The 288,358-nt window shown below is 36.0% G+C and overlaps 2 protein-coding genes and 1 pseudogene across 4 annotated transcripts; 1 reads left to right on the forward strand and 2 right to left on the reverse strand.

Moving 5' to 3' along the window:
* Positions 1-4,300: 4,300 nt before the first annotated feature.
* Positions 4,301-4,669, reverse strand: LOC308413520 (transcription and mRNA export factor ENY2-like; annotated as a pseudogene). Its single transcript has one exon. The product of its transcript is annotated as a transcription and mRNA export factor ENY2-like (transcript).
* Positions 4,670-77,127: 72,458 nt separating this feature from the next.
* LOC308413519 (sulfotransferase 2A1-like) lies at positions 77,128-241,719 on the reverse strand (the record flags this gene model as incomplete). 2 transcript variants are annotated; one of them, XM_080908540.1, is made up of 6 exons in its annotated part: positions 77,128-77,240; positions 84,168-84,345; positions 90,831-90,925; positions 176,963-177,089; positions 178,794-179,002; positions 241,587-241,719. In XM_080908540.1, the coding sequence occupies 6 exons, from the start codon at positions 241,717-241,719 to the stop codon at positions 77,128-77,130; spliced, it is 855 nt and encodes a 284-aa protein (XP_080764666.1). The 2 variants fall into 2 exon arrangements, with proteins under 2 accessions (XP_080764666.1, XP_080764667.1); XM_080908541.1 differs by lacking the exons at positions 84,168-84,345; positions 90,831-90,925; positions 176,963-177,089; positions 178,794-179,002; positions 241,587-241,719 and adding exons at positions 99,968-100,094; positions 101,807-102,015; positions 102,527-102,659.
* An 11,403-nt stretch (positions 241,720-253,122) lies between these two features.
* Positions 253,123-266,859, forward strand: LOC308413662 (bromodomain testis-specific protein-like; the record flags this gene model as incomplete). The annotated part of the gene is given in 5 exon segments (XM_080908707.1): positions 253,123-253,166; positions 264,176-265,952; positions 265,954-266,022; positions 266,024-266,383; positions 266,386-266,859. Coding segments are annotated over 5 exon segments (2,724 nt in total).
* Positions 266,860-288,358: the final 21,499 nt, after the last annotated feature.

The raw sequence follows: 288,358 nt of genomic DNA on the forward strand, positions 1-288,358 counted from the left end.
AACAAGTATGAAGGTCAGTGTGCCACAAAACAGGGTGGTCTGGAGTTGAATCATATACAAAAGCAGACAGAGAATGCCAATTTTGAGTAAACCAAAGAAATTGCTATGTGCTTGTTGCTAACTACCTATGTAATTTACCATATAAATATGTGTCCTTAATTGAGTCTGGGGTCAACTCCTCTATCTCCTGAGTGAGATAAGAGTCATCCTCAGAGCTCTGATTTTCTAAATACACCTCTTGCCTATTTGCGACAAGTCTGGCTCTTTGCAAGTTCTTGGGTTCACTTGCTTTCAATATTTGTGTAAGGAGCTTCCCCAATTCAGGTTTCTTGCAGCTGGGGGCTCATCTGGGATTTTGTGACCACCCAAAACTCTGAGACACTCTTGGAGGTAAATGAGGATTCCCAAATTTGTGTATGAGTGTGCGGCCACTGTCTGTTTCTTTTCTGCTTTGGATCTGAGAAGCAATTTTGTTTTTGAAGCTGCTCTTCTTTTCCATGAGCCTGGGGGCGTTGTGTTTGACTGATGTGTCTAGGGAAGCACATGCTGCAGCTTTGAGGGATGCCTCAGGAGGACAAGAGAGTCAGAGATGCCTGACGGTCTCTTATCAGGTATGAGAGGATTGCATACTCCTTTTGGAAAAGGAACCATGGAAACCTCTTCCTTCTGAAACTGCCTTTGTCTTGTGCCCATGTAGTAGGCAAAGGTATTGTTGTCTGGATATGGTAGTCTCTTTGTGTTGTCTTTTTTTTTTTTTTTTTTGTTTTGTGTTTTCTGTGATGATGGGATAGCCTGTGACAACCCTGATCAGCAACCTTACATCTTGGTCTGGTAAGATCTAATTTAGGATCCTTTGCCGTGAGTAAAACCATGGATTATAAGGCAGGAGTCATTTTCCTGAACACTGGCACCCTGAGGCGCTCACAAACCACATGCAAAAAAAAAAAAAAAAAAAAAAAGAAAAGAAAAAGAAAAAAAACACATAAAAAGAAATGGTTCCCTCCAAGCTGGAACTCTCAGCACCTACTTTTCCTCTAAATAGCTATCCTGAGATTGAGGAGCCTCCTGAGTGGCAAGGCCCCCTCCTCCTATGTACCCCCAATTCTCTCCAGCATCATCCGATCTCTGCACCACAAGAGGAACCAGGAAGTGGAGGATGAGCCACAGGTACTCGAAACTGCCGGCTTCGGAGTCTGTCAGAAGCAGATTCCATGTTAGCATTGCACTTCGGTGTCTATGTTGCCCTGGTGGATCCACCTATACTCCAACCCCTCCAGTACTGGCCATTCTCATCTGCTAATTTTTATAACTGGAAATCTGACCATCCCTCATTTCTCTGAGAACCTTGCTGATCTAAGTAGGTTGATGGAGTCCCTACTTCACTCACACCAGCCCACATGGGATGACTGCTAGCAACATTTGCAGATTTTGTTCACCACAGAAGAGAAGGAACAGCATCTCCTAGATGCATGTGCCAGGGTCTGATATTCAACCTACACAGATCCCCAATGAGATAGATACAGGCTTTCCTCTGAACCGACGTGACTGGGATTTCAACACGACAGCAGGTAGGGAGTGACTGATGGTCTACCACTGGTCTCTGATGGCAGGTTTCTTAGGGGCTTCGAGGTGCCTTCCTAATTTAGCTAAGGTAAGGGAAGTACTCCAGTGACTTTTAGAGCTGCCATCTCTTTTTCTAGAATGTCTCATGGAGGCTTATACTAGGTATACTGCCTTTGACCCAACCTCAACAGGACAGCAGGCAGCAATTTCTATGGCATTTATAGGACAGTCATCTCCTGATATTAAAGAGAAGCCACAGCACCTGGAACTGCTACAAGACTATACTTTGCAGGATTTTGTTAAAGAGACAGCAAAAGTGAGAGAGAGACAGAGGAAGAGAAGCAAGAGAGATAAAAGAAGGAGGCAGAAGAGAAAGAGAGCCAGAGTTCTTGTAAACAGCAAAAATATTTGATTAGGATCTTGGCTGCAGTTGTAGGAGAAAGTAGTAAGGTAGGACATAGAGAGACAGGGAATCTATGCAACAGAAGACCTATAGCATGAAAAGGAGAAAGGAGACCTCTCCTGGAGAAGGACCAGTGTGCTTACTGCAGAGAAAACAGGACATTGGATGCTAGAGTGCCCGAAGTGGAAGGAGAGAACCCACAGAGTACTGAACTTTGAAGAAGACAATGATTAGAGGGGATGGGACTCGGTTCCCCTCAATGAGTCTAGGGTAACCAAAACTTTGGAGTGGACCCCCTTGTACTTTCTGGTATATACTTGAGCCAAATATTCTGTGCCTTTAGGGAAATTGGGCACAAAAAAGACCACAGTGTATGTGACCACTGAACAAAAACAGTATTCATGAACTACTTTGCATACTGTGGACTTAGGAAGAGGCCAAGTTTCCCACCGTTTCTTGGTCACCCCTGAGTGTCCAGCTCCTCAGCTTGAAAGAGACTTATTGACTAAGCTAAGAGCCCAAACGAAGTTTATCCCAACTGGACCTGAGATGAGATGCGAAGAACCCACAACCATGACATTGGCTCTAAAACTAAAGGATGAATATAGATTGCATGAGCAACCAAAAAAGAGGTAACTCAAAATGTGGATTGGTGGCTGTCTAACTTTCCTCAAGCCTGGGCAGAGACAGAGGGCATGGGAATGGCAATGAGGGTTCCACCAGTGGTAATGGAGCCTAAATCAGACAGCATCCCCATTGGGGTCCAGCAGTACCCAATGAGTAAAGAAACCAGGGAAGGGATGCTATCGTATATACAAAGGCTCCTTTTCCTGGACATATCTATACCATTGGAATCGCCTTGGAACACCCCTTTGTTGCCACTGAGAACACCCAACACAAACAATTATAGACCAGTTTAAGACTTGAGAGAGATAAATAAGAGAGTACTAGACATACATCCAACTGTTCCAAAGTCTTATAATCTCCTTATTTCCCTCCCATATTAACAGCAATGTTCTTCTGTACTTGATCTAAAGGATACATTTTTCTGCCTAAGGCTTCATACCAACAATCGACCTATTTTTGCCTTTGAGTGGAGGGATCCAGATACTAGATAAACTGGTCAAAATACCTTGGATTAGGTTGCCCTGAGGATTCAAAAATTCACTCACTCTTTTTATGAAGCATAACATTTGGACCTGGCTAATTTTAGGACTGAAAATCCCAGTGTAACCCTCCTGCAGAATGTAGATGACATGCTCCTGTCTACCTCCACTAAAGAAGAATGTGTCCATGTGACTTAGAAATTACTCATGGAACTGGGTGAGTTTGGGCACTGGGTCTCAGCCAAACAAACCCAGCTTTGCCAGATTGAAGTAACTTATCTGGGTTATTCACTGAGGAAGGGAAATCAGTGCCTGACAGAGGCCAGGAAGAAAATGATCACACAGATTCCTGTGCCTACTATCTCTCAACAGGTGAGGAAGTTCCTAGGTACGGCTATGTTTTGTAGACTATGAATCCCTGTGTTTTCCATGCTCAGAGCTCTCTTATTTTCTCTGACTAAGGAAGGGAAAATATTTAACTTGGCACCCAAACATCAGAAGGCTTTCAATGAAATTAAGAAAGCCTTGTTATTGGCCCCACCCTGGCACTACTCGACTTGACTAAGTCTTTCACCTTAATTAAAGCAAATCATTTGCCTTCCTCTACTCAAAAGACAAACATGATGGGAGAAATATTAGAGAAAAGATTCCCTTCATGATAGTCACATAAATATGAAATACCTTGGTGTGACTCCAATTAGGCAAGTGAAGCACTTGTATGTCAGGAACTTTATATCTCTGAAGAAGGAAATTAAAGAAGGTCTCCGAAGATAGAAAGGTCTCCCATACACATAGATTGGAAGGATCAATATTGTAAAAATGGCCTTCTTACCAAAAGCAATTTACAGTTTCAATGCAAATTCATGTGGAATAAGATTAACACACGAATATAGAAATTATGTCTCAGAAACAAGAAAACTTTTGTGGAAATAACCATCCCAAAACGCAGGATATATTACAAAGCAATTGTGTTAACAAACATATGGTACTGGTACAGCGATAGGAAGGTAGATCAGTGGAAATGAATGGAATATCCAGAAATCAACTCTCACATATATGGTCACTTGACTTTTGGTAATGAGCCAAAAACATTCAATGGAAAAAAAGATAGCCTCTTTTTTTTCTCATTTATGAGATATTTATTAAAATAACACATTTAGGGAAAAAATCAATACAATGTATACATCATTACTGAAAACTGTATACCATCATACAAAAAAGGACTTTATTTTGGGAAATCAATTTCTAATTATGGCAAGTTTTACTTTCAGAAATAAATCCACAGACCAACACATTCTAATTCACCCTTAAAGACTGGCATGCTGAGCAAGGAATGTTCTTATTATTTGTAGGAGTTCCTTCTTTACACTGTCGGGTACCAGGGTTTTGGAGTGATTTCAGCCACCAAGTCATCAACAGTAACGTTTTCTAGTCCTTTTTCTTTAATTACCTCTTTACAGTGTGCCTTCAACTGATCCTTCCAGCTGCACTCAATTAATTTAGCTCTCAGCAACTCTTTGAGGCTTTCTCTTTCTCCAGTCTCTATTAACTTTTGGTTAATCGCTGCTCTCATCTGTGCATCTTTGTTCATCTTGCTAACCACACTCTTTGGCTGCCCGGACTTAGACGCCAAAAGATAGCCTCTTAAACAAATTGTTTTAGCTGAGCTGACAGTCAGCAAACAGAAGAATAAAAATGGATCTTCTTATCTCCTTGGACAAAGCTCAAGTACAAGTAGTTCAAAAATCTCCACATAGAATCAGGTACACTGAGTGTATAAGAAGAGGAAATTGGGAAAACCTTAGAACACATAGGCACTGGAGAAATTTCCTGAACACAACATCAATGACTTTTGATCTAAGATGGAGAATCGTTAAATGTGACTTAAGGAGATTGCAAAGTTTCTGTAAGGCTAAGGACACTGTCAAGGAAACAAAACAGCAGCCGACAGACTGAAAAAAAATCTTTAGCAACCCCACATCTCATAGAGGTCTAATATCCAATACATACAAAGAAATAAAAAAAAAGACTCCAGAGAATCAAACAATTCTATTTAAAATGGAGTCAAGAGGTAAACAAAGAATTCCCAATTGAGGAATATCGAATTGCTGAGAAGCGCCTAAGGAAATGCTCAACATCCCTAGTCATAAGGTAAATGTGAATCAAAACAACCCTGAGATTCCACCTCACATCAGTCAGATTGGCTAAGATAAAAGACTCAGATGAGAGCAGATGCTGGCAAGGATTCGGAGAAAGAGTAATACTCCTCCACAGTTGGTAGGGTTCTAAGCTGGTACAACCACTCTGGAAATGTCTGGCTCTTTGTCCGAAAATTGGACATAGAACTACCTGAACACCAAGGTATTCCATTTTTGTGCATATACCCCAGAGATGCTCAAATGTACAATAAGGACACAGGCACGAAAATGTTCATAGTAGCCCTATTTATAAGAGCCAGAAGCTGGAAAGAATCCTGATGCCCTTCAGTAGATGAACAGATACAGAAATTGTGGTATATTTACACAACTGAGTACTACTCAGCTTTTAGAAAAAATGACTTTATGAAATTCCTAGAAAAATGGATGTATCTACAGATTATCATCCTGCCTAAGGTAACCCAGTTACAAAAGAACAGACATAATATGCAGTAACTGATAATTGTATATTAGCCCATAAATCTCTGAATACCCAAGAATCAACTATCAGACCATATAAAGCTCTAAAAATGACAAAGACATTGGAAGCCTTAGTCTTTCTCAGGAAAAGAAAAGTGCATATCACCTTGTCAGTGTCGGGTTCACCTAGACATTAATTCATTAATAACTCCAGAGCTAAGAAGACAGCCTTGTGGCAATTTCAGGTATTTAAAAATCATTATGTTTAATCATTACACACCAAGAAAAGTTTGACTATGTTATGTATTGTTTTACATGTACTATATGCTCATTGTAACTAAAAATATTTCAATGCATACTATCAAACCTTTAAAAACCTCAAGTACTGACAAAAGTATATTCATATATTTATGCAAAAATGGTTTTAAAATCTGTACATGTATCTCTTCTTTTACAAAATAAAGTTATATAAAATAATGAAAACATCATGTGAAACTATGGTGGCTATTGATTTTTCCATAAATACTTTTGTAACTCACACATACCTCTGCAATGTGAAGCTTAAGGCCACGTTCAGATGGTGAATTAGGAATTAATTGAAGCTGACATTTGTAATATTTAATATTTATTAAAGTTTGCTTTAAATTAGAAAGAAATCAATTGCTATGATGTTAAATAGCCCAGCTGAATAAACATATATGGAATAAAACATTCATGAATGAACTGATTTTTTTAGATGCTGAGAAAGCATTTAATATAATTCAATGCCCCTTCATGTTAAAAGTCTTGAAAAGATCAGGAATTTAAGGCCCATTTTAAAAAAAACTTTATTTTAAAAAACAAAGATAAAAGAAAAAAATAAAAATTTTTGCATAAATGTATACAATTACAATTGTGTAAGTGCTTGGCATTTTTTTCTTTTTCTTTTTTTTAACAACTTTATTTACAAAACAAAATTAATGTACAGATTTTAAGCATTTTTTGCATAGAATTATACAATACATTTTTTGTCAGTACTTTTTTTTTAAAGGTTTGATTGTGTGATAAAGATCCCACCAGTAACAATGAGCATAAAGTACATATAAAACAAGATGCAAACTGGAAATAGTCAAAGTTTTCTTGGTGTGTAAAGATTTTTTTTTTTTTTTTTTTTACAATGAGCAGACAGTACATGTAATACAGGGTACAACCCAGAATTTGTCAATGTGTTCTTGGTGGGTAAGGATTGAGCATGACTATTTTTTTTTGTTTTGTTTTGTTTTCTTTATCTCTTGGACTTCATACAGTCTGTGAATTGTTTCTGGGGCAGTGAGAGCTTCTGGGTTTAGCATCTGATTATTAGTGACTGCATATTATGTCTGTTCTTTTGTGACTGGGTTATCTCACTCAGGATGATATTCTCTAGATGCAGCCATTTTCTTAAGAATTTGGTTAAGTCATTGTTTCTGGTGGCTGAGTAGTATTCTATTGTGTAAATGTACCACAATTTTTGTATCCATTCATCTTCTGAAGGACATCTGGGTTCTTTCCAGCTACTGGCTATTATAAATAGAGCTGCTATGAATATTGTGGTGCATATACCTTTGTTGTGTACTAAAGTGTCTCTGGGGTATATGCTCAGAAGTGGAATAGCTGGGTCTTCAGGTAGTTTTTTGTGCAATTTTCTGAGGTATCGCCAGAGTGATTTCCAGAGTGGTTGTATTAGTTTACAACCCCACCAACAGTGGAGAAGTGTTCCTATTTCTCCGCAACCTCGCCAGCATCTGTTGTCATCTGAGATTTGGATCGTGGCCAATATGACTGGTGTGAGGTGGAATCTCAGGGTTGTTTTGATTTGCATTTCCCTGATGGCTAAGGATGTCAAGCACTTCTTCAGATGTTTCTCAGGCATTCGATATTCCTCAACTGAAAACGTTTTGTTTAGCTCTGTACCCCATTTTTTAATAGGGTTATGTGATTCTCTGGTGTCTAGCTTTTTGAGTTCTTTGTATACCTTGGATATTAGGCCTCTATCTGATGTGGAGTTGTTAAAGGTCTTTTGCCATTTTGTTGGCTGCTGTTTTGTCTTCTTGACAATGTCCTTCGCCTTACAGAAACTTTCCAATCTCATTAAGTCCCATTTGTTAATCTTTGACCTTAGAGCTTGAGCCATTGGTGTTTTGTTTAAAAAATTTTCTCCTGTGCCTATGTGTTCTAAGGTTTTCCCTAATTTCTCATCTAATAGTTTCAGTGTATCTGGTTTAATGTGTAGATCTTTGATCCACTTACACTTGAGCTTTGTACAAGGAGATAAGAAAGAGTCTATTTTCATTCTTTTGCATGCTGAGTGCCAGTTGGCCCAGCACCATTTGTGGAATAAGCTGCCCTTTTTCCAATTAATGTTTACGGCTCCTTTGTCAAAAATCAGGTGACCATATACATGAGGGCTCATTTCTGGATCTTCTATTCTATTCTATTGATCCACATGCCTATTTCTGTACAAGTACCATGCAGTTTTCAGCACAACTGCCTTGTAATATAGCTTGCAGTCAGTAATACTGATTCCCACAGATGATTTCTTCTTGTTGAGGATGGATTTCACCATTCTAGGTCTTTTGTTATTCCATATGAAATTGCACATAGATCTTTCCAATTCCATAAAGAACTGGGTTGAAATTTTGACGGGGATTGCATTGAATCTGCAGATTGATTTTGGTAGGATGTCCATTTTTAAGATGTTGATCTTTCCAATCCATGAGCATGGGAGATCTTTCCATTTTCTAAGATCCTCCTCAATTTCCTTCTTTAGAGGTTTGAAGTTCTTGTCATACAGGTCCTTCACTTGCTTAGTTAGAGTCACTCCAAGGTATTTCATAGTTTTTGTGATGATTGTGAAGGGTACCTTTTCGCTAATTTCTTTCTCCACGTTTGTCTTTTGAGTATAGGAAGGATACTGATTTGTTTGTGTTAATTTTGTATCCGGCCACTTTGCTGAACTTGTTTATCAGTTGTAGTTCTGTTGTGGAATTTTTGGGGTCACTTAAGTAAACTATCATGTCATCAGCAAAGAGTGATGTTTTTATCTCTTCCTTTCTGATTTGTATTCCTTTGATCTCTTTTTGCTCTCTAATTGCTCCAGCCAGGACTTCCAGTACTATTTTGAATAGGTAGGGAGAGAGTGGGCAGCCTTGTTGAGACTCTGATTTTAGTGGGATTGCTTCAACTTTCTCACCGTTAAGTTTGATGTTGGCTGTTGGTTTGCTGTATATTGCTTTTATTATGTTTAAGTATGGACCTTGGATTCCTGTTCTTTGCAGGACTTTTAACATGAAGGGGTGTTGAATTTTGTCAAATGCTTTCTCAGCATCTAGTGAGATGACCAGGTGATTTTTTTCTTTGAGTTTGTTTATATGGTGGATTACATCGATCGATTTCCTTATATTAAACCTTTACTGCATCCCAGGGATGAAGCCTACTTGATCATGGTGAATGATCATTTTGATGTGTTCTTGGATTTGGTTTGCAAGAATTTTGTTGAGTATTTTTGCATCAATGTTCATAGTGAGATTGGTCTGAAGTTCTCTTTCTTTGTAGGGTCTTTGTGTGGTCTAGTTATTGGGTTATTGTAGCCTCAAAAAATGAGTTAGGTAGTATTCCATCTGATTCTATCTTTTGGAATAGTTTGGAGAGTATTGTTGTTATATCTGCAATAAATGTCTGATAAAATTCTGCATTGAACCCATCTGGATCTGGGTGTTTTTTGGTTGGGAGGCTTTTAATGACTTCTTCTATTTCTTTAGGTGTTATAGGGTTATTTAGATGGTTTACTTGGTCCTGGTTTAAGTTTAGGATCTTGTATCTGTCTAGAAATTCATCCATTTCCTCTAGATTTTCCAATTTTGTGGAGCATAAGTTTTTGTAGTAAGATCTGATGATTTCTTGAATTTCCTTTGTTTCAGTTGTTATGTCTCCACTTTCCTTTCTGATTTTGTCAAATTGTATACTCTCTCTTTGCCCTCTAGTTAGTCTGGCTAGGGGTTTATCAATCTTCTTGATTTTCTCAAAGAACCAAATTTTGGTTTTGTTGATTTTTTCAATGGTTCATTTTCTTTCTATTTGTTCTATTTCTGCCCTAATTTTGATTATTTCTAGCCATCTACTCTACTTGGGTATATCTGCTTCCTTTGTTCTATGGCTTTTAACTGTGCTCTCAGGTTGCTGATGTAAGCTCTCTCCAATTTCTTTTTGGAAGCACTTAGGGTTATGAGTTTTCCTCTCAGTACTGCTTTCATTGCATCCCATAGGTTTGTGTATGTTGTGTTTTTGTTTTTGTTGAATTCTAGAAAATTTTTAATTTCTTTCTTTATTTCTTCTTTGACCCTGCTATTGTTTAACAGAGTGTTGTTTAGTTTCCATGTGTATGTGGTGTTTTTGTTGTCTTTGTTGTTGTTAAAGACCCGCCATAGACCATGGTGATCTGAGAGGATGTATAGGAGTATTTCAATCTTATTATATCGATTTAATCTCGTTCTGTGTCCAATTATGTGGTCAATTTTCGAGAAGGTCCTATGGGGTTGTGAGAAGAATGTGTATTCTTTTACTTTAAGATTATATTTTCTGTATATATCTATTAATTCTAGTTGGTTCAAAGTCTCTGCTAGTTTTGCAGTGTCCTTGTTTAGTTTCTGTTTCCATGATCTGTCCTTTGGTGAGAGTGGGGTATTAAAGTCTCCCACTATTATTGTGTGGAGTGAAATGTATTTTTTGAGCTTTAGTAGGGTTTCTTTTATGATTGCGGGTGCTTTTTTATTTGGAGCATATATGTTACGGATTGAGAGTTCCTCCTGACAGATTTCCCCGGTAATGTGTAAAAAGTGTCCTTCCTTTTCTTTTTTGATAACTTTTGGTTGGAAATTTACTTTATTCGATATTAGAATAGCCACTCAAGCTTGCTTCATGGGGCTGTTTGCTTGGAAGTTTTTTTCCCAACCTTTCACTCTGAGATAGTGTCTGTCTTTGTCTCTGAGATGAGTTTTCTGTATGTAGCAAAAGGCTGGATTTTGTTTATGTATCCAGTCTGATAGCCTATGTCTCTTTATTGGGGAGTTGAGTCCATTTATGTTAATAGATATCAAGGAATAGTGGTTTCTTTTTCTTGCTATTATTGCTTTTGTGGGTTGAGTTGTGTCTGTGTCTTTTTCTTCTTTTGGTTTTCTTGTTGAAGAGTTTTCTTTTTTTACTAGGCTGTATTTTCCCTCATTGTATTGGGTTTTCCACCTATAATTCATTGTAGTTCTGGGTTTGTGGTCAAATATTGTGTAAATTTTGATTTGTCTTGAAATATCTTCATCTTTTCATCTATGGTGATTGATAGTTTTGCTGTTTATAGCAGCTTGGGCTGGCACTTGTGCTCTCTTAGGGTGTGCATGATGTCTGTCCAGGCTCCTCTAGCTTTCATAGTCTCTTTTCAGAATCTGGTATGATTCTGATTGGCCTGCCTTTATATGTTACCTGACATTTTCCCTTATTGCTTTTAGTATTATTTCTTTGCTTTGGGCACTTGGTGTTTTGACTAATATGTGTCAGGAGGTATTTCCTTTCTAGTCCAACCTATTTGGTGTTTTGAAGGCTTCTTTTATGCTCGTGATCATCTCATTATTGGGGGTAGGGAACTTTTCTTTTACGATTTTGTTGAAGATATTTATTGTGCCTCTTAGTTGATACTCTTCTCCCTCTTCTATTCCTATTATCCTTAGGTTCGGTCTTCTCATTGTGTCCTGGATTTCTGGACATTTTGGGTTAGGACCTTTTTGTTTTTTGCATCTTCTCTGGCTGTTTTTTCTATGTTTACAATGTTGTCTTCTGCCCCCGAGATTCTCTCTTTGATCTCTTGTAATCTATTGGAAATGCTTGCTTCTGTGACTCCTGATTTCTTTTTTAGGTGTTCTACCTCTAGGGTTATCTCGTTTAGGGTTTTCTTTATTGTGTCAATTTCTTTTTTAAATTCCCTTTTCCATTCCTTCATCTCTTTGGTTCTGTTTTCCTCTAGTTCTTTGAGTTCTTTGAGTGTTTTTCTTGTTTTCTCTTTAAAAGCTTTTGAATCTTTTTGCTTTTCTTCCCGTTCTTGTTTAAGTATCTCTATCAGCATCTTGAGGTATGATTTCAGGTCTGTGTCTTCTTTTTCTGAAGTGTTTGTCATTCCAATGTTTGCTGTTATGGGAGAGCTGTGTTCTGGTGTTGCCAGGTTGTCTTGGATTCCTTAGGATATACTCTTTCACTTTCCTCTTGCCATTTAGTTTTCAGTGATGTGTTGTTGCCTTTTTTTTTTGTATCTGGTCTGTTTCCCTGGATTTCCACTGGTCCAGGTGGCAGATGGGCCGGGCTCTGTTCTGCGCCCTGAAGTCGCCATCGGGTGGAAACAGAAGTTCCAAAGTTGTGTTCCTGGTCCCTGGATCAGGCAGGGCCGGGGGTGCGCTTTTCGTGTGCACTCCGCAGAGATCTCTCTGCTCCCTGGCTGCCTAGATATCCTACTCACCAGTTTTTAAACCTTTAGGACCTGCTCGTCTGGGTGGCAGATGGGCCAGGCTCTGGTCTGTGCCCTGAAGTTGCTGCTGGTTGGCTTTCTTTTTTTTTAAGGTTTGATACTCTGCATTAAGATCTTACTATTTACAATGCGCAAAATGTAAGTGTAAAACAGGATTTAACCCGGAATTAATCAACGTTTTCTTGGTGCGTAAGGATTGAGCATGACTTTTTTTTTTTTTTTTTTTGTTTTGTTTTTTATTGAACTTCACACAGTCTGTGAGTTTTGTCTGGGGCAGTCTGAGCCCCTGGTGTTAGCATCCAAATATCAGTGACTGCATATTATGTCTGTTCTTTTGTGACTGGGTTATCTCACTCAGGATGATATTATCTAGATACAAAAATTGTGTACATTTACACAATGGAGTACTACTCAGCCATCAGAAACAATGACTTAACCAAATTCTTAAGAAAATTGTTGCATGTAGAGAATACACTGAATTTAAGTCTTACTCGTTTGAGAGAAGTTTAATTTTTCTGTTGCCTTCATTTTCATATCATGAGTTTCCTAGTTCGATATATTGCCTTACATTAAACATTTTGACTAATATTTAAAAAATTAATAAATATAAACAAAAAGCTAGTTAGAAAATCTGTGAATGGGATATAGATCTAAATGGAAAGACCTCCAAATATGAAATAAAATGCATGAAAAAAATTTAAAGATAAAAAGGAGGGTTGGGGATAAAAATGCCTTTAATCTCAGAACTCTGGATGCATAGACAAAAGTCTATCTGTTAGTCTGAGTATTTCCCTGGTATACATGAGAGAATGCAGGCCATAAATCTATAAAGATACTATGTCTCAAAAAAACAAGAAAGAAAGAAATATGAAAAGTCCAGGAGTTGCCTTAAACCACACAAATACCAATCTTAGTCATAAAGACATGTTTCTTTGAAAATATGCCATAAGATATATCTACCAGGCTTCCAGAAGATACATTCAATCTAATTGGGACATGAATCAAATTGCTCCAGAGCTTTTATGTCTGAAATCTAACAACATCTGTGCCAAAATATTTCATCATTCACAATTTAGAGAAAGAGAATTTCCTTAGGAACATATCTTTGTTGCACTCTTATCCTATTTTCATTTGTTGTGTTATTCAACTATGCTTGGAGAATTGTCTTGCCTAGAATGCCTTAACTTGCCAAATAGGATGTCTATTACACAGATACATGACGATTTCAACCTAGTAGAATGTCAATTCACAAAGAGGCCTAGGAACTTAAAAATTTAGTCATCTCTTCCTCCAAATGAAAGTCACATTCCAAATGATTTTATATTGGTGAATTTGTCTCACTTATATTGGGTTCCATCTCAAGAGAAGTTATGAAATAACAATTGCATAAGAGTTCATACAAAGGTGCAGATGGTGCTCTTATGTGATCATTTTAGGTCCAGACTTTTTGTAGCTAGCTATACAAAGTAGTTCTAACTCATGTGTATTGTGATTGATTTTTAAAGACACCAAAGCACAGAACAAAACAAAACATGGCATTAACTTGTGAATGAGAAAATTTCCTAGTGACAGCACATGGAAATTTCCTTACAACATTTGAAACAGCAAATTATTAAAAGTTTCTTTGTAAAAGAATAAATTGGCTGGCTAGACAGGCAGCTATCACCCAGGCCTTAACAAATAATCAAAATATATTTTCAGTTTTTAGAATAAAAAATATCTGTGCCATTTTATCCTATCAGATTTGCCAAGAACATAAACAGCAACATATTCTGCTTGTGAAGATCTGGGTAATGAGAAACATTTATTATTGTTTGCTGTCTGAATTAGTACCACCACCATAAAAATACTGTGATTATTTTTCAAGATTGTTAAATTGTACTTATGTTATAGGTATGTAAAATTGTTTACTCAGGTCCTTGGAGAGAAGTCTGCAAATCAGGGATGTTTGGGTAAAGGAATTATATAGTATCAAATTAAATATCAGAAGCGATTAAGAGTTACAGGAAGATCTTCTTGTAAAACTGATTACTGCATAGCCTGGAGACCTTTATTATACATCCTCTAAATGAATATGGTGGGAACATCAATATACAACAACTAACTCTTGCACGTTTTTCTCTGACATCTACACTATTTTATTATTCAATGAATACTAGTGTCCACACAAAACTGTTGTAAAATAGAAAGGTGGGATAGAAATCAGTGGTGTGTTACTCCAGACCATTTGTTAAGTTTATATTTTATTTTGTATTTAGAAACATTATACCTGCTTATGAGTTCACTAGAAGTGTGTAATATACTATGAGGTAAGAAGAGACCATAACAGCAACCAAAACTATACTTGCTTCCTATAGTGAACCCTTAATATCCCTTAGAACTTTCACTCAACGCAAACTAATAAAAGTAGCCCTGCATTTTTACAGAATTTGAGAAGCATGAGCTATGTCATTAATTCTATTGAGTCATAAACAGTATCAGTCTGAGGGATTAGAGTGATTACTCAGTGTTTTTGAGCACTTGCTTCTTTTGAAGAAGAAATTAGCTCAGTTTCAAACACTCACATGTTGGCTTTCTGTGACCTACCAAGAAATGATGGGAAGTTGGGACAAGCAAGACCAAGGTGCCCTCATATGATTGTTGCCATCAACGCAATAAGGAACCATAGTGCCCCACTCACTGTGGATATCAGTAGTTTCTTCCATCTCACCAAGATTCCTCTTTGTAGTTGAATCTCTACTCCAAGAAACAGACCTTAAATGTTTTCCCCCATCCATAGCTTTCCGAGTCTCTATACCTTTAATCCCTACACATACAGGGGACTACTCCAAAGTGTGGCTCAGAATTATTCAGTGAACAGTCCAAACATGGAGCTTTGGCACAGTTTAGGACACATTTCTTCATTTGGAAAATACACTAAATGCTGACTTACTTAGCAGATATAAATTAACAGAGCCCTTGTTCAACACTTTGGGAATCTTGTCCCCTTTGGATAACAACTAGTTTCCTCTAGAAGCTGTCCATTTCAGAAATATGCCTATACTCAGCCTGATAACAAGGGGTTCTTTAATTTCCTTCCCATTATTATCACTTCTCTCTTAATTTCTTCCTTCCTTTCTTTCTTCTTTCCTACCTTCCTTCCTTCCTTTTACTGTTTTCTTCCTATCCATCTTTTTTCTTTTTTTTTCTGAGTCATATTCTTTTTTTTAATTTTTTAAACGACTTTATTTTGCAAAACAAAGATAAATGTACAGATTTTAAACAATTTTTGCTTAAAATTATACATTTTTGTCAGTACTGTTTTTTCAGACATTAAAATAAATTTTACATAAAACCATGTGAATATGTTTTTTAGTCAGTACTTGATTTTTTTCAAGGGCTTGAAAGTATGCATTGAAAACCTACTAGTTGCAATAAGCGTAAAGTACATGCAAAACAAAACGCAACATGGAAATAGTCAAAGTCTTCTTGTTTTGTGAATATATGGATATTTTTTGTTTTCTTTATTTCTTGGACTTCATACAGTCTGTGAGTTGTTTCTGGGGGAGTGCAAGCCTCTGGGGTTAGCATCCCACTATCAGTGACTGCATATTATGTCTGTTCTTTTGTGACTGGGTTATCTCACTCAGGATGATCTTCTCTAGATGCAGCCATTTTCTTAAGAATTTGGTTAAGTCATTGTTTCTGGTGGCTGAGTAGTATTCCATTGTGTATATGTACCACAATTTTTGTATCCATTCATCTTCTGAAGGACATCTGGGTTCCTTCCAGCTTCTGGCTATTGTAATAGAGCCGCTATGAACATTGTGGTGCATATATCTTTGTTGTGTATTAAAAGTGTCTCTGGGGTATATGCCCAGAAGTGGAATAGCTGGGTCTTCAGGTAGTACTATATCCAATTTTCTGAGGTATCGCCAGACAGATTTCCAGAGTGGTTGTATTAGCTTGCAACCCCACCAACAGTGGAGAAGTGTTCCTCTTTCTCCGCAGCCTCTCCAGCATCTGCTGTCATCTGAGTTTTGGATCTTGGCCAATCTGACTGGTGTGAGGTGGAATTTTAGGGTTGTTTTGATTTGCATTTCCCTGATGGCTAAGGATGTCAAGTACTTCCTCAGATGTTTCACGGCCATTCGGTGTTCCTCAACTGAAAATGATTTGTTTAGCTCTGTACCCCATTTTTAATAGGGTTATTTGATTCTCTGGCGTCTAGCTTTTTGAGTTCCTTGTACACCTTGGATATTAGGCCTCTATTTGATGTGGTTTTGGTAAAGATCTTTTCCCATTCTGTTGGTTGCCGTTTTGTTTTCTTGACGATGTCCTTAGCCTTACAGAAACTTTGAAATCTCATTAAGTCCCATTTGTTAATCTTTGACCTTAGAGCTTGAGCCATTGGTGTTTTGTTCAGGAAATTTTCTCCTGTGCATATGTGTTCTAAGGTTTTCCCTACTTTCTCATCTAATAGTTTCAGTGTATCTGGTTTAATGTGGAGATCTTTAATCCACTTACACTTGAGCTTTGTACAAGGAGATAAGAACGGGACTATTTTCATTCTTTTGCATGTTGAGTGCCAGTTGGACCAGCACCATTTGTTGAATAGGCTGTCCTTTTTCCATTGAATGTTTACTGCTCCTTTGTCAAAAATCAGGTGACCATATACATGAAGGCTCATTTCTGGATTTTCTTTTCTATTCCATTGATCCACTTGCCTATTTCTGTACCAGTACCATGCAGTTTTCAGCACAATTGCCTTGTAATATAACTTGAGGTCAGAGATAGTGATTCCCGCAGATGTTTTTTTTTGTTGTTTAGGATGGATTTCGCTATTCTAGGTCTTTTGTTATTCCATATGAAATTGCACATTGATCTTTCCAATTCCATGAAGAACTGGGTTGGAATTTTGATGGGAATTGCATTGAATCTGTAGATTGCTTTTGGTAGGATGGCTATTTTTAAGATGTTGATCCTTCCAATCCATGAGCATGGGAGATCTTTCCATTTTCTGAGATCCTCCTCAATTTCTTTCTTTAGAGGTTTGAAGTTCTTGTCATACAGGTCCTTCACTTCCTTAGTTAGAGTCACACGAAGGTATTTCATAGTTTTTGTAACGATTGTGAAGGGTACCTTTTCCCTAATTTCTTTCTCCACATGTTTGTCCTTTGAGTATAGGAAGGCTACTGATTTGTTTGAGTTAATTTTGTATCCAGCCACTTTGCTGAACTTGTTTATCAGCTGTAGGAGTTTTCTGTTGGAATTTTTGGGGTCACTCAATTACACTAGCATGTCATTGGCAAAGAGTGATGTTTTTATGTCTTCCTTTCCGATTTGTATCCCCTTGATCTCCTTTTGCTGTCTAATTGCTTTAGCCAGGACTTCCAGTACTATGTTGAATAGGTAGGGAGAGAGTGGGCAGCCTTGTCGAGTCCCTGATTTTAGTGGGATTGCTTCAAGTTTCTCGCCATTAAGTTTGATGTTGGCTGTTGGTTTGCTGTATATTGCTTTTATTATGTTTAAATATGGGCCTTGGATTCCTGTTCTTTCCAGGACTTTTAACATGAAGGGGTGTTGGATTTTGTCAAATGCTGAAACTAAGGAAATTCAAGAAATCATCAGATCCTACTACAAAAACTTATACTCCACAAAATTGGAAAATCTGGAGGAAATGGACGAATTCCTAGACAGATACAAGGTCCCAAAGTTTAACCAGGACCAAGTAAACCATCTAAAAAACCCTATAACACCTAAAGAAATAGAAGAAGTCATCAAAAGCCTCCCAACCAAAAAAAGCCCAGGTCCAGACGGGTTCAGTGCAGAATTTTATCAGATATTTATTGGGGATATAACACCAATATTCGCCAAACTATTCCAAAAGATAGAATCAGATGGAATATTACCCAACTCATTTTTTGAGGCTACAATAACCCTCGTACCTAAGCCACACAAAGACCCTACAAGGAAAGAGAACTTCAGACCAATCTCACTTATGAACATTGATGCAAAAATACTCAACAAAATCCTTGCAAACCGAATCCAAGAACACATCAAAACTATCATTCATCATGACCAAGTAGGCTTCATCCCTGGGATGCAGGGATGGTTTAACATAAGGAAATCCAGCAATGTAATCCACCATATAAACAAACTTAAAGACCAAAATCACATGGTCATCTCACTAGATTCTGAGAAAGCATTCAACAAAATCCAACACCCCTTCATGTTGAAAGTCCTGGAAAGAACAGGAATCCAAGGCCCATATTTAAACATAATAAAAGCAATATACAGCAAACCAACAGCCAACATCAAACTTAATGGCGAGAAACTTGAAGCAATCCCACTAAAATCAGGGACTCGACAAGGCTGCCCACTCTCTCCCTACCTATTCAACATAGTACTGGAAGTCCTGGCTGGAGCAATTAGACAGCAAAAGGAGATCAAGGGGATACAAATCGGAAAGTAAGAGATAAAAACATCACTCTTTGCCGATGACATGCTAGTGTAATTGAGTGACCCCAAAAATTCCACCAGAGAACTCCTACAGCTGATAAACAAGTTCAGCAAAGTGGCCGGATACAAAATTAACTCACACAAATCAGTAGCCTTTCTATACTCAAAGGACAAACATGTGGAGAAAGAAATTAGGGAAAAGGTACCCTTCACATTTGTTAGAAAAACTATGAAATACCTTGGTGTGACTCTAACTAAGGAAGTGAAGGACCTGTATGACAAGAACTTCAAACCTCTAAAGAAAGAAATTGAGGAGGATCTCAGAAAATGGAAAGATCTCCCATGCTCATGGATTGGAAAGATCAACATCTTAAAAATGGCCATCCTACCAAAAGCAATCTACAGATTCAATGCAATCCCCATCAAAATTCCAACCCAGTTCTTCATGGAATTGGAAATATCAATGTGCAATTTCTATGCAATAACAAAAGACCTAGAATAGCGAAATCCATCCTTAACAACAAAAAAACATCTGCGGGAATCACTATCCCTGATCTCAAGCTATATTACAAGGCAATTGTGCTGAAAACTGCATGGTACTGGTACAGAAATAGGCAAGTGGATCAATGGAATAGAAAAGAAGATCCAGAAATGAGCCTTCATGTATATGGTCACCTGATTTTTGACAAAGGAGCAGTAAACATTCAATGGAAAAAGGACAGCCTATTCAACAAATGGTGCTGGTCCAACTGGCACTCAACATGCAAAAGAATGAAAATAGAACCGTTCTTATCTCCTTGTACAAAGCTCAAGTGTAAGTGGATTAAAGATCTCCACATTAAACCAGATACACTGAAACTATTAGATGAGAAAATAGGGAAAACCTTAGAACACATAGGCACAGGAGAAAATTTCCTGAACAAAACACCAATGGCTCAAGCTCTAAGGTCAAAGATTAACAAATGGGACTTAATGAGATTTCAAAGTTTCTGTAAGGCTAAGGACATCGTCAAGAAAACAAAACGGCAACCAACAGAATGGGAAAAGATCTTTACCAACACCACATCAAATAGAGGCCTAATATCCAAGGTGTACAAGGAACTCAAAAAGCTAGACACCAGAGAATCAAATAACCCTATTAAAAATGGGGTACAGAGCTAAACAAATCATTTTCAGTTGAGGAACACCGAATGGCCGAGAAACATCTGAGGAAGTGCTCGACATCCTTAGCCATCAGGGAAATGCAAATCAAAACAACCCTAAGATTCCACCTCACACCAGTCAGATTGGTCAAGATCCAAAACTCAGATGACAGCAGATGCTGGAGAGGCTGCGGAGAAAGAGGAACACTTCTCCACTGTTGGTGGGGTTGCAAGCTAATACAACCACTCTGGAAATCTGTCTGGCGATACCTCAGAAAATTGGATATAGTACTACCTGAAGACCCAGCTATTCCACTTCTGGGCATATACCCCAGAGACACTTTAATACACATCAAAGATATATGCACCACAATGTTCATAGCGGCTCTATTTATAATAGCCAGAAGCTGGAAGGAACCCAGATGTCCTTCAGAAGACGAATGAATACAAAAATTGTGGTACATATACACAATGGAATACTACTCAGGCACCAGAAACAATGACTTAACCAAATTCTTAAGAAAATGGCTGCATCTAGAGAAGATCATCCTGAGTGAGATAACCCAGTCACAAAAGAACAGACATAATATGCAGTCACTGATAGTGGGATGCTAACCCCAGAGGCTTGCACTCCCCCAGAAACAACTCACAGACTGTATGAAGTCCAAGAAATAAAGAAAACAAAAAATATACATATATTCACAAAACAAGAAGACTTTGACTATTTCCATGTTGTGTTTTGTTTTGCATGTACTTTACGCTTATTGCAACTAGTAGGTTTTCAATGCATACTGTCAAGTCCTTGAAAAGAATCAAGTACTGACTAAAAAACATATTCACATGGTTTTATGTAAAATTTATTTTAATGTCTGAAAAAACAGTACTGACAAAAATGTATAATTTTAAGCAAAAAATGTTTAAAATCTGTACATTTATCTTTGTTTTGCAAAATAAAGTCGTTTTAAAAAAAGAAAATGGAGAAAAACCAAATAAATAAATAAATAAAATAAAATAGAAAAAAACACAATCATAAAAAAAAAGTCCCATCACACAAAGATAAATAGAAGCAGCATTTAAAAGTCTCCGAACAGCAGAAGTCCAGTGCCAGATAGGTTTATTTTAAAATTCTATGAGACCTTAAAAAAAGACCTTATTCTAATATGCTTCAAACTATTCCCCAAAATAGAAACAGGAAGAAAACTACACAATTCATTCCATAAAACCACAAATATGGTTATACCTAAACAACACAAACATTCAACAATAGAAGAGAACATCAAACTAATTTTTCTTATGAATATTGATGTAAAAATATTCAGTAAAATTCTCACAAAAAATACAAGAGTACATAAAAAATTCCTTCATGATCAACTCGGGTTCATTCCACAGATTCAGGGATGGTTTAATGTATAAAAATGTATCAATGTAATCTCGTATATTAGCAACCCCCCAAAACAAAACAAATCAAAATGCATGATACTCTCATTAGATGCTGAGAAAATATTTTAGAAATTTATCAACCCTTCAAGTTAAAGTCTTGGAAAGTAGGAATTTTATGTTTATCTCTAAACACAATAAAAGAAATATACAATGACCCAGTAGACAATATCAAACTAAATGGACAAAAAATGGAAACAATCCCCCTGAAAACAGAGACTAGAAAATGCTGCCCACTCTCTCCATAACTACTCAATATGATACTCAACATCATAGAATAAGCAATTGTCTAACCATGCATGAATGCTTGTCGTGTTGATTGTTACAGAGTCCAGCCAAACCCAGCCAAATGTGGGTATATGAATCTTTGCATGTATATATATATATATATATATATATGTATATATATATATATATATATATCTGAGAACATTTGACTTCATAAAATATCTGTATTCTTTTATTTTTATTTTTATTCCTCTCTTGTTCACAAAGAGTTAATGAGGATAGTCATAGAACTTTTGGCTAATTCACCAAAAAAGGTGCACTAGCAATAAATCTTCAGTTACCCCCATGCTGTTTGATGATAAGGTGATAAACAGGTTCTCACCTCAGAGGAACTCAGAGATGGCAGGTCAGCTACTGAAGCAAATTGACTCAGACCTTTGATCAGTAAATTCTTTTTTGTGTGGTAACCCTCAATGACTAGTAAGACTAAGTCTTACACCTGCAGCTGATGTTTTCCCCCTCTGCTGCCTTAGGAAGAACCAAATAAGAAAAATACTACCAGGGTTGGCTTCGGAATGTGGGTGTTCAGTTCTGGTCCATTGTTAAACATGTCTGTTTTAAAGGCAATTTCAAAATGTTTTCCTTATTATAGTGTTTTAGTCCAAGCAGAATTTAGGACAGCTGAAAGTTTCAGCATTTCTTTCGTTGCTCAGAACTGTTTAGGTATTATGTTATTTTTCCTTTTTATGAAATTTAGAATTATCACTTCAAGGTATGTGAAGATTTTTGTGTGAATTTGGAGGGGGGATGCACTGAGTTTGAAGATTACATTTGTTGGATCTCTATTTTTACTACATTAGTTCTACTAATCCAAGATTTTGGTAGCTCTACCATTCCTTTGATGTCCTTTTCAATTTATTTCTTCAGTGGAGTAATGTTTTTATAATACAGGTCTTTTATTTGCTTGATTAAAGATATAGCATGGTACTTAACATTGTTATATTTGTTTATTTGGACAGGATTGTTTTTCTGACGTCATTTTCAGCTTGTTGTTTGTATATAGAAGCATACTGCTTATGTTACAGTTAATTTTGTATATGGCTACTTTGCTGAAAATATTTGTCTGCTATAGGAGCTTTCCATTGGAATATTTAGTCTCCATGTACACTTTAAATTCACTTCCATAGCGAAGATTTTATCCTTTCTAATTTGTAGCAATTCAAAATAATTTGGCAGATTAGATTAGTAAACTGAAGGTTAATATGTAATGTGTGAGTTATGGAAAATGGCAGAAAATGTGTGATGACCTGGTTATAGCCAACTTATATGGAAACAATATAGAAGTTACTTTGATCCTGTAGCAATATGGCTTTTAACCCTAATTGATTAAGACTTGTTGATCAATATTTTTATATTTTTATGCAGTTGCTATGAACTTGCTTCTTAGTGGCTTTCATTGTGTCCCACAAGATTGACTATGTTGTATATTCATTTTTATCCAACTGTATAAAGTTCTTCATTTAATTTTTATTTGTGTCTTTACTGCTTTTTTATTTTGTAGTGACTTGTTTAGTTTCATTGAGATAAAGGATTCCTATTATTTCTGTTGTTGACAATGTTAACTTTACTTTCTTGTAGTCTTATAGGATCCATAGAATTATTTTAATTTTCTTATATTTGTTAAGAATTGCTTTGTGTTCAGTGTGTGGCCCATTTTAGGGAAAGTTCAATACACAACAGACAAGAAGTGATTCTTTAGTGTTTGAGATATTTTTCCTATAAATTTATTTTAAGTATTTTTGGTAACATCAATTATATCTAGTAATTCTTTCTTTAGTAGTTGTATTATTCAGGCTTTTCTAGGGTCCCAGAACTCATGATTTGTCTTTGTACAGTAAGGAAACTTGTTTGTGTATTATGATCTGTAGTCAAACTCCCCAACAATTGTCAGGAGCAATGGTCAATTAAAGTTGCTCTAGCAGATTAAAGGATCTAGCAGTTGCTCAGTCCCACAAGGCACATAAGTGAAGAAGAGAGAGTCTTCCTTTTTCAATTTCTTTAAGTAGGTCTCCAGAAAAAGGTGTTTCCCAGATTATATGTGTATACAGCATACCTGGATTTGAGATTTGATTCATCCCAGATGACCTTGAACTTAGAGTTCTCCATGCCTTAGTCTACTGGGACTCATAGTCACTATGACTCAAGATCACTATGCCATGATTCATATTAGAAACGTGTACTGCTCAGCCACAAGACCAGAATCACAGTTGATTTTTTAAATTTTGCATTGAAGTTCATTCCAGATATGGTCGAGTTGACAAACAGAAATAACCACAATAGTAGTTTTGTGGAAAATATGTCTATTGCAAATCGTAGGATATTAAGGTCTTTCACTATCAGTGTGCGAGAGTTAAAATGAGATTTACCCCGTAGTAGTCACTCTTTAATAAATTCAGTACTTTGGTTTTTGAGGAATAGTTATGAAGAATGGAAATAAGCCCATGCTTTCTTTCATATCACCATGGACTGACGATGGCCTTCAATAAAGATTAAAACAACAGAAAGCTCAAATACTCAAGAAAATTAAACAATTTTTAAGTTCAAAGATAACTTGGTCAGGAAATGTATAAAGAGTGAAATCACAGATTTTTCTAGAATACAATGTAAATGACTGTACAGAATGCAAAAAGTTACTGGACATAAAAAAACAGTGCTAAGATGATAATTTATATCAGTGTGTGCCTTCCAAAGTAGTTGGATGGAACATACATAACCCATTTAATAGCACATCTGAACACAGAGAAGCAAACCCATGCAAAAGGCACAGATGGCAGGAAATAATCAAACTCAGACCTGAAATCAAATATTTAGAAATAAAGTAAATGTTATACAAAGAATCAACAAAACCAAGGACTGTTCATTTATATTTTTGAAGGGTGGTGTGGATCAATAAAATAGATAATCCTGTAGCCAAATTAATAAATATTCACAAAGACAGTAATAAAATCAATGAAATCAGAAAGGATAAGAGAGACATAAGTAAAGAAAGTGAGGAACTTGGAACAAACATCAGATCCTAGTAGAGTTTTTCAGTGTTTGGTTACTAGGGCTTTCTTTATCTATATTACATGCTCCATTTTTCCACTGCTGTGATAAATACAATGACAAAAAGCAATTGTAACAAAAATAATTTGTTTTATTTACATTCCTCCATCATGAAGCATATGCAGTACAGAATTTGGAGGCAGGAGAAAGAAGGTCAAAAAGACATTCATACGCATTCATTAGTAGAACAAATAAAGTTTAAATAAAAGTGGTACTCAAAACTCTTGGTTGGTGTTATTGCAGTGGCAAAAATAACATGAGCAAAGAAATTTGAGACAGAGTGAATTTATTTGCCTTAGATTTCCACGTCACTGTGCATTACTGAAGGAAGTAAAGATAAAAACTTTAATAGGGCAGGATTCTGAAGACAGGATCTGACACAAAAGACATAGATTGCTTTGTTACCTTGATTGTTTCCACAGCTTTGCTTGGAATGCTTTTTTTTAGGTCCCACCATACCAGCCTAGGAATAGCACCATTCACCATGGCCTGGATGTTGTGCCATTAATCACTAAACAAAAAAAAAAAAAAAAAAAAAAAGCCAAAAAAAAAAAAAAAAAAAAAACCCAAAAAACAAAACAACAACAACAAAAAAAAAACACCTTTCAACTGGGTCTTATGGGGTCATTTTGTCAATTAAGTTCCCCATTTCAGAACACTTACTGAGCAGGAAGAATGCTGTGCATAGCAGACAATTCAAGGCTAGCCTGGACTACATTGGACGTTTTCAAAAATACAATTAATTTTTTTTTTTGTTTTGTTGAAGACAAAATTTCTCTTTCGATTGGCCCTAGGTGTTCTGAAATTAACTTTATAGAGCATGCTGGACTCGAACTCATGAATATCTGCTTGCTTAAGTCTCTCCAGTGCTGGTTTGCATCACCACACTTATCTAAATTATTCATGGTTTAGTTTGGGTTTCTATGGATTCAGTAAAACAGCATGAGCAAACAAACAAGTTGGGCTGACAAGTGTTTGTTTGGTTTATACTTCCACAATATTTATCACCATCAAAGAATTTCAGCAAGGAATTCAAAAAGGGCAAAACTATGGAAGCAGAAGCTGATTCAGTGACCATAGCTGAGCAACATTGACTGGCTTGCTCATTACTTGATCTTTCTTATAAAACCAAATACCATCATTCTAGAGACAGTACCACTCACAGTAGGCTGAGCCTTCACCCATCAGGCAATTAAAATTTTTCCTATGTGCCTTGATGTTAAGGAGATATTTTCTCTGTTACTATTTTTTTGGCTTTCAGAAGATTCTATGTCAGGTTAACATAAAACTGGCCAGGATGCCAAACCTTTAGATTCCACTCAAGTATGTCTGTCACTGACCAGGAACATGTCATAGCTTATATAGCACAAGAAGCCCTATCTTAGTCATGTGTATATGGTCATCCAATGAGTTCCTTTTCCTATTGTTCATAACTTTTTCTCTGAATCTAGTCAATTTTTATGCAATTTGAAATTACCATTTTCTAGTGATACTTATTTCACCTTTAACAGAAGTTGATGGCTAAGAAGAAAACAGCTATGGTTACATCTGACAGGAAAATGGCAGATGTCTACTTGCAAATGAAGAGGTCAGAGATGATCACTCCACCCAAGCTTCTAAGTCATGCTCCTCATGGCTTTATTAGTCAGCATTTATACAAACTTAGACGAACTACCTACAGCTGGAACATCCAACATCACTTGGGTTGAGTCCTGAAAACAACAACCCAAATGAAGAAATTGCCAAGACATTACTACATACCAATGAGTTGTATGGGACTTTCAAAATTGACATTCTTTTATCCAAAATGACACTGGAGTATATCAAATGGCCTAAAAACTATCGACTGTATGCTAATTTATCATGAATATGCAATTACTTATGCCAATCCAGCTATCTCTGTACCACACAGCAGTCATTCTAGTCAGCACTACTGAGCACATATATCTTTTTCACATTGATATTCCTTTTTAACATGTTATCTAATTCTAATTTTTAAAAATGTTAACTATCTATAGCTATTCCTGTAGGTTATCTCACCCTAAGTGGTAACTCATAAGTACATGTACATATCAGCAACACTAAATGGACTGAGTAGGCATTTTACATCACATATCTTTATAAATATTTAATTTATATGAATATGACAATATTTATAATGATACATATTTAACATATGTATGCATCAATATTTAAGTAAGTATTTCATTTGAGAGTTGAAGAACCCTCAATCAGTAATATTAACAAATCAGAGTAGGACAAATATCATACATAAAATATTCATGTAAGAGATCCCCAACATAGTAGAGGTGATTAAATTTTAAAAAAAATGTTAAAAAACTTTAAAGTTTAAGACTTTATACTAGAGCATACAATGGGCTGTAGATTTGGGTTATTGGATAGTTATGTATGCCATTGTTCAAAACCATCTTACTAAAGAAGTAATTCTAGCCTGTGGGGTTCTTAGGAGTGGTGTGATCCTCCCTTATATAGGTACTTCTTTTTATCCATTATATGTTGTACATTGAGTGAAGTCAGTTATGCCTTGATAAAAGAATGATGAAATAAAAAATGTAGCAAACTCAAGCAAAAATGCATCTAAAAGTAAGCTTTCTCTGTGAACCAACACACAATAGTTCTTATATTGTACTGTTTCTCTTCTCTTCATCCAGGGGTTCCAAAGAAATCTAATAGTCCTTCCAGGAATACTGTTTTTAAGAACAATTTATACACACCAATGCAAACAGAAATGACAGTGTTTTAAATGTCAATTAGTTTTCTTGGATTAGAAGTTATAAAAAGATGGAACCCAGGAGTAACATTCCTGTTAAGAAGTAAAGTGGGACATGTGCGTTTTTAGAGGGGAACACTTTGCTGACTAGGAGAGGACACTGGAGGTCCAAATGTCACTTATGTATTGTATCAGGCAATGGGCATGGGGGCTCTTTCCATGAAGAAACAATTGCTTATTTCATCCTTAGCTGGCAATGGAGTCCATCAAAATATTCAGTTATTCTTTTGTAATTGAGATAGGAACAAACAATTTTATTTTAAGACATTTAGGGAAAAAAAGATGCCACTAGAGAATAAAAGCCATTACAAGCCCTAAAATGTGGTGTCTTAGCTTGATGAAGGCAGAATTCTTGAGGTATTTTTAAGGAAAACATTTTGCACCTTCAAGTAGTTCTTTTACAGCACTGCCATAGTAGCCATCAACCACACAGAAATGAACAAGTGTGGTTGTTCTTATGGGAGGGTAAGTCTTCTGGAATCTAGTCATAATGATTTTAGGTGATAGAAAAGAATTCAATTATGTGATCACAGACTATAGTTGAACCTGTGTGTGGTTTCAATGCTGGCATTAGCATCCAGCTTGGATGATTAGTTCTTGAGCTGAACAACATGTACAAATGTATTTTGTTTTTACTATGAAGCTTACAAAAGTAACTGGTTCATACAAGCAGGATTCTCAACTCAGTGAAGATTGAGATATTTGAGTGCAATGAAAAGACATTGCAATAAAGGCAATGCTGCAACAAAGTGGTTTACAAGAACCTTGTTCCCTGAAGGGTATACAAGCTATGATGTTGTTATTTATAAAGTGTTCAATAACGCTGTGTATAAAGACCTACACCATAAATTAAATGTTGTTTGCCATAAAATTCTACCACTAATATTAAAAGTTCAGAAAACATTATCCATAAATTTATTAATTGTACCATTGTCAGGAACATATTTCTAAATGAGAATAGCGATTATCTAATAATTTATTAAAGTGATATTTAATAAAACATGACACATATGTGTAAAGCAAATAGTTTCTTCAGTAAGAGTTCATTTCATTTGTCAACCTGACACAGTTGGTTTAAATAGGGAAATATTCTTTTTCAGTTATATTCATTTATTTTTATTGCATAATCATTTTTTCACAGAGTGGTCTTTTTCCCCTTTTAGGTCTTTCCTCTGAGTATTCCTCAACCCAAAACTCCTGCCACACTATATCCAAGAGCATTTTCCCACCTCGATCCCACCATACCTCACCTCACTTTGGGGCCTCAAGTATCTTGAGGGTTTGGTACATCTTCTCTCTCTGAGTCCATACCAGGGAATCATCTGCTGCGTATGTGTTGGGGGTCCCCATATCAGCTGGCATATGCTGCCTAGTTGGTGTCTCGGTGTCTGATAGATTAACCCTCCCCTGGGGTTAATTATAGGTTAGTTCAGAGTGTTTCTCTTTTTGTAGGGTAACCATCTTTTCCAATTTCTTTCAGCTTTACCCTAATTCAACCACAGGGTTCACTGGCTGTTGTCCAATGAATGTTTGAGTGTTTGGCACCTGACTCTTTTTGCTGCATGCTGGGTCTTTCATAAGGCAGTCATCATAGTATCTTGTCTGCATGCACACCATAGCATTACTAATAGTGTCAGCCTCTAAACCTTCCATTGAGATGGGTCCCAATTTGGGCCAATGACTGGACCTCCATTCCCTTAACCTATTTTCCACTTTGTCCCATTAGTTCTTTCTGAAAGGTACAGATTGGGTCAGAGTATCTGACTGTGGAATGGCAACCCCTCTTTTCAACTTAATGCCCTGTCTATCTACAGAAAGTGGACTCAAGATGTTCCCTCTTCCACCATTGAGCATTTTGTCTAAGGTCTCTCCCTTTGAGTTTTGAGAGTCTCTCATTCAGAAATGTGAAAGATGGTTTCCTCACCTCCAACTTCTTGAGGTTCCCTATTTCAATTCTTTCTTATGGCCCCTAGTCCTGCCCCCCCCACCTGATAATATTGCCCTATTCCACTCTGGGTTCTCTTTCTCACTCTCCATGCCTCTCCCACATAATTGCTTTTTTTTTTTTTTTACCTCCCAAGTGGGGTTTAGGCATCCTCACTTGGGGGCTGCAGCTTGTTAAACTTCATAAGAGGTATGGATTGTATCAGGGTATTCTGTACTTATTTGCCTAATATCCACTTACATGTGAGTACATATATGTGGGTTGGAAAGATAGCTCAAGTGATAAAATTACATACTGTGCATGTTCATTTTAGTCTGTGTTACTTCCCTCAGCATGACGTTTTCTAGTTTAGATATATTTTATTTACATTTCAATTATTATTTCTATTCCCAGTTTTCCTTTATAATACCCTATCTTTCCCCATATCCTGTTTCTAGTGGGTGATCCCCAACTAACCCATGCACCCATTCACCCTCTCTTGCCTCCTTTACCTGACATTCTATTACACTGTGGAACTGAACCTTAGTGGGACCAATAACTTCTCCTTCCATTGATACTCAACAGTTCTCTGCTACTTGTGTAGTTGAAGTCATGGGTCTGTCTGTGTGAAATTTTTGAATATTGGTTTAGTCCCTGGGAGCTCTGTTTGGTTAGTCTTAATGTTGTTATGGGGTTGGACACACCTTCAGTTTCTTAAATGCTTTCTCTAACTCCTCCACTGGGAACCATGTTCTCAACTCAATGGTTAGCTGGGAACATATACCTTTGTGTAGTCATGATTTGGCAGAGCCTCTCAGGAAAAAAACTATATCAGGCTCTTGTCAGCATGCACTTCTTGGCATCATCAATATTGTCTGAGTTTGTTGGAAGTATATGGGCTGGATCCTCGAGTGGAACAGTCTCTGGATGGCCTTTCATTCAGTCTCTGATCCAAACTTTTACTTTGTATTATCTCTTGTGAATATTCTTGTTCCTTTTTTATAAGAATGACTAAAGCCTCCATGCTTTGGTCTTTCTTCTCGAGTTTCATGTGGTCTGTGAATTGTATCTTGGGCAATCCTAGCTTTGGGGCTAATATCCACTTACCAGTGAGTGCATACCATGAGTGTTGTTTTGTAATTTGGTTCCTTCAATCAGGTTGATATTTTTAAGTTCCATCCATTTGCCTAAAAATTTTCATGAAGCCATTGTTTTTAATAGCTGTGTTGTACTCCACTTGGTAAATGTACCACATTTTCTGTCTCCATTCTTCTGTTAAAGAATATTTATTTCTTTCCAGCTTCTGGCTATTATAAATAAGGCTGTTATAAACATAGTGGATCAGGTGCCCTTGTTATATAGTGGTGCATCTTTTGGGTGTATGCCCAGGAGTGGTATTCAAGGTTCTTGGGTATTACTAAGTCCGGTTTTCTTAAGAACCTCCAAACTGATTTTCAGAGAGTGCAGTAACAACTTGCAATCTCACCAATAATGAAGGAGTATACCTTTCTATTACAACTTTTTTTTCAGAAAAGAGAGATACATGTATAGATTTTTAAAAGTATTTTTGCATAAAACTATATGACTTTTTAAAGGTTAGATAGTATGCAGTGAAATCTTACTAGTTACCATAAGCATAAAGTACATGTAAAAGAAAATGTAACATGGAATAAACCAGTTTTCTTGGTGAGTATAGATTAAGCATAATGATTATTAGTTACCAAAAATTGCCACAGGGCTATCTTCTTACTTCTTGAGTTATTAATGACTTAATGTCTAGGTGTACCCCACCTTCAGTGGGTACTATACACTTGTTTTTGTTGTTGTTGTTGTTGTTGTTTTCCTATGAAGGACTGAGGCTTATACTTTTTCACCTTTCCTTTTTGAGCTTAATATGATCTGTGAGTTGTTTCTTGGGTATCCTGAGGGTTCTGGGGCTAATATCAAATTATCAGTGATTGCACATTTTATATGTTCTTTTGTGATAGCTTTACCTCACTCAGGATGATATTCTTTAGATATATCCATTTTCCTAGGCGTTTCATAAAGTCATTGTTTCTAATAGCTGAGTAGTACTACATTCTGAAAATACACCACAGGTTTTGTATCCATTCATCTATTGAAGGGCATCTGGTTTTGTCCAGCTTCTGGCTATTGTAAATAAGGCTGCTATGAACAAGGTGGAGCATGTGTCCTAATTGTTTGTTGGAGCATCTTTGGGGTATATGCCAAGAAGAGATATGTCTCTGTCAAATTTTCTGAGGATCTGCCAGACTGATTTTGAGAGTTATTTTACCAGTTTACAACTCCAACAACACTGGAGGAATATTCCTCTTTCTCCACATCCTCACCAGCCTCTGCTGTGATCTGAGTTTTGATCTTAACCATTCTGACTGGTGTCAGGTGCAATCTCAGGGATGTTTTGATTTGCATTTCCCTGATGACTAGGGATGTTATCCACCTATTTAGATGCTTCTCAGCCATTTGATATTCCTAAATTGAGAATTCTTGTCTAGCTCTGTAGCCTTTTTTAAATAGGATAGTTTGATTCTGAAAAGTTGAACTTATTGAGTTCTTTGTATATATTGGATATTAGATGTATTCCTCTCCTCTTACGAGTGAGAGAACTCTTTGGAGACTAGCTCTTTTTGAAGGGTTTTTGGAATGAAGGGCTGGAGACAACCTCAGCTCTACAGTGTATATGTAAACATGAAGGATCCTGTTTCAGGATGTTCTTCATCTCCTGTGCCCTGCGTGCTCCTGGAAGGTCTCCAAACTGTAGTCTTACCTGTGTGCCTAGGATTAAGTGCAATTCTGGAAGATCAGCTCTCTCTGGCCAGGTTTTGTGTAACAATGCTTCTGAGACAGTCTCATTTCCAGGGAGCAAATGGAAACTGGAAGACTCCTGTCCCATGCTGCTTTGCATTTTCTGTGTCCTGTGCAGTCCTTGTGTGGTCCTCTTTGGACAATTACTGGAGAAAAACTGGGTTTTCAATGCAGTCTTAGGAGTGAGAGCACTCTGGGAGATCACTTCTCTGGGCATGATCAGGACACAGATGAAGTCCTGAAGCATCTTTCACTGTGAATATTCTCAGATGTCTCTGATTATATTCTCTCTCTTTCTCCATCTCCTTTGTCTGTCTCTGTCTCTGTCTCTATCTTTCTCTCTCTGTCTCCCACTGTGTGGGTGTGTATGTGTTTGTTTGTGTGTGTTATCATAATGTTTTGCCTGGGATCTTTGTATTTTTCTTATCTCTGAAAGAATAAGCAAGTATTGCATGAGTATAGCAAAATGTAATTATGAGTTCTGTTATTTCTACTTTATCAAAAGGACTGCTTGTATTTGATGTTATCCTAAGATTCTGTGATATCTAGTTTCTTATTCTTCATAACCAAAGCAGTGCCATGAAGGGGTTCTGTCTAATGAGGTGGACCTAAAATCAAATAATTTATTGATATGTTACTCTCAGAAGTATTGTGTCAAAGAAAGTTGTTGTAGATTAAAGATTTAAGGTTGGCTTAATGTACATAGATGTTTCTTTAATAGCCTTCAGTCCCTAATTTTCTTAACCGGAAACACTACAAATGGGTGTGGGAAAAATTATACTTAGACCCCAGCTATAATGTCAGCAGCATACAAGGTTGTTAGGAAATTTCTTGGTATCCTTTTGGCCACATTCAATATTGAATGTAACACACTACTGTGCTAAAAGATTTTTTTTTAGTAATAGAGATGATCAGTTGTGACTTTGTCTATATTGATATTAAAGATTCTTTTAGTATTGCTTTGCATACTTTATGAAGCAATAAGTATATAAAGTACCCTTCAAATGCTTCTTCAGTCTAGCTATGTTTTTTTTTTTTTTTTTTTTTTTTTTTTTTTTTTTTTTTTTTTACATTTCCTGCCACTTCCAATATGTCACTCCTGTTCTTGACCATGGTATCCAGTTCATCTACAAAATCTTTTCTATACATTGTTTAGCAAGATATCCATGTTCTTGTATTTAATTTATTCAATCACACACACAGACAACATTTTTTTTTCTGGGTCTCTTATCCCACTCAAGTGGATTTTTTAAGTTCCATTTACTTGCCTCTAAATTTTCTATCATTTTTAAAAGATATCATTAATACTCCAGTATTTAAATTCATGGAAATTTTAATTCATTTTCTGGTCATAGTCATCAAGGCGTTTTGTAATTTCTAACATTTTCTATTAATAATTTATTTGGGCTTTGGGGTTCAATGACAGCTATGTCAATTTGCTACTCTTTCATGTGGAGGGCAGAACTGAGGAATATGGAGCTTGGGCATGATGGGATACATTTCAGCTTTGCTTGGATATATGGGGCAGTGGCCTTAGCTGTACTCTTTGATATGGGAGACTTTTTGTGAAACAGGTAAGCCTTGTGAATATGGGAGCAGCATGTCAATCTGTCATGGATTCAGGTGAGCAGCAAATCAGAAGGAAACTAAGGCTCAGGCACAGCAGGGTAGATGGGTGGAGGAAGGAATGCTCACCAATTTGGTCCAAAAGTCTTAGGTATGCTAGAAAAGGGAATAGAGGCATGTGAAGAATGAAGGTCACTCTGAAATCACAGGGTGCTCTAAGCAGCTTGGCTTGCCCTTGGGTTTCAGAGAGAATGTAATATGCAAATGAAAAGGGGATCTTACCTCTATACTTATGAAGTCTGATGGGTGTTGAAGAGAGGTGTTGAGACAACAGGAGTCACTCAGAATTGGCAAACTGCTTAATGGAGTTTGTCCTGTCTCAGATGACTCAAAGAAAAATAATGAAAGAAGAGAAGCTTACTTCAATGATATTGACTTAATGTGTTTAGGGAGAGGCAGTAGGATAATCCCATGGCCCATTCCTAATTGTAAGTTCTATCTATCTATCTATCTATCTATCTATCTATCTATCTATCTATCTATCTATCTATCTATCTATCTATCCGTCTATCTATCTATCTATCTATCTATCTATCTATCTATCTATCTATCTATCTATCCATCCATCCATCCATCCATCCATCCATCCATCCATCCATCCATCCATCCATCCATCTATCTATCTATCTATCTATCTATCTATCTATCTATCTATCTATCTTTCTATCTGTCATTTATATCTCAATACAGTTTCCGATCCATATCATCTCCATCTCTATCTTTATGTGTATCTCTATGAGAGCTCTAGTCTGGACTTTTTCAAAGCCACAACTAAAAGAACCACAGTTCTAGAAATTTTAAAATATATCCAATATAAGAATTTTCCCAAAGATTCTTAAATTTGCCTTTCATCCCAAAATTATATCTATATTTGTATCTTCAAATTTATACTCTTCTGTAGAATGGAAACTTCCATAAATAAAATGCTTTTATCCCTGGGGAACAAAAACTGGATGATTTTGATAGAATTTCCAGCTGGTTTGAAATTTTGTCTTGAACCAGTCCTTCAGATTTTTCCAATGCTGCCTTAATTTTTCCTAGCTCCTGGTGGTCACAAAGTGCATGTGAAGCAAGCAATACAGATGTTCCGTAACTTTCACTCCTCTTTTTTTCTAAATTTCAATCATCCAGACACATCAAACTGGCATCCTATTTCAGCAAAAAGCAGTTACAGAAGATAATACTTTGCTGATTACCATCTAAAAGAAGGCTCAAATGTGAGGCAGAAAAAAATCAGGACAAAAGATAATTATGAGTCCTATTGGCTTATAACACCCATGCTGTCCTCCTGGATTTTTAAAAAATTATCTATTACTTAGTCCATGATGTCATCTAGGGTTTTATCAGCCATTATTACACAACTCTTTCATCAAACTTCTCCAAATTTTGGGCTTCCATTCCTCCAGCTCCTAATTTCTATGTAATTCTTGTATTTTATTCATATGCCATCATTGATTATTGTTCTTTCTGTTCCTTTCTCTCTATTTTCTCTAGTTCTTGGTCCTCCTTTATATTTCTTTGACATTTTCCCTTGACTACTCTCCTGTCTATGTTCAATCTTCTATACTGTGTTTATGCTATGAATTATTCCTGCTGTTATGACACTATTCTCTCTCATAAATGTAGGGAATGAATCTTAAAACAACAAAAATCATAACAAAATGTTGCAATATTTCCCCTATATATATATATATATATATATATAAAAGCAAATAATCTGGGTCTATTAAAAAAAGATAGTACTTACCTCAGGGAAATAAACAGAAATGGATGATATTAGAAAACAATATTGAGGAAATTACAACAATGTATATATCAAAGTTTTGTAATGAGACACATTATTTTTACACTCAATAAAAATTAACAAAAATGAAGTAAAATTGTAATACAATTCCAAAAATTTGAGCAGAAATGAATGGCATTTCAGAATCTCTATGAAGACATTTTTGCCCAATTTATATACTTGATGTGATTTTTATATTTTAAATATTGTATTTAAGATGTAGTTTAATAAGGGAAATTGTGGTTAATAATAATGGACAAAACCTCTGAACATGTGAGCCAGTCCCATTTAAACATTATCCCTAAAATGGTTGTCTTGTTTATGGTATCTGTTCATAGCAGCAAAGTCCTAACTAAGACAGGTCTACTGCCAAAGAGTAGCCAGAGCTTGTAGTGTCTTATGGAAGAGTTGGGGAATTGAGGGAGGTTGAGGAGACAAGGACATCACAAGACCTACCAAGTAAGACAACCTGAATACATGGGGGTTAACATCAAGTGGCCAACCAAAAAGTATGCATGGCCATCACATAGACCTCCTACAAATATGTAACAAATGTGAAGCTTCTTTGACATATCTATCACCTAAAAAATACAGTGGGAACTGTTTCTGACTCTGTTGTCTGCATTTTGATTTTTTTTTTACCCCTAGTTGGGCTGCCTTGTCTGCCCTCAGTGGGAGATGATGCACTTAGTCCTGCTGTGACATGTTTTTCCTGAGCCACTTGGTACCAATGAAGGGCCTTCCCTTCTCTGAGGAAGAGAGAGGAAATAAGGGAACAAATGTGTTAAAGTGGGACCGGGACAAAAAGAAGAATCGGTTGTGATCAGGGAGTAAACTGAAGCAAATAATGGGAACACTACTATAACTCATTGACAACATTTCTTCTGTGGGAAATGACAAGTAAAAAAATAGGAAAATCTTATATAGACAATTATCTATATAAAATTTTAAAGTTTAAAGAAATTAGTCCAATGGAAACAGTCCTGGAGGAAAACCAGTATTTTCTCCTGGTATTCTCTATCAAATTCTTCAGCTTGGGCTACTGTAAAGTCATTCTGCCAGTTTCCAGTTGTACCTTTTAAATATGAATCAGATATATAGTAGCATTACTAATGTCTTAATACTATTCCCACTCCTTCCTTCATAGGCTTTACTATATACTTCAAAAGAATCTCACAATTATTAAAATCCAAATTTCAATGGTTCTCCAGGAAATGCTTCTTTGTCATAAAATTATATACATGTCCATACATATATACATTTTCTTTTATGAAATAATATTACAATATTCCACCTTCTCTTTTCTTGATTTATAGCTACATCTAAGAGAAGCAACATTGTATTTCTTATATGACCAGATCATTTCTGCTTCCAATTTTACCTGCAATCATCACCCTATTTATCCCAATACCGTTTCTCATGTTTATAAATCTAACAAACTTTAATTGTGCTTTCTACATTTAGTGTTTAGTTATAAAAGTTCTTCAGAGTCTATGAGCAAGTTTACAAATCATATAAAACTAATTTTAGCGTTGTATGTGTGTGTGAGTAAAATTTAGTACAGGTCCCTGTGGATGATGGAGGCAGCAGATATTCTGGAACTGGAGATGCACACAGATGACCAGAAGGATAGTCATTTTGATTCTTCCACCACATTCAAGATTCCCAGAGACTTTCAGCTGAGAATATCATGTACCTTCTGTTTACACTCAGCCATGATATTTGCTGATGCTTGAAGATGTACATGATCATATTCCATTTTTTCTGTATCTCTGTCTTTTGTGAACATGTGTCAGCTCTAATCACAGCATTCCAGTAGGCCTTTAGTTTTGACCTTACAGACTTCAAATTATCCAACTCTTTTTTATACATTGTATATTTATTTCTTCTGGAGTACTGATTTCTTCTATATAAGCATTTTTATTTGCTTTCTTATTTTCCCACTTTAATCATTTCCAAATCTTTACTTCATGTACATTACTGCAACTCCCAATTTTCGATATTGTATCACTTTTCTATAACACTGCAAAACTCCATGCTCTTCTCTTTGTATGAAGAGAATGATTTCGTAGGTAATACTTTAGAAAGGTTAATTTTTTCTTTAGTTGTTCAAGGCTTCATTTATGAAAGAATATCAGACCTAGAGATTATACTCAATATGGAATTGTTGAAAGCATTTATGAATGAGAGAACAAGGTGCTTACATTGGCCTCATTTTGTTGGTGAGGAATCATTATTCCTTGATAAGTAACCCAGCATAATAGTGATAAAAAGATATTTGAAACCAAAAATATTGACAAGAAATGTAATAATTTTTCTTATTACATGTTTTTCTTTAGGTATTATGTAAGTTTATTTTAATTCTCCATTAGAATATGTTAAGAATACTGTACAAAATCATAATTAAATGGTAATTATTAATATACCATATTCAAGTAAGATACAATAAATTGATAATACAAAAGAGTATTATATGTTAAGAAGTACACCTGCAACTTTTTAATGTTTCTCTCAGGTTTGTTATGGTATTAAATAGTAGTTCATGTTGCATTATCATTTCCTCCAGCATGCCTGAATCCTAATCAGTCTTTACATATAATATGATACAAGAATCTCCGCAAATTCAGTCTGACTTCAATTGGACTAGAAGTCCAGATGGGAGAAAAATGTCTTAGCAAGTATACATATAAATTTCTGAGTCCAATTATATCAAAATCACATGTACATTCATTCTCTCTGTGTAAAATATCTCCTCAAAATTTAGTGTTTCAAATGATAGGATAGTAAACTCTTTTCCTCATGGACTTTCTTACATCAGATTCCATGCAGGAACACCTTCCTGAGAGGGTACTATGTCAGAGCCAAGTGATCCTCATAATTTTCATAAAACCTGAAGGATATCAGTTTTAGAACCTAACCTATTAATTCTATGAATGAGATCTTTGAATATGCTCCTAAAATATATTCATAATCATTTTATTAAACTTATCCTTATAATTCAGTGCATCTCTCAAACATTAAGAAAAAATTTATCCAATAAGTAGTGATTAAGACAGAGACACACAACTGTTAAAGGTCAATACAAAAACTTGCAGATGCTAGTGAGAATGTAAAGAAAAAGGAAGACTCCTTCATGGAGAATTTTCAAGCTGTCACATCCACTCTGGAAATTAGCCTAACAGTTACTCAGAAGATTGGCCTTAATACTACCCTAGGATCCAGCTATAGCACTCCTGTGTATATATCCAAAATATGCTCCAACATATAATAAGGACACAGTCTCCACTATTTTCCTAGCAGACTTATTTATAATACACGGAAGCAAGAAAAAGCAGATGTCTCTCAGCGATGTATTTGACATAGAAAATGTGGTGCATTCTTACAATCAATACTACTCCGCCATTAAAAACAATGACTTAGTAAAGTTTACACAGAATTAGAAAAATATCATCCTGAATAAGCTATGAAGGCTTAAAAGAACACACATGGTATGTACTCACAGATAAATGCATATTAGAAACAAGGTTAAAATACTCAATATATAATTTACAGACCATATGAAGCTCAAGAAAGAAGAAGAAAGTGTAGATGAGTCAGGCTACTTAGAACAAGAGGCAAAATAATCATGGGAGTTATAGAGCAGAAGGGACTTGAGAGGAAAAAAGAGGGGGAGTAAAATAGAGGGGCTGGATCACATGTGAATGATATAGGAGAGGTGTACAGAGTGTCAGAAAATTGAACAGATGTTTGTAGCAATGGTGTATGGGGAATTGAGGGAACCAACATATAGTTCCAGATGCTAGTAAAGTAGGAGGTTCACAGGAAACAAATGGGATGGCATTAGATGAAATACTGAACAAAAGGGTAAGGGAACCTGTAAAGAATGTATCCAGAAGGGAGTCATGGGCATTCTCAAAAACTTTGACAGATAATTGCTCCTGTCTGAAAGAAATCTAGGGACAGCAGCTGGAGGGATAGTTCAGAGGTTAAGAGCACTGAAAGTTCTTCTGGATGTTTTGAGCTCAAATGCCAGCAAATATATTATGGCCCACAATTATCTTTAATGAGATCTGACACCCTCTTCGCGTGTTACTGAGGACAGGTGCAGTGTATGTATATATAATAAATAAATAAATCTTTGAAAGATACAAATATAGGGCAAAGAATGGAACAAAGACTGATGGAAAAGTCATCCAAAGACTGTCCTATGATCAGAATGATCCCATATGCAGCCATCAAACCCAGTCACAATAACTAATGCCAAGAAGAACTTGAAAGAAGCCTGTGATCACTATCTCTTAGGAGTCACGATTATAGCCTGAAAATGCAAATGCTTGCTGCCAACCTTCTGAATGAGCACTGGGAATGAAAATGGTAAGTTAGGGAAGTAATGGAGGAGCTGATAGGGTTTACACCCTCATAGATAGAACAACATCAACCAACCAGACACTCTAGAGTTGACACAGATGAAACAATCAACCAAAGAATACAATTGGAGAGACCCATGGCTCCAGCTGAATATGTTGTAGAGGATAGCCTTATCCAGAATAACTGGGAGGAGTGTATATTTGTTCTATGGAGGCTCAAGGACCATGCATAGAGAAATGCTAGTGCAGTGAGGTGAAGATGGTGTGTCGGTGGAGGAGCACCATCATGAAAGCAAAAAGGAGGGAAAGAATAGGAATGGTTTGTGGATTGCTAAGAAAAAACTGGGAATGGTGATATCATTGGAAATACAAACAAGTAAAGTGATTATTTAAAAGAAAGTATAAGGCAAATAAACACTTTTTACTCCTAAATTCCTTGTGGTATAAGTGTTTTATTGGAAAAAACAAAAATCAAAGTAGATCAATTTAAGAAATAAATAAGGAAATACCCAAAATAAAACAGTTGAAGCTTCTTTAAAAAAAATCAACAAAATGTACAAAATTACAGGAAAGAATAGACACCATTTTGTACTAAAAGTATATTTATGATGTCAATTTATTAATGAAAGGAAAGGGGTAGTTAATTAAATTAAAAATATTAGGAAGTGTATATTTGTTTTACTTTACCATAAAAGAAAGATGTTACAATGAAATGGCTTAAAAAAAAAACATGATTTGTCAAAAGGAACTGAAATACAAGGAGCTGTTTGCATTCCAATCTTACAAAAAAGAGTAGACACCAATTTTGGTGAGAAAGAATAACATCAATTTCTGCTGATTGAGGAAATATTTATAGATAATTCTGTACAATTCCAAACAGATGTCATACATTTTTACCCAGAAACTACTACTAGATTTACAGTCACAGGGTATCATCAGGCACAATTGTAGCCTCAACCTCAACCATTGACTGCTCATCCTAATAGAAAATTAAAGGAAGTATATGATATCACAGAGAAAATGGATTTAAGATATATTTATAGAGCATTATATCCAAACACTCTACAATACTCACTGTTCTCAAAATCCCATTGAACTTTCTCTCAAAGAGATCATATTTTAGGACACAAAGATAATCTTAAAAATGTGGGAAACAAAACAATCTCTGATATTCTTTCTTACAAAAATGACAAACTCTAGAAATTAAATAAGTTCATGGAGCTTAAACATCTCACAACTTAATAATAAATAAGTATTTGAACAAATCATGATAAAATAATTCTAAAAATCAAATGAAAATGATAACATCCTTTTATCTGTAGGATGCAATGAAAACAGTCCTAGTATAAATGCTTCAAGCCCAATGTACCTTCATTAATATATCAAAGATATTTCTAGTACATTAGTAAATGATTTATATTAGGCTTTGGAAAAATAACAAGTTAAACACAAAAATCAATACCTGTAAGAACTCACTGACATTGATTAATGAAGTGTAAACAGCTGACACAAGAAAGCAAATACAGCAATTCCTTGATACAGAGTTCTTTCTTCAAAATATAAACAATATTGACAAAATGTTACATAAAATAAACAGAATAATAAGTATATTCCAAAACTAATATCATAAAGCATGAAAAGTGATGAAATTATTATGGAAATCGATGGAACTAAAAAATATCATTGTGAGTGAGGTAACCCAATCAGAAAAGAACACACATAGTGTGGACTCACTGATAAGTGGATATCATCCCAAAAGCTTTAATTACAAAAGATACAGTCTAAAGAGCACATGAAGCACAAGAAGCTGGAGGAGCAAAGAGGGTATGCTTCAGTCCTTGTTAAAAGGGGAAACAAAATATTCACAGGATGAAGAACCGAGACAAACTGTGGAGCAGAGACATAAGGAAAGGCCATGCAGAGACTTTCTCACTTGGAGATCCATCCTATATACAGTCATTAAACCCAGACAATATTGTGGATTCCATGAAGTGCATGCTGACTGGTGCCTGATATAGCTGTCTTCTCAGTGTCCCTGCCAGAGAGCCTGAGAAATACAAAGTTTTCATGCTCTCAACCATTCAATTGAGAATGGGATCCCGAGTAGAGGATTTTGAACATTACTGAAAGACCTGAAGGGGTTTGCAACCACACGGGAAGAACAACAATATCAAAAAACCAGAACTCCCCCTTGAGTTTCCAGAGTATAAAGCACCACCCAAATAGTACACATGGAGCGACCAGCAGCAAATGTAGCAGAGGATAGCCTTATTTGGCATCAATGAGGGGAGCGGCCCTTGGCCCTGTGAAGGATCTATACTCCAGTCTAGCAAAATATCTGGGCAGAGAGATGAGAGGAAATAGGTAGGTGGGGAAAATTCTCATAGCGAGGAGGAGGGCTAATGGGTCAGAAAAATTCCAGAGGGGAAACTGGGAAAGGGAATAACATTTGAAATATAAGCAAAGTAAATCTCCAATAAAAAAGAAAACAAAAAATAAAAACATGAAAAAAGAGACATTACACCAAGCATTAGTGAAATACATAAAATTATTAAACTTTACCTTATAAACAGGTCACTAAACTGTAGCATCTAAAAAAATTGGATGCATTTCTACACTGCAGAAGCCTATGAAAGTGAAGCCAAATGACATTTTCAAATTGAAACAGGGAGAGAAATAGATGATATTCAAGCTAAAAGCATTCACTATTCTCTTTGGGCATCAGGATTCAACTCTATATGAAAACATAGTAGCTCACAATGCCCTCATCCAACAGATTCGCATGAAGCATACACACATAAAGTGTAAGAGAGAAGAAAAAAACAAAAGAAGATGAGAAAAGTAATACAAATCAAAGTTCCTTTATTTTCCAAGATTAAACTAATCTAAAATTCTAAAAAATTTCCCAGAACAGACCTAGAGCAAATAAGGATTTTATCAAAGCTACAAGATACAAAATTAGCCTACAAACATCAATACTTTCCTTGTTTAATCTTGACAAAAATGAAAAAAAAATCTTACAAATAAGACTGTTGCCAATTACCAGAGGAACTTAAGACACCTAATCAAGTGTGTTTGTTTAATACAGATGTTTCCCGTAAGTTTCAGGCATTTGTTCAGGCACAAGTTTCTACTTGGTAAATAATTCAGGAAAATAAGTAAGCTTAAATTTGGTAGAGGAAATATATAAAGGAGAAAAAGGAAATACATAAAAGCAAGTAGTACTGAAGTTTTCAAATGTTTGACACAATTTTTAGGTCTCTCACTTTTTTTCCTGTTTCCACAATTGGGTGTGACCTATGGATTGCTAACCCAATGCAATGCCTGCTTCCCTAGTGCCACAATTTCTGCCATAATGATGCTGGACTCTTATCTGCCTGGAACTTAAATCACCAAGAAATCATTTCTATTTCAAATATTCTTATTCTTGGTGCTTTATCACGGCAATAAATGCATACACTAAGTATGCAAACTCATCTATAAGAAAAAAAGTACTCACTGAAGAAAGATTTTGGAAGGTAACCTTCCCCTATTCACAGACTAGGAGAATTAATGTTATGCAAATAGCCATGCTTCCCAAAGAAATATACATTTTAAACAATGTACAAATCAAAATGTAGTGAAATTATCCACAGAATTAAAAAAAATTAAAATTCATGTAGTATGTTTAGATATTCACACCAAAATGGAAACTTTTACAACTAGTGGACTCAGGGGTCATTGCAGAATAGTGAAGGAGAATTGTTTTATCTGGAAAAGAAATAGATAAGAGGTGTAAAATGATGCTATGTGGACAGAACAGAGCAAATGGAGTCATGACCACAAAAGAAATGAAACATTTTCCAATGACCTCAGTCAAGTCTATTCCATCAATGGCAAATCATGGCTTTGAGATGATTCTCACGGGATACTCTTAGCCCTGCTACAGTCCTGAATTCTAAAATACTATAAGTGATAAGAAGTCCCTGTCATCAGCTGTGTTCCCACTGAAGTACATATCAGAGTTCATTGGGTAGTTAAAAACCAATAGTTCTAATGGTTACCCTAATCATGTTTAAATATATATGAATGACAAATAAAAAGACATAAAAGTCTTAAAGGAGAACTATAGGGAATGTGGGTTACTGGTAATGAGAGGGAGATTAGAGAAAGGTTAATTGTTTTAATAATCAAAATATAAATATACATATATAAAATTTCCAAAGAACAAATTTAAAAAAAACTTATTTGAGAATATTAAACAATCAAGAACATAAACCAATCTTTGAAAATGCTGTAGCTTATTTCAACTCATAAGCACATTATAATGAAAGACAACATTGCACAAATTAAAAAATTATATGCAGTAGATCAGTAAAACCAAAAACAAAGACACAAATTCATATAATTGAGGGCACCAAATTTTTGGCAAAATGTCAAATAGAAACTGGAGAAAAGACAGATTCTTCAGTACATGGTGCCTTGGGAAGTGGATATCTTCTAGAAGAAACAATTCAGAACTTAATCTCTCATCCTGCACATGCATGTACATGCACACACACACACACACACTAATTTACACATCAATCCTTAGTGTATCCAGGGTTTCAAAACAAAACCTGAAACACTGAAACAGTTAGAAGGAGAAATTTCACAGTGGAACAGAATGAAATATAACGTAAGACCTTCATGAAAGTCACTCACTTCATTTTAGAAATGAGGCCAATAAAAAGTAGTTGGACCTCATGAAGTTAAAAGTCTTATGTCAACCAAAAGTTTGTAAATCTGCAGTCCATAAAATGAGAAAACAGAACCAAAAAACCATCTGGGAGCTGTATGCTCCCAAATGAAACCCATGTAATATTCAAGGTGAATTTAAAAACACACCTTTAAAGAACAAACAACTGGCATAAAATTTAGGCTATGGAACCAAACTGTGTGGAAAGGCAAATACCTCATATATATCTTGATAACCTTTATAATAATCATCTATCAAGGTAATAGAAATAAAATATTACCTCAGAAACAGTGGCTATTGCCATGAAAAAAACAATACTTTAAAAATATTTAAAGTATGGGGATATGTGAAGGAAAACTAAATATAATGAGATGAGAAAAGAGTAGATACAGACAATGGATAAGAGTTTATAAAGTGGATGCTTTGCAAGTTCAAAAGCTGTCACAGATTTTTATTTTTCCTGTGGATAATTCAGTTTTGTATAAGTGATGCTAAATTAATACAGTTAATAGGAAGCTTCACAGATTCTCTTGTGAGTACCAATGTTAACTCTGTATAATTTCATCAAGTGGTATAGACTTTCATCTTACTAATGTTCATATATATTGTCTTATTTATTTGCAACACTTTTGTAATTACATTTAGTCATTTTACATTAAAAAATATAAAAAAAACACCCAAAATTCTGATGGAAGCTGATATATGTCATTTAAATTACAGTGAAATTTACTCAAAAATTTGAAAATAGAACTTTCATATCACCCACCTATAGAATCTTAAGTATATACTCAAACTACTTAGGCATATACAACTATGTTCTGAAGTTATTACTAGTATATACTTGAAAATCTGTGCTCATTGAAGCTCTGTTCCCAATAATTAAGAAGTAGATTCAGCCTAAATGGCCATAAACTTAATAATAGATAAAGAAATTGTAATATATTTACAGAATAGAACGTTATTGACCTGTAAAATAAAAATGAAATAAAAAAATACATGCAATTAGAAACCCAACCTATGATGCATGAATAATGCATGTTCACTATCTTATGAGAATGCTAATCAAGTTTTTAGTGTTTTAACCTGAAGTGCATGTAAAGAACAGGAGATTAGAAAGGGGCCATTAGAACTCAACAAGAAAAAAAGAGCTCTTAAGGAAAGAGAAGATTCAAAAATCCTATGATAAGAAAGTGAAGGGAGAGAGAATGAGAGTGAGTAGGTTTATGGAGAAATGTAGTGAGAAGATGATAGATAGCATTCACCAAACCCAAGAATATATAAAAAAGTGCTGCGTGGAAACTCAGTAGTTTACAAGCATAAATATTACATAACATATATTAGTTATAGTTATTAATATGTAAAACAAAATGTATTCTTAGATATGTAGCATATGAATATGTATTAATATATAATTAATATATAGCATAAAAGAGTATATTGCTGTTGTTATGCTAAACAGACACAATGATGTACAAACCAAATTGTCTTCCAAATGGCTTCTTATATCCTAATATATTACTACTATCTGCTTAGTCTCAGAAGGAGCTTCTTGTAGTGAGCTGTAGTAATTTCAAAGATACAAAAACTAGTGAAAATGCTAAGAATCTATTATGTTTAAGTGGTCACCATAAATGAGATATATATATATCACTATGTAGGTTTATGAAACAGTAAAGAACATGGTATCGAAATAATGTAAGATGGAAACAACGTGGTGAAATGATGGGAGAAATTGTCTTCTAGAAATAATTTAGCTATAGTACTCTTACATGTGCTGTAATTAGAGCCCAATACCTTCAGAGAACTGCACTCTACAATATTCTATCAAGGAAAGGGTACACCTAAATGCCCTTAGCTCTTGATATATAGGCAGTTATATCAGTTGAGGGTGGGGTTTATGAGATTCCCCTCTGTTCTATTATCTACAGAGTTTCTTGATTGCTATTGGATGAAGAACTAGTTTTTCAGTTGTTTAGCTACATGGAAAGTACCAACATTCCTGCAAATGACTCATCCTCTCTCCTCTAGTCAGTGACTTCAATGAAATTTATCGGGTCACACATGAAGACAAAAGACATGAAATTAGGAAGGAGAGATATTTTGGGAAAGTAAAATGGTTAACAAATTAGGAATAAGATAAGTGTTGTTAGACAGTCATTATTGAAACCAAAATGCCTGCATACATGTATATCATAAAGAAATTGTATATTAGATATAACCAATAAATCTCATAATAGTTAAAAAATAAAGTACAAAAGCTCTACCATGAAAACATTATTTAAACCAATAAGAAAATGGGATTTATAATATTTGGATCGATCAATTTAAAGTAAAGCATGGATGGATATATAATGTACTAAAAGTCAATTTAAAGACAGATAGATCAAACTCTCAATAGAGAAGAATGTCAGAAGGGAAACCGGATTTTAATTTTTTTTTCTATTGCTGTAAAAACACCAAGAACAAAACAATTTTAGGAAGATACAGCTTATTTTTGGATTATTATTCTAAAAGGATAAGAATCAAGATGAGCGGAAATAGTCAACATAAGAAGTATTAGGAACAACTATATTAGCAGAAAACTATTAGCTTATCTCCTCAACTACAAGCATTAACTAAATAATTAGAAGTGGCTTAAGGAATCAACCTCTCATAGTCCACATTCAATAAAATACACCCCTCAGCAAGTTTGTAGCTCATAAACCTTCTCAAACTATGCCATTAACTGGGAACAAAATGTTCAAATGCTGGATCCTATTGGAGGCATCTCTATTTCAAACTACCAGAAACATTAATATCTATAATAATACTTGGAACAGTAGTTATTCCAAATTCCTCCAGTATCATGTGTCATAGTGCAAGCTATGGTTCTTCCCTGTTATGTGGCATTGTGTAACAATAGGAAGACTTCACAGCCAGGTTCAAAATGATAAAGAGACCCACAGACTAGGTTAATGTAGAGGAATAATATGGAGTTAAATGAAAACTATAGAGGATATTAAAAGGCTTGTTATGAAGTAAAGTTAGACAAAAATATAGGAAAGTGAAGGTTTGGTCGCCAGAATCAAGTGTACAGAGCATGGAAATAAATATGTGTAGTCCTAGAACACAGGAAGTACGGGTAGCAGAAATAGACCTTCAAAGTGATCTCCAGCTATGTAGTGAGTTAAAATCCAGGCTAATTTGTATAGTTAACCTTGTCTTAAGAAACATGTCTGTGAACCTCACCCAACTCCAACATTTTTCAGGATGCCCACCATTTCCTTTAAGGAACCATTTAAAATAAGTTTCCAGGGAATCTGGAGATTTCACAATGTTTGTTTTATGACAGAAAAATAAACAGACATGTGAATATCCCTGGTATTTCTAATGATATAGATAATTAAAAAAACATGTAAAGGAAGGTCAATACAATCATTCTTCACTGATTTTCTTTTAGAATATATTTATTCATTATTTCCTTTACTTACATTTCAAATATTATCCTCTTTCTTAGTTTCCCCTCTGGATTTCCCCAATTCAATTCTGCCTCCTCCTGCCTGTATTAGAGTGTTTACCCACCCAACCACTCACATCTTTCCCGTGTGGCATTCCCATACTCTTGGATATTGAGCCTTCATAGAATCAAGGTTCTCTCCTCTACTTGATGTCTGATAAGACCATCCTCTGCTATATTTAAGACTGAGGTTCACTTTTAAGTTGGCACACATTACCAGAAATGGCAATTGAATATCCACAAATGTTCTAAAAACCATGTTATTTAATTTTTTTAAAAATTATATGGTTTAGTGCAAGAAATCCATACTCACAATACCCTTTCATAGTTTTACTTGAGTTACAAAATGAACTACAAAAATGACTAAGGTGATAAAGATTGCCTAAAAAAGACTAAAATTAACAGTTTTAAAAAACAGTATCTTACAGTGTGTCAGAACAACATTGTAAAATAGAATCTTATGTAAAAAGATTGACACATACGGTTCTAAATCTATCTGCAAAATGACAAGATATTTGGTTTCTTTTAACTTTATCTGCCAAATATAAGTCTCAAAAAATCATAAGAGCCTAATGCCAGTGTTTGTGTGCAATGGTGAATACCAGCACCTATAGGCAACTATGAGCTGCTGAGAATGGAAGAAAACATAATAACTGGTTTTTCTTTTGGGGAAAGAATAATAACTGGTTATCTAGAGACACATCACCAGTCCTGAAAATATACATGTAGCAATGAAGAGACTGAGCAGGTTGTACCTTTAATCAAAGAATATTTAAATTTTAGAACTTATATATTTAAGCCACAATTTCCTAGATAAAATACATAGATGTAGGTTGTTGTAACTTTATTGTGTTATTTTCAGGTAAGATTATTTTTCCTAATTTTTCTATGTATTTTGAACATAAATTATATATGCATTCCATGTTTAAGGAGCATTAAGAAAACTAAAACCATCTTACTAACATGGAGCTATGTCAGGTCAAAGCCTGTATAACTCTGACTGCTTCTTGTGGTTCTCTAATAAATAAAATTTGACTATAATAATGCAGGAATAATGTACACTAGACTTTTATCTATTATTGACCTATATATGTAGTTTGTGAAGGATCTAGTGTGATAGTTCACTTTCTATATTAAAGCTCCTCATGATCATTATGTGCTGTTATATATGTTAATTCTCTAAGGCACTCTGATCGTGGGACAAATCAGCAAATTTTAGTGCATGAGAATCTCAGGCTCTCTCCCATAACTTATACAAGCAGAAGGAATTCTATCAAGAACTCCAGGGCCACTCAGGGCAGACTAAGTCCAAAGAGCATTTGATCAAATATTCCTAACCACCAGACACTGACCTTGGTCTTCGAATGGAAGAGAGACTTGTGGAATAGGTGGGAGGTCATGATTCGTGGTCCTTCCAAACTGATTAATTCAGGATATCTTGTAATAGTCTCTCTACAAGGTGAGCATTCCCAGATAGGAAAAGTTTGGATCCACTTGGGATCTCCCTTTGTCTGAATCAAGCAGATAATCTCAATTAGCCAGTTTTTTCCTGAACAAGAAGGAAATGTAAGTGTCAGTTACTTCAACAATATATGTGAAAATGCTTCAATTAGAATATATGCCCATGCAATTTACAGTTCCTCTGTTTTTAAGCACAGAAACCAGTTGTGGTCACTATATCAACAAGGTATATACTTATACACATACGTGCAATGCTTTCATAACATTTCAAGTCTTCTGAATCAATTTCTTGCATTCACACAACCCTTGCTTTCCCATGAACTTTCAATATGAGAAACCTTATACTCACTCAATATTTTTTGTTTCTGCTACTTAGCAATCTGTCCTCTCCAAAACCCTGATGTCTATTTGGTTTCTTGAGTTTCCTGTGCTTTTTACACTAACTGACACTGCTCTCTCTTCTAGGGCTCTCATATCTGTGTCACTATCTCTTGATATTTCTCCTGGTTATTCTTTTAATTTTCTGTCTTTCACTCTCTACTACCCACAGAATTCAACCAACAGCAGAATCTGCTTTAAGATCTACTGTTATTGTGTGGTTGCCTTAGCTAATCAGCTCTGACTGTGAAAGTCAAATTTGTGACATTCTTAACTGAAGTGGTCTAAAGCACCGATCTCCATGTCAAAAAAAAAAAAAAAAAAAAAAAAAAAAAAAAAAAAAAAAAACTGGAATAGAAATTATGATCAGATCTACTCTTATAAGAATGACATTTAATTGGGGTTGAGTTAGAGGTTTAGAGGATCAGACCATGTTTATCAAGGCAGGAGCATGGCAGTGTCTAGGCAGACATGGTGCAATGGAGCTGAGCATTTTAAATCTTCATGGAAGGCTGTTAGAAACTAGCTTCCAAGCAACTTGAACAGGGTCTTATAGCCCACACACACAATGGCATATTTACTCTAATAAGACCATACCTTCTAATGGTGCAACTTCCTGGAATATGCATATACAAATGATTACACCACACACACACACACACACACACACACACACACACACACACACACACACTCACACCTACACACACACACACAATCGCACTACTCATCAACCACATGATTCAGGATCAAAGCCCTCCTCAGATGATTTTCACTGAAGAATATTACCTGACTTAAGATAAGACACAATGAGTGTGTCGTCTCTCATAACAAAATTACGACAAATGTTGCCAATAATTTCTTTGTCAAACCATATGCAAGGAAAAAGTATTATTTCAAACAAAATATAGTCTGATGGTATTGTAAAAATTTTTTGTCGGTTCTACTAGCAGCTTGGCCTTTTTTGCAGATGGTAGCAAATGATGGGAGGAGAAATTTAAAGTGCAGAAAAGAAATTATTAATGTCCCACTCTTTGGTGTGAAACGACCTACTGATAAGAAGAAATAGATGTTGTAATCTTGAGTCAAAGTTCTATTGATTAATTGTGAACTCATTGAGATATTCTGCTACATTTATGAGACTGAGTTCATGACCCAAAACAAACTCAATTGCAAGTACTAGGATATTAGAAATGTGTTTTAATTTAAAATTATTTTAAATATATTTTAAGTTTAAGAATAATTACAAATGCTTAGTAAAGTTACAGAGATGAGCATAAATTGGATCCAAAATGTTGACATGTGCAGTTATTTATTGTGTACAAATATTTCTTCTTCTTCTTCTTCTTCTTCTTCTTCTTCTTCTTCTTCTTCTTCTTCTTCTTCTTCTTCTTCTTCTTCTTCTTCTTCTTCTTCTTCTTCTTCTTCTTCTACTTCTTACTATTTTACTTATTTATAACCCAGGTGTTATCTTCCCTTCCAGTTCCTAGTCCCACAGTTCCTCATACTATTTTCCTTCCATTTTGACTCTAAGAAAATGCTCCCACACCACCAAGGTTCCCCATCGCTGAGACTTCAAGTATCCTGAAAATTAGGTACAACTTTTCTCCCTGAAACCAGACCAGGCACTGCTTTCCTTTATATGTGTCAGGGGTCTTGTACCACCTCTTCTTTTGTGCCTGGTTCATGATTCAGTGTGTGGTAGCTACCAGTGGTTTGGGTTAGTGGAGATTACAGGTGTCCCTATGAGGTCACCCATATGTTCTCCTTCTTCATTCATCCCCTACTTTAATGATAGGGGTCCCTGACTTCACTCTAATGGTTTGGTGTAAGTTTCTGCCTCTGTCTCAGCCAGATGTTCTCTGTGTCTCACAAAGGAAAGCCATGTTAGGCTTCTATCCTGTCCTGTCAGAGTTTGGTAGTAGATTCCCTGTGTCTGATTGTTTTATTCTAAACAGATTTTTTTGTAGGTTTGTGATAGGCAATGTCTTAGTCAGGGGTTTCTATTCCTACAAAAAAATCATGACCAAAAATCAATTTGGGGAAAAAGGATCTATTTTACTTACACTTCCACATTACTGTTTATCACCAAATGTATTCAGGACAGGAACTCTGAGAGGTCAGGAGGCAAGAGGTGATGCAGAGGTCATGGAGAGATGTGACTTACTGGAATACTTTCCCTGTTTTTTTCAGCTTGTTTATTTATAGAACCCAGGTCTACCAGCCCAAGGTTAACACCACCCTCAATAAGGTGGGCCCTTCACATTTGATCACTAGGGAAAAAAAGTCTTACAGTTGGAGCTCATGGAGGAATTTCCTCAACAGAAGCTCCTTTCTCTCAGATAATTCCAGCATGTGTCAAGTTTACATAAAACCAGCTAGTGAAGACAGTTTCTTTGCCCAGTGTTTAGTTGGTCATATTTGAAGCCATTTCATATGGGTGTTATTAATGATTATCATTGTCTCTGTAGTGGAACGGAAGTACTGTCTGAAACAATTCTCTCTCACAGTAAAAAGTTCTTTTAATAATGAAAGAATTTTAAATGTTATATTCTGTGTCTGCCTTAGGTTGTTGAATACCAACTATCCAAGTTATATCTAAATAGTCAAACATTGTTTTTTCCTTAGCTATTTACTGTCTGAATAACCTTGAAAACATTTTATTGTAATTATCTAAACCAGTATCTAATATGAAGATGGGTTAAGATGACTATTATTGTGAATTTTCTTTTTAACTTTTTCTTCTGACCATTGAATATTTTTAATTAATTATTTAATTTGTTTACATTTTAAGAGATATCTCCCATCCCAACTACCCCTTAAACAACCCTATTCCATTACCAGTCACCCCCTTCTTTTTTGTCACTATGAGAGTCCTCCTCCACCCATTCACCCAATCCAACTTCACCCTTCTAGCATCTCCTATGCTGGTGAGTCAAGCTTCCTTCCCCTCCTATTGAAGTAGGATAAGGCCAACCTCAGCTGACATTTATCTGGAGTTCTTACTCCCTCCATGTATACTCTTTGGTTGGTGGTTAAATCTCTGGGAAAACCGGGTGGTCCAGTTAGTTGGAATTTTTCTTCTTATGGGATAGTAATTACCTACAACTTCTTCATTCCTCCCCCTAGTTCTTCCACTGGGGTGTGTGGCTTCCTCAGAGGATTGGCTCTATATTTATCTGTATTATTTTGGTGCTGCTAGAACCTCTCAGGAAGCAGCCATAGCAGGATATTGTCAGCTAGCACTTCTTGGTACTAGCAATAGGGTGGGACATTAGTGTCTACAGATGGGATAGATTTTCAGATGAGGCTGTAGTTTACAACATGGATCATTTATTTGAATATAGGAAGGCTACTTATTTGTTTTAGTTAATTTTATATCCAGCAAATTTGCTGAACTTGTTTATCAGCTGTAGGAGTTCTCTGGTGGAATTTGTGGGGTCGCTTAAGTATACTATCATGACATCTGTAAATAGTGATGTTTTTACTTCTTCCTTTCCAATTTGTATCCCTTTGATTTCCTCTTGCTGTCTAATTGCTGTAGCCCGGACTTCCAGTACTATGTTGAATAGGTTGGGGGAGATTGGGCAGCTTTGTCAAGTCTCTGATTTTAGTGGGATTGCTTCAAGTTTCCCACCATTAAGTTTGATGTTGGCTGCTGGTTTGCTGCATATTGCATTTATTATGTTTAGGTATGGGCCTCGGATTCCTGTTCTTTCCAAGTCTTTTAACATGAAGGGGTGTTGGATTTTGTCAAATGCTTTCTCAGCATCTAGTGAGATGACCATGTGTTTTTTTTTTTTCTGAGTATGTTTATATGATGGATTACATTGATCGATTTCCTTATATTAAGCCTTCCCTGCATCCCAGGGATGAAGCCTACTTGATCATGGTGAATGATCATTTTGATGTGTTCTTGGATTTGATTTGCAAGGATTTTGTTGAGTATTTTTGCATCAATGTTCATAAGTGAGATTGGTCTGAAGTTCTCTTTCCTTGTAGGGTCTTTGTGTGGTTTAGGAATGAGGGTTATTGTAGCCTCAAAAATGAATTAGGTAGTGTTTCATCTGATTCTATTTTGTGTCATAGTTTGGAGAGTATTGGGATTATTTCCTCAATAAATGTCTGATAAAATTATGCACTGAACCCATCTGGACCTGAGTTTTTTTTTCTTTTCTTTTCTTTTTTGGTTGTGAGGATTTTGATGAGTGCTTCTATTTCTTTAGGTGTTATGGGATTATTTAGATGGTTTACCTGGTCCTGGTTTAACTTTGGTATCTTGTATCTTTCTAGGAATTCATCCATTTCCTCCAGATTTTCCAGCTTTGTTGAGTATAGGCTTTTGTAGTAGGATCTGATGAATTCTTGAATTTCCTCAGTTTCAGTCATTATTTCTCCACGTTTCTTTCTGATTTTGTTAATTTGGATACTCTCTCTTTGCCCTCTAGTTAGTCTGGCTAGGGTTTTATCAATCTTGTTAATGTTCTCAAAGAGCCAGCTCTTGGTTATGTTGATTCTTTGGATGGTTCTTTTTGTTTCTGTTTGGTCTATTTCTGCCATAAGTTTGATTATTTCTTGCTGTCTACTCCTCTTGGGTGTAGCCGCTTCCTTTTGTTCTAGAGCTTTTAACTGTGGTATCAGGTTGCTAGTGTATGCTCTCTCCAGTTTCTTTTTGGAAGCACTCAGAGCTATGAATTTTCCTCTCAGTACTGCTTACATTGCATCCCATAGGTTTGGTTATGTCATGTTTTCATTTACATTGAATTCTAGAAAATCCTTAATTTCTTTTTTTTATTTCTTCTTTGACCCTGTTATTGATTAATAGACCATTGTTTAGTTTCCATGTGTATATGGGCTTTTTGTTGTCTTTGTTGTTATTAAAGACCAGCATTAGACCATGGTGATCTGAAAGAATGCATGGGAGTATTTCAGTTTTCTTATATCGATTGAGCCTTGTTCTGTTTCCAATTATGTGGTCATTTTTGAGAAGGTGCCGTGAGGTGCTGAGAAGAAGGTGTATTTTTTTGTTATAGGATGATATGTTCTGTAGATATCTATTAATTCCAGTTCGTTCATAGTCTATGCTAGTTTTACAGTGTCCTTGCTCAATTTCTGTTTCCATGATCTGTCTATTGGTAAGAGTGGTGTATTAAAGTCTCCAACTAATACTGTGTGGGGTAAAATGTATTTTTTTGAACTTTACTAGGGTTTCTTTTATGAATATAGGTGCTTTTGTATTTGGAGAATATATGTTAAGGATTGAGAGTTCATCCTGACAGATTTCAACTGTAATGAGTAAAAAGTGTCCTTCCTTATCTTTTTTTGATAACTTTTGGTTGAAAATCTACTTTGTTAGATATTGGAATGGCCACTCCAGCTTGTGTTTTGGGGCCATTTGCTTGGAAGGTTTTTTCCCAACCTTTTACTCTGAGATAGTGTCTGTCTTTGTTTCTGAGATGAGTTTCCTGTATGCAGCAAATGCTGGGGTTTTTTAAAATGTATTCTGTCTGATAGCTTATATCCTTTTATTAGGGAGTTGAGTCCATTTATGTTAATAGATATCAAGGAATAGTGGTTGCTGTTTCCTGCTATTATTGCCTTTCTAGGTTGGATTGTGTCTGTTTGTTTTTCTTCTTTTTGTATTCTTGTTTATGGGTTTTCTTGTTTTTACTATGAGGGGGAAACCCTCATTGTATTGGGTCTTTTGATATCTCCCAGCTCTTACTTTTTTTTAAAGTCCTGATCCTAGTGCTATAGAAAGACAGATTTCTAAAGTCTTCCTGTTATGAAATGAGTAATCCATTCTAAAGATCTGTTCTATAACCAATAGTGACTGTTTGTATTAATTACTACATTTTCTGATAAAAATTGAATGATGCCATGGATCTATGGTGTAGCCATATGTCAATATGAGTCATTTTAATGCTATATTCACTTAGTAGGTTAATATTAATGGAATTTTCCCATATGATCATGACCTATATTGAGACAAGTTCTTTACACCATTACTCGTGTGAAGTGTGTGTTTTTTCCCATGGAATTAGATTTAAATCCAATAAAATTTTGCTAATTACTCCCACATTTGTGCTCTTTTTGTGCCTTGAATGTAAATCAGTGTTGTAGGTCATGGGATTTGTACATGTGTGAGACAGATTACTTTTATTTTGCTATACTGTTTACAAAACCTCACAGCACTATGAATGATTATCAGTGGAGATGAACCTTTTTCACACAACAGCTCAATTTTTTAACATTGCATGTTATCTGTAATTAGGAATAGGGCCACTATCATATTTTAGAAGGTAAGAAACAGCATTGAAAACACCTTTTAATTGTGTATGTGGGGGTCCATAAGACTCATTTTTATAACAAATTACTGTATGTAATCAATTTCTTGTACACAAGATTTTGCTTGGCTGTGTATGTTTTCTCTTTGGATCATTGTCTCCCCCAAATGTCATAAGGCAAATTAAATTATTTAATTTGATCTAGGAAGCTTCGAAGTAGTAAAGTTTCCATATGACTTTACAAAATATTCTAACTACTAATTTTGAGACATACTAGTCTTCAATATATAAATTACTAAAATTGTCTGTACATAAAATTTTGATGTGGGTTATTATTTTTATGTTGTAACAGATTTCAGTTTTGAGAAAATTGCAATACTAATAATGCAGATTAAATATAGCAACAAAAGAATATCATTTTAAATTTTGTATTGTGAATCAGAGAGTTATTTTTATTTCAATTTTTCTTATGAAGAAAAATTATAACATTTTAAAGTGATTCACCATGACTTTGGTTTCCTGTTGAGAATTCCCTGTATCCCATTTTATAGGAGTCATTTGTGTTGGTAGTGTCATTTTTTTTTGTATTCTTCATTAATTTTGAATCTTATGACTCTGTCAGATATAATGTGAGTAAAGACCTTTGCATTGTCCTGATGATGTTGTCTTTGACTACAGGAACTTTTGCTTTCTAGTTTCATGAGGTCACATTTATTAATTGTTGATCTTAATGCGTCTAACATCAATGTTCTGGTCAGGATATCACCTCTAATACCAACAATTTAACGTCTATGCCTCACTTTCTGTTTTATTAGATTTAGTTTATCTGATTTTACATAGAGAAATTTGATAGATTTGTTTTTTGAGATTTGTGAAGAATGATAAATATGTATCTGCTTTCATTCTTCTAGATGAAGAACTCCAGTTAGATCAGCACAATTTTTTGAAAAAATTGTTTTTTTCTTCCATTGTATATTTTAAAGAAATTTTTGTCAAAAATCAAGTGTCCACACTTGCAAGGTTTTATTTTTGGGTCTTTCAGTGTATTCAGTTGATCCATATCCCTGATTCTATACCAATTCTATGAATCATTTTTATATTGTTGCTCTGCAGTACAGCTTGAACTCAGGGTTAAATGTACTTCCAAATTTTTTGTCTTTCAGGATAATTTTATCTATCTTGGGCTTTTTGTTTTTTCCATATGAAGTTGAGAATTGGTATTCCAACATCACTGAAGAATTGTGTTGAATTGTGACACAATAGCACCCAGAACTTTACTTGCATCTGATAGTGAGCCTTATTAAGGCTTCAAAACACATTCTTTTTAAATGTACACAAAGCAAAAGTAGCACTGTATGTATTTTTATGAACTGTGGGAATCATGGTCTGTCATTAATTACCATACATGATTTATAACCATTATTATTCTGTGGGTCTTCACAACAGACTCAGTAGCTGAATAGTGACCCCTGAATCAGAACATTGCAAAGCTTTTAAGGTTGAAAACCACATACATTTATGTCACCATACAGTTACATTTTCCTACCAACCATGATATATGAATAATTGACTTCCTTCAGAACATGTGATTTGGTACACTTATCCTGTTCCTATTGTTTGGATTATTCAAAAGCGGATGGGCAACTTGCCTAGCATGATATACCAACTTACCAGTCAGGTTGTCACTTATACAATGTCTATATTTGCACAGCAGGATGTCAGTTACCCTTGGGTGTTCTGGGAACTTATGCCGTATTTGACCATGATTCATAATGGCAATTTTATTCAAAATGGTTCCATTTTGAATTCTTCTTACAAACTTTCTTTGTAGATGATGATGACCTTGAGTATCTGGGCTTATATATCACTAGTACAGTCCTGTCTAGAGTATAATTCTTATTAAGGGTAGATTTTGCTCTGCCCACTGATCTCAACCTCATACTGCTGATTTTAGTCTTGCTAAGGCAGACTGATAATCTGAAGTCCACATGAGATTTGAGAAGTTCTTCAAGTTGAGCCTATTGATTTACTTTTGTTTTTGTCATAGGATTTCATTGAAACAACAAACTGAAATTGTACAAGGACTGTAGGAATAACTACCTAAATGATTCCTATTTCCTTCCATTGGAAGTCTCTAAGGTTAGATGCTAGAACATTGAAGCATTACAGCCATTTTCCCATGTACTGCCTCTACATGCTATGTTGTTTTAGCAAACATGTATGTCCTCATAGATGAAGAAAAGATCAGTTGTAGAATGCCAGTCTTGACTTCACAGCAGCTCCTAAGCCTTCCTGGACATTAGTACAAAATCCTGCTTCAAAAACATATCAGCAACCTAAAACAGACAAAAATCTTTCCATGAGTCTTTAGCTGTTTATTTGAATTGATAATCATGTATACTTAATGTTTTCAAAGACTACCTAGGAGCCAGACATCAGGGAACAGACCTATAACACCAAATAATTTATAAACAAAGCAAAAGAAAAAAAAACAAACCCTGTAATTTCAAGGACAGCTTGGAAACAGAGTAATTTTTTTGTTTGCCAGAAAGCATTCCTGAGCCCTCAAATAAGAATCAGTGCCTAAGTCCAATATAATCAGTTTAGAGTCTTAATTTACATGTTCAAGTTTAGGTCACATTGCCCTCTCTAACACAGCAGAGAACCAGGGTGAGTAGCTACCGCTTGCCAATCGGGAGATCAATTTTGAGCTGGTTATTTATAGATGCAAAATATGTATCTAGCCTGGTACACAATTGAAGGGTGTGCTTATGGCCTATAACATAATTGGCTGTTGCTGGAAGACAAACCATAAAATTAACTTCTGCTTTTTTCCTGATTGGTAATCATTAGAAAATGAAGTGTCAGGGATAGCTTTGTATCCTGGAGACGTAGATTTTCTGTGATGTAACCTTGAAACTGGTGTTAGGTCCACTATGTTAGTTCACTTGAGTTCTCACTTAGACCAGGTTCTCTTAGATGGGATCTGAACTCAAAAATCAGGTCTTTAATCTTTTGATGAGATATTAATATGTTACTAGAATTTATCATTTAAAAAAAGGAGAGGATGGAAAATAAATATATATTAGTAAGGAATGTTGATTCAGTTTTTTTATGAACAGGATCCTGATTAAAACTCTGGTATTGAGGAGAGAAGGAAACAGATAAGATAATACAGAAAATGATTAAATTTAACGAGAAAGGGAAGGCAATAGGCAAATGAGTGCAAGTTGACTCATTGCAAAAACATACATTAAATGTTTTAAATTGCATTTTTGTCATGAGAAGGTTTTGTAGCCATGTATGAATGGTAGTGGACATGTTCGTATATTTTTTTCTCTCGCAAATAACTTTATCTTTGAGCCAACATACTGGAGGCATGAATATTATTTGTTTTTTTCAATGAAAATTGTTTATTCAAAATATTTTAATTGCATTGGCATAGGGTCAAGCTTTAATCCTAGCTCTCAGGATTAGAGATCCTCCACAGGTAGGATGATCTTTATAAGACAGGTGTTAATTTGATGCGAAAAACACTTTCCAGGAAAGTTGAAGCTCCATAAAGCAATTGTTTTTAGAAAAAAAGTTCATTCATTATATATATCCATCTCATAATATATTATGCTATATTACATTATATTTTATCCACTACTTGAGTTCTTTCCATTTTTAATCAAGAATGTTTAGGTTATTACTTTCTCAATAATAAATAATCAGATAAATTAATAAAATAAGCCACATACAAATAAAGTTTATTTAATTTAGTTGGTATTAACCTTCTTAAATCTGTGATACTTTAGTAACATTCTTCATGTAATGAAGTCACTTGCAATCATAAAAGCTTTACACTTTAAAACTGTAATTTTTCTACTATTATAGGTAGGCTTTGAAACCAATATTTTTTGTTTAACATGGGTACCTCAGTTTCTAGTAGGACAAAGTACTGAGCCCCTGTAATTACAAGGAACTAGATAGGTTCACTCTTCCTCTTTCAAGGTTACTCTGGACTTGGGGAGGGAGTCTAAACCCTGTCTCTTCTAATCCCTTACTTGATGCATGACCAATATCTTAGGACCCAAGGGTTCTTAGTAACAATCACAGGCTCCCCATTTCTTCTTCCTTGGGCAATCTCTTGCCCAGTGTCTTTTTTTTTTCTTGCAGTAGACACACTGATCCTTGTCTAGAGGCTCCTTCCTAGTACCAGACTTGGTTCATAATTCCCGGTTCCTCACTACTGTGGCCAGGATACTCTGTAAATTCTTTTTCTTGTCTCTTATCTCTCTTGAACTCTCTAGCTTCTTGCTCTTTTGGCTTTCTCTTCACTTCTCTTGTCTCTCATTTTTATTCCCCCCATCTTACATATTTTCTTATATATTTGACCTTCATGTTTTATTTTCCTCCTCTATGAATTCCACTCTTCCTCCTTAATTTGTCTTCAGTTGCCTCTCCTCTCTCAACTTACTTTTCATCCCACTTATTCTTACTCATCAACCTGCACTGAATCCCACAACGACTTATCTCAGTCTCTCTAGCCACTGATGCTTTTTTTCCCTGAAACCTTTACTGGTCGATAAAAGTCAGAGTCACAATAGCTTTGTACTCCTTGTTCTTCGGATCATAGGAGGGATGACTTTATGAGGTGCTCTAGAAAGGCCAAGGGTGACTTGTCTAGTCTCATCTTAACCCCACGTATACCTTTCAAACTGGTGGGTCATCCTGTAAACCATTTAAGACCTGAAAATGAAGCCTGGTGTATAAAGTAATAGTTCTTAAATTCTGTGGAATTGAAGTTCCAGCCAGGCCTAGTCAGGGAAATTCCTACACCTACTTCCACAGGCAAAGGGAGGGGCACCCATCCGTCTCCAGGACATTCTTTGAGTCTTGAGGAGGATAAAATGTTTCTCCACTGTGATAAAGAGTTCCTGGTGCAGCTGCTGGCAGTTGTCCCAGATTGGCTGGTAGGAAAAAAGGAGTGACTCAAGTAAATTAGTCAAGGCCTGCAGGTTCTCAGAAATAGAGGAGTTATGAGTTTTCCAGTTATACAGATCAGTCAAGAAAAATGGCAAATATCGGAGAGGTTGATTGCCTCGATCATCTGGGGAGCCATAGACCTGGTGGGGTAAAATGGTAGGGTCCGTAATGGAATCAGGAGTCCCAGACAGCCTACTCTGTGTCTCTGGCTGCGTTTGACTCTTGACATTTGAGAGCCTATGTCGGTGGAGGCAGAGGAGCCATGGGCTTCAGAGAAAGTGCATTTTCCTTTTTGGGGGTTAGGGCAGGAGGCATAGGAATGAGAGAGGTCTAAAAGAATTAAGCCTGCATCTCCAGAGGACAGAATAATCTTTCAATGTCAGTTTTCACAGCACAAACTCTTGACAGATCTGAATCTGAAAACGAAGCAAAAGGACAAACCCAAAAAGGGTCGGTGATGGGATCAATTCCTCCCAGACAATGATATAGGGGATTTGGTCAGGGTGGCTCTGATCTCAGGAAAATCTTGTCTTTAAATCCCTCTATCTGGTCTAAGCAGAAGGAATCCTTTGGTCGTCATCTAGTTTGATAGGATGGCCACTCTGAGACAAGGAGTCTGCCACCTTCTCTTTTTAACTTCCACTAATATACTGTGAACCCTAGTTTTGACATTCCTCCAGTGGTGAAGGGTAATAGTCAAGGGGTAGAAGTTATCTGTCCCATTGTCTCGTCCAAGTGAAACATCACAACAACACCACAGAAAATCAACAAACAAGCAAGACCAAAACAAGGTGTCTTTGATGTGATTTGTACAGAAGCCTGATACTTCTCATACAAGGAAGCAGCTCAATCCAAACTGCTGCTCGATTAAGAAGGACTGAACTCCATCCTACTTTCCAGTGGGATTCCGGAGCATCCTCCAGCTTTCTGTGGCCTGTGACAGGGCGGGGGGGGGGGCAGTTGAGTTATCCATATAGCAGTTATTTTTGTTTTGTCTTAACTCTGCTTAGCATAGCCTGGTCATTTGACCTGTCTACTAAAATTGTATTTTGCACTTTTAGAACCTTGCTTATATATTTTTAAAAAGTTTGTTTTTATAGTTAATATTTTATTTTTATGGCCACTATGCAAAAAATATATTCTCAAGGTTTTCTACATATCATATAATGCTATTAGGACACTACAGGGGCATTTCAGCAGCATTTGCTGTTCTTGCAGAAGACCTAAGTTAAATTATAGGCACTAACCAATTGACTCACAACTGCCCATTATTACAGCCCTATGGTATCCTATATTACTCTGACATTGCATGCCCAAGAATTTTCATACATGCATTCATGCATTCACATTAATCAGTAAAGTAAACCCAACATGACAACACATGCCTGTCATCCCAACACCTGAGAAGCAGAAGTTGGACGATCACCATTTTTGGAAGCCAGTCTGATCTACATAAAAAGTTCCAGAATACCCAGGACTACATAGAAACACACGTTTTTAAGAAATTATAAATAAATATATTAAAATAAGTAAACCTTTAGAAATTAAACAAAAACAAGTTTCACTTTAATATCTTTTTGTCAAGAAATAGTTTTTAAAATTTCTTTTCAAAAATAATTATAACATTTTTATCTGAAATGGGATTCAATAATTAATAATGAATTTCATTATCTTTTGCGTGAGTATATTTTGCATAAGGTGTTTTCAAATGTATTCTGTAAAGAAGAGTGAACTTAAACTCACATAGATTCTCTTTACTATGCCTCTTATGTGCTAGTATTAAATACATGCCTCTATACCTGACTGAATCATTTAATACAGGCATTGTAAACAAAAACCAAATTGACATTCAGCTTAGCATGCTTCAGTCACAAATCTTGGCAGTAAAGATCTTCTCTGTCACACTCAACCCTTTCTTTTGTTATGTAGGTAAGTGTCTGCCCAAGAGTAAGTACAATGTGATCATGACACAAGCTCTAAAAGCAAAAGGACTCAGAACCCAAGGAACAGGTGTTTCAAATGGATGGTGTGAATTGTCCTCAGCTTCTTCTTAAACTATCTGTTGCTTTGATTCACTAAGAAATCTATCCAATCCCGTAGCAATAGGTGACCTGTGACTTATAAACTTTAGTTCCACAATTTTTAAAATTGTAATCTTTTGTACTGGTGAACAGAAAAAAAATCTAATGTAGTTTGCTCATGAAGGGTGTGATTTCCTAAACCTTTAATCCCGGTAATTTGGAGGAAGAACCTAGCAGATCTATTAGTTCAAGGACAGCTAGTGTACAAAAGAAATTATCGGGCAGCCAGAGTTGTTTCATGAAAAAAAAAGTTTCTATAAAAGAAAAAACAAATTTCCAAACATAAAACCCTTTCACTTAAGGAAAAATAGATACATAAATCATCAGTTATTAAAGGAATTTCATAGCAATATAGGCATTTCACATACAGAGTTAATTTTAACAGTCAGAAATGCAGGGGAGTATAGCCAGAACCTGTGGACTAACCTGGTATAATTATAAGATTTCTCTTCAAGATGAACCCCTTGTGTACATCTTCAGGTCCTAAATGAGGCCAAGACATTTTGTTTCTTAGTTCAGCTTATGCTTTTACTTCTATATTATGAGGAATCCAAGGTTTATTGAGGTACTATAAAAGAGAGCCAGTCTAAGACAGCAAAGGAGAAAGCCAAGTACAGCCTTCACACAGAGTGTGGTTCAAAGAGCCAGCTGAGAGACTTAAAATAAAAATTAACTCCCTGACAACCTCTACTCCAATTTTTATATCACCACGAACCTTAATATCCAGAATAAAAAAAAAAACAATTCTCCCTTTCAAACCTAGATGGCTGGTGGCCTGTGCTTCCAAGATCACAACCTATATAAGTTTAAAGATTCTAAACAATAACCATGTCTTTTGTGTGTTAGTGCAGATGGTGCATGTATTGTTATATCAAACTTATAAAGGCATACTAAATCATTGAAATCTGAGGTCAGAGACTTAATAAGACACATAGGAGAGTTGAGAATTATCTTGATAATTACCTTAGGAATGGGCTTAAGGGTGGCAGGGGCAGCTACGGGAAGATAAGGTCTACAACACAAGGCTTATAGAGAGTTGAGAGCTGCTATTAACTTAGATATAAAAAATTAAAAAAACCTTATCTTATCTCCAAGAATCACTGAAATTCCTATCAGAAGGGGTCTTTCAAGAAAGAGAATATTAGACTTGTTGTTGCTTTAAGAAGGGAGCCTTTGTACTGCTTTAAAAGAAAAGTGCTGTTTTTACATAGACCACTCAAGAGAAGTTAAAGACAATTTGGCTAAAATTAGAGAAGTCTTAGAACAGAAAATCTCTGAAGAAGGGAATTAAAGAAGATCTCAGAAGATAGAAAGATCTCCCATACACATAGATTGGAAGAATCAATATTGTAAAATTGGCCATCTTACCAAAAGCAATCAACAGATTCAATGCAGATTCATTTGGAATAACATAAACACTCTAATATAGAAATGTTGTCTCAAACACAAGAAAACGTTTGTGGGAATCACCATCCCTAACCTCAGGATATCTTACAAAGTAATTGTGTTAAAAAACATATGGTACTGGTAAAGAGAAGGAAAGGTAGATCAATGGAAATGAATGGGAGATGCAGAAATCAACTCTCACATATATGGTCACTTGACTATTGACAAAGGAGCTGAAAACATTCAATGGAAAAAAGATAGCATCTTCAACAAATGGTTTTAGCTCAATTGACAGAAAGCATACAGAAGAATGAAAATAGATCTTTTTATCTCCTTGTACAATGCTCAAGTACAAGTGGATCAAAAATCTCCACATAAAAACAGGTACACTGAAAGGATAAAAAGAGAAAGTGGGGAAAACCTTAGAACACATAGGCACTGAAAAAATTTCCTGAACAGCACACCAATAAATTTTTCTCTAAGATGGAGAATTTCTAAATGTGACTTAAGGAGACTGCAAAGTTTTTGTAAAGCTAAGTACACTGTCAAGGAAACAAAATGACAGCCAACAGATTGGAAAAAGATCTTTACTAATCCCACATCTCATAGAGGTCTGATATCCAATATATACAAAGAATTCAAAAGGTGAGACTCCAGAGAATCAACCAATCCTATTAAAAATGGAACCAAGAGCTAAACAAAGAATTCTCAGTTGAGGAATATCGAATGGCTGAGAAACACCCAAGGAAATTCTCAACATCCCTAGTCATAAGGTAAATGCAAATCAAAACAACCCTGGGATTCTACTTCACATCAGTCAGATTGGCTAAGATAAAAACTCAGATCATAGCAGATGCTGGCAAGGATTCAGAGAAAGAGGGATCCTCGTTCACTACTTGTTATTTTTATTTAGTTGTTTTCTACTTTGTGCATACAATGATATCCTTTGTCTTGACACAACTACTTTGCTGAGCTCAAACCTATTCTATTCTCTTCTGCAAGACTTCCAAATGCCATGTGGTATTTGAATGGGGGTCGCTGTATCTGATTATATCTTCTGCTGCATGAAGCCTCTCAGGAGATAGTTATGCTAGTATGGCAGAGTATATTAAGTATAGCAGAATATTATGAATAGTACCAGGGTTTGGCTCTGACATGTGGGGTGGGTCTCAAGATTGCCAGTCATGTTTTGGCAATTACTTCTATTTATGTTCCATCGTTTTATCTGAACAAGAGATGCTACCTTTTTCAGTTTTCATTTCTTGTTTCTTTATGACAAATTAGGTATCCATAGATGCATGCATTGATTTTTGTGTGTGAGGAGGTAACAAGAAGAAGCTAAAACATAGCAAGTGATCTTCTGAGATGAATCTGCCTTAGATTAAAATCTAGGATAGATTTACTCTGTTAGGTCAAACACAAGACAAATTCACTTTAGAAAAGATTCTTGCTATTTATATGTTTTCTTGATATTATTAAATATACAATAATCTCTAGGTACTGACCTTCCCTATTGAGCAGATCTCTGCAGACATATGAAGGTGTACTATTACATAATGATGCTATATAGAAAAATAGATACTGATTATATTTAATATCTTGCTTGGATAAAAAAATAGGTAGAAAATTTTTCGAGATGGCCTTAGTAGCTTGAAAAATTTAATGAAATTATAATTATCTTCTGATCTGAAACTGTGTCCTGATCAGAACTTGGAACAGAAGATACCATACACAATATTGAAACAACAGTCAAAGAAAATGTAAAATGCAAAAATCTCCTAACCCCAAAACATTCAGGACTCTCATGAGACAACGAGAAGACCAAACCTAAGGATAATAGGTATGTAAGAAAAAAAATTTTTTAACTTAAATGTCAGTGAATATGTTCAAATAAATAACAGAAGAAACCTTGCCTAATCTAATAAATAAATACATACATACATACATACATACATACATACATACATAAATTCATAAATTACAAAGAACATAAAAAATGCCTAAATAAATCCAAAGAGATTGGAACAGAAAGAAACTCCTTGCATCACATTATAATCAAAACATCAAATGCTCAAAATAAAGAAATAATACCAAAAGCAGTAAAGGAAAAAGTTCAACTTAGATATAAAGGCAGACCTATTAGAATTACACCAGATATCTCACCAGGAACTCTAAAAGACAGCATATTCTGGGAAAATATCAGACATACCCAAAAGAACAAAATGCCTATACTCCATGAGAAAAATAAATTCACACAATATCTTTTTATAATTTCAGGCCCATAAAGTTTAATATACAGAACCATCCGACAGAAAGAGAAATTACAGACTAGGAAAAAAGCAAGAAAGTAATCTTTATTCAGCAAACTAAAAATAATTTCACCTCTATCAACAAAATAACAGAAAGCAACAATTGTTATTCCTTACATCTCTTAACATCAATGGACTCAATTTCCAAAAAGGGGAGAACAAAGACAAACTGATTGGATACAGAGAAAGAAACCACTATTTTGCTAGACAAAAGAAATGCACACAGTGAGAGAGGCAGACAATACTGCACACTAAAAAGTTTTAATTTTTATTCCAAGTACATAGTCCCAAGAAACAAGTTGGGGTCTCATTCTTTTTTTTTAAAACGACTTTATTTTACAAAACAAAGATAAATATACAGATTTTAAACCTTTTTTGCTTAAAATTATACATTTTTGTCAGTACTGTTTTTTCAGATATTAAAATAATTTTTACATACAACCATGTGAATATATTTTTTAGTCAGTACTTGATTTTTTTCAAGGGCTTGACAGTATGCATTGAAAACCTAATAGTTACAATAAGTGTAAAGTACATGCAAAACAAAACGCAACATGGAAATAGTCAAAGTCTTCTTGTTTTGTAAATATATATATATTTTTGTTTTCTTTATTTTTTGGACTTCATACAGTCTGTGAGTTGTTTCTGGGGGACTGCAAGCCTCTGGGGTTAGCATCCCACTATCAGTGACTGCATATTATGTCTGTTCTTTTGTGACTGGGTTATCTCACTCAGGATGATATTCTCTAGATGCAGCCATTTTCTTAAGAATTTGGTTAAGTCATTGTTTCTGGTGGCTGAGTAGTATTCCATTGTGTATATGTACCACAATTTTTGTATCCATTCATCTTCTGAAGGACATCTGGGTTCCTTCCAGCTTCTGGCTATTGTAATAGAGCCACTATGAACATTGTGGTGCATATATCTTTGTTGTGTATTAAAAGTGTCTCTGGGGTATATGCCCAGAAGTGGAATAGCTGGGTCTTCAGGTAGTACTATATCCAATTTTCTGAGGTATCGCCAGACAGATTTCCAGAGTGGTTGTATTAGCTTGCAACCCCACCAACAGTGGAGAAGTGTTCCTCTTTCTCCGCAGCCTCGCCAACATCTGCTGTCATCTGAGTTTTGGATCTTGGCCAATCTGACTGGTGTGAGGTGGAATTTCAGGGTTGTTTTGATTTGCATTTCCCTGATGCTAAGGATGTCGAGCACTTCCTCAGATGTTTCTCGGCCATTCGGTGTTCCTCAACTGAAAACGTTTTGTTTAAATCTGTACCCCATTTTTTAATAGGGTTATTTGATTCTCTGGTGTTTAGCTTTTTGTGTTCCTTGTACACCTTGGATATTAGGCCTCTATCTGATGTGGAGTTGTTAAAGGTCTTTTCCCATTCTGTTGGTTTCTGTTTTGTTTTCTTGACGATGTCCTTAGACTTACAGAAACTTTGCAATCTCATTAAGTCCCATTTGTTAATCTTTTACCTTAGAGCTTGAGCCATTGGTGTTTTGTTCAGGAAATTTTCTCCTGTGCCTATGTGTTCTAAGGTTTTCCCTACTTTCTCATCTAATAGTTTCAGTGTATCTGGTTTAATGTGGAGATCTTTGATCCACTTACACTTGAGCTTTGTACAAGGAGATAAGAACGGGTCTATTTTCCTTGTTTTGCATGCTGAGTGCCAGTTGGACCAGCACCATTTGTTGAATAGGCTGTCCTTTTTCCATTGAATGTTTACTTCTCCTTTGTCAAAAATCAGGTGACCATATACATGAGGACTCATTTCTGGATCTTCTATTCCATTGATTCACATGCCTATTTCTGTACCAGTACCATGCCGTTTTCAGCACAATTGCCTTGTAATATAGCTTGAGGACAGGGATATTGATTCCCGCAGATATTTTTATTTTTTTTTTGGTGAGGATGGATTTCGCTATTGTAGGTCTTTTGTTATTCCATATGAAATTGCACATTGATCTTTCCAATTCCATGAAAAACTGGGTTGGAATTTTCATGGGGATTGCATTGAATCTGTAGATTTCTTTTGGTAGGATGGCCATTTTTACGATGTTGATTTTTCCAATCCATGAGCATGGGAGATCTTACCATTTTCTGAGATCTTCCTGTATTGCTTTCTTTAGAGGTTTGAAGTTCTTGTCATACAGGTCCTTCACTTGCTTATATAGAGTCACACCAAGGTATTTCATAGTTTTTGTAATGATTGTGAAGGGCACCTTTTCTCTAACTTCTTTCTCCACATGTTTGTCCTTTGAGTATAGGAAGGCTACTGATTTGTTTGAGTTAATTTTGTATCCAGCCACTTTGCTGAACTTGTTTATCAGCTGTAGGAGTTCTCTGGTGGAATTTTTGGGGTCACTCAAGTACACTATCATGTCATCGGCAAAGAGTGATGTTTTTATCTCTTCCTTTCCGATTTGTATCCCCTTGATCTCCTTTTGCTGTCTAATTGCTCCAGCCAGGACTTCCAGTACTATGTTGAATAGGTAGGGGGAGACTGGGCAGCCTTGTCGAGTCCCTGATTTTAGTGGGATTGCTTCAAGTTTCTCGCCATTAAGTTTGATGTTAACTGTTGGTTTGCTGTATATTGCTTTTATTATGTTTAAGTATGGGCCTTGGATTCCTGTTCTTTCCAGGACTTTTAACATGAAGGGGTGTTGGATTTTATTGAATGCTTTCTCAGTGTCTAGTGAGATGACCATGTGATTTTGGTCTTTGAGTTTGTTTATATGGTGGATTACGTTGATGGATTTCCTTATGTTAAACCATCCCTGCATCTTAGGGATGAAGCCTACTTGGTCATGATGAATGATCATTTTGATGTGTTCTTGGATTCGGTTTGCAAGGATTTTGTTGAGTATTTTTGCATCAATGTTCATAAGTGAGATTGGTCTGAAGTTCTCTTTTCTTGTAGGGTCTTTGTGTGGTTTAGGTATGAAGGTTATTGTAGCCTCAAAAAATGAGTTGGGTAATATTCCATCTGATTCTACAATTTGGAATAGTTTGGTGAGTATTGGTGTTATATCCTCAATAAATGTCTGATAAAATTCTGCACTGAACCCGTCTGGACCTGGGATTTTTTTGTTTTTGAGGCTTTTGATGACTTCTTCTATTTCTTTAGGTGTTATAGGGTTTTTTAGATGGTTTACTTGGTCCTGGTTCAACTTTGGGACCTTGTATCTGTCTAGGAATTCGTCCATTTCCTCCAGATTTTCCAGTTTTGTGGAGTATAAGTTTTTGTAGTAGGATCTGATGATTTCTTGAATTTCCTTAGTTTCAGTTGTTATGTCGCCACTTTCCTTTCTGATTTTGTTAATTTGGATACTCTCTCTTTGCCCTCTAGTTAGTCTGGCTAGGGGTTTATCAATCTTGTTGATTTTCTCAAAGAACCAACTCTTGGTTTTGTTGATTTTTTTAATGGTTCTTTTTGTTTCTATTTAGTCTATTTCTGCCCTAATTTTGATTATTTCTTGTCGTCTACTCTTTTTGGGTATATCTGCTTCCTTTTGTTTTAGGGCTTTTAGCTGTGCTGTCATGTTGCTGATGTGAGCTCTCTCCAGTTTCTTTTTGGAAGCAGTTAGGGCTATGAGTTTTTCTCTCAATTCTATGCAGAATTTTATCAGACATTTATTGCGGATATAACACCAATACTCTCCAAATTATTCCAAAAGATAGAATCAGATGGAATACTACCTAGCTCATTTTTGAGGCTACAATAATTCTCGTACCTAAAAAAGACAAAGACCCTACAAGGAAAGAGAACTTCAGACCAATCTCACTTATGAACATTGATGCAAAAATACTCAACAAAATTCTTGCAAACCGAATCCAAGAACACATCAAAATGATCATTCATCATGACCAAGTAGGCTTCATCCCTGGGATGCAAGGATGGTTTAATATCAGGAAATCTATCAATATAATCCACCATATAAACAAACTCAAAGAAATAAATCACATGGTCATCTCACTAGATGCTTAGAAAGCATTTGACAAATTCAACACCTCTTCATGTTAAAAGTCCTGGAAAGAACAGGAATTAAAGGTCCATACTTAAACATAATAAAAGCAATATACAGCAAACCAACAGCCAACATCAAACTTAACCGTGGAAAACTTGAAGCAATCCCACTAAAATCAGGGACTCGACAAGGCTGCCCAGTCTCCCCCTACCTATTCAACATAGTACTGGAAGTCCTGGCTGTAGCAATCAGACAGCAAAAGGAGATCAAGGAGATACAAATTGGAAAGGAACAGATAAAGACATCACTCTTGGCCGATGACATGATAATGTACTTAAGTGACACGAAAAATTCCACCAGAGAACTCCTACAGCTGGCAAACAAGTTCAGCAAAGTGGCTGGATGCAAAATTAACTCAAACAAATCAGTGGCCTTTCTATACTCAAAGGACAAATATGTGGAGAAAGAAATTAGGGAAAAGGTACCCTTCACTATCATCACAAAAACTATGAAAGACCTTAGTGTGACTCTAACTAAGCAAGTGAAGGACCTGTATGACAAAAACTTCAAACCTCTAAAAAGGAAATTGAGGAAGATCTCAGAAAATGGAAAGATCTCCCATGCTCATGGATTGGAAGGATCAACATTTTAAAAATGGCCATCCTACCAAAAGCAATCAACAGATTCAATGCAATCCTCATCAAAATTCTAACCCAGTTCTTCATGGAATTGGAAAGATCAATATGCAATTTCATATAGAATAACAAAAGACCTAGAATAGCAAAATCCATCCTCAAAAACAAGAAATCATCTGCGGGAATCACTATCCCTGATCTCAAGCTATATATCAAGGCAATGGTGCTGAAAACTCCATGGTACTTCTACAGAAATAGGCATGTGCATCAATGGAATAGAATAGAAGATCCAAAAATGAGCCCTCATGTATATGGTCACCTGATTTTGACAAAGGAGAAGTAAACATTCAATGGAAAAAGAACAGCCCATTCAACAAATGGTGCTATTCCAACTGGCATTTGAATGCAAAAGAATGAAAATAGACCCTTTCTTATCTCCTTGTACAAAGCTCAAGTGTAAGTGGATCAAAGATCTTTACATTAAACCAGATACACTGAAACTATTAGATGAGAAAGTAGGGAAAACCTTAGAACACATAGTCACAGGAGAAAATATTCTGAAGAAAACACCAATGGCTCAAGCTGTAAGGTCAAAGATTAACAAATGCAACTTAATTGGATTGCAAAGTTTCTGTAAGGCTAAGGACATTGACAAGAAAACAAAACGGCAACCAACAGAATGGGAAAAGATCTTTACCAATTCCACATCAGATAGAGGCCTAATATCCAAGGTATACATAGAACTCAAAAAGCTAGATACCAGAGAATCAAACAACCCTATTAAAAATGGGCTATAGGACTAAATAAAACATTCTCAGTTGAGGAATATCAAATGGCTGAGAAATATCTGAGGACATGCTCGACATCCCTAGCCATCAGGGAAATGCAAATCAAAACAACCCTGAAATTCCACCTCACACCAGTCAGATTGGCCAAGATCCAAAACTCAGATTTCAACAGATGCTGGCGAGGTTGCAGAGAAAGATGAACACTTCTTTACTGTTGGTGGTGTTGCAAACTAATACAACCACTCTGGAAATCAGTCTGGCAATACCTCAGAAAATTGGACATAATACTACCTGAAGACCCAGCTATTCCACTTTTGGGCATGTACCCCAGAGACACCTTAGTAGACAACAAACATATATAGACCACAATATTCATAGCAACTTTATTTATAATACCCAGAAGCTGGAAAGAACCCAGATGTCCTTCAGAAGATGAATGGATACAAAAATTGTGGTACATATACACAATGGAATACTACTCAGCCACCAGAAACAATGACTTAACCAAATTCTTAAGAAAATGGCTGCATCTAGAGAATATCATCCTGAGTGAGATAACCCAGTCACAAAAGAACAGGCATAATATGCAGTCACTGATAGTGGGATGCTAACCCCAGAGGTTTGCACTGCCCCAGAAACAACCCACAGACTGTATGAAGTCCAAGAAAAAAAGAAAAGAAAACAAAAACAAAATAGTCATGCTCAATCCTTTCCCAGGAAAAACACACTGACAAATTGCGGGTTGTACCGGGTATTACATGAACTGTATGCTCATTGTAAAAAAAAAAAAAAATTAAGATAAAAGAAAAAAAATTAAACATGTTTGCATAAATGTATACAAATAAAATTGTGTCAGTGCTTGGCTTTTTTTTTTTCTTTTTTTTTTAAGGTTTGATACTCTGCATTAAGGTCTTACTCTTTACAATGAGCAAAAAGTACATGTAAAGCAGGATGTAACTCGGAATTATTCAATATTTTCTTGGTCTGTAAGGATTGAGTATAATGATTTTTTGTTTGGTTTGTTTTCTTTCCTTTTTTTCTTGAGCTTCACACAGTCTGTGAGTTGTTTCTGGGACAGTGTGCGCCTCTGGGGTTAGCATCCCACTATCAGTGACTGCATATTATGTCTGTTTCTTGGTCTATTTCTGCCCTAAGTTTGATTATTTCTTGTCTATTCCTCTTGGGTGTATCTGCTCCTTTAGTTCTAGCACTTTTTGCTGTGTTATCGAGTTGCTGATGCATGCTCTCACCAGTTTCTTTTTGGAAGGGTTCAGATCTATGACTTTTCCTCTCAGTAATGCTTTTATTGCATCCCATAAGTTTGGGTATGTTGTGTTTTCATTTTCACTGAATTCTAGAAAATCCTTAGTTTCTTTCTTTATTTCTTCTTTGACCCTGCTATGGTCTAGCAGAGTGTTGTTTAGTTTCCATGTGTATGTGGAATTTTTCTTGTCTTTGTTGTTAAAGACCAGCGTTAGACCATGGTGACCTGAGAGGATGCATGGGAGTTTATCAATCTTCTTATATCGATTGAGGCTCATTCTGTGTCCAATATGTTTTCAATTTTTGAGAAGGTGCCATGAGTTGCTGAGAAAAAGTTGTATTCTTTTTCTTTATGATGATATGTTCTGTAGATATCTTTTAATTCCAGTTGGTTCATAGTCTCTGCTAGTTTTACAGTGTCCTTGTTCATTTTCTTTTTCCATGATTAGTCCATTGATGGGAGTGGGGTAGTAAAGTCTCCCACTATTATAGTGAGGGGTGAAATGTATTTTTTTGAGCTTTATTAGGGTTTCTTTTATGAATGTGGGTGATTTTTTATTTGGAGCATATATGTTAAGGATTGAGAGTTCCTGCTGATAGATTTCCCTGGTAACGAGTAAAAAGTGTCCTTCCTTATCTTTTTTGATAACTTTTGGTTGGAACTTTACTTTATTCGATATTAGAATAGCCACTCCAGTTTGCTGTTTGGGGCTGTTTGCTTGCACATATTTTTCCAACATTTTACTCTGAGATATTGTCTGTATTTGTCTCTGAGATGCGTTTCCTGTATGCAGCAAAATTCTGGATTTTGTTTATGTATCCAGTCTGATAGCCTCTGTCTCTTTATTGTGGAGTTGAGTCCATTTATGTTAATATATATCAAGGAATAGTGGTTGCTCTTTCCTGCTATTATTGCTTTTCTAGTTTGAGTTGTGTCTGTGTCTCTTTCTTAATTTGGTTTTCTTGCTTAGGAGTTTTCTTGTTTTTACTAGGATGTAGTTCCCCTCATTGAATTGGGTTTTCCACCTATAATTCATTGTAGTGCTGGGTTTGTGGTCAGATATTGAGTAAATTTTGATTTGTCTTGAAACATCTTCATCTCTCCATCTATTGTGATTGATAGTTTTGCTGGGTATAGCAACTTGGGCTGGCACTTATGCTCTCTTATGTTCTGCATGATGTCTGTCCAGGCTCTTCTAGCTTTCATAATCTCTGTTGAGAAATTGGGTGTGATTCTGATTGGCATGCCGTTATATGTTTGTTACCTGACCATTTTCCCTTACTGCTTTTAGTATTCTTTCTTTGCTTTGGGCACTTGGTGTTTTGACTATTATGTGTTGGGAGGAATTTCTTTTCTGGTCCAACCTACTTGGAGTTCTGAAGGCTTCTTTTATGCTCGTGGTCATCTCATTCTTAAGGGTAGAGAAATTTTTTTCTACAATTTTGTTGAAGATATTTACCGTGCCTCTGAGTTGATATTCTTCTCTCTCTCTCTTATTCTTATTATCTGTAGGTTTGGTCTTCTCATTGTGTCCTGGATCTCCTGGACATTTTGGGTTAGGAGCTTTTTGGTTTTTGCCTCTTCTCTGACTGTTGTTTCTATGTTTAAAATGTTTTCTTCAGCCCCTAAGATTCTCTCTTCTATCTCTTGCCGTCTATTGGAAATTCTTGCATTTGTGACTCCTGATTTCTTTTTTAGGTGATCTACCTCTAGGGTTATCTCTTTTAGTGTTTTTTTATCGTGTCAATATCTGTTTTAAATTCTTTCTTCCCTTCTTTCATCTCCTTGGTTCTGTTTTTCTCTAGTTCTTTGATTTCTTTGAGTGTTTTTCTCCTTTCCTCTTTAAAAGATTCTGATTCTTTTGGCTCTTCCTCCCATTCTTGTTTAAGGATGTCTATCATCGTCTTGAGGTATGATTTTAGGTCTGCGTTTTCTTTTCTGCAATGTTTGGCATTCTGCTGTTTGCTCTGATGGGAGAGCTGGGTACTGGTGTTACCAGGTTGTCTTGGTTTTTTTGGGATGTGCTCTTTCGCTTTCCTCTTGCCATCTTGTTGTCAGTGATATGTTCTTGCCTTTCCCTTGTACCTGGTCTGTGTTTTTGGATCTCTGCTGTTCTAAGTGGGGGATGGTACGAGCCCTGTTTTATGACCCAAAGCAGCTGGGTGGGAACAGAGGTTCCAATGCTGGATTCCTGGTCCCTGGATCAGGCAGGGCAGGGTCGCACTTTCCCTGTGCACTTGGCAGAGATCTCTCTGTCCCCTGGCTACTTGGATCTCTTTCTCATCAGGCCTTTTGGCACGAATCTTTAAAACCACATAAATCAAAACAAAATGTTGCAATATTTGTTCAGTGATATATATATATATATATATATATATATATATATATATATATATATATATATATATATATATAGTATATAAACATATATATATATGATATGCAAATAGTCTGGGTATAATGAAAAAAAAGATAGCACTTCAGGGAAATAAACAAAAACAGATGACATTAGAAAACAATATTGTGGAAATTACAACAATGTATATATCCAAGTTTTGTAATGAGACCCATTATGTTAACACTTAAGAAAAATTAACAAAAATGAAGTAAAATTGTAATACAATTCAAATAATTGGGGCAGAAATGAATGACATTTCAGAATCTCTATGAAGACATTTTTGTCCAATTCTCAGAGTAAAAATACTTGTATACTTGATGTGATTTTTATATTTCAAATATTGTATTTAAGATGTAGTTTAATAAGGGAAATTGGGGTTTCTATTAATGGACAAAACATGTGAACATGTAAGCCAGTCCCATTTAAACTTTATCCCTAAAATGGTTGTCTTGTTTATGGTATCTGTTCATAGCAGCAAAGCTCTAACTAAGACGGGTCCACTGCCAAAGAATAGCCAGAGCTTGTGGTGTCTTGAGGAAGAGTTGGGGAATTGAGGGAGGCTGAGTAACACAAGTCCACCACAAGACCTCCCAAGTAAGACAACCTGAATCCATGGGGGTTAACATTGAGTGGCCAACCAAAAAGTGTGCATGGCCATCACATAGACCTCCTACACATATGTAATAAATGTGATGCTTCTTCAACATATCTATCACCTAAAAAATACAGTGGGAACTGTGTCTGACTCTGTTGTCTGCATTTTGATTTTTTACCCCTAGTTGGGCTGCCTTGTCTGCCCTCAGTGGGAGATGATACACTTAGTCCTGCTGTGACATGTTTTTCCTGAGCCACTCGGTACCAATGAAGGGCCTTCCCTTCTCTGAGGAAGAGAGAGATAATAGGGGAACGAATGTGTTAAAGTGGGACTGGGACAAAAAGAGGAATCACTTGTGATCAGGGTGTAAAGTGAAGAAAATAATGGGAAAACTACAATAATTCATTAACAACATTTATTTTGTGAGCAGATCTAGTGATTGACAAGTAATAGAATAGGAAAATTTTATATAGACAACTCTCCATATAAAATTTAAAAGTTTAAAGTAATTATTCCCATGGGAACAGTCCTGGAGGAAAGCCATTCATTTTCTCCTGGTATTCTTTATCAAATTCTTCAGCTTGTGCTACAGTAAAGTAATTCTTCCAGTCTCCTGTTGTACCTTGAAAATATGAATCAGATGTATAGGTGCATTACCAATAATCTTAATACTATTCTCACTATGTTTTTCATATGCTTTACTATTTACTTCAAAAAAATCTCACAATTAATAAAATCCAAATTTCAATGGTTCTCCAGAAAAAGCTTCTTTGTCATAAAATTATATACATGTCCATACATATATACATTTTCTTTTTCGAAAATAATATTACAACGTTTCCCCTTCTCTTTTCCTGATTTATAGCTCCACCATCTAATAGAAGCAACATTGTAGTTCTTATATGACCAGATCATTTCTTCTTCCAATTTTACCTGAATTCATCACCCTATTTATTCCAATACTGTTTTGCATCTTTATAAGTCTAACAAACTTTAATTGTGCTTTCTATATTTAGTGTTTAGTTATAAAACTTCTTCAGAGTTTATGAGCAAGTTTACAAAATATATAAAACTAATTTTAGCCTTGTATGCTTCTGTGAGTAAAATTTAGTACAGTTCCCTGAGGATGATTGAGGCATCAGATATTCTGGAAATGGAGATGTACACAGTGTAACCTGAAGGGTAGTCATGTTGATTCTTCCAACGGATGCAAGAGTCTTAGAAACTTTCTGCTGAAAATATCATGTAACTTCTGTTTACACTCAGCCATGATATTTGCTGATGCTTGAAGATGTACATGATCATATTCCATTTTCTCTGTATCTCTGTCTTTTGTGAACATGTGTTAGGTCTAATCACAGCAGTCCAGTAGGACATTAGTTTTGACCTTACAGACTTCAAATCATCCCACTGTTTTTTATACATTGCATGTTTATTTCTCCTGGAGTGCTGATTTCTTCTATACAAGCATTTCTTATTTGTTTTCTTATTTATTCCACTCTAAACATTTTCCAATCTTTACTTCATGTACATCACTGAAACTCCAAATTTTTTATATTATATCACTTTTCTATAACACTTCAATACTCCATGCTCTTCATTTTTGTATATATGAATGAAATGATTTTGTAGCTAATATTTCAGAAATATTAATTTTTATTTAGCTGTTAAAGGCTTCATTTATGAAAGAATATCAGACGTAGAGAATATACTCAATATGGAATTTTTAAAGCATTTATGAATGAGAGAACAAGGTGCTTGCATTGGTCACATTTTCTTGGTTAGGGATAATTATTCCTTCATAGGTAACCCAGCATAATAGTGATAGATAATTTAAAGCCAAAAATATTGACAAGAAAAGTAATCATTTTTCTTATCACATTTTTTCTTTAGGTATTATGTAAGTTAATTTTAATTCTCCAGTAGAATATGTTAACAATCTTGTACAAAATCATAATTAAATGATAATTATTAATATTCCATATTCAAGTAAGATACAATTAATTGATAATACAAAATGTATCATATGTTAAGAAGTAAACCTGCAACTTTTTATTGTTTCTCTCAGGTTTGTTAAGGTATTAATTATTAGAGTATGTTACATTATCATTTATTACAGCATGCCTGAATCCTAATGAGGCTGGACATATACTGTGATTTAAGAATCTCAGCAAATTCAATCTGGCTTCCAATGAACGAGAAGTCCAGATGGGAGAACCATGTCTTTGCAGGTACACATATGAAGTTCTGAGTCCAATTATATCAAAATCATATGTACAATCATTCTCTCTGTATAAAATATCTCCTTAAAATTTAATGTGTCAAATGATATGCTAGAACTTACTAATGATAATTTAACTCTTGTAAAATGAATTTATTTATTTATTTATTTATTTATTTTGAGTGGATGTAGTTCTAAGAAAAGGATGTTTGCCACTCCTTCTCATGATGTTATTTTGCCTGCAAATAGTAGGATTTCTCTTAATTCTCAGGTAGTTTTGTCCTCTGTATGCTCTAAGGGTAGCAGAAACCATGATTACTCAACAACATGAAAACATCTATGCGAATCACTATCCATGACCTCAAGCTATATTACAAGGCACTTGTTCTAAAAACTGCATAGTACTGCTACAGAGATAGTCATGTGGATCATTAGATTAGAATAGAGGTTCCAGAAATGAACTCTCACATATATGGTCACTTGATTTTTGACCAAGGATCTGTAAACATTCAATTGAAAAAGGACAGCCTATTCAACAAATGGTGTTGGTCCAGCTGGCACTCAGCATGCAGAAGAATGAAAACTGACCCATTCTTATCTTTTTGTACAAAGCTCAAGTGCAAGTGGATAAAAGATCTCCACATTATACCAGGCACAATGAAACTATTAGAAGAGTAAATAGGGAAAACCTTAGAGTACACAGGCACAGGAGAAAATTTCCTGGGCAGAATTCTAATGGCTTGTGCTCTAAGGTCAAATGTAAACAAATGGGACTTAATGAGATTGCAAAGTTTCTGTAAGGCTAAGGACATTGCCAAGAAAACAAACAGCAGCTAACAGATTCGGAAAAGGTCTTTACCAACCCCACATCTGATAGAAGCCTAATATCCAAAGTATACAAAAACTCAAGAAGTTAGACACCAGAGTATCAAACAACCCTATTAAAAATGTGGTACAGAGCTAACCAAAAAGTTCTCAATTGAGGAATATCGAATGGCTGAGAAGCATCTAAGGAAGTGCTTCACGTCATCATCCATCAGGAAAATGCAAATGAAAACAACCATGATATTCCACAGTACACCAACCAGATTGGCTAAGGTCAAAAATTCAGATGACAGCAGATGCTGGCACGGATGCAGAGAAAGAGGAACACTTCTAAACTGTTGGTGGAGTTGTAAACTTGTACAACCACTCTGGAAATCACTTTGGATATTCCTCAGAATGTTGGACGTAGTACTAACTGAAGATTCCGTTGTTCCACTTCTGGGCATATACCCCAGAAAAGCTCCAAAATACATCAAAGACACATGCAACACAATGTTCATTGCTGCCCTATTTCTAATAGCTTGAAGCTGGAAATAACCCAGATGTCCTTCAGTAGATGAATGGATACAAATATTGTGGTATATTTAAACAATGGAGTACTATTCAGCTGTCAGAAACAATGACTTTATGAAATTCTATAGAAAATGGATGCATCTAGAAGATATTATCCTGAGTGAGATAACCCAGTCACAAAAGAACAGACATAATATACAGTCACTGATAATTGGATACTAACACCAGAAAGCTCTTAAAACTTCAGAAACAACTCACAGATTATATGAAGTTCAAGAAAAACAAAGCCCCTCTCAAAAAAAAAAAGAAAATGAAAATTAAAAACCATTATTTTTAGTCTTTACACACCAAGAAAACTTTGACTATTACCTGGTTACATCTTATTTTACATGTACTTTATGCTCACTGTAACTAGTAAGATTTTAATGCATACTATCACACCTTAAAAAAAACCAAGTAGTGACAAAAATGTACTCATATACTTTTATGCAAAAATGCTTAAAATCTGTACATTTATCTTTGTCTTTAAAAATAAAATTGTTCAATTAAAAAAAAAAACAAACCAACCAACCCTGAAAAATGTGTAGCTAATGTTAATTACTAAAAATTATTAACAGGTCCCATGCTAAGCTTAATTGGACTAAAATTTATACAATCATTAAATACATTTGTAAAATAAATGAGCGCATTCTTAAATTTATCATCTAAAACTTATATGTGGTACTTAATAGTTTGATCATTTTAATTTGCTCAAGAGGTAGTGTAAGGCTTTCTTATTAAATGATTGCTAAGGTAAAACACACAAGGTATAACCCAAGAGGTAAAATCTCAGAAGTGCTGAATGAACACTTCTGAGTGAAGATTCATGCCACATGATCTAGACTTTGTGTTATTTATTATGAAAATACTTAGCACTATATTTACCTCATTATTTTTTGTTTCATGCATGAGACAATGAATATTTTTAACATTACGCACAATTTGGTTAAATTAGATTAGCTATGATTTGTTTCCAAGATAGAAAGAAAACTTAAATAGTTTGGTTCAGATACTTCTGTACTAATTAAATTAACTTTATCAAAAATAGTTTTTCTTTTTATAACACCATGATTTCTCAATTAAAATGAAAATGTATGACCTTGTATTAGTTCCTCCTTGTAATAAACCTTTTCTAATCAAAAAATAAATCAAACATAAAGTACTATAAGAAACTAAAAAGAAGAAGAAGAAGAAGAAGAAGAAGAAGAAGAAGAAGAAGAAGAAGAAGAAGAAGAAGAAGAAGAAGAAGAAGAAGAAGAAGAAGAAACCATGATTAATGGTCTGACCACAATCAGGAAAATAACTCAGGTTGGGTGAAATAATGATGGTTAGGACCTCTGAAATCTGTCAGACAACATTCTTGGTCATACGACTTGATTGTGACAGTGCCTTTACAAAATTTCTGTCAAGCAAAGAGTGGCTGAAACTAGTGTATTTTCCATATGGTCTGAACATGGAATCAAAATAAACACACTTGTATGTGAAAAAATTATTGGTTAAATCTTAAAACTCCTGTTAACACAACCTAACCAAATGAATGAGTCTCCTGGGTAAGAGTAGCTCTTGAGAGTATCACGTGGCAGGTAATTAAGGGACTCTTCTACAACCAGTTAAGGAATGAAACTTAAGGAGAGTAAAACAGGTCTGGGAAATTCCTTGTGGATAATGCCAGTATAATGCTTATTACAGGTTTCAAAATTTTAGGCTTTAGATAATTTGATATCTAACGGTAAGTAATAAAATTAATTTTGATTTGGTAATACCTTCAGGATTAAAAAAATAACATCAGTCTGATGAAATATTTGGGACAACAAAATGTATCCATTTGTTCTTTCAAAACTATTCCCCAACAGATCTATCTCAGCATCCAATATTCTAAATAGTGCATTGGGAGGTAATAAAGTAGCTAACACCATTCAGTGCCCTTTTTTTCCATAGGTGTCATGGCTTATTAACTGTAAGTTACAACACTGATATAAGGAACACAATTCTCCAGGATAAAGGGTACATGCAAATGCCAAAATATATATGCCTTCAATAACCACTCTAATGGTTAAACTATCAATGACTTTTGAAGTCATATCAAGTGTTTTGAAATAAACTACTTAGGTATAGATGATAAAGATAGAGATTGATTCCTCCTGAAGGGTATGAAATATTAAAAATACAGTTTATATTAGAAGAGACTAAGTTAAATCTCATTTTGTTCTATCTTGGAAAATCGTCCTGGACAAAGGCAATGAAGGTTGTCCTCATAGAATTCTTTTCTAAATCCTGTTGCATTTGTCTTAGTTTGTCTCCATCAAAACTATTACTTGAGTTTTCATAGCACTTCTCTATTAAACAAGCCACAACATTCCATTTAGCTTTTCCTCACAGCCTTTTATGTACATATACTGTTTACCTCTTTCAAATTCGAATTCATTTTAAGAAATTTATTAATAAAAGTTTTTTTCTTAGGTAAGACCAAAGTTTTAGTCCTAATAAATTTGTATTTGTACTGGCTGGTGTCTCGGAGTCTGACATCGTCTATCAGCTGTTGTGTTTCTCCTAGAACCTTCAGTCCTTTTGAATGACCGCATTTCTATGGTGACAAGTCTTTGTTCTCAAGTTTGTTTTGAGGACACCAGAAGTATGGTGTTAAATGCAATATGCAAACCACTTTAAAATAGATACTATATATGACAATTTCTCATTTTCTTACATTTTAGAATCTGTCTCAGTCAGGGTTTATATTTCTATACACATATCATGACAAACAATAAAGTTGGGGAGGAAAGTGTTTATTAAGCTCATTCTGTCATATTGTTGTTTATCAGCAAAGAAAGTCAGGACTGAAACTCAAGCAGGTCAGAAAGCAGGAGCTGATGCAGAGACCATGGAGGATTATTGCTTTTTGCTTGCTTCCCCTGGCTTGGTCAATTTGCTTACCTATAGAAGCCAAGACTACCAGTCCAATGTTGGCTCCACATACAATGGTCTAGGCCCTCCCCCTTGATTGCTAGTTGACAAAATTCCTTAGAGCTGGAACTCATGAAGGCTGTCCCTCAACTGAGGCTCCTTTCTTCATAATAACTCCATCTTATGCAAAGTTGACACAAAACCAAGCAGTATAGGATCATATTCTCAGACTCTAAGGTGGGGGAGGAGCACTGAAGCCTAATGATGAAGCTTAAAAATAATAAGTAGATAAAGCTAAACCTTTAAATCTCTATTAATCACATTTATAACCAAGTTCTTTATTCACCCCCAAAACTGACAATAGATATTCAACTCAACACTTATTCTATAATTAATCATGGGTGAGCCTCCAGTTGTGATATATTCCGGCAAAGCTACCCCTTAACTTCACAAATACAAAACAATACAAATAAAGTACCAGCACTGAACGTTGGCACATGCATATTTAAACAAGAGAATTCAGAATAAAAAGAAAAACCATGAACCTGTTGCAGTCCAAATGTTGATTGGAAAATACCACCAGATTTTAATACTGAAGGCTATTTTGCTTAGTCTTTGTGGGTTTATTTTCTGGCCTGATGTGAGGCAGCAATATTGTCCTGTTTAACATCATTTCTAGAAGATAACCGAAGTTATTTCTTTGTTTACCAACGTCTATATAACTTTGACCTGATGTGGTAAATATATTTTAGAGTTGAGGTTTGTGATATAGGGAGCCATACAAATCCTCAAAGAAACATATCTATTTTATTATTTTCAATTAAGTGTATTAGACATGTCCATCTGAAACGCAATATTATATTCTAGGAAAAATATCAGCATTTCAGTGTGCCTTAGGCCCATATTACTACCATGTAAAAGTTCCACTGTAAGTGTTGTGAGAATTGATGAATGTTGAGTAATGACTGATGCTGATGTAATCACAATAGTTTCTTAGAGTCCATTTTGCAGAAACCCTCTACATGAACTGATATATTCTGATATTTTTACCTTTCCTCAATAGCTTCAAATGGGCATTAACTGGATCATCTGGGATGATACTATAATTAGACATATTATTTTCTTTCATGACTTGGAAGGAGCTGTACTTGAGAATTAGATCCATCTCGTTGTGCTCTAATTTCTTTCCTAGGAACTCACAGATCTTCTTTATGGTTCCCTTGGTGTCCTACAAGAAGAGTAAACAAAAAGAAAGGGAATAATCAAAGGCCTCCGATAAACATGTGCAGTAAAGGAAATGTGGATGACAGATAAAACTGGCCCCATGAAATACAAATCATACATTGAGTAGTGTTGCGGAACCAATTGGGAGATATCAGGAGACATGTGCAGCATTAGTGGACTTGGATTACATCATGGCAAGATTATTTGTCATAGAGAAATAGAAATTAACATTTATTTGGGATTGAGAGTATATATGCGGTGGGGTCAAATATAAATGAGCATCTTTTCAACCTTTCTTGGTAGTGGATGAGGACCTCCAAATTTCTGAACTTTCTGTCTTTTCTCTCCAGTACTGTGTTTACAGGTTGATGGCACCACATTTCCTAAGTTCACTGAGATGACATTACTGGATTTTAGTTCTCACAATGGAGCCACATCTAGCAAAATAAAAATAGTTATGGAGACCCTACTGAAGTGTCTCTGGGAAAGATCAGAGAATTATGTACTTGGACATGTTACATAAGTACTGTCGTACCCAATCTGGAGCGAGATTTTTAAGGAAACTCATAGAAATACTTCCAAACAAATATCAGTGTGAATGAAGACAATGTGCACACAGAACCTGGCAGAAGCTAAGGGTTCCAACAAATAATAATGTTCTTATGAGTAACTGAGAATAACATAGTTTTACAAGATTCATTAAATATTTGTAATAATTTTTATTTTTGGATACAATTGTTTTGGAAGATTTTGCTTTGTTTTTAACTATGATCATATGATGCAACTCAGATGCCTACCTAGTGAGGTCATAATCACAGAAGTCATAAAAAGGAGAAATCTTGGAATACTCAGTATTTTTTTTTTTAGTAATTTGGCCTTCTACTTGAGCCATACATACATGAATCGGAAGAATCAACATTTTAATAATGGCCATCTTACCAAAAGCAATCTACATATTCAATGCAATCCCCATCAAAATTCCAACCCAGTTGTTCATTAAGTTTAAAGAGAAATGTGCAATTTCATCTGGAATAACAGAAGAGCAAGAATAGCAATATCCATCCTCAACAACAAAAAAACATCTGCAGGGATCATTATTCCTGACCTCAAGCTATATTACAAGGCAATTGTGCTGAAAGCTACATGGCACTGGTACAGAAATAGGATATAAAAATACTGGTACATTTACGCAATGGAGTACTACTCAGCTATCAGAAACAATGAGTTAACAAAATTCTTAAGAAAATGGATGTATTTAGAGAATATTATTCTGAGTGAGATAACCCAGTCACAAAAGAACAGAAATAATATGCAATCACTGATAATGGGATTCTAACCCCATAAAGTTCTGAACACCCCAGAAACAACCCACTTTCTGTGTGAAGTTCAACAAAAAATAATATATTTAATTAAAATAGAACTGTATTTCATTCCCCTTTTTTACCTACAGCTCTTCCCAGTTTCTTGCCTATCCCCTCAAATTATAGCATCTTATCCTATATTATTGTTACATATATACATATGTGTATGTATATGTACCCACAAATACATAATTACCACATTAAAATGTATTCGTATACTTTTATGCAAAAATGCTGAAAATTTGTACATTTAACATTGTTTTTTAAAATAAAGTAAAAAAAAAAATCATGATCTCTACATTCGTTTTCTCAGATCAGACCACTAGTCCAGTCCATATTTCTGTGCATTCAGCTTCAGCCTTTCTATAAATACCCCCAAATACAGTAGATCATAGATACTGTAATCTCCAAAATTATTTTTCTCTACTTAATGCTTTTTCCTAGTCCCAACATTCTGAGAAACAATGGATCACTCACATGAGAGAAGAACATAGGCTAACTGTAAATATTCACCTCTCCCTTCAATCTTTCAAATCAAATACCTTAGTATTTTGGAATATAGCTCATCCAAATATTTATATGTATGCTTCTTTGTATTTTTCACTTACTTTCTACATTTCCCAGTGACTAAGCAAATACTGGTAAACAACCAGCTTACATCCCTCCTATGGATCTACTTAGGTTCCCCTCATAGTTTATATCCTTTCCTAAGTATCAGGCCTTGATACCCAATATGCATTTTACCTGAAACTCTCCAGTGACAAGATGTATCAGGATTTAAAAACAATTTCCTACAGGCAAAACACAGTCACCATAATCTTCTAAAAACACATAGAATACCAAATCTAAGAAGAAAACAGCTATTCAAATAGGCAATACCCAATATGAGGACTTAGATGTATAGTCTTCCAAATACCAAATAGCTAGATGCCAGCATAAAAACATAATCAATAAGAGCCAGGAAAATATGTCTTTATTACAGAAGTATTACTATCCTACAGCAGGTTCTGATTATCCCAGTACAGCTTAGAAACAAACAAAATACCTTAAAATAATCTGTATAATGATGATAGAGGTTCTTAAAGAGGAAATACATCCCATAAAGTCTTATCAAAATGACAAATAACATAAAAAAACAAAAGCATTGAAGAAATTTGAATGAATTAATTAAGAATGAAATTGAATGAATCAAATTGAATGAACCAAAACCAAAACTAAAATAGAAATTGAATCAATCAAGAAAACTCAAGGTGAAGCAAATATGTAAATGAAAATTTGAAACTTAAGCAGTATCTTGAAAGGTAGAAGTCATAAATAATATGCAAATATTGAAAGGTACACAATCAACCATTAACAATCACATAGAACAATTGGATACTGTGGTCAAGAAAATGTTAAATTAAAAAAAAACAAATTATCTCATAAATTTGGATCATTTCTATTAAATATAGAAATGGATAAAGAAGAAATACGCATGTGAAATGCACATAAATTATTTTGTAACCAAATCATAAAAAATTTCTTTTAACTAGATACCTATCAAAGTAGAAGAAGCACAAAGAACAGCAAATAGATTGGATTAGAGAAGGAATTAAACTCAGCATATAATTATCATTATAAAATAATAAACAAAGGCGCTGTGAATAGCCAGGTGCAGAGAGGTCTGGGCTAAGCAAACGGAAAGTGCTCCCCCCATTGGTTCGGGGGACTGGAACTCTGCCATAAGGGTCTCCTTTGCCACCCATAGGGCCCATGCATGCGGAACAAATGCTCAGGCCATCTGCCACCGGGAACAGTGAAGATCCAGAGATACAGGCCTGGTGAGACTACTCTGCAAGTAGCCAAGGTGCAGAGAGGTCTGGGCCAAGCATGCGGAAAGCGTGTCCCTCCCATAGGTTCCGGGGAGCAGGAACTCTGCCATAAAGACTCAGTTGCCTTCTGGCTGGCACATGTGGAACAAACACTCCAGCCATCTGACACTAGAAACAGGGGAGATCCAGGGACCGAGGCCTAGTCCTAGCGAGACTGCACTATGAGTAGCCAGGGTGCAGAGAGGTCTGGGCTGAGCGCTCAGAAAGCACAAACCCCCATTGGATTGGGGGAGTAGGAACTCTGACATAGGTACTTGATATCAACACGGAGGGACAATGTGTGCAGAACAAACAAACAGGCAATCTGCCAACAAGAACAGTGGAGATCCAGGGACACAGGCCAGGTACTCAGGAGAGTAAGAAACCAATCTCTGACAACAAGATCACGTATAAAAAGAGACTACAAGATGGCAAGAGGAAAGCGAACTAGAACTAGAATGTTGCATCAAGAGCTCCAAATATCAATAAAAAATTGAGAGAAAATTCCCATCAAGACTAGTCCCTTTGGTCTCTAGGGGCTGTTGCCTCCTTTGCTGATAGGAAGATTAAAATTAGTACAAGATGGGGAGGACATTGTTTGCCTGTGGAGACATCTCCGGGCACAGGATTGAAGAAGTAAAAGCTCCTATACAGACAGTTTCACATCTGAACAACAAATTTTGTTGTTAGTTCAGTAAAATCTTCTGGTAATTAAAAAAAAAAACAACGATATAAAAAAAAGAAAACAAAAGAGAAAAGTATTAAGTTTCACAAGCTGTTTGTACTCAAATATATTTTCTCAGTTTTAGATCTTCAGCTATTTTATTGAGTGGAAAGTATTGGATTAGAAGGGTTCAAGCAGAATAATGTTGCATTTCCTTATGTCTTGGGAAACACTTTTTATAGTAACTTGTCAGATTGTCTATGAACAAACCCACTTTTTTAGACATTGATAAATTATTTTCTTCGCTTGATATTTTATACAAGAACACTTCAGATATGCTATTAGATGTGACTGATTTTAACAAATACTATTAAATTTGAATCAGTGAGTTACATGTTCTATTCATAGTCTTTTGTAAATAATTGCCTTTTTTGTTTCTAAGGATGGCCTATTTTGAGCCTTTGTATAGGTACATTCTTGTGTTTGTGACAAAAAAAAAAAAAAAAAAAAAAAAAAAAAAAAAAAAAAAAAAAAAAAAAAAAAACTTTAAACTATCTCAAACAGAGAAATAATAGCTATAATAATTAGTGTGAGTTACAGTTACTGCATTTGTTTATTGTAAAGGTGGACATTTAACATTCAGTGCAGTTTTCAATAAAAAGTAATTAAAATTTCTTTAAAAAAAGAAAATTGGACATAGTCCTACCTGAAGACCCAGTTATTCCACTTCTGGGCATATACCCCAAAGATGCTCCCACACACATGCTCCATCATGATTATAAGAGTTTTATTTATAACTGTCAGAAGATGGAATGAACCCAGATGTTCTTCAGCAGATGAATGGATCCAAAAATAATGGTATATTTACACATTGGAGTATACTCAGGTATTTGAAACATTGACTTTATAAAATTTATTGGAAAATGGATGTATCTAGAGAATACCATCCTGAGTGAGGTGAGTCACAAAAGAACAGATATAATATGCAGTCACTGATCATTTGTTACTAGCCCCAGAAATCTCTGAATACCAAAGAAACAACTCACAGACCATATGAAGCTCAAAAAATGTAAGGCCAAAAAGTGAAAGCCACAGTCCTTCTTAGAAAAAAATCAATAAGTGAATAGCATCCATTCAGAGTAGGATACATCTAGACCTTAAATCATTAATAACCTAAGAGCTAAGACAATTGTCTTATGACAATTTTTGATATTCAAAATTTATAATGTTTAATCTTTACAAACCAAGAAAATGTTGACTATTTCCATGTTATGTTTTGTTTTTCATGTACTTTATGCACATTGGATGTACTAAGTTTTCCATAAATACTCTCAATCCTTTCAAAAATCAAGTACTGACAAAAATATAGTTTTATGGCAAAATATTTTAAAATATCTGTACATGTATCTCTGTTTTTTAAATAATGTTGAAAGAAAAAAGACTGTTTTTTTTCTCCTTAATTTTTTCAACAGTTCTAAGAAGACACAAGAGTTTTCTCTTCTAAGAAGACACAGTGTGTGCTCAATGCAATTTTCTTCCTCACTTAGAAGTACAATTGACAACTTTATCCTTGATATGTAAATTATTGATGGATACTTTCTACCTACAACTTCCCACCCATTTAAACTTTTGAATAGCCAATTAAATGAGAATATTTGTGTTTGTATAATTTGCATTATTTTTATGTGTTCATCGTTACAAGGAGTATTCTTTAATTAAACAAAAATATTTTATTGGTCTTTTGATAATGACATTTGTAGCAAAGTTTAACCTCAAAATCACCATACAACCAATGATGACCATAAACAACTTAGGCTGTCTCCAACTCCCAATGCTAGAAATAGAGCCTCTTTCAGGTTTCATAGCCTTCAGTGAGGCATTTCAATATATATGAATCTCCAAATTATTATATATGTATATGGAGCAGAGAATCCTATCTTCCTCGATATGCCTGACCATATTTGAATATTGCCTAGTCCTATGAATGTCACTCAAGCACATGTACTTTCAGGGGATTGTCGGATGGGTTTCATGTTTTTGTGCCTTTTCTGAATGGTCAAACAGAAATGGCATAAAGTTCAGAACAACAGAGACATGACACTGCTTTATAGTTCCTTACTCACCATATTTGTAAGGGATGTAGTATATGTTTTGCATTCACAGAATTATAAAAATCTGTGGTGCAACGTGTGTTACCACCTCACTTTAACTAGGTTAAAGAAAGAAAGTAATAAGACAAGCAAGCAAAAAAGAAGTAAAGCAAGCAAGAAAGAAGTAAAGCAAACAAGAAAGCAAGCAAAAAGTTAAGCAAGCAATAAAGAAAGACTGAAAGAAAGAAAGAAAGGAAGGAAGGAAGAAAGAATGATAGAAAAGGAAGGAAGGAAGGAAGGAAGGAAGGAAGGAAGGAAGGAAGGAAGATGATGGGCAAGAACCTTGATGTGAAAAGACAAATACAAGTAAATAAATATCAAAAAGCCTAATAATACTTTTACATTAATGACTGTTCTGAGCTTAACACTGACCCTGTGGGTAGAAATGGGACACTGAAAAATGTGCAGTGCTACATGAAATGAGATTGTAAGAGATTGTAGCATTGTGTAAGAAGGATGGTTACCTTTTTCATGTTTTCATAGCATAATAAAAGGAAGTTTTTCTCTTCTCTCATTGACAGCCATCCACGGATGTGCTCAAACCATGATCCAAATGGAACTTAATGCAGAGAGGATGAAAGTGTCAATTACAACACATGAAGAAAAGACTGCTTTTTTTTTTTTTTTTTTTTTTTTTTTTTTGCAATTCAACATGTAGGAGAGCTTTACAAAAATTTAAAGTAGTCTATTTATAACATTAAATGTGATATTTGATACACGCTCATACACACCAAAGAGAGAGAAAAAGAGAGGGGAGCTAAGCTAATAAAATAAGTTCATTAGTAAATTCTTTTCCTCATAGACTTCCTTACCTCAGATTCCCTGCAGGAACAACTTCCTGAGAGGATACAGTTTCAAAGACATGTGATCCCCATAATTTTCATAAAACCTGAAGGATACCGGTTCTAGTACCTAACCTATTTATTCTATGAATGAGATCTTTGAATATGCTAATAAAATATATTCATAATCATTTTTTATTTTACTTATTCTTATAATTCATTGAATCTCTCAAACATTAAGAAAAAATTTCTCCAGTAAGTAGTGATAATTACAGAGACACACAACTGTTAAAGGTCAATAGAAAAACTTGCAGATGATAGTGAGAATGTCAAGAAAAAGGAAGACTCCTTCATGGAGAGATTTCAAGCTGTCACAACCACTCTGGAAATCAGCCTGGCAGTTCCTCAGAAGATTGGCCATAATACTACCTTAGGATTCAGCTATACCACTCCTATGCATATATCTAAAAGATGTCCCAACATATAATAAGGACACAGTCTCCACTATTTTCATAGAAGCCTTATTTATAATAGACAGAAGCTAGAAAAAGCAGATGTCTCTAAGCAGAGTATTTGATATAGAAAAAGTAACATATTCTCACAATTAATACTACTCAGCCATTCAAAACAATGGCTTTGTAAATTTGCAGAGAATTAGAGAAATATCATCCCGAAAAAGCTATGCAGACTTAAAAGAACACACATGGTATGTTCTCAATGATAAGTAGATATTAGAAACAAACTTTAAATACCCAAAATATAATTTATAGACCATATGAAGCTCAAGAAAAAAGAAGAATGTGTAGATGAGTCAGTCCTATGTAGAATGGGAAGCAAAATAATCATGGGAGGTAGAGAGCAGAATGGACTTGAGAGGAAAAAAGAGGGAAGTAAAATAGAGGGGCTGGATCACATGTGAATGATACAGGAGAGGTGTACAGAGCGTCAGAAAATTGAACAGATGTTTGTAGCAATGGTATATGGGGAATGGAGGTAACCAACAGATAGTTCCAGATGCTAGGAAAGCAAGAGGTTCACAGGAAACAAATGGGATGGCATTAGATGAAATACTGAACAAAAGTGAAAGGGAACCAGTAAAGAATGTATCCAGAAGGGAGTCATGAACATTCTCAAAATTGTTGACAGATAATTGCTCCTGTCTGAAAGAAATCTAGGGACAGCAGCTGGAGGGATAGTTCAGAGGTTAAGAGCACTGAAAGTTCTTCAGGATGTCCTGAGCTCAAATACCAGCAAATATATTATGGCCCACAACCATCTTTAATGAGATCTGACACCTTCTTTGTGTGTGTCTGAAAACAGCTGCAGTGTACGTATATAAAATAAATAAATAAATCTTTAAAAGAAAACAAATACAGGGCAAAGAATGGAACACAGACTGATGGAAAGGTCATCCAGAGACTGTCCTACAAGGATATTGATCCATTTATGCAGCCATCAAACCAATTCACGATTACTAATGCCAAGAAGAGTTTGATGCGAGCCTGTTATTACTATCTCTTTGGAGTCACTACTATAGCCTGAAAATGCAAATGCTTGCTGCTAACTTTCTGAATGAGCACTGGGAACCCAAATGGAAAGTTAGGGGAAGTAATGGAGGAGCTGATAGGGCTTACACCCTCATAGATAGAACAACATCAACCAACCAGATACTCCAGAGTTCACATGTATGAAACTATCAACCAAAGAATTCAATTGGAGAGACCCATGGCTCCAGCTGAATAGTTTGTAGAGGAAAGTCTTATCTGGCATAACTGGGAGGAGATTACATTTGTTCTATGGAGGCTAAATGACCCAGCATAGAGAAATGCTAGTGTAGTGAGGTGGAGATGGTGAGTCGGTGGAAGAGCACCATCATGAAAGCAAAAAGGAGGAAATGAATAGGTACAGTCTGTGGATTGCTAAGAAAAATGGGGATATCATTGGAAATATATACAAATAAAGTGATTTTTTAAAAAAAGTATAAGGCAAATAAACACTTTTTACTACTAAATTCCTGCTGGTAAGAAGGGTTTTATTGGAAAAAACAAAAATCAAAGTAGAACAACTTTAAGCAATACATAAAAAAATACCCAAAACAAAACAGCTGAAACTTCTTTGAAAAATCAACAAAATAGACAAAGTTAGAGGAATGAATAGACACTGATTTGTACTAAATGAATATTTATGATGTCAATTTATTAATGAAAGGAAAGGGGTAGCACATTAAATTAAAAATAGTTGGAAGTATATATTTGTAACACTTTACCATTAAAGAAAGGTGTTACAATGGAATGATTTTTAAAAAGGTGATTTGTCATAAGGAACTGAAATACAAGGAGCTATTGGTACTCTAATCTGAGAAAACAGACTCAACACCAATTTTGGTGAGAAAGAATAACATCAATTTCTGCTGATGAGGAAATATTTATAGATAATACTGTATAATTCCAAACAAAGTTCATACATTTCTACCCAGAATATACTACTAGATGTACAGTCATATGGTATCATCAGGCATAATAGTAGTCTCAACCTCAACCATTGACTGGTCATCGTAATAGAAAATTAAAGGAAGTATATGATATCACAGAGAAAATGGATTTGAGATATATTTATAGAGCATTATATCCAAACACTCTACAATATGCACTGTTCTGAAAAGCCCACTGAACTTTCTCTAAAAGAAATCATATTTTAGGACACAAAGTTAGTCTTAAAAATGTGGGAAACAAAACAATCTCTGATATTCTATCTTAAAAAAATGACAAACTCTAGAAAGTAAATAAATTCACGGAGCTTAAACATCTCACAACTTAACAATAAATCAGTATTTGAACAAATCATGATAAAATACACCTGAAAATCAAATGAAAATCATAACATAATTTTATCTGTAGTGTGCAATGAAAACAGTTCTAATAGAATCGCATTAAGCACAATGTACCTACATTTATATATAAAAGATATGTCTAATGCATTAGTAAATGATTTACATTAGGTTTTGGAAAAATAACAAGTCAAACACAAAAATCAATACCTGTAAGAACACACTGACATTGGTTAATGAAGTGAAAACAGCTAACACAAGAAAGCAAATGCAGCAATTCCTTGATACAGTTCTTTCTTGAAAATGTAAACAATATTGACAAAATCCTGGATAAAATCACCGAAATAATAAGTAAATTTCAAAACTAGTAGGGTAAAGCATGAAAAGTGATGAAATTATCATGCAAATGGATGGATCTAAAAAAATATCATTGTGAGTGAGGTAACCAAATGAGAAAAGAACACACATGGTGTATACTCACTGATAAGTGAATATTATTCCAAAAGCTTGAATTATGAAAGATACAATCTAAAGATCATATGAAGCACAAAAAGCTGGAAGAGCAAAGAGGGTATGATTCAGTCCTTGTTAAAAGGGGAAAGAAAATATTCACAGGATGAAGTACAGAGACAAAGTGTGGAGCAGAGTTTCAAGAAAAGGCCATACAGAGACTGTCTCACTTGGAGATTAATCCTATATACAGTAATTAAACCCAGACAATATTGTGGATTCCAAGAAGTACATGATGACTGTTGCCTGATATAGCTGTCTCCTCAGTGCCCCAGTTAGAGCCCGAGAAATACAGAATTTTCATGGTATCAACCATTCAATTGAGAATGGGATCTCCAATAGAGGATTTCAAACATTACTGAAAGACCTGAAGGGGTTTGCAACCACACGGGAAGAACAACAATATCAAACAACCAGAACACCCCTCTTGAGTTTCCAGAGTATAAAGCACCACCCAAATAGTACACATGGAGCGACCAGCAGCATATGTAGCAGAGGATAGCCTTATTTGGGATCAATGAGAGGAGCGGCCCTTGGCCCTGTGAAGGATCTATACTCCAGTGTAGAAAAATATCTGGGCAGAGAGATGGGAGGAAATTGGAAGGTGGGGAAAATTCTCATAGAGGCAGGAGGAGGGATAATGGGTCAGTCAAATTCCAGAGGGGAAACTGGGAAAGGGAATAACATTTGAAATGTAAGTAAAGTAAATCTCCAATGAAAAAGAAAACAAAAAATAAAACCATGAAAAAAGAGACATTACGACAAACATTAGCGAAATACAGAATATTATTAAACTTTGCCTTAAAAACAGTTCACTAAGCTATATAAAAAAATGAATGCATTCCTACACTCCAAACCTAAGAAAGTGAAGCCAAATGACATTTTCAAATTTAAACAGGAAGGGAAATAGATGACATTCAAAGCTAAAAGCATTCACAATTCTCTTTGGGTATCAGGATTCAACGGAATATGGGAAAATAGTAGCTCACAATGCCTTCTTCCAACAGATTCACATGAAGCAAACACACATAAATTATAAGAGAGGAGAACAAACAAAAGAAGATGAGAAAAGAATACAAGTAAGAAAGAAGTCAAAGTATATTTATTTTCCACTATTAAACTAATCTAAAAGATCTAAAACAATTTGCCAGAACAGACTTAGATCAAATAAAGTTTTTATTCAAGCTACAAGATACAAAATTAACCTACAAACATCAATAGTTTGCACGTCTAATCTTGACAAAACTGAGAAAAAAATCTTAACAATAAGACTGTTTCCAATTATCTGAAGAACTTAAGACACCTATTCAAGTGTGTTTGTTTAATACAGATGTCTCCCATAACTTTTAGGCATTTGTTCATGCACAAGTTTCTACTTTGTAAATAATTTAGGAAAATTAGTATGTCTAAATTTGGTAAAGGAAATATATAAAGGAAAAAAAGGAAATAACTAAAAGCAGATAGCACTTAAGTTTTCAAATGATTGACACAATTTAAGGGCTCTGACTTTGTTTCCTATTTCCACAATCTGGTGTGACCTATGAATTGCTAACCCAATGCAACCCCTGCTTCCCTTGTGCCACACTTTGTGCCATAATGATGCTAGACTCTGATCTACCTGGAACTTAAATCACCAAGGAACGATTACTTTGCCAAATTTTCTTGTTCTTGGTGTTTTATCACAGCAATAGATGCCTACACTAAGTATGCAAACTTATCTATAAGAAAAAAAGAACTCACTGCAGAAAGAAACTTTGGCAGACATTAGAAGGTAACCTTCCCCTATTCACAGACTAGGAGAATTAATGTTATGCAAATAGCCATTCTTCCCAAAGAAATATATATTTTAAACAATGCACAAGTCAAAATTTAGGGACATCATCCACAGAATTTTTTTAATCGTAAAAGTAATGTAGTATGTTTAGATATTCACATCAAAATGGAAACTTTTACAACCAGCTAGTGGACTCAGGGTTCATTGCAGAATAGTGAAGGAAAATTGTTTTATCTGGAAAAGAAATAGATAAGAGGTGTAAAATGCTGATATGTGGACAGAACAGATTAAATGGACCACAAACAAATGAAACATTTTCCAATGATCTCAGACAAGTCCATTTCATCAATGGCAAATCATGGCTTTGGGTTGATTCTCACGGGATACTCTTATACCCTGCTACCTTCCTGAATTCTGAAATACTATAAGTGATAAGAAGTCCCTGTCATCAGCTGTGTTCCACTGAGGTGCATATCAGAATTCACTGGGCAGCTAAAACCCAATAGTTCTACTGATTACCCTAATCATGGTTAAATATATATGAATGACAAATTTAAAGAGATAAAAGTCTTAAAGGAGAACTACAGGGAATGTGGGTTAGTGGTAAAGAGAGGGAGATTAGAGAAGGTTAATTGTCTCAATAATCAAAATGTGAATTATACAGATATAAAATTTCCAAAGAAAAGACAAAAAAATTATTTGAGAACAATAAACCATCATGAACATAAACCAATCTTTGAAAATGCTGTAGCTTATTTTAACTCATATTATAAGCACATTATAATGGAATACATAATTGCATAAATAAAAAATTATAAGCAATAATCAGTAAAACCTAAAACAAAGACTCATATTCATATAATTGAGGGCACCATATGTTTGGCAAAATGTCAAAAAGAAACTGGAGAAAAAACAGACTCTTAAGTACATGGTGCTTTGGGAAGTGGATAACTACTAGAAGAAATTATTCAGACGTTAATACCTCATCCTGCACATGCACATGCATGTACATGCACACACATAAACACACAGACTTATTTACACATCAATCCTTTGTGTATCCAGGGTTCCAAAAGAAAACCTGAAACACTGAAACTGCTAGGAGAAATTTCAGAGTTAAAGAGAATGAAGGATAAAGTAAGACCTTTGTGAAAGTCACTCATTTAATTTTAGAAATGAGGCCATTAAAAAGAAGTTGGAAGTCATGAAGTTAAAAGTCTTATGTTGACCAAAAGGTTGTAAATCTGCAGTCCATGAAATGAGAAAACAAAAACAAAAAACCTTTTGGCTGCTGTATGCTCCCAGACAAAACCCATGTAATATCATAGGTGAATTTAAAAACACACCTTTAAGAGCAAACAACTGGTAGAATATTTAGGCTATGGAACCAAACTGTGTGGAAAGGCAAATACCTCATATATATCTTGATAACCTTTAAAATAATTATCATCAAGGAAATAGAAATAGAATCTTATCTCAGACAGAGTGGCTATTGCCAAGAAAAAAATGTTTTAAAATATTTGAAATATGGCAGTACGTGAAAAAAACGAAATATAATGTGATAGGAGTAAATACAGAAAATGGATAAGAGTTCTGAACAAGTTTATAAGCAGGATGCTTTTCAAGTTCAAAAGCTGTCACAGATTTTTGTTATTCCTGTGGATAATTCAGTATTGTATAAGTGATGTAACATTAATACAGTTAATATGAAGCTTCACATATTGTCTTGTGAGTACCAATATTGACTCTATATAAATTCATCAAGTGGTATAGACTTTCATATTACTAATTTTCATATTTCTTGTTTTATTTATTTGCAACATTTTTATAATTACATTTAGTGATTTTACATTAAAATATAAAAAAAACAAAACTCTGGTTGAAGCTGATATATATTATTTAAATTACAGTGAAATTTACTCAAAAATTTGAAAATAGAACTTTCATATTACCCACCTATAGAATTTTAAGTATATACTCAAACTACTGACTCAGCTTAGTCGCAGAAGAAACTTCTTATAGTGAGCTGTAGTAATTTCAAAGACTCAAAAACTAGTGAAAATGCTAAGAATTTATTATATTTAAGGGCTCACCCTATATGAGACATCTATACCAACATGTAGCTTTATGAAAAAGTGAATAAGATGGCATTGAAATAATGTAACATGGAAATGATTTGAGAAATTGTATTCTAGAAATAACATAGCTATAGTACTCTTACATTTGCTGCAATTAGATCACAATAACTTCAGAAGACTGCACTCTACAATATTCTATCAAGGATAGAGAGGGTACTCCAAATGCCCTTAGCTATTGATATATAGGCAGTTATATCAGTTGGGGGTGGGGTTCATGAGACTCCTGTGTTTCAATATCTACAGAGGTTCTTGATTGCTATTGGACCAAGAACTAGTTTTTCAGTTGTTTAGCTACATGGAAAGTACCAACATTCCTGCAAATAACTCATCCTCTCAGCTCTAGTCAGTGACCCCAATGAAATTTATTGGTTCACACATGAAGAAAAAATATATGAAATTAGGAAGGAAAGATATTTTGGGAGAGTAAAATGGTTAGCAAATTAGGAACAAGAGAAGAGTGTTTAGGTAGCCATTATTGAAACCAAAATACCTGCATACATGTATATCATAGAGAAATTCTGTATTAGATATAACCAATATATCTCATAATAGTTAAAAAATAAAGTACAAAATTTCTACCCATGAAACATTATTTAAACCAATAAGAAAATGGGATTTATAATATTTGGATCGATCCATCTTAAGTAAATGTTGGATGGATATATAATGTACTAAATGTCAATTTAAAAAAAGACATCACATTTTCAATAGAGAAGTATGTCAGTAAGGGAAACTGGATTTAAAAATTTTTTTCTATTACTGTAAAAACACCAAGAACAAAACAATTTAAGGAAGATGCAGTTTATTTTTGGATTATTATTCTCAAAGGATAAGAATCAAGATGAGTAAAAAGAGTCAGCATAAGAAGTATTAGGAACAACTATATTAGCAGGAACTTATTAGCTTATCTCCTCCACTACAAGCATTAACTAAAGAATTAGAAGTGGCTTAAGGAATTAACTTCTCATAATCCACATTCAATAAAATACACCCCTCAGCAAGTTTGTAGCTCATAAACCTTATGAAACTATGCCATTAACTGGGAACCAAGTGTTCAAATGCTGGATCCTATTTGAGACATTTCTCATTCAATCCCCCAGAAACAGTAATATCTGCAGTAATAATTGGAAGCATATTTATTTCAAAGTCCCCAGTATCATGTGTCATGGAGCAAGCTATGGCTCTTCCGTGTTATGTGGCATTGTGTAACAATAGGAAGATTTCACATCCAGGTTCAAAATGATAAAGAGTTCTACGGACTAGGTTAATGTAGAGGAATAATATGGAGTTAAATAAAAACCATAGAGGATATTAAAAGGCTTGTTATGAAATATATTTAGATAAAAATATAGGAAAGTGAAGGTTTGGTCCCTAGATTCAAGTGAACAGAGCATGGAAATAAATATCTGTAGTCCTCGAACACAGGAAGTTCAGGTAGCAGATATAGACCTTCAAAGTCATCTCCAGCTATGTGGTGAGTTCAAATCCAAACTAATATGTATAGTTTACCTTGTCTTAAGAAACATGTCTGTGAAGCTTACCCAACTCCGATATTTTTCAGGATACTCACCATTTCCTTTAAGGAACCATTTAAAATAAGTTTCCAGTGAATCTGGAGATTTCACAAAGTTTTGCTTATGATAGAAAAAATAACCAGACACAAGAACATCCCTGGGATTTCTCATGATATAGATAATCTTAAAAAGAAAAACATGTAAAGGAAGGTCAATACAATCATTCTTCATTTTTTCCTTTAGAATATATTTATTGAATATTTCCTTTACTTATATTTCAAATATCATCTTCTTTTTTTAGTTTCCCCTCTGGAATCCCCCTATTGCATTCTGCCTCCCCTGACTGTATGAGAGTGTTTCCTCACCCATCCCTTCACTTCTTTCCCCTGTGACATCTCCCTACTCTTGGATATTGAGCCTTCACACAGTCAAGTTTCTCTCCTCTTCTTGATGTCTGATAAGAATATCCTTTGCTATATTTAAGACTGAGGTTCACTTTTAAGTTGGCACACATTATCAGAAATGACAATTGAATATCCACAAATGTTTTAAAAACCATGTATTATTTTAATTTTGTAAAAATATATACTTAAGTATAAGAAATTCATAGTCACAATCCTCTTTCATAGTTTTACTTGAGTTACAAAATGAACTACCAAAATGATTAAGGTGTTGAAGACTGCAAAAAAAAAGACTAAAATTAACAGTTTTAAAGAACAGTATCTTACAGTGTGACAGAACAACATTGTAAAATATAATCTTATGTAAAAAGATTGACACATACTGTGCTAAATCTATCTGCAAAGTGACAAGCTATTTGTTTTTTTTATCTGTAACTACCAAATATAAGTCTCAAAAATCATGAGAGCTTAATGCCAGTGTTTGTGTGCAATGGAAAATACCAGTACCTATAGGTACTGCTATGAGCCGCTGAGAAGGGAAGAAATGGACTTCTCTTGGGGAAAGCATAATATCTGGTTATCTAGAGACAGATCACCAGTCCTGAAAATGTACATATAACAATGAAGGGATAAAACTGGCTGTACTTAAGCATTTATATATATATTTCATAGATGTATAGATATTACATAGATATATACAGATGAGACAACAATGAAAAAGAAAAAAATTGCAAGTCAGGAAGAAAGAATCTATGGTTGGACTTGGAGGGAGGAAGAATAAGTGGTAAATGATGTATGTCATAATTTCAAAAAATAAAAGAAATAAATTTAATATAAATAATCTCCTTTAATAAAAGAATATTTATATTTTGTGGAAATGCTCTTTGTGAAATAATTTTAGAACTTATCTGTTTAAGCCACAATTTCCTCCAGCCTAGAACTTATCAAATTCAGATAAGATACATGTATGTAGGCTGTTACAACTTTATTGTGATATTTTCAGGTAAGATATTTTTTTCCAAATTTTTCTATATATTTTGAACATGAAGTATATATACATTCCATGGTTAAGGAGCATTAAGAAAAGTAAATCCATCTTACTAACAAGGAGATATGCCAGGTCAAAGCCTGTATATCTCTGATTGATTCTTTTGGTCCTCTAATAAATAAAATTTGTTTACAATAATACAGAAATAATGTAACCTGTAGTTTTATCTCTTATTTACCTATATATGTATTTTGTGAAGGTTCTATTGTGATGGTTCACATTCTGTATTAAAGCTGCCCAGGATCACTGTGTGCTGTTACATATGCTCCTTCTTTTAGGCACTCTGATCTTGGGACAAATCAGCAAATTTTAGTGCATGAGAATCTCAGCCTCTCTCCTATATTCTATACAATAAGAAGGAATTCTAGCAAGAACTCCAGGGCCACTCAGAGCAGACTAAGTCCAAAGAGCATTTGATCAAATATTCCTAACCACCAGACTCTGACCTTGGTCTCAGAACTGAAGAGAGATTTGTGGAAAAGATGGATGGGAAGGTGAGAGGTCATGAGTCGTAGTCCTTCCTTACTGATTAATTCCAGATATCCTGTAATAGTCTCTATCCAGGGTGAGCGGTCCCAGATGGGCACAGATTGGATCCACTTGGGATCTCCCTTTGTCTGAATCAAGCAGATAATCTCAATCAGCCAGTTTGTTCCTGAACAAGAAGGAAATGTGTCAGTTACTTCAACAATATAAGTGAAAAAGCTTCAATTAGACTATATGCCCATAGAATTTACAATGCCTCTGTTTACAAGCACAGAAACCAGTTGTGGTCACTATATCAACAAGGTATATACTTATACACATAAGTGCAATGCTTTCATAACATTTCAAGTCTTCTGAATTGATTTCTTGCATTCACACGACCCTTGGTTTCCCATGTACTTTCAATGTGAGAAACCTTATACTTCCAAGCAACCTGAACAGGGTCTTAAAACCCACACCCACAATGGCATATCTACTCTAATAAGACCATGTCTTTAAATGGTTCAACTCCCTGGAACATTCATATACAAATGATTACACAACACATACACACACACACACACACACACACACACACACACACACACATACACATGCACACACACATAATTGCACCACTTACCACCCACATGATTCACGATCAAAGCCCTTCTCACATGATTTTCACTGAAGAATATTACCTGACTTAGGATAAGACACAATGAGTGTGTCATCTTTCATAACAAAATTACGACGAATGTTGCCAATAATTTCTTTGTCATACCATAGGCAAGGAAAGGGTATTCCTTCAAACCAAATGTAGTCTGATGGCATTGTAAAAAAGTCTTTGTAGGTTCCACACCCGACTTGGCCTCTTTTGCAGATGGTAGCAAATGATGAGAGGTGATATTTGTAGTGTAGTCGAAAAATTATTAACATCCCACTGTTTGATGTGAAACTACCTACTGATAAGAAGAAATAGATGTTGTAAACTAGAGTCAAAGTTCTATTGATAAATTGTGAACTCATTGAGTGATTCTGCTACAGCACTTATGAGACTGAGTTCATGACCCAAAACAAACTCAATTGCAAGTATTGGCATATTAGAAATAAGTTGTAATTTAAAATTATTTTAAATATAATTTAACATTGAGAATTATTACAAATGTTTAGTGAAATTACTGAGATTAACATAAATTGGATCCATAATGTTGACATGTGCATTTCTTTATTTTGTATAAAATAATAATAAATAATAATAATAATAATAATAATAATAATAATAATAATAATAATAATAATAATAATAATGTACTTTACTGGTTCAAAGTTTCACATTTCCAAATACCATTTCCCTTCCATTTTGACTCTAAGAAAATGCTCCCACACCACCAAGCTTCCCCATTTCTGAGACTTCAAGTTTCTTGAAAATTAGGTACAGCTTTTCTTCCTGAAACCACACCAGGCAGTGTTTTCCTATATAGGTTTTAGGGGTCTTGGACCGCCTCTTCTATTGTGCCTGGTTCGTGGTTCAGTGTGTGGTAGCTTCCAGTGGTCTGGGTTAGTGGAGATTACAGCTGTCCCTATGGGGTCACCCTTCTCTTTTGCTTCTTCCATTCATCCCCTATTTGAATGATAGGGGTCCTGGACTTCACTCCAATGGTTTGGTGTAAGTTTCTGCCTCTGTCTCAGCCAGATGTTGTCTGGGCCTCACAAAGGAAAGCCATGTTAGGCTCCAGTTATATCCTGGCATAGTTTGGTAGTAGATTTCCTGTGTCTGATTGTTTTATTCTGGACAGATTTTTCTGTAGGTTTGGGAAAGGCAGTGTCTTAATCAGGGTTTCTATTCCTACACAAAACATCATGACCAAAAAGAAAGTTGGGGAGGAAAGGATCTATTTTACTTACACTTCCACATTGCTGTTTATCACCAAAAAATTTAGGACAGGAACTCAGCCAGGTCAGGAAGCAGGAGGTGATGCAGAGGTCATGGTGAGAGGTTACTTACTGGATTACTTTCCCTGGTTTTCTCAGCTTGTATTTTTTATATAACCCAGGTCTACCAGGCCAAGGTTAGCACCACCCAAAATGGGCTGAGCCCTTCCCACTTGATCACTAGTAAAGAAAAATGCCTTACAGGTGGAACTCATGGAGTCATTTCCTCCACTGAGGTTCATTTCTCTCAGATAATTCCAGTTTGTGCTAAGTTTACATAAAACCGGCCAGTAAAGACAGTTCCTTTCCCAGTGCTTAGTTTCTCATATTTGAAGCAATTTAATATGGTTGGTCTTGAAGATTATCATTGTCTTTTAGTGGAATGGAAGTACTGTCTGAAACAATTCTCTCTCATAGTAAAAACTTCTTTCAATGATGAAAAAAATTTAAAAGTTATATTCTGTGGCTGCCTTAGTTTGTTGAATATCAACTATCCAAGTAATATCTAAATTGCCAAACATTGTTTTTTTCATTAGCTATTTTCTGTCTGAATAACCCTGAAAACATTTTATTGTAATTACCTAAACCAGTATCTAAAATGTCCATGGGTTTAGCTGACTATTATTGTGAATTTTATTTTTTTTCCTTGTCTTCTGACCATTGAATATACTTAATTAATTATTTTATTTGTTTACATTTTAAATGATATCTCCTATCCCAACTACCCCCTAAACAGCCCTATTCCATTACCAGTCATACCCTTCTTTTTTTGCCTGAATGAGAGTCCTCCTCCACCCATTAACCCAATCCAACCTTACCCTTCTTCATCTCTTTTGCTGGTTCATCAAGCATTCTTCCCTTCCCATTGGAGTCAGATAATGCCATCCTCAGCTCACAAATATCTGGAGTTCATACTCCCTCCATGTATACTCTTTTCTTGGTGGTTAAACCTATGGGAGCATTGGTGGTCCAGTTACTAGCAATAGTGTGGGGCTTTAGTGTCTACAGATAATATAGATTTTCAGATGAAGCTGTAGATTAAAATATGGATCATTTTTCATCCCTCACCATTAGTAATAGCTTTCTTTTTTTCATTTTTTATGTTATTTTATTTATTTATTTATTTATTTATTTATTTATTTATTTTTACGAAAGAATCAAGTTGATTTTAATTTACATTATTTTACTTACATGCTTGTTTTCTGTTTGTACTTTTCTTTTTCTTTTTTTTTTTTTCTTCCAAATGGGTATATAATTCTCCCAACATCCTGAAACATTTGCCTTATTATACTTTTTGTTTTTAAAACAATATTAGATTTTTAATTAAGACTGCTTTTGGCATTTCGCTTGATTTCTGCCCTTTGGTTAACAGCGTCAATGACTCATTCCTAACCATACTGCATACTGATAAGCTTTCAACACATCACGGATAAAGGCAGACACCGAGTCAGTATTAACTTTTTTAAAACACCTTTATTTTACAAAACAAAGATAAATGTACAGATTTCAAACATTTTTGTGAAAAATTATACAATACATTTTTGTCAGTACTTTTTTTTCAGATTTTAAAATAATTTTTACATAAATCTATATGAATAGTCAGTACTTGATCTTTTTAAAGGTTTGACAGTATACATCGAAAACCCAATAGTTACAATGAGCACAAAGTACATGCAAAACAAAATGTAACATGAAAATAGTCAAAGTTTTCTTGTTGTGTAAAGATTTTTTTGTTTTGTTTTGTTTTGTTTTCTTTATTTCTTGGACTTCATACAGTCTGTGAGTTGTTTCTGGGGCAGTGGGAGCCTCTGGGGTTAGCATCCCACTATCAGTGACTGCATATTATGTCTGTTCTTTTGTGACTGGGTTATCTCACTTAGAATGATATTCTCTAGATGCACCCATTTTCTTAAGAATTTGGTTAAGTCATTGTTTCTGGTGGCTGAGTAGTATTCTATTGTGTATATGTACCACAATTTTTGTATCCATTCATCTACTGAAGGACATCTGGGTTCTTTCCAGCTTCTGGCTATTATAAATAGAGCTGCTATGAACATTGTGGTGCATATATCTTTGTTGTGTACTAAGGTTTCTCTGGGGTATATGCCCAGAAGTGGAATAGCTGGGTCTTCAGGTAGTACTATGTACAATTTTCTGAGGTATCGCCAGACTGATTTCCAGAGTGGTTGTATTAGTTTGCAACCCCACCAACAGTGGAGAAGTGTTCCTCTTTCTCCGCAGTCTCACCAGCATCTGCTGTCATCTGAGTTTTGGATCTTGGCCAATCTGACTGGTGTGAGGTGGAATCTCAGGGTTGTTTTGATTTGCATTTCCCTGATGGCTAAGGATGTGGAGCACTTCCTCAGATGTGTTCTAAGGTTTTCCCTACTTTCTCATCTAATAGTTTCAGTATATCTGGTTTAATGTGGAGATCTTTGATTCACTTACACTTGAGCTTTGTACAAGGAGATAAGAAAGGGTCTATTTTCATTCTTTTGCATGCTGAGTGACAGTTGGACCTACACCATTTGTTGAATAGGCTGTCTTTTTTCCATTGAATGTTTACAGCTCCTTTGTCAAAAATCAGGTGACCATAAACATGAGGGCTCATTTCTGGATCTTCTATTCCATTCCATTGATCCACATGCCTATTTCTGTACGAGTACCATACAGTTTTCAGCACAATTGCCGTGTAATATAGCTTGAGGTCAGGGATAGTGATTCCCCCAGATATTTTCTTGTTGTTCAGGATGGATTTCTCCATTCTAAGTCTTTTGTTGTTGCATATGAAATTGCACATTGATGTTTCCAATGAAGAACTGTGTTGAAATTTTGATGGGGATTGCGTTGAATCTGTATATGGCTTTGGTAGAATGGCCATATTTAAAATGTTGATCTTTCCAATTTATGAGCAAGGGAGATCTTTCTATTTTCTGAGATCCTCCTCAATTTTCTTCTTTAGAGGTTTGAAGTTCTTGTCGTACAGCTCTTTCACTTGCTTAGTTAGAGTCACACCAAGGTATTTCATAGTTTTTGTGATGATTGTGAAGGGTACCTTATCCCTAATTTCTTTCTGCACGTTTGTCCTTTGAGTATAGGAAGGCTACTTTTTTGTTTGAGTTAATTATGTATCCAGCCACTTTGCTGAACTTGTTTATCAGCTGTAGGAGTTCTGTAGTGGAATTTTTGGGGTCACTTAAATACACTATCATGTCATGGGCAAAGAGTGATGTTTTTATCTCTTCCGTTCCAATTTGTATCCCTTTGATCTCCTTTGCTGTCTAATTGCTCCAGCCAGGACTTCCAGTACTATGTTGAATAGGTAGGGGGAGAGTGGGCAGCCTTTTCAAGTCCCAGATTTTAGTTGGATTACTTCAAGTTTCCCACCACTAAGTTTGATGGTGGCTGTTGGTTTGCTGTATATTGCTTTTATTATGTTTAAGTATGGACCTTGGATTCCTGTTCTTTCCAGGACTTTTAAGATAAAGGGGTGTTGAATTTTGTCAAATGCTTTCTCAGCATCTAGTGAGATGACCATGTGGTTTTGTTCTTTGAGTTTGTTTATATGGTGGATTACATTGATGGATTTCCTTATATTAATCTATCCCTGCATCCCAGACATGAAGCCTACTTGGTCATGATGAATGATCATTTTGATGTGTTCTTGGATTCGGTTTGCAAGGATTTTGTTGAGTATTTTTGCATCAATGTTCATAAGTGAGATTGGTCTGAAGTTCTCTTTCCTTGTAGGGTCTTTGTGTGGTTTAGGTACTACCGTTATTGTAGCCTCAAAAAATGAGTTAAGTAGTATTCCATCTGATTCTATCTTGTGGAATAGTTTGGAGAGTATTGGTGTTATGTCCACAATAAATGTGTGATAAAATTCTGTACTGAACCCGTCTGGACCTGGGCTTTTTTTGCTTAAGTCCTTTGCTCAAACAATAAGGAATATTGTATCAGAGCCACATGATAGATTTTTACAATGATTTACAGAATGTGTGAACCAGTTGTAATCTCACTAAGGGTTAATGAAGATTTCTTTTTTTCTATATCTTTGCCAGAATTTATTCTCACCAGCATTTTTCTCACCAGTTGTTTTTTTTTTTAAATTGCATTTCTGTTTGAGTATCATAAAACATCAAAATAACTTTAACTTCATTTTCTTTATTTTAAAGATATTGGGCAGTTTATAGATAGTTCTTGGACCGGAGATTTAGTTCAGTTTCTAAGAGGAGTGAATGCTCTTTCAGAGGTCATGAGTTCAAATTTCAGCAACCACATGGTAGCTCACACCCCTCTATAATGAGATCTGATGCCTTTTTCTGCTGTGTCTGAAGATAGCTACAGTCTACTTATATAAAATAAATAATAAAAAATCTTTAGAAAGTTAGTTCTTAGTCATTTCTATTTATTTATTAATCATTTCATTTGTTTACATTTCAAATGATATCCCACTTACTAGTTACTCCTCTAAAACTCCCCCATCACCAAACCTTCTATTCTTCCCTCCACCTTGCCTCTATGTGTGTGTTCACCTTTCCACCCACCTTCTCTTTTCCCTTCCCTTCAGCATTCCCCTAAGTTCATGTATCAAACATATACTGGACCAATGGACTTACCTCCCACAATACAATACAAAACATAACAAAACAAAAAAGCCAACAAAAGACAAAACAAAAATGATATCAAAGACCATAGACTTTATTTTGATTTTTAAACTACACTGGTGCATGAAGGTTTGTCAGGTGTATGTTTAACATACCTAGAGACACTCCATTGGAGAAAACTGATATTCCCTTTTCTAGAAAACATCAATTCCAAATAGCTTCTTTATTTTCACTAGGAGTTGGAATCCTCTAACCTGTGCCTGAGCTGGAATTTTCACTGGATTGAACTTGTAGAAGCACTGGGCTTGCTGTCATTCAATATTAGGTCATATAAACCCCAACCCATTTGTGTGTGTTATCCTTTGCTTCTTTGAAATCCTTCAATATCTTCCAGCTCTTACAGTTTTTTAAAGTCCTGATCCTAGAGCCATAGAAAGACAGATTTTTAAAGCCTTCCTGATATGAAATGAGTAATCAATTTTTTAAGATCTGTTCATTATCCAGTAGTGACTCTTTGTGTTAATTATGACCTTCTCTGATAATAATTGAGTGATGCTCTTGATCTATGGTATACCCTTACGTCATTATGAGTCATTTTAATGCTATATTCACTTAGACGGTTAATATTAATGGAATTTTCCCATATGAACATGACCTAACTTGAGTCAAGTTCTTGACACAATTTCTAGTGTGAAGTGTGTGTTCTTTCCCATGGATTTAGGTTTTAATCTAATAAAAATTTTGCTAATTACTCCCACATTTTTTTTCTGTTATTGTGTCTTGAATGTAAATTACTGTTGTAGGTCATGGAATTTGTACATGTGTAAGACAGATTACTTTTCATTTTCTATACTATTTGCACAACCTCCCAGCTCTATGAATGATGATCAGTTGAGATGAAACTTTTTCACACCCCAATTCAGTTCTTAATGGTGCATGAAAAAGGTTAACATCTGCAATTAGGAATAGGGCCACTATCAGATTTTAGAAGACAAGAAACAACATTGAAAATGCCTTTTAATTGTGTATGTGGGGGCCCATAGAACTCCTTTTTATAACAAATACCAGTATGTAATCAATTTCTGGTATACAAGATTTGACTTGCCTGTGTATGTTTTCTAGTTGGAACATAGTCTTCCCCAAATGTCATAAGGCAAATTAAATTATTTTATTTGATATAGGAAGCTTCTAAGTAGTAAAGTTTTCATATGGCTTTACAAAATGTACTCACTACTAATTTTGAGACATACTAGTCTTCAATATATAAATTACTAAAATTGTCTGTACATAAAATTTTGATCTGTGCTATTATTTTTATGTTGTGACAGAGTTCAGTTTGGAGAAAATTGCAATACTAATACTGCAGATAACATATAGTTTCAAAAGAGTGTCATTTTAAATTTTGTAATTTGAATCAGAGAGTCATTTTTATTTCAAATTTTCTTATGAAGAAAAAAGTATAACACTTTTACATGATTTTTGACGATTTAAGTTTCCGGTTGAGAATTCTCTGTATCCCCTTTTTAGAGGAGTCATTTGTGCTGGTAGTGTCAATTTTTTTGTATTCTTCATTAATTTTGGATATTAGACCTCTGTCAGATATAATGTGAGTAAAGACCTTTGCTTTGTCCTGATAATGTTGTCTTTGATTACAGGAAAATTTGTTTTTTAGTTTCATGAGGTCCAATTTATTGATCGTTGATCTTAATGCGTCAAACATCAATGTTCTCATCAGGGAATTAGCTCTAATACCAACAAGTTAAAGGCTATGCCCCACTAACTGTTTTATTAGATTTAGGTTATGTGATTTTAAATAGAGAAATTTGATCCATTTGGACTTGAGTTTTTTTGACTTTATTTTAAAAAACAAAGATTAAAAAAATTTAAACATTTTTGCATAAATGTATACAAATACGAATGTGTCAGTGCTTGTAACCCAGAATTTGTAAATGTGTTCTTGGTGTGTAAGGATTGAGCATGAAATTTTGTTTTGTTTTGTTTTGTTTTTTTCTTGGACTTCACACAGATTGTGAGTTGTTTCTGGGGCAGTGTGAGCTTCTGGGGTTAGCATCCCAATATCAGTGACTGTATATTATGACTATTCTTTTGTGATTGGGTTATCTCACTCAGGATGAAATTCTCTAGATGCAGCCATTTTCTTAAGAATTTGGTTAAGTCACTGTTTCTGGTGGCTGAGTAGTATTCCATTGTGTAAATGTACCAAAATTTTTGTATCCATTTATCTACTGAAAGACATCTGGGTTCTTTCCAGCTTCTGGCTATTATAAATAGAGCTGCTATGAACATTGTGGTGCATATATCTTTGTTGTATATTAAAGTGCTTTGGGGTATATGACGAAAAGTGGAACAGCTGGGTCTTCAGGTAGTAATATGTCCAGGTTTTTGAGGAATCGCCAGACTGATTTCCAGAGTGGTTGTATCAGTTTACAACCCCACAAACAGTGGAGAAGTGTTCCTCTTTCTCCACAACCTCTACAGCATCTGCTGTCATCTTTGTTTTGGATATTGGCCAAACTCACTGGTGTGAGGTGGAATCTCAGGGTTGTTTTGATTTGCATTTCCCTGATGGCTAAGGATGTAGAGCACTTCCTCAGATGTTTCTCAGCCATTCCATTTTCTTCAATTGATACCGTTTTGTTTAGCTCTGTACCCCATTTTTATAGGGTTGTTTGATTCTCTGGTGTCTAGATTTTTGAGATCTTTGTATACCTTAAATATTAAGCCTCTCTCTGATGTGGAGTTGGTAAAGATCTATTCCCATTCTGTTGGCTGCCGTTTTGTTTTCTTGACAATGTTCTTAGCCTTCCAGAAACTTTGTAATCTCATTAAGTCCCATTTGTTAATCTTTGACCTTAGAGCTTGAGCCATTGGTGTTTTGTTCAGAAAATTTTCTCCTGTGCCTATGTGTTCTAAGGTTTTCCCTACTTTCTCCTCTAATAGTTTCAGTGTATCTGGTTTAAAATGAAGATCTTTAATCCACTTACACTTGAGCTTTGTACAAGGAGATAAGAAAGGGTCTATTTTCATTCTTCTGCTTGCTGAGTGCCAGTTGGACCAACACCATTTTTTCAATAGAATGTCCTTTTTCCATTGAATGTTATAGCTCCTTTATTAAATATGAGGTGACTATATATGTAAGGGCTCACTTCTGCATTTTCTATTCTATTCCATTGATCCACGTGCCTATTTCTGTACCAGTACCATGCAGTTTTCACCACAATTGCCTTGTAATATAGCTTGAGGTCGGGAATAGTGATTCCTGCAGATGTTTTCTTGTTTTTGAGGATGGATTTCACTGTTCTAGGTCTTTTATTATTCCAGATGAAATTGCACATTGATCTTTCCAACTCAATGATGAACTGTGTTGGAATTTTGATGGTGATTGCTTTGAATCTATAGATTTCTGTTGGTAGGATGGCCATTTTTAAAATGTTGATCTTTCCAATCCATGAGCATGGGATATCTTTCCATTTTCTGAGATCTTCCTCAATTTCCTTCTTTAGAGGTTTGAAGTTCTTGTCATACAGGTCCTTCACTTGCTTAGTTACAGTCACACCATGGTATGTCATAGTTTTTGTGACTATTGTGAAGGGTATCTTTTCCCTAATTTCTTTCTCCACATGTTAGTCCTTTGAGCATAGGAAGGCTACTAATTTGTTTGAATTAATTTTGTATCCTGCCACATTGCTGAACTTGTTTATCAGCTGTACCAGTTCTCAGGTAAAATATTTGGGGTCACTTAAGGACACTATCATGTCATCTGCAAAGAGTGATATTTTCATATCTTCCTTTCCGTTTTGTATCCCCTTGATCTCCTTTTGCTGTCTAATTGCTCCAGCCAGGACTTCCAGTACTATGTTGAATAAGTAGGGGGAGACTGGGCAGCCTTGTCGAGTCCCTGATTTTAGTGGGATTGCTTCAAGTTTCTCGCCATTAAGTTTGATGTTAGTTGTTGGTTTGATGTATATTGCTTTTATTATGTTTAAGTATGGACCTTGGATTCCTGTTCTTTCCAGGACTTTTAACATGAAGGGGTGTTGAATTTTGTCAAATGCTTTCTCTGCATCTAGTGAGATGACCATGTGATTTTGGTCTTTGAGTTTGTTTATATGGTGGATTACATTGATGGATTTTTTTTATATTAAACCATCCCTGCATCCCAGGGATGAAGCCTACTTGGTCATAGTGAATGATTGTTTTGATATGTTCTTGGATTCGGTTTGCAAGGATTTTGTTGAGTATTTTTGCATCAATGTTCATAAGTGAGATTGGTCTGAAGTTCTCTTTCCTTGTAGGGTCTTTGTGTGTTTTAGGAATGAGGGTTATTGTATCCTCAAAAAATGAGTTAGGTCTATTCCATGTGATTCTATCTTGTGGAATAGTTTGGAGAGTATTTGTGTTATGTCCGCAATAAATGTTTGATAAAATTCTGCACTGAACCCTTCTGGACCTGGGCTTTATTTGGTTAGGCGGCTTTTGATAACTTCTTCTATTTCTTTAGTTGTTATGGGATTATTTAGATGGTTAACTTGATCCTGGTTTAACTTTAGGATTTTGTATCTGTCTAGGAATTCATCCATTTTCTCCAGATTTTCCAACTTTGTGTAGTATAGTTTTTTTGTAGTAGGATCTGATGATTTCTTGAATTTCCTCAGTTTCATTTGTTATGTCTCCTCTTTCCTTTCTGATTTTGTTAATTTGTATACTCTCTCTTTGCCCTCTAGTTAATCTGTCTAGGAGTTTATCAATTATTGATTTTCTCAAAGAACCAGCACTTGGATTTGTTGATTTTTTCAATGGTTCTTTTTGTTTCTATTTGTTCTATTTCTGCCATAATATTGATTATTACTTGCCGTCTGCTTTTCCTGGGTGTATCTGCTTTCTTTTGTTCTAGGGCTTTTAGCTGTGCTGTCAAGTCGATTAGGTATGCTCTCTCCTGTTTCTTTTTGGAAGCTCTTAGGGCTATGAGTTTTCCTCTCAGTACTGCTTTCATTGCATCCCATAGGTTTGGGTAGGTTGTGTTTTCTTTTTCGTTGAATTCTAGAAAATCTTTAATTTCTTTCTTTATTTCTTCTTTGACCCTGCTATCGTTTAACAAAGCGTTTTCTAGTTTCCATGTGTATGTGGACTTTTTGTTGTCTTTGTTGTGGTTAAAAACCAGCCATAGACCATGGTGATCTTAGCGGATGCATGGGAGTATTTCAGTCTTATTATTTCGATTGAGGCTCTTTCTTTGTCCAATTATGTGGTCAATTTTCGAGAAGGTGTCATGGGGTGATGAGAAGAAGGTGTATTCTTTTACTTTAGGATGATATGTTCTGTATATATCTTTTAATTCTAGTTGGTTCAAAGTCTCTGCTAGTTTTACAGTGTCCTTTTTCAGTTTTTGTTTCAATGATATGTCCATTGGAGAGAGTGGGGTATTAAAGTCTCCCACTATTATTGTGTGGGGTGAAATGTATTTTTTGAGCTTTAGTAGGGTTTCTTTTATGAATGTGGGTGCTTTTTTTTTTGGAGCATATATGTTAAGGATTGAGAGTTCCTCCTGACAGATTTCCCCAGTAATGAGTAAAAAGTGTCCTTCCTTATCTTTTTTGATAACTTTTGGTTGGAAATTTACATTATTCGATATTAGAATAGCCACTCCAGCTTGCTTCTTGAAGCCTTTTGCTTAGAAGTTTTTTCCCACCCTTTTACTCTGAGATAGTGTCTGTCCTTGCCTCTGAGATGAGTTTCCTGTATTCAGCAAAATGCTGGATTTTTTTAATGTATCCATTCTGATAGCCTATGTCACATTTTGGGGAGTTGAGTACATTTATGTTAATAGATATCAAGTAATAGTTGTTTCTGTTTCCTGCCATTATTGCTTTTGTGTGTTGAGTTGTGTCTGTGTCTTTTTCTTCTTTTAGTGTTTTTGTTTAGGGGTTTTCTTGTTTTTACTAGGCTGTATTTTTCCTCATTGTATTGGGTTTTCCACCTATAATTTTTTGTAGTGCTGGGTTTGTGGTCAGATATTGTGTAAATTTTGATTTGTTTTGAAATATCTTCATCTCTCCATCTATGGTGATTGATAGTTTTGCTGGGTATAGTAGCTTGGGCTGGCACTGGTGCTCTCCTAGGGTGTGCATGATGTCTGTCCAGGCTCTTCTAGCTTTCATCGTCTCTGTTGAGAACTCGGGTGTGATTCTGATTATTCTGCCTTTATATGTTACCTGACCTTTTTCACGTACTGCTTTTAGTATTCTTTCTTTGCTTTGGGCAGTTGGTGTTTTGACTATTATGTGTTGAGAGGTATTTCTTTTCTGGTCCAACCTATTTGGTGTTCTGAAGACTTCTTTTATGCTCATGGTCATCTCATTATTTAGGGTAGGGAAGTTTTCTTGTACGATTTTGTTGAAGATATTTACTGTGCCTCTTAATTGAGACTCTTTTCCCTCTTCTATTCCTATTATCCTTAGGTTCGATCTTCTCATTGTGTCCTGGATTTCCTGGACATTTTTGGTTAGGAGATTTTTGTTTTTTGCATCTTCTCTGGCTGTTTTGTTTATGTTTACAATGTTGTCTTCTGCCCCGAGTTTCTTCTATCTCTTGTAGTCTATTTGAAACGCTTGCTTCTGTGACTCCTGATTTTTTTTTAGGTGTTCTACCTCTAGGGTTATCTATTTTAGAGTTTTCTTTATTGTGTCAATTTCAGTTTTAAAGTTTTTTTTCAATTCTTTCATCTCTTTGGTTCTGTTTTTCTCTAGTTCTTTGAGTTCTTTGAGTGTTTATCTTGGTTCCTTTTTAAAAGCTTCTGATTCTTTTTGCTTTTCCTCTCTTTCTTGTTTCTGTATCTCTATCAGCATTTTGAAGAATGATTTCAGGTCTGCGTCTTCTTTTTCTGGAGTGTTTGGCATTCCAACATTTGCTGTTATGGGAGAGCTTGTTTTTGGTGTTGCCAGGTTGTCTTGGTTTCCTTGGGATATACTCATTCGCTTTCCTCTTTCCATCTTGTTGTCAGTGATATGTCTTGCCTTTCCCTTGTATCTGGTCTGTGTTCCTGGCTCTCCACTGGTCTAGGTTGCAGATGGGCTGAGCCCTGTTCTGCACCCCAAATTCACCGGGTAGAAACAGAGGCTCCAATGCTGTGTTCCTGGTCTCTGGATCAGGAAGGCAGGGGTGCAAATTCCGTGCTCATTCAGCAGATATCTCTCTGCTCCCTGGCTGCCCAGATCCCCTTTTCACCAGTCTTTAAACCTTTGGTAGCTGCTGGTCCAGGTGGCAGATGGGCCGAGCCCTGTTCTGCGCCTCAAATTTGCCGGGTGGAAGCAGAGGTTCCAATGCTGTGTTCCTGGTTCCTGGATCAGGCAGGGCAAGGGAGTGCTTTACGTGCGCACTCCACAGAGATCTCTGTTCCCTGGCTGCCCAGAGCTCCTACTCACCAGTCTTTAAAACTTTAGGAACTGCTGGTCCAGGTGGCAGATTGACCGAGCCCTGTTCTGCGCCCCCTGGACTTGAGTTTTCTGCAGGGTTATAAATAGATATCTACTTTCATTCTTCTAGATGAAAAACTCCAGTTAGATCAGCACAATTTGTGAAAAATGTTTTCTTATACCATTTTATAATTTATCAAATATTTTTGTCAAAAATCAATTGTCCACACATGCAAGGGTTTATTTCTGAATATTTCATTGTATTTAATTGATTCACTTCTCTGATTCATTATCAATACTATGAAGTATCTTTGTTATTACTGCTCTGCAGTACAGCTTGAACTCTGGAATAATGACACTTCCATATTTTTTATTGTTCAGGATAATTTTATTTATGCTGGGCTTTTTGTTTTTTCCATAAGAAGTTGAGAATTGACTTTCCAAGATCTCTGAAGAATTGTGTTGAATTGTGACACAATAGCACCCAGAACTTTACTTGCATCTGATAGTGAGCCTTATTAAGGCTTCAAAAAACATTCTTCTTGAATGTAAACTAAGGAAAAGTAGCACTGTATGTATTTTTATGAACTCTGGACATTATAGGCCATGTCATTAATTCTCATACATGATTTATAACCATTATTATTCTGTTGGGCTGTACCAAAGACTCAGTAGCTGAATAGTGACCCCTGAAGCAGAACATTACAAAGCTTTTAAGGTTGAAAATCACAAACATCTATGTCACCATACAGTTACGTTTTCCTATTAAACATGTTATATGAATAAGCAACTTCTTCAGAACATGCGTTTTTGTACACTTATCCTGTTCCTATTGTTTGAATTATTCAAAAGTGAATGGGCACCTTGCCTGGCATGATATGCCAATTTAACAGTCAGGTTGTTACTTACACATATGTCTATATTTGCACAGCTGGATCTCAATTACCCTTGGGTGTCTTTGGAACTTATGCCTGATTCATAATGGCAATTTTATTCAAAATGGTTACATTTTGAATTCTTCTTACAAACTTTCTTTGTAGATGATGATGACCTTTAGAATTTGGCCTTAAACATCACTAGCACAGTCCTGTCTAGAGTATAATTCTTAGTAAGGCTGGATTTGGCTGTTCCCACTGATCTCAACACAATGCTGCTGATTTTTGTCTTGCTAAGGCAGACTGGTATTCTGAAGTCCACATGAGATTTGCAGTGTTCTTCAAGTTGATTTACTTTTGTTTTTGTCATAGGATTTCATTTAAATTACAAACTGAAAAGTACAAGGACTGTAGGAATAACTACCTAAACGATTCTTATTTCCCCCATTGGAGGTCTCGAAGGTTAGATGCTAGAACATTGAAGCATTACAGCCATTTTCCCACATACTGCCTCCACATACTATGTTGTTTTAGCAAACCTGTATTTCCTCATAGGTGAAGAAAAGATCAGTTGTAGAATGCCAGCCTTGACTTCACAGCAGCTCCTATGCCTTCCAGGACATTAGTACAAATATACTGCTTCAAAAAATATCAGCAACTTAAAACAGGTAAAAAACTTTCCGTGAGTCTCTAGCTATTTATTTGAATTAATGATCATGTATACTTAATGTTTTCAAAATCTACCTAGGAGCCAGACTTCATGGAACAGACCTATAACACCAGATACCTTATAAACAAAACAGAGAAACTGTAATTTCAAGGACAGCCTGGGAACAGAGTAATTTTCTTTTGTTCTAGAAAGCATTCTTGAGATCTCAAATAAGATTCAGCGCCTAAATCCAATATAATCACTTTAGAGTCTTAAATTACATGTTCAAGTTTAGGACACATTGCCATCTCTAACACAACAGAGAACCAGGGCGAGTAGGTACTGCCTGCTGGTGGCAAAAAGCTCAATTTGGAGCTGGTTATTTATATATGCAAAATATGTATCTAGCCTGGTACACAATTGATAAGCAGGCTTATAGCCTATAACATAATTGGCTGATGCTAGGAGACAAATCATAAAATTAACTTCTGCTTTTCTCCTGATTGATAATTATTAGAAATTGAAGTGTCAGTGGCAGCTTTGTATCCTGTTGTTGTAGATTTTCTGTGATGTAACCTGGAAACTGGTGCTAGGTCCACTATGTTAGTTGGCTCGAGTTCTTACTTAGGTCAGATTCTCTTAGACGGGATCAGAAATCAAAAAAAAATCTTGTCTATCAACTTTGAGATGAAATATTAATATGTTACTAGAATTTATCATTTAAAAAGCAGAGGGTAGAAAATAAATATATATTAGTAAGGAATGTTGATTTAGTTTTTTTTTTTTTAATGAACAATATCCTGATTCAAACTCTGGTATTGAGGAGTGAAGGAAACAGATAAGATAAAACAGAAAATGATTAAATTTCATGAGGAAAGGAAGGCAATAGGAAAATGAGACCACGTTCTTCTAGGTGTGGAGATGGATATTCAAGTTTCATCCTTGCTTCTATGGCAATACTCTCATCCTCAGTGACACACTCAGTACAAAAAACATACATTAAATGTTTTAAATTACATTTTTGTCACGATTAGGTTTTGTAGCTATGTTTGGATGTTAGTGGACATATAGGTATATATTTTTTTCTCGCAAATAATTTTGTCTTTGAGCCAACATACTGGAGGCATGAATATTATTTGTTTTTTTTAGAAAAACTGTTTATACAGAATATTTTAATTACCTTGGCATAGGGTCAAACTTTAATCCTAGCTCTCAGGATTAGAGATCCTCTGCAGGTAGTAGGATCTCTATCTGATAGATATTAATTTGATTTGTAAAACACTTTCCAGGAAAGTTGAAGATTCATAAAGTAATTGTTTTTAGAAAAAATGTTTATTCATTATATCTATCCATCTCTTATTATATTATGCTATATTACATTATATTTTATCCACTACTTGAGTTCTTTCCATTTTTAATCAAGAATGTTTAAGTTATTACTTTCTCAATAATAAATAATCAGATAAATTAATAAAATAAGCCACATACTCACAAATAAAGTTTATTTAATTTAGTTGGTATTAACCTTCTTAAATCTGTGATACTTTAGTAACATTCTTCATGTAATGAAGTCACTTGCAATCATAAAAGCTTTACACTTTAAAACTGTTATTTTTCTACTATTATAGGTAGGCTTTGAAACCAATATTTTTTGTTTAACATGGGTACCTCAGTTTCTAGTAGGACAAAGTACTGAGCCCCTGTAACTACAAGGAACTAGATAGGTTCCCTCTTCCTCTTTCAAGGTTACTCTGGACTTGGGGAGGGAGTCTAAACCCTGTCTCTTCTAATCCCTTACTTGATGCATGACCAATATCTTAGGACCCAAGGGTTCTTAGTAACAATCACAGGCTCCCCATTTCTTCTTCCTTGGGCAATCTCTTGCCCAGTGTCTTTTTTTTTCTTGCAGTAGACACACTGATCCTTGTCTAGAGGCTCCTTCCTAGTACCAGACTTGGTTCATAATTCCCGGTTCCTCACTACTGTGGCCAGGATACTCTGTAAATTCTTTTTCTTGTCTCTTATCTCTCTTGAACTCTCTAGCTTCCTGCTCTTTTGGCTTTCTCTTCACTTCTCTTGTCTCTCATTCTTCTTCCCCCCATCTTACATATTTTCTTATATATTTTACTTTCACGTCTCATTTTCCTCCTTTATGAATTCCACTCTTCCTCTTTAATTTCTCCTCAGTTGCCTCTCCTCTCTCAACTTACTTTTCATCCTACTTATTCTTACTTTCTCATCAACCTGCACTGAATCCCACAATGACTTATCTCATAGTCTCCCTAGCCATTGAACTTTTTTTTTTCTGCCACCTTTACTGGTCGATAAAAGTCAGAGTCACAATAGCTTTGTACTCCTTGTTCCTGGGGTCATAGGTGGGATGCCTTTATGAGGTAGTCTAGAATGGCTAAGGGTGATGTCTAGTTCCTTCTTAACGTCACGTGTCTCTATCAAATTGGTGCGTCATCCTGTAAACCATTTATGACCAGAAAATGAAGCCTGATGTAGAAAGTAATAGTTCTTAACTTCTGTCGAATTGACTTTCCAGGCAGGCCTAGTCAGGGAAAATCCTACTCCTATTTCCACAGGCAAAGGGAGGGGCACCCATCTGCCTCCAGGACATTCTTTGAGTCTCAAGGAGGATACACTTTTCTCCTCTGTGGTAAAGAGTACCTGGAGCAGCTGCTGTCAGTCGTCCCGGATTTGTTGGCAGGAGAAAAGGAGTGACTTAAGTAAATTAGTCAAGGTCTGCAGGTTCTCAGAGATAGAGGAGTTATGAGATTTCCAGTTATACCGATCAGTCAAGGAAAATGCCAAAAATTGGAGAGGTTGATTGTCTCTATCATCTAGGAGGCCTTCGACATGGATGGGTAAAATGGTAGGGTCATGAATAAAATCAGGAGTCCCAGCCAGCCTACTCTGTGTCTTTGGCTGCGTTTGACTCTTGCCATTGAAGAGCTTATGTTTGTGGAGGCAGAAGAGTCATGAGCTTCAGAGAAGCTGCATTTTCCTTTTGTGGGGGTAGGGTGGGAGGAATAGGAACGAGTGAGGTCTAAAAGAATTAGGCCTGCAACTCCAGAGGATAGGATAATCTTCTTCTTTCCATGTCAGTTTTCACCACACAAAATCTTGACAGATCTGGATCTGAAAACGAAGCAAAAGGACAAACCCAAAAAGGGGTCAATTCTTCCCAGACAATGATATAGGGGACTTGGTCAGGATGGTTCTGATCCCAGGAAAAACTTGTTTTTAACTCCCTGTATTTTGTCTAAGCAGAAGGAGCCCTCTGGTGGTCATTCAGTATGATAGGATGGCAACTCTGAGGCACAGAGTCAGCCACTCCCCCCCCCCCTTTTTTTTTTAACAAAACAAAGATAAATGTACAAATTTTAAACATTTTTGGCTTAAAACTATACATTTTTTGTCACTATTTTTTTCAGATTATAACATAATTTTTACATAAAACTATATGAATATATTTTTTAGTCAGTACTTAATTTTTTTCAAGTTTTGATTTTATGCCTTGAAAACTTAATAGTTACAATGAGCTAAAGTAGATGTAAAACAAAATGTAACATGGAAATAGTTAAATTTTTCTTGTTTTGTAAATATTTTTTTGTTTTGTTTTGTTTTCTTTATTTCTTGGACTTCATACAGTCTGTGAGTTGTTTCTGGGGGAGTGCAAGCCTCTGGGGTTAGCATCCCACTATCAGTGACTGCATATTATGTCTGTTCTTTTGTGACTGGGTTATCTCACTCAGGATGATATTCTCTAGATGCAGCTATTTTCTTAAGAATTTGGTTAAGTCATTGTTTCTGGTGGCTGAGTAGTATTCCATTGTGTAAATGTACCACAATTTTTGTATCCATTCATTTTCTGAAGGACATCTGGGTTCTTTCCAGCTTCTGGCTATTATAAATAGAGCCGCTATGAACATTGTGGTGCATATATCTTTGTTGTGTATTAAAGTGTCTCTGGGGTATATGCCCAGAAGTGGAATAGCTGGGTCTTCAGGTAGTCCTATATCCAATTTTCTGAGGTATCGCCAGACAGATTTCCAGAGTGGTTGTATTAGCTTGCATCCCCACCAACAGTGGAGAAGTGTTCCTCTTTCTCTGCAGCCTCTCCAGCATCTGCTGTCATCTGATTTTTGGATCTTGGCCAATCTGACTGGTGTGAGGTGGAATCTTTTACTCTTTAAAAATGATCTTTTTCAGAAGCAATGATTATTACATTGCTGATAAATGAAATGCAAATTTGGAACATCTTTTACAACTCTGTCTGAATTATTTTAATGGATGTGATAAATATTTTGGTTGTAAGAAGTTGAATTTTTCTGTTGCCTTCATTTTCATATCATGGTGTGCCTATTTTGAGAAATTGCCTTACATTAAACATTATGACAAATATTTAAAAATTAATAAAATAAATGAAACACTAATTAGAAAATTTGTGTGTGGGATATAGAACTAAATGGAAAAAACCTCAAAAGATTAAATAAAATGTATGAAAAAAATTAAAGGATAAACAGGGAGGGTTGGGGATAAAAATGCCTTTAATCTCAGCACTCTGGATGCATAGACAGAAGTCTATCTGCTAGTCTGAGAACTGCCCTGGTATACATGAGGGAATGCAGGCCATTAATCTATAAAGAGACTATTTCAAAAAAAAAAAAAAAAAAAAACAAGAAAAAAAGAAACATGTTAAAGTCCAGGTGTTTCCTCACCAGCCACTTGCCAAATAGAATGCCAGTTAAACAGATACATGACTCTTTCAACCTAGTAGAATGTCAATTCATGAAGAGGTCTAGGAACTTAAAAATTTAGTCATCTCTTTCTCCAAATGAAAGTCACATTTCAAATGATCGTATATTGGTGAATGTGTCTCACTTACGTTGGCCTTTATCTCAAGAGAAGTTACCAAAGAACAATTGCATAAGAGTTCATACAAAGGTGCAGATGGTGCTCTTATGTGGTCATTTCAGGTCCAGACATTTTGTAGCTAGCTATACAAAGTAGTTCTAACTCATGTGTATTGTTATTGATTTCCAAAGACACTAAAGCACAGAACAAAACAAAATATGGCATTAACTTGTGAATGAGAAAATTTCCTAGTGACAGCACAAGAAAAGTTTCCTTATAAAATTTGAAACAGCAAATTAATGAAAGGTTTTTTTTTTTTTTTTTTTTTTTTTTTTTTTGTAAAAAAATAAATCGGCTGGCTAGACAGGCAGCTGTTACCCAGGCCTTAACAAATAATCAAAATATATTTTCAGTTTTTAGAATTAAAAAATCTGTGCCATTTTATCTTACCAGAGTTGCCAAGAACAAAAACAGCAACATATTCTGCTGGTGAATATCTGGGTAATAAAAAACATTTATTATTGTTTGTTGTCCAAATTAGTACCAAAACCATAAAAATACTGTGATTATTTTTCAAGATTGTTAAAATTGGACTTATGTTATAGGCATTTAAAATTATTTACTCATGTTCTTGGAGAGAAGTCTGCAAATTAGGGATGTTTGGTTAAAGGAATGAGACAATATCAAAGTAAATATCAGAAGGGATGAGGAGTTACAGGAATATCTTCTTGTAAAACCAATTACTATATAACCTGGTGACCTGTATTATACATCCTCTAAATGAATATGGTGGGAACATAAATATACAACAACTGACTCTTGCTCATTTTTCTCTGACATCCACACTATTTTATTATTCAATGCATACTACTGTCTACACAAAACTTTTGTAAGATAGAAAGGTGGGATAGAAATCCGTGATGTGTTATTTCAGATCATTTGTTTAGTTTATATTTTATTTTGTATTTAGAAACATTATACCTGCTTATGAGTTCATTAGAAGTGTGTAATATACTATGAAGTAAGAAGAGATCATAACAGCAACCAAAACTATACTTGCTTCGTATAGTGAACCCTTAATATCCCTTAGAACTTTCACTCAACGCAAACTAATAAAAGTAGCCCTGCATTTTTACGGAATCTGAGAAGCATGAGCTATGCCATTAATTCTATTGAGTCATAAACAGTATCAGTCTGAGGGATTAGAGTGATTACTCAGTGTTTTTGAGCACTTGCTTCTTTTGAAGAAGAAATTAGCTCAGTTTCAAACACTCACATGTTGGCTTTCTGTGACCTACCAAGAAATGATGGGAAGTTGGGACAAGCAAGACCAAGGTGCCCTCATATGATTGTTGCCATCAACACAGTAAGGAATGATAGTGGTCCACTCACTGATGGTATCAGTAGTTTCTTCCATCTCTTCATGATTCCTCTTTGTAGTTGAATCTCAACTCCAAGAAACAGACCTTAAATGTTTTTCCCATCCGTAGCCTTCCGAGTCTATATACCTTTAATCCCTACACATACAGGTGACTACTCCAACATGTGGCTCAGAATTATTCAGTGAACAGTCCAAACATATGGACCTTTGGCACAGTTTAGGACACATTTCTTCATATGGAAAATACACTAAATGCTTACTTACTTGGCAGATATAAATTAACAGAACCTCTGTTCAACACTTTGGGAATCTTATCCCCTTGGGATAACACAAAGTTTCCTCTAGAAAAGCTGTCCGTTTCAGAAATATGCCTATACTCAGCCTGATGACAAGGGGTTCTTTCATTTTCTTCTCATTACTACCACTTCTCTCTTAATTTCTTCCTTCCTTTCTTCCTCCTTTCTTTCCTTCCTTTCTTTCTTTTTTTCTTTTTATTTCCTATCCCTTTTTTCTTTTTGTTTGCCTTCAATTCATATTCTCTCTCTCTCTCTCTCTCTCTCTCTCTCTCTCTCTCTCTCTCTCACACACACACACACACACAAACAGACACACACACACACACACACACACACACACACACCCTTTTTTCTCACCCCCCTTCTCTCTCCCCTCAATAGGATCTTTCAACCTAGACCTTCAAATTAAAATCTCTTCATAATACAACTTGCTCTTTATCAAGCTACCATGTGTCTTGTGCCTGTTGTCTCTCCCTCCCCCATCTCTCTCTCTTTCTCTCTCTCTCTCTCTCTCTCTCTCTCTCTCTCTCTCTCTCTCTCTCTCTCACACACACACAAACACACACCGTTTCCCCCCAACTGGCATTCAGCATGCAGAAGAATAAAAATAGACTTATTCTTATCTCCTTGTACAAAGCTCAAGGGCAAGTTGATCAAAGATCTCCACATTAAACCAGGTACACTGAAACTATTAGATGAGAAAGTAGGGAAAACCTTAGAACTCATAGGCACAGGAGAAAATTTCCTGAACAGAACACGAATAGCTTGAGCTCTAAAGTCAAAGATTGACAAATGAGACTTAATGAGATCGCAATGTTTCTTTAAGTCTAAAGACACTATCATGAAAACAAAACGGCAGCCACCAGAGTGGGAAAAGATATTTACCAACCCTACATCAGATAGAGGCCTAATATCCAAGGTATACAAAGAACTCAAAAAGTGAGATACCAGAGAATCAAACAATCCTATTAAAATGGTGTACAGACTTAAACAAAAATTTCTCAATTCAGGAATATCAAATGGCTGAGAAATATCTAAGGAAGTGCTCAGCATTCTTTTCCATCATGGAAATGCAAATCAAAACAACCCTGAGATTCCACCTCACACCAGTCAGATTGGTCAAGATCCAAAACTCAGATGACAATAGATGCTGGCGAGGATGTGGAGAAACTTCTCCACTGCTGGTGGAGTTATAAACTGATACAACCACTCTGGAAATCAGTCTGGCATTTTTTTCAGAAAAAATGGACATAATACCATCTGAAGGCCCAGTTATTCCACTTCTGGTAAATTCCATTTACCCCATAGATGCTCCAATATACAACAAAGATACATGCACCACAATGTTCATTTCAGCTCTATTTATAATTGCCAGAAGCTACGAAGAACCCAGATGTCCTTCAGTAGATGAATGGATACAAAAATTGTGGTACATTTATACAATGGAGTACTACTCAGCTATCAGAAACAATGGACTAATGAAATTCTCAAGAAAATGGATGCATCTAGAGAATATCATGCTGAGTGAGATAACCCAGTCACAAAAGAACAGACATAATATGCAGTCACTGATAATGGGATACTAACCCCAGAAAGCTCTGAACAACACAGAAACAACCCACAGACTGTGTAAAGATGAAGAAAAAAAATGAAAAATAATATATTTTAATTACGATAGTACTGTATCACATTCCCCTTTCTTTCCTAACGCCCCTCTCAGATTCTCTCCTACCTCCTCAAATTAGTAACCTCTTCTCCTATATTATTGTTACATATATACATATGTGTATGTATATGTACCCATAAGTACTTAATTACAACCTTATAAAAATGTATTTGTATACTTTCATGCAAAAATGCTTAAAAATCTGTACATTTATCTTTGTTTTTCAAAATAAAATAAAAAAAAAAAAGAATGCTAATCCAGTCTTAGTATTTGAAGCTTCTCTAGGTGACAAAAAATGGACAGTTGAGATTATGTCTCCCTCTTCATTTGAAAACTTCTCTATGAACATTTTCACAAATATTAGGAAGTTTCCACTGCACATTGTTTTTATTTGACTCTTTAATAGTCTGTCCATTCCAAATGTCTCTTTCCTAATCCAGTCTCTCTTATCTCCTTCCTGCTTGCCCAACAATTGTTCCTGATAAGATAGCCACTGCAAATATTACATCAAAAATCAATCTCGTTTCCCCTTCCAGGGAGATCTATGTATCTTCCTTTATATATACTATTTCAGAGCCTATGAAATGTACCTTGGTTATCATTTATTTAAGAACTTATGTCCAAATGTAAGAAAACATATTTTTCTTTCTGCGTATGTGTTAAATCACTCACAATAATTTCATTTCTAAATCATCTGTTTGCCTACAAATTTAATGACATAAAATGTTAACATGCTGAATAATACTTCATGTGCAAATGTATCATAACATTTTTATCCATTTTCTTATTGTCTGTTTTGGGACACATAGGGAGTTTCCAGTTTCCAGCTATTGTGTTACAGCAGCAATAAACATGACTGAACAAGTGTGCTGGGATAGATTTAAGTATCAGCTGGGTATATACTCAAGGGTGATATCCAAGTATCTTAAGGAAGATCAATACTTATTTTTCTGAAAAGAACATATATTGATTTCTACAATGGTTTCATATGTTTGTACTCCCAACAGCAATAGATGAATGTTACACTTATTCCCCATTCTTGTCAGGAATTTTTCTTACTTGTATTATTAGTCTTGGAAATTCTAAAATGTGTATGATAGCATTTCAATATAGTTTTATTTGCATTTTACTAATTAATATTTGTAGTGAACATTTATTGAAGTAATTTTCAGTCATTTGAGTTAGCTGTAGTGTTAATTTGCTTGTTAGATCTGTATACTATTTTAAGATATTAAAAAAACATTGCAAGGACAGTCTTGAGATGTTTATTGGATATTTTGGTTATTTATATTCTATAGGATGTGGATGTTATGAGCTTTATTATTTTATTTAGTTGTTTACTACTTTGTGCATACAATGATATCCTTTGACTTGACACAACTACTTTGCTGAGCTCAACCCTATTCTCATTCTTCCACAAGACTTCCAAATCCCTTGTGGTATTTGAATGGGTGTCTCCGTATCTGATTATATCTTCTGCTGCATGAAGCCTCTCAGGAGATAGTTATACTAGTACAGCAGAGTGTATTAAGTATAGCAGAATATTATGAATAGTACCAGGGTTTGTCTCTGACATGTAGGATGGGTCTCAAGATTGCCAGTCATTGTTTGGCAATTCCTTCTATTTATGTTCCATTGTTTTATCTGAACAGGAGATGCTACCTTTTTCAGTGTTCATTTCTTGTTTCTTTATGGCAAATTAGGTATCTATAGATGCATGCATTGATTTCTGTGTGTGAGGAGCTAACAAGGAGAAGCTAAAACATAGCAGGTGATCTTCTGAGATGAAAGTGCCTTAGATTAAAATCTAGGATGGATTTTCTGTTAGGCCAAACACAAGACAAATAAATTCACATTAGAAAAGATCCCTGCTATTTATATGTTTTCCTGTTATTATTAAATATATAGCAATCTCTAGGTACTGACCTTCCCTATTGAGCAGATCTCTGCAGACATATGAAGGTGTACTATTATATAATGATGCTATATAGACAAATAGATACTCATTATATTTAATATCTCACTTGGATAAAAAAATAGGTAGAATTTTTTCGAGATGGTCTTATTGCCTTTAAAGATTTAATGAAATTAGAATTACCTTCTGATATGAATCTGTGTCCTGATCAGAGCTTTGGCCCTGGCTGCACATCTAGTGTCTCCAATACACATAAAAATGTAGACTTCCAGGTGCTCTGAAATGTTCAGAATCATATCAGAGGTAACACCATAAACCTAAAAACCACTGCACTAAATGGTTTCCCAAGGGAAACCGAAACCTAGGCCTAGCAAGTGGTTATGTGGTTTCTTCCAGTTTGAAACTGTGTGCTGACCAGATATTTGGCAGTGGCTCTTTACTCTTTACCAAAACACATAGAGGAAGCATGATTCAAATATGATGTGAGATTCCCAGGTTCACAGGAGTGGAGGACACACAATTGCTCCACCACCTAGTTTAACTCTGATCCCACTGGATCAAGAAAGATGTAAAACCCCTCATAGTAAAAGAGTTCCTTGCACCTTACATGCATGCTAGGAGTACACAGAGGACTCTGGCTCCCCAACCACAACTCATGCAACACACAGAGAAAGCTTCACTCCCGGAGGCTCTGACACATAGAGAATGTCATGGTTGTTAGATCACAGCAGTAGAGGATCGCAGAGGCACATAAATTTTGAAGAGTTCTGACACACACAGGATCACAGAACAGAAGAGCTCAAGTAAGAAACAGGTAAAGAAGGTAGCACTAGAGATAAGGAGATGGCAAGAGGTAAGCACTAACACACATAAAACAGAAATCAAAGCAGGAGACATAATCTGTACCCAGTACTCCAGCTACTGCTACTCCTGCATAGTCCCATCACACAAGAAGAGTAATATTTGGAATTAAAATCACAGCTCATGATGATGATAGAATAATTTAAAGGGACATGAATAACTACTTTTAAAATGCAGGAGAATACATGAAATCAGGCAGAAGACATTTATTTTTAAAGACAAAATCCCTTAAAGAAGTATAAGAAAACACAAAAAGAGGGAAAAAATGAGCAAAGCCAACCAGGATTTAAATTGAAATAGAAGCCATAAAGGAATAACAAAGATAGAAAAACATGGAGATAGAAAACATAGGAAATACATGAGGAGTCATAAATTCAAGCATCATGATCATAAAGCAGAGACATCTCAGGAACAGAAGTTATTATACACAATATTAAAACAACAGTAAAAAAAATGTAAAATGCAAAAATCTCCTGACCCCAAAACATTCAGGATTTCCATGAGACAATGAGAAGACCAAACCTAAGCATAATAGTTATATTAAAAAAAAGATTTTTTAAATTAAAGGTCAGTGAATATGTTTGAATAAATAACAGAAAAAACCTTGCCTAATCTAATAAATAAATAAATAAATAAATAAATAAATAAATAAATAAATAAATAAAGAGATGGCAAATAACATACAAAAAGCCTAAATAAATCCAAAGAGAATGGAACAGAAAAGAAACTCCTTCCATCACATTATAATAAAAGCATCAAATGCTCAAAACACAGAAATAATACCTAAAGCAGTAAAGGAAAAAGGTCGAGTAAGATATAAAGGCAGACCTATCAGAATTATACCAGATATATCACCAGGAACTCTAAAAGTCAGAATATTCTGGAAAAAATATTAGACATGCCCTAAGAGAACAAAGTGCCTATATTCCATGAAAAAAACAAATTCACACAGTATCTTTCTATAATTTCAGCCCCATAAAGTTTAATATACAGAGCCATCAAACAGAAAGAGAAATTACAGCCTAGAAAAAAGCAAGAAAGTAATCTTCTTTCAGCAAACCAAAAACAAGAGTCATACAATAATAATTTCACCTCTAACAACAAAGTAACAGAAAGCAACATTTGTTATTTTTTAAATCTCTTAACATCAATGGACTCAATTTCCCAAAGGGGGTAGAACATAGACAAACTTATTGGATACTGAGAAAGAAACCACTATTTTGCTACACACAAGAAACACACACAGTGAGGAAGGCAGAAACTACTGCACACTAAAAAGTTTGAAAATTTTTTTCCAAGCACATAGTCCCAAGAAATAAGTTGATGTCCCATTCTGATATATAAAAAAGAGACTTTCAGCCAAAAGTTAAAAAAAAAAGATAAGGCATATTCATAAAAGGAAGGGTACCAAAATGAACTCTACAATCTGAACAACTATGATCTAAATGCAAACACACATGAATTCATAAATGAAACTTTACTACACCTCAAAACACACAATATAAGATGGAGATTTAAACACCCCATTCTCAGCAATGGACAGATCAAGGAAACAGAAACTAAACAGAGACACATTGAAACTAACAGAAATTATGAAGCAAATGGATTTAACATATAACTATAAAACATTACATCATGAAACAAAATAATATACCTTCTTCTCAGCACCTCATGATAACTTTTCAGAAACTAACTGTATCACAAGACAGCACTCATAAATAAATAAATTAGATAAAACTAATTCCAAACATGCTATCAGACCACTATGCACTAAGGCTAGAATTAAATAACAACAAAATGACAAAAAGCCCATATACATGCAGAAACTGAACAACATAAACCTCAATAATTTTTTCATGGTAGAAAGAAAGAAATCTATTAAAAAATATTTAAGAATTTAATGAAAATGAAGGCACAATATCCCAAAACATATGGAACAGAATGAAAATAGTGCTAAGAGAAAATTACATAGCTCTCAGTTCTTCCGAAATAAAACTGGGGAGAGCATAAACTAGAAACTTAATGGCACACCTTCAAGCTCTCTATAACAAAAAAAGTCAAGTACACACAAGAGCACAAGAGGAGCAAACAGCAGAGAGAATAGTTAAACAAATTGCTGAAATCAACCAAGTAGAAATGAAAAGAAGTATACAAAAAAATCACCAAAAGAAGAAGCTGGTTGTTTGACAAAATCAACAAGATAGATTAACCCTTATCTACAATAACAAGCAGGCACAGACAAAGTACCAAAAATTTAAAAATCAGAAATGAAAAGGACAATATAACAACAGAAACCTAGAAAATTAAAAAAAAATATTAGATCCTACTACAAAGACAAATACTCGATAAAACTCATAAATCTGTATGAAATTGACTGTGTTCTAGACAAATACCAGGGGTCAAAATTAAATCAGACTCAAATATACAATATAAAAATCCCATCACACAAAGAGAAATAGAAACAGCCATTAAAACTCTCCCAACAGAAGAAGGCCAGTGCCAGATAAGTTTAGTTTAAAATTCTATGAGACCTTTAAAAAAGACCCAATACCAATATGCTTCAAACTATTCCCCAAAATAGAAACAGAAAGAAAACTACACAATTCATTCTATCAAACCACAAATATGGTTATACCTAAACAACACAAATATTCAACAATGGAAGAGAACTTCAAACTAATTTTTCTTATGTATATCGATGTAAAAATATTCAATAAAATTTTCACAAAAATACAAGAGTACATAAAAAAATCCATCATAATCAACTCAGGTTCATTCCAAGGATTCAGGGATGGTTTAATGTATAAAAATGAATCAATTTAATCTAGTATATTAGCAACCCCCCAAAACAAAAAACAAAATGCATGATATTCTCATTCGATGCTGAGAAAACATTTTAGAAATTTATCAACCCTTCAAGTTAAAGTCTTGGAAACAATATACAATGACCCACTAGCCAATATCAAACTAAATGAACAAAAAATTAAAACAATCCCCCTAAAAACAGAGACTAGAAAATGCTGCCCACTGTCTCCATAACTACTCATTATGATACTCAACATCATAGAATAAGCAATTGTCGAACCATGCATGAATGCTTGTCAGTGTTGATTGTGACAGAGTCCAGCCCAGCCCAGCCATATATATATATATATATATATATATATATACACACACACACATATATATGTATATATATATATCTGATCATATTTGACTTTATAAAATATCTGTATTCTTTTATTTTTATTACTGTCTTGTTCACAAAGAGTTAATGAGGTTAGTCAGAAGCTTTTGGCTAATGCACCAAAGAAATGTGCACTAGAAATAAATCTTTAGTTACTCTCCTGCTGTTTTATGATAAGGTGATAAACAGGTCTCACCTCAGAGGAACTCAGAGATGGCAGGTCAGCTACTGAAGCAAATTGACTCAGACTTTTGATCAGAAAATGCTTTTTTATATGGAAACCCTCAATGACTAGTAAGACCAAGTCTTACTCCTGCAGCTGATGCTTTCCTCCTCTGCTGCCTTAGTAAGAACCAAATGAGAAAAATACTGCCAGGCCTGGCTTTGGAATCTGGGTGGTTGGTTCTCTACCATTGTTAAACATGTCTGTATTTAGAGCGATTTTAAAATACTTTCTTTACTGTAGTGTTATAGTCCAAGTAGGAATTAGGAAGGCTAAAAGTTGCAGCATTTTTTTCATTGTTTAGAAAAGTTTAGATATTATGTTATTTTCCCTTCTTATGAAATTTAGAATTATCAAGGTCTGTGAAGAATTTGGTGTGAATTTGGAGGGGGAATGCAGTGAGTTTGAAGGTTACATTTGTTAGATGTTTATTTTTACTACATTAGTTCTACTAATCCAAGTTTTTGGTAGCTATATCATTCCTTTGATGTCTTTTTCAATTTATTTCTTCAATGGAATAAAGTTTTTATAACACAGGTCTTTCATTTGCTTGATTAAATATATAGCATGCTACTTAACATTGTTATATTTATATATATTGGACATGATTGTTTTTCTGATGTCATTTTCAGTTTGTCATTTGTATATAGAAGCACACTGCTGATGTTATAGATAATTTTGTATATGGCTACTTTTCTGAAAATATTTGTCAACTGTAAGAGCTTTCCATTAGAATATTCAGTTTCCATGTACACTTTAAATTCACTTCCATAGTGAAGATTTTGTCTTTTCTAATTTGTAACAATTCAAAATAATTTGGCAGATTAGAGTAGTAAACTGAAGATTCATATGTAGTGTGTGAGTTATGGCAAATGGCAGAAAATGTGTGATGACTTGATTTGAGCCAATTTATATGGAAACATTATAGAAGTTAATTTGATCCTGTAACAATATGGCTTTGAAACCTAATTGATTAAGACTTATTGGTCAATATTTTAATATTTTTATGCAGTTGATATGAACTTGCTTCTTAGTGGCTTTCATTGTGTCTCACAAGTTTGACTTTGTTTTATATTTATTTTTATTCAATTGTATAAAGTTCTTAATTAATTTTATATTTGTGTCTTGACTCCTTTTTTATATTTTACTGACTTGCTTTGTTTCCATTGAGATGTAAAATTCCTATTATTTCTGTTGTTGAAAATGTTAACTTTACTTTGTTGTAGACTAATAGGGTACATGGAATTATTTTAATTTTATTATATTTGCTGAGAATTGCTTTGTGTTCAGTGTGTGGCCCATTTTAGAGAAATTTCAATACACAACAGATAAGAAGTGATTCTATAGTTTTTGAGATAAATTTTCTGTAAATTTATTTTAAGCATGTTTGGTAAGTAACATCAATTATATCTAGTAATTCTTTCTTCAGAAGTTGTATTAGTCAGGCTTTCCTAATGTCCCAGAACTTATGAATATTCTCTGTATAGTAAGGAAACTTATTGGTGTATTATGATCTGTAGTCAAACTCCCCAACAATGGTCAGAAGCAACTGTTAATTAAAGTTGCTCTAGCAGATACTCAGTCCCACAAGGCACACAAATGAAGAAGAGAGAGTCTTCCTTCATCAATTTTTTTTTATCAGAAAGAACTTTATGGCTATGAAAGTGAGACACATACTTTTAAAATGAGAACTTATAAATGACGTGTAATTTCCATTATGATTAAAATTTTTGATTTATTATTTTCAGAAACATGGATTGCTTTTTTGCAGAGAGCTTTTAGAACTTAGTTGTGGCTATTATTGAATAAATTATATTCTTTATTCAATATTAATAAATAAATGAACTCCCAATGAAAGACTAGTCTTTCTACTTCATATAAAAGGTCTAAAACCATTACAGCTAAATTCTAATAATTTCTCACTATACTCTATACTCTCCATAGGTTATGAAAGCATGTGGTTAGAAATTATATATATATTTTTTTGACCTATAAGAAAAGACTTTTATTCATGAAAACAGCATAAAAGTTACTCCATACCAACTCCAGAATTTTAGTACAATGATTCAGTTTACATAAAACAATGATGGAAATATACATTGCAATTTTAGTAGGGAGAACAGAGCTTAATGTGATTCTCAAACATTGCCATAATTAATATCCATTGCACAACAGGGCATCCTCAGATTTTTTTTTTAAAGAATGGATTATAATTTTTTTGTATATATATATATATATATATATATATATATATATATATATATATATATATATATATATATATATATATATATTTGTTTTCTTTATTTCTTGGACTTCATACAGTCTGTGAGTTGTTTCTGGGAGGGAGTGCAAGCCTCTGGGGTTTGCATCCCACTATCAGTGACTGCATATTATGTCTGTTCTTTTGTGACTGGGTTATCTCACTCAGGATGATATTCTCTAGATGCAGCCATTTTCTTAAGAATTTGGTTAAGTCATTGTTTCTGGTGGCTGAGTAGTATTCCATTGTGTATATGTACCACAATTTTTGTATCCATTCATCTTCTGAAGGACATCTGGGTTCCTTCCAGCTTCTGGCTATTATAAATAGAGCCGCTATGAACATTGTGGTGCATATATCTTTGTTGTGTATTAAAGTGTCTCTGGGGTATATGCCCAGAAGTGGAATAGCTGGGTCTTCAGGTAGTACTATATCCAATTTTCTGAGGTATCGCCAGACAGATTTCCAGAGTGGTTGTATTAGCTTGCATCCCCACCAACAGTGGAGAAGTGTTCCTCTTTCTCCGCAGCCTCTCCAGCATCTGCTGTCATCTGAGTTTTGGATCTTGGCCAATCTGACTGGTGTGAGGTGGAATCTCAGGGTTGTTTTGATTTGCATTTCCCTGATGGCTAAAAATTTCAAGCACTTCCTCAGATGTTTCTCGGCCATTCGGTGTTCCTCAACTAAAAATGTTTTGTTTAGTTCTGTACCCCATTTTTTTAATAGGGTTATGTGATTCTCTGGTGTCTAGCTTTTTGAGTTCCTTGTACACCTTGGATATTAGGCCTCTATCTGATGTGGTGTTGGTAAAGATCTTTTCCCATTCTGTTGGTTGCCGTTTTGTTTTCTTGACGATGTCCTTAGCCTTACAGAAACTTTGCAATTTCATTAAGTCCCATTTGTGAATATTTGACCATAGAGCTTGAGCCATTGGTGTTTTGTTCAGGAAATTTTCTCCTGTGCCTATGTGTTCTAAGGTTTTCTCTACTTTCTCATCTAATAGTTTCAGTGTATCTGGTTTAATGTGGAGATCTTTGATCCACTTACACTTGAGCTTTGTACAAGGAGATAAGAACGGGTCTATTTTAATTCTTTTGCATGCTGAGTGCCAGTTGGACCAGCACCATTTGTTGAATAGGCTGTCCTTTTTCCATTGAATGTTTACTGCTCCTTTGTCAAAAATCAGGTGACCATATACATGAGGGCTCATTTCTAGGTCTTCTAATCTATTCCATTTATCCAATGCCTATTTCTGTACCAGTACCATGCAGTTTTCAGCACAATTGCCTTGTAATATAGCTTGAGGTCAGGGATAGTGATTCCCGCAGATGTTTTTTTGTTGATGAGGATGGATTTCACTATTCTAGGTCTTTTGTTATTCCATATGAAATTGCACATTGATCTTTCCAATTCCATGAAGAACTGGGTTGGAATTTTGATGGGGATTGCATTGAATCTGTAGATTGCTGTTGGTAGAATGGCCATTTTTAAGATGTTGATCTTCCCAATCCATGAGCATGGGAGATCTTTTTATTTTCTGAGATCCTCCTCAATTTCTTTCTTTAGAGGTTTGAAGTTCTTGTCATACAGGTCCTTCACTTGCTTAGTTAGAGTCACACCAAGGTATTTAACAGTTTTTGTAATGATTGTGAAAGGTACCTTTTCCCTAATTTCTTTCTCCACATGATTGTCCTTTGAGTATAGGAAGGCTACTCTTTTGTTTGAGTTAATTTTGTATCCAGCCACTTTGCTGAACTTGTTTATCAGCTGTAGGAGTTCTCTGGTGGAATTTTTGGGGTCACTCAAGTACACTATCATGTCATCGGCAAAGAGTGATGTTTTTATCTCTTCCGTTCCAATTTGTATCCCCTTGATCTCCTTTTGCTGTCTAATTGCTCTAGCCAGGATTTCCAGTACTATGTTGAATAGGTAGGGGGAGAGTGGGCAGCCTTGTTGAGTCCCTGATTTTAGTGGGATTGCTACAAGTTTTTCGCCATTAAGTTTGATGTTGGCTGTTGGTTTGCTGTATATTGCTTTTATTATGTTTAAGTATGGGCCTTGGATTCCTGTTCTTTCCAGGACTTTTAACATGAAGGGGTGTTGGATTTTGTCAAATGCTTTCTCAGCATCTAGTGAGATGACCATGTGATTTTGGTCTTTGAGTTTGTTTATATGGTGGATTATGTTGATGGATTTCCTTATGTTAAACCATCCCTGCATCCCAGGGATGAAGCATACTTGGTCATGATGAATGATCGTTTTGATGTGTTCTTGGATTGGGTTTGCAAGGATTTTGTTGAGTATTTTTGCATCAATGTTCATAAGTGAGATTGGTCTGAAGTTCTCTTTTCTTGTAGGGTCTTTGTGTGGTTTAGGTAACGAGGGTTATTGTAGCCTCAAAAAATGAGTTGGGTAATATTCCATCTGATTCTATCTTTTGGAATAGTTTGGCGAGTATTGGTGTTATATCCTCAATAAATGTCTGATAAAATTCTGCACTGAACCCGTCTGGACCTGGGGTTTTTTTGGTTGGGAGGCTTTTGATGATTTCTTCTATTTCTTTAGGTGTTATAGGGTTATTTAGATGGTTTACTTGGTCCTGGTTTAACTTTGGGACCGTGTATCTGTCTAGGAATTTGTCCATTTCCTCCAGATTTTCCAATTTTGTGGAGTATAAGTTTTTGTAATAGTATCTGATGATTTCTTGAATTTCCTCAGTTTCAGTTGTTATGTCGCCATTTTCATTTCTGATTTTGTTAATTTGGATACTCTCTCTTTGCCCTCTAGTTAGTCTGGCTAGGGGTTTATCAGTCTTGTTGATTTTCTCAAAGAACCAACTCTTGGTTTTGTTGATTTTTTTCAATGGTTCTTTTTGTTTCTATTTGGTTTATTTCTGCCCTAATTTTGATTATTTCTTGCCGTCTACTCCTCTTGGGTATATCTGCTTCCTTTTGGTCTAGGGCTTTTAGCTGTGCTGTCAGGTTGCTGATGTGAGCTCTCTCCAGTTTCTTTTTGGAAGCACTTAGGGCTATGAGTTTTCCTCTCAATACTGCTTTCATTGCATCCCATAGGTTTGGGTATGTTGTGTTTTCATTTTCGTTGAATTCTAGAATATCCTTAATTTCTTTCTTTATTTCTTCTTTGACCCTGTTATCGTTTAACAGAGGGTTGTTTAGTTTCCATGTGTATGTGGGCTTTTTGTTGTCTTTGTTGTTGTTAAAGACCAGCCGTAGACCATGGTGATCTGAGAGGATGCATGGGAGTATTTCAATCTTCTTATATCGATGGAGGCTTGTTCTGTGTCTAATTATGTTTTCAATTTTCGAGGAGGTGCCATGGGGTGGTGAGAAGAAGGTGTATTCTTTTACTTTGGGATAGTATGTTCTGTATATATCTATTAATTCTAGTTGGTTCAAAGCCTCTGCTAGTTTTGCAGTGTCCTTGTTCAGTTTCTGTTTCACTATTCTGTCCATTGGTGAGAGTGGGGTATTAAAGTCTCCCACTATTATTGTGTGGGGTGAAATGTATGTTTTGAGCTTTAGTAGGGTTTCTTTTATGAATGTGGGTGATTTTTTATTTGGAGAATATATGTTAAGGATTGAGAGTTCCTCCTGACAGATTTCCCCAGTAATGAGTAAAAAGTTTCCTTCCTTATCTTTTTTGATAACTTTTGGTTGGATATTTACTTTATTCGATATTAGAATAGCCACTCCAGGTAGCTTCTTGGAGCTGTTTGCTTGGAAGTTTTTTTCCCACCCCTTTACTCTGAGATAGTGTCTGTCTTTGTCTCTGAGATGAGTTTCCTGTATGCAGCAAAAGGCTGGATTTTGTTTATGTATCCAGTCTGATAGTCTATGTCTTTTTATTGGGGAGTTGAGACAATTTATTTAATAGATATCAAGGAATAGTTGTTTCTGTTTCCTGCCATTATTGCTTTTTTGTGTGGAGTTTTGTCTGTGTTTTTTTCTTCTTTTAGTTTTCTTGTTTAGGAGTTTTCTTGTTTTTACTAGGCTGTATTTTCCCTCATTGTATTGGGTTTTCCACTTATAATTCGTTGTAGTGCTGGGTTTGTGGTCAGATATTGTGTGAATTTTGATTTGTCTTCAAATATCTTTGTCTCTCCATCGATGGTGATTGATAGTTTTGCTGGGTATAGCAGCTTGGGCTGGCACGTGTGCTCTCTTACGGAGTGCATGATGTCTGTCCAGGCTCTTCTAGCTTTCATAGTCTCTGTTGAGAAATCGGGTGTGAGTCTGATTGGTCTGCCTTTATATGTTACCTGACCTTTTTCTCTTACTGCTTTTAGTATTCTTTCTTTACTTTGGGCACTTGATGTTTTTACTATTATGTGTCGAGAGGTATTTCTTTTCTGGTCCAACCTATTTGGAGTTCTGAAGGCTTCTTTTATGCTCGTGGTCATCTCATTCTTGAGGGTAGGGAAGTTTTCTTCTATGATTTTGTTGAAGATATTTACTGTGCCTGTCTGTTAATACTCTTCTCCCTCTTCTATTTCTATTATCCTTAGGTTCGGTCTTCTCATTGTGTCTTGGATTTCCTGGACATTTTGGGTTAAGAGCTTTTTGTTTTTTGCATCTTCTCTGACTGTTTTGTCTATGTTTGCAATGTTGTTTTCTGCCCCCGAGATTCTCTCTTTGATCTCTTGTAATCTATTGGAAATGCTTGCTTCTGTGACTCCTGATTTCTTTTTTTGGTGTTCTGACTCTAGGGTTATCTCTTTTAGTGTTTATTTATTGTGTCAATCTGTGTTTTAATTTCCCTCTTCCATTCCTTTATTTCTTTGGTTCTGTTTTCCTCTAGTTCTTTGAGTTCTTTGAGTGTTTTTCTCATTTCTTCTTTAAAAGCTTCTGAATCTTTTTGCTTTTCCTCCCTTTCTTGTTTAAGTTTCTCTATCAGCATCTTGAGGTATGATTCCAGGTCTCTGTCTTCTTTTTCTGGAGTGTTTGGAATTCCGATGTTTCCTGTTATGGGAGAGCTGGGCTCTGGTGTTGCTAGATTGTCTTGGTTCTCTTGGGATATACTCTTTCTCTTTCCTCTTGCCATTTTTTGTCAGTGATATGTTCTTGCCTTTCCCTTGTATCTGGTCTGTTTCCCTGGTTCTCCACTGGTTCAGGTGTCAAATGGGTCGAGCCCTGATCTATGCCTCAGAGTTGTTGGGTGTGAGCAGAAGTTCTAACGTCCTGTTTCTGTTTGCTGGATCAAGCACGGCAGGGCAGGGCAAGGCAGGGGGTTCACTTTCCGTGTGTACTCCACAGAGATCTCTCTGCTCCCCTGCAGCCCAGGTCTCCCACCCACCAGTTGCTCAGCCTCTACAAGCCTCCGTTCCAGGTGGCAGATGGGCCAGGCTCTGCTCTGCGTCCTGAAGTCGCCTCCGGGCAGAAACAGAAGTTCTAATTTTCTGTTCCCAATCCCAGTTGCTCAGGCTCTATGAGCCGCCGATCCGGGTGGCAGGTAGGCCAGGCTCTGCTCTCCTTCATCAATTTCTTTAAGCATGTCTTTAGCCGAAGGTGTTTCCCAGATCATACATGTGTAAACTATACCTGGATTTGAGATTTGATGCATCCTGAATTAACTTGAACTTAGAGATATCCGTGCCTTAGTCTACTAGGATTGATAGCCACTATGACTCAAGATCGCTATGCCATGTTTCATAATAGAAACTTGTACAGATCAGCCTCAAGACCAGTATAACAGTTGAGTTTTTAAATTTTGGATTGTAGTTCATTTTAGATATTGTCGAGTTGACAACCAGGAATAACCACAATAGTAGTTTGGTGGATAACCTATCTATTTGCAAAAGTAGGATATTAAGTTTTTTCACTATCAGTGTGTGAGAGTTAAAATGAGATTCAACCTGTAGTAGTCACTATTTAATAAATTCAACAACTTTTTTCTTGAGGTGTATATATGAAAAATGGAAATGAGTCCATGCTTTCTTTCAGATAACCATGAACTAAGGATGGTCTTCAATAAAGTCTACAACAACAGAAAGCTCACATATTCAAGAAAATAAAATACATTTTTATTCAATGATAACTTGGTCAAGAAATGTATAAAGAATGAAATCACAGAGTTTTCTAGAATATAATGTAAATGAAGGTACAGCATGCAAAAAGTTATGGGACATAAAAAAAAACAGTATTAAGAGGATAATTTATATAAGTGAGTGCTTTCCAAAGAAGTTTAACAGCACATCTGAACACAGAGAAGTAAACCCATGCAAAAGGCATAGATGCCAGGAAATAATCAAACTCAGACCTGAAATCAAACATTTAGAAATAAATTAAATTATACAAAGAATCTACAAAAACCAAGGGATGTTTTTTATATTTTTGAAGGGTGGTGTGGATCAATAAAATAGATAATCCCGTAGCCAAATTAATGAATGTCCACAAAGATAGTAACAAAATTATCTGAATCTGAAAGGAAAAGCGAGAAATAACTAAAGAAAGTGAGGCACTTGGAAAAAAAACCCATCAGAACCTATTAGAGTTTTTCAGTGTTTGGCCACTAGGGCTTCCTTTCCCTATATTACATACTCCATTTTCCACTGTTGTGATAAATACAATGACAAAAAGGAATTGTAACAAAAATAATTTGTTTTATTTGCATCCTTTCATCATATAGCATATGGAGTACAGAATTAGGGGCAGGAGAAAGAAGGTCAAAAAGACATTCATACGCATTCATTGGTAGAACAAATACAGTTTAAATAAAAGCCCATATGACTGTTACACAAAACTCTTAGTTGGTGTTATTGCAGCTGCAGAAATACCATGAGCACAGAAACTTGAGACAGAATAAATTTATTTGCCTTAGATTTCCACATTACTGTGCATTACTGATGGAAGTAAGGAAAAGAACTTGAATAGGGCAACATTCTAAAGACAGGATCTGACACAAAAGCCATAAATTGCTGTTGTTCCCTTTATAGTTTCCACAGCTATGCTTGGCATTGCTTTCTTTAAGGTTCCACTATGACCAGTCCAGGAACTGCACCATTCACCATGGCCTGGATGTTATGCCATCAATCACTAACCAAAAAAAAAATCACCATTCAGCTGGGTCTTATGAGCTCATTTTGTCAATTGAGTTCCCTCTTTCAGGACACTTATTGAGCAGGAAGAATGCTGTGTATTGCAGACAATTCAAGGCTAGCCTGGACTACATTGGATCCTGTCCAAAATATAATTTAAAAACATTTTTGTCTTTTTCGCTTTATTCAAGACAAACTTTCTCTTTAGATTAGCCCTAGCTGTCTTGAAATTAACTTTATAGAGCATGCTGGACTTGAACTCATGAATATCTGCCTGTTTAAGTCCCTTGAGTGCTGGTTTGTATCACCACACTTATCTAAATTATTCATGGTTTAGTTTGGGTTTATATGGATTCAGTAAAACAGCAAGAGGAAAGAAGCAAGTTAGGCAGTCAAGTGTTTGTTTGGTTTATACTTCTACAATATTGGTCATCATCAAAGAATTTCAGCACAGGAAATCAAAAAGAGCAAATATGCGGAAGCAGAAGCTGATTCAGTGACCATAGATGTGCAACATTGACTGGCTTGCTAATTACTTGATCATACCAAATTCTAGAGATAGTAACACTCACAGTAGGCTGAACCTTCACCCACCAAGCAATTAAAATTTTGCCTTATAGCTTGATGTTGAGATATTTTCTTTATTATGTTTTTTTTTATTCTTTCAGAAGATTCTATGTCAGGATAACATAAAAGTGGCCAGGATGCCATACCTCTAGATTCTACTCAAGTGTGTCTGTCACTGACCAGGAACATGTCATAGCTTATATAGCAAATGAAGCCCTGTCTTAGTCATGTGTATGTGGTCATCCAAGGGGTTCCTTTTCCTATTGTTAATAATTTTTTTCTCTGAATCTAGTCAATTTTTATACAACCTGAAATTACCATTTTCTAGTGATGCTTATTTCATCTTTAACAGAAGTTGATGGCTAAGAAGAAAACAGCTATGGTCACATCTGACAGGAAGATGGCATATGTCTATTTGCAACAGCAGAGGTCAGAGATGATCACTCCACCCCAGCTTCTAAGACATGCTCCTCATGGCTTTATCAGTCAGCATTTATACAAACTTAGATGAACTACCTACAGCTGGAACATCCAACATCACTTTGGTCGAGCCCTGAAAATAACAACCAAAATGAAGAAATTGCCAAGTCATTACTACATACCAATCAGTTGAATGGGACTTTCAAAATTTACATTCTTTTATTCAAGATGACACTGGAGTGTATCAAGTGGCCTAATAACTATCCACTGTATGTTAATTTATCATGAATAAGCAATTACTTATGCCAATCCAGCTACCTCTGTACCATACAGCAGTCATTCTAGTCAGCACTACTGAGCACATATATGTGTTTCACATTTAGATATCCATTTTTAACATGTTATCTTCTTCTAATTTTTAAAAATGTTAACTATCTGTAGATATTCCTGTAGGTTATCTCAACCTAAGTGATAACTCATAAGTACATATACATATCAGCAACACTAAATGGACTGAATAGGTTTTGTATATAACGTATTTTTATATAAATATTTAATTTATATGAATATGACAATATTTATAATGATACATATTTAACATATGTATGCATCAATATTTAAGTAAGTATTGCATTTGAGAGGTGAAACCACTCGATCATTAATATTGACAAATCAGAAAGAGGGTCAAATATCATAAATAAAATATTCATATAGGAGATCTCCAATCACAGAGGTGATTAAATTTGAAAAATGTTTAAAAATTTTAAAGTTTAAGACTTTATACTACTTCATAAAAAGAGCTGAAGACTTGGGCTATTGGATAGTTATGTGTGCCATTGTTAAAAACTAACTTACTAAAAAAATAATTCTAGCCTATTAGGTGATTAGTACTTTTGTGATCCTCCCTTATATACGTGCTTCTTTTTATCCATTATATGCTGCTCATTGAGTGAAGTACTTATGCCTTGATAAAATAATGATGAAATAATAAATGTAGCAAACTCAAACAAAAATGTATCAAAAATAAACTTCCTCTCTGAAACAATACCCAATAGTTCTTTTATTGTCTTATTTCTCTCCTCTTAATCCAGGGGTTCCGAAGAACACTAATATTCCTTTCAGGAATACTGTTTTTAAAAACAATTTATACCCGCCAATGCAAACAGCAATGACAGTGTTTTAAATGCCAATTAGTTTTCTTGGATTAGAAGTTACAAAAAGATGTAACACAGGAGAAACAATTCTGATAAGAAGTTGGATACATGTATTTTAGAGGGTAATACTTGGCTGACTAGGTGAGGACACCAGAGGCCCAAATGTCACTTATGAATTGTATCAGGCAATGGGCATGGGGGCTCTTTCTGTGAAGAAACTATTGCATATTTCATCCTTAGCTGGATATGGGGTCCATCAAAATATTCAGTTATTCTTTTGTAATAGAGATAGGAACCCACAAGTTTATTTTTAAACATTTGGAAAAAAATACACCACTAAAGAATAAAAGCCATTACAAGCCCCAAAATGTGGTGTCTTAGCTTTATGAAGGCTGAATTTTTGAGATATTTTTAAGGAAAACATTTTGTGCCTTCAAGTAGTTATTTCACAACACTGCCATAGTAGCCATCAACCACGCAGAAATGAACAAGTGTGGTTGTTGTCACAGAAGGGTAAGACGTCTGGAATCTAGTCATAATTTTCTTTAGGTGATAGGAAAGAATTCCATTAAGTGATCACAGACTATAGTTAAAACTGTGTGTGGTTTTAATGCTGTCATTAGCATCCAGCTTGGATGATTAGTTCTTGAGCTGAACAATATGTACAAATGCATTTTGTTTTTACTATAAATTAACTGGATCATACTAGCAGGATTCTCAACTCAGTGAAGATTGAGATACTTGATTACAATGAAAAGGCATTGCAATAAAGGCAATGCCGCAACAAAGTGGTTTACAAGAAACTTGTTTCATGAAGGGTATACAAATTATAATTTTACTACTTATCAAGTGTGTAATAATGCTGTGTATAAAGACCTACAATGTAAATTAAATGTTGTTTGCCATAAAATTTTACCACTAATATTATAAGTACAGAGAAGCAATATCCAGATATTCATTAATTGTACCATTGTCAGGAACATATTTCTACATGAGAATAATGATTATCTGATAGTCTATTAAATTGATATGTAATAAAACATGACACATATGTGTAATGCAAATGGTTTCTTCAATAAGAGATCTTTTCATTTGTCAACATCACACAGTTGGTTTAACTAGGGAAATATTCTTTTTCAGCTTTATTTATTTATTTTTTATTGTTTAATCATTTTTTCACAGTGTGGTCTTTATCCCCTTCATGGTTTGTCCTCTGAGTATTCCTTAATCCATAACTCCTGCCACCCTACACCAATAGCATTTTCTCACCTTGACCCTACCATACCTAACCTCTCTTTGGGACCTCAAGTATATTGAGGGTTTGGTACATTTTCTCTGTTTGAGTCCAGACCAGGGAATCATCTGCTGCATATGTGTTGGGGGCCCCATATCAGCTGGCATATGCTGCCTAGTTGGTGGTTCAGTGTCTCATAGATTAACCCTTTCAGGGGAGGCAGGTACAGGTTAGTTCAGAGTGCTGCTGTTTTTGTAGGGTAGCTATTCTTTTCAATTTCTTTCAGCTTTACCCTAAATCAACCACAAGGTTCACTGGCTGCTGTTTGAGTTTGAATGTTTGAGTGTTTGACACCTGACTCTTTTTGCTGCATGCTGGGTCTTTCATAAGGCAGTCATCATAGGATCTTGTCTGTATGCACACCATAGCATTACTAATAGTGTCAGCCTTATAACCTCCCATTGAGATGGGTCCCAATTTGGGACAATGACTGGACCTCCATTCCCTCAGCCTATTCTCCACTTTGTCCCAGCAGTTCTTTCAGACAGGTACAGACTGGGTCAGAGTTTCTGACTGTGGAATTGCAACCCCTCTTTTCAACTTAATGCCCTGTCTATCTACAGAAAGTGGACTCGAGAAGTTCCCTATTCCACCATTGGGTATTTTGTCTAAGGTCTCTCCCTTTGAGTTCTGAGAGTCTCTCATTCACAAATGTAAAAGATGGTTCCCTCACCTCCAACTTCTTGAGGTTCCCTATTTCAATTCTTTCTTCTGGCCCTCAGTCCTGCCATCCCACCTGACAATATTGTCCTATTCCACTCTGGGTTCCCTTTCTCACTCTCCATGCCTCTCCCCACATAACTGCTTTTTTTCCTTCCCAAGTGGGATTTAGGCATCCTCACTTGGGTGCTGAAGCTTGTTAAACTTCATAAGAGGTATGGATTGTATCCTGGATATTCTGTACTAATTTTGCCTAATATCCACTTACATGTGAGTACATATATCTGGGTTGGAAAGATAGCTCAAGGGATAAAAGTACATACTGTGCATGTCCATTTTAGTGTGTGTTACTTCCCTCAGCATGATATTTTCTAGTGTAGATATATTTTATTTACATTTCAATTATTATTTTTATTCTGTTTTCCTTTATAACCCCCCCATCTCTTTCCCCCTATCCTGTTTCTAGAGGGTGCCCCCCAACTAACCCATGCACCCATCCACCTGCTCTTGCCTCCTAGTCCTGACATTCTCTTAAACTGTGGCACTGACCCTTAGCAGGTCCAAGAACTTTTCCTCCCATTGTTACTCAACAATTCTCTGCTACTTGTGCAGCTGAAGCCTTGGGTCTGTCTGTGTGAAATTCTTGAATATTTGTTTAGTTCTTGGGAGCTCTGTTTGGTTGGTATTATTGATGTTATGGGGTTGCACACCCCTTCTGTTTCTTAAATGCTTTCTCTAACTCCTCCACTGGGAACCATATTCTCAACTCAATGGTTGGCTGGGAACATATACCTTTGTGTGTGTCATGATTTGGCAGATCCTCTCAGGAAAAACTATATCATGCTTTTTCCAGCATGCACTTTTTGGAATCCTCAATACTGTCTGAGTTTGGCAGTATATGGATGGATGCTCAAGAGGAACTTTCTCTGGATGGCCTTTCATTCAGTCTCTGATCCAAACGTTGTCTTTATATTTGCTCCTGTGAATATTTTTGTTCCCCTTTATAAGAACGACTAAAGCCTCCATGCTTTTGGTCTTTCTTCTCCTTGAGCTTCATGTGGTATTTGAATTATATCTTGGGCAGTCCTAGATTTGGGCTAAAATACACTTATCAGTGAGTGCATGCCATGAGTGTTGTTTTGTAATTTGGTTACCTCATTCAGGTTGATATTTTTTAAGTTTCATCCATTTGCCTAAAAATTTTTGTGAAGTAATTGTTTTTAATGACCTGTTGCACTCCACTTTATAATGTACACATTTTCTGTCTCTATTCCTTTGTTAAAGGATATTTATTTCTTTCCAGCTTTTAGCTATTATAAATAAGGCTGCTATAAATATAGTGGATCAGGTGCCCTTGTTATATAGTGGTGCATCATTTGGATGTATGTCCAGGAGTGTTATTTCAAGGTCCTTGGGTAGTACTAAGTCCAGTTATATTAAGAACCTCCAAACCAGCTCCTAAAGCTTTAAATACTGGTGAGTAGGCGATGTGGGCAGCCAGGGAGCAGAGAGATCTCTGCGGAGTGCGCACGGTAAGCACAGCCCCAGCCCTGCCTGATCCAGGGACTAGGAACAGATCTTTGGAACTTCTGTTTCAAACCAGCAGCGACTTCAGGGCGAAGAACAGGGCACGGCCCACCTGCCACACGGATCACCAGCTCCTAAAGCTTTAAAGGTTGGTGAGTAGGAGATCTTGGCAACCAGGAAGCAGAGAGATCTCTGCAGAGTGCGCACGATAAGTGCACTCCCCACCCTGCCCTCCCTGATCCAGGGACCAGGAACAGAACTTTGGAACTTCTGTTCCCACCTGACGACTCTGAGGCATAGAACAGGGCTCGGCCCATCTGCTACCTGGACCAGTGGAGATCCAGGGACACAGACCAGATACAAGGGAAAGGCGAGAACATATCACTGACAACTAAAAAGCAAGAGGAAAGCGAAAGAGTATATCCCAAGGAAACCAAGACAACCTGGCAACTCTAGAACCCAGTTCTCCCATAACAGTAAACATTGGAATGCCAAACACTCCAGAAAAAGAAGACGCAGACCTGAAACCATACCTCAAGATGCTGATAGAGATACTTAAACAAGAACGGGAAGAAAAGCAAAAAGATTCAGAAGCTTTAAAAGAGGAAACAAGAAAAACACTCAAAGAACTCAAAGAACTAGTGGAAAACACAACCAAAGAGACGACGGAATGGAAGAGGGAATTTAAAACGGAAATAGACACAATAAAGAAATCACTAAAAGAGATAACCCTAGAGGTAGAACACCTAAAAAAGAAATCAGGAGTCACAGAAGCAAGCATTTCCAAGAGATTACAAGAGATGGAAGAGAGAATCTGGGGGCAGAAGACAACATTGTAAACATAGACAAAACAGCCAGAGAAGATGCAAAAAACAAAAAGCTCCTAACCCAAAATGTCCAGGAAATCCAGGACACAATGAGAACCGACACTAAGGATAATAGGAATAGAAGAGGGAGAAGAGTATCAACTAAGAGGCACAGTAAATATCTTCAACAAAATCATAGAAGAAAACTTCCCTACCCTCAAAAATCAGATGACCACGAGCATAAAAGAAGCCTTCAGAACTCCAAATAGGTTGGACCAGAAAAGAAATACCTCCCAACACATAATAGTCAAAACACCAAGTGCCCAAAGCAAAGAAAGAATACTAAAAGCAGTAAGAGAAAAAGGTCAGGTAACATATAATGGCATGCCAATCAGAATCACACCCGATTTCTCAACAGAGATTATGAAAGCTAGAAGAGCCTGGACAGACATCATGTACACCCTAAGAGAGCACAAGTGCCAGCCCAAGCTGCTATACCCAGCAAAACTATCAATCACCATAGAAGGAGAGATGAAGATATTTCAAGACAAATCTAAATTTACACAATATCTGACCACAAGCCCAGCACTACAACGAATTATAGGTGGAAAACCCAATACAATGAAGAAAAATACAGCCCAGTAAAAACAAGAAAACTTCTAAACAAGAAAACTAAAAGAAGTAAAAGACACAGACACAACTCAACCCACAAAAGCAATAATGGAAGGAAACAGAAACTACTATTCTTTGAATTCTATTAACATAAATGGACTCAACTCCCCAATAAAGAGACATAGGCTATCAGACTGGATACATAAACAAAATCCAGCCTTTTGCTGCATACAGGAAACTCATCTCAGAGACAAAGACAGACACTATCTCAGAGTAAAAGGGTGGGAAAAAAACTTCCAAGCAAACAGCTCCAAGAAGCAAGCTGGAGTTGCTATTCTAATATTGAATAAAGTAAATTTCCAACCAAAAGTTATCAGAAAAGATAAGGAAGGACACTTTTTACTCATTACTGGAAAAATCTGTCAGGAGGAACTCTCAATCCTTACCATATATGCTCCAAATAAAAAAGCACCCATGGCAGAACAGGGTGCGGCCCATCAGCCACACGCATCAGCAGCACCTAAAGCTATAAAGACTGGTGAGGAGAAGACCTGGGCAGCCAGGGAGCAGAGAGATCTCCGTGGACTGTGCACTGTGAGCACAGCCCCAGCCCTGCCTGATCCAGGGACCAGGAATAGATCTTTGGAATTTCTGTTTCCACCCATAAGCCACTTCAGTGCACAGAACACAGCGCCGCCCATCTGCTGCAGGGAAGAGCAGCGCCTAAAGCTTTAAAGACTGGTGAGTAGGAGACCTGAGCAGCCAGGGAACAGAGTGAAATCTGAGGAGTGCGCACTGTAAGTGCACCCCCAGCCCTGCCTGATCCAGGGACCAGGAACAGAACTTCTGTTTCCACCCAGCGGCGACTTCAGTGCCTGATCCAGGGACTAGGAACAGATCTTTGGAACTACTGTTTCCACCAAGCAGCAACTTCAGTGCCCAGAATAGGGTGCGGCCCATCTGCCACAGGGAAGAGCAGCGCCTAAAGCTTTAAAGACTGGTGAGTAGGAGATCTGGGCAGCCAGGAAGCAGAGAGATCTCTGCAGAGTGCACACAATAAGTGCAGTCCCCACCCTGCCCTCCCTGATCCAGGGACCAGGAACAGAACTTTGGAACTTCTGTTCCCACCCGATGACTCTGAGGCATAGAACAAGGCTCAGCCCATCTGCCAACTAGACCAGTGAAGACCCAGGGACACAGACCAGATACAAGGGAAAGGCAAGAACATATCACTGACAACAAAATGGCAAGAGGAAACCGAAAGAGTATATCCCAAGGAAACCAACACAACCTGGCAACTCCAGAACCCAGCACTCACACAAGCAAACATAGGAATGCCAAACACTCCAGAAAAAGAAGATGAAGACCTGAAATCATATATCAAGATGCTGATAGAGATATTTAAACAAGAACTGGAGGAAAAGCAAAAAGAATCAGAAGCTTTTAAAGAGAAAACAAGAAAAACACTCAAAGAACTCAAAGAACTAGTGGAAATAGTGGAAAACACAACCAAAGAGACAAAGGAATGGAAGAGGGAATTTAAAATGGAAATTGACACAATAAAGAAATCACTAAAAGAGATAACCCTAGAGGTAGAACACCTAAAAAAGAAATCAGGAGTCACAGAAGCAAGCATTTCCAAGAGATTACAAGAGATGGAAGAGAGAATCTCGGGGGCAGAAGATAACATTGTATACATAGACAAAACAGTCAGAGAAGATGCAAAAAACAAAAAGATCCTAACCCTAAAAGTCCAGGAAATCCAGAACACAATGAGAAGACCGAACCTAAGGATAATAGGAATAGAAGAGGGAGAAGAGTATCAACTAAGAGGCACAGTAAATATCTTCAACAAAATCATAGAAGAAAACTTCCCTACCCTCAAGAATGAGATGACCACGAGCATAAAAGAAGCCTTCAGAACTCCAAATAGGTTGGACCAGAAAAGAAATACCTCCCGACACATAATAGTAAAAACACCAAGTGCCCAAACAAAGAAAGAATACTAAAAGCAGTAAGGGAAAAAGGTCAGGTAACATATAAAGGCAGGCCAATCAGAATCACACCCGCTTTCTCAACAGAGACTATGAAAGCTAGAAAAGCCTGGACAGACATCATGCACACCCTAAGAGAGCACAAGTGCCAGCCCAAGCTGCTATATCCAGCAAAACTATCAATCACTATAGATGGAGAGATGAAGGTATTTCAAGACAAATCAAAATTTACACAATATCTGACCACAAACCAAGCACTACAATGGATTATAGGTGGAAAACCCAATACAATGAGGGAAAATACAACCTAGTAAAAACAAGAAAACTCCTAAACAAGAAAACTAAAATAGGAAAAAGACACAGACACAACTCAACCCAAAAAAGCAATAATCGCAGGAAACAGAAACAACTATTCCTTCATACATATTAACATAAATGGACTCAACTCCCCAATAAAGAGACATAGGCTATCAGACTGGATACATAAACAAAATCCAGCCTTTTGCTGCATACAGGAAACTTATCTCAGAGACAGAGACAGACACTCTCTCAGAGTAAAAGGGTGGGAAAAAGCTTCCAAGCAAACAGCTCAAAGAAGCAAGCTGGAGTGGCTACTCTAATATCAAAAAAATAAATTTCCAACCAAAAGTTATCAAAAAAAATAAGGAAGGACACTGTTTACTCATTACCAGGGAAATCTGTCAGGAGGAACTCTCAATTTTTAATATATATGCTCCAAATAAAAAAGCACCCACCTTCATAAAAGAAACCCTACTAAAGCTCAAAAAATACATTTCACCCCACACAATAATAGTGGGAGACTTTAATAACCCACTCTCACCAATGGACAGATCATGGAAACAGAAAGTGAACAAGGACACTGCTAAACTAGCAGAGAATTTGAACCAACTGGAATTAATAGATATATACAGAACATATTATCCTAAAGTAAAAGAATACACATTCTTCTCAGCACCCCATGGCACCTTCTCGAAAATTGACCACATAATTGGACACAGAATGAGCCTCTATCGATATAAGAAGATTGAAATACTCCCATGCTTCCTCTCAGATCACCATGGGATACGGCTGGTCTTTAACAACAACAAAAACAACAAAAAGCCCACATACACATGGAAACTAAACAACGCTCTGTTAAACGATAGCAGGGTCAAAGAAGAAATAAAGAAAGAAATTAAGGATTTTCTAGAATTCAACGAAAATGAAAACACAACATACCCAAAACTATGGGATGCAATGAAAGCAGTATTGAGAGGAAAACTCATATTCCTAAGTGCTTCCAAAAAGAAACTGTAGAGAGCTTGCATCAGCAACCTGACAACACAGCTAAAAGCCCTAGAACAAAAGGAAGCAGATACACCCAAAAAGAGTAGACGGCCAGAAATAATCAAAATTAGGGCAGAAATAGATAAATAGAAACAAAAAAAAAAAAAAACCATTGAAAAAAATCAACAAAACCAAGAGTTGGTTCTTTGAGAAAATCAACAAGATTGATAAACCCCTAGCCAGAGTAACAAGAGGGCAAAGAGAGAGTATTCAAATTAACAATATCAGAAATGAAAGTGGCGACATAACAATTGAAACTGAGGAAATTCAAGAAATCATCAGATCCTACTACAAAAACTTATACTCCACAAAATTGGAAAATCTGGAATAAATGGATGAATTCCTAGACAGATACAAGATCCCAAAGTTAAACCAGGACCAAGTAAACCATATAAATAACCATATAACACCTAAAGAAATAGAAGAAGTCATCAAAAGCCTCCCAACCAAAAAAAGACCAGGTCCAGACAGGTTCAGCGCAGAAATTTATCAGACATTTATTGAGGATATAACACCAATACTCTCCAAACGATTCCAAAAGATAGAATCAGATGGAATATTACCCAACTCATTTTTTGAAGCTACAATAACCATCATTTCTAAACCACACAAAGACCCTATAAGGAAATAGAACTTCAGACCAATCTCACCTATGGACATTGATGCAAAAATACTCAACAAAATCCTTGCAAACCGAATCCAAGAACACATCGAAACGATCATTCATCATGACCAAGTAGGCTTCATCCCTGAGATGCAGGGATGGTTTAACATAAGGAAATCCATCAATGTAATCCACCATATAAACAAATTCAAAGATCAAAATCACATGGTCATCTCACTAGACACTGAGAAAGCATTTGACAAAACCCAACACCCCTCCATGTTAAAAGTCCTGGAAAGAACAGGAATCCAAAGTCCATTCTTAAACATAATACCAACAGCAAACAACATACATACATACAGCAAACCAACAGCCAACATCAAACTTAATGGTGGGAAACTTGAAGCAATCCCACTAAAATCAGGGACTCGACAAGGCTGCCCACTCTCCCCCTACATATTCAACATAGTACTGGAAGACCTGGCTGGAGCAATTAGACAGCAAAAGGAGATCAAGGGGATACAAATCGGAAATGAAGAGGTAAATATATCACTCTTTGCCGATGACATGATATTGTACTTAAGTGACCCCAAAAATTCCACCAGAGAAATCTTACAGCTGATAAACAAGTTTAGCAATGTGGCTGGATACAAAATTAACTCAAACAAATCAGTAGCCTTCTATACTCAAAGGACAAACATGTGGAGAAAGAAATTAGGGAAAATTTACACTTCACAATCGTCACATAAACTATGAAATACCTTGGTGTGACTCTAACTAAGCTAGTGAAGGAACTTTATGACAAGAACTTCAAACCTCTAAAGAAGTAAATTGTAAAGGATCTCAGAAAATGGAAAGATCTCCCTGACTCATGGATTGGAAAAATCAACATTTTAAAATGGCCATCCTACCAAAAGCAATCTACAGATTCAATGCAATCCCCATCAAAATTCCATCACAGTTCTTCATGAAATTGGAAAGATCAATGTTCAATTTGATATGGAACAACAAAAGACTCAGAATAGTGAAATCCATCCTCAAAAATAAGAAAACATCTGTGGGAATCACTATCACTGACCTCAAGCTATATTACACGTCAATTGTTCTGAAAACTGCATGGTAATGGTATAGAAATAGGCATGTGGATCAATAGAATAGAATAGAAGATCCAGAAATGAGCCCTCATGTATATGGTCACCTGATTTTTGATAAAGGAGCCGTGAGCATTCAATGGAAAAAAGACAGCCTATTCAACAAATGGTGCTTGTCCAACTAACACTCAGCATGCAGAAGAATAAAAATCGACCCTTCCTTATATCCTTGTTCAAAACTCATGTGTAAGTGGATCAAAGATCTCCACATTAAACCAGATACACTGAAACTATTAGATGAGAAAGTAGGGAAAACATTAGAACATATAGGCACAGGAGAAAATTTTCTGAACAAAACACCAATGGCTCAAGCTCTAAGGTCAAAGATTATCAAATGGAACTTAATGAGATTGCAAAGTTTCTTTAAGGCTCAGGACATTGTCAAGAAAAAAAACGGCAGACAACAAATGGTAAAATATCTTTACCTACTGCATATCAGAAAGAGGCCTATTATCTAAGGTATACAAAGAACTCAAAAAGCTAGACACCACAGAATCAAATAACCCTATTAAAATGTGGTACAGAGCTAAAAAAAATGTTCTCAGTTGATGAATATCGAATGGCTGAGAAATATCTGAAGAAGTGCTCGACATCCTTAGCCATCAGGGAAATGCAAATCAAAACAACCCTGAGATTCCACCTCACACCAGTCAGATTGGCCAAGATCCAAAACTCAGATGACAACAGATGCTGGCGCGGTTGTGGAGAAAGAGGAACACTTCTCCACTCTTGGTGGGGTTGCAAACTAATACAACCACTCTGGAAATCAGTCTGGCAATACTTCAGAAAATTGGACATAATACTACCTGAAGACCCAGCTCTTCCACTTCTGGGCATATACCCCAGAGACACCTTAGTACACAACAAAGTTATATGCTCCACAATATTTATAGCAGCTCTATTTATAATAGCCAGAAAGTGGAAAGCACCCAGATGCCCTTCAGAAGATGAATGGATACAAAAATTGTGGTACATTTGCACAACGGAATACTACTCAGCCACCAGATACAATGACTTGACCAAATTCTTAAGAAAAGGCCTGCATCTAGAGAATATCATTTTGAGTGAGATAACCCAGTCACAAAAGAACAGACATAATATGCAGTCACTGATAGTGCGATGCCAACTCCAGAGGCTCACACTGCCCCTGAAACAACTCACAGACTGTATGAAGTCTTAGAAATAAAGAAAACAAAACAAAGCAAAACAAAAAAATCTTTACACAACAAGAAAACTTTGACTACTTCCATGTTACATTTTGTTTTGCATTTACTTTATGCTCATTGTAACTATTGGGTTTTCGATACATACTGTCAAACCTTTAAAAAGATCAAGTACTGACTATTCGTATAGATTTATGTAAAAATTATTTTAAAATCTGCAAAAAAGTGCTGACAAAGATGTATAATTTTATGCAAAAATACTTGAAATCTGTACATTTATCTTTGTTTTGTAAAATAAAGGTGTTAAAAAAAGAACCTCCAAACTGATTTTCAGAGAGTGCAGTAACCACTTGCAATCCCACGAATAATATAGCAGTGTACCTTTTTTTTTTACAACTTTATTTAAGATAAAAGAGATACATGTATAGATTTTCAATAGTATTTTGCATAAAACTATATCAATTTTTTAAGCACTTGACTTTTTAAAGATTAGATAGTATACATTGTAATCTTACTAGTTACCATAAGTGTAAGGTATATGTAAAAGAAAACATATCATGGAAATAGTCAGTTTTCTTTGTGTGTATAGATTAAACATAATGATTTTTAAATACCAAAAATTGCCCCAGGGCTATCTTCTTAGCTCATGATTTATTAATGAATTAACATCTATGTGTAGCCCATCTTCAGTGGGTACTATGCACTTGTTTTTGTTGTTGTTGTTGTTTCCTATTAAGGACTGAGGCTTCTACTTTTTGCCCTTTCGTTTTTAAGCTTCATAGGACCTGTAAGTTGTTTCTTGGATATCCAGAGGAACATGCGGCTAATATCAAAATATTAATGACTGCACATTATGTATGTTCTTTTGTGATTACTTTACCACGCTCAGGATGATATTCTTTAGTTATATCCATTATCCTAGGAGTTTTATAAAGTCATTGTTTCTAATAGCTGTGTAGTACTACATTCTGGAAATACACCACAAGTTTTGTATCCATTCATCTACTGAAAGGCAACTGGGTTTGTTTCAGTTTCTGGCTATTATAAATAAGGTTGCTATGAACATGGTGGAGAATGTGTCCTTATTGTTTTGTTGGAGCATCTTTGGGGTATATGCCAAGATGAGGAATAACTGAGTCTTCAGGTAGTTCTCTCAAAATTTTAAGGATCTGCTAGACTGATTTCGAGAGTTGTTGTTCCAGTTTACAACTACAACAACACTGGAGGAGTATTCCTCTTTCTCCACATCCTCACCAGCCTCTGTTGTGATCTGAGTTTTGATCTTAGCCATTTTGACTGGTGGTAGCTGGAATCTCAGGGATGTTTTGATTTGTGTTTCCCTGATGACTAGGGATGTTGAACACTTACTTAGATGCTTCTCAGCCATTTAATATTCCTAAATTGAGAATTCTTTGTCTAGCTTTGTAGCCATTTTTTAAATAAGATTGTTTAATTCTCTGGAGTTTATCTTATTGAGTTCTTTGTATATATTGGATATTATATGTATTCCTCTATTCTTAAGAGTGAGAGAATACTTTAGAGACTATTTTTAACGAATTTTTGGGTATGAATGGCTGGAGACAGCTTCACCTCTACAGTGTATATTTAAAAATGAAGGATCCTGTTTCAGGATGTTCTTCAACTCCTGTGCCCTGTGTTCTCCTGGAATATCTTCAAACTGTAGGCTTACCTGTGTGTCTTGGATTAAGTGCAATTCTGGAAGATCGACTCTCTCTGGCCAGGTTTTGGGTAACAATAGTTCTGAGACATTCTCAGTTCCAAGGAGCAAATGGAGACATGAAGAGTCTTGTCCCAGGCTGCTTTGCATTTTCTGTGTCCTGTGCATTCCTTGTTTTGCCCTCTTAGGACAATTATTGGAGAAAAACTGGGTTCTCACTGTGGTCTTAGGAGTGGGAGCACTCTGGGATATCAGTTCTCTGGGCATGATCAGGACACAGATGATGTGATGAAGCTCACTGTAAATATTCTCAGATGTCTCTGATTATATTCTTTCTCTTTCTCCATCTCCTTCTCTCTGTATCTATCTCTGACTCTGTCTCTGTCTCTGTCTCTCTCTCTCTCTATCTGTGTGTTTGTGTGTGTGTGTGTGTGTGTATGTGTTATCATAATGTTTTCTTGGGATCTCTGTATTTTCCTTATTTCTGAAAGAATAAGCATGTATTGCATTAGTATAGCAAAATGTAATTATGAGTTCTCTTATTTCTACTTTATCAAAAGGACTGCTTGTATTTGATGTTATCCTAAGACTCTGTGATATCTAGTTTCTTATTCTTCATTACCAAAGCAGTGTCATATAGGGGTTCCGTCTAATGATGTAGAGCTCAAGTCAAATAATTTATTGATATGTTACTCTCTCAAGTTTTGTGTCAAAGAAAGGTGCTGTACATTAAAGATTTGGGGTTGGCTTAATGTACATAGATGTTTTTTGATAGCCTTCAGTCCCTATTATTTTTTATCCTGAAACACTACAAAATGGGTGTGGTAAAAATTGTACTTAGACCCAGTTATAATGTCAGCAGCATATAGGGTTGTTAGGAATATTTTTGGTATCCTTTTGGCCACATTCAATATTGAATGTAACACACTTCTGGGTTAAAAGATTTTTTTTTAGTAATAAGAGATGATCAGTTGTGACTTTGTCTATATCTATATTAGAGATTCTTTTACTATTGCTTTTGAATACTTTATGAAGTTACCACATCAATAGGTATCCAAAGAATGCTTCAAATCTCTCTGTTATCTCACTCAAGTGAATTTTTTTTACTTCCATCCACTTGCCTCTAAATTTCATATCATTTTTTAAAGATATCATTGATAATCCAATGTTTAAATTCATGAAAATTTTAATTCATTTTTCTGGTCATAGGCATCAAGGCTTTTTGTAATTTCTAACATTTTCTATTAATAATTTATTTGGGCTTTGGGGTTCAATAACAGATATTTCAATCTGCTACTCTTTCATGTGTAGGGCAGAATTTAGGTGTATGGGGCTTGGGCATGATGGGATACATTTCATATCTGCTTGGATCTATGGGGCAATGGTCTTAGCTGTGTTCTTAGTTATGGGATACTTCCTGTGAAAGAAGTAAGCCTTGGAAGTATGGGAACAGCATGTCAATTTGACATGGAACCAGGTGAGCAGCAAACCAGAAGGAAACTAAGGCTCAGGGTGGAGGAAGGAATGCTCACCAATTTGGTTCAAAAGTCTTAGGCATGATAGAAAAGGGAATAGAGGCATGTGAAGAATGAAGTCCTCTCTGGAATCACAGGGTGCTCTAAGCAGCTTGGCTTGCCCTTGGGTTTCAGAGAGAATGTAATATACAAAGTAAAAGGGGATCTTACCTCTATACTTATGAAGTCTGATGGGTGTTGAAGAGAGGTGTTGAGACAACAGGAGTCACTCAGAATTGGCAAAGTGCTTAATGGAGTTTGTCCTGTCTCAGATGACTCAAAGTAAAATGATGAAAGAAGAGAAGCTTACTTCAATGATGTTGTCTTAATGTGTTGGAGGAGAGGCAGTGGGATAATCCCATGGCCTATTCCTAATTGAAAGTTCTATCTATCTATCTATCTCTCTCTCTCTCTCTCTCTCTCTCTCTCTCTCTCTCTCTCTCTCTCTCTCTCTATCTCTATCTATCTATCTATCTATCTATCATCTATCTATCTATCTATCTATCTATCTATCTATCTATCTATCTATCTATCTATCTATCTATTTATCTATCTATCATCTCTATCTATCTATCTATTTATCTATCTATCTATCTATCTATCTATCTATCATCTATTTATCAATATATGTACCTATCCATATCATTTCCAACTCTATCTTTAAGTGTATATCTATGATAGCACTATCCTGGACTTATTTGATGCCACAACTACCAGAATCACAGTTCCAAAAATTTTAAAATGCATCCAATATAAAACTTTTCCCTAAGCTTGTTAAATTTTCCTTTCCTCCCAAAATTATATCTACATATGTCTCAGCAAGTTTGTACTCTTCTGTAGATTGCAAATTTCCCTAAATAAAATGCCTCTATCCCTGGGAAACATAAACTGGATGCATTTGATGAAATTTCCAGCTGGTTTGAGATATTGTATTGAACCAGAACTTCAGATTTTTCCAATGCTGCCTTAATTTTCCTAGCTCCTGGTGATCACAAAGTATGTGTGAAGCAAGCAATAGATATGTTCTCTAAATTTCACAACTCTTTTTTTCTAAATTTTAGTCCTCCAGGTACATCAAATTGGCATCCTATTTCAGCCAAAAGCAGTTACAAAAGATAATACTTTGCTGATTACCATCTACAAGAAGGCTCAAATGTGAGGCAGAATAAATTCAGGACAAAAATATAATTATGTGTCTTATTGTCTTATAAACACTCATGCTGGCCTCCTGGATTTGTTAAAAATTATCTATTACAAAGTGCATGCTGTCTTCGTGGATTTCATCAGCTCTTATTACCAAACCCTTTTATCGAACTTTTCCAAATTTTGAGCTTCCATTCCTCTAGCTCCTAATTTTTATATAATTCTAGTATTTTATTCACATGCCCTCATTTGTTATTGTTCTTTTTGTTCCCTTTCTCTCTATTTTCTCTAATGCTTGGTCTTCCTTTATATTTCCTTGACATTTTCCCTTGCCTACTCTGCTATGTTCAATCTTCTATATTGTGTTTATGTTATGAATTATTCCAGATGTTATGACACTATTCTCTCTCATAACAGTAGGGAATGAATCTTTAAAACCACAGAAATCAAAACAAAATATTGCAATATTTCTCCAGGGATATATAAATATACATATATGTGATATGCAAATAGTCTGAGTCTATTGGAAAAAAGATAGTACTTATCTCAAATAACTAAGCAGAAATGGATGACATTAGAGAACAATACTGAGGAAATTACAAAAATGGATATATCAAAGTTTTGTAATGAGATATATTACTTTTACACTCAATAAAAATTAACAAAAATGAAGTAAAATTGTAATACAATTCCAAAAATTTGAACAAAAATGAATGACATTTCAGAATGTCTATGATGAAAATTTTGTCCAATTCTCAGAGTTAAAAATACTTATAGTCTTGATGTTATTTTTATATTTCAAATATTGTATTTAAAATGTAGTTTAATAAGGCAAATTTGGGATAATAATGGACAGAATTTCTGAACATGTGAGCCAGCCCCATTTAAACTTTATCCCTAAAATGGTTGTCTTTTTTATGGTATCTGTTAACAGCAGCAAAGCCCTAACTAAGACAGGTCTACTGTCAAAGAATTGCCAGAGCTTGTGGTGTCTTGTGGAATTGTTGGGGAATTGAGGGAGGTTGAGGAGGCAAGGACACCACAACAAGACCTATTGAGCAAGACAACCTGAATCCATGGGGTTAACATTGAGTGGCCAACCAAAATGTATGCATGGCCATCACATAGACCTCCTACAAGTATGTAACAAATGGGAAGCTTCTTTGAGATATCTATCACCTAGAAAATACAGTGGTAATTGTGTCTGACTCTTTTTCTTCATTTTGATTTTTTTACCCCTAGTTGGGCTGCCTTGTCTGCCCTCAGTGGGAGATGATGCACTTAGTCCTGCTGTGACATGTTTTCTCCTGAGCAACTTGGTACCAATGAACAGCTATCCCTTCTCTGAGGAAGAGAGAGAAAATAGGGGAACGAATGTGTTAAAATAGGACCAGGAGAAAAGGAGGGATGGTTGTGATCAGGGTGTAAAGTGAAGAAAAGAAGGAGAAAACTACAATAATTCATTAACAACATTTATTCTGTGATCAGATCCAGTTATTGACAAGTAAAAGATTAAGAAAATCGTGTATACAATGGTATCTATATAAAAATTTAAAGTTTAAAGAATTTATTCCCATGGAAACAGTCCTGGAGGAAAACCAGTCATTTTCTCCTGGTGTTCCTTATCAAATTCTTCAGCTTGGGCTACTGTAAAGTAATTCTTCCAGTCCCCAGTTGTACCTTGAAAATATGAATCAGATATATAGGTGCATTACTAAGAATCTTAATACTATTCTCACTCCTTCCTTCATATGTTATACTATCTACTTCAAAAGAACCTCACAATTAAGAAAATCCAAATTTCAATGTTTCGCCAGGAAACACTTCTTTGTCATAAAATTATATACATGTCCATACATATATACATTTTCTTTTATGAAAAAAATATTATAATGTTCCACTTTCTCTTTTCCTGATTTATAGCTACATCATCTTAGGAAGGCAATATTGTATTTCTTATACGACTAGATAAATTCTGCTTCCAATTTTACCTGCATTCATCACCCTATTTATTCCAATACCATTTCACATCATTATTTTTTTCGTTTGTAAATATATGTATTTTTTTTGTTTTCTTTATTTCTTGGACTTCATACAGTCTGTGAGTTGTTTCTGGGGGAGTGCAAGCCTCTGGGGTGAGCATCCCACTATCAGTGACTGCATATTATGTCTGTTCTTTTGTGACTGGGTTATCTCACTCAGGATGATATTCTCTAGATGCAGCCATTTTCTTAAGAATTTGGTTAAGTCATTGTTTCTGGTGGCTGAGTAGTATTCCATTGTGTATATGTACCACAATTTTTGTATCCATTCATCTTCTGAAAGACATTTGGGTTTCTTCCAACTTCTGGCTATTATAAATAGAGCCGCTATGAACATTGTGGTGCATATATCTTTGTTGTGTATTAAAGTGTCTCTGGGGTATATGCCCAGATGTGGAATAGCTGGGTCTTCAGGTAGTACTATATCCAATTTTCTGAGGTATCGCCAGACAGATTTCCAGAGTGGTTGTATTAGCTTGCAACCCCACCAACAGTGGAGAAGTGTTCCTCTTTCTCCGCAGCCTCGCCAGCATCTGCTGTCATCTGAGTTTGGATCTTGGCCATTCTGACTGGTGTGAGGTGGAATCTCAGGGTTGTTTTGATTTGCATTTCCCTGATGGCTAAGGATGTGGAGCACTTCCTCAGATATTTCTCAGCCATTCGGTGTTCTTCAACTGAAAACGTTTTGTTTAGCTCTGTACCCCCTTTTTAAATTGGGTATTGTCGATTACAAAACATGAAGAAAAGTCTGCTTGATTTTTTTTTGCAGTTCAACAAAGTAAGAGAGCTTTACAAAAATTTAAACTAGTCTATTTACAACATTAAATGTGATATTTGATACACACTCATACACACCATAGAGAGAGAAAAAGAGAGGGGAGCTAAGCTAATAAAATTAAGTCCACTAGTAAATTCTTTTCCTCGTAGACTTCCTTACCTCAGATTTCATGCAAGAACATGTTCCTGAGAGGGTACAATATCAGAGCCATGTGATAACCATAATTTTCATAAAATCTGAAGGATATCAGTTCTAGTACCTAACCTATTTATTCTGTGAATGAGATATTTAAATATGCTACTAAAATATATTCATAATCATTTTAATATACTTATCTTTATAATTCAGTGCATCTTATACACATTAAGAAAAAATTTTCTCCAGTAAGTAGTGATTAATACAGAGACACACAACTGTTAAAGGTCGATACAAAAACTTGCAAATGCTAGTGAGAATGTCAAGAAAAAGGAAGACTTCATTATATTTGCAGAAATTTCAAGCTGTCACAACTCTGGAAATCAGCCTGACAGTTCCTCAGAAGATTGGCCATCATACTACCTTTGGATCCAGCTATACCACTCCTGTGTATATATCCAAAAGGTGCTCCAACATTTAATAAGGACACAGTCTCAACTATTTTTATAGCATCCTTATTTATAATAAAGAGAAGCTAGAAAAAGCAGATGTCTCTCAACAGAGTATTTTATATAGAAAATGTTGTGTACTCTCACAATTAATACTACTCAGCCCTTAAAAACAATGACTTTGTAAAATTTGCAAAGAATTAGAAAAATATCATACTGAATAAACTATAAAGACTTAAAAGAACGCACATGGTATGTACTCACTTAAAAGTAGATATTAGAAACAAAGTTTAAATACCCAAAATATAATTTACAGACCATATGAAGCTCAATAAGGAAGAAGAAATTGTAGATGAGTCAGTCCTACATAGAATGGGAAGCAAAAGAATTATGGGAGGTAGAGAGCAAAGGTACTTGAGAGAGAAAAGAGGGGGAGTAAATAGAGGGCCTGGATCACATGTGAACGATACAGGAGAGATGTACAGAGTGTCAATAAATTGAACAGATGTTTGTAGTAATGGTATATGTGGAATGAAGGTAACCAACAGATAGTTCCACATGCTAGGAAAGCAAGAGGCTCACAGGAAACAAATGGAATGGCATTAGATGAAATACTGAACAAAAGGGAAAGGGAACCGGTAAATAATATATCCAGAATGGAGTAAAAAAATTGACAGATAATTGCTCCTGTCTGAGAGAAATCCAGGCAAAGGGGCAGGAGGGATAGTTCAGAGGTTAAGAGCACTGAAAGGTCTTTTAAATGTTTTGAGCTCAAATGCCAGCAAGTATATTATGACCCATAACCATTTTTAATGAGATCTTACACCCTCTTCGCGTGTTTCTAAGGCCAGGTGCAGTGTACATATATATATATATACATATATATATATATATATATATACATACATATATATATATATAATAAATCTTTAAAAGAAACAAATATAGGGCAAAGCATGGAACAAAGACTGATGGAAAGGTCATCCAAAGACTGTTCTACGAGCAGATTGATCCCATATGCAGCCATCAAACCAAGTCACGATAACTAATGCCAAGAAGAGCTTGACACAAGCCTGTTATCACTATCTCTTAGGAGTCACTATCATAGCCTGAAAATGCAAATGCGTGCTGCCAACCTTCTGAATGATCACTGGGAACACAAATGGTAAGTTACGGGAAGTAATGGAGGAGCTGATAGAGTTTACACCCTCATATATAGAACAACATCAACCAACCAGACACTCCAGAGTTCACACGGATGAAACAATCAAGCATAAAATACAATTTGGAGAGACCCATGGCTCCATATGTTGTAGAGGATAGCCTTATCTGGCATAACTCGGAGGAAAGTACATTTGTTCTATGGAGGCTCAATGACCCAGATTAGAGAAATGCTAGTGTAGTGAGGTGAAGATGGTGTGTCGGTGGAGGAGCACCATCATGAAAGCAAAAGGGAGGAAAAGAATAGGAATGGTTTGTGGATTGCTAAGAAAAAACAGGCAAGGGGGATATTATTAGAAATATAAACAAATGAAGTGATTTTTAAAAAGAAAGTATAAGGCAAACAAACATTTTTCCTCCTAAATTCCTTCTGATAGGTAGTGTTTTATTGGAAAAAACAAAAATCAAAATAGAACAACTTTATGCAATAAATAAAAAAAAATACCCAAAACAAAACAGCTGAAGCTTCTTTGAAAAATCAATGAAATGGGCAAAATTGAATGAATAGACACCATTTTGTACCAACTGAATATTTATGATGTCAATTCATTAATGTGAGGAAAGAGATAGCAAATTAAATAAAAATATTAGGAAGTATATATTTGTTGTACTTTACCATAAAAGAAAGATATTACAATGTAATGATTTTAAAAAAGGTGATTTGTCAAAAGGAACTGAAATACAAGGAACTGTTGGTACTCTAATCTGACAAAACAGAGTCAATACCAATTTTGGTGAGAAAGAATAACATCAATTTCTGCTGATTGAGGAAATATTTATGGATAATACTGTACAATTCCAAACAAAGTTCATACATTTCTACCCAGAATATACTACTAGATATACAGTCACAGGGTATCATCAGGCACAATCGTAGCCTCAACGTCAACCATTGACTGCTCATCCTGATAGAAAATTAAAGGAAGTATATGATATCACAGAGAAAATGGATTTAAGATATATTTATAGAGTATTATATCCAAACACTCTAGAATATGCACTGTTCTCAAAAGCCCACTGAACCTTCTCTAAAAGAAATCATATTTTAGTATACAAAAATAATCTTAAACATGTGGGAAACAAAACAATCCCTGATATTCTATCTTACAAAAAATGACAAACTATAGAAAGTAAATAAATTCATAGAGCTTGAACATCTCACAACTTAATAATAAATGAATATTTGAACAAATCATAATAAAATAATTCTAAAAATCAAATGAAAATTATAACACACTTTTATCTGTAGGATGCAATGAAAACAGTCCTAATTGAAATGCTTCAAGCCCAAAGTACCTTCATTAATATATCAAAGATATTTCTAGTACATTAGTAAATGATTTACATTAGGCTTTGTAAAAATAACAAGTTAAACAAAAAAAAAAAAAATCAATACCTGTAAGAACTCACTGACATTGGTTAATGAAGTAAAAACAGCTGACACAAGAAAGCAAATACAGCAATTCCTTGATACAGAGTTCTTTCTTCAAAATGTAAACAATATTGACAAAACGTTAGATAAAATAACCAAAATAATATGTACATTTTAGAAATAATAGGGTAAAGCATGGAAAGTGATGAAATTATTATGCAAATGAATGGAACTAAAAATATCATTGTGAGTGTGATAACCCAATCAGAAAAGAACACACATGGTGTGCACTCACTAATAAGTGGATATCATCCCAAAAGCTTGAATTATGAAAGATACAGTCTAAAGGGCACATGAAGCACAAGAAGCTGGAGGAGCAAAGAGGGGATGCTTCAGTCCTTGTTAAAAGGGGCAACAAAATATTCACAGGATGAAGAATCGAGACAAACTGTGGAGCAGAGACATAAGGAAAGGCCATCCAGAGCCTGTCTCACATGGAGATCCATCCTATATACAGTCATTAAACCCAGACAATATTGTGGATTCCAAAAAGTGCATGGTGACTGGGGCCTGATATAGCTGTCTTCTCAGTGGCCATGCTAGATCTTCAGAAATATAAAGTTTTCATGCTCTCAGCCATTCAATTGAGAATGGGATCTTCAATAGAGGAATTCGAACATTACTGAAAGACCTGAAGGGGTTTGCAACCACACAGGAAGAACAACAGTATCAAACAACCAGAACTCCCTTCTTGAGTTTCCACAGTATAAAGCACCACCCAAATAGTACACATGGAGAGACCAGCAGCAAATGTAGCAGAGGATAGCCTTATTTGGGATCAATGAGGGGAGCGGTCCTTTCCCTGTGAAGGATCTATACTCCAGTGTAGCAAAATATCTGGGCAGAGAGATGGGAGGAAATAGGTAGGTGAGGAAAATTCTCATAGCCAGGAGGAGGGCTAAAGGGTCAGAAAAATTCCAGAGGGGAAACTGGGAAAGGGAATATTATTTGAAATGCAAGTAAAGTAAATCTATAATAAAAAGGAAAATGAAAAATAAAAACATGAAAAAGAGACATTAAAATAAGCAGAAGTGAAATACATAAAATTATTAAACTTTACCCTATAAACAGTTTACTAAACTGTAGCATCTACAAAAATGGATGCATTTCTACACTTCAGAAACCTATGAAAGTGAAGCTAAATGACATTTTCAAATTTAAACAGGGAGGGAAACAGATGACACTCATGCTAAAAATATTCACTATTCTAATTGGATATCAGGATTCAACTGAATATGGGGACATAGTAGCTCACAATGCCCTTGTCCAACAGATGCACATGAAGCAAACACACATAAAGTATAAGAGAGAAGAAAAAAACAAAGGAAGAGGAGAAAGTATACAAATAAAAGAAGTCAAAGTACCTTTATTATCCTCTATTAAACTAATATAAAAATCTAAAACCATTTACCAGAACAGACTTAGAGCAAATAAAGTTTTTATCAAAGCTACAAGATACAAAATTAGCCAGCAAACATCAATAGTTTTCACTTCTTTTTTTTTTTTTTAATTTTAAGATAGGTGTCACAATATTTTTATTTAAAAAATAAAACACATACATAGTTTCCCTATTATCATGTGACATTTGTCTATAAATGTTCTTCTTTTTTTTTTTTTAAACGATTTTATTTTTCAAAACAAAGATAGATGTAAAGATTTTAAACATTTTTTGCTTAAAATTATACATTTTTGTCAGTACTGTTTTTTCAGACATTAAAATAAATTTTACATAAAACCATGTGAATATGTTTTTTAGTCGGTCCTTGATTTTTTTCAAGGGCTTGACAGTATGCATTGAAAACGTACTAGTTGCAATAAGCGTAAAGTACATGCAAAACAAAACGCAACATGGAAATAGTCAAAGTCTTCTTGTTTTGTGAATATATGTATAGTTTTTGTTTTCTTTATTTCTTGGACTTCATACAGTCTGTGAGTTGTTTCTGGGGGAGTGCAAGCCTCTGGGGTTAGCATCCCACTATCAGTGACTGCATATTATGTCTGTTCTTTTGTGACTGGGTTATCTCACTCAGGATGATCTTCTCTAGATGCAGCCATTTTCTTAAGAATTTGGTTAAGTCATTGTTTCTGGTGGCTGAGTAGTATTCCATTGTGTATATGTACCACAATTTTTGTATCCATTCGTCTTCTGAAGGACATCTGGGTTCCTTCCAGCTTCTGGCTATTATAAATAGAGCCGCTATGAACATTGTGGTGCATATATCTTTGTTGTGTATTAAAGTGTCTCTGGGGTATATGCCCAGAAGTGGAATAGCTGGGTCTTCAGGTAGTACTATATCCAATTTTCTGAGGTATCGCCAGACCGATTTCCAGAGTGGTTGTATTAGCTTGCAACCCCACCAACAGTGGAGAAGTGTTCCTATTTCTCCCCAGCCTCGCCAGCATCTGCTGTCATCTGAGTTTTGGATCTTGGCCAATCTGACTGGAGTGAGGTGGAATCTTAGGTTTGTTTTGATTTGCATTTCCCTGATGGCTAAGGATGTCGAGCACTTCCTCAGATGTTTTTCGGCCATTCGGAGTTCCTCAACTGAAAAAGATTTGTTTAGCTCTGTGCCCCATTTTTTAATAGGGTTATTTGATTCTCTCGTGTCGAGCTTTTTGAGTTCCTTGTACACCTTAGATATTAGGCCTCTATCTGATGTGGTGTTGGTAAAGATCTTTTCCCATTCTGTTGGTTGCCGTTTTGTTTTCTTGACGATGTCCTTAGCCTTACAGAAACTTTGCAATCTCATTAAGTCCCATTTGTTAATCTTTGACCTTAGAACTTGAGTCATTGGTGTTTTGTTTAGGAAATTTTCTCCTGTGCCTATGTGTTCTAAGGTTTTCCCTACTTTCTCATCTAATAATTCCAGTGTATCAGGTTTAATGTGGAGATCTTTAATCCACTTACACTTGAGCTTTGTACAAGGAGATAAGAACGGGTCTATTTTCATTCTTTTGCATGTTGAGTGCCAGTTGGACCAGCACCATTTGTTGAATAGGCTGTCCTTTTTCCATTGAATGTTTACTGCTCCTTTGTCAAAAATCAGGTGACCATATATATGAGGGCTCATTTCTGAATCTTCTATTCTATTCCATTGATCCACTTGCCTATTTCTGTACCAGTACCATGCAGTTTTCAGCACAATTGCCTTGTAATATAGCTTGAGGTCAGGGATAGTGATTCCCGCTGATGTATTTTTGTTGTTGAAGATGGTTTTCGCTATTCTAGGTCTTTTGTTATTCCAGATGAAATTGCACATTGATCTTTCCAATTCCATGAAGAACTGGGTTGGAATTTTGATGGGGATTGCATTGAATCTGTAGATTGCTTTTGGTAAGATGGCCATTTTTAAGATGTTGATCTTTCCAATCCATGAGCATGGGAGATCTTTCCATTTTCTGAGATCCTCCTCAATTTCTTTCTTCAGAGGTTTGAAGTTCTTGTCATACAGGTCCTTCACTTCCTTAGTTTGAGTCACACCAAGGTATTTCATAGCTTTTGTAACTATTGTGAAGGGTACCTTTTCCCCAATTTCTTTCTCCACATGTTTGTTTTTTGAGTATAGGAATGCTACTGAATTGTTTGAGTTAATTTTGTATCCGGCCACTTTGCTGAACTTGTTTATCAGCTGTAGGAGTTCTCTGGTGGAATTTTTGGGGTCACTCAAGTACACTATCATGTCATCGGCAAAGAGTGATGTTTTTATCTCTTCCTTTCCGATTTGTATCCCCTTGATCTCCTTTTGCTGTCTAATTGCTCCAGCCAGGACTTCCAGTACTATGTTGAATAGGTAGGGAGAGAGTGGGCAGCCTTGTCGAGTCCCTGATTTTAGTGGGATTGCTTCAAGTTTCTCGCCATTAAGTTTGATGTTGGCTGTTGGTTTGCTGTATATTGCTTTTATTATGTTTAAATATGGGCCTTGGATTCCTGTTCTTTCCAGGACTTTTAACATGAAGGGGTGTTGGATTTTGTCGAATGCTTTCTCTGCGTCTAGTGAGATGACCATGTGATTTTGGTCTTTAAGTTTGTTTATATGGTGGATTACATTGATGGATTTCCTTATGTTAAACCATCCCTGCATCCCAGGGATGAAGCCTACTTGGTCATGATGGATGATGGTTTTGATATGTTCTTGGATTCGGTTTGCAAGGATTTTGTTGAGTATTTTTGCATCAATGTTCATAAGTGAGATTGGTCTGAAGTTCTCTTTCCTTGTAGGGTCTTTGTGTGGCTTAGGTACAAGGGTTATTGTAGCCTCAAAATATGAGTTGGGTAATATTCCATCTGATTCTATCTTTTGGAATAGCTTGGTGAATATTCGTGTTATATCCCCAATAAATGTCTGAAAAAATTCTGCACTGAACCCGTCTGGACCTGGGCTTTTTTTGGTTGGGAGGCTTTTGATGACTTCTTCTATTTCTTTAGGTGTTATAGGGTTATTTAGATGGTTTACTTGGTCCTGGTTCAACTTTGGTATCTTGTATCTGTCTAGGAATTCGACCATTTCCTCCAGATTTTCCAATTTTGTGGAGTATAAGTTTTTGTAGTAGGATCTGATGATTTCTTGAATTTCCTTAGTTTCAGTTGTTATGTCACCACTTTCCTTTCTGATTTTGTTAATTTGGATACTCTCTCTTTGCCCTTTAGTTAGTCTGGCTAGGGGTTTATTAATCTTGTTGATTTTCTCAAAGAACCAACTCTTTGTTTTGTTGATTTTTTCAATGGTTTTTTTTTGTTTCTATTTGGTCTATTTCTGCCCTAATTTTGATTATTTCTTGCCGTCTACTCTTTTTGGGTAAATCTGCTTCCTTTTGTTCTAGGGCTTTTAGCTGTGCTGTCAGGTTGCTGATGTGAGCTCTCTCCAGTTTCTTCTTGGAAGCACTTAGAGCAATGAGTTTTCCTCTCAATACTGCTTTCATTGCATCCCATAGGTTTGGGTATGTTGTGTTTTTGTTTTCGTTGAATTCTAGAAAATCCTTAATTTCTTTCTTTATTTCTTCTTTGACCCTGCTATCCTTTAGCAGAGTGTTGTTTAGTTTCCATGTGTATGTGGGCATTTTGTTGTCTTTGTTGTTGTTAAAGACCAGCCGTAGACCATGGTGATCTGAGAGGATGCATGGGAGTATTTCAATCTTCTTATATTGATGAAGGCTCGTTCTGTGTCCAATTATGTGGTCAATTTTCGAGAAGGTGCCATGGGGTGGTGAGAAGAAGGTGTATTCTTTTACTTTAGGATAGTATGTTCTGTATATATGTATTAATTCTAGTTGGTTCAAAGTCTCTGCTAGTTTTGCAGTGTCCTTGTTCAGTTTTTGTTTCCCTGATCTGTCCATTGGTGAGAGTGGGGTGTTAAAGTCTCCCACTATTATTGTGTGGGGTGAAATGTATTTTTTGAGCTTTAGTAGAGTTTCTTTTATGAATGTGGGTGATTTTTTATTTGGAGCATATATGTTAAGGATTGAGAGTTCCTCCTGACAGATTTCCCTGGTAATGAGTAAAAAGTGTCCTTCTTTATCTTTTTTGATAACTTTTGGTTGGAAATTTACTTTATTCGATATTAGAATAGCCACTCCAGCTTTCTTCTTGGAGCTGTTTGCTTGGAAGTTTTTTTCCCACCCTTTTACTGTGAGATAGTGTCTGTCTCTGTCTCTGAGATGAGTTTCCTGTATGCAGCAAAAGGCTGGATTTTGTTTATGTATCCAGTCTGATAGTCTGTGTCTCTTTATTGGGGAGTTGAGCCCATTTATGTTAATAGATATCAAGGAATAATTGTTTCTGTATCCTGCCATTTTTGCTTTTTTGGGTTGAGTTGTGTCCGTGTTTTTTTTCTTTTTATAGTTTTCTTGTTTAGGAGTTTTCTTGTTTTTACTAGGCTGTATTTTCCCTCCTTGTGTTGGGTTTTCCACCTGTAATTCGTTGTAGTGCTGGGTTTGTGGTCATATATTGTGTGAATTTTGATTTGTCTTGAAATATCTTTGTCTCTCCATCGATGGTGATTGATAGTTTTGCTGGGTATAGCAGCTTGGGCTGGCACTTGTGCTCTCTTAAGGAGTGCATGATATCTGTCCAGGCTCTTCTAGCTTTCATAGTCTCTGCTGAGAAATCGGGTGTGAGTCTGATTGGTCTGCCTTTATAAGTTACCTGACCTTTTTCCCTTACTGCTTTTAGTATTTTTTCTTTACTTTGGGCACTTGATGTTTTTACTATTATGTGTCGGGAGGTATTTCTTTTCTGGTCCAACCTATTTGGAGTTCTGAAGGCTTCTTTTATGCTCGTGGTCATCTCATTCTTGAGGGTAGGGAAGTTTTCTTCTATGATTTTGTTGAAGATATTTACTGTGCCTTTTAGTTGATACTCTTCTCCCTCTTCTATTCCTATTATCCTTAGGTTCGGTCTTCTCATTGTGTCTTGTATTTCCTGGACATTTTGGGTTAGGAGCTTTTTGTTTTTTGCATCTTCTCTGGCTGTTTTGTCTATGTTTGCAATGTTGTCTTCTGCCCCCGAGATTCTCTCCTCGATCTCTTGTAATCTGTTGGAAATGCTTGCTTCTGTGACTCCTGATTTCTTTTTTTGGTGTTCTGACTCTAGGGTTATCTCTTTTAGCGCTTTTTTTATTGTGTCAATTTCTGTTTTAATTTCCCTCTTCCATTCCTTTATTTCCTTGGTTCTGTTTTCGTCTCGTTCTTTTCGTTCTTTGAGTGTTTTTCTTGTTTCTTCTTTAAAAGCTTCTGAATCTTTTTGCTTTTCCTCCCTTTCTTGTTTAAGTAACTCTATCAGCGTCTTGAGGCATGTTTTCAGGTCTGTGTCTTCTTTCTCTGGAGTGTTTGGAATTCCTATGTTTGCTACTATCGGAGAGCTGGGTTCTGGTGTTGCTAGATTGTCTTGGTTTCCTTGGGATATACTCTTTCTCTTTCCTCTTGCCATTTTGTTGTCAGTGATATGTTCTTGCCTTTCCCTTGTATCTGGTCTGTGTCCCTGGTACACTTTCCGTGTGCACTCCTCAGAGATCTCTCTACTCTCCAGCAGCCCAGGTTCCGGGTGGCAGCTGGGCCAGGCTCTGCTCATCGTACTGAAGTCACCTCCGGGTGGGAACAGATGTTCCTAAGATTTGTTCCTGGTCACAGTAGCTCAGCCTGTACGAGCCGCCTTTCTGGCTGGTGGTTGGGCCAGGCTCTGCTCTGCGACCTGAAGTAGTCTCCGGGTGGGAACAGAAGTTCCTAAGATCTGTTCACGGTTACTGGATCCGGGAGGACAGGGCAGGTCAGGGCAGGGGGTGCCCTTTCCATGTGTACTCCGCAGAGATCCCTCTGCTCCCCCGCAGCCTAGGTCTCCCACTCACCAGTTGCTCAGCCTGTATGAGCCGCCTTTCTTCTAATCTTGACAAAAATGCGAGAAAAAAAATCTTGGAAATAAGACTGTTCCTTATTACCTGAAGAACTTAAGACACCTAACCAAATGTGTTTGTTTAATACAGATGTCTCCCATAACTTTTAGGCATTTGTTCAGACACAAGTTTCTACTTGGTAAATAATTCAGGAAAATTAGTAAGTCTAAATTTGATAAAGGAAATATATAAAGGAAAGAAAGGAAACACATAAAGGCAGGTAGCACTTAAGTTTTCAAATATTTGTCACCATTTTGGGGGCTCTCACTTTGTTTTCTGTTTCCACAATTGAGTGTGACCTATGGATTGCTAACCCAATGCAATACCTGCTTTCCTTGTGCCACACTTTCTGCCATAATGATGCTGGACTCTTATCTACCTTGAACTTAAATCACCAAGGAACCATTTCTATTTCAAATTTTCTCATTCTTAGTGTTTTATCACAGTAATAAATGCATACACTAAGTATGCAAACTCATCTATAAGAAAAAAGAACTCACTGAAGAAAGAAACTTGGGCAGATATTGGAAGGTAAACTTCCCCTATTCACAGCCTAGGAGAATTAATTTTATGAAATAGCCATGCTTCCCAAAGAAATATACATTTTAAAGAATGTACAAATCAAAATTTAGTGACATCATCCACAGATTTTTTTAAATCTTAAATTTCATGTAGTATGTTTAGATATTTACACCAAAATGGAAACTTTTAAAACCAAATAGTGGACTCAGGAGTCATTGCAGAATTGTGAACGAGAATTGTTTCATCTGGAAAAGAAATAGATAAGAGGTGTAAAATGCTGCTATGTGGACAGAACAGAGCAAATGGAGTCATGACCACAAAACAAATGAAACATTTTCCAATGACCTCAGACAAGTCTATTCCATAAATGGCGAATCATGGCTTTGAGATGATTCTCATTGGATGATACTCTTATGCTCTGCTACAGTCCTGAATTCTAAAATACTATAAGTGATAAGAAGTCCCTGTCATCAGCTGTGTTCCCACTTAGATGCATATCAGAATTCATTGGGCAGTTGAAAACCAATAGTTCTAATGATTACCCTAATTATGGTTAAATATATATGAATGACAAATAAAAAGACATAAAAGTTTTAAAGGAGAACTACAGGGAATGTGGATTACTGGTAATGAGAAGGAGATTAGAGAAGGTTAATTGTTTTTATAATAAAAATGTAAATTATACAGATATAAAATTTCCAAAGAATAAATTAAAAATTATTTGAGAATAATAAACAATCAAGACCAATCAAACATAAACCAATCTTGCAAAATGCTGTAGCTTATTTCAACCCATATTATGAGCACAATGTAATGAAGGCAGCATTGCACAAATTAAAAAATTATATGCAGTAGATCAGTAAAACCAAAAACAAAGACACAAATTCATATAATTGAGGGCACCAAATTTTTGGTAAAATGTCAAAAAGACACTGGAAAAAAGACAGACTCTTCAGTACATGGTGCTTTGGGAAGTGGATATGTACTAGAAGAAATTATTCAGAACTTAATCCCTCATCCTGCACATGCTCATGCATGTACATGCACACACAAATACACACACACTAATTTACAAATCAATCCTTAGTGTTTTCAGGGTTCCAAAAGAAAACCTGAAACACTGAAACTGCTAGAAGGAGAAATTTCACAGTGGAACAGAATGGAAGATAAAGTAAGACCTTCGTGAAAGACACATGAGGCCAATAACAAGAAGTTGGACCTCATGAAGTTAAAAGTCTTATATCGACCAAAAGTTTGTAAATCTGCAGTCCATAAATGAGAAACCAAAAACAAAAATCCTGTTGGCAGCTGTATGCTCCCAAACAAAACCCATGTAATATTCAAGGTGAATTTAAAAACACACCTTTAAGGAACAAGTAACTGACATAAAATTTAGGCTATGGAACCAAACTGTGTGGAAAGGCAAATACCTCATATATATCTTGATACCTTTAAAATAATTATCCATCAAGGAAATAGAAATAAAATCTTACCTCAGACACAGTGGCTATTGCATGATTTTTTTTTAAATATTTGAAGTATGGGGACATGAGAAGGAAAAATAAATATAATGAGATTAGAAAAGAATAGATACAGAAAATGGATAAGAGTTTTTAAGTGGGATGCTTTGCAAGTTCAAAATCTGTAACAAAGTTTTGTTTTTCCTGTGGATAATTCAGTTTTGTATAAGTGATGCTAAACTAATACAGTTAATAGGAAGCTTCACAGATTCTCTTGAGAGTACCAATGTTAACTCTGTATAAATTTATCAAGTGGTACAGACTTTCACCTTACTAATGTTCATATATCTTGTCTTATTTATTTGCAGTATTTTTATAATTACATTTAGTGATTTTACATTTAAAATAAAAAAAGCCAAAATTCTGATGGAAGCTGATATATGTCATTTAAATTACAGTGAATTTTACTCAAAAATTTGAAAATAGAACTTTTATATCACCCACCTATAAAATCTTAAGTATATGCTCAAACTACTTAGGTATATACTACTATGTTCTCAAGTTATTACTAGTATATACTTAGGTATCTACTACTTCATAGGTCCTTGAAAATCTGTGCTCATTGGAGCTCTGTTCCCAATAACTAAGGAATAGATTCAGCCTAAATAGCCATGAACTTAATAATAGATTAAAACTTGTAATATATTTACAGAATAGAACATTATTGACCTGTAAAAATAAAACAAAGAGAATTAAAAAAATACATGCACTCAGAAAACCAACCTGTGATGCAAGAATAATGCATGTTCATTATCTGATGAGAATGCAAATCAAGTTTTTAGTGTTTTAACCTGAAGTGCATGTAAAGAACAGGAGATTAGAAAGGGGTCATTTGAACGGAGCAAGAAAAAAAGAACTCTTAAGGAAAGAGAAGATTAAAAAAATCTTATGATAAGAAAGTGAAGGGAGAGAGAATGAGAGTGAGTAGGTTTATGGAGAAATGTAGTGAGAAGATGATAGATAGCATTCACCAAACCCAAGAATATATAAAAGTGCTGTGTGGATACTCACTAGTTTACAAGCATAAATATTACATAACATATATTAGTTATAGTTATTAATATGTAAAACAAAATGTATTCCTAGATATTTTACATATGAATATGTATTAATATATAATTAAGATATAGTGTAAAAGATAATATTAATGATACAGCATATACAAAAGATATGTAATACATTATAACACACATATATATTATAGGTTATATGGTATATGGTATAGATTATAGATGATATATCATAAATTATTATGTATCATATCATATTATATATTTAAAAATCAAATTTATTTGAATTGGTAGATAATACTGCTTCTAGAACTTAGCAGTTATTAAACGAAATCTTCATTATTAGTGCTAGAATACTTCCCTAGGTTTTGTTGCCAGGAAGGGACCTAAAAGTCCAAATAATATAAGTAGTTTTCACTGTTGTCAATTGCCTACAGAATCTAGTTGGTAAGACCCTATTTTTAAAGGCATCTTCATAATATTACATATTGATATAAAGAAAATAATCAGGGTATGGCCTAGAAAGAAGTTTTCTGCTGAATTGCCCTCATAATACTAGGAATGCTCTGTGTACTCTTAGTGTGATATTGTTAACCACAGTCTTACTCAGCTGTGAACACTGTGATTTACATTTCAAGTAGCATTACACAACAAAAGCAACTGTGTTATTGAATAACAAATTATTTTCTGATTGGTATATATAATGTCTACATATTGTCAAATGAAAAAAGTCGAATGAACATGCTTAGAAGGGAGCTAGTCATTTCCTTGAAGTCATTGCTGTTGTTATGCTAAACAGTTCAAAATCTCTACCATGAAAACATTTAAACCAATAAGAAAATGGGATTTATAATATTTGCATCGATCCATTTTAAATAAAAGTTGAATGGATATATTATGTACTGAAAGTCAATTTAAAGAAAGATAGATCAAATTCTCAATAGAGAAGTATGTCAGAAGGGTAACTGGATTTAATTTTTTTTTTCTATTGCTGTAAAAACACCAACAACAAAACAATTTAAGGAAGATACAACTTACTTTTGGATTATTATTCTAAAAGTATAAGAATCAAGATTGTTGAAAAAAGTCAAAATAAGAATATTAGGAACAACTATATTAGCAGGAAACTATTAGCTTATCTCCTCCACTAGAAGCATTAACTAAAGTATTAGAATTGGCTTAAGGAATTAACCTCTCATATTTCAAAGTCAATAAAATACACCCCTCAGCAAGTTTGTAGCTCATAAACCCTCTGAAACCATGTCATTAACTGGGAACAAAGTGTTCAAATGCTGGGTACTATTTGAGGCATTTCTTATTCAAACCACCAGAAACAGTAATATCTATAGTAATACTTGGAAAAGGAGTTATTCCAAATTCCCTCAGTATCATGTGTCATAGAGCAAGCTATGGCTCTTCCCTGTTATGTGGCATTGTGTAACAATAGGAAGCCTTTATAGCTAGGTTCAAAATGATAAGGAGACCCACAGACTAGATTAACATAGAGGAATAATATGGAGTTAAATGAAAATCGTAGAGGATATTAAGAGGCTTGTTATGAAGTAAAGTTAGATAAAATATAGGAAAGTGAAGGTTTGGTCCACAGATTCAAGTGAAAAGAGCATGGGAATAAATATGTGTAGTCCTTGAACACAGGAAGTATGGATAGCAGGAATAGACCTTGAAAGTGATCTCCAGCTATGTAGTGAGTTCACATCCAGGATAATGTGTATAGTGTATCTTGTCTTAAGAAACATGTCTGTGAACCTCACTCAACCCCAATATTTTTCCGGATACTCACCATTTCCTTTAAGGAACCATTTAAAATATGTTTCCAGTGAATCTGGAGATTTCATAAGGTTTGTCTTATGATAGTAAAAATAACCAGACACGAGAATATCCCTGGGATTTCTCATGATATAGATAATCTTAAAAAGAAAAACATGTAAAGTAAGGTCAATACAATCATTCTTCACTTTTTTCTTTCAGAATATATTTGTTAAATATTTCCTTTATTTATATTTCAAATATTATCATCTTTCTCAGTTTCTCCTGTGGAATCCCCCTTTCAATTCTTCTTCTCCTGCCTGTATGAGAGTGTTTCCCCACCCATCCCCTCACATCTTTCCCTTGTGGCATTCCCCTACTCTTGGATATGGAGCCTTCACAGAGTCAAGGTACTCTCCTCTACTTGATGTCTGATAAGACCATCCTCTGCTATATTTAAGACTGAGGCTCACTTTTAAGTTGGCACACATTACCAGAAATGACAATTGAATATCTACAAATGTTCTAAAAACCATGTTTTATTTTAATTTTGTAAAAATATATAAAGTGCAAGAAATCCATAGTCACAATCCCATTTCATAATTTTACTTCAGTTACAAAATGAGCTACAAAAATGACTACGGTGATAAACACTGCCTAAAAAAAGATGAAAATTAACAGTTGTAAAGAACAATATTTTACAGTGTGACAGAACAGCATTGTAAAATACAATCTTATGTAATAAGATTGATACATACTGTTTTAAATCTTTATGCAAAATGACAAGATATTTGGTTTCTTTTAAGTGTAACTACAAAATATAAGTCTCAAAAAATCATAAGTGCTTAATGCCAGTGTTTGTGTGCAATGGCGAATACCAGCACCTATAGGCAACTATGAGCTGCTGAGAATGGAAGAAATGGACTCCTCTTAGGGAAAGTGTAATAACTGGTTATCTAGAGACAGATCACCAGTCTTGAAAACATACAGGTAACAATGAAGACACTGAGCAGGTTGTACTTAAGTATTTACATATATATTTCATAGATGTATAGATTTGGATATATATAGGTGTGACAACAATGAAAAAAGAACAAAATTGAAAGTCACGAAGGAGGAATCTATGCTTGGACTTGGAGGGAGGAAGATTAAGTGGTAAATGATGTATGTCATTATAATTTCAAGAAATAAAAGAAATTAATTTTAACATTATCACCTTTAATAAAAGAATATTTATATTTTGTGGCAATGCTCTATGTGACATAATTTTAGAACTTACCTGTTTAAGCCACAATTTTCTGGAGCCTAGATCTTATAAAATTCAGATAAAATACATGTATGTAGTTTGTTACAACTTTATTGTGATATTTTTAGGTAAGATTATTTTTTCCAAATTTTTCTACATATTTTTAACATAATATGTATATACATTCCATGGTTAAGGAACATTAACAAAAACAAAACCATCTTACTAACAAGGAGATATGTCAGGTCAAAGCCTGTATATCTGTGATTACTTCTGGTGGTTCTCTAATAAATAAAATTTGTTTACAAAAATACAGGAATAATGTACACTAGACTTTTATCTATTACTGACCTCTATGTGTAGTTTGTGAAGGATCTAGTGTGATAGTTCACATTCTGTATGAAAGCTGCCCAGGATCACTGTGTGCTGTTACATATGCTACTACTCTAAGGTACTCTGATCAGGAGACAAATCAGCAAATCTTAGTGCATGAGAATCTCAGCCTCTCTCCCATAACCTATACAACTAGAAGGAATTCTAGCAAGAACTCCAGGGCTACTCAGGGCAGACTAAGTCCAAAGAGCATTTGGTCAAATATTCCTAACCACCAGACACTGACCTTGGTCTTGTAACTAAAGAGAGACTTGTGGAAAAGATGGATGGGAAGGTGAGAGGTCATGAGTCGTGGTCCTTCCTTACTGATTAATTTAGAATATCCTATAATAGTCTCTATCCAGGGTGAGCGGACCCAGATGGGCACAGATTGGATCCACTTGGGATCTCCCTTGTTCTGAATCAAGCAGATAATCTCAATCAGCCAGTTTGTTCCTGAAAAGAAGGAAATATAAGTGTCAGTTACTTCAACAATATAAGTGAAAAAGCTTCAATTAGACTATATGCCCATAGAATTTACAATGCCTCTGTTTACAAGCACAGAAACCAGTTGTGGTCACTATATCAACAAGGTATATACTTGTACACATAAGTGCAATGCTTTCATAACATTTCAAGTCTTCTGAATAGATTTCTTACATTCACACAACCCTTGGTTTTCCATGTACTTTCAATGTGAGAAAAATATATTTACTTAACATTTCTTGTTTCTGCCACTTAGCAATCTGTCCTCTCCTAAGCATTGATGACTATTTGGTTCCTTGAGTTTCCTGTGCTTTTTACACTTACTGACACTGTTCTCTACTCCTGGGCTCTCATATCCCTGCCCCTATCTCTTGATATTCTTCCTGGTAATTCTTTTAATTTTCCATCTTTCACTCTCTACTACCCACAGAATTTGACCAATGGCAGAATCTGCTTTAAGATCTACCATCATTGTGAGTTTGTCATAGCTAATCAGTTCTGACTATGAAGGTCAAATTTGTGACCTTCTTAATTGAAGTGGTCTAAAGCACAGATCTCCATGTCCAGAATACTGGAATAGAAATTATGATCAGGTCTACTCTTATAAGAATGATATTTAATTGGGGTTGGGTTACAGGTTTAGAGGATCAGACCATTTTTATCAAGGCAGTAGCATGGCAGTGTCCAGGCAGACATGGTGCAATGGAGCTGAGCATTTTAAATCTTCATGGAAGGCTGTTTGAAAACTAGCTTTCAAGCAACTTGAATAGGGTCTTAATGCCCATACCCACAATGGGATATCTATTCTAACAAGACCATACCTTCTAATGGTGCAACTCCCTGGACAATGCATATACAAATGTTTACACAACAAACATACACACACAGACACACACACACACACACACACACACACACACACACACACACACACACACACATAATCTTACCAATCACCACCCACATGATTCAGGATCAAAGCCCTCCTCACAAGATTGTCACTGAGGAACATTACCTGACTTAGGATAAGACACTTAGGATAAGAGTGTGTCATCTCTCATAACAAAATTACAACGAATGTTGCCAATAATTTCTTTGTCAAACGCTATGGAAGGAAAGGGTATTCCTTCAAACCAAAGGTAGTCTGATGGCATTGTAAAAAATCTCTGTGGGTTCTACTCCCTCCAGGCTTGGCCTCTTTTGAGATGGTAGCAAATGATAAGAGGAGAAATTTATAGTGCAGTCAAGAAATTATTAACGTCTCACTGTTTGGTGTGAAACGACATACTGATAAGATAAGAAGATAAGATGTTGTAACCTAGAGTCAAAGTTCTATTGATCAATTGTGAACTCATTGGGAGATTCTGCTACAACATTTATGAGATTGAGTTCATGACCCAAAACAAACACAATTGCAAATACTAGGATATTCGAAATGGGTTTTAATTATAATTATTTTAAATATAATTTAACTTTCAGAATGATTACAAATGTTCAGTAAAATTACAGAGATGAACATAAATTGGATCCAAAATGTTGACATGTTGACATGTACAGATATTTATTTTGTATTATTATTATTATTATTATTATTATTATTATTATTATTATTATTATTATACTTATTTATAACCCAGGTGTTATCTGCTCTCCTGGTTCCCAGTCCCACAGTCCCTCATATCATTTTCCTTCCATTTTGACTCGAAGAAAATGCTCCCACACAACCAATCTTCCCCATCCCTGAGACTTGAAGTCTCTTGAAAATTAGTTACAACTTTTCTCCCTGAAACTAGACCAGGCAGTGTTTTCCTATATATGTGTCAGGGGTCTTGGACCACGTCTTCTATTGTGCCTGGTTCATGGTTCAGTGTGTAGTAGATCCTAGTGGTCTGGGTTAGTGGAGATTACACCTGTCCCTATGGGGTCACCCTTCTCTTCTGCTTCTTCCATTCATCCCCTATTTGAATGATAGGGATCCCGGATTTCACTCCAATGGTTTGGTGTAAGTTTCTGCTTCTGTCTCAGCCAGATGTTGGCTGGGCCTCACAAAGGAAAACCATGTTAGGCTCTTGTCCTGTCCTGGCAGAGTTTGGTAGTAGATTCCCTGTGTCTGATTGTTTTATTCTGGACAGATTTTTCTGTAGGTTTGGGAAAGGCAGTGTCTTAGTCAGTGTTTCTATTCCTACACAAAACATCATGACCAAGAAGCAAGTTGGGGAGGAAAGGATCTATTTTACTTACACTTCCACATTGCTGTTTATCACCAAATGAATTCAGGACAGGAAATCAGTGAGGTCACAAAGCAGGAGGTGGTGCAGAGATCATGGAGAGATGTTACTTACTGGATTACTTTCCCTAGTTTTCTCAGCTTGTTTTTTTTTATAGAGCCCAGGTCTACCAAGCCAAGGTTAGCACCACCTCCAATAGGCTTGGCCCTTCCCAGTTGATCACTTGTAAATAAAAATGTCTTACAGGTGGAACTCTGTTGCATTTCTGTTGCCTCAAGTCTTTCAAGTTGTGTAATTGTTTTGTAAAAGTAATTGGTGTTTTTGCAAACTCCTGTTGCCTTAGCTGAAATAGATAACTCATACCTTGCCCTACTCCTTCCAACTCTTCACTCTCATTTTCATTTTTCCTATTTTTTAGTATTCATTGATATTTTTGTTAGAGAATACATACTGAGTTGAACACTTGGAATAGTACTGCCAAAATAGGATTTCACTTCCTTTGGCAATTGATTCTTCCTCTTTTGGTGTCCATTGACATATTCTGTATTCCTCATCATCAAGCAGTAACAACAACAATAACCTTCCTTCCCTTTAATTATGCCCCAATATGTATCATTATGATAGTTTGTTGGAGAAACTGTAACAATTTTTATTGGTATGTTTTCTCCACCATGATTAAGGGATGCATTCTCTCGTCATGTATTATGCGATAGTGAGGACTTTCTGCCCCCACTTTTATGATATTTCTGAGCCTTATATTGAACAGATTAATTGCAGGTGTAAATGTTGGGGTTGAGTGTCTTATAGTCAACTATTCTTTTGCATTTTGTACATTTAGTTCTTTGAAAGACTTTGTAATAGTCCCAATATATTGCAAAAATCTCTCTCTCAAGAAATGGTGAGATCTTTCTCATTCACTTGTGTAAATAAAATATGTATTTAGAAAATAGATACAGACCATGCTAATTTAGGATACTGTCAGTTTTGTGTCATGTATATATATATATGTATATATATATATATATATATATATATATATATATATATATATATATATATATATATAATATAATTTTAGATAAATAAAGAATAGGATTCACTATGTATTGTGAAAAATACTTGGCATCATTTCAATCCTTCCTCTTATCACTCCATACTACTACTACCCTCTAAGAATGCCTTACCAATTAAATCCCCTTAATTTATACTATTTCTCCCTCTTGACCACCTGTGTGCTATGTCAATATCTACATATTTCCCCAGTTAATACCTTTCTACATTCTTGGTTTCTGAAGTTACTCTAGGGTATAAACTCACTCACATATGCAGAGTCAAAGCCAGAAAGTACAAATAGAAAGAACATTTCATAACTGTCTTTCTGGGTCTCAGTTACCTCACTCAGTATAATACTATTTGTTTTCACATATTTATCAAAATTTTATGACTTCCTTTTTTCTACCACTGAGTAAAATTCATATGTACCATAATTTCATTCATAATTATTGGTTAAAGGGCATTTAAATTATCCTCATTTCTTCGATATTATGAGTGTTAAAGTAATAGATATTACAATGAAAATACTTGTGGAGTAGGATATTAAGTCCTTTGCTCACAAGATAAGGAGTATTGTATGAGGGCCACATGATAGGTTTTTCAGAATGATTTAAAGAGTGTGTGAATCAGTTTGTAATCTCACTAAGGGTTAATGAAGATTTCCCTTTTCCTATATCTTTGCCAGAATCTATTCTCACCAGCATTTTTCTCACCAGTTGTTTTCTTAAATTTGCATTTCTGTTTGAGTATCATAAATGCTTAAAGTAACTTTAACTTCATTTTCTTTATTTCAAAGATATTGGGTGTTTATAGATAGTTCTTGGACTGGAGATTTGGTTCAGTGGCTAAGAGCAGTGAATGCTCTTCCAGAGGTCATGAGTTCAAATTTCAGCAACTGCATGGTAGCTCACACTCCTCTATAATGAGAGCTGATGCCTTCTTCTGTTGTGTCTGAAGATACCTACAGTGTACTTATATAAAATAAATAATAAAAAAATTAAAAAAGTTAGTTCTTAGTCATTTCTATTTATTTATTAATCATTTCATTTGCTTACATTTCAAATGATATCCCACTTACTAGTTACTCCTCTAAAAATCCCCCATCACCAAATCTTCTACTATACCCTCCACTTTGCCTCTATGTGTGTGTTCCCTTTCCCACCCCCCTCTCTTCTCCCTTCCTTTCAGAATCCCCCTATGTTCATGTATCAAGCATATACTGGACCAATGGCCTTACCTCCTTCTGATGTCTTTTTAGAACTTCCTGGTCAGAGATCTTTCCTATTATTAAATAGATAATCAGTTTCCTGACTCTTTTGTGCTTTTAATAATTTTATATATTTTAACTTAAAAATTCCATGTTCTATATGTTGGTTCTCATATTCCCCATACCCCAGCATTTTTCAGGTCTTACATATCTCTCTAACAGCTCAACTTTATCCTCTCTTCCTCTTGTTCTCTCTTTCTTCCTGTCTCACTAAAACAATACAAAATGAAACAAAACAACAAAAGACAAAAGAAAAATAAATTCAAAGACCATAGACTTTAGATTTTATTTCATTATTTATACTACACCGGTGCATGTAGGTTGTTCAGGTGTATGGTTAACATACCAAGTGACACTCCATTGGAGAAAACTGATATTCCCTTTTATAGAAAGTATTAATTCCAAATATCTTCTTTATTTTCAGTGGGAGTTGGAATACTCTAACCTGTGCTTGAGCTGGAATTTTCATTGGATTGAACCTGTAGAAGCATTGGGCTGGCTGTCAGTCTATTATAGGTCATATAAACACCAACCCATTTGTGTCTGTTATTCTTTGTTTCTTTGAAGTCTTTTGATATCTTCCAGCTCTTACATTTTTAAAGTCCTAATCCTAGAGCCATAGAAAGACAGATTTCTAATCTTTCTGATATGAAATGAGTAATCCATTTTTAAGATCTGTTCATTAACCAATAGTGAATGTTTGTGTTAATTACTACTTTCTCTAAAAATAATTGAGTGATGCTCTGAATCTATAGTATAGCCTATGTCATTATGAGTCATTTTAATGCTATATTCACTTAGCAGGTTAATATTAATTGAATTTCCCAATATGATCATGACCTATATTGAATCAAATTCTTGACACTATTACTAGTGTGAAGTGTGTGTTCTTTCCCATGGAATTATATTTAAATCAAATAAAAATGCTAATTACTTCCACATTTTTGCTATTATTGTGCCTTGAATGTAAATCAGTGTTGTAGGTCATGGAATTTGTACATGTGTGAGACAGATTACTTTTATTTTTCTATACTGTTTACACAACGTCGCAGCACTATGAATGATGATCAGTTGAGACGTACCTTTTTCACACAACAAATCAGTTTTGTAATGGTGCATGATATACGTTAACATCTGTAATTAGGAATAGGGCCATTATCAGATTTTAGAAGGTAAGAAAGAACATTGAAAATGCCTTTTAATTGTGCATGTGGGGTCCCATAGAACTCCTTTTTATAACAAATTACATTATGTATTCAATTTCTTGCACACAAGATTTTTCTTGGCTGTGTATGTTTTTTAGTTGGAATATTGTCTTCCCCAAATTTCATAAGGCAAATTAAATTATTTTATTTGATCAAGGAAGCTTCTAAGTAATAAAGTTTCCATATGGCTTTACAAAATGTACTCACTACTAATTTTGAGACATACTAGTCTTCAATACATAAATTACTGAAATTGTCTGTACATAAAATTTTGATCTGGGCTATTATTTTTATGTTATGACAGATTTTAGTTTGGAGAAAATTGCAATACAAATACTGCAGATTAAATACAGTAAGAAAAGAGTATCATTTTAAATTTTGTAATGTGAATCAGATAGTCATTTTTATTTCAAATTTTCTTATAGAGAAGCAAGTCTAACACTTTTGCACGATTCTCCACAATTTTAGTTTCCTGTTGAGAATTCCCTGTATTCCCTTTTTAAAGGAGTCTTTTGTGTTGGTAGTGTCATTTTTTTGTATTCTTCATTAATTTTTGATTTTAGGGCTTTGGCAGATATAATGTGAGTAAAGACCTTTGTTTTTTCCTGATGATGTTGTCTTTGATTACAATAACTCTTGCTTTTTAGTTTCATGAGTTCCCATTTATTAATGGTTGGTCATCATGTGTCAAACATCAATATTCTGGTCAGGAAATTACCTCTAATAACAACAAGTTAAAGGCTTTCCCACTTTCTGTTTTATTAGATTTAGTTTATCTGATTTTACATAGAGAAATTTGATACATTTGGTTCTTGAGTTTTGTTCAGGGTAATAAATATGTATCTGCTTTCATTCTTCAAGATGAAGAACACCCCTTAGATCATCACAATTTGTGAAAAGAATGTTTTCTTTCTTCCATTGTATAATTTATAGAATTTTTTTGTCAAAAATCAAGTGTCCACACATGCAAGGTTTTATTTTTGGGTCTTTCGTTGTATTCAGTTGATCCACATCTCTGATTCTATACCAATACTATGAAGTATTTTTGTTATTACTGCTCTGCAGTACATGTTGAACTCAGGGATCAATATACTTCCAGGTTATTTTATCGTTTAGGATAATTTTATTTTGCTGTGCTTTTTGTTTTTTCCATATGAAGTTGAGAATTGACATTCCAACATCTCTGAAGAATTGTGTTGAATTGTGACACAATAGCACCCAGTACTTTACTTGCATCTGATAGTGAGCCTTATTAAGGCTTTGAAACACATTCTACTCAAATGTACACAAAGCAAACATAGCACTATATGTATTTTTATGGACTCTGGGCATCATAGGCTATGTCATTATTTACCATACATGATTTATAACCATTATTATTCTGTGGGGCTGCACAACAGACTCAGTACCTTAATAGTGACCCCTGAAGCAGAACATTATGAAGCTTTTAAGGTTGAAAACCAGAAACATCTATGTCACCATACAGTTACATTTTCCTACCAACCATGATGTATGAGAAATTGACTTCCTTCAGAACATGTGTTTTAGAACACTGTTTCTGTTGTTTGGATTGTTCAAAAGTGGATGGGCAACTTGAATAGCATGATATACCTATTTACCAGTCAGGTTGTCACTTACACATATGTCTATATTTGCACAGCTGGATATTAATTACACTTGGATGTACCTTGATACTTATGCCTTATTTGACCCTGATTCATAATGGCAATTTTATTCAAAATGGTTCCATTTTGAATTCTTCTTACAACCTTTCTTTGTAGATGATGATGACCTTGAGTATCTGGGCTTATATATCACTAGTACAGTCCTGTTTAGAGTATAATTCTTATTAAGGGTATATTTTGCTCTGCCCACTGATATAAACCCCATACTGCTGATTTTTGTCTTGCTAAGGCATTCTGGTAATCTGAAGTCCACATGAGACTTGCAGATTTCTTCAAGTTGAGCCTATTAATTTACTTTTGTTTTTGTCATAGGATTTCATTGAAACTAGAAACTCAAAACATACAAGGACTGTAGGAATAACTACCTAAATAATTCCTATTTCCCCAATTGGAGGTCTCTAAGGTTAGATGCTAGACCATTGAAGCATTACAGCTATTTTCCCATGTTCTGCATCTATATACTATGTTGTTTTAGCAAATATGTATTTCCTCACAGGTGAAGAAAAGATCAGTTGTAGAATGCCATCCTTGACTTCACAATAGCTCCTTAGTATTCCTGGAAATTAGTACAAAACTACTGCTTCAAAAAAAATATCAGCAACCTACAACAGGCAAAACTCTTTAAATGAGTCTCTAGCTGTTTATTTGAATTAATAATCATGTATACTTGATGATTTCAAAGAGTACCTAGGAGCCAGAATTCAGGGAACTGACTTATAACACCAAATAATATATAAACAAAGCAAAAAAATTGTAATTTCAAGGACAGCTTGGGAACAGAGTAATTTTTTTTTATTTGCCAGAAAGCATTCCTGAGCTCTCAAATAAGAATCATTGCCTAAGTCCAATATAATCAGTTTAGAGTCTTAATTTACATGTTCAAGTTTAGGTCACACTGCCATCTCTAACACAGCAGAGAACCATCATGAGCTCAATTTCGAGCTTGTTACTTATATATGCAAAATGTATATCTAGCCTGGTACACAATTGTTGGGTGGATTTATGGCCTATGCCATAATTGGCTGATGCTGGAAGACAAACCATAAAATTAACTTCTGCTTTTCTCCTGATTGTTAATTATTAGAAATTGAAATGTCAGGGACAGCTTTGTATCCTGGAGATGTAGAGTTTCTGGGAAGTAACCTGGAAACTGGTGCTAGGTCCACTATGTTATTTGGCTTGTGTTCTCACTTAGGCTGAGTTCTCTTAGATGGAATCTGAACTCAAAAAATCAGGTCTTTCATCTTTAGATGAAATATTAATATGTAACTAGAATTTATCATTTAAAAAAGCAGAGGATGGAAAATAAATATATAGTAGTAAGGAATGTTGCCTCAGTGTTTTTTTTTTTTTTTTTTTTTTTTTTTTTTTTTTTTTTACTGAACAGGATCCTGATTCAAACTCTGGTATTGAGGAGAGAAGGAAACAGATAATGATTAAATTTAATGAGAAAGGGAAGGCAATAGGCAAATGTGTGCACGTTCACTTATTGCAAAAACACACATTAAATGTTTTAAATTACATTTTTGCCATGAGAATGTTTTGTAGCTATATATGGATGGTAGTTGACATGTTGGTATATTTTTTTTTCTTGAAAATAATTTTATCTTTGAGCCAACATACTGGAGGCATTAATATCATTTGTTTTTTAGGAAAACTGTGTATACTGATTATTTTAATTGCACTGGTAGGAGGATCTCTATAGGAAAGATTGTAATTTGATGTGTAAAACATATTCCAGGAAAGTTGAAGCTCCATAAAGCAATTGTTTTTAGAAAAAAAAATGTTCATTCATTATATCTATCCATCTCATATTATATTATGCTATATTACATTATATTTTATTTTTTCCTTGAGTTTTTTCCATTATTTAACCAAGAATGTTCAGGTGATTACTTTTTCAATAATAAATAATTAGATAAATGAATAAAATAAGCTACATACACACAAATAAAGTCCATTTAAGCTAGTTGATATTAACCTTCATACATCTGTGATATTTTTATTAACATTCTTCATGTAATGAAGTCACTTGCAATTATAAAAACTTTACACTTTAAAACTGTATTTTTCTACTATTATGTGTTGGCTTTGAACCCTAGATTTTTTGTTTAACATGGGCACCTCAATTTCTAGTAGGACAAAGTACTGAGCCCCTGTAGCTACAAAAAATTAGATAGGTTTCCTCTTCCTCTTTCAAGGTTACTCAGGACATGGGTAGGTAGTCTAAACCCTGTCTCTTCTAATCGCTGTCGTGATGAATGACCAATATCTTCGGACCCAATGGTTCTTTGTAACAATCACAGGCTCCCCATTTCTTCTTCCTTGGGCAATCTCTTGCCCATTGTCTATTTTTTTTCCTGCAGTAGGCACACTGGTATTTGTCTAGAGGCTCCTTCCTAGTACCAGACTGGTTCATAATTCCCTGCTCCTCACTACTGTGGCCAGGATACTCTGTAAATTCTTTTCCTTGTCTCTTATCTCTCTTGAACTCTCTCTAGCTTCCTGCCCTTTTGACTTTCTCTTCACTTCTCTTGTCTCTCATTTTTCTCCCCCCATCTTACATAATTTCTCATATATTTTACCTTCATGTCTCATTTTCTTCCTCTATGAATTCCACTCTTCCTCCTTAATTTCTTTTCAGTTGCCTCTTCTCTCTCAACTTACTTTTCATCCTACTTATTCATTCTTTCTCATCAACCTGCACTGAATCCCACAATGACTTATCTCATAGTCTCTCTAGCCACTGATGCTTTTTTTTTCCTGAAACCTTTACTGGTCTGTAAAAGTCAGAGTCACAATTGTTTTGTACTCTTTGTTGCTGGGGTCATAGGTAGGATGACTTTATGAGGTGTTCTAGAAAGACTAAGAGTGACTTGTTTAGTCTCGTCTTAACCTCACGTACCTCTACCAAATTGGTGGTTATCCTGTAAACCATTTAAGATCTGAAAACAAGGCCTGGTGTAGAAAGTAATAGTTCTTAACTTCTGCCGAATTGAAGTTCCAGCCAGGCACAGTCAGGGAAAATCCTACACCTACTTCCACAGGCAAAGGGAGGGGCACCCATCTTTCTCCAGGACATTTTTTTTTTGAGTCTCGAGGAGGATACAATGTTTCTCTTCTGTGATAAAGAGCTCCTGGAGCAGATGCTGGCAGTTGTCCCATATTGGTTGGTAGGAGAAAAGGAGTGACTCAAGTAAATTAGTCAAGGCCTGCAGGTTCTCAGAAATCGAGGTGTTATGAGATTTCCAGTTATACAGATCAATCAAGAAAAATGGCAAATATTAAAGAGGATGATTGCCTCGATCATCTGGAAGTCCATAGACATGTAGGGGTAAATTGATAGTCAATAATGGTATCAGGAGTCCCAGCTAGCCTACTCTGTGTCTATGGCTGCATTTGACTCTTGCCATTGGAAAGTCTATGTCAGTGGAAGGAGAGGAGCCATGGGCTTCATAGAAGCTGCAATTTCCTTTTTTGGGGGGTAGAGCAGGAGGCATATGAATGAGGGAGGTCAAAAAGAATTAGCCCAGCATCTCCAGAGGATATAATAATCTTCTCTCCATGTCAGTATTCATAGCACAAAACTCTTGACAGATCTGGATCTAAAAATGAAGCAAAAGGACAAACCCCAAACTGGGTCGGCTATGGGATCAATTGCTCCCACAGAATGATATAGGGGACTTGGACAGGGTGGCTCTGATCCCAGGAAAATTTTGTCTTTAACTCCCTCTAACTTGTCTAAGCAGAAGGAGCCCTCTGGTGGTTGTTCAGTTTGATAGGATGGCCACTCTGAGGTACAGAGTCTGCCACTTTCCCTTTATAACTTCCACTTATAAATTGTGAGCCCTACTGTTGACATTCATCCAGGGGTGAAGGGTAATAGTCAAGGGGTAGAAGTTATCTGTCCCATTGTCTCATCCAAGTAAAACATCACAACAACACCACAGAAAATCAACAAACAAACAAGATCAAAACAAGGTGTCTTCCATGTGCTTTGTACAAAAGCCTGATACTTCTCATACAAGGAAGCAGCTCAATCCAAACTGCTGCTTGATTAAGAAGGACTGAACTCCATCCTATTTCCGAGTGGGATTCCGGAGCCTCCTCTAGATTTCTGTGGCCTGTGACAGGGAGTGGCAGTTTAGTTATCCCTATAGCAGTTATTTTTGTTTTGTCTTAACTCTGCTTAGCATAGCATGGTCGTTTGACCTGTCTACTAAAATTTTATTTTGCATTTTTAGAACCTTTTTTATATATTTTCAAAAACTTTCAAAAATATTATCAAGGGTTTCTACACATGATATAATGCTATTAGGACACTACAGGACTATTTCAGCAGCATTTTCTGTTCTTGCAGAAGACCAAGTTTAATTATAGCCACTAACAAGTTGACTCACAACTGCCAATTATTACAATCCTATGGTATCATATATTACTCTGACATTGCATGTCCAAGAATTTTCATACACGCATTCAGGCATTCACATTAATCATTAAAGTAAAACCCAACATGACAACACATGCCTGTCATTCCAAGAACATGGAAGCAGAAGTTGGACGATCACCATTTTTGGAAATCAGTCTTATCTACATAAAAATTTCCAGAATACCCATTACTACATAGAAACACACATTCTTAAGATATTATAAACAAATATATTAAAATAAGTAGACCTTTAGAAATTAAACAAAAACTAGTTTTAATTTGATATTTTGTCAAGATAAAGTTTAAAATTTTTTTTTCAAAAAATAAATTATAATTTTTATCTGAAATGCGATTTAATAATTAATAATGAAGTTTATTCTCTTTTGAGTGATTATACGTGAGGTATTTTCAAATGTATTCTGTAGAGAAGAGTGAAATTAAACTCACATAGATTCTCTTTACTATGCCTCTTATATGCTATTATTATATACGTGCCTCCATACCTGACTGAATCTTTTAATACAGGCATTGTAAAGAAAGACCAAGCTGACATTCAGCTTAGCATGCTTCAGTCACAAATGTTGGCAGTAGAGATGTTCTCTGTTACACTCAACCCTTTCTCTTTTTTTGTAAGTAAGTGTATGCCCATGTGTAAGTACAACATCGACATGACTCAAGCTCTAAAAGCAAAAGGACTCATAACCAAAGAGCAGAATTTTCAAAGGAATGGTGTGAATTGGCCTCAGCTTCTTCATAAACTATGTGTTTCTTTGAATCTCTTAGCAATCTATCCAGCCCCACAGCAATAGGTGATCTGTGACTTATAAACTTTAGTTCTAAAATTTTTAAAATTGTAATCTTTTGTACTGTTGAACAGCAAAAAGAAAAAGAAAAAGAAAAAAAGATGATGTAATTTGAACATTAAGGGTGTGTCTACCTAAACTCTTAATCCCAGTAATTTGGAGGAGAACCTAGCAGATCTAGCAGATCTACAAGTTCAAGGACAGCTAGTGTACAAAAGAAATTTCAGGGCAGCCAGGGTTTTTTCATGGAAAAATAAACATTTCTATAAAAGAAAAAACAAAAATTTCAAACATAAATACCTTTTATTTAAATAAAAAAATATATAAAGCATTAGTTATTAAAGGAATTTCAAAGCAATACAGGAATTTCACATACAGAGGTAATTTTAGTTGTCAGAAAGGCAGGGGATTATATGCAGAACCTGCGGTCGAACCTTGTGTAATTATGGGATTTCTCTTCAAGATTAACCCCTTGTGTACAACTTCAGGTCCTAAATGAGGCAAAGACATTTTGTGTCTTAGTTCAGCTGATAACTTTACTTCTATATTATGAGGAATCCAAGGTTTACTGAGGTACGAGAAAAAAGAGCCAGTCTAAGCCAGCAAAGGAAAAAGCCAATTATAGCCTTAACCCTGAGTGTGGTTCTAAGAGCCAGATGAGAGAGTTAAAATAAAAATTACCTCCCTACCAATCACTACTACAATTTTTATATCACCATAAACCTTAATATCCAGAAAATAAAAAAAAGCAAATCTTCCTACCAAACCTAGACTGCTGGTGGCCTGTGCGTCCAGGATCACAACCTATACAAGTTTAAAGATTCAAAACAATAACCACATATTTTGTGTGTTAGTGCAGATAGTAGCCATATTTTTATATCAAACTTATAAAGACATACTTAATTATTGAGATCTGAGGTCAAAGGCTTAAGACATAGGAGAGTTGAAAACTATCTTGATAATTACCTTAGGAATGGGCTTAAGGGTGGCAGGGGCAGCTACAGGGACATAAGTCCTACAACACAATGTTTATAGAGAGTTGAGAGATGCCATTGACTTAGATTTTAAAAAAACTAAAAACAAACAAACAAACAAAAAAAACATTATCTTTAAGAATCACTGACATTCCTGTTAGAAGGGGTCTTTGAAGAAAGAGAAGATTATACTTGTTGTTGCTTTAAAATGGGAGCCTTTGTGCTGCTTTAAAATAAATGTGCTGTTTTTACATGGACCACTCAAGAAAAGTTAAAGACAATTTGACTAAAATTAGAGAAGACTTAGAACAGAAAAGTGAGAGAGCCCAAGACAAAAGCTGGTTTGAGACCTGGCTTAATTTTCTTCTTGATTTACAAACTTGATCTCTGTTCTTTTAGGGCCTCTTATTATAATCCTTGTATTGTTTACCTTAGGCTTCTGCATTCTAAATTGCTTAGTTGCTTTTATTAGAGAACATATTAGTGCAGTACACATGATAATGTTGAGACAATAATACAAGCCCATTGCTAATGATGAGGCTGAGTTATGATTATAAGATTAAAATCATGCCAAAAAAGGGGGAGTTGATGTAAAAACAACAATGCTTTTAGGGGCTATGAGACTTTTCAAAACATCTATTTTTGAGAAAGTAGACCGAGACAGAATTTACTAGAATCTGAGAACCTAAAGACACAAAAATGACTAAAGTCAGATTCAGAGACTTTCCAGTCATCCTACGGCTTTGAAATTCTGCCTGTGCCTGACAAATAAAAACAATATCCCAGAATAATTCTCAGAACAACCACAAAATATACTGAATGATAGCCACCTGGCCCTCTAGAAAGCCCTAGATAGGGTCCTGATGCATGTCACAGTTAGCTCATGCTCTAATCACCCCATTCTGAGAAACAAAACATGACAAAACCCCTCAAAGTTTTGAATATAAACAAGGTTCTGAAGTAAATATCATTTAATAGACAGGTCAGGATATGCATTCTATGTTAAGAAAAAACAAAAATGACTGCTTTAGCAACAGTTCCCCATAGTTCTCCCTTTACTGAATTTCAAGGGGAACTGGGGATTATCAACAAACTTCCTGCCAAAGTTTCTCCCTGCTTTTCCTTCCCACTTCCTCTCCACTTTCTGAAAACTATACTGCTGACCAAAGTTTAAAAGTTGTTCACCCTCTCACAAAAAAGTATAAAATATGTTTGCTTTTTTGAGTTCAGGTTTGACTCTCCCTGTTAGGATGAGCAATCCCATGTACATGTAATTAAACCTCTTGCCACTGCAGCTGTCTATTGTCTAACTGTGTTCTGTGGATCATGCTCCTGAGCTAAGATTCCTCAGGGTCTTTAACATAATCGCTTTATCAATACAGGAATATATTTATATAATTATGTCATATATATAAAATTTTAATCCAAATTTTTTGGAAAACAAACTCCATGAGAAATTTTGTATTGCTTCCCTGATCATCTGTTACCAGTTGGAATCTGAAAAACCAAAGAAGACACTAAAACAATTCACAGAAAATTAAGGTGTATCATTGGAATAACAGAGTAAGACCAAGTATTAAAGACTGGTTTTTCTTAGATGAAAAACTGGCATCTACCTATACACACTCTACTTTAGGATTAGAAGATAAAAGTGTAAAACATTTGAGAGACCCCTTTATATGAAAAATGTAATAAAACCTCATATAGTACACAATAAATTAGCAAGTGAATCCACTACAAAGTTGGAGTGAGCTAGTAAACTGTGCAAACCAAGACAATATAATCTGCAGTTCCTATGAAGCAGAAGCATGCATTCTCCTAAATCTAGAGTTTTATAAATATCCAGAGCCTTATATTTAAGGTCAGCTCTTCCTTATTATGATTTCTTAACTTGGAACCTGGGGCCTTAGGCCAGGAGTGAGTAGTGCTTGACAGAATGAACATGTATGAACATGTCTATGGGACTGACTATATTTTAAAGACACTTACATAGAGCCCCTCGGTAGATGGAACTTTGTTTAGAGAACTGTCTGGCTGAAGTGCTAACTTGAGTTTGATCTGATACTGGAACTTCATCTATGTCTGCCTCAGCCACGGCTTAAAAGTTCTGAGTTGACCAGCATAAGCACCTGCATCTGTGGCTTAATTATTTGCTATTTCTTGTGAAATAATCTAGGCACATTTGCTGACCTCACCACCATAAGAAAGAGCTTGCAGGTTGAGGTTGATTATGGGAAGTTCTTTCAGATGTCCTTGGTTGTGGAGAACATTTTTGGTACCTTTGGGCAGTTGGTGGCAAGGAAACTTTCTTCACCAGGACAGTCTGAAGGTGGTCAAGGTAGAAACCTGGCTGTGTTCTTATACCCAGGAAAGGTCCGGATTAAGTACATTTGTATGTAAAATTTAGGGCAGAATATTTAGAATTGAAGCCCAGTGCAGTACATTTTCATTAGGATCTCAGGTCAGTATCCTTAGAATTGTAGTGCAGGACAGGACAGGTTTGGCATGGCAGTCTCTTTGTCAGATGGCATCAGTCATCATATTTTAGTATTCTCCTGAGAATTGTTTATTCAAACAAGTTTCTTAGGCCAAGGCAGGTTGGGCTGCTGAACCATTTTTTTTTTTCTACACAGATGGAGAGTAGATACTTTTTTACTTCTTTCATTCCCCCTTTCTTTAGGCTACCATTTTCAATCATGAAATCTAAAGTCATTTTGTTCCACAGCCTTATACCAAGCACCATTATTTGCACAGCGTTAAGGCATTCCTTGATGAAATCAACTAAGTAATTCAAAATTCAAGAACCAAACTATATAAGTAAACATAGGATAATCAAAGGTCTTACCAGAGTTGAAACTCAAGTGACTCTCCTAGCTATAAAAACAATAGCCCTTTTCTGTTCTATAGGACTGCTTGTGACAGGAAGGTGAGTGACTCCTGAAGGTAGGAGGTAGAATCTTTTATCTTCTGGATATCAAGGAGTATGGCTGCACTTAAACTGGAGTAGTGATTGGAAAAAATTACCATGGAGGCAATTCTCATCCTAACCCTCCCAGGCTGGGTCTCAGAAGTACCCTCAGGGTTAAGGCTGTAATTGACTTGATTTTTTTTCTTTTTCTTGCTTAGACTTGGTATTTTCTCTAGTATCTCAATGACCTTCAAGCCCTCAGGATAGTAGATACAAGGCATGAGCTGATCTAAAACACAAAACCCCTTGTTTTTATTCAGGACCTGAAGATGTACACAAGGGGTCAATTTTAAGGAGAAATCCCACCAGGTATTCTCAGGGGGAAACATACCCATCTGTCATAGTCATGAGTAAAGTTACAAAGACACTTTTCTTGTAGCAGGACAGTTCCTATTAATAGTAATTACCCAAACACTTCTTGAAAGGTGAGATATTATTAGGACCTCTAACAGCAGCCTTCATCTGTGTTGCTCTGTCTTATGGAGCCAGAGGCAACTATTCTCTCATTATATGGTGGAAATGTATTATAGCAGAGATGACAAGAGGTGGTAAGGGAAGGCTTGGTTGAGTTTAGAACTACCAAAGACTTTTCTATAACATTAAAAGTGGGTACAAATTTCCCTGTGGATCTTGATGAAGAAAAAATATTTCATTATTGAGTCCACTCTGATTATAACAATAATACTAGTCACCACCTTGGGCCATACCATAAGCATTGGCATAGTGCATCTTGAAGCCAGAGGTGCCAGATTCTAACAGTTAGTCCCGATGGAATAGTCAAGGCCTCAATCCACAAGTGAATATTACAAAGAAGCCTATTATCATAATCAGATTTCTAAAGCCTTAGTCTCTAGCTGTTTTTCTTTTCTCAAGAACAAGTTCTTTTTCCTGATTCACTAAATCAAATGGAGAGGAGATTGTAGGAGAAATTAAAAAAAATACCCCTTCTCCTTCTCAGCTACCACTTACTTGGTGATGTCAGGTTGGACACCAAGGACCCCAAAGGACCAGGAGGCCCTACCCACTTGTAGGAATAGGCATGTGTGAGAGCTGTTGCATGTTAGCCCCCACTTATGGATGTCCTTCTTACAGTAATTATCTCCCAACCCAAGAAGAGTGGGAAGTGGACTCGAAACTTCATGCACTAAAACGTAGCCATCAACTCCTTCACAGTTATGGGCCTATACCCTACTCCACACATTTCAGGGAAAGCACAAAGAACTGTAAGAGACATAGCTTACTCCTTAGCTGATGGTGCCCACACTCTAATACTCATCCTTCCAGACCACCAATAGGACAGACCTTCAAGGATAATGTGGGTTCACCCTTATATTCTAGTAGCCCTTCTCTTATTCCTGAGTGGTAATATCCCTTGAGTTCAACACAGCAGCTAATTTACACAAATCAGGAGTTAAAGTGGGCCACAAGGTGTAAGAGGGTGATTCTTTATATGTGGACCACACCTGTATCTTATCGGACTTGCCATGTAAATCAAGCAGAGATATGGGTGTTGCTCACAGTTCTCAAAATTTCCTCTGACATTCATAGGCAAATACTAGTCAGATCATGGTGTTTGGGATATCTTGAATTTTAGGGTGTTGTCAGTCTTCTTGGTTCTCTAAGTGTAGATATCAGACAGCTCAGGTCTGAAACAAGTGTCTCGTGGATGTTCTAGAACTTTATCTTTAGACCAGGATTACCTGGAAATCACAGAGTTCTACCTGCTGCTGCCTCCCTAGGATTGGGGTTCAAGATTTGTATGACTCCAAGACCAGCTCTAATTGTGTATTGATGATGTTTATATTTCAGTCATCAGTTTCTTTCCTTGGGTTAATAGACACATGTACCTCTACTATAAAATTTTATTACACAACAAGAGCTAACAGAAACATAACATTTATTACACATAGTAATTTGTTTAAAATGATCTTCAAGAACAATCAGGTAAGCTGGGATGTAGTGGAACACAACTTTAATCTTAGCACTAGAATGGCAGACACAGATGAATCTCTGTTAAATTCCAGCCCAGCATGGTCTACCTATGGAGGTCTAGATTACAAAAATAGATGTTTTCTCAAAACAATAAAAATGAAAGTCCTACCAGACTGTACTGAAGATACAGGCAGCCAGGGATCATAGATGGTGTCCCTGCTACCACCTGGGTTGTAGTCACGGTCACTCCCTTGGGGAAATGGATGAGCAAACTGGCAGTTGCAGTGTTTTCATTTTGTATGGGGAATGGTATAAGCTATAGGGTTGCTTACTGCTAGTCTGTCTGCTGACAGCTTGGCTAATGGCTTCAATTTTACCTGATTGACATGAGGGAGGGTACATACCCAAAGTTTTAGGGGCTACATGCCCAAAACTAATACTATCTCAGTTTAAATACCCTCTCGAACCACAATGAGTTGTTTCTGGAACAGTGTGTAATTAATTCAAATTAGCATTCCTAATTGAATGCATATCCAATTCAATGAATGGCTTTAGAGTAACTTAAATGGAGAGGGCCTCAGCCACTTTTCCTAACAATTCCACAGAGCAGCTGTGGCCATAAGAAGGGGAGGAGCAGTCTCAAAAGATCACAGATACAAAAGCAGCTGCTGAAACAGCACTAATGGGGCTTCACTCCAAATCTTCAGATGCAGGCAAGAGTAAGTTGATTCTCTCCTGTAAACTCAATAGGCTCAGATGCAGGTACAGATTCTGGGTTTTTTTCACCCCCGCAATGTTTCCACTCCCCTATTGGGTTCTTAGATGGATAACATTTTTGTTGAGAACAATTGAAATCTATCCTTTTCATTAATAACAATTATACTAATCTGCAGTTTGCACAGAACAGACACACCACTAAGGAACCCAGAAGGGTGACTCAGAACCCTGAGGGAAAACTTAAACAGAGCCTTGACCTCTATTCAAAACTGGGTTCGGTCCTAACCACAAACTGGATGCAAGATCCTTTCATCTACCTATTCCCTGGTGATCTGGGCACACTCCAGCAGCCATCAGAATTTACAATTAAAATATATAGAAAATATAAAACTGGGGATAATGCTCATGAGGGAAGATATGCTTCCCTTTTTTTGTTTTAGACAAATACATCTTTAGTGTGTGATGAGAATGTTCAATGTTCATCCTTGATGATTATAAAGAATTCCAGTCTTATGAATTATAGCATAATCTGAACAAAATTGTTCAAAACCTTTGCTAGAATAGGCAGGGCCATTATCTGTTTTAATCTTCTTAGGAAAATTTATATATGCAAAGACTTTAAAGCAGTGATTTTTGACATCTTTTAATTTATCACCACTATGTGCAGAAATATATATATATATATATATATATATATATATATATATATATCCTGAACAAGACAAGAATTAATTGAAAATTAATTGAAACATGTACACTTATAATTTACCAGAAGGAGGGACATGCACAACATCCATTTACTAAATATCATTAGAAGTCAGTCCCCTAGGATTGACTCATAATTAGGAGCAGAAAAGAATTTTGCACACATGGGGCATTGAATTACAGTACTTGGTGCTTGCACCTTTTTAATTTTACAATGAAATCTTAAGGATCCTGCAATCAAGTGAAATATATTATGCATTTAAATACTCTTATGCACATTATATTCTACTACAACCAATCCAAAATGGAGAGTATACACAACTGCAAGCCAACTTCCACACGATTTAGCTCTTGGAGGGCAGTATGGGCTCTAATGTGCCCTACGAATATAGGAAACATCTTTGCCAAATCAAAGTATTTAGATTTCATAACTGACCGAGAACTCCTGACACAGTGGCAACATAAGCAGCAGTTTCTAAAGGTGAAAAAATCTGACCAACACAGATTCTATCAGTAAAAATACTTAGGGCTACTTCAGGAAACCTCTGCAAAGCAAATTGCACAGTCATAACTTCAGCCAACTGAGCAGATGTAACTGATACTTGCTAGGCTTCAGGGATCTCTTAAGATACCACAGAAACAAAGCCATTAGAAGATCCATTTTTTTAAAACAAACCTGGCATGGCGAAGATGGTTAGAGGAAAGCACATTAGGAAACACAATGGGATTCTCCTTAAAAACTGAGCCAATTTATTAGCAGAAGAGTGGTTATCATGTTCACCAACAGTACTGCATAAAAATATCGCCCAATCTATATGGGTTGTGCAAAAGAATATCATACTTACTCTTTAATATAAGGTGTAACAATAACTTCTGGCTTCTTTCCAAATGTCTGTACTGCTACTTTTGTGCTTAAAATGATTAAATTAATAACACCATGAGATAAGAAACAACAATTCTCGAAGGTGAGGCTAGGAAATGTACCCGTAAAACAAGTCCTTGCTGTCAGAATACTCTTTTTGGAGTATGATCAGATGGAATACCAATAATTGTAAAGGCATAGAACAATTTAATTTAAATTATACAATTTAAATGAGCACCTTCCAATGCTTCTTGGTCTTTTAAAAAATAATCTCTGGCTTCAGCAGTAAGTTGTCTAGCAGAGATGGAATTAGCCTTACTCTTAAGTACACAATCGTCTAGAGGTTGTGCATTTTTGGTTACTTCTCAAGTTAAAGAAGTGGCAACTAGACAGCCTGAATAGGTATTAATAGTTAATAATCTAATAAATATTTTAATTCTGTAAAACCATAAATATGAGAAATATTTATTTGCCATAATGGGTTAGGTACAAGTCCTCGAGGGTTAACACCATCAGGTAGTACAAGAAAAATGAGGACATTCAAGACAAATCTGTACAATTGGACATACACATTCTCTAGAAATTTCAAATTGTTGTCTCAGGCCAATACTATTTTTCTGGCAAAGAATGAGCATATAATCTGCCTGGTATACAAATCTACTGTGGTATTGCCTTTTCTAAGGGACCTAGGCAACCCATTATCTCTTAAATACCATATAAAATATGGGATAATAAGTTCTCAAGTTCAGTTGTATTTGTATAAACAGTTGCAATTGTATAAACAAGAATTAGCAATATCTAAAAATGGAACAATTTTACACAAGTATAAACCATTAACTATATATATTGGTGAAGACCTTTAGCAATATATATTGGCTATCAGTATATAAATTTAGAATTACACTGATTTTTTAACATCTAAAAACAGTGGCTACAGCACATAATCTAATAATCTATTTTGCATCAAGCAGAAACTCAAGAAAACCAAAATATGATCCAATTTCATATATCACATTCCCATAGATGAACCAAATATAAATACAGTAATGCACTATCTATGAGCTTCAGGCATAAATTTACAGGAAATATAAAAGCATGCATAGAGGAAAGAACTTTAACAACTTGTCTTTCAGATAATGATTTATCAATATTTTATTTGGCCTGAAAAACCCAAACATCAGTTCCTAGCCATAACCAATTTAATTGTTGCTCAGAATAAGGAACAAACATTTTATCAGGTTAAGACATTCCCCCTAAGAAATACCTTTTATTATATAGTTTTGTATTAACACAGCAAAGGATGTTAAAACTTTACTTAAATAGGAAGAAAGGTGAATTCACATTAATGGTGCCTTTTGCTAAAAGAACTGCTGTGGGTACAAGGCAAAAATACAGAGAGCCAACAATTAATCATGATCTACATAATATCTGCTGTTAACTAATTGATTCCTGTACTTTCTCTGCAAAATCCTTCAACTTTCAATTGACTGCAGTGGGACTAGGATTTGCATCTCTTGAGAAAAGCAGACAGAGGTTTGAAACATCTTGTGGTGAGCTTAACGTGATGTTTTTGTCAGCTAATATCTGATGATTTTTGAAAATCACATTTAGTAAATTAACTTTATGAATCTTCTATGCTACATTCTGACTAGGGACTGGTTAGCTAACAAAGCATCTACAACAGTAAACATTGTGGATTTTAGGTTCCAACTTCCTACCATCAAGGTAGCAGCCAAACAAAAAAGGACGATCAGCCTTTCTCAGAGGTAAAACTTTTTAATGATAGCCAATGATTCAAGGGCTCTTTAAAACCTCAAGCAGACAAGCCAAAAGCAAATCCTTCACAATCATGAGGATGCAAAGAAGAGTATAAAAACAAACTTTTAAATCTATGATTTTTTGGAATGAGAGCTGAAATGGTAAGCCAGTCTGTAACTTTTCCCTAAATTCTGTACATAAGAAAACACATGGCTGAAAGTTGTTACATATAATCAGCTTTTAATACCTCATTACTTTGAATTGTATCCTTTATGTCTGATTTCTCGAAGAATTACTCAAAATTATCCCAAGCTTGGGATATCCACAGAAACTTGTTTCCTTATATATAGAAACCACATGGCTCATGCCATGTGTTGCTGTTTAGGATGACTCTGACCAAGTTATTAGTTTTAAGTAAACTTTTGTTACCAAAGTTATGGATTTTTAATTGTACCCAATTGCCTATAAGCCAATCATTTAAATCCAAGACATTCAGAGCATATGTATACCTTTAAAAATTTGCTAAAAGAAAACATGAACTGACAACACATCTTATACATTTAAACCAGATAAAATTTCTTTATAAATAGACTGATATGGAAGGGCATACACCTAGAGTTGACTTAATTGAGTGTTCAATCAGGGACTCTGAACATACAACATTTGGTTATTCAAAGTCTCGGTTGCCAGGGTCAACAACATACCCAGTCAAACTGACCAATCCTGTATCATGGTTCATGTAGGCATAAACTCTGCAGTATCTGTGAGGCTTTGTTATACATCAGTAAAACAGAACAGACTTAATTCAGAAACTGCCTTTGCCAAACAAAATGAAAAAGTATTTGCAAGAGAAGTGCACAGAGATTGGGATACTTCTTCCTTGCACTTTGGGGTTCAGAAAGAAAACTTTATTTCTGTTTACAGACTTACATTGCCATTGAAATGTTTGCTGCTATAACATTTAGTTTTTATTTGTGAGGATCATTGATTTGTTCAGGGGTGGGGAAGTGTTTGCAAGGTGTTCTGAGTTTATTTTGGTTATTGGAAGGGGAGATATTGAGGGTTTAGAAGTATGAGTTATCGTTCCTTATTTTGCAGAATAATCACAATGTGAATGACAAGATTTTCCTTAATGTCCCTTCCCAGTGCATTGCTGCTATCTACTCTGATTCTTATGCATTAAAACACATTTCGTGTGTATTTAGCCCTGAGTTAAGTTTAACGATACTTAAATATAAATTGATATGATGGAAAGGCTGTGCTTCCCGACCAGATTCCCAGGCTCCTTTCTACCTGGACCATCAGAAAATCTGGGGCACGGGCCTGTCGAGGTTGTGCTGTGAGTATCCAGAGCACAGAGAGTCCTTAGCAGTTCATGTGGAAATGGATTTTTTTTCAGCCCACAGTCAGAGCCAGGCCTGTGTCAGAAGGAATCACGACCTACCCTGAAATTCTGTGCTTGTCCATTAGACACCCAGGCTTTTTTCCACCTAGACCCTCAGAGAACCTTGGGCACAGGCCTGGTGAAGTTGTGCTATTGAAAAAGTTAAAATTTCAAGCTAGCTCCACTAACCCTGTCCTGGGGACAAATATGCCTCAAGGCTAAGAATAACATAACATGTTTCAAGAAGTGGACTGACCACAGACACCACAAACTATCTGGTGTTGACAAAGTCTGACTGCAGTCCAGAGAAAAACAAGTATGAAGGTCAGTGTGCCACAAAACCGGGTGGTCTGTAGTTGAATCATATCTAAATGCAGACAGAGAATGCCAAATTTGAATAAGCCAAAGAAATTGGTATGTGCTTGTTGCTAACTACCTGTGTAATTTACCCCACAAATATTTCTCCCTAATTGAGTTTGGGGTCGAAACCTCTATCTCCTGCTTGAGATACAAATCATCCTCAGAGCTCTGATTTCCTAAATACACCTCTTGCCTAATTAGAGCAAGTCTGGTTCTTTGTGAATTTTAGGGTTCACTTTTTTACAGAACCTGTGTGATGCCCCCTCAATTCAGGTTTCTTTCTGTTGGGGGCTCGTCTGGGTTTTTGTGTCCACCCAAAATCCGAGATCCACTTGATGGTAAAAGATGGTTCCCCAATTTGTGTCTGAGTGTGTGGCCACTGTCTGTTTCTGTTCTGCTCTGGATCTGAGAAGCACTTCCAGTTTTGTATCTGCTCTTCTTACCCTAGAGATTGGGGGCACTGTGTTTGACAATGTGTCCTGGGAAACACATTCTGCAGCTCTGAGGGATGCCTCAGGAGTACAGGAGAGTCAGGGATGCCTGATGGTCTCCTATCAGGTATGGGAGGATTACATAGTCCTTTTGGAGGAGGAACCACGGAAACCTCTTCCTTTTGAAACTGCATTTGGCTTGTCCCTATGGAGTAGGCACAGTTGTTTTTGTCTGGATATTGTGGTCTCTGTGTTTCCTATTGTTTGTTTGTTTAGTGTTTTCTTTGATGATGGGATAGACTGTGATGACCCTGATTAGCAACCTTACATCTTGGTCTGGAAAGAAGTAGTTCAGGATTCTTTGCCCTGAGTAAAACCATGGTTCAGAAGGAAGGAGCCAGTTTTCTGAACACTGGCATGTCACAGTGAACCAGCATCACAAAAAAATAAAAAAATGGCTCCCTTGAAGCTGGAGCCCTAAGCACAACTGTTCTTCCAAAAATCTATCCTTAGATTGAGGTAAGTCCTGAGTAGCCAGGCCCCCTCCTCCTTTGTACCCCCATTTTCCTCCCAAGCATCATTCAGTTTCTGCCTCACAAGAGGGAGCAGGAAGTGGAGGGCCAGCCACAGGCATCTGAAACTGCAGGCCTCAAAGTCCCTCAGAACATAACTTTACGGTGGCCTTGGCCTTCAGTGTCTATGGTGCCCCAGTGGACCCACCTAATCTCCAACTCCTCCATACTGGCCATTCTCATTTATTGATTTTATAACTGGAAATCAAACTACCCTCCTTTCTCCGAGATCCGTGCTGGTCTAACTGGGTTGATGGAGTCCCTACTGCACTCACACTAGCCTACCTGGGATGCCTGCCAGCAGCTTTTGCAGATTTTGTTCACCACAAAGGAGAAGAAGCAGATCCTCCTAGAGGACTGAAAGCGTGTGCCAGGGTCCAATGCTCAACCTACACAGTTCCTCAATGAGATAGACTCAGGCATTCTTCTGAACTGACCTGACTGGGATTTCAACACAGCAGCAGGTAGGGAGTGACTGATAGTCTACCACTGGGCACTAGTAGAAGGTTTCAAAGGTGCTGCAAGGTGACCTCCTAATTTGGCTAAGGTAAAAGAAGTACTCAAGGGGATTTTAGAGCCACCATATTTTTTTTCTAGAATGTCTCATGGAGGATTATATGAGGTATACCCCTTTTGACCTAAATCACCAGGACAACAAGCAGCAATTGCTATGGCATTTATAGAACAGTCAGATTCTGATATTACAAAGAAGTTGCAGCACCTGGAAAGGGCTATAAGACTATACTTTGCAGTATTTGGTTAAATACACAAAGAAAATGTATCATAACAGAAAGACAGAGGAAGAAAAGCAAGAGAGAGAAAAGGAGGAGGCAAAAGAGAGAGCCGGAGGGCTCCTAAACAACAGAGAAATTTGATTAGGATCTTGGCCACAGTTGTAGGAGAAAGAAGTATGGTAGGTCATAGAGAGACAGGGAACCTGGGCAACAGAAGACTTAGGGCATGCAAAGGAGAAAGGAGACCTCCCCTGGAGAAGAACCAGGGTGCTTACTGTAAAGAAAAATGAAATTTTTCACTAGAGTGCCCTAAGAGGAAGGAAACAACCCCCAGTGTACTGAACTTTGAAGAAGACAATGATTAGAGGGGACAGGGTTCGGTTCCCTTCACCAAGCCTAGGGTAACCTAAACTGTAGAGGGGACTCCACTAAACTTTTTGGTAAATATGTGAGCCAAATATTGTGTTCCGAAACTGCCTTTTGGGAAACTGGCCCAAAAAAGACCACAGTGCATGGGACCACTGCGGGGGGTAACAGTGTTCTTGGACTACATTGCATACTGTGGACTAAGGAAGATGCCAAGTTTCCCACCGTTTCTTGATCACCCCTGAGTGTCCAGCTCCTCAGCTAGCAAGAGACTTATTGACTAAGTTAAAAGCCCAAACTAAGTTTATCCCAACTGAACCTGATGTGAGATGGGAGGAACCCACAACAATGACATTGGTTGTAAAGCTAGAGGAAGAATATAGATTGTATGAATAACCAAAGAAAGTGGTACCTTCAAACCTGGACTGGTGGCTGTCTAACTTTCAGCCTGGGCAGAGACAGAGGACATGGGAATGGCAGTCAGGGTTCCACCAGTGGTGGTGGAGCCTAAATCAGACACCAACTTCATTGGTGTCCAGCAGTACCAATGAGTAAAGAGGCCAGGGAAGGGATAGAGCCACATATGCAAAGGCTTCTTTCCCTGGGCATATTGATAAGGTGCCAATAGCCTTGGAATACCCCTTTGTTGCCAATGAGAAAACCCAGCAGAAATGATTATAGGCCAGTTTAAGACTTGAGAGAGGTAAATAAGAGAGTACTAGACATATATCCAACTGTTCCAAATCCTAATCATTTTCTTAGTTTCCTCCCATCTGAACAGCAATGATATACTGTACTTGATCTAAAGGATACTTTTTTATGCCCAAGGCTTTATTTAAACAGTCAGCCTTTTTTGCCTTTGAGTGGAGGGATTCAGGTCCTGGACAAACTGGTCAACTCACTTGGACAAGGTCTCCCCAGGGATTCAAGAACTCACCCACTCTTTTTGATGAAGCATTACAGTGGGACCTGGCTAGTTTTAGGACTGAAAATCCTGATGTGACCCACCTGAAGTATGTAGATGACCTGCTCCTCGCTATCTCCACCCAAGAAGAATGCGTCCATGGGACTGAGAAATTACTCGTGGAACTGGGTGAGTTAAGATATCTGGCCTCAGCCAACAAGACCAAGCTTTGCCAGACTGAAGTAACCTATCTGGGTTATTCACTGAGAAAGGGAATGCAGTGGCAGACAGAGACGAGGAAGAAGATAGTCACACAGATTCCTGAGCCTACTATCCCTCGACAGGTGAGGAAGTTCCTGGGTATGACGAGGTTTTGTAGACTATGAAACTCCGGGTTTGCTATGCTCACAGCTCTCTTATTCCCTCTGACTAAGGAAGGGAAATTATTTTACTGGTCCCCCAAAAATCAGAAGGCTTTCAATGAAACTTAGCATGCCCTGTTATTTGCCCCAACCCTGGCACTCCTGGACTTGAATTAGCCTTTCAAATTATACGTGGATGAGAGAGTTAATGTGGCCAGAGGTGTACTTACTCAGACTTTGGGACAATGGAAAAGACTGGTGGTCTACTTGTCCAAAATATTGGACCCTGTCACAAGTCAGTGGCCTTCTTCTCTAAGCGTTTCATAGCTGTAGCCCTACTAGTCAAAAATGCTGAAAAGTTAATTCTGGGGCAACACACTACCTTAAGAGTATTGTTCGGGAGCCTCCCAATTGATGGATGACAAACACCCGCATGATGCTTTACCAAGGCCTGCTACTAACTGACATGATAGCCTTTGCAACTCCAGTCATCCTAATCCCTGCCACTCTGTTACCGAAGACTGAAGACTTAGACTTGACACATCAATGTGAAGAGATGCTAGCAGAAGAAATGGGTACAAGAAGGGACCTGAAAGACCAGCCATGGCCAGAAGGCCCAAATTCATACACAGAGGGTAGCAGCTTTGTGGTCGAAGGTAAGCAGGTGGCAGGGTCAGCAGTAGTGGAAGGAACTAACATCATACGGGCCAGTTGTCTGCTGGAAAAGACTTAAGCACAAAAAGCTGGACTGATAGCCCTCATCCAAGCACTATGGAGAGCTGTAAACATTGATAGAAACAGCTGGCATGTAATTGTCACTGCCCATATTCATGGGGCTATATACAGGCATATGGAGTTATTAACCTCTGCAGGAAAGAATTTTAAAAATAAAGAATAGATATTCAGTTTGGTAGATGCTATTCACCTGCTTACAAAGGTGGCTATTGTCCATTGCCCGGGTCATCAAAAGGGACAGGACAGAACTGCATAAGGCAATAGGATGGCAGATTCTGTAGCCAATGAGGAAGCCCAATGGGATATGATTATGGCAGGAATCTCACTGGACCACTTGGCAGCCCAGATACCCAACATTGAATATACTAAAGAGGATCATGAACACAGGGCCAAACTAGGAATCCTTCTCCTGTCAGAGGATAAGTGGAGATACATCCCAGATGGCAAACTAGCCCTCCCCCAGAATACACACACGACTATGTGGACCACCTACATTGTTTGACTCATTTAGGAGCTAAGCATCTTGAGACTCTAATCAAAGCCTAAAACTATTATGTCCCCGAACTTTCAGAGATTGTTCATAAGGTGGCGAAAGACTGGATGCCCTGTGCCATTATTAATGCAGAGCATTCAAATTCCCATTTGGAAAAAGACTCAGAGGAAGCCTGCCAGGTGGCCATTGGGAAGTAGATTTCACTGAAGTCAAGCCTGGCTTTTTCAGGATGGGTAGAAGCCTATCTCAGCAAAGTGGAGACTGCCACCATTGTAGCTAAGAAAATTCTCAAAAAAAAAAAATCTATCTCAGGTTTAGGTACCCAAGGTAATTGGTTCCGACACTGGACCCTCATTTTTTGCCCAGGTAAGTCAGGAACTGTCCACACAGCTGGGGATTAATTGGAAATTACATTGTGCCCATAGACCCCAGAGTTCAGGAGAGGTAGAGAGGATGAATAGATATCTAATAGAGACCTTTTCAAAATTGGTCTCAGAGACCTTGGGGGAGAAGGGACTGTCCTTTTTCCATTTGCCCACTTCTGTGTATAAAACACCCCTGGCCCTTTGGCTTAAAGCCATATGAGATTATGTATAGCAGTCCCCTGGCCCTCCTCAACTTGGGAAGAGACCCAATTTTGAGGTTCTTCCTAAAACCCTATTTGCTTATTTAAAGGCACTAAAAGTAGTCCATTGTGAAGTCTGGAGCCGACTGAAGGGTGCCTATGAAATGGGAAGCCTGGAGAACCCTGACCAGTTCCAGGTAGGAGATGCTGTTCTGATCCATAATCACTGGGCAGGGAATTTAGCATCTTGCAGGAAAGAACTGCTAATCCTCTTAAACCTTGCCTCTTTTGCAAGCACACTTAATCCCCATGCCCCTCCCCAGAAGCTGACATGGCAGGTGATATCACAAAGTGCATATGCTGTGTGGTCAGTAACAAAAACAGCCTGCCCTTGGATTTGGTGGCCTTCCCCACTCCAGACATATGTCACCTAGTGGTGGGGTTAAATACTTGGGGCATTCCCAAATATAGTGCAGAAAATGTACCAATAATTGGAATAACAAGGGTGGCTCCAGGGTGTGCTAACACCCTCATCCACTGTTCCATCAGGGCAGATGACCTATATGTATGCCCCAGAGATGGTAAAATATGCTCTCAATCAGTTAAGTGTGGAGGTACAGAATCCTATTATTGTAAAATATGGTGATGTGAAAGTATGGGAGAAGCTCGGTGGTGTCCCACCTAGTCTTGGGATCTCATCATGGCAAAGAAAAACTGTACTGATAGACCTATGTGTGCTTCCCTAAAGTCTAGAGAAGAGCAGGTTAGTAGTGGCCCCTGCAGCAAAACCCCCTTTCTGTAAGTCTTTAAACATTACCTTTACTGAAAAGGGCAAACAGTCCAGAGATTGGGTTAAGGGCTTGATCTGGGTAATTAGACTTTATGTGTCTGAAAAGACTCGGGCCTAATAATGAAGTTAAAATGCAAAATAGAGAACTCTGCCAGTTTTCTGGTAGGGCCCAATAACGTTTTACCAGAAGCAAACTCTAAACATGCCCTGGCACCACCCCAGCCTCAGGCCCTATCTAGGAATCCAAGTGACACCACTATAATGACCCTGAGTGTCAATCCTGCCACCACAGTGCAATTTCCCCCAGAAACACTGAACAGACTTCTCAATCTTGTGCAGGAAGTTTTTAAAGTTTTATTATGAAGGGATAGCAACTGATAGAACTCTCACCTAGGATTAGTCACACCAGTTTTGTTCATGGGGATTGAGTCACAAGATAACCCTCAAAAAGGTATCTGGGACAAGCCTATATATAGGGAATATTCCTAGCCCCACATTTCCCTTTGAAACTGATTGTCAATTCATCCTTCGACACTTATCTAGTTCCTCAAACTGACACCTGGTGGGCCTGTAGTTCTGGACTTATTCCTTGTGTCTCAACCTCTGTATTTGACCCCATGCAAGATTTTTGTTTTTTAGTACAATTGGTACCCTGAGTTTATTTTCATCCAGAGGGGATTGTAACCAATGCATATGACTTGAGCCTGACCCAAGTTAAAAGAGACCCAGTTACTCTGACCTTAGCAGTACTCCAGTGTGTTGGTTTGGCAGGGAATGGGGCAGGTACTGCAACAATGTTTACCTCTCAACACTACTTTTCAGATTGGAGAAATGCAATTACAGATGACTTAGCAGCCTTAGAGCAATCTGTTAGCAAGTTAGAAGATTCACTTACTTTCCTATCTGAAGTAGTCTTACAAAATCATAGGGGACTAGATTTGTTATTTCTTAAGGAGGGAGAGTTGTGTACTGCCCTAAGAGAAGAGTGTTGTCTTTATTTTGACCACTTTAGTGTCATCAAATATTCCATGTCTAAGCTGTGTAATTGACTGGTCAGACAGAGAGATAGGGAAGCTAACCTAGGGTGGTTTGAAAGCTGGTACTCTCACTCACATTGGCTCACCACCTTGCTTTCCACGCTCCTGGGGCCTATAATTATTATGTTGTTACCATTGACATTTGGACCCTGCATCATAAATAAATCAGTAGCCTTTGTCAGAGAAATAGTTGGTGTGTTACAGGTCCTAGTGCTTTGCCACCAATATCATGCATTAAAGAACCTGGAGGGGACTGAGGAGCAGGGTACGGAGTTCTAAGATTAGAACTAGTTACTAGAATTAAAAAAGTTAAATTTCAAGATAGTTCCACTTACCTTGCCCTGGGGACAAATATGCCTCAAGGCTAAGAATTACATAATAAGTTTCAAGAAGTGGCCTGACCACAGACACCAGAAACCATTTGGTTTTGACAAAGTCCAACTCTGCAGTCCAGAGGAAAACAAGTATGAAGGTCAATATGCCACAAAACATGGTGTTATGGAGTTGAATCATATCCAAAAGCAGACAGAGATGTCAATTTTGAATAAACCAATGAAATTTCTATGCACTTGTTACTAACTACCTATGTAATTTTCCCTATAAATATGTCCCCTCATTGAGTTTGGGGTAAACTGCTATACCTCCTGTATGAAATTCAAGTTGTCCTCAGAACTCTGAGTTCCTAAATACACCTCTTGTCTATTTTCAAAATGTCTGGATATTTGTGAGATTTTGGGTCCACATTGTCCTGGTACTTGAGTCAGAGCTTCCCCAATTTGGGGGTCTTTCACTGTGAGTATCCAGAGCAAAGAGAGTGCTTGGTGGTTTTTGTGGAATAGGTTCCTTTCAGACCCACACTAAGGGCTGGGTCTCTGTAAGATGGAATCAGGATCTTCCCTGAAAGGCAGTGCTCAAAGATAAGTTCCACAGGTTCTTTTGCACCTAGACCAGAGATGAACCTGAGACATAGGCTCAGGAAGGGCAACCAGGAGTTCTCAAGGAATATAGAGTGCTGTGCTCTCTGGACGTGTCCTTTTATGGCCTAGAGAAAAAGCCAGGTCTACGTCAGTAGTACTCAGGACTTATGGGGAGAGGGCTGAGTTCCCAGATCAAATTCACAAGATCTTTCACACCTGAGCCTACAAAGACTGAGCTGAGTAATTAATATGAGATCTCACTGCTTGCCTATGAAAAGCTAAACACTCAGAAGAAATTTTCCTCCTGAACACACTAGCCCTCAGATCCACAGGAGAGACAGGAACCCTTCACTGAAAATGAGACTATGTATAATCACAGATAACAAGGTGGCAAGAGGAAAATAAAAATAATGAAGCAATGGAAACCAAAACAATGTGGCAACATCAGAACACAGCATTCCCACCACAGCAAGTAGTGGATTGCCAAACAAACCAGAAAAAGAAGACTCAGACTTGAAATCATACTTCATGATGATGATGGAGATCTTGGAGAAACTCATGAATAACTCTCTTAAACAATTACAGGAGAACACATATAAACAGAAAGAAGCTCTTAAAGAGAAAACACAAAAATCACTCAAAGAACTGTAGGAAAACACAACCAAATAGGTGAATAAATTGTGAAAGGAAATAAAAACAATAAAGAAAACATAAAAAGAGACAACCCTGGGGATAGAAAACATGAAAAAAGAAATCAGGAGTCACAGGTGCAAGCATCACCAACAGACTATAAGTAATGGAAAAGAGAATCTCAGGGGCCTAAGAGTACATAAACATGTAGACAAAATAGTCAGTGAAGATGCAAAAACCAAAATTATCCTAACCCCAAATTTCAATGAGATCCAGGATACAATATGAAGACCAAACCTTAGGATAATGGGAATAGAAAAGGGTGAAGAATATCAACTAAAAGGCATGAGATGACAAAGAGCATAAAAGAAGCCTACAGAACTTCAAATAGATTGGACCAGAAAAGAAATTTTTCCAGACACTTAATACTCAAAGCACCATGTGTTCAATACAACAAAAATAATACTAAAAAGAGAAAAAGAAAAAACATGTAATTTATAAAGACAGACCAATCAGAATTAAACAGGACTTCTCAACTGAGACTGTGAAAGCTAGAAGATTCTGGACAGGCATCATACAGATTTTAAGCAAACAAAATGTAAGCCCAGGTTACTATATCAAGTAAATCATTACCATAGATTGAGAGACCAAGATATTCCAGGAGAAACCTAATTTACAAAATATCTTAACATAAATTGAGCCCTACAAAGAATAATAAATCAAAAACTCAGCACAAGTAGGGAAACTTCACCCTACAAAAAGCAAGAAAATAAGTAAGCAAGGAAAACAATAGAAGAAAGACACACAGACATAATTCCAGTTCTAACTTCGAAAATAACAGAAAATAAAAATCACATTTTCTAACATCTGTTAACATAAATGAACTCAATTTCCCAAAAAAGAGACATAGACTATAAGAATGGATACATAAACAAATTCCAACTTTTGCTGCATACAGAAAACACATCTCAGAGACAAAGACAGACATTATCTCAGAGTGAAAGGTTGGGGAAAAACATTCCAAGCAAATGACTCCAAGAATCAAGTTGACATAGCCTTCTAATATGGAATAAAGTAGATTGTCAACCAAAAGTTATCAAAAAAAAAAAAAAAAAAAAAAAAAAAAAAGGAAGAGCAATTTTTACTAATACCGAAAAAAATGATCAGGATGAATTATCAATCCTAAATATATATGATCCAAATAAAGAGTACACTTATTCATAAAAGAAGCCCTACTAATGCTCAAAACATACACTGTATCTCACACAGTAATATTGGGAGACTTTAACACCCCACTCTCATCAATGGACAGATCATGGACCCAGAAACTGAATGGAGACACAGATTAAGTAGCAGAAGTAATGAACCAATTGGAATTAACAGACAACTACAGAAAATTTCATCTTAAAACAAAATACTACACCTCTTCTCAGTAACTCATGGAATCTTAAGAATTGACTATATAGTCAGTCACAAAGCAAGCCTCAATAGATATAAAAAGATTGAAATACTCACATGTGTCCTATCATATCACCATGGACTAAGTCTGGTCTTTAACAACAACATCGACATCAAAAATCCTACATACACAGTAAGCTAAACAATGTTCTACTCAATGATAGCATGGTCAAAGAATAAATAAAGAAAGAAATTAAGAATTTTTTAGAACTTAATGAACATGAAATCACAACATATTCAAAGCATTGGAATGAAATTAAAATAGTACTAAGAGGAAAACTCATAGCTCTGAGTGCCTCCAAAAAGAAAGTGAAGAGAGCATGCACAAGCAACTTGACAGCACAGCTGAAAGCTCAAGAACAAAAATAAGCAGATACATCCAAAAGAACTAGATGGGAAGAAATAATCAAACTCACAGCAGAAATCAACCAAGTAGAAACAAAATAACTGTACAAGGAATCAACAAAACCTGGAGCTGGTTCTTTGAGAAAATCAACAAAATCTATAAATCCTTAGTCAGACTACTGAGAAGCCAAAGAGAGAGTATCCAAATTAACAAAATCAGAATTGAAAGGGGAGACATAAGAACAGAAACTGAGGAAATTGACAAATTATCACACCTTACTACAAAAGCCTGTACTCAACAGAACTGAAAAAACCTTTAGGAAATTTATCAATTTCTAGGCAGATACTAGATACAAAAATTAAATTATTAACAGATAAACAATGTAAATTATCTCATAATACCTAAAGAAATAGAAGCATTCATCAAAAGCCTTGCAAACCAAAAAAGACAAGGACTAGATAGATACAGTGCTGAATTCTAACAGACATTTATTTACCTAATAACAATACTATCAAAATATAATTGATTTAGATGGAACATAATTTAGATGCACATAGTAGATTTAGATTGAACACTACCCTACTTATTATTTGAAGCTACAATAATTCTCATTCCTAAACCACACAAAGGCCCTACAAGGAAAGAGAACTTCATACCAATCTCTCTTTTGAACACTGATGCAAAAATAATCAACATAATTCTCACAAACTGAAACCAAAAACATATCAAACATTGATTCACCATGAACAAGTTGGCTTCAACCCTTGGATCCAGGGATGGTTTAATACATGGAAATCCATCAACGTAATCAACCATATAACAAAGTTGAAAAACAAAACAAAACAAAACACAGGATTATCTCAGTAGATGCTGAATAAACATTTGACAAAATTGAACACCCCTTCAGGTGGAAAATCTTGGAAAGAACAGAAATCAAAGACCCATAGTTAAAAATAATAAAAGAAATATACAGCAAGACAGTAGACAACATCAAACTAAGGGGTAGGAAACTTGAAGTAATCCCATTGAATTCACAGACTAGAAAAATCTGTACACTCTCCCCTAACTATTCAACATAGTACTGGAAGTCCTGGTCAGAGCAATTAGACAGCAAGAGGAAATCAAATGAATACAAATCAGAAAGGAAGAATTAAAAATATGACTATATGCAGATGACATTTTTGTATACTTCAGTGACCCCAAAATTTTCACTAGTGAACTTTTACTGCTGATAAATATTTTCAGCAAAGTGCCAGAATGTAAAATTAATTCAAGCAAATCTGTGGCCTTCTGCTACTCAAAGGGCACACCTGCTGAGAGAGATATTAGAGAAAAGAAACCCTTCATTGTAGTCACAAACAATAAGAAATACCTTGGTGTGACCCCAAACTAAGCAAGTGAAGGACGTGTATGAGAGGAACTTTAAATCTTTGAAGAAGGAAATTGAAGAAGATCTCAGAAGATAGAAAGATCTCCCATACACATATCTTGGAAGGATCAATTTTGTAAAATTGGCCATCTTAGCAAAAGCAATCTACAGATTCAATGCAAATTCATCTGGAATCACATAAACACTCGAATATAGAAATGTAGTCTCAAGAACAAGAAAACTTTTTCGGGAATCACCATCCCTGACTTCAGGATATCTTACAAAGCAATTGTGTTAAAATACATATATAGTACTGGTACAGAGATGGGAAGGTAGATCAATGGAAATGAATGGAAGATCTAGAAACTAACTCCCACATATATGGTCACTTGACTTTTGACAAAGAGCTGAAAATATTCAATGGAAAAAATAGCCCCTTCAACAAATAGTTTTAGCTCAATTGACAGTCAGCATACAGAAGAATGAAAATAGATCTTCTTATCTCCTTGTAAATGCTCAAGTACAAGTAGATCAAAAATCTCCACATAAAATCAGGTACAGTGAAAGTATAAGAAGAGAAAATGGGGAAAACCTTATAATGCATAGGCACTGGAAAAATTTCCTGAACAGAACACCAGTGAATTTTGCTCTAAGATAGAGAATTGATTAATGTGACTTGAGGAGATTGCAAAGTTTCTGTAAGGCTAAGTCCACTGTCAAGGAAACAAAATGGCAGCCAATAGATTGGAAAAAGATCTTTACCAACCCCACATCTCATAGAGGTTTGATATTCAATATATACAAAGAACTCAAAATGTGAGACTCCAGAGAATCAACAGATCCTATTGAAAATGGAATGAAGAGCTAAACAAACATTATCAATTGAGGAATATCGAATGGCTGAGAAGCACCTAAGGAAATGCTCAACTTCCCTAATCATCAGGTAAATGCAAATCAAAACAACGCTGACATTCAACCTCACATCAGTCAGATTGGCTAAGATAAAAAAGCTCAGATGAGAGAAGATGCTGGCAATTGATTCAGAGAAAGAGGTAAAATCTCTTACTATTGGTGTGGTTTTATGCTGTACAAACCACTCTGGAAATCTGTCTGGTGGTTCCTCAAAATATTGGTCATTGAACTGCCTGAAGACCCAGGTATTCCACTTTTGTGAACATACTGCAGAAATGCTCCAACATACAATAAGGACACATGCACCACAATGTTCATATTAGCCTTATTTATAAGAGCCAAAAGCTTTAAAGAACCCCAATGTCCTTCAATTGATGAACGAATAAATTAATTGTGGTATATTTACACAATGGAATAATTTTCAGCTTTTATTTTAAAAATCTCTTTATGAAATGTCTAAAAACATGTATGTATCTAAAGATTATCATCCTGCATAAGGTAACACAGTCACAAAAGAACAGACATAATATGCAGTCACTGATAATTATATACTAGCTCAGAAAGCTCTGACTACCCAAGAAACAATTCTCAGACCATATAAAGCTCAAAAAAAGAGAGACAAATACATTGGAAAACTTACTCCTTCTTAGGAAAAAAAAGTGCATATCACCTTGTCAGAGTTCGGTTCACCTAGACCTTAAATTATTAATTAATCTAGAGCTAAGTAGATAGCCATGGAAATTTCTGTTATTTAAAAATCATTGTTTAATCTTTACACACCAAGAAAACTTTTACTCTTTCCATGTTATGTTTTGTTTTACATGTACTTTGTGCTTATTGTAACTAGAAAGATTTCAATGCATACTATCAAACCTTTACAAAACTCAAGTACTGACAAAAATATCTTCATATATTTTTATGCAAAAAATGTTTTTAAAATCTGTACATGTATCTCTTACTTTATAAAATAAAGTTGTATAAACTAATGAAAATATCATGTGAAACTTAGGTGGCTATTGGTTTGTCCGTACATACTCTTGTAACTCACACATAACTCTGCAACATGAGGCTTAAGGACACTTTCAGATGATGAATTCAGGAATCCAGTTTTGGATTGAAGCTGATCATTGTAATATTTAATATTTAATGAAGCTTGCTTTAAATTTGAAAAAAAAATAAGTTGCTATGATGTTAAATTGCCCAGCTGAACAAACATGTATTTATATTTACACTGAAAATGATTTTTAAGTCTTACACTTTAAAAATAATTTTTTCACAATTAATAATTAATAAAATGCTGATAAATGAAATGCAAATTTGGAACGTCTTTTACAAACCTTTCCTAAATTATTTTAATGGATTTGATAATTGTTTTGGTTGTGATAAGTTGAAATTTTCTGTTGCCCTCATTTCCATATCATGATTTGCCTATTTTTTTACATTGTCTTACATCAAATGTTGTGACAAATATTTAAAAATTAATAAAAATAGAAGAAAACTTAATTAAAAATTTCTGAATGGAATATAATACATGAACCATATTACTCCAGAGCTTTTAAGTTTGAAAGCTAACAACATCTGTGCTAAAATATTTCATCATTCACAATTAAGAGAAAGGGAATTTCCTTAGAAACATATTTTTATGGCACTCTTATCCTATATCTATTCATTGGGGTATTCAAGTATGCTTGAAGAATTGCCTTTCCTAGCATGTCTTAACTTGCCAAATAGTATGTCAGTTGCACAGATACATGACTCTTCCCCCCTAGTAGAATGTCAATTCACAAAGAGGTCTAGGAACTTAAAACTTTACGCATCTCTTACTCCAAATGAAAGTCTCATCACAAATGATCTTATAATGGTAAATGTGGCTCACTTATGTTGGGCTCCATCTCAAGAGAAGTTACCAAAGAACAATTGCAGAAGAGTTCATACAAAGGTGCAGATGGTGCTCTTACATGGTCATTTCACATCCAAATATTTTGAAGCTAGCTATAAAAGTGGTTCTAACTGATGTCTATTGTGATTGATTTCCAAAGATGCCAAAGCACAGAACTAAACAAAATATGCCATTAACTTGAGCATTAGAAAATTTCCTAGTGACTGGACATGAAATGTTTCCTCATAACATTCGAAACAGCAAATACATGAAATTCTCCTTGTAAAAGAATAAATTGGCTGGCTAAACAGATAGCCATTACCCGTGCCTCAACAAATAATCAAAATATACTTTCAGGTTTTAGAAGAAAAAACAAATCTCTGCTATTTATCTTATCTTATCAGAGTTGCCAAGAACATAAACAGCAACATATTCTGCTGGTGAAGATCTGGGCAAAGAGAAACATTTATTGTTGTTTGTTGTCCAAATTAGTACCACCACCATAAAAATACTGTGATTATTTTTAAGAGTGTTAAAATTTTACTTATATTATGGGTATGTAAAATTTTCCACTTAGGTCCTTGGAGAGAAGTCTGCAAATCAGGGATGTTTGGATAAAGGAATGAGACAGTATCAAAGTAAATATCTGAAGGGATGAGGAGTAACAGGAAGATCTTCTTGTAAAACCGATTACTACATAGCCTGGTGACCTGTATTATACATCCTCTAAACAAATATGGTGGGAACATAAACTTACAACTTACTCTTGCAAGTTTTTCTCTGATATCCACACTATTTTATTATTCAATAAATACTAGTGTACACACAAAACTGTTGTAAATTGAAAGGTAGGATAGAATTTAGTGGTATGTTACTTCAGACCTTTTGCTTAGTTTATATTTTATTTTGTATTTAGAAGCATTATGCCTGCATGTGAGTTCATTAGAAGTGTGTAATATACTATGAGGCAAGAAGAGATAATAACAGCACCCAGAACTATGCTTGTTTCCTATAGTGAGCCCTTAATATGTCTTAGAAGAACTTTCACCTCAAATGCAAACTAATAAAAGTACCCTGCATTTTATGGACTCTGACCAGCATGGGCTATGTCATTAATTCTAATGAGTTATAAACATGATAAGTGTGAGGGATTAGAGAGCTTACTCAGTGTTTATGTGCACTTGCTTCTCTTGAAGAGGACCTTAGCTCAGTTCAAAACACTCACATGTTGGCTTTCTGTCACGTATCATGAATGATTGGAAGTTGGGGAAAACAAGATCAAGGTGCCCTCATATGATTGTTGCCATCAACGCAGTAAGGAACCATAGTGCCCCACTCACTGTGGATATCAGTAGTTTCTTTCATCTCTCCAAGCTTCCTCTTTCTAGTTGAATCTCTACTCCAAGAAACAGATATTAAATGTTTTCCCCATCCATATACTTCCGAGTCTCTATACCTTTAATCCCTACACTTACAGGGGACTACACCAATGTGTGGCTCAGAATTATTCAGTGAACAGTCCAAACATGGAGCTTTGGCACAGTTTAGGACTCATTTCTTTATTTGGAAAATACACTAAATGTTGACTTACTTGGCAGATATAAATTACCAGAGCCTTTGTTCAACACTTTGAGAATCTTGTCCCCTGGGGAGGAGACAAAGTTTTCCCTTGAAGCTTCCATATCAGAAATATGCCTCTACTCAGCCTGCTGCAAAGGGGTTTTTTACTTTCCTTCCCATTACTATCACTTTTCTCTTAATTTCTTCCTTCCATTCTTCCTTCTTTTCTTCCTCACTTCCTTTTTTATTTTTTCCTTGTTCCTTCCTATCCTTCTTTTTTTCTTTTTGTTTGCATTTCATTCATATTCTCTCTCTCTCTCTCTCTCTCTCTCTCTCTCTCTCTCTCTCTCATCTCTATCTATCTATCTATCTATCTATCTATCTATCTATCTCTATCTCTATCTCTATCTCTATCTTTATCTCTCTCTCTCACCCTTTCCTCATAACCCTTCTTCTCTATCCCCTCAGTCGGATCTTTCAACCTAGACCTTCTAATCCAAATCTCTTCATAATACAACTTGCTCTTTATCAAGCTACCATGTGTCTTGTGCCTGTTGTCACAACCTCTATTATTGTTACGTGCAACTGACATGCTGTGTTCAGTAGTCACTGCTTTAATATATAAAAGATGATAGACCTGTGTCCATGCTCTCTACTTCTGTACTTGCTATTCCATTAATGTATGGGACATTACTTTCTGATGTGTTCTATCATTTTTGGCATTACACTTATTCTGCCACCTATCTCTATGGGCCTTCCCTCAGCTTTGTTAGGAGAGCTTTGATGAAGATATCACATTTAAATCAGAATGTTAGGCAAACTTATCTGTGTGTCTGTGCTTCTATATTTATTTCCAATCTGTGTAGGATAAATTTTCTCTAATGATGGTCAAATAAGATACTTAATGTGTATTTATAGCACACTATCATAAGGACTTATTTTAAAACTAAGTTTTAAGGATGTGTAGTATTTGGTTTTATCCTAGATTTCTGGGATAGATAGGCTATGATTCTTTGTCACAAAAACACTGTTTGATCATATGGACTATGCCTTAAGCCAAATCAGGCATTGATTGGCTATTCCCATAAGCTCTGTTTCAACATTGCTCTAGGATAGTTTTTAGGCAGTACAGCATTATTGGTCAACAGCTTTGTGATTGGATTGTTGTATATATTGCTTTTCTGATAGATTTCAGATAATTTTCCTACACTAAAGACAGGAGAAGAAGAGGACAAGAAGTTTCAATGTAGGCACCCATTCAACTTCTCCATTTTCAGTGACTCTTGGAAGTGTCAGTAGCAATGGAACCATGCTCTCAGTTTCTGAACACTATCCATTTTCAAGGCAACAATACAGATTGTTTGGCATTTTCATGGGATCTCCTTGGCCAGTAGAATGTTAACCCAGTCTTAGCGTTTGAAGCTTCTCTTGGTGACAAAAATTGGACAATTGAGATACTGTCTCCCTCTTCATTTGAAGACTTATTTATGAACATTTTCACAAATATTAGGACGTTTCCACTGAACTATGTTTTCATTTGACTCTTTAATAGTCCATCTCTTCCAAAGGTCTCATTCCTAATCCTGTCTCTCTTATCTCCTTTCTGCTTCCCCAACAATTGTTCCTAATAAGATAGCCACTGTATGTATTACATTAAAAATCATTCTTGTTTCCCCCTTCCAGGGAGATCTATGTATCTTTCTCTATATATACTATTTCAGAGTCTATGAAATGTACCTTGGTTATCATTTATTTAAGAACTTATGTCCACATGTAAGAAAACATATATTTTTTTGTTTCTGGGTGTCGGTTAAATCACTCACAATAATTTCATTTCTAAATTATCTGCTTGCCTGCAAATTTGGTGACATAAAATATTAACATGCTGAATAATACTCCATGTGCAAATGTATCATAATGTTTTTATCCATTTTTGTGCTGTCTCTTTGGGTACACATAAGTAGTTTTCAGTTTCTGGCTATTGTGTTACAGCAGCAATGAACATGACAGAATAGGTGTGCTGGGGATAGATTTAGGCATCAGTTGGTTATATACTTAAGGGTGAGATATATGTATCTTAAGGAAGATCAATACACATTTTTCTGAAAAAAACATATATTGGTTTCTACCATGGTTTCATATGTTTGTACTCCCAACAGCAATAGATGAATGTTACTCTTATTCCCCATTCTTGTCAGGAATTTTTCTTACTTGTATTATTAGTCTTGGAAATTCTAAAATGTGTATGATAGCATCTCAATGTAGTTTTTATTTGCATTTTCTTAATTGATATGTGTAGTAACCATTTATTGAAGTAGTTTTCAGCCATTTGGGTTAGCTGTATTGATAACTTATTTGTTAGATCTGTATCCTATTTTAAGATATTAAAAAAAAAAACTTGGCAAGGATAGTCTTCAGTTCTTTTTTGGATATTTTGATTATTTATATTCTATAGGATGTGAATGTTATGAGCTTTATTATTTTTATTTAGTTGTTTGCTACCTTGTGCATACAATTATATTCTTTGACTTGACACAACTACTTTGCTGAAATCAACCCTATTTTTCTCTCTTCCACAAGACTTCTAAATGCCATATGGTATTTGAATGGGGGTCTCTGTATCTGATTATATCTTCTGCTGTATGAAGCCTCTCAGGAGATAGCTATACTAGCATAGCAGATTATATTAAGTATAACTCAGTATTATGAATAGTAACAGGGGTTGGCTCTGTCATGTGGGGTGGGTCTCAAGATTGCCAATCATTACTTGGCAAATTCCTTCTATTTATGTTCCATCGTTTTATATGAACAGGAGATGATCATTTTTCAGTGTTCATTTCTTGTTTCTTTATGACAAATTAGGTATCCATAGATGCATGCATTGATTTCTGTGTGTGAGGAGCTAACAAGGAGAAGCTAAAACATAGCAAGTGATTTTCTGAGACGAATTTGCCTTAGATTAAAATCTAGGATGGATTTGCTCTGTTAGACCAAACACAAGACAAATTCACCTTAGAAAAGATCCCTGCTATTTATATGTTTTCCTGTTATTATTAAATATATAACAATCTCTAGGTAATGACCTTCATTATTGAGCAGATCTCTGCAGACATATGAAGATGTACTATCTTATAATGATGCTATGTAGACAAATATATACTGATTATATTTAATTTCTCACTGGGTTAAAAAATAGGTATAAAGCTTTTCGAGATGGTCATAGTAGCTTGAAAGATTTAACAAAAATAAAGTACCTTCTTATCTGAACCTGTGCCCTTATCAGAGCTTGGGCACTGGCTACACATCTAGTGTCTCAACACTCATAGAAATGTAGACTCCCAGGTGCTCTGAAATGTTCAGAATAAAAGGAGAGGTAACACTGCAAACCACAAACACCTGCAATAAATGGTTTCCCAAGGATCCAGGGAAACAGAAACCCCAGTCTATTAAGTGGCCATGGTTTCTTACAGTTTGACACTGTGCCCTGACCAGATGTTTGGCACTGTCTCTGCACCCTTTACCAAACAAAACACCTAGATAAAGCATGATTCAAATGTTTTCTGAGATTCCCAGGATCACAGGTGTGGAGGACACACAATTACTCCACCACCCAGTTTAACTGTGACCCCGACAGTATCAAGAATGATGTAAACCCCCTTATAGACAAAGAGTTTGTTGCACCTTACATCCATTCCAGGAGTAAACAGAAAACTCTGGCTCCCTAATCCCAACTCATGCAACACACAGATAAAGCTTTACTCCCAGAGGCTCTGACATACACAGAATCTCAGGGTTGTAAGTTTACAGAATTAGTGGATCACAGAAGCAGATAAATTTTGAAGAGTTCTGACACAACCAGGATCACGGGAGAGAAGGGCTCAAGTAAGAAACTGGTAAAGAAGGTAGCACTAGAGATAAGGAGATGGCAAGAGGCAAACACAAGAACATATACAACAGAACCCAAAGCTAGAGGCATCATCAGGACCCAGTACTCTGACTGCTGCTACTCCTGCATAGTCCCATCACAAAAGAAGAGTAAGATTTGGAATTAAAATCACAGCTCATAATGATGATAGAATACTTTAAAATACATAAATAACCCATATAAAAATACAGGAGAATATATGTAATCAGGCAGAAGACATTAATGTTTAAACACAAAATCCCTTAAAGAATTATAGGAAAACACAAACAAGGATGGGAAAAAAATTGAGCAAAGCCACTCAGGATCTAAAATTGAAATAAAGGCAGTAAAGGAATAACAAAGATAGAAAACTTTGGATATAGAAAACATAGGAAATACATGAGGAGTCATAAATTCAAGCATCATGAACATAAAGCATAGACATCTTAGGAACAGAAAATACCATACAAAATATTGACACAACAGTTAAAAAGAAGTTAAAATGCAAAAATTTAAAGATAATAGGTATGTAAGAAAGAAAGGATTTTTAACTTAAAGGCCAGTGAATATCTTCAAATAAATAACAGAAGAAACCTTTCTTAATGAATGAATGAATGAATAAATAAATAAATAAATAAATAGATGACCAACAACACCCAAAAATCCTAAATAACTCCCAAGAGATTGGAACAGAAAAGAAACTACTTGCATCACATTATAATCAAAACCTCAAACGGTCAAAACAAAGAAATAATACCTAAAGTAGTAAAGGAAAAAGTTCAAGTTAGATATAAAGGCAGACCTATCAGACTTACAACAGATACCTCACCAGTAACTCTAAAATCCAGAATATTCTGGGAAAATATTGGACATACCCTAAGAGAACAAAAATGCCTATATTCCATGAGAAAAACAAATTAACACAATATCTTTCTATAATTTCAGCCCTATAAAGTTTAATATATGGAAACATCAAACATAAAGAGAATTTACAGCCTAGAAAAGTGCAAGAAAGTAATCTTCTTTCAGCAAACCAAAAAGAAGAGTCATACAAAAATAATTACCCCACTATCAACAAAATAACAGAAAGCAACAATTGTTATTCCTTAAATCTCTTAACGTCAATGGACTAAATTTCCCAAAGAGGGGAGAACATAGACAAACTGATTGGATACAGAGAAAGAAACCACTATTTTGCTACATACAAAAATGCTCACAGTGAGAAAGGTAGAGACTATTGCACAGTAAAAAGTTTGAAATTTTTTCCAAGCACTTAGTCCCAAGAAATAAGTTGGGGTCCCATTCTAATTTAGAATAAAAGAGACTTTTAATTAAAAGTTAAAGAAAAATATGAGGAAGGGCACTTCATATTCATTAAAGGAAAATGTATCAAAATAAACTCTCCAATCTGAACAACGATGATCCAAATTCGAGCACACATAAATTCATAAATAAAACTTTACTACTACTCAAAACAGGCAATAATAGATGGAGACTTCAACACCGTACTCTCAGTAATGGACAGATCAAGAAACAGAAACTAAACGGAGACATAGTGAAACTAACAGAATTTATGAAGCAAATTGTTTTAACGGGAACTATAAAACCTTACATCATAAAAAAAAAAAAAAAAAACAATATACCTCCTTAGCAGCTCATGGTAACTTTTCAGAAACTAACTGTATCACAAGACAGCACTCAATAAATACAAGTAGATAAAAGTAATCCAAAACATGCTATCAGATCACAATGCACTAAGGCTAGAACTTAATAACAAAATGAAAAAATCACATATACATGCTGTAACCAAACAAAGCTAACCTTAATTGTTTTGTCATGGTAGAAATAAAGAAATCAATTAAATAAATTTTAGAATTTAATGAAAATGAAGGCACACTATCTCAAAACATATGGAACAGAATGAAAGCAGTGCTAAGATAAAAGTACACAGATGTCAGTGCTTCCAAAATAAAACAGGAGAGAGCATACACTAGAAGCTTTATAGCACAACTTCAAGCTCTCTATAACAAAAAGTATCGAGTACACACAAAAGTACAAGCAGAGCAAACAGCAGAGAGAATAGTTAAACAAAGTGCTGAAATCAACCAAGTAGAAATGAAAAGAAGTATACAAAAAAGTCACCAAGAGAAGAAGCTGGTTCTTTGACAAAATCAACAAAATAGATTAGCCCTTAGATACAATAACAAGCAGGCACAAACAAAGTATAAAAAATTTAAAAATCAGAAATGAAAAGGACAACATAAAAACAGAAACCTAGAAAATTTAAAAAAAAAAAACATCAGATCCTACTACAAAGGCAAATATTCGACAAAACGGGAAAATCTGTATGAAATGGACTGTTTTCTAGACAAATACCAGGAGCCAAAGTTAAATCAGAATCAAATATACAATATAAAAGTTTCATCACACAAAGAGAAATAGAAGCAGCTATTCAGAGTCTCCAACAGAAGAAGGCCAGTGCCAGATAGGTTTAGTTTAGAATCCTATGAGACCTTAAAAAAGACCTAATACCCATATGCTTCAAACTATTCCCCAAAATAGAAACAGAAAGAACACTACACAATTCATTCTATCAAACAACAAATGTGGTTATACCTAAACAACACAAATAATCAACAATGGAAGAGAACTTCAAACCAAATTTTCTTATGAATATTGATGCAAAAATATTCAATAAAATTCTCACAAATAAAATAAAAGAGCACATCAAAATATCCATCATGTTCAACTAGGGTTCATTCCATGGATTCAGAGATGGTTTAAGGTATGGAAATGCATCAATGTAATCTAGTATATAAGTACCCCCCCCCAAAAAAAAAACAAAACAAAACACAATGCATGATATTCTCCTTAGACACTAAGAAAATATTTTAAAAAATTATCAATCCTTTATGGTCAAAGTCTTTGAAAAATCAGGAATTTTATGTTATCCCTAAACATAGTAAAAGCAATATATAATGACCCAGTAGCCAATATCAAACGAAATGGACAAAAATTTGAAACAATTCCTCTAAAAACAGAGACTAGAAAATGTTGACCACTGGCTTTATATCTATTCAGTATGATACTCAACATTAAAGAAAGAGCAATTGAACAAAATAGGAGGTCAAAAATAAAAATAGAAAAGGAAGTAGTGAAAATATCACCATTTGCAGATGACATGATTGTATATTTAAGTAACCCCAGAAATTTCAGCAGACAACTCATAAAGCTGATAAACTTCAACAAAATAGCTGGATAAAAAAGTATTTCAAACAAATCAGTAGCCTTCCCCTATTCCCAGAATAAATAGGCTGAGAATAAATAATAAAAATAATACCCTTCACAAATGTCATAAATAATAAAAAATACATTGAAGGAACTCTAAACAAGCAAATGAACTATCAATATGAAAAGAATTGCATGCCTCTGAAGAAAGAAATAGAAGAAGATCTATAAAAATGAAAAAATCTCCCCTGTTCATGGACTGGCAAGCAAGATTAATATAGTAAAAATGAATATCTTGCTAAAAGTCATCTAAAGAGTCAAAGCAATTCCCATAAAATTTTCTACTCGAATATTCATAGAGTTAAAAATAGCAATTATCAAATTCATTTGGAATAAATAAAATAGGATAGAGAAAATGTTCACACACACACACAAAAAAAAAAAAAACTTCTGGGGGAATCAGCATTCCTAAACTCAAGTTGTATTATAAATTAGTAGTGAGGAAAACTGTATGGTATTTGTAGAGACAGGTAAGGAGATCAATGGAAGGTAAGTAAAGAATGAGAAATGAAGAAACACACCTATGTTCACTTAATCTTTGACAAAAGAGCTAAAACCATCCTGTGTGTGTGTGGGGGGGGGGGAGTAGATAGCCTCTTTAAGAAATGGAGCTGGTTCATCAGAAAATCAGCATGTAAAATAATGGAAATTAACCCATTCTCATAGCATTGTACAAACTCAAGTCCAAGTGGATCAAGGACCCCCAGATATAACCAGTTACACTGAAATTAATAAAAGCAAAATGGGAAAGGGCCTGAAAAAATTACCCCAGTAGGTAATTTCCTGAACAGAACACCATTGGCTTTATGTTCTAAAATCATCAGAAAACAAATGAGACCACATAAAACTGTGAAGCATCTGTAAGGCAAAAGACACTGTCAATAATACAAAACAGCAAACAACATATTGGGGAAAAGTTCTTTACCAGTCCATCTGATAGAGAACTAACATCCAATATATAAGAGAACTCAAGAAGATAGACTCCAGAGATCCAAATGCCCTCATTAAAATGGCATACAGAGCTAAACAAAGAAATTCTCGACTGAAGAAAATAGAATGACTGAGAAACACCTAAAGGAATGTTCAATATTTTTAGTCTTAGGGGAAAAGCAAATCAAAACAACCTTGAAATTTCCCCTCACACAAATAAGAATGACTTACTTAAAAAATCATGTGACATAAGGTGCTGGCAAAGATGTGGAGAAAGATGAACACTCCTAATAGTTGTTGAGTTTGGAAGATGTTACAACCACTGTTGAAAACAGTGGAATAAAAATGGTAATTCCTCAGAAAATTGGACATTGTACTAACAATTGTTCCAGCTATACTACTCTTGGGTATATAACCAAATGATGTTCCAAGAAATAAAAAAAGACAAATGTACCACTATGTTAATTGCAGCCTTATAAATACGAGTCAGTAGCTATAAATAACCCAGATGTCCTCTAACAGAGAAATGGATTAGAAAATGTGGTATCTATACACTATGGAGTAATACACAACTACTTTTTTTTTATTTTTTTATTTTATTTTATTCTTTTTTAAACGACTTTATTTTACAAAACAAAGATAAATGTACAGATTTTAAACGTTTTTTGCTTAAAATTATACATTTTTGTCAGTACTGTTTTTTTAGACATTGAAATAATTTTTACATAAAACCATGTGAATATATTTTTTTAGTCAGTACTTGATATTTTTCAAGGGCTTGACAGTATGCGTTGAAAACCTAATAGTTACAATAAGCGTAAAGTACATGCAAAACAAAACGCAACATGGAAATAGTCAAAGTCTTCTTGTTCTGTAAATATATGTATATATTTTTTTGTTTTCTTTATTTCTTAGACTTCATAAAGTCTGTGAGTTGTTTCTGGGAAAGTACAAGCCTCTGGGGTTAGCATCCCACTATCAGTGACTGCATATTATTTCTGTTCTTTTGTGACTGGGTTATCTCACTCAGGATGATCTTCTCTAGATGCAGCCATTTTCTTAAGAATTTGGTTAAGTCATTGTTTCTGGTGGCTGAGTAGTATTCCATTGTGTATATGTACCACAATTTTTGTATCCATTCATCTTCTGAAGGACATCTGGGTTCCTTCCAGCTTCTGGCTATTATAAATAGAGCCGCTATGAACATTGTGGTGCATATATCTTTGTTGTGTATTAAAGTGTCTCTGGGGTATATGCCCGGAAGTGGGATAGCTGGGTCTTCAGGTAGTACTATATCCAATTTTCTGAGGTATCGCCAGACAGATTTCCAGAGTGGTTGTATTAGCTTGCAACCCCACCAACAGTGGAGAAGTGTTCCTCTTTCTCCGCAGCCTCGCCAGCATCTGCTGTCATCTGAGTTTTGGATCTTGGTCAATCTGACTGGTGTGAGGTGGAATCTCAGGGTTGTTTTGATGTGCATTTCCCTGATGGCTAAGGATGTCGAGCACTTCCTCAGGTGTTTCTCGGCCATTCGGTGTTCCTCGACTGAAAACCTTTTGTTTACCTCCGTACCCCATTTTTTAATAGGGTTATTTGATTCTCTGGTGGCTAGCTTTTTGAGTTTCTTGTACACCTTGGATATTAGGCCTCTATCTGATGTGGTGTTGGTAAAGATCTTTTCCCATTCTGTTGGTTGCCGTTTTGTTTTCTTGACGATGTCCTTAGCCTTACAGAAACTTTGCAATCTCATTAAGTCCCATTTGTTAATCTTTGACCTTAGAGCTTGAGCCATTGGTGCTTTGTTCAGGAAATTTTCTCCTGTGCCTATGTGTTCTAAGGTTTCCCCTACTTTCTCATCTAATAGTTTCAGTGTATCTGGTTTAATGTGGAGATCTTTAATCCACTTACCCTTGAGCTTTGTACAAGGAGATAAGAAAGGGTCTATTTTCATTCTTTTGCATGCTGAGTGCCAGTTGGACCAGCACCATTTGTTGAATAGGCTGTCCTTTTTCCATTGAATGTTTACTGCTCCTTTGTCAAAAATCAGGTGACCATATACATGAGGGCTCATTTCTGGACCTTCTATTCTATTCCATTGATCCACCTGCCTATTTCTGTACCAGTACCATGCAGTTTTCAGCAAAATTGCCTTGTAATATAGCTTGAGGTCAGGGATAGTGATTCCCGCAGATGTTTTTTTGTTGTTGAGGATGGATTTCGCTATTCTAGGCCTTTTGTTATTCCATATGAAATTGCATATTGATCTTTCCAATTCCATGAAAACTGGGTTGGAATTTTGATGGGGATTGCATTGAATCTGTAGATTGCTTTTGGTAGGATGGCCATTTTTAAGATGTTGATCTTTCCAATCCATGAGCATGGGAGATCTTTCCATTTTCTGAGATCCTCCTCAATTTCTTTCTTTAGAGGTTTGAAGTTCTTGTCATACAGGTCCTTCACTTCCTTAGTTAGAGTCACACCAAGGTATTTCATAGTTTTTGTAACGATTGTGAAGGGTACCTTTTCCCTAATTTCTTTCTCCACATGTTTGTCCTTTGAGTATAGGAAGGCTACTGATTTGTTTGAGTTAATTTTGTATCCGGCCACTTTGCTGAACTTGTTTATCAGCTGTAGAAGTTCTCTGGTGGAATTTTTGGGGTCACTCAAATACACTATCATGTCATCGGCAAAGAGTGATGTTTTTATCTCTTCCTTTCCGATTTGTATCCCCTTGATCTCCTTTTGCTGTCTAATTGCTCCAGCCAGGACTTCCAGTACTATGTTGAATAGGTAGGGGGAGAGTGGGCAGCCTTGTCGAGTCCCTGATTTAAGTGGGATTGCTTCAAGTTTCTCGCCATTAAGTTTGATGTTGGCTGTTGGTTTGCTGTATATTGCTTTTATTATGTTTAAATATGGGCCTTGGATTCCTGTTCTTTCCAGGACTTTTAACATGAAGGGGTGTTGGATTTTGTCGAATGCTTTCTCAGCATCTAGCGAGATGACCATGAGATTTTGGTCTTTAAGTTTGTTTATATGGTGGAATACATTGATGGATTTCCTTATGTTAAACCATCCCTGCATCCCAGGGATGAAGCCTACTTGGTCATGTTGAATGATGGTTTTGATGTGTTCTTGGATTCGGTTAGCAAGGATTTTGTTGAGTATTTTTGTATCAATGTTCATAAGTGAGATTGGTCTGAAGTTCTCTTTCCTTGTAGGGTCTTTGCGTGGTTTAGGTACGAGGGTTATTGTAGCCTCAAAAAATGAGTTGGGTAATATTCTATCTGATTCTATCTTTTGGAATAGTTTGGCGAATATTGGTGTTATATCCCCAATAAATGTCTGATAAAATTCTGCCCTGAACCCGTCTGGACCTGGGCTTTTTTTGGTTGGGAGGCTTTTGATGACTTCTTCTATTTCTTTAGGTGTTATAGGGTTATTTAGATGGTTTACTTGGTCCTGGTTAAAATTTGGGACCTTGTATCTGTCTAGGAATTTGTCCATTTCCTCCAGATTTTCCAATTTTGTGGAGTATAAGTTTTTGTAGTAGGATCTGATGATTTCTTGAATTTCCTTAGTTTCATTTGTTATGTCACCATTTTTTTTTTCTGATTTTGTTAATTTGGATATTCTCTCTTTGCCCTTTAGTTAGTCTGGCTAGGGGTTTATCAATTTTGTTGATTTTCTCAAAGAACCAACTCTTTGTTTTGTTGATTTTTTCAATGGTCCTTTTTGTTTCTATTTGGTCTATTTCTGCCCTAATTTTGATTATTTCTTGCCGTCTACTCTTTTTGGGTATATCTGCTTCCTTTTGTTCTAGGGCTTTTAGCTGTGTTGTCAGGTTGCTGATGTGAGCTCTCTCCAGTTTCTTTTTGGAAGCACTTAGGGCTATGAGTTTTCCTCTCAGTACTGCTTTCATTGCATCCCATAGGTTTGGGTATGTTGTTTTTTCGTTTTCGTTGAATTCTAGAAAATCCTTAATTTCTTTCTTTATTTCTTCTTTGACCCTGCTATCCTTTAACAGAGCATTGTTTAGTTTTCATGTGTATGTGGGCTTTTTGTTGTCTTTGTTGTTGTTAAAGACCAGCGGTAGACCGTGGTGATCTGAGAGGATGCATGGGAGTATTTCAATCTTCTTATATCGATGGAGCCTCGTTCTGTGTCCAATCATGTGGTCTATTTTCGAGAAGGTGCCATGGGGTGGTGAGAAGAAGGTGTATTCTTTTACTTTGGGATATTATGTTCTGTATATATCTATTAATTCTAGTTTTTTCAAAGTCTCTGGTAGTTTTGCAGTGTCCTTGTTCAGTTTCTGTTTCCCTGATCTGTCCATTGGTGAGAGTGGGGTATTAAAGTCTCCCACTATTATTGTGTGGGGTGAAATGTATTTTTTGAGCTTTAGTAGAGTTTCTTTTATGAATGTGGGTGATTTTTTATTTGGAGCATATATGTTAAGGATTGAGAGTTCCTCCTGACAGATTTCCCTGGTAATGAGTAAAAAGTGTCCTTCTTTATCTTTTTTGATAACTTTTGGTTGGAAATTTACTTTATTCGATATTAGAATAGCCACTCCAGCTTGCTTCTTGGAGGTGTTTGCTTGGAAGTTTTTTTCCCACCCTTTTACTCTGAGATAGTGTCTGTCTTTGTCTCTGAGATGAGTTTCCTGTATGCAGCAAAAGGATGGATTTTGTTTATGTATCCAGTCTGATAGTCTATGTCTCTTTATTGGGGAGTTGAGACCATTTATGTTAATAGATATCAAGGAATAGTTGTTTCTGTTTCCTGCTAATGTTGCTTTTTTGGGTTGAGTTGTGTCTGTGTTTTTTTTTTTTTATTTTTTAGTTTTCTTGTTTAGGAGTTTTTTTGTTCTTACTAGGCTGTATTTTCCCTCATTGTATTGGGTTTTCCACCTATAATTTGTAGTAGTGCTGGGTTTGTTGTCAGATATTGTGTGAATTTTGATTTGTCTTGAAATATCTTCGTCTCTCCATCGATGGTGATTGATAGTTTTTCTGGGAATAGCAGCTTGGGCTGGCACTTGTGCTCTCTTAAGGAGTGCATAATGTCTGTCCAGACTCTTCTAGCTTTCATAGTCTCTGTTGAGAAATCGGGTGTGAGTCTGATTGGTCTGCCTTTATATGTTACCTGACCTTTTTCCCTTACTGCTTATAGTATTCTTTCTTTACTTTGGGCGCTTGATCTTTAAAAATATGGAATGCTTCACGAATTTGCGTGTCATCCTTGCGCAGGGGCCATGCTAATTTTCTCTGTATCGTTCCAATTTTAGTATATGTGCTGCCATAGCGAGCACTTTAGTTTTCTTATATTTGTTGAGAATTGATTTGTGCTCAGTATGTGGCCCATTTTAGAGAAAGTTCAACACGAGCAGACAAGAAGTGATTCTTTAGTGTTTGAGAGATTTTTTTATAATTATTTTAAGTATGTTTGTTAAGTAACATCAATTATATCTAGTAATTCTTTCTTTAGTAGTTGTATTAGTCAGGCTTTTCTAGGGTGCCAGTCCTTATGAATTGTCTCTGTACAGTAAGGAAACTTGTTGTTGTATTATGATCTGTAGTTAAACTTTCCAACAATGGTCAGGAGCAACTGTCAATTAAAGTTGCTCTAGCAGATTAAAGGATCTAGTAGTTGCTCAGTCCCACAAGGCACACAAGGGCAGAAGAGGGAGTCTTCCTTCTTCAATTTCTTTAAGCAGGTCTCTAGCAGAAGGTGTTTCCCGGATTATATGTGTGTACCCCATTCCTGTACACACATTTCCAGGATTTGAGATTTGATTTATCCTGGATGACCTTGAACTCAGAGATCTCCATGCTTTAGTCTACTGGGATTCAGAGTCACTATGACTCAAGATCACTATGCCATGATTCATATTAGAAACTTGTACCTCTCAGGCTCAAGACCAGAATAACAGTTGAGTTTTTAAATTTTGGATTTTAGTTCATTCCAGATATTATCGAGTTGACAATCAGGAATAACCCCAATAGTAGTTTTGTGGAAAATCTTTCTATTGGAATTGTAGGATATTAAGGTCTCTCATAATCAGTGTGTTAGAATTAAAATGCGATTTGCACTGTAGTAGTTACTTTTTAATAAATTCATTGCTTTTGTTCTTTAGGTATAGATATGAAAAATGGAAATAAGCCAATGCTTTCTTTCAGATCACCATGAACTAAGGATGGTCTTCAATAAAGACTAAAAGAAAAGAAAGCACACATACTCAAGAAAATTAAACAAATATTTATTTAATGATAACTTGGTCAGGAAATGTATAAAGAGTGAAATCATTGGTTTTTCTAGAATACAATGTAAATGAATGTACATCATGCAAAATGTTATGTGATATAAGAAAAACAGTGCTAAGGGGATAATTTATATTAGTGAGTGCTTTCCTAAGATGTTGGACAGATCCTACATAATCCATTTAACAGCACATATGAACACAGAAAAGCAATCCACACAAAAGACGTAGATGCCAGGAAAATAATCAAACTCAGACCTGAAATCAAAGATTTAGAAATAAAGTAAATTATAAAAATAGTCAACAAAACCAAGGGCTGTTCATTTATATTTTTGAAGTGTGGTGTGTATCAATAAAATAGATAATCCCATAGCCAAATTAATGAATGTTCACAAAGACAGTAACAAAAGCAACTAAATCATTAAGGAAAAGTGAGACATAACTAAAGAACGTGCAGAACTTGGAAAAAGCATCAGAACCTACTAGAGATTTCAGTGTTTGGCTACTAGGGCTTTCCTTCTTTATATTATATGTTCCATTTTTCCACTGTTGTGATAAATACAATGACAGAAAGCAAGTTTAGCAAAAATAATTTGTTTTATTTACATTCCTTCATCACTCCATCATGTAGCACATGCAGTACAGGATTAGGAAGCAGGCAAAAGAAGGTCAAAAAGACATTCATACGCACTCATTAGTAGAACAAATAAAGTTTAAGTAAAGCTCATATGAGTGGTACTCAAAACTCTTAGTTGGTGTTATTGCAGTGGGAAAAATATCATGAGCAAAGAAACTTGAGACAGAGTGAATTTATTTGCTTTAGATTTCCACATCATTGTGAATTACTGAAGAAAGTAAAGACAAGAACTCGAATAGGGCACGATTATGAAGATAGGATCTGACACAAAAGCCATAGATTGCTTTGATCCCTTGATTGTTTCCACAGCTTTACTTGGCATGATTTCTTTTAGGTCCCACCATGAACAGCCTAGGAATAGCACAATTCACCATGACATGGATGCTATGCTATCAATCACTAACAAAAAAAAAAAACAAAACAAAACAAAAAAACCAAAAAACAAAACAAAACAAAACAAAAAACCCTTTCAACTGTGTCTTATGGTATCATTTTGTCAATTGAGTTCCTTCTTTCAGAACACTTATTGAGCAGGTAGAATGCTGTGCATTGCAGACTATTTAAGGCTAGCCCAGACTACATTGGATGCTGTTCCAAATATGATTTTAAAATATTTTTGTCTTTTTTGTTTTGTTCAAGACAAAATTTCTCTTTAGATTGGCCCTAGTTGTCTTGAAATTAATTTTAGAGCACATGCTAGACTCTAACTCTAACTGCCTGCTTATGTCTCTCGAGTGCTGGTTTGTATCAACACACTTATCTAAATGATTTATGGTTTAGTTTGGCTTTCTGTGGATTCAGTAAAACAGCATGAGCAACAAAGCAAGTTAGACAGACAAGTGTTTGTTTAATTTATACATCTACAATATTGATTGTCATCAAAGAATTTCAGAACAGGAACTCAAAAAGGGCAAATATGTGGAAGCAGAAACTGATTCAGTGATTATAGATGTGCAACATTGACTGGCTGTCTCATTACTTGATCAGACATCTTTCCTATAAAACCAAGTACCATCATTCTAGAGTTAGTACCATTCACAGTAGGCTGAGCCTTCAACCATGAAGCAATTATAATTTTGCCATACAGCTTGATGTTAAGGAGATATTTTCACTATTATGTTTTTTTCTAATTCAGAAGATTCTATGTCAGGTTGACATAAAACTGGCCAGGATGCAAAACCTCTAGATTCTGCTTAAGTATGTCTGTCACTTACCAGGAACATGCCATAGCTTATATAGCACAAGAAGCCCTATCTTAGTCATGCGTATGTGATCATTCAAGGGGTTCCTTTTCCTATTGTTCATAAATTTTTCTCTGAATCTAGTCAATTTTTGCACAACTTGAAATTACCATTTTCTAGTGATACTTATTTCAGCTTTAACAGAAGTTGCTGGCTAAGAAGAAAAGTGCTATGGTCACATCTGTCAGGAAAATGGCAGATGTCTACTTGCAACTGAAGAAGTCAGAGATGATCACTCAACCCCTGCTTCTAAGACAAGCTCCACATGGCTTTATCAGTCTGCATTTATACAAACTTAGACCAACTACCTACAGCTGGAAAATCCAACATCACTTAGGTTGAGCCCTGAAAACAAAAAACAAAATGAGGAAATTGCCAAGTCATTACTACATACCAATCAGTTGAATGGGACTTTCAAAATTTACATTCTTTTATCCAAGATGACACTGGAGTGTATCAAGTGGCCTAATAACTATCCACTGTATGTTAATTTATCATGAATAAACAATTACTTATGCCAATCCAGCTATCTCTGTACCACACAGCAGTCATTCTAGTCAGCAATACTGAACACATATATCTTTTCACATTTAGATATTATTTTTAACATGTTATCTGCTTCTAATTTTTAAAAATGTTAACTGTCTATAGCTATTCCTGTAGGTTATCTCAACCTAAGTGGTAACTCATAAGTACATGTACGTATCAGCAACACTAAATGGACTGAGTAGGCATTTTACATCACATATCTTTATAAATATTTAATTTATATGAACATGACAATATTTATAATGATACATATTTAACAAATGTATGCATCAACATTTAAGTAAGTATTGCATTTGAGAGGTGAAAAACACTCAAGCAGAAATAGTGACAAAACAGAGAGTAGGTAAAATATCATAAAATATATTCATGTAGGAGATTCCCAACATAGTAGAGGTGATTAAATTAAAAAAATGTTTAAATACTTTAATATTTAAGGCTTTATACTAGAGCATACAAAGGGCTACAGATTTGGAGTATTGGATAGTTATGTATGCCATTGTTCAAACCTAACTTACTAAAGAAGTTATTCTTGCCTGTGCAGTGCTTTGGACTGGTATGATCCTCTCTTATGTAGGTACATCTTTTTGTCCATTATATGCTGCACATTGAGTGAAACCAATTATGCCTTGATAATGGAATGATGAGTTAAGAAATGTAGCAAATTGAAGCAAAAAATGTATCTAAAAATAAACTTTCTCTGTGAACCAATACCCAATAGTTCTTATATTGTCTTGTTTCTCTCCTCTTAATCCAGTGGTTCCAAAGTACTCTAATAGACCTTCCAAGAATACTGCTTCTATGAACAATGTATACCCACCAATGCAAACAGGAATGACAGTGTTTTATATGTTAATTAGTTTTTTTGGATTAGAAGTTATAAAAAAGATGGAACCCAGGAGGAACACTCGTATTAAGAAGTAAAGTGGGACACGTGCATTTTAGAGGGGAATACTTGGCTGACTAGGAGAAGACACTTGACGCCCAAATGCCACTTATGAATAGTATTTGCATGGGCATGTGTCCTCTTTCCATGAAGAAACCATTGCTTATTTCATCCTTAGCTGGCTATGTGGTCCATTAAAATATTCAGTTATTCTTTTGTAATAGAGATAGGAACCCACAAGTTTATTTTTAGACATTTAGAAAAAAATAGATGCCACTAGAGAATAAAAGTCATTACAAGTCCCAAAATGTGCTATCTTAGCTTGATGAAGGCAGAATTCTTGAAATATTCTTAAATGAAAACATTTTGTGCCTTCAAGTATTTCTTCTACAGCACTGCCATAATAGCCATCAGCCACACAGAAATGAACAAGTGTGGTTGTTCTCACTGGAGGGTAAGTCTTCTGGAATCTAGTCATGATTTTCTTTAGGTGATAGAAAAGAATTCAATTAAGTGATCAAAGACCTGTGCGTGGTTTTAATGCTGGCATTAGCATCCAGCTTGGATGATTAGTTCTTGAGCTGAACAATATGTACAAATGTATTTTGTTTTTACTATAAAACTTACAAAAGTAACTGGATCATACAAGCAGGATTTTCAACTCAGAGAGCCTGAGATATTTGATTGTGATGAAAAGACATTGCAATAAAAGCAATGCTGCAAAAAGTGGTTTACAAGAACCTTGTTTTCTGAAGTTTATACAAGTGTATAAAGATCTAGACCATAAATTAAATGTCGATTGCCATAAAATTCTCCCACTAATATTAAAAGTTCAGAAAAAACATTATTCATAAATTCATTAACTGTACCATTGTCAAGGACATCATCAACTGGGAACCAAGTGTTCAAATGCTGGATCCTCTTTGAGGAATTTTTTATTCAAACCACAAGATACAGTAACATCTACAATAATACTTGGAAGTGTAGTTATTCCAAATTCCCCCAGTATCATGTGTCATAGAGCAAGCTATGGTTCTTTCCTGTTATGTGGCATTGTGTAACAATACGAAATTTTCACAGCTAGGTTCAAAGTGTTAAAGAGACCCACAGGCTAGTTTAATGTAGAGGAATAATATGAAGTGAAATAAAAACCATAGAGGATATTAAAAGTCTAGTTATGAAGTAAAGTTAGATAAAATTATCTAAGTGAAGGTTTGGTTCCCAGAATCAAGTAAACAGAACATGGAAATAAATATGTGTAGTCCTAGAACACAGAAAGTAGGGATGAAAGGAAAAGACCTTTAAAGTTATCTCCAGCTATGTAGAGATTTCAAGTCCAGACTATTATGTATAGTTTACTTTTTCTTAAGAACCATATCTGTGAACCTCACCCAACTCCAATATTTTACAGGGTACTTACGATTTCCTTGAAGAAACCATTTAAAATAAGTTTCCAGTGAATCTGGAGATTTCATAACTTTCGTCTCACCCCAGAAAAAATAACCAGACACAAGAACATCCCTGGGATTTCTGATTATATAGATAATCTTAAAAAGAAAACACATGTAAAGAAAGGTCAATACAACCATTCTTCACATTATATTCATTTCAGAATATTTTATATAATATTTTGTTTATGTAGATTTCAAATGATTTCCCCTTTCCTGGTTTCTCCTCTGGAATTCCTCTATCCCATTCAGGCTCCCCTGCCTCTGTGAGAGTGTCCCCCACCTTTCCCCTTCTATCTCCCCACTGTGGTATTCTACTATACTGGAATATGGAGCCTGTAAAGGCCAAGAATCTCTCCTTTCATCGATGTCTGATAAGGCCATCCTCTGCTGTAATTAAGCTTGAGGTTTACTATTAAGTTGGCACACAATACTAGAAATGACAATCAAATATTCATGAATGTTCTAAAAACCACATGATATTTTAATTTGGTCAAAATATATACTTATTTTCAAGAAATCCATATTCACATCCCCTTTGATAGTTTTTCTTGATTTACAAACTGAACTAGCAAAATGACTAGGTGATGAAAATGTAAAAAAAAAAGACTAAATTAACAATTGTAAAGAACAGTATCTTACATTGTGAGAGAATGTCATTGTAAAATAAAATCTTATATAAAAATATACACATATTGTGCTAAATCTATCTGCAATATGACAAGCTCTTTGCTTCCTTTAACTCTATCTACTATATATTAGTCTTGAAAAATCATGAGAGCTTAATGCTAGTGTTTCTGTACAATGGTGAATACCAGCACCTATAGGCAACAATGAACTACTGAGAATGGAAGAAATGGAATTCTCTTAGGGAGAGCATAATAACTCATTATCTAGAAACAGATCACCAGTCCTAAAAATGTACATGCAACAATGTATAGACTGAGCAGGTTGTACTTAAGTATTTATATAATTTTTCATAGATATATAGATATACATATATACAGATGTAACAAAAATTAATGAAAAATAGATAAATTTTAAAGTCAGGAAGGAGGAATATATGGTTGTACTTGTAGGGAGGAAGAATAAGAGGTAATTGATGTATGCCATTATAATTTTAAGAAATAAAAGACATAAATTTAACATAAATCACCTTTAATAAAAGTATATTGATAATTTTTGGTAATTCCTATGTGATATTATATTAGAACTCATCTGATTGAGTCCAAATATCCCCCATCCTAAATCTTATCAAATTCACTTAAAATTCATGGATGAATATTGCTACAATTTTATTGCAATGTTTTCAAGTAAGATTATATTTTCCAAATTTCTCTATGTGGTTTGAACATGAACTATTTTTATATTCTATGATTGAGTAACATTAAGGAAAAAACCCATCTTACTAACAAGGCGATATGTCAGGTCAAAGCCTGTATATCTCTGATTGCTTCTGGTGGTTCTCTAATATATATATGTATATATATAATATATTATATATATTATATTATATATTATATATAATATTCATATGTATATGAAGTATCTAGTGTGATTGTTAACTTTCTATGTCAAATCTGCCCAGGACCACTGTGTGGTGTTACATATGCTACTAATCTAAGGTACTCTGAGCAGAGGAAAAATCAGCAACACATAGTGCATGAGAATCTCAGCCTCTCTCCCATAACCTATACAATCAGAGGTAATTCTAGCAAGAGCTGCAGGACTACTCAGAGTAGACTAAGTACAAAGAGCATTTGATTAAATATTTCATAAACACTGGACAATGACCTTAGTCTTGGAACTGAAGAGAGACTTATGGAAAAGGTGGATGGGAAGATGAGAGCACATGAGTCTTGGTCCTTCCTTACTGATTAATTCAGTATATCCTACAGTACTCTCTAACCAGGGTGAGCGGTTCCAACTTGGCACAGATTGGATCCACTTGGGATCTCTCTTGGTCTGAATCAAGGAGACAATCTCAATCAGCCAGTGTGTTCCTGAACAAGAGAGAAAAGTGACTATCAGTTACTTCAAAAATATATGTGAAAAAGCTTCCAATAAAATACATGCAAATACAATTTACAGTGCCTCTGTTTTCAAGCACAGGGACCAGTAGTGTTCATTATATCAACATGGTATATACTTATACACATAAGTACAATGGTTCATGATATTTCCAGTCTTCTGAATCCATTTTGTTTACTCGTACTACCCTTGGTTTTACAATGCTTTCAATATGAGAAACCTCATACTTACCCAATATTTGTTGTTTCTGCCACTCAGCAATTGGCACTCTCTCAAACATCACTGACTATTTAGTTTCTTGAGTTCCCAGAGTTTTTCACTATCTGACACTGTTCTCTCCTCCAGGGTTCTCACATCCATGTGTCTATCTCTTGATATTTCTTCTGGTTACTCTCTTAATTATCCATCTTTCACTCTCTATTCCCCACAGAGATCAACCAATGACAGAGTCTGCTTTAAAATCAACTGTCATTGTGTGGGTGCCTTAGCTAATCAGCTCTGACTAAGAAGGTAAAACTAATGACCTTCCTCTTAATTGGAATGGTTTAATGTACAGATCTCCATGTGAAAAAATACTGGAATAGAAATCGTGGTCAGGGTAATTTTTATAAGAATGATATTTAATTTGTGTTGGCTTAAAGGTTTAGAGGATCACTTCAATATTATCAAGGCAGGAACATTGCAGCATCCAGGCAGACATGGTGCCGAAAGAGCTGATTATTCTGCATCTTCTTGGAAGCCTGTTAGAAGACTAGCCTCTAGGTAACTTGGACAAGGGTCATAAAGCCCACACCCAAAATGGCATACCTACTTAAAACAGGACAATACCTTCAAATGGTGCCATTCCCTGGACCATAAATTTCCAAATGATTACACAACACACACACACACACACACACACACACACACAAATGCACACACAATCGAACCACTTACCACTCACATGATTCAGGATCAAAGCCCTCCTCAGATGATTGTCACTGAGGAACATTACCTGACTTAGGATAAGACACAATGAGTGCATCGTCTCTCATAACAAAATTATGACGAATGTTGCCAATAATTTCTTTGTCAAACCCTATGCAAGGAAAGGGTATTCCTTCAAACCAAATGTATTCTGATGGCATTGTAAAAAAGTCTTTGTGGGTTCCACTCCCGGTTTGGCCACTTTTGCAGATGGTAGCAAATGATGAGAGGTGAAATTTGTAGTGCAGTCAAAAATTATTAATATCCCACTTTTTGATGTGAAACTACCTCCTGATAGGAAGAAATAGATGTTGTAACCTAGAGTCAAAGTTCTATTGAGCAATTGTAAACACATTGAGAAATTGTGCTACAACATTAGTTCGACTGAAATCATGTCACAAACCTGAAATTGTAAGTACTAGGATATTAGAAATGGGTTTTAATTTAAAATTATTTTAAATATAATTTAACTTTCAAAATGATTAGAAATGTTTAGTAAAATTACAGAGATTAACATAGATTGGATCCAAAATGTCAACAGTTAATTCTTCATTTTGTATGAAATTATTATTATTATTATTATTATTATTATTATTATTATTATACTTATTTATGATCCTGGTGTTATCCTCCCTCCAATTTTCAAGTCTCATAATTCCTCATACCATACCCCTTCCTTTTTGACTCTAAGAGGATGCTCCCACATCACAAAGCCTTCCTCTCCCTGAGACTCCAAGTCTCTTGAAAATTAGGTACAACTTTCTCCCTTTAACCAGACCAGGCAGTACTTTGCAATATATATGCCAGAGGTCTTGGACCACATCTTCTATTGTGTTTGGTTTATGGTTCACTGTGTGGGAGCTCCCAGTGTTCTGGTTGAGTGGAGACTGAAAGTATATCTATGGAGTCACCCTTTTTTCTATAACTTCCAATCATCTCCTACTTTAATGATAGGGGTCCCTGACTTCACTCCAATGGTTTGATGTAAGTATCTACATATGTATTAAGGAGCTGTTGGTGAGGCCTCACAGACAAAATCCATTATAGGCTTGTTTCCTGACATGGCATATCTTGGTATTAAATTCTGTGTCTGATAGTTTTTTTTTCTGAAAAGATTTGTCTGTAGTTTAGTTATAGGCAGTGTCTTAGTCAATGTTTATATTCCTGGACAAAACAAGACCAAGAAGCAAGTCATGGAGGAGAGGATTTATTCAACGTACACTTCCAAATTTTTGTTTATCACCAAAAGAAGTCTGGACAGGAACTCAACCAAATCAGGAAACAGGAGCTAATGCAGAGGTCATGAAGGGATATTACATACTAAGTTGCTTTTCTTAGCTTTTTCATCTTATTTTCTTATAGAATCCAGGTATACCAGCCCAGGGATAGCACCACTCACAATGGTCTGGGCCCTTCTCACTAGATCACTAGTAAAGAAAATGCCTTACAAGTGGATCTCATGGAGGTGTTTTCTTAACCAAGGCTTTGTTCTTTTTGATAACTCCAGCTTGTACCGAGTTGACACAAAGCCAGACAGTACAGAGCCTTTCTTTGCCCAGTGCTTAGTTTGTCACAATTGAAACAATTTTATATGGATATTACTGATGATCACTATTGCCTTTGTACTGGAAAGGAAGGACTGTCAGAAACAATTCTGTCTCATAGTAAAAAGACCTTTTAATAATGAAAGCACTTTAAACGTCATATTCTGTGGCTCCCTAAATTTTTTGAATACCAACTATCTAAATTATACATAAATTGTCAAACATTGTTTTTTCTTAGCTATTTACTCTCTGAATAACCTTAAAAACATTTTATTGTAATTATCTAAACCAGTATATAATATGACCATGGGTTAAGCTGATTATTACTTTGAATTTTTTTTTTAACCTTTTCCCCTTACCATTGAGTATTTTTAATTAATAATTTTATTTGTTTACATTTCAAATGATTTACTATCCAAATTTCTCCTTAAAAAACCCTATCTCATTCCCAGTCATCCCCCCACCCTTTTTCCTCTATTAGAGTGCTCCTGTGCCCATTCACACAATACATCCTCTCCCTTCTAGCATCTCCTATGCTGGTGCATCAAGCATCCTTCCACTCCCATGGCTGTCAGATAAGGCCATCCCCACCCCACATGTATCTTGAGTTCTCACTTCCTCCATGTATACTCTTTGGTTGGTGGTTAAGTATCAAAAATTAATGTTCTGGTCAGGAAATTACCTCTAATACAGACAAGTTAGAGACTATTTCCTACTTTATGTTCTATTAGATGTAGCTCACTTGATTTTTCATTGAATAATTTGATCCATTTGGACTTGATATTTGTGCAGAGTGATAAATATGTATCTGTTTTCATTATTCTAGATGAGGACATCCTGTTAGATCCACACAATTTGTAGAAAATGTTTTCTTTCCTCCATTGTTTAGTTTTTAGATTTTTGTCAAAAATCAAGTGTCCACACACGTGTGGGTTTATTTCTGGGTCTTCCATTGTATTTAGTTGATCCACTTCTCTAACTCTAGACCAATACTATGAAGGCTTTTTGTTATTGTTGCTCTGAAGTACAATGTGAACTCAGGAATAATGATACCTCTAGAAGTTTTTTATTGTTCACAATAATTTTATTTTTCCTGGGCTTTTTGTTTTTCCACATGAAACTGAGGATTTTTATTAAAAATCTATGAAAAATTGTGCTGGAATTTTAAGAGAGATTTTATTGAATCTATAGATTGCTTTTAGTAAGATAACTTTTCACTATGTTAATCCTACTGATCCAAGGGTAAGGGTAATTTTTCCATCTTCTTATATCGTTTTCACCTTTCTTTTGCAGACACTCGAAGTTCTTGTCATACAGGTCTTTTGTTGGTTGGTTAAATTTTCACCAAGATATTTTATATTATCTCTGGCTATTGTGAATGGCTGTGTATACCTATCTTCTTTATCAGCTCATTTATGGCACTATAGAGTAAGGATACTGGTTTCTTTAAAGTAATTCTTATCCATCAATATTGCTAAAGGTGGCTATCAGCTGTATAAGTTAACTGAAAGAATTTTGCGGTCACTTATGTATAATATAATGTCATCAGTGAAAAACTATACTTTCACATTTCTGTTTCCATCTGTACACACTTTATCTCTACTAATTGTCTTATTGCTGTAGCTAGAACTTCAAATACTACATCAAGGAGATAAAGGAAATAAGGAAAAAGTGGACAAGCTGGTCTTCTCCCCAATTTTACAGGAATTGTGTGTGTGTGTGTGTGTGTGTGTGTGTGTGTGTGTGTGTGTGTTTCTCTCCATTTAATTTGGTATTGGCTATTGGCTTGCTATATATTGCCTTTATTTTGTTTATGTGGGTAATTTTATCACTGATTACACCAAGACTTTTATCAGCAAGAGGTCTTGAATATTTTAAAACGTGTTTTCAGGATTTAAAGAGATGATCATTTGATTCCTTTAGTTTAATTATATCGTGGGTTTCATTGATAGATTGGCATATATTGAACTACCCCCTGCATCACTGGGATTCATCCTTCTTAATCACAGTGGATGATGTCTTTGATGTGTTCTTAATTTGGTTTGCCAGTATTTTATTGTCGTGCGCCCCATGTCCCGCCGGCAGGAAAAGGCGTGCAACAACAGGATTCTTCTGCGAACAACCTTTATTGTACAATACTCTGAGCAGGGGATCTCCCACGTGGGAGAGAAATGCATTGCTTACATATGCCCAGGAGACTCGTGTCGCTGCCTGATTGGTGCACTCTCCAGTAGCTCATTAGTATGCTCTGAGAGTGGGCTATGACGTATGTGGCGCATGTACTCTAAGTCTCTTGGCTGGGCAACAGCTCTGTTTGCTGAGTCCTAGGTGGGAAACCGGTGCCATGTTTGGGTGTGGCACAAACGGCTCTCTACATTTTCCCCTTCTTTCTTAAATAAAAACATGGCCGATCAACCATTAGGCTCTTGTTGGACCTTTAGTGTTCAAGACCATGATCAGCAATAATTTTGGGTAAGGCACCTTCCTGCGTGCAATGGGAAAAAGCCCTGCAGGGTGCAAAGGCTGCCTATGTGTAGGATACTCATTTCCTGGTGCAATGCCTCAAAGGCTCAGGGTGCAAGGGCTATCCATACACAGACCCAACACTTTTTCCAAAGCAACTAAGCCAAACAGAGGGAGAGGTGCCCATTTCGAGTGCAGCAAGAGCTTGTGCTATGACCACTTTGTCACATTATTGTTGAGTACGGAATTTGCACACCATCCAGAGCAGAAACACAGTCCCTCCGCACAAAAGCATGCCAAAATTACTTGATAAGGCAAGAGTTCTATAATCTCTTAACCCTGCTATCTCTATGTTTAAGGGCAAGTACAGTACATCAAAGGTTTTAATGGTGTCAAACAAAGGAGGAAAAGTTTTGCATTAAGGCAAATGGGCATTGGTTTTGGAAACACGGACAGAATCTCCTAAATCTGTTCTGCTTGAATTGTCATGCAGGACAGGCTCATCAGAAGCAGGTGGAACAGCTTCTTCTTCTGGTAGCACTCGATGTGTTAGATGTTCTGGGATCCAAATTGGGCTTTTTTCTTCCTGTGGAAAAACACAAATAGCTCCCCTGGATCATATTAAGATAGGATCTGGGCCTTTCCAATTACCAGTGAGGACATCTTTCCATTACACTAGCTCTTTAGGTGGCACAGGCCATTGTCCATGGTGCTCGGCAGCTGAATGGCCATGGGCATCCAAATTTTAAAAATTTAAGGTAAGAAGTATAGTAATGGCCATTTTGGGTGTGGGGTGCACCTCTTCAATTCCCCCCCCTTTTTTTTTTTTTTTTTTTTTGTCTTCAAAACAAGATTTATTTCTTTTTAACATGAAAATACATGGAAAATACATTGGTCTCTTATCTGTTACAAATAAGACTCAAATTATTAATCATAACAAGAAGTGTTTCTTGAGATATTTCCATCTACACAAAAGACTAACAGCTTATTATTTTTTTTTAAAGATTTTAAACATTTTTTGCTTAAAATTATACATTTTTGTCAGTACTGTTTTTTCAGACATTAAAATAAATTTTACATAAAACCATGTGAATATGTTTTTTAGTCAGTACTTGATTTTTTTCAAGGGCTTGACAGTATGCATTGAAAACGTACTAGCTGCAATAAGCGTAAAGTATATGCAAAACAAAACGCAACATGGAAATAGTCAAAGTCTTCTTGTTTTGTGAATATATGTATAGTTTTTGTTTTCTTTATTTCTTGGACTTCATACAGTCTGTGAGTTTCTGGGGGAGTGCAAGCCTCTGGGGTTAGCATCCCACTATCAGTGACTGCATATTATGTCTGTTCTTTTGTGACTGGGTTATCTCACTCAGGATGATCTTCTCTAGATGCAGCCATTTTCTTAAGAATTTGGTTAAGTCATTGTTTCTGGTGGCTGAGTAGTATTCCATTGTGTATATGTACCACAATTTTTGTATCCATTCATCTTCTGAAGGACATCTGGGTTTCTTCCAGCTTCTGGCTATTATAAATAGAGCCGCTATGAACATTGTGGTGCATATATCTTTGTTGTGTATTAAAGTGTCTCTGGGGTATATGCCCAGAAGTGAAATAGCTGGGTCTTCAGGTAGTACTATATCCAATTTTCTGAGGTATCGCCAGACAGATTTCCAGAGTGGTTGTATTAGCTTGCAACCCCACCAACAGTGGAGAAGTGTTCCTATTTCTCCGCAGCCTCGCCAGCATCTGCTGTCATCTGAGTTTTGGATCTTGGCCAATCTGACTGGTGTGAGGTGGAATCTTAGGGTTGTTTTGATTTGCATTTCCCTGATGGCTAAGGATGTCGAGCACTTCCTCAGATGTTTTTCGGCCATTCGGTGTTCCTCAACTGAAAATGATTTGTTTAGCTCTGTACCCCATTTTTTAATAGGGTTATTTGATTCTCTGGTGTCTAGCTTTTTGAGTTCCTTGTACACCTTGGATATTAGGCCTCTATCTGATGTGGTGTTGGTAAAGATCTTTTCCCATTCTGTTGGTTGCTGTTTTGTTTTCTTGACGATGTCCTTAGCCTTACAGAAACTTTGCAATCTCATTAAGTCCCATTTGTTAATCTTTGACCTTAGAGCTTGAGCCATTGGTGTTTTGTTCAGGAAATTTTCTCCTGTGCCTATGTGTTCTAAGGTTTTCCCTACTTTAGGGTGCGATGAGCGCATTCAAAATGATGCCTTGACCCTGAGGATTATAAGGCAATCCTGTCAGGAGTGAAACTCCCATGTGATTGCAAAATTGCTTGAATTTTGCTGAGGTATAGGCAGGACCATTATCTGTTTATAACACTTTAGGTATGCCCCATGCACTCCATGCTTCAAGACAATGAGTAATGACATGAGAAGCCTTTTCTCCTGATGAAGGAGAAGCAAAGATAACTCCTGAGCAAGTATCAATGGGCACATGTACATATTTTAATTTTCTGAAGGAGGAAACATGGGTGACATCCATTTTCCAAACTTGGAGAGGCTGAATTCCTCATGGGTTTACCCCTATATGTGGGGTGGTGACAAAGACACTGCAGCTTCCACAGCGGAAAACTATGTCTCTGGCATTTTTTCTGGTGATGGAGAAACGCTTACGTAAGGTTTCAGCAGTCACATGAAACAGGGAATGGAAATAGGTGGCAGCCTCCACAGGAGTCAGGACTGCAAATGTAGTAGCCCAGGTGGCAAGATCTGCTAAATTATTGCCTTGTGACATTGGGCCAGGTAGGCCTGAGTGGGCACGAATGTGCATGATGTAGCAAGGAGAATGTCTGGATAAAAGCTCTTGCTGAATTTGCATAAATATGGAAGCAACTGGGCTCCCAGTTTTAATTAGGCCAGCTACCTCTAGAGAATTTACTGAATTAACTACATAAGAAGAGTCTGAGACTATATTAACAGGACCAGGGAAAGCACATAAAACTTCTAGAACAATTTGACATTCAACCAACTTAGGGGAATTTTGGGCAAACTGTTTGGTTACTACTTTGCCCTCATGCACATATGCACCTAGCCCTGTTTTAGAGCCATCAGTATATGCTATGTCACCTTTAGTAAGAGGGACTGCACTTGTCACATGGGGAAACACGAGAGGCTGACAGCACGCAAAGGTCAAAATTGGGTTTTTAGGGTAATTATTGTCAAATGTCCCAGAAAAAGCACATACAAGTATGGCCCAATCATCATCAACAGCAGCCAAAGTCTGTAACTGTTTTGTAGTATAAGGAATAACTATTTTTTCTGGATAGGTACCAAAATGAGTAACAGCACCCTTTAATCCTCGCAAGGCAAGTTTGGCTACGTCTGAGGGATACCATTCAATAGTTTTGGCTGGAGAAGCCTGTGGATGAATCCACAGCAAAGGACCTTTTTGTCATAATACTGCAGTAGGCAGCTTCTCAGTCTGTAAGACACATAGCTCAAAAAGTTCACCAGGGTGTATTCTGACTAGCTGAGCTTCAGCCAAGGCTTTTTCTACCTTTTGTAAGGCTGCCACAGCCTCTGGGTTCAGAGACCGTGGAGATGTTAACTGTGGATCTCCTTCAAGGATATCAAACAAGGGTTTTAGTTCAGCAGTAGAAATTTTTAGGAAAGGCCTTAGCCAATTAATGTCTCCTAGGAGCTTTTGGAAATCATTTGATGTCTGTAAATGATCTCTCTTGATTTCTATTTTTTGAGGTACAACAAATTCTGGGTGAATGACAGCTCCTAAGAACGTTCCCACTGGTGATTGCTGAACTTTCTCTGAAGCTATCGTTAACCCAAAGTGTTGTAAGGACTTAACTAATTCATCAAAAGCTATTTCTAAGTCTTGAACATTAGGGCCACATAAAACAACGTCTTTCATAAAATGAAAAATGGATAATGATGAGTATTGCCATCTAATAGGGGTTAAAGCTTGTTGTACATATAGCTGGGACATAGTAGGACTGTTTGCCATTCCTTGTGGGAGAACTTTCCAATGGTACCTATTATCAGGTTCCACATGGTTTATGGCAGGCAGAGTAAAGGCAAACCTCTTTTTATCTCTGGGATGTAATGGTACAGAGAAACAACAGTCTTTAATATCTATAATAATTATCTCCCACAGCTTGGGTAAAGCTGACAGAAGCAGGAGACCACGTTGAACAGACACAAACATTTGCATCTGTGCATTAATAGCTCTGAGGTCATGTAAGAGTCTCCATTTGCCTGATTTCTTTTTTATGACAAAAATTGGAGTATTCCAAGGGGAGATATAAGGCTCCAAATGTCCTAACTGTAATTGCTCTCTTACCAATTGATGGGCAGCCTCTAATTTTTCAGAGGAAAGATGCCATTGAGGAACCCACACTGCCTCCTCTGTTAGCCATTGTATGGGCATAGTCCCCTCAATGGCCCCTAAGAAAAACCCAAACCACTTCGATCAGATTTTATGGTGGGCTGTATGGGGTCTGTAGGACCTTGATGATGTTTGCCAATGCCTCTTATGGGGATATACCACATACCAGTCATCATCCCCTGTGCAGGCAGGGAATAATTATTCATAAGTTTAAGACCTAGTTCTGTTAAAATGTCTCTTCCCCATAGATTAACTGGTAGTGGAAGGACATACAGTGTAAAAGTTCCTTTTTGTCCCTCAGGGGCTTTCCATTTTAATGATTTAGAGCTAATAGCAAGACTGGCTTCATAGCCAAGGCCTCATAAAGAATGGGAAGATTGATTAACTGGCCACTTAGCAGGCCACCACCTAGTAGATATGCTTTTGTCTGCCCCAGAGTCCAATAGTCCTTTAAAAAGTTTTCTTTTAATCTCCAATTTTAGGTTGGTCTAGTATTTAAATCTACTAATAGATATGCTAAGTCAGTTTCTGCTGAACTGAAGCCTGTGTTCTCTCTTCCCCCTTTGTTCTCCCTTTTTGCCCAGTTTGATGCAAATTGGGCAGGACAATTGGGGAGGATGAGCAATTGAGCAATCTGATCTCCTGTGGAGATGGGAAACAAACCCCTCCGGGAGGAGCACATGATCTTAAGTTGGCCTTTATAATTTTAATCAATTACCCCAGGGTGTACTCCCAAACCTTTAAGGGTGGCAGATGACCCTCCCAAAAGCATCCCTATTTTATTAGCCGGTAATGGCCCATTAAAGTCACAAGGGATAGGCTGAACTCCCATTTGTGGGGTCAGGACAATTCTGGTGGTGGCACGGAGGTCCAATCCCGCGGAACCTGGAGTGGCTCTCCGCGGTGGTTCTCCTGCTCCCAGACTACTGGGGAGCTGGTAGCTCCATATATTTGAGGGTCCTGAGGATGGGGGCCCCCGCTGTATGTTTTTTGATGCTTCTAGGGGCCTCCCAGTGATATCTTTTACTGATCTACATTCATTAGCTCAATGCTTCCCTTTCTTACACTTAGGGCACAGGTCAGGGATACTCTTAAGGTTCAATCCAGAGCTCTGACTTTTACACTCTCTCTTTATATGACCAGGCTTCCCACACTGAAAACAAATGACACTCTTCTTAAAAAGACCCAGCTGCCGTTGCCCTTGTAGTATGGCGGCAGCTAAACCTGCATTAGTTAAAGTTCCTCTGATCTCTCTACAAGCTTTAATCCAGGCTTGTAATCCTTTTGCTTTGCAGGGGACGATGGCATTATGACATTCCTTAGTACATTGTTCAAAAATTAGTTGCTCTATCAAGGGCATAGCTTGTTCTTGGTCTCCAAATATTTTTCCTGCTGTCTCCATCATTCGGGCCACAAAATCTGAGAAGGGTTCACTTGGACTCTGAATAATTTTTGTTAGATTTCCTGACACTTCTCCCTTATTAGTGAGCACTTTCCATGCCTTTACGGCACAAAGTGTTATCTGGCCATAGACTTCCACGGGATAGGCGGTTTGATTAACAGCCTACTGTCCCTGTCCAGACAACATCTCGAAATCCCAGGCTGGCTGTACTGCGGTTGCATTGGCATGAGCCTGGGCCTGACAAGCATCATGCCACAAGGCTTTCCACTCAATGTATTGTCCCATACTTGGGAGACAAGCTTTGGTAATAAACTGCCAATCATCAGGGATCATGACTATTGTAGTTAATCTTTCTATCAGAGACATGGTAAAATTAGCAGTGACTCCATAAACTCGGACTGACTCCGCCAACTCTTTGACTTGTTTATGTTCTAGGGGGTGATAACTTCGGACATTGTTATTCTCCTCAAACACCGGAAACATTTGCCTGAGGGCATGGCGTGTCTCCGGAGTACAAAAGGAGAACTCACACTTAATCTCTGAGTGAGGCAGAGGAACAGAGGCTGCGGCTGCTTTAAGAGCTTCCGGTTGTGCTACAGCAGTCCTCCGTCCGGGCTGAAACCGCTCTGCCTCACATTCTGCTGCTACCTCCTCTAAATATTCCTCCACAGATTCAAATAATTCATCCTCTAATTTTTCTTCTGCCAGCTCTAAAGCTTTTTGCTCTTTTAGCGGATACAAAGTATCCTCTCCGGGAAACTTGTACTTCGTTTCCCGGGACACAATCCTCTCTTCTCCCGGCGGTCTTTCCTCCCTTGAATTCCCTCCGTTTCTGACTTGTTTTAAACATGTCTCTTGGAGCCTACCTCTTTTACTTTTTTCTTGTGCGCTCCCTCTTTCATTACTCTCCGTTTCTGACCTACCCTCTTGGTGCTGCGTGATAACTTTCTGTCTAGATAACTTCCACAACAGTAATGTTACAACAGTTACCACAAATGCAAGCAATAACCCTTCTACTTCCGGAGAAAATCCAAGAAGAGACATGCCTAAGTTTTTGGCACGCTCTTTTGGCACCCCGTAAATTCCAAAGAGAGACATGTCTCTCGGAGCTTACCATTTACCTTTTCCCAGTTCTGAATCCACTTCAGCGAACTGAAGTGTCCCCTCGGCGCTCCCGGGATTCCGGCACCACTTGTCGCGCGCCCCACATCCCGCCGGCAGGAAAAGGTGTGCAACAACAGGATTCTTCTGCGAACAACCTTTATTGTACAATACTCTGAGCAGGGGATCTCCCATGTGGGAGAGAAATGCATTGCTTATATATGCCCAGGAGACTCGTGTTGCTGCCTGATTGGTGCACTCTCCAGTAGCTTATTAGTATGCCCTGAGAGTGGGCTATGACGTATGTGGCGCATGTGCTCTAAGTCTCTTGGCTGGGCAACAGCTCTGTTTGCTGAGTCCTAGGTGGGAAGCCGGCACCATGTTTGGGTGCGGCACAAACGGCTCTCTACATTTTATTATTTTTGCATCAAAGTTCATTAGAAAAGTTGGTCTGGAATTATTTTTGATTCTTTAGTCTTTGTGCAGTTTATGTATAAAGGTGACTGTGGCATCACATAATGAGTTTGAAAGTGTTTCCTTTGTTTGAAGTTTGTGGAATAGTTTGAGAAGTATTTGTATTAAGTTTTTTTTTTTTTTTTTTTTTTTTTTTTTTTTTTTTTTTTTTTGAAAAGTATCATAAAATTCTGGATGAAGCCATCAAGACCAGTTTTTTTTGTGGGGGGGAGAGAGGGGCGATGCGAGAGTCTAATGTTCTGATTTCCTTAGAGATTATGGATGAGTCAGATAGTTTACCTGATCTTTATTTAGCTTTAGAAATTTAAATAAATATAGGAAATCATCCATTTTATGTACAATATTCAATTTTGTTTGTTATAATCTTTTGAAATAAGACCTAATTTTTCTTTGAATTTTCTCAGGATCTGTTTTTATGTCTTCTTTTTTAGTTTTAATATTCTAAATTTGAGTGCTGTTTTTCTCCCATTTAGTCTGGTTAAGGTTTTGCTTACACCGTCTTTTTTTTTTTTTTTTTTTTTTTCTCCAAGCAACCGACTTTTGTTTCATTTCCTTTGTAATAGTCTCTTTGTTTCTAATGGATTGATTTCAGCACTAAATTTAATTAATGATGGCTGTCTACTTCTCCTGCTTGTATTTGTATTTTATTTCGACAGCCTTCAAATGACTTTTAATTTGATAGTGTGAAAATAGTCCAACTTTTTTTTTTTGATGGCAGTTAATACAGAAATATTTTTCTATAATTTAATGAAGATTTTCCCGGGGGATTTGAGTTGGGAATATTCTCTATCTTGTATTCTTATTCTTATTAAGTATGGTATTTTCAGAGTATCCCAAATTTCTTCCATGGTGTATGTATGTGTGTGTGGGCGGTGTGGGATGAACGTTTTAGATTTTGCATTTTCTTTACCTTATATATTGAGTTCTTCTATTGTATCTTGTACCAAAAAATTTCCCTAGTTCCCATTGGCAAAGGCCTGTGCATTACTGTGTTCCTGTGCATTATTCTGTGATCATGGGCATCCCAGGGGGTATCCCGAGTCCAACTGCCAGAGTCCTGGTACTTAATGTGGGCTGCAGGGGCATGTTTTCAGTGAGCTTTGCCTAGCCCTCTCTGTGCTTTGAATACTCACAGTGCAATCTCACCAGTCCTGGTCCCCGGAACTCTGCTGTTCGAAGGGCCTCAGCGCTACCTCTTTCAACCACACTTTTTCACTTCAGTAAGTTGGCATTCCTCTACACTGAAGAAAAGAGTCTTCACTGGACAAAAGGCCTCTCCTCTCATTGATGCCAGAAAATACTATTCTCTGCTCTATACGCCCCTGGAGTCATAGGTCTCTCCATGAGAACACATTGGTTGGTGTTTTAGTCCCTGGGAACTGTGGTGGGGTTTGTTCATTGATCATTTTGGTCTTCTCATTGGGTTGCAGACCCTTTCAGCTCCTTCAGTCCTATCTCTAGTTCCTTCATTGGGGTCCCCGTGTTTAGTCTGATGGTTAGCTGCAAGCATCCTCCTCTGATCAGAATGGCTCTGGCAGAGCCTCTGAGGAGGCATCCATATTATGTTCCTGCCAGTAAGTACTACTTGGTATCAGCAGTAGTGCTTGGGGTAAGTGGCTGCATATGAGTTGAATCCCCTGGTGAGGCAGTCTCTGGATAATCATTTCTCCAATCTCTGCTCCTTTATTTGTCCCTTTATTTCATTTTTTTAAGAAGAACTTACTGATCTACCTTTTGGCCTTTCTTCTCTTTGATATTCATAAGATGTCTAAATTGTTTCTTGGGCATTCAAGCTTTTTGGATTAGTGTCTCTTTATAAGTGAGTACATACCATGAGTGTTCTTTTGTGACTAGGGTATGTCACTCAATAAGATAGCTTCAAGTTCCATCCAATTACTTAGGAAATTCATGAATCCATTGTTTTTAATAGTACTCCATTGTCTATATGTACCACAATTTCTGTATCCATTCCTTTGTTGAAGAACATCTGGGTTCTTTCCAGTTTCTGCCTATTATAAACAAGGCTGCTATAAACTTGATGGAACATGCGTCGTTGTTAGATGTTGGAGCTTCTTTTGAGTATATGTACAGGACTGGTATAGCTGGGTCCTCACATAGTGCTTTGTCCAATTTTCTGAGAAACCACCAGACTGATTTTAAGAGTGGTTGCACCAGTTTACAATCCCACCAACAGTGGAGTGTTCCTCTTTCTCCATATCCTCTCCAACATCTGCTGTCACTTGCTTTCATGATTTTATCAATTCATACTGGTGTAAGGTGGAATATTAGGGTAAGACATATTTTTATATGCACATAAAACAGTGTTTCAAATGCTGCAAGAACATTAAAGTAACCATATTCAACAAATGGCTCAAAATTCCCTAGTTCTCTTGGGAATATCAAGCCAGTAAAATATCCTATGGCAACTAGACCCTAAATGAGACAAGTCCCTTTGTTCTCCCATACAGGAAGCACAGTGTAATATACTTTCCAATTGTCACAATGTTACCATATGTATCCAGGCCTCCAAACCCTAGAAACTCACCTAGTGTCCAAAAATATCTAGATATACACCTATTACCCATTGAGTTTTGTTCTGTATGATGTCCTAGGAAGTCTAACATTTTGACATATTTATATTGCTGACTGAAAGTTTGTCCCAATTCTTTCAGAGAAAAAATGTAAAACATTTTATGTATAGTAAGGAAATAAAGCTCAGGCTCCAAGAAGGTTTTATTCAGAATATGTACCCCTATTTGGAGGAAAATAATGGGACTGTCATGAAGGATTCTGATGATTGAGTACCAACATCAGGAAGCCTCAACCTTGTCCCTGTCTGCTGCTCTCAAAGTGGTCCTTGCACATAAGCCGCCAGTCAACCACCTCCCACCTCCAGAAGTCATATATTTCCATTCATTCTGCTGGCCCTTGAGGTTTCACTCCTGGCCCCACCCAAAATACTTGATCATGTTTCTTTTGCCCCTGCCCTTGCCCCTGCCATTCCCCACTCCCAAACAATTCTCTTTCTCCCTCTGCTCCTTGATTTCTTCTTGTTCCCAAGTGCAATTGAATCATCCTCACTAGGATACTTGTCTTGTTAATATTCTTTAGTTCTGTGGATTTTATCCTGAGTATTCTGTACAATTTTGTCTAATATTCACTTATTAGTGTATACATACAATCAGTGTATTTTGGTTTGAGACACCTAATTCAGGATGAAATTCTGTAATTGCATCCTTTAGACTAAAAATCTCAGGATGTCCTTATTCTTAATACAAGGATAGTACTTGGCTTAATTCAGTGGTAGAAAAACAAATTATCATTTTGTACATCTCTAAATTTCAACAAGATACTATATGATAAAGCCAAATTTAAGCAATATCTATCCATGAATCCGGCCCCAGAAACAATACTACAAGATAAAATAAAACCTAAGGAAGTTAATCATATTCATGAAAACACGGGAAATAAATGATTTTACAGTAGCAAAATCAAATTATGGGAACACACACACCAACATCATCACTAGTACCACTGAAATCTACATGAATTAACAATTATGAGTCATTAATATCTCAGTATTAATGGATTCACTTACTGCTGAAAAAGATACAGACTAACAAATGGATGGTAAAAACAGAACCCATTTCTGCTGCGTGAAACAATCACAATTCTACATCAACAACAGATGTGGTCTGAGAGTAAAGGGTTGAAAAAAGTTATTCCAAGCAAATGAAACTAAAAATTAACCTTATATAGTCAATTTAATATCTAACAAAGGAAACTTCAAACAAAAGTAAATAGAAGAGATAGACAAGAACACTGAAATCAATGACATTAGAAATATTTATTATTACATTTATTAATTTGTTAATTATAAATACTTATAGCTGCTCCCCCTTTTCTCCCAGTACACCTTTCACAAGTTCACCCCAAATGTCACCTCTTCCCATCATGTACATAAAGTTACTAAGGGACTAGACCTATCTTCTTCCACTTTGACCAGAATTGGGAATTAATATTGGGGAGTAGAATTCACATGCAGTCAATATGCTCAGGGCCATTTCCTGCTCCAGGTTTTGGGGACCTAATGAACATCAAGATGATCATTGGGTACATATGTAAAGTACCCCTAGTATAGCCCATGCAACCTCTTTGGTTTGTGATTCAATTACTTAGAGCCCCAATGGTCCAGGTATTTGACTCTGTTGGTCTTCTAGTGCAATCTCTGTCTTCTTCAGGTCTCTAAATCCATCTCCCCACTCTTTCAGAGGACTCTGTGAGCTCTATGTGATTTTGTGATGTGCTTCTCTATATCATTTTCCATTGTCTGTTTTGTAGAGCTTCTCAGGACACTTAAGCTAGGTTTCTGTACTGCAAGCAAAAGAAAGAACTTGCCTATCTGGTGGGTCAAAAACAATGCCAGCCATTGTTTAGCCATTCCTTCAATCTCTGCTCTATTTTGTCTTTTTACATCTTCTCTTTTCTTTCTATGCTGCTTTATTTTTGTAAGGATATCTGAAGCATTAGATAGATACAGCTAATGTCAAATATGGAAATGGCTGCTACCACCACTCCCACAGTAATGTATAAGTGTATATTTTCCTGACATCTTTGCTTGGATAATGGCTTGTTATAGATATAATAGGGAGAGCACAGTTAGGTAGACAATACCTTGTTTCAGAACTTATCTGTTTACTAAATGAAATCATTAATTTTTTTCAGGTTTATGGCTGGAAGTAAAAGATTATCCTTAGCAAGGTTTCCTATACAAAGGAAAATAACTATGAAACTATGATATGTATGTATTTATTATAACTGTATCTATTTCTATTAATTTTTCTCCCTGTCTCTGTCTGTTTGGCTATCTGTTTCTGTCTCTCTGCCTCTCTGTTTGATACCCTCTCTCTTTCTCTTCCTCCCTCCCTCTCTCTTTCTCTGTCTCTTTTTCTCTCTCCCTCCCTCCCTCCCCCCCCCCTCTCTCTCTCTCTCTCTCTCTCTCTCTCTCTCTCTATATATATATATATATATATATATATATATATATATATATATATGCATCTGGTTTTATATGGAAGTCATCGATTCACTTCCATTTGAGCATTTTACAAGGAGATAAGAATAGATCAATTTATTTTCTTCTTCATGGTGCCTGCCAGTTGAACCAATAACATTTGTTGAAGAGGGTGTCCTTTTCATTGATTATTTTTAGCTGTTTTTTGTCAAAGATCAATTGATCGTAGGTGTGTGGGTTCATTTCTGGGTCCTAGAGGACTTATTGAAGAACAGGCTGAGCAGGACCTCACAGATATCCTACTGGCCATCTTATTCAGTTGTGGCTCCATGACTCAGCCCATTTAAGGAGAAGGGATCCAAGGGCAGGCAATGTAGTAAAAGATAGCCCCAGTTTCCATATTAGTATCCCCATCAGAAGACCCTGCTACACAACTGATTCACATGCTCAAGGGGCCTAGGTTCACATCATGCATGCCTTCTTGTTGGCAGTCCAGTCTTAATGAGCCCCCGGTGGATCCAATTTTGATTCTCTATCTTTTCTTGTGGTATCCTTGACCACGGTGGCTCCTTCAATACTTCATCCCCCTCTTCCACAGGGTTCCTGGGCTCTGCTTAACCTTTATTTTACTGCATTAATTTCTCATCAGTTGTGGTTTAAGACTTTAGGTTGACAGTTTTGCCAATCTCCTTTCTGAAAGTACAGCTGGATGCATTCTCAGGCCCTTGAGCAGACCAGGACTTTATAGCAAAAAAGACATTAGATAGTGCATGCCTCCTTCCACCTTCCTTTTAGTTAGTTTTAGTCCATTTTTTTTTTCACAATCCCCTCCTGGTCTGACCTCCCACAGTTCCTCATTTCATTCCTTCTTCACCCTCCAAGATCCTCACCCCAGTCTCCAAGAGGTTTTCTACAACCCCTCTACCCACTCCATGCCAGTCCTCCACACGCCCTTAGAGTCTGAAGTCTCTAGAGGTTTAGTTGCTTCCATCCCTAAGGACAGACCAGGAGTCCTCTCCTGTACAAGTGTCTGGGACCATAGATCAGCCACAGTATGCTTCCTAATTGATGGCTCAGCGTATGAGAGGCATCAGGGGTTCACATTTTTTGAGACTGCAAGTCTTTCTGTAGGGTTGCCCTCCTCCTCAGCTTCTTCCAGCAGTTTTACAATTCAACCACAGTGGTCCTTGCTTCTCTCCATTGGTTGGTTGTAAGTATTTTCTTATGATTCATTCAGGTTTTTATTGGGCCTTTTTGACAAAAGCCATGTAAGGCTCCTGTGTGTAAGCACACCATAGCATCAGGAATAGCATCAGGTCTTGGAGTCTCCTGTTGAGCTGGATCACTATTTGTTCAGGGACCTCCTTTCCCTTAGTTTCTTCTCCATTTTCAGATAGGGACAATTTACCCCAACTTTCTACTTGATATCTTTTTTTTTAACTGGAGGTGACCTGCATGAGTTCAATTTCTAAATGTTTGGGCATTTTAGCTAAGGTTCCTCCCTTTGATTATTGAGATTCTCTCATCTCCAGGTCTCTGGCATACACTAAAGTGTCCCTCTAATTCTATCCCTAGAAATTGCCTATTTTCATTCTTACTGCTTGTTCTCAGTGCTTCAACAATGTTTCTGTCCCCACATACCTAATCATGTTCCCCTTCCCTGGTACCCTTCTCCATCAAGATTATCTACTTCTGCCCCACCAGCACATGATTGCTTCTCTCTACCTAGGGTGAGTGGGGCATCCTCACTTGGGCCATTTGGTTTGTTATCCTTCTTGAGTTCTGTGTACTCTATCCTGGGTATTCTGTACTTTTTGGGGGGTAATGTCCACTTATTAATGAGTACATACCATGAATGTTGTTTGGTGTCTGAGTTACTTCACACAGAATGATATTTTCCAGTTCCATCTATTTACATGCAAAACTCAGGATGTCCTAGTCTCTTTTACTTTGGTCTTGGAGGGTCCCACTGTGCTCCTCCTGAGGAAGATTGTTTCATGCTGCAGCTCCCAGGGAAGGTTGGTTCTGGTGCATTCTGCCTGTTCCACTGGAGTTCAAGCTGGGAGGCATGGGAACAAATCCCAGCAGTGTGCTGACAAGCCTGTGAACTCTGGCAGGTGAAGGCTCAGTCAGGTGCTCAGATTATAGCAGGGACATAAACCACTGCCTGACTGTTAGAAAAGTTCAGAACTCTGGAATAGAGCTATCATGGAAGACAAAGGAGTCAGGACCACAAAATGCCAGGGTTGAGGAGAATGTTTCAAAGTATGTCTATATTTTTTGTTGTGCTCCTCTCTCCTTTGTTCTGTTTTTTTTAAACAGTATGGGATCCTACCACCAGATTTCCATTCATTTGCCTCTAAGATTGGTCATAGTTGTTTTTCTAATGGTACATGTGTGTGCAGGGGAGGGGCTTAGGGAGTGGCTGATTTGGCTAGAGTCTATCTCATTCTCTCCTGTGGAGGTGGGGTTTGGGTCTTACCTAGAGCCTTGTACATCTGCCTCATTGTGGTGCATTCAGGTAAAGGGGATTTGCAATCGGGAGTTCAGAAAGCACCTACCGGTTGACAATTACCTGTCTTTGGAGCTTCCACTGACCTCAATCTCTCAAATTTCCAACTTTGACCATTTGAGCCCACACTAGACCTTAATAGCAGAGTAGTATTTCATTGTGTAAATGAACCACATTTTCTGTATCCATTCTAACACTGTGGGGCATCTGGGTTTGATCCACTTTTTGTCACAAACAAGATTATTATGAACATAGAGGAACAAATGTTCCTATGTCATGGAGGGAGTTTATTTGGGTACATGCTCAAGAGTGGTATAACTGAATATTCAGGTATATATATTTCCAATTTTTGAGGATTCTCCAGATTCATTTCCAGACTGGTTATACCAGTTTGCAATCTCACCAATAATGGATGAGTGTTCCTCTTTCTCCGAGACCTTGCCAAAATGTGCTGTCACCTGAGGTTTTGTTCCTAGAAATTTTGAATAGTGTAAGGTGGAATCTCAGGGTTGTCTTAATCAATTCTTGTGAATTGCACCTGAGCCATTAGTATTCTGAGAATATTTCACCTTCTGACAATGAGTTTGAGGCTCTTTCCCACTTTCTCTTCTATTCAATTAAGTTTGTCTGTTTTTATGTTACTGTCCTTGATCCATTTGGATTTTAACTTTGTGCAAGGTGTCAAATATGCATCTATTTTCATTTTTATATGCCCAGTGCCTGTAAGACTAGCACCATTTATTCAAAAATGGTTTCTTTTTCCATTGTATATTTTTGTCTTCTTTGTCAAATAGTGTGTTCTTATTTCTATGTCTTTAATTGTATTTGATTGATCAAACAGTCTGTTTCTGTGACAATATCATGCCATTTTTATTACTATTGTTCTGTACTATAGCTTGAGGTCAGAGATGGTGAGTCCCCCAGAAGTTATTTATTGTTAAGAATTGTTTTTGCTATACTGCATTTTTTTGTTTTTTTCATATGAAATTGGTTATTACATGTTCTATGTTTTTGAGAAATTGGATTGGAATTTTTTTGGGGATTGCACTGAATATGTATATTACTTTTGGGAGGAGGGTCATTTTTTCCCATATTAATCCTACCAATCCATGGGCTTAGGTCCTAATTTCATTTTCAGAGGTTCTCTTTAACTTTCTTGAGAGACTTGACATTCTTGTCATACAGATTTTCACTTGTTTGTTAGAGGTTCTCTAAGGCATTTTATGTTTTCTGTGTGTGTGTGTGTGTGTGTGTGTGTGTGTGTTTGTGTGTGTGTGTTATTTGAATGGTGTCAGTGTTTCTCTATAATATTTGCAACATTTTATCATTTACATAAATGAAGGACATGTACTTGTTCAAATTAATTTCATATCCAACCACTTGTCTTAAGTTATCAGCTATTGAAATTTTCTGGTAGAAATTTTAGGGTCACTTCTGAATATCTGTGATTTATTATATTTCTGTTAGTCAGTAATTTAAATCCCACCTTACAGCACAACTAAAAGCCCTAGAACAAAAAGAAGCAGATATACCCATGAAGAGTAGACGACAAGAAATAATCAAAATTAGGGCAGAAATAGACCAAATAGAAACAAAAAGAACCATTGAAAAAAATCAACAAAACCAAGAGTTAGTTCTTTGAAAAAATCAACAAGATTGATAAACCCCTAGCTAGACTAACTAGAGGGAAAAGAGAGAGTATACAAATTAACAAAATCAGAAAGGAAAGTGGAGACATAACAACTGAAACTGAGGAAATTCAAGAAATCATCAGATCCTACTACAAAAACTTATACTCCACAAAATCGGAAAATCTGGAGGAAATGGACAAATTCCTAGACAGATACAAGATCCCAAAGTTAAACCAAGACCAAATAAATCATCTAAATAACCCTATAACAACTAAAGAAATAGAAGAAGTCATCAAAAGCCTCCCAACCAAAAAAAAGCCCAGGTCCAGACAGGCTCAGTGCAAAATTTTATCAGACATTTATTGGGAATATAACACCAATACTCTCCAAACTATTCCAAAAGATAGAATCAGATGGAATGCTACCCAACTAATTTTTTGAGGCTACAATAACCCTCGTACTGAAACTACACAAAGTCCCTACAAGGAAAGAGAACTTAAGACCAATCTCACTTATGAACATTGATGCAAAAACACTCAACAAAATCCTTGGAAACCGAATCCAAGAACACATCAAAATGATCATTCATCATGACCAAGTAGGCATCATTCCTGGGATGCAGGGATGGTTTAATATAAGAAAATCCATCAATGTAATCCACCATATAAACAAACTCAAAGAACAAAATCACATGGTCATCTCACTAGATGCTGAGAAATCATTTGACAAAATTCAACACCACTTCATGTTAAAAGTCCTGGAAAGAACAGGAATCCAAGGTCCATACTTAAACATAATAAAAGCAATATACAGCAAACCAACAGCCAACATCAAATTTAACGGTGGGAAACTTGAAGCAATCCCACTAAAATCAGGGACTCAACAAGGCTGCCCACTCTCCCCCTACCTATTCAACATAGTACTGGAAGTCCTGGCTGGAGCAATTAGACAGCAAAAGGAGATCAAGGGGATACAAATCGAAAAGGAAGAGATAAAAACATCACTCTTTGCAGATGACATGATACTGTACTGAAGTGACCCCAAAAACTCCACCAGAGAACTTCTACAGCTGATAAACAAGTTCAGCAAAGTGGCTGGATACAAAATCAACTCAAACAAATCCATAGCCTTCCTATACTCAAAGAACAAACATGTGGAGAAAGAAATTATGGAAAAGTTACCCTTCACAATTGTCACCAAAACTATGAAATACCTTGGTGTGACTCTAACTAAGCAAGTGAAGGACCTGTATGACAAGAACTTCAAACTTCTAAAGAAGGAAATTGAGGAGGATCTCAGAAAATGAAAAGATCTCCCATGCTCATGGATTGGAAAGATCAATATTTTAAAAATGGCCATCCTACCAAAAGCAACCTACAGATTCAACGCAATCCCCATCAAAATTCCAACACAGTTCTTCATGGAATTGGACAGATCAATGTGCAATGTCATATGTAACAACAAAAGACCTATAATATCGAAATCTAATCTCAAGAACAACAAAAAAAATCTGTGGGAATCACTATCCCTGACATCAAGCTATATTACAAGGCAATTGTGCTGAAAACCGCATGGTACTGGTACAGAAATAGGCATGTGGATCAATGGAATAAAATAGAAGATCCAGAAATGAGCCCTCATGTTTATGGTCACCTGATTTTTGACAAAGGAGCCACAAACATTCAATGGAATAAGGGCAGCCTATTCAACAAATGGTGCTGGTCCAACTGGCACTCAGCATGCAAAAGAATGAAAATAGACCCTTTCTTATCTCCTTGTACAAAGCTCAAGTGTAAGTGGATCAAAGATCTCCACATTAAACCAGATACACTGAAACTATTAGATGAGAAAGTAGGGAAAACTTTAGAACATATAGGCACAGGAGAAAATTTTCTGAACAAAACACCAATGGCTCGTGCTCTAAGGTCAAAGATTAACAAATGGGATTTAATGAGATTGCAAAGTTTCTGTAAGGCTAAGGACATTTTAAAGAAAACAAAAAGGCGAGAAGCCATCTGGGCAAGAGCTGGCGGCCACCGGTGGAGACCGATCGACAGCCCTGCACCGCTTCATCTAGTGCACAGCAAAAAGGTGATCGGATAAATCCCCTTCCTAAGAGGTACTGCCATTGCTACAGAGGCTCGGCCCCCGATCCACCAGGCGGCTCTTTGGGACTATTATACCATCATAAAAACCCCAATGGATTTAAATACAATTAAGAGGCGGTTGGAAAATAAGTATTATGAGAAGTTTTCTGAATGCATAGAAGACTTCAACACAATGTTTTCAAACTGCTACTTATACAACAAGCCTGGAGATGACATTGTTGTTATGGCCCAAGCTCTAGAGAAGCTATTTATGCAGAAAGTATCTCAGATGCCCCAAGAAGAGCAAGTTGTGGGTGGTAAGGAGAGAATAAAGAAAGATATCCAACAAAAGATAGCAGTTTCTTCTGCTAAGGAACAAACTTCCTCCAAAGCATCAGAGAATGTGTTTAAGCAGCAAGAGATTCCTTCTGGGTTTCCTGACATCTCTCTCTCTCCCTTAAACATGGCACAAGAAGCTCCCCTGGCCTGTGACTCACAAACTCTGGTCCAAATTACAAAGGGTGTGAAGAGGAGAGCAGATACAACAACTTCTACCACTTCCATAGCTAAAGCAAGTAACGAATCTTCCACGCTCAGAGAAATGAAGCCAGTGAATCTGCCAGTAAAGGAGAACACAGTAAAGAATGTTTTGCCAGACTCTCAGCAACAACACAGAGTTTTAAAAACAGTCAAAGTAACAGAGCAATTAAAGCACTGCAGCGAGATTCTTAGAGAGATGCTTGCCAAAAAACACTTGCCATACGCCTGGCCCTTTTATAACCCTGTGGATGCTGATGCGTTGGGACTCCACAACTACTATGACATTGTCAAAAATCCCATGGATCTCGGAACGATCAAGGGGAAAATGGACAATCAAGAATACAAGGATGCGTATGAATTTGCTGCAGATGTCAGATTGATGTTTATGAACTGCTACAAGTATAATCCTCCTGATCATGAAGTTGTCGCGATGGCTAGGATGCTTCAGGATGTTTTTGAAATGCATTTTGCCAAGATTCCTGATAAACCTGTTGAGAGTATGCATGCGTGTCACCTTACAACACACAGTGCAAAAGCCCTCAGTAGAGAGAGCAGCAGCGAGGCCTCCTCGGGGGACTGCTCTTCTGAAGACTCTGAGGATGAACGAGTACAGCATCTTGCCAAGCTTCAGGAGCAGCTGAATGCTGTTCATCAGCAACTACAAGCTCTGTCCCAAGTTCCATTGCGTAAGTTGAAGAAAAAGAATGAGAAGTCTAAAAGGGCACCCAAAAGGAAAAAGGTTAATAACAGAGATGAGAACCCAAAGAAAAAACCTAAACAAATGAAGCAAAAGGAGAAGGCCAAGAGCAGTCAACCAAAGAAGAAGAAGCCACTTTTGAAGTTGGAAGAAGAAGACAATGCGAAGCCTATGAACTATGATGAGAAAAGGCAGCTGAGTTTGGACATAAACAAACTGCCTGGAGACAAGCTTGGTCGAATAGTTCATATAATACAGTCAAGGGAGCCTTCCCTGAGAAACTCCAACCCTGACGAGATCGAGATCGACTTTGAGACTCTGAAGGCATCCACACTTAGAGAACTGGAGAAGTACGTCCTGGCCTGTCTCAGGAAGAGGTCGCTGAAGCCCCACGCAAAGAAGGTTGTCAGGTCTAAAGAGGAGCTCCATTCTGAAAAAAAGCTGGAGCTGGAGAGGCGGTTGCTGGACTTCAACAATCAGCTGAATTGTAGGAAATGGCAAACGAAACGTCCAGCAAAAGTGGAGAAGCCTCCGCCGCCCCCGCCCCCGCCGCCGCCCCCGGAGCTGGTTGAGTGGATCCCGTCTGAGCGACAGCAGCAGCAGTGGCAGCGGCAGTTGCAGTAGCAGCAGCAGCAGCTCGGGGGTCCGCGAGCAGCAGCAGTGACTCTAGCTCCTCCGACAGCAGCGATTCGGAACCAGAAATATTTCCTAAATTTACTGGAGTAAAACAGAATGATTTACCTCCAAAAGAAAGTACAAAGTTACAGTCTTCTGTGCAAGGCATAGCCTCTGCTGAAGCTCCCCTTGCTCAGCAGAGCTCAGCGCCATGTGGAGCTCCGGGGAAGCACTCCCAACAGATGCTTGGTAGCCAAGTGTCACAGCATCTGCAGGCCACAGAGAACACTGCATCTGTGCAGACTCAGCCTCTTTCAGGTGATTGCAAACGAGTATTGAATGGCTCCCCTGTGGTGCACACCTCTGCTGAGAGTCACACAGGCATGCTCCTGTGCAGAAGGATATAAAGATTAAGAATGCAGACTCTTGGAAAAGTTTAGGAAAGCCCGTGAAAGCATCAAGTGTACTGAAATCTTCAGATGAGCTTTTCAACCAGTTTAGAAAAGCTGCCATAGAAAAGGAAGTAAAGGCTCGGACACAGGAGCAAATGCGGAAACACCTGGAACATAATGCAAAGGACCCAAAAGCATCTCAAGAAGATCAGAGGGAGCTTGGAAGTGGATTGACTCTAGAATCTTTGTCAAATAAAGTGCAAGGCAAGTCTCACGGAGAAGAGCAGAATGAACAGCAGCCACCATCACCATTGGAAGCTCAAGACATAAGCAAGCCATGGCTTCTCAAAGACCGGAACTTAGCAAGGGAGAAAGAGCATGAGCGTCGGAGAAGAGAAGCGATGGCAGGTACCATTGATATGACTCTTCAAAGCGACATTATGACAATGTTTGAAAATAACTTTGATTAAAACTCAGTTTGTAAATTAACTATCAACTTTAAATGAAAGGTAAAAATGTTTGCAGTGCGTGTGCTACAGTGATTACTCAACACCAGAATGTCAATCACAAACTGTGCTCTGACGGCCCTAAGATAATTAAATATTTTTCATTTACATTTTTTAAGAAATATATTCTTTTAATGACATAATTTATAAAAAGTTTTGTAATTTTGACCTCTACAAGTGGATAGATTTTATTCATTCTAAAGAGGACTGTCAGTGATGTATTATAGTCCTGATCTAAGTCTAAAAGGGATCATCTGATTGAAGAAAAATGAAGAATATATAAAAGTATATAAAACAGGTTTTGTTGAATTTTTAACTTTTGCTGTTTGTGTAAACCTGTTTGTTGGTTTGTGTCCTTGTTTGAGACAGTGTCTCATATACACAGGCTGGCTTTGGTGAACTCAGCAGTGTAGCCAAGGCTGGCCTTGATCTCCTGATTCTCCTGCCCTTAGCTCTCAAGTGCTGGACTCCAGAAGTGTGTCATTATGCCTGGCTGAGTTTTTACTTTTCAAAGAGATATGTGTCTGCTGTCAGAATTCTAACAGAGCTTCTAACAAGTAATATTTGGTTTCCATGTGAGTCATGATGTGTCAGATTCTCTGCTGGTTCCATCCAAAAGCATTTCATACTGCCTTTTGTTTTAAAGTAATATTAGCTATGATTTGAAAGGTATTAAATTTTAAACAAAATAATAGTAAATATTGTATATGCAAGCTTCTGTAGGAATGTGTCAGACATTTCTTAAAATGTGTAGGTGATAGCAATGAATATTTGCCTAGTTAGGAGAATTATAGCCTGTGGAACATTGATGTTTTGTCATTTTTCAAACTGCATTAATGTCTAAGCCATGTGTCTTCTCTTTTAAAAGTTTAAACCTTTGAACATTTGAAATATAGCCTGATTAAGGCAATACTGTGATATGATCTAGAATACAAATTCAAAGTGTGTCCAGACAGGGCAGTGTGCACCTGCTGTGACCCCAGTACTTGGGGTGGGGGGCTGAGGCAGAGAAGGAGGCACTGCTGATAGCTCAAGGCCAGCCTGGTTCACATAGCAAGCTTCAGATTCTGGTCATAGCCAGACCTTGATCAAGAAGAATCAAGAGACAGAGACAGAGAATAAGATGGTATTGCTTTCATGAAACAGCCAGAATTAAAGTGATAGCTATTTTATTGTACCTATTTTCTACTTTTTAATTAAAATTTTTATACAATAAAAAAAAAAGAAAACAAAAAGGCAGCCAACAGATTGAGAAAAGATTTTTTACCAACTTCACATCAGATAGAGGCCTAATATCTAAGGTATACAAAGAACTCAAAAAGCTAGACACCAGAGAATCAAATAACCCTACTAAAAATGGGGTAAAGAGCTAAACAAAACGTTATCAGTTGAGGAATATCGAATGGCTGAGAAATATTTGAGGAAGTGCTCGACATCTTTAGCCATCAGGGAAATGCAAATCAAAACAACCCTGAGATTCCAACTCACACCAGTCAGTTTGGCCAAGATCCAAAACTCAGAAGACAACAGATGCTGGGGAGGTTGCAGAGAAAGAGGAACCCTTCTCCACTGTTTTGGGGTTGCAAACTAATACAACCACTCTGGAAATCAGTGTGGCGATACCTCAGAAAATTGGACATAATACTACCTGAAGACCCAGCTATTCCACTTCTGGGCATATACCCCAGAGAAACCTTAGTACACAACAAAGATATATGCACCACAATGTTCATAGCAGCTCTCTTTATAATAGCCAGAAGTTGGAATGAACCCAGATGTCCTTCAGAAGATGAATGGATACAAAAATTGTGGTACATTTACACAATGGAATACTACTCAGCCACCATAAACAATGACTTGACCAAATTCTTAAGAAAATGGCTGCATCTAGAGAATATCATTCTGAGTGACATAAACCAGTCACAAAAGAACAGACATAATATGCAGTCACTTATAATGGGATGCTAACCCCAGTGGCTCGCACTGCCCACAAAACAACTCACAGATTGTAACAAGTCCAAGAAATAAACAAAACAAAACAAAACAAAACAAAAAAATATCTATACAACAAGAAAACTTTGACTATTTCCGTGTTACATTTTGTTTTACATGTACTTTATGCTCATTGTAACTATTAAGTTTTCAATGCATACTATCAAACCTTTAAAAAAATCAAGCACTGATTAAAAAATATATTCATACAGCTTTATGTAAAAATTATTTTTAAATCTGAATAAAAGTACTGACAAAAATGTATTCTATAATTTTATGCAAAAATGCTTAAAATCTGTACATTTATCTTTGTTTTGTAAAATAAAGTTGTTAAAAAAATCCCACTCAAAAGACTGTATTATCTTTATTTGATAGTATTTTAGGCCAGCTTCCTGATTTTCAGGTGTGTTGGTGTCTCCAGGGCTTCCTTTGGTGAAAGAACTGGTTTCTGATGATACCAAAGTGTATCTCCTATTGCCCTGGGTGGCTGCAGTTCTCCTGGGATGCCTGAGACCCTGGCAATGGCTGATATTCTGTGATGTCTTCATACTGTGGGGACCTCAGAGGAGCATGTAATCTGGTGATCTGTTACCTGCATGCAGCAGGATTCCCAGGAGAAATTCAGAGTATAGTGTCTTAATAGGTTCAGACAAGCTGGTGGTCTGCCCTGGCAGAAAACCAGCAAATATTTTTATTGTATTGAATTGCTTTAGCTTTCCTTGGGTTTAGCTTTTCTGTATAAACTTTAGTGTTGATCTTTCAATTTTTTGTAAATTATGCATGGGAATTTTGGTAGGAATTGCATTAAATATGGAGGTTATCTCTGCTGCATATGGATATTTACTGTTAAACCTACTGAACCCTGAGCATAAGAGATTTATCTTTAGGTAAATTTTTGATTTCTGTCTTCAAATACTTGAAGTTCTTTCTAAGCAGGCCTTACACTTGTTTTGTTAGAATCAAACTCATATATTATATATTAGTTGTGATTGCAGTGAACAACTTTTGTATTTATTTGTTATGAAAGGAAACTATTCTGAAGCTTGATGAGTACAAATGTAAGTGTTTGAAGAGGAGAAACAATATGATTATATGCATATGTACATCTATAAATGCACACTCTTTATTGTGAAAAGTCATGTTTCAGTGTACATCTATCTGTCCTTGACAGTGCTAAGTAGACAGGACTAGATTGAAATTCAAATATACATTTGCCTCCTGAATCCTTTTGTTAAAGGAATATACCCTAACAAACTGATGTAATGCTTTGCTTGATTTTCTCCCTAAATATTCAATTATTGTTTTATTGGTTCAAGAAGAAGTAGTAGAATATGCAGAAAATAGTTTTCTGTACTTTGTCCACTGATCTCCACTAAGTGACTCTACTGGTCTGTTTCATGAATTAACTTAATACAAGCTGAAGTTCTCACTGAGAAAGAAGCCTCCCTTGAGGAAAGGCTTTTGTGAGATTTACCTGTAAGTCATTTTCTCAATTAGTTATCAAGGGTGGGAGGATCCATTGTCAGAGATGCCAAACCTGAGCTCTTAATCAGGCTTTATATAAAGAAAGGTGAGCAAACCTGGGTGAGAAAACCAGTAAGTAACATCTCTCCATGTTTTCTGCAGAAGGTCTTGTTTCCTGACCTGCATGAGTTTCCAGTCTCTACTTTTTCGGTGATGAACAGCAATGTGGACGTGGAAGGTGAATAAATGTGTTTCTCTTTAACTTTATTTTGGCTTTTGGCAGAAACCTTTCCTAATGAATAAATATTTCAGGGGACCAATTACTGGACAATGGGTAGGTGGGGTTTCAGGGTCAGAGAGGGGAAGGGAGAGGCAGAAAGATGTAACTTGCTTTTGGACAGGGAGAGCTTGGAGGAAAAATGAGCCCTGACATATATAAATGATATCCAAGGCCCAGCAACTGGAGATGGTATTGTAGTTTTATAACCTGTTTGTTGCAATATCTGCACAACCAGTTACAGCCCAAGATCCAACATTAGCCCAAAGTTCACAGTTCAGCACAGGTTTGTTTGGCAGATGGGAATCTAATAAAGACTTCAATGACCACCACACTTACTCTCATAGAAGGTGTTCAATATCAGATTGCCATAGATGACAAAACCTTTTTTGGGCATCTCAATGACTTCTATGTTACATGAAACCAAGTGTCTCAGCCTGAGTTCACTGAACAGTTCTCACTCTTGTATGTGACTTACGAACCAAGTGTTGCAGCCTGAGGTCACTGAACAGTTCTCACTCTTGTATGTCATTTACAAACCAAGTGTCCCAGCCTGAGTTCACTGAACAGTACTCACTCTTGTATGTCATTTACAAACCAAGTGTCCCAGCCTGAGTTCACTGAACAGTACTCACTCTTGTATGTGCCTTACGAACCAAGTGTCACAGCCTGAGTTCACTGAACAGTTCTCACTCTTGTATGTCATTTACAAACCAAGTGTCCCAGCTTGAGTTCACTGAACAGTCCTCATTCTTGTATGTCATTTATGAACCAAGTGTCCCAGCCTGAGTTCACTGAACAGTCCTCCTCACTCTTGTATATCATTTACGAACCAAGTGTCCCAGCCTGAGTTTACTGAATAGTCCTCACTCTTGTATGTCATTTACAAACCAAGTGTCCCAGCCTGAGTACACTGAATGGTCCTCACTCTTGTGTCACTTATGAAATGTTAATCTCAAGACTTGGTTCACTCTCATCTCCATCTACTGAAAATTAGAAATTAAATTTAGAGACAGATTATTTGAACACCTGAGTAGTAGAAATTTTCCAGAAAGATTCTGGTAATCATTCTCAGTTAATGTAGTGCATATATTCAACAAATCTAAAATGCACCACTATTTATTCAACATAATATTTGTTCTGATTATCTCAAATTTTTAGCTCAGATCCATCTGATGATGTGTACTTCCTTGTCCTTCCAATTTCATTAAACCTTATAAACCAGTACGCCCAAAAGAAAAAGAAAAGAATAAAAGAGCAAACCAATTTGCAGTACCTCTATTCTCACTGGAGCATGGGAGCATACTCCTTGTGTACTGCCCCATAAATATAATATACCCATTCTTCCCATGTACCTCTTCCACTAGTCATCAGTTGTAGAGAGGTATACTGCAGCATCCCATCCCACTTAAGCATACTTATAAGTGCCTATATGACTAGTATTTTACTCTCTTGGGAGGTGGGGTAGGTTTGCATGTGAATAAGTTATCACAGAAGCTTTCCCTGTTCCTCTCTCCCAACTGTGAGTCTGCATCCATCAATACCACTGCAATAGTATTTTTCTTACTATTTACAGTAAGAGAACTCATGGATTACAGGTGTTCTCAGTGTTACCTGTGAAAGAAAACCATGAACACAATGACCAGGAAAGGTAGAATCCTGGACATAGACAGAGATCTCAAAGGTCTACATAATCATACACAGTGACATAGGATAAGGGAGTAGAATAGGCCAGTCACTTCAATATGGCCTCTGGACTCTAGCAATTCCAAGAGATACAGTATGGCTTCAGGTTCCATAGGACAGATATGGAAAAGATGGTATAGCCTGCCTGAAAAATAGAGTGAATTGGACATGATTTATTTTGTAGATCACATGGGTATGGTGGTAGGTTTATATTCTTGCCTTCTTTAGAATTCAATCTTTCCTTATTAAGTCATGGAAGTAACTAGTGGAAGAAGAAAGGGCATTGGGATGGTAATCTTTGAGTGAGGTTCACCCCATGTGCCTGTAGGCCTCGGCTAATAGAGTTGCATTAACATGGAAGATGTTTGTACATTTGCTCTACTGTAGATTAATCTTAGTGCTTTGGCAGCCAAACTTGCAGATGGAGTTACAAGATAAAGATGCTTTGTAGTCCATTCACCACAGGAAGCCTGCAGCAATTTTTGGCAAGATTTTATGGGCAAGACATGGGCAGTGGAGTATTAATGTAGATCTGTTTCACTCTTCCCAGGTGTTCTTATTTGACCATATTCCTGGAGTCACTCATGTTCTCCAGTTACTCTTTCTTTGTCAGTAGATCCATCCTACCACAGTAACTTTGTTTTTAAATGACACAGTGTCCCCATTTCCATGTATGTTAGGGAATGTTTTTATATACATATAAAAACATTGGTCCAAATGCTGCAATAGCTTGAAAGAAGTCATATTATCCACATGTCTCAAAGTCCTCTATATCTGCAAGAAATATCAGTGGAATCAAATCTCTAAAGACAGCTAGACACTTAAATGACCCCAGGTTCCTAAGTCCTCCAGGAAGGCCAGTTTTATACTTTTCAATTGTCTGGTTTCTACTTAAATATTCAGGCTGCCAAATTCAAGGAACACACCTAGTGCACTGAAGAATCAACATATCCTCATATTCCCCAATGAATTTTGCTTCTATGGTATTGTAGGCCTTTTCATTTCCACAGATAAACATTGCTAATGGGATGTATTGTACAAGGTTCCCAGGATGGGATAAAAAGGAAAACACCAAGATTCACAGTGTATTCCAAGGAACAAATTTTGTCCTCCAAGATTTTTATCAGTGCATGCATTCCTAGGTTGACCAAGTAATAGAACTGACAAGAAGGGTTCAGGTGATTGAGTACTAGATCCAGGTCTGGCCTTCTCTTCTCTTTGCCTGATGCTGTTAAAATAGTTACTTCCAATTCAGCAAACATTTCAGTGACCATTGTTCTTCATCCTTGGTGCTTATTCTCTGCTTAAGATGGTTGGGCACAATTGAAAAAGTGGAAATTTGTGTACCTGAGGCTGGATCTTGATTTCTGCTTCAAGTGGGTTATTACCATAGAGCCACATTTTATCCTCAGGGATTCCAGGACTTAGATATCAGGGCATTTATTTAAACCCTGCAACCAACTTGTAACTTAGTGATTCTCAGTGATCATATTGCTACAGCCTTTTTCCTCAGTACATCAGGCTGTGATGACCCACAGTCAGGATATGGTAATTTTGTGTCTACATCAGTATAATTTTGTTAATGTTATGGGTAATAACTATGACTTTTTGATATTTTCAGTGTTTTATGTGACCACTGTGAAAGAGACATCAGTTTCCAAAAGGGGTAACTACTCACAGGTTGATAACTGCTGTTCTAGGTAAATATCCTCTCATATTTTTAACCATAGTTTTGCTTATCCTATTTTCCTGTGTCAGGCTTGACATCAAGATTTATAGACCTTTAAGCTTGTCTAGCTATATTTTTGTCTTAGCCCCTGCTTGTGTCTAAGATGTTTTCAGTTTTCCTTTCACTGTCCCTCCCTCCCTCCTGTTCCCCTCCTCATTCCCTCCCCTCCTCTTTCTCTCTTTCTCTCTAGTTCTCTCTCTCTCTCTCTCTCTCTCTCTCTCTCTCTCTCTCTCTCTCTTTCTCTCTCTCTCTCTCTGTGTGTGTGTGTGTGTGTGTGTGTGTGTGTGTGCATGCGTGCACGCATGCATTTTTGTGCTTATTTAAAGGACAACATTTCATCAAGCATCTGGACTTGGTTGCACTGGCAGTGTCAAGTATATTTTTCATTGAAGGTTGCTTTGACTTACAGATCCTTCTCAAGAACTTCCAGTATATATTAACATGGAAGAATCTCCAGAAAACTGCGGAGTTACTTAAAAAAGATAATTGATCACTCTAAAACTGTTTTTGGATAACCAAATTCCCCTGGGACTTAACTCTTGTTGCATCTGCTGATGATTCCCAAACTATCTCACTCAAAGCAACTCTTCTGTTCCATAAGGAAAAACAAACAAACAAACAAACAAACAAACAAAAAAACCAAAAAAAAAGGCTGAGTTGAGCAGACATCCCAAGACATCCAAACAAGGTTTAAGAATATATAATATGAGTTCCCAAAGGTTTAAATACTGGTGAAGAGGGGATCTGGGCAACCAGGGAGCAGAGAGATCTCTGCCGACTGCGAACGGAAAGCATGCCCCTGTTCTGCCTGATCCAGGGACCAGGAATCCAGCATTGGGACCTCTGTTCCCACGCGGCGGCTTTGGGGCAGAGAACAGGGCTCAGCTCATCTGCCACCTGGACCAGCAGTTCCAAAAGATTTAAAGACTGGTGAGAAGGGGATCTGGGCATCCATGGAGCAGAGACATTTCTGCCAAGTGCGCACGGAAAGCTTGCCCATGCCCTGCCTGATCCAAGGACTAGGAACCCAGCACTGGGACCTCTGTTCCCACCTTGCAGCTTTGGGGCGCATAACAGGGCTTGGATCATCTGCCACCTGGACCAGTGGAGATCCAGGGACACAGACCAGGTACAAGGGAAAGGCAAGAACATATCACTGGAAACAAGATGGCAAGAGGAAAGCGAAAGAGTATATCCCAAGGAAACCAAGACAACCTGGCAACACCAGTACTCAGTTCTCCCATCACAGTGAACATTGGAATGCCAAACACTGCAGAAAAAGAAGACAGAGTCCTAAAATCATACCTCAAGATGCTGATAGAGATCCTTAAAAAAGAACGGGAGGAAAAGCAAAAAGAGTATCAGAAGCTTTTAAACAGGAAACAAGAAAAACACTCAAAGAACTCAAAGAACTAGAGGAAAACAGAACCAAAGAGATGGAGGAATGGAAGAAGGAATTTAAAATGGAAATTGATACACTAAAGAAAAAACTAAAACAGATAACACTAGAGGTAGAACACCTAAAAAAGAAATCAGTAGTCACAGAAGCAAGCATTTCCAATAGACTACAAGAGATGGAAGAGAGAATCTCGGGGGCCGAAGACAACATTGTAAATAAAGAAAAAACAGCCAGAGAAGATGCAAAAATCAAAAAGTTCCTAATCCAAAATGTCCAGGAGATCCAGGACACAATAAGAAGGCCAAACCTAAGAATAATAGAAATAGAAGAGGGAGAAGAATATCAAATAAGAGGCACAGTAAATGTATTCAACAAAATTGTAGAAGAAAACAATTAAGAATGAGATGAGAAAGACTGTAAAAGAAGACTTCAGAACTTCAAATAGGTTGGACCAGAAAAGAAATACCTCCCGACACATAAAAGTCAAAACATCAAGTGCCCAAAGCAAAGAAAGAATACTAAAAGCAGTAAGGGAGAAAGGTCAGATAACATATAAAGGCAGACCAATCAGACTCACACCCGATTTCTCAACAGAGACTGTGAAAGCTAGAAGAGCCTGGACAGACATCATGCACTGCCTAAGAGAGCACAAGTTCCAGCCCAAGCTACTATACCCAGCAAAACTATCAATCAACATAGATGGAGAGATGAAGATATTTCAAGACACATCAAAATTTACACAATATCTGACCACAAACCCAGCACTACAATGAATTATAGGCGGAAAACCCAATACAATGAGGGAAAATACATCCTAGTGAAAACAAGAAAACTCCTAAACAAGAAAACCAAAAGAAGAAAAAGACACAGACACAACTCAACCTACAAAAGCAATAATATTCCTTGACATCTATTAACATACATTAACTCAACTCCCCAATAAAGAGACATAGGCTATCAGACTGAATACATAAACAAAATCCAGCATTTTGCTGCATACAGGAAACTCATCTCAGAGACAAAGACAGACACTATCTCAGAGTAAAAGGGTGGGAAAAAACATCCAAGCACACAGCCCCAAGAAGCAAGCTAGAGTGGCAAATTCTAATATCAAATAAAGTAAACTTCCAACCAAAAGTTATCAAAAAACATAAGGAAGGACACTTTTTACTCATTACCGGGGAAATCTGTCAGGAGGAACTCTCAATCCTTAACATAAATGCTCCAAATAAATAAGCACCCACATTCATAAAAGAAACCCTACTAAAGCTCAAAAAATATATTTCACCCCATACAATAATAGTGGGAGACTTTAATACCCCACTCTCACTAATGGACAGATCATGGAAACAGAAACTGAACAAATACACTCTAAAACTTGCAGAGAATTTGAACCAACTGGAATTAATAGGTATCTACAGAACACATCAATCTTGAAGTAAAAGACTACAACTTCTTCTCAAAACCCCATAGCACCTTCTCAAAAATTGACCACATAATTGGACACAGAACGAGCCTCAATCGATATAGGAAGTTTGAAATATTCCCATGCAACCTCTCAGATCATCATGGTCTATGGCTGGTCTTTAACAACTACAAAGACAACAAAAAGCACACATATACATGGAAACTAAACAATGCTCTGTTAAATGATAGCATGGTCAAAAAAGAAATAAAGAAAGAAATTAAGGATTTTCTAGAATTCAATGAAAACAAAAACACAACATTCCCAAACCTATGGGATGCAATGAAAGCAGTACTGAGAGGAAAACTCATAGCCCTGAGTGCTTCCAAAAAGAAAGTAGAAAGAATACATCAGCAACTTGATAGGACAGCTGAAAGCCCTAGAACAAAAGGAAGCAGATACACCCAAAAAGAGAGACGACAAGAAATAATCAAAATTAGGGCAGAAATAGACCAAATAGAAACAAAAATAACCATTGAAAGAATCAGCAAAACCTAGAGATGGTTCTTTGAGAAAATCAAAAAGATTGATAATCCCCTAGCCAGACTAACTAGAGGGCAAAGAGAGAGTATACAAATTAACAAAATCAGAAAGGAAAGTGGAGGCATAACAAGTGAAACTGAGGAAATTCAAGAAATCATCAGATCCTACTCCAAAGCCTATACTTCACAAAGTTGGAAAATCTGGAGGAAATGGCTGAATTCCTAGACAGACACAAGATCCTAAAGTTATATCAGGACCAGGTAAACCATTTAAATAATCCCATAACAACTAAAGAAATAGAAGAAGTCATCAAAAGCATCCCAACCAAAAAAAGCACAGGTCCAGATGGGTGCAGTGCAGAATTTTATCAGACATTTATTGCAAACATAACACCAATATTCTCTAAAGTATTCCAAAAGAAAGAATCAGATAGAATACGACCTAATACGTTTTTTTTGAGGCTACAATAACCCTCATTCCTAAACCACACAAAAATTCTACAAGGAAAGAGAACTTCAGACCAAACTCACTTACGAACATTGATGCAAAAATACTACACAAAATCCTTACAAACCGAATCCAGGAACACATCAAAATGATCATTCACCATGACCAAGTAGGCTTCATCCCTGGGATGAAGGGATGGTTTAATATAAGGAAATCTATCAATGTAATCCACCATATAAACAAACTCAAATAAGGAAATCACATGGTCATCTCTCTAGATGCTGAGAAAGCATTTGACTAAATTCAACACCCCTTCATGTTAAAAGTCCTTGAAAGAACAGGAATCCAATGCCATACCTAAACATAATAAAAGCAATATACAACAAACCAACAGGCAATATCAAGCTTAACGGTGTGAACCTTGAAGTATTATCAATAATATCAGGGACTTGACAAGGCTGCCCAATCTCCCCTACCTGTTCAACATAGTACTGGAAGCTCTGGCTGGAGAAATTAGAGAGCAAAAGGAGATCAAGGTGATACAAATAGGAAAACAGGACTTAAAAACATCACTCTTTGCAGATGACATTATAGTGTACTTAAATGACCTTACAAATTACACCAGAGAACTCCTACAGCTGATGAACAAGTTCAGAAAAGTGGCTGGATATAACATTAATTCAAACAAATCAGTAGCCATCCTATATTCAAAGGACAAATAATGTGGAAAAAGAAATTAGGTAAAAGATACCCTTCATAATAGTTACAAAAAAACTATGAAATACCTTGGTGTGACTCTGAGCAAGTTAAGGACCTTTATGACAAGAACTTCAAACCTCTAAGGAAGGAAATCAAGGAAGATCTCAGAAAATGGAAAGATCTCCCATGCTCATGGATTGGAAGGATCAACATTTTTATAATGGCCATCCTACCAAAAGCAATCTACAGATTCAATGCAATCCCCATCAACATTCCAACACAGTTATTCTTCATTGAGTGGGAAAGATCAATGTGCAATTTCATCTGGAATAAAAAAAGACCTAGAATAGCGAAATCCATCCTTAATGATAAGAAATAGGCATGTGGATCAATGGAATAGAATAGAAGATCCAGAAATAAACCTTCATGTATATCGTCACCTGATTTTTGACAAAGTAGCCATAAATATTCAATGGAAAAACAGACAGCCTATTCAACAAATTCTGATGGTTAAACTGGCTCTCAGCATGCAAAAGAATGAAAATAGACCCTTTCTTATCTCCTTGGACAAAGCTCAAGTGTAAGTGGATCAAAGATCTCCACATTAAAACAGATACACTGAAACTATTAGATGAGAAAGTAGTGAAAATCTTAGAACACATAGGCACAGGAGAAAATTTTCTGAACAAAACACCAATGCTCAAGCTCTAAGGTCAAAGATTAACATATGGGACTTAATGAGATTGCAAAGTTTCTGTAAGGCTAAGGACATGGTCAAGAAAACAAAACAGCAGTCAACATTATGGGAAAAGCTCTTTACCAACTTCACATCAGATAGAGGCCTAATATCCAAGGTACACAAAGAACTCCAAAAGCTAGACACCAGTGAATCAAACAACCCTATTATAAAATGGGGTACAGAGCTCAACAAAATGTCTCAATTGAGGAATATGGAATAGCTGAGATACATCTAAGGAAGTGTTCCACATCCTTAGCCAACAGGAAAATCCAAATCAAAACAACCCTGAGATTCAACCTCACACCAGTCAGATTGGCCAAGTTCCAAAACTCAGATGACAGAAGATACTTGCGAGGTAGCAGAAAAAGAGAAACACTTCTCCACTGTTGGTGGGTTTGTAAACTGATACAACCAATTTGGAAATCAGTCTGGTGATTCCTCAGAAAATTGGACATAGTACTACCTGAAGATTCAGCTATTCCACTTCTGGGCATATACCCCAGAGATGCTCCAACATACAACAAAGACACATGCACCACAATATTCATAGCAGCTCTATTTATAATTGCCAGAAGCTGGAAAGAACCCAGATGGCCATCAGTAGATGAATGGATACAAAAATTGTGGTACATTCACATAATGGAGTACTACTCAGCCATCAGAAACAATGACTTAACCAAGTTCTTAAGAAAATGGTTGCATCTATAGAATATCATCCTGAGTGAGATAACCCAGTCACAAAAGAACAGACATAATATGCAGTCACTGATAGTGGGATGCTAACCCCAGAGGCTCGGACTGCCCCAGAAACAACTCACAGACTATGTGAAGTTCAACAAAAAAGAAAACAAAACAAAAAAAAACAAAACAAAAACAAACAAACAAACAAACAAAAAAATGTCAAGCTCAATCCATACACACCAAGAAAACATTGACTAATTTCGGGTTACACCCTGTTATACATATAGTTTCTGCTCATTGTAACCTGTAAGACCTTAATGCAGAGTATCAAACCTTAAAAAAAAAGCAAGCACTGACACAATTGTGTTTGTATATATTTATGCAAAATTGTTTAATTTTTTTCTTTTATCTTTGTTTTTTAAAATAATGTAAAAAAGCAAGAAATAAAAAAAATAAAATGTGTATTGATCTCTGCAAAAATAAAACAAAATAAAGTTGTTCAATTAAAAGAAAAAAAAGTGTATAGTACTCTTTAAGAGTGGGTACACCAAGACCTTAAATCATTAATAATTCCAGAGCTAAGAATATAACCCTGTGGCCATTGTTGGTATTTAAAAATCATTATTTTTAATCTTTACATGCTAAGAAAACTTTGAATATTTCCGTGTTACAATTTGTGTTAAATATACTTTATGCTCATTGGAACTAGTAAGATTTCAATGCACACTAGCGAACTTTAAAAAAAAAATCAAGTACTGCCAAAAATACATTCATAGAGTTGTATGCAAAAAATGCTTTAAAAATCTGTACATGTATCTCTGTTTTTTTTAAATAAAGTTTAAAAAACATCAAAAAAATATAATATTGGTGTCTGCACTTTGAATAGCTTTTCTAATAAACCAGGATGGGCAAACACACACAAAAAAAAAAAAAAAAAAAGAAAAAAAAGTAGATTTAATATATAACTGCATATAACTGGACACACCCTCATATCTTAGCTGGATCTGGCAATGAAGAATTGTATGATTTCAAGCAAACCAAAGAATCAAAATAACTCTTCCTTCCACTATTAGAATGTTAGTTTTTGTTGGCCCAGGCTCAGTTGGCATAACCTTGGGGAGGCTGATCACTGGGAGCGTTACTGAGCTTACTCAATTCAACCTCAAGAGCAGTTGTGCTTCTGAAGGGAAGTCCTTAGCACAGCTCTTACCATTGGAAATGCCAGATCTTGGCCTGGGTTTCATGGTCCTGTAATGAGGCCCAGTTGTTGGCTTCTTGGGTTCTTGAATATCCAGGCACTGCTGGAGTCATGGAAGTACAGAGAACAGAGTTGGGGCCTGTGAGATGTGTCACGTCTGGTGACAGGGGAAAGGGGATCTCTGCCTATTTCAAGTTGTGATTTTTCTTACCTTGTTGTTGGCAGCTTTGATGGCAGTTAGACTGGGAATATGGGGGACTAGGCTATTTTTCTGTAGGCAAAGGCCTTACCAATGGCTTGCCATGCTGCATTTTGATGAAAAGAGGCAGTCCATAGTTTTATACATTTTTTTATTTTCAAGGCAGAAAAACAAAACAAAAAAAATCTTTACACAACAAGAAAACTTTGACTATTTCCATGTTACATTTTGTTTTACATGTACTTTATGCTCATTGTAACTATTAAGTTTTCAATGCACACTATCAAACCTTTAAAAAAATCAAGCACTGACTAAAAAATATATTTATATAGTTTTATGTAAAATTATTTTAAAATCTGAAAAAAGTACTGACAAAAATGTATTGTATAATTTTATGCAAAAATGCTTAAAATCTGTACATTTATCTTTGTTTTGTAAAATAAAGTTGTTAAAAAAACAAATTAATAAAAGGAATCTCAGGACATAGAAGATGAGTTTTGTTGATCTGCACTCAGACATAAAGTTAGAAACAATGGAAAATATTATGTCAAACTTGTGTTTTTAGTTATTTTGTTCAGTGTTGTTTCCCACTGTAATTTAGTTAGCCACTGACTGAGGCAAAGACCTTCAGTATCTAGCTTTATATAAACTGAACAATTCTAGCAACTTATACAAGATATATATATATATATATATATATATATATATATATATATATATATATATATTAAATTAATATTAAGTTTTTAAAATTAATTTATGAATTTTTTAGGAATCTAAAATGAGAGAAAATTTAGAAAACAATTTATTTAAAGTTTGGTTAAAATATCTGAACAGTAAAAAGTTCACTATTTTATTTAAATATACTTACATTTTACATTCAATTTTTCTGTATTTAATTCTATTAAATTTTTAAAATTGAAAATACTACCAATATTAAACTAAAATTGTAGGTTTCCAGTAAATAACCTCTTTTACTGTAACAAAGCATACCACTATAAAATAAAACCATCTAATAGTAAGTATAAGAGAAACAGAGGAAAGTTGCTTGAGATATTTGAGATGTAGTGAGAACTATCTCTCTATCATCTATCTATCTATCTATCTATCTATCTATCTATCTATCTATCTATCTCACATATACTATGAGTTATCTAAGTTACTGATTTTAAAAATTTTATGTCTGTGAAGAGTACAGAAACATACCACAGTAATTATCTTTTCCTTTAATTCCATTATTCATCTGTGAAGAAGAAAAATACTTATCAAATAAAATATAAATGTTCAGAGATATTTAAAGAAGAAGTAGGTGTACTATTGCCATTAAATTGTTGCCTTAAGATATTCATTCTTTTCTGTGTAATCATCATTAGCAAAATAAGAAGGAAATATATGTGATGGCATGTGGTTACTATAGCAACATCTTTTTGCTTTTATGTACTGTTGTACATTATTTTTTTCAATGTCTGTTTTATTTTAACAAAGTAAAATCTAATAAAGGCATTATTTCACAAAAAAGAAGAAGTTAAATTATAATAATGAGAAATACCCAGAGTGAATCTATCACATTTCTGTTTAAATAGAAAGTAGGTGAATGATTCTTGGTAGGTGGGACAAGCCATTAATCTCTGTACAAAGTACCTTGCACAGTTATATACCTGTGATTTGAAGCAAGGATAGTCTATAACAAAGTGTCTGGTAAAACACTTGGATGTATTACCCTCTTATGACCTAAATTACCCTTGCTCAAATACATACAGATATATGCTTAAACATAGAACATTTACAAATGCATATTTGATATTTGAATTTATTTAAAAAATAAATCTTTAGAGAAATTTTTCTTTCAGGAAAAAAATAAATAAAAAACAATTAACAGCATGAGAATAGATATGAGGGGACATGTTAAGAATATTGGCCACTAAGTATCAGTGACTCTAAGTACAGGAGTCAAAAGTTCCTACATAAGCTATTATTCACTCATGAATCATGTTTTCACTTCCTTAACTAATTCAATTAATTTCCCAAAAAAATATCATGAAATAAACAGCACTCATAACACTTGTATTTATATATTGCTAAATAATTTCAAAATAAAGACATGATCAGCATTACTGTTTTGTCAATATCTATAGTTTTCTCTTTATGTTCTGATCAAGCACTCAGTAACAGGGTAGGAAATGCTCTTTTTGATTGAGGTCAATATCATAATTTATTTATGGGATATGCACTGTCATGAACTTTTAAAATGTTTGCTATGTCTCTTTATCTTTGTCTCTCTCTTTCTCTCTTTGTCTTTCCTTTATTTTTTTTTTTACTTTCAGCCCAAAATTCAGTACTGTAAGAAAAATAAATATCAATAAAAACATATGAATGAAAAAATAATATTTAAATATTTGGTGATTGATATATTTAGATAGATATATTTTCAATTCAATGAGGTACCTTTTCCCCCATTAATTTATTTATTCACTTTATATTCTGATCACACTACCTCTTGCTTTCATGCTACTTTTACATGACTCCTCTCTTACTCTCCCTCAACTCTGAGAATGAGGGGGTCCTACCAACTATGTCTGGAACGCCATGTGACTAGAGTACTAGGAATATCCTCTTCCATTGAGGCCATATGAGGCAGATGAGTGAGGAGAAGTGTTTTCACAGGCAAGCAATAGAGTTAGTATAAGTCCCCAATCCAGTTTTTGAAGGATCAAGTTGCACACTTGCAACATATGTGTGGTGTAGGTGGATAGGGTTTGGTCCAGCTTTTGTATATTCTTTGTTGGTAATTTAGTCTCTGGGAGCCCCCATTGGGTCCAGGTTTATTGACTCTTTTGGACTTCTTATGGAGACCCTATTCCTTCTGTGTTCCTCAATGTTTCTCCTAACTTTTCACCAAGACATCCCAAGCTCTAGCTAATGTTTGACGGTAGGTGTCTATAACAGTTTTGGCTAACTGCTTGGTGGAGCCACTCAGCGATAATATAATTATATTTGTTTCTGTGTGCAAGCATGACAAAGTTTCATTAATAGAATCAGGGATATACCTTGCCTTTGGAATGGATCTCAAGTTAGGCCAGTAATTGTTTAGACATTGAGCAAGGCTCTGCTCTATTTTTGTCTCCGTGCAATTTCTAGGCAGGATAAGTTTTGTTTGAGAGGTTTTATGGATGAGATGTTCACCTTACACTTCCAGAAGAATTCCTAACTGGATATAGGAGATGGCCACCTCAGGTTCTATATTCTCAACTTTTAAAAGTCCTACATACAGTCCCACTCATAAAAGCCCATCCAATGTATCTGACACATCATAGAGCTGCCCGCTGAACCCTGCCAATTTTCCTTATTCCCTGACCCTCTCTTCCTACCTCTCTCTACACCTGATCCACTCCACTCCACAATGTTTCCCTCCCTAAATCCTCTCCCATCTAATTCCCCTCCTACCTCCTCTCCCAACTAGTCCCCTCCCTTTATTCACCAAAGTTTACTATTTTATTTTTCCTTTTGAGTAGGATTCAAGACCTCCTTGTTATATAGAATTTTCATCTCTGGTTTGTAGTATTTCTATCATCTGCATTATGGCTCATATAAACTTACAACTAAGTATATACCATGCATGTACTTTTTTGTTCTTGATTACCTCACTTGGATGTGTCCTAGTTCCATCTATTTACCTGCAAATTTCATGACAAACAACATTTTCTTTATCATTACTTCAGTTGAGGGCCATGTAGTTTGTTTTCTGGACCAAATATGATAGTTGGCATAAATGTAATGAATACTTCTGTTTCCTATAGGGCTATGGGGCCATTTAGGTAGATTATCTGATCTTATTTTAATTTTGTTAAGTTGTATAAGTGTAGAGCAAAATCTATTTCATTAAGATTTTCTAATTTTATGAAGTATAAGCTTTTGAAGTAAGACCAAATGATAATTATAATTTTTAACAAGATCTTATTTTTTTTCAATTTCTGCAGTTTCTGTTGTTATTTCTATCTTTTATTTTCTAATTTTGTTAATTTTGATATTGCATCTTTTAGTCAGTTTGGCCAAGATGTTTGTTTGTTTGCTTTTGATGTTGTTAATTTTCTCAAAGAATCACCACTTAGTTTTTTGATTGTCTTGTTCCCTTTGTTTCTAATTGATTGTTTTCAGCTCTAGTTTTACTGTTTCTTTCCACCTATTCCTCTTAGACATGTTTGCTTCCTTTTGTTCTAGAGTTAAGGAATATGTTTAAGTTGCTAGTATGAGATAGCTCCAATTTTTTTAACAAGGCAGTTAGTACTATTTTTCTCCTAACATTGCATTCATTGTGTCCTATAAATCTGTGTATGTTGTGCCTTAATTTTTATTGAATTCTAGAAAGCCTTTAATTTCTTTTATTTCTGTTCTAATTAAGTGACCATTGAATAGAGACTTATTCAATTTCTATGAATATGTGGGCTTTCAGTTGTTTCCATTTTTGTTGAAGTCCAAACTTCACCCATGGTGATTAATGAGATAGAAAGGGTTATTCCAATCTGTTGAGGTTTACTTTGTGCATGATTATATGGTCGATATTAGAAAAGGTTTATGGAGATGCTGATAAGTACATATATTCCTGTTTCAGGAAAAATATTCTGTAGACATCTGATAGATGCATACGATTTATAACATCTCTTACTTTCATTGTTTTTCTGTTTAGATTTTATTTCAATGACCTGACCATTTGTGAGAGTGGGATGAGAGTTGGAATTCTCCACTACTATTGTGTGAGTTTAAAGTATAATTTGAGGCTTTCTAATTGAGATATTATCTTGGTGGAGTTTTCCTTTGATGAACATGAAGTAACTTCATTATCTCTTTTTATTATGTTTGATTAAAACTTTATTTTATTAGATATTTTAGAATGGATACTCCAGGCTATTTCCTGTATCCATTTTCTTGGGATATATTTTTCCTTTCTTTTACTCTAAGATACTGTCTACCTTTCTGCTATGGTAAGTTTCTTATATACAGCAGAGTGACAAATCCTGTTTACCTAATCAGTCTGTTAGTCTGTATCTTTTTATTGTTGAATTGAGTCCATTAATTTTGAAAGATTCAAGGACCAAGAGTTGTTATTTACTAGACTGGCCAAAGTTTATTACTTAAAAAAAATCAATTTACCCTTATGGCACCACCAACAATGAGCTGGGTCATTTGTCATCAATCTGTAATTAAAATAATACAGTTGGTGTTTTTAATAAGAAATATAAATATGCTGTCCAAAGAAAATAAATATTAAGAATCTGAGAAGGTCTTGGATAGAGAAGACATTGGAAATAATATTGTTGGAGTAGCTTCAACTAGCCTCATAAATTTAGGCAACATGACAGGGATGATATCCATTCTGGACACAAAGGCTCTTGTGTAGTAGTTAAGGGTAAAATTGGTGCACCTTGTTCTTGGACGCACCAGGGCTCTTCATTTCTTTACTTGGGAAAGAGGAGAAAGGGGAAAGGTGAGTGGAACTGGGACATGTGAACTCTGAGCATGAATCGTCACTGCCAGACTCCTTGGCCTGATAACTTCGCATTAACACAGTAGAGGATTTTATGTTTATTTCTAAATTAAGAACACTTATAGCTGTGGGGGAACTTCTGGAATTAATTGTGCCTGACTTCTTACTTGTGATTCATCATAAATGAGTCTTCTGACATCTGTCTTTTGTTTTTAACTTAGGCATATGTTATACCCTCCAAGGTCCTCTGCTTATATATACATCCTTGATAAACTGTTTTAGCCTGAAGAAAAGTAGCCTCACTCAAACATATACACTATATCATAAACTCACTATGTAAATATTTGTGATCAATTTTTATCTTCCTGGAATTGTTTTGTGTTGATTGTCTTTAAAATACATTGAAAAAAAATGCACTTGTTCCCTGGGATTGTATTAATCAACAGCCATTTCATCTTTGTCTCTTGCATCTTCTTTCTCCTTTTTCTATAGTCATTCTCACTCCCTGAGTTATGGTTTTACCATTGCTGGTACTTGCTGACTCCAGCATAGAACTTCAAAAGACAGAACCACAGAGGAAATAAAGGGGAAGTCCCTTGGTTTTCCTTTCTGTACAGAAAGTATAGGACTAATGAATTGCAGACTTGACAGATCTGTGAACTTCCTATGATAAAATCTCCCTCTCCCAGGTTCTTCAGCAAAGAAATTGTAATCTTGTATGATTGTATCCCACTTGCCTTCCATGTCTATTATTTAGTAGAGTTCTCCAAATAAATTCAGTCCACCCAAGTAAAGTGGGTCGAAAAATACCTGCAAAAAGTCTCCAATTTTCTCCAGTGCTACAGATGCCGAAAGATTCTCCAAAAATTCTAGATTTTAAAGTACCCTTAGAAATGCTACTACAATCAAGGCTAAAACAGTATCTAGGACTGACAAGGTATCCAGATCTCTAGTGCACCTAGGAGCACCAATTCTAAAGATTCTTGAAATGTGTCTATATCCTGGCACTTCCCAAATCACCAAGCATCATTGAAAAATAAAACCAGGTCTTTAGATGTCTTTTGGTCCCCAAGGGAGTCCTGCTGGTCCCAGCTTCCCCAGGTGCTCTGATTCATATAGACTCTCTAACTCCATAGATTTTTTAATTGAACATCGACTATAATACAGGAAACACTGAATGCAGATCACAGAGCAAATGCTATTACTTACAAGAAAATTTGGATAACTGTATGTACCAAAGCCAGGATCTATGTAAAATTATTTTGCAAAAAATTTGCATGCCAGAGTAGCAGATACCACGTATGCCTCATACTTTTGACCATATCTCCTACTCAGTATAACCACTTGTTCATCAGATTCCTGCATAGTTATAGAATCCCATATTCCAATTGCAGTTACACTTTTTTGTGTAACTAGGGCCATCTGTTGAATTAGAATATATTTGTACTCATGGGTGAACAACACACTCTTTTCATCACAGGTAGACCATGGGTTTCTATAATATGCTAATATGAATTCAGTGG

This window comes from Micromys minutus (assembly GCF_963924665.1).
Source record: "Micromys minutus genome assembly, chromosome: 32".
NCBI classification, from domain to species: domain Eukaryota; kingdom Metazoa; phylum Chordata; class Mammalia; order Rodentia; family Muridae; genus Micromys; species Micromys minutus.